Source organism: Lates calcarifer, linkage group LG17 (genome assembly GCF_001640805.2).
Source record: "Lates calcarifer isolate ASB-BC8 linkage group LG17, TLL_Latcal_v3, whole genome shotgun sequence".
In the NCBI taxonomy this organism is placed as follows: Eukaryota; Metazoa; Chordata; class Actinopteri; family Centropomidae; genus Lates; species Lates calcarifer.
Window position 1 is genome coordinate 5,086,045 of NC_066849.1, and position 221,148 is coordinate 5,307,192.

The following is a 221,148-nucleotide window of genomic DNA, read 5'->3' on the forward strand; positions in this document are numbered from 1 at the left end:
ATCACACTTGCGCAGATGAAGGAGACTGTTCATTCCTCGTCTCCACCCTCCTCCTTCTCTGCCTCTGGTCTGAACTGTATTGAAAAGCACCTGACTCTCACCAGCATAATGTACTTTGTGATAATTACAGAAAAAAGCACTAAGTCTACAAAGAATGCTCATGATTTTTAAGCCAAATCAAGCCTTCATAAAACAGTTTTTTTTTTTCCTTTTCAGCCTTTGAACTGCACATGAATTTATAAGGTAGAGCAGACGTAGGCAAGACACACACACACAACACACATACTCACACTGGAGGGAGTTTACTACAGCCAGGGACACTATGAGGAATGTGCAGTAAGAGAGTGCTTGAGTGGGGGTCTTAAGATCCCCTACATCACATCACCTTTTTTCTCAGCACGTGAGGGAGGTGCGGCACCTCATGACAGTCAAGCACTGCTGCGCGCCACAGAGGTAATTATGGGAGATTTTCTTTAATTCCACAGAGCTACAGGGTTAACAGTCATGTCCAGCATCAAGGTAACACCCCACCATCGTCCTGCTGCAACCTTTGTGCCATATATTAAAGGGGATTCTTCAAGAAATCAAAAAGAAAATCTGATTTAATTTTGACTGAAGCACCGCCTGGTGAGAACAGGGAAGAAAACCCAAATGAACCTCTGACCTAGTTTGGAAAAATTAAATCCAGTGGTTTCATGGGGAGATCAGCCTTTTAACCCTTTCCAAGTGCATTACATTTCCACAATAACCTTAATCCAGACTACAATGACTGATAAAGATTTATGGAGCAAACAAAAAATAAATAAATAAATAGGAAAAAAATCCAGGAAATGGATGTCATTTTGAAATTATTACTATTGCTCCTTGTATCAATTTGCTTTGCATTTGTTTTTCTAAAACCCTTTCAGATCCTGTTCAAAATATCAGCAGGATAATAAGAAAAAAAGAGAAAATATTAAATCAAAAAACACAACACGCATACAATCATTCTAGCGAAACACGTCATGTTCCATCATTTTTACAAAACCATCACAAAGGTTTCAGTTGTTTTTCCATTGTATTTATTAACAGAAATTTATTAACATTTAATATGCAGGAATGAGACCTTCTGTGAATACATGGCACAATCATATTATATACATTCTTTAAGGAGACAGTGCACAAACATGGTGGAGGGAGGGGTAAATACAGGAATCTTAAAATGACCCTTCAGTGGGCTCTGACTCATGAGCCGAGTGAGAAACACTGACTTTTTCAAGTTAAAAATGTTGTTTGTTTTTGTTTTTTTATAAAGAAACATGGCTATTACCAAGAAACAAAAAGTAATACTACTGTTTTGTCGCACATCAATTTCTATATACAAACTAGGGACAGGTAATTCACACAAACCAGAGGGAGAAATCTACCACAGTGCTAGGCTGGAGCCTTTTTTTTTTAAACTCTGTAACTGTAATAATATACATAATTCCCATGTAACACAACAATCACATGTGCAGCTGATCACCTCACTTATTTTAAAGAAACTAAATCAGAGCAAACCTGTGTTTGTTCCTCTCTTTAGCTTATAATTGCTTTTAAAGCTCATTGCACATTTTTCCCCCACAGACGTTTGTGTCTTAGTAGAATGCCTGTATCGACGTGTATTAATAACTGAGATTAACGCAGTCTCTCTGTGGTAGCTCTTCTTCCACTCGTCCTTCAGTAAAGGTCAGAGTTCAGTGTCCTGTTAGGTAGTCCTGGGTAGAGTCAGAGGCAAAGGAGTCGGCATCCTCGTTGTCGGAGTCTTCGCTGCTGTCGTCAGCGGCAGGCTCCCCGGACAGGGCGATGCGGGCGTAGTCGTCGGTGTCGATGGACTTGCAGAAGTGGATGGCGTATTTCAGTTTCTCCTCCAGCACCTGTTTACACGAGTACCTGGGCAGCTTGAGCAGGAAGAAACACGTGTAGGACTCTGGCAGGAAGTGGTCAGGAGGGTTGTACTTATCCAGAACCTGAGGGAGGTAAAGATAAAATTAGATTCAGAGATTCAGTCTAATATCATCTACATTAAATCCAAATTAGACATTTTAAGCTCATTCTCTCCCTTGGCAAGAATAAGTCATAAAGACTGATACTGCTCTCTTGTCTGTCTCATGTCTGCACAGTAAATATGAAGCTACAACCAGCAGTGGGTTAGCTTAGCTTAGCATAAAGGCTGGAAAGAGAGGGAAATGGGTAGCCTGGCTCCATCTAAAGAGGGAACCTTGATTATCATGTTTTTTATATACTCGGTTCCAGAGAAGAAATCTACTGTTTTGGCCCAAATTTTACACAACCTTGATTATAACACATACAAGTAAAACAATGCCATTAAAGCAGAACATTAATCCCACATCTGTGTAGCTGTTCTATCAGTCACAAACTTACACACTCTCCTGTCAGGCTCTTGGGAGAGGTGAAAAGTATTTTCTCCTTTGTCTTTTTGAGACTATTCTCGACTGACAGATGATGACATGATTCCCTGGTGGCAGTAACTTAAAACCACCAGAAGACTCATTTTCACTCATCAGGAATTTATTTCTTCTGTAGCAGTGAAACACGTTATATGAGCTGTCAGAAACTCCGGCAGGTTAAACTGGGGTTAATGAAACATTTTTCAGGCTCACTAACTCTAACAGACATAAAGACACTATAAATGGACCCGAAGACATTCACCAGCCAAGCAAGAAAAAGCTACAAACAACCCATATGTCTTTCAATTCAAATATCTGTTGTGAACTGTATAGTACTCAAATATAAGACAACCCCAACTTTTTCAAATGTGTCTTCCCAATCAGCAAATTCATAATATATAATAGAAAAGATCAAATAGGGCAAAGAAAGGTACATGTCTCATTAGTGTCTGAGTAACTGATCTCATACCCACCCTAATCAAAGGCACAATCAATGTAAATATGTAAATAGCGAGCTCTAGAGGTGTTGGTAGGTGACAGAGCTAGGCTAGATGTTTGCCCGTTTCCAATCTTTATGCTAAGCTACGCTAACTGGCTGTTGGCTCCAGTTTCATATTTAGCATACAGACATGAGTGAGGCATCAATCTATATTTCCACATTTCCCAAAACGTCAAATGAATCCTCTAAATTGTCTGTTTTCTGCTTCTCACCTGCACAACAAAGTCCCGCCCACGGAAGTCAGCAATGGTCCGAGGCAGACGTGTGCGACCCCAGACAAACCTCAGGAAGAGAGATCTCTCTGTGTTGGAGAAGGACTCCATCACTTCCCAGAACCACTGGATAAGCGGCGCTGTTGGCTCCACCCCCTTATAAGTGGCCACTGACTTCAGCAGGTGGAGAGGGATGTCTGGGCTTCCGCACACCTGAGAGAAAGGAAATACTTACTGTAAAAAAAAAAAATTCAGCCCATGGAGCAAAGACGGAGGCAATGTCACAAACTAAACCTGCTCTCACTCACCATAGTTTCTAGCTCATAACCAGTGAAAAGGGACAGCAAGGGAACCGGAACCACTCGAGCCATGCCCTCGCGCACTGCAGATACCTGCTCGTCAAACTCATGGAGCCTGCAGGGTGGGAAGAAAAAAAAAGAATCGAGACAGAAGGGTAAAATCACACGTGTGCACACATTAGAGAATTACATTTTATTCATTCAGCAGATTTTTCACCTGTAGTTAATTGCCAGGCGAACATATTCAGCTCGGTTCTCCAGGGTGATGTGAGAGTACTTGGAGCTGAGCTGGATGTCCTGGCCGCTGGCGTTGGGCACTGTGAAGGGGAGGGTCATGGCCTCAAACTCCTCAGCTGTGGCCTCGTTGTCGCGGATGTACATCAAGCCAGGAATAAAATCCTTATCAACCTGGGAGGAAGAGATCAAATCACCGCTACGAATTATAACAAATCTATTACAAATGTGTCTAATTTAGCTGGTATATACAGTACAGTCATCTGTTTGAGTGTGTATATGAGGGTGTGTACGTGTGCATACTCATACCCTCGTGCCCACAACACAGTTCCCGTGAGCTCCAAAGCAATCCACTCTTTCTTATGCTGGATTCATTTCCCATCTAACCTTTGTAATATCTCAAGGGCAAAATCACGAAACAAGGGAAGCTTTGTGAGGGGAAAAGGGCTTTTTTTTCCATCCCCGTATTCTCCCAAAGACGGTTCAGGAGCTCATGATCACAGCGTGAGGGCAGGAGAGAACTCGCGCTATCTCTTACACAAAAGCCCAGATTGCAGGTCATGATTTCTTTTACTAAAGTTAATGAAGATGATATTGGCATTTAAACAACAGGCACGGTATGGATTTACAGGATTGTTTCTCACTGGAGTATTCTGTACCATTTACAGAGCAGGGAGACTATGGGCTTACAGTTTAATCTGTGGAGGAATGTGTAGGAAAGTGCTCATTTTGCAGCTCATAATGCCAATCATGAGGGCTTGAAAAGTTATATAATATCTGACATAAAGAGAGGCATTCCTCTTCGTTGCTGGAGGGCAGAGCGTGGAGTTGCACAGGTTGCAAGAATACAGTACGTTAAAATAATGTATGACACTGAGCCACTCTTTGTTTTCTCATCCAAAAACATTTTTCTGTCAGGTTTGTTCATGTGAGATTTCAGTTAGATTAAGCAAACTCTTTTAACTTCTCACATGTACATTTCTGATAAATGCCACTTGTGCAAGAGAAGGTGCACATTCAAGATTTATACACAAGTGTAATCGACATCCTGCTCCGTTTATGGGATAGTTTGATTCACAAAAATGTCACTGAAGAATAAAAAGAATTTCAGGCCCCACAGTCAGGAATCAGCAAACAAAAGCATAACGGGTTTTCTTACACTGGGACAAACATGCTCTAAGTTTTAATAAAGTTACCATGAGGCTTTGGGGAATGTAAACAGGATAACGTTGCCGTGGACACAGAGTTTGCTGTGGGCTACTAGCCTGTGTTTGTTTACTTTGTGGAAAATTGGCAACATTAAAAGTCATGCTGAATTAGCTATTAGCAATTCCGGTTTGATATGTACCCACAGACACAGACAACTATCACTGGATTACTCTGGTACTGAAGAGAAGGCAGGTGAGAAGTAATTATAATGATCTTTGATTTGGAGTTTTTTTTTTTTTTTAACATCTACTTCTTAATTTGAGCAAGACATCACAGAATACAGGACACATCGGTCGTTCCCAAATGTCTTGGGTCATATAGTTGAGAATCAGCTGCATAACAATATAAGTCAATATTATCTGACAGAATAAAAACCCTGAGGCAGCTGTTGGAGTGAGAAGTTTTCTAGTAACTGCCGAGCTGCTGTCATGGCAAAATATACCAATAAACTCCAAAATGACTACATTTAAAATATTGCTGTTCACCGTCATCATCAGAGCATACCGCACACACACAAGCCCCGTGTGTTAAGTGAGGAGCATGGCTGCATACATACCTCACTGAGGTCAGCAATGGTCAGGTTCATGCCTGCCAGCTGTTTCCACACGGGCTCTGCCAGATTCAGACTAAGAGGGCTTCCAGTCCGGATTGCAATACCCAGGAGCACTCCTGCAGACACAGCAAGGCAGAGCGTATTACCCACAGATCAAACCTCAACAATCATGTGTCACTGTGCTGAAGAAAAAAAAATTGCAGCAAAAAAACAGAAATAACTATATTAAATGAAGCATGCTCAACAGTTCAGGCCAGGTGTTTTATCAGTGAAAATGCACATGAAGCATTTGTGTATTTCAAAATAAACATCCATATTTTACAGTTTTTGTTTATCTAGGATTAACACCCTGGAAGACCTGACTGGGAGATTAACTGGATTATACCTAGGAAGCGGAACATGCTCATGTGAAGAGGGGACTTGGCTGCGGGGTTGAGCAGGAAACAGTCCCTGTTGGCGCCTGACTCGTCGCGGCCGTTGGGGGTGACAATGAGCAGCGGAGTCAGGGCGTTCTGCAGCTCCTCACACATTTCTGCGATGGACTCGCTGTAGCCTCCGCCGCAGTCGTCCACAGACTCCCCTGAGAAAAAGAAAAAGCACAGACATACTTAAAATGGATGAGGAAAGGCACTCAGGCCTTGTTTTGTAGATAATTTCACATTAATTTCAAAGAAAATGTCACATCAGAGACATTTAGCAGACGTCACAATGTGACACAGACATGGACACCTACCCACAAATTTGACCTTCCAGACACGATGAGGAAGCAGCAGGCTGTCTGGGCTGAAGGAACTCATTTTGGCACACATCTGACCAAACACAGACTTGGTTCCATCAGGACCTGCCAGACCCCCTTTGCTACGGGAACGCTTCACCTGCAGGGTGAAGGAAAAAAAGAGAGAGAGAGAGATTATGGTTTGATTTGTTTCTGTTCTGTGCTTAATAACTTCCTGCTAGATAGAGAGGAAGAACTGATGGGCATGAACTCCTGGATATGACAGCTCTTTGCACCACAGCTATAACCAGAGCTACATGGGTGTGGGGGTGTAGGGAGAGGCACTGGCCCGTATCAAGACTGTGTGTGAAGTTAAGTCCAAAGCTCAGTCCAGGAACCCCCACAGACCAGCTGGAGCACAGATCTCTCTCACTCACACACACACACACACACACACACACACACACACACACACCACAGAAAAATCCCGTTATGAAAGACATCACATGTAATGCTCAGGAGCCTGTCTGGAACATAGCGTCACAGTGAGAGTGAGGGGAGGAGGAAGGAGGGAAGTACAGTAAGAGGGAGGAGACTTGAAGAAAGATAAAAATCACTGTGGGACAGATTATGAGTGAGTAGATGTTTGTAATGCGTGTTGTTTGCACATGTTCCTACTGTACCTGTATCCTGTTGAGCTCCACCACAGGTCCATGCTGTCTGTCCCTCACCATTGTGGCCTGAACCACCTTCCTGAAAGCTGCTTCCTGTTTATAGTCGAGATAAGTAAAGATGATCAAACATTATTTCATTTGGGCTATATATACTACAGGTTTCTCGGTCTGAATTCCATGCCTCCCACCTTGCCCTGGGAGATGAGGATGCCTCTGAGCGTGTCAAAGCCCACCGATGGTCCGTGGCCTGTCTGCCCCAGCCGACCCTCCAGGTCAAACATGGGTATACACGGACAGAAGAGCTCCGAGATGTGATGCAGGAGTAGCAGCCTGTTCCTCAGGGCCATGATGGGGATCTCTTGCAGGTGGTTGTACTCCATGGGCACCTTAAACAAACCACAGGGACAGTCAGAGACTGACAGAATGATAGACATTTGAAGCTCTGCAAGTGGCTTGTTTTAATGATGTTTGTGTCTGTGAAGCTTTACTGCCATCTGCTGGAAGCTGTAATTTATGTCCACTGATAAAAAAAATTAAAAAATAATAATGTTCAAAGTGTGGGTAGATGTAAGTCAGTGTGGTACCTGTGCCGGCAGTTTCCCAGCATTGGTGGGCTTGCTTGTGGACCAGGCAAGGGTGTGAGCAGAACCACAGGCCACCCTGTTGATTTTCTTGCCCTGCAGCGCAGCCACCAGCCGTGGCCTCTGGATGGCGTTAGTGGTCCCATCTCCAAGTTGCCCCTCATCGTTGTCGCCCCATGTGTACACTTCTCCTGTGACAAAGACAACAGCAAAGCTTCCTGTGAAGCTGCAATCCAGCTCGACTAAACTAAACTGGTGGGACTCACTGATAACACATGGCAAGACAGCAGAGAGAACTAAACAACAAAAAGTACAAAAAGAGGTGATTAACAGCAAAAATCAGCAGTGGTCCTTCCTACCATCCTCTGTGCAGCACACACAGTGCAGTGACCCTGTGGCAATGGCGATGACTTTCTTCCCTTGTAGCCCCTGCACCTGTCTGGGCCGTCGAACGTGGTCGTCAGAGCCGTGACCTAGCCGATGATAGTCGCCTTTTCCCCTATGAATTACAAAATATATACACAAATTGCCTTCTCAATTGAAAGATGGCAGATCTGTAACTCAGTATCACACTGTACATACCATGTGTAAACTGCCCCAGACTTGGTGAGAGCCACAGAAAACTGAGATCCACACTCCACTTTGACCACGCCAAGGCCGGTGAGAGAGTCAATCTGAGGACAAAAATCTCAATCATTTGAAGCATCATTATTATAAAAATACATCTGATCTCGTGGATCATTTACTATGTATACACAGTTTATTGTGCTTAAAAGGTATATTGTTGTTCAGTGAGGTTACTGTATGTGTCTGTGAGTGCAATCTGACCATCCATTTAAAAATCAAACTCTTTCTCTGAAACAGAATGGGACAAATCTGAAAATTGAAATGTGAGAATTTAACACCTTTACAGTGTGAGGGACTTGTTTTATAATTTTAGCTTTAGAGGTGCAGGGGTCAGTGTAGCTTGATGCTCTTCTGCTTGGCTTGTAGTTTTTAATACTCCATTTCACAATTTCCATATAAAATACCAAGAGAAAAAAGACACAAGTATAAAGTGATGCCTTTGCTGACCTCCAGTACACACTGCTGTGTAATTTCCTTTACCTTCATGGGGATTTTGCAGCCATCACTGCCTCCCCGGCCCAATTTGCCGTAGTCCCCGTCTCCCCAGGACCAGACCATGTCATCATCTGTTAGACACAGTGTCTGGGCGTCCCCGCTGCCGCAGGCTACATCAATGACCCTGTGACCCTGTAGTGCGTCCACCTGGATAAACCACACAGACACAAATGTCAGCTCTACCTCATCGTGATTGCATGGGAAACCATGTCTGAGTGAGACAGAGTGAACAGTTTGATTCCTGTCCAAACACTGACACATGCACATGTCACTGAAACACTTCAGGTTGACAGCAGTTTTTTTTCCATGTTAAGTGCACAATATTTTGAGTTGTGTGAGAAGGTGGCCCAGGGGTTGACTGACCAGCTTTGGTTTAAGCTGGTCCTCGCTGTCTCCGTGGCCCAGTCGTCCGTAGCGACCCTTGCCCCAGGTGAAGAGCTCTCCACTGGCAGTGATGCAGGCGCTGTGAGCTCCTCCAGCTGCAATATCCACCACTTCAACTCCCCTCAGGGACTCAATTACACGAGGACGGTCACAGGGGCTAAAGCCAAAAGGACTCACAGTTACTATAAAAACAACTCTTCACGCTGTCCTAATCCTTACAGTGACACGGATTTGTATTGACATTGTGTGTGTTACAAGCTCAAAATTGACGGTGTAAAGTGATTGAAGTGATTCAGTCTCAACCTTCTGTTCCCGTGGCCAAGTTTTCCATCCTCAGCCTCTCCCCATGAGTAGACTTCTCCCTCAGAGGACAGTGCCAAACAGTGCTTCCCTCCAGAGTTCACAGCCACCTTCCTGATGAAGACGTGTTGGATGGACTCCAGTAAAGTCGGGGTGGACACAGACTCTGTGCCTCCAATACCTAATCTGCCTCCTGCTCCATATCCTGTTGCATACAACTGAGAATCAAGGAGAGGTATATTAATATGACATTAAATATACGTTTGCACACAATAAGGTGCAAACATAACACTGGTTATGATGCTCATAAAAGGAAATAGTAGAGAATCAGGGCAGACCTTTCCATCAGCAGTGACAGCAAACAGAGTCTGTTCCCCTCCAATAAGCTGCACTGGCCGCAGTGTGGCGAGGGCTTCAGTGGGAGTGGGCACTTTGACCTTCGCCCCCTCGATGCCCCCCAGCTGCCCTCTGTGGTTATGGCCCCAGCCGTAGATGGTGCCGCTACCCCCGGCGGAGAGGGTCCAGTCGTCCGGTCGCCGGTTCATCCACTGTACGAGCTGCTCGTCATGCTCGCGCTTGAACAAGTCGTGACTCTCATGGAGGCCGTTCATGCTCTCGTGATCAGCCATGAGTTCACGAATTTTCTTTGTGACCTTCAAAAGGAGATGAATGATGGAGGGAAATAGATTAAAAACATTGTCAATTTAAAGTACGATGAAAAAAAGGAGGCACAGACAGGGCAGCCTGGCACACCCACCTCATCCAGGAAGGGTCTTGGTAATGAGGTTCTCTTGTCTAGAGCCACAGCCACTCTAGAGGCAGTGCAGTATCTGCGGAACCAGGCCCACTTATGGGTCTCAGCGCAGCAGGGTAAGGTGTCGAGCTCAAGATCACAGGCAAGAGCAACCAAGACCTGGACAAAATGTTAACATTAGCCTCAGAGAGAAAACAGCATTTAATAATCTGACAATTCACTACAATCTCAGCATGTGGGGTCTCAGTGTGTGAATGAGGACAGAGCCTTTATCATACCTTGAAAAATGGACTATGAAGCAGCTGCTTCCCTCCCCTGACAATGGGGTCCTCGTACTCATACTGCCTCTGCAGAGCCTCTGGTAGACCCTTTACTAGAGCAGCCAGTGCACTGCCAGTGAAAGTCTGAAAGAAAATAGGTTATTCATAAATGAATTATTCTTTAAATTACTGGCTTAAAAGGGACCTGGCTCTCTGTTACATATAACAGTTTCTATTCATTTCATTTGAGCAACATCATTGCTCAAAGAATTACACAAAGTATAATAGATCAGCTACTTTTCAGAAGTACTTCCCAAATAACTGAAACAAATGAGTATCGTGTTAGAAGACACGATGTTCAACTAAGACTGAAATCATCAAACACAAGGATGCATCAAATTTGTTTTGGGTCAGATATTCATCATGAAAAATTAAATAATAGTCTAATAGTAACCCTAACACAAATGTATTACTGCAACAGTTATCACATGTAGAATGGTAATAATACAATAAATTGTAATATATACACAGTAAATAAATCATTTGATCAGTTAGTGAGTATCTACTGTGTACCCATCTGTGCAGTCAGACTGCACTTACCATAGAGCGAGCTTCGCCTTCACTGTCTCCCAGCAGCCTGTTTATGTTGATTGACTGACCGTACTCAGTGGTCAGGAGCTTTCGTAGTCTCTGCAGAGCCCACATTCTGTGTCCAGCAGCTGAATAATTAAAATGATATCAAATACAAAATGATTGTATATTTCATTTCTAACAGAAATTATAGTAAATTCTGCTTTTATTTGGACTATTAAAATCAGGATAATCATACTGTACCTAGTGCACTAAGCTGGGCACAAGCAGCTAGGGAAGCAGCTAGACGAGGTACGATGCTCCTATTGGAGGCAAAGTTGAGCCTGAAGTCCAGGAGACATGTGACCAAGTCCATGGAGGGGCAGGACAAGATACAGCGATCAGACAGCAAGTCTTTGGGACCTGAGAAAAGACATTAAAGAAGGTTCAGCATCATAAGCCTAGACAGTGTGTGTATGTGTCACTTTTGTTGTATATGTTTGGTGCTGCTCACCAGCAGCAGGCATGATGGGGTAGACAGTGAAGCGCCAGCCCCAGCCATTGACTGAGCCATCGCTGGTGAATTTCCATTTGAGTTCATCTCCTGGGATCCTTAACTCACTGGACCAGTCAGACCACTCCCGACCTGAAACATACAAACAGAATGTCAGTACATTTATTTTTGCTCTCTCTGCTTCACATGCATTTGATGAGAATGAAGTATTACAATCTTCCTCTCATCACCTGATCTGACGGAGACGATCCTATTGGCTCCGTCCATGATTGTTAGAGGGTCATGGCGTCTCTCAGTTGAACACTGTCGGTCAAATTCTATCCTTAGACCCTCAGCACCTAAGAAAAGGAGAAAGAGATGTGTATGTTCAAAAGGCCAGTCATGGTGATCTCCTGTAAATTGTCTTACTCATTCAAGACGCTCTAGATAAAACATTTACTTAATAGCGAACTATGTGTAAAACAACGAATCCCTCCAGGCTTGTCCAACGATTTTCTTTTTACCTGGGATCTTGACAGTGCCACTTGTAGAGGTGTCATCTGTGTACGGATGGCTGCTCTCTACAACAACTGGCTGGGAGGACAGACGGCCACTCTGTGAGTCAGTGGCAACGTCCTCCAACTCTGTGACACACAACTCCAGCAACATGTCAGCGACCTACACACAATGGAGAGCCAAGCATATCCAGCATTAATAGCTGACTTCCCAATTATCACAGGCATAAAACACACTCATGAAGTCTGAAACAGAATGTACAACATTACCTGTGGATACGCTGTGCCCATGCCAGACAGAACAGCAGACAACACCTCTTTGCCCTTCTCCCCAGAGCGACAAGACACTGCCAGTTTGAGCAGATCCACCATCACTCGTGTGTCATCAGGCACAAGAAGGCTTGTAAACTCATCCAGGTACTGAGGCTCTGGCCCAACCACTTTGCTCTGACTCTCTGAGTCCTGAAGATTAACATTGATGAGAAAATGGCTTAGTTACTGTAGTTACATACAACACACATACCAGCTTGTCATCAGACTGACTAACCTCTTTAGTCTTTGTCATGGTCTCGGCTATGATGCTAGCTGCTCCTGGATCGTCAGTGACGGGGATAAAAGGACGCGAGGAGGCACCAGAAGCAGATGGAGTCACGGCTGATGATGGGGTGACGGCATCTTCTGATGAAGGAACCTGTTCGCAAACAAAAACACACACATTCACACTATTCATTTTTTGTAAATTGCTTTGGACTTTTTACAATAACACAATACATTGCATTAAGAAACTTACAGCCTATATAATGGTGTTAAATATTTATACTTTATTCAAACTATAATCATTTGAATATTGAGTGCTGTATTGAATGAATTATAGCTAGTAGTCATTCTTAATCAATGGGATATTACTACTGCTAATTTAATTGAAACATCCTTCACAAGAAATGCTACATTTTCAGTTATTGACTGATATATTTATTAAAAGTTGCACTGTAAACAGAAACACCAGCTGGTCTTCTGCTGTATTTTCAAAGTGTTCTCCGTAGTATGAAATTACATTTGCGGTTACTACTAGTAACCACAGGAGTCTCCTAATTAAGTCCTAAGGATTACAACTTTAACACCAAGAATGAAAATGGAGAAAGTTGTGGTAGAAAACTTAGAGTCGTAATTATGATCAAAGCCCTGTGAGGGTTTCTGGTGTTTCCAAGTTGGACCCAAATATAGATTGCTGATGGTTGCATTTACACACCTGGTCATTATGGATAAAAATGCACATTGCATGGTGCCCTGCTTTACAGGAGTTCAGCACAAAATAAAGTTGAGGCAGCACTTTAATGACACATACACAAAAAAAAGAAAAGAAAAACAAACAAATAGCATGGGAACACCCTGACTGACTTATCAAATTATGTCTTTCAGAGACAAGGTTTGGTGTTCCAAAAAAAAAAATAAATAAATAAATAAATAGTAGCAGTGTATGCCAAGTTGATTACTACCTCGCCCTTCTTGTCTTGCCAGGGATTAGGGCTGACCCGTTCCTCAGTTTCAGGCGGGACAGGAGGACCTTCTTCATCACTCACGCTGGATGAGGACGAGGAGTCTGACGGGGGAACAGGTGAGCTAGAAGGACACTCTGCTGGCAGAATCATGCTGGCTGGCATCAGAGCTCCAACCACTGCATCCCTGGGGAAACACACAACACGTTCTGTCAACAGTAATACCAACTAATGACAATTAATGATACCAGTCAGCAGATTAATTCATTTAGAGGTCATACACACTTTTATCTCATCCTGTTTAGAATTCCAGCTTCAGCAGGACATCATTTATTTCTAGTTTGTTGACGCAGCAATTAGGATTTTAACTGTCACTAAATCAACAAGACAGTAATCCTCTGCTGAATTTATGCACATCTGTCCTGGTTACAGCGTAGATATAGAGATTATTTTATAACTGTACTGATTATAAAACAAAGCTCACACCTATGTAAGATACATTGCAGACGTTTCCTCTGACTGTCCCCACGCTAAAAATTTAAAGGAGCTCCATTTTTGGCATGTTAGTCTTCTGGGCCTTAAAGAGAGGATATCTAAAACCCTGTGGATACATACCTTGCATACATGATTTGGAGGGCTGACAGCACATGAGACAGAGCCTGTTGTTTAGCCAAGTTGCCATCCAGACTGAGGAGAATCTTGGCCAGCGAGGGTCGATTGGGCTTCACGCTGCTCTGCCCGCTCATCTTGTTGCTAACTGCTGATGAGTCACTGTCTGACTGGACACCTGTGGTGTACAACACCAAAACAATGAAATACACTGTCACTGATGTGAAGCACCCATATCCAGCTCTAGCAATTATCAGCCAGTTGCAGAGCCTGCGGTTCTGGGCTTGTTGTTCCAGTCCAAACTGTGCCACTTGATTTAAAATGTTACTGCAACAGCAGACTACACCAGAAGATACTGACATGGAATTTTTACTTAAATCACTTCACTTGGGTCCACAATTTCACTTTTAGCACCTAGTCTGATAATGACTGAGCAGCTAACCCATGTGGACAACTAGCAGGCTGCTGAACACAGCCATTTAGGAGTTAGTGAGTAACTTACAAACAGTTCCAAGAGCTGCTTCATTACATTTCATTACAGTTCCAACCATCAGAATAAACTAAGAATGGGCAGGAGCATTGTGTGAACAGGCTGTTAGGAGAGGGAGGATCACCTAAATAGGAAGCTCCAAGGGAGTCTCTGGCTGTCTGGAAAAGGACTGGCTCGTGAACAGAAGGCGTGGTCACATCCACAGTGGTCCAGGCCACACTGTGGGAGGAGCCACAGGCCACTCGAGTGATCTTCTGTCCCTCTAGACCCTGAACCAATGTGGGCTTCCTGTTGACTGTGGTGGTGCCATTCCCCTGCTGCCCGTGGTCATTATCACCCCATGCATACACCTGACAGAGACACAGATCACCTTGATCAGATTTCATTTTGGTGAGAATACAGAATACAACACTCTGTAAGCATGTATCTGTCAAGTTTTCAAATAGAAAAAAATCTAATTAACATTCCATTCTTTTAGATGCATTGCTGAGTGGTGTAGGAACCCACTGTGATTGGGACTACAGAAAAGCCACACAAGAAATAGTAACCGGCAGCACTCCAAGTACTCAATCTTAACAACCTCTTACAGTGGTTAAACACTGAAAAGCTGCCTCTCATCACAGGAGTGATGTGCTAACATTATTAAATTTGTTCTGAGGGAAGGTATTATACAAGGTGAAATAAGCTGTATAACAGCAAAGGTCAGAGGTGCCTGAGAAGTGGAGTGAGAGTCGATATATCAACTCCCACCACAAGAGGAGGAACTCACAGAGCTGGAACAGTGCCATGGCAGTAAATGAGCAGAACGCCTGAATGATGTGCTGTGTTTTATAATACTCTGCTGGTGGACGTCAGCGCAAACCTGTCCTGTGTCTGTGACAGCCAGACAGTGTAGTGCTCCAACAGCAACATGGACAATCTTTTTGCCTCTCAGTCCCTCCACCATCTGTGGCTTCCGCACATGGACATCAGTGCCGTGGCCCAGACGGAAATAGTCGCCTTTTCCCCTGTTTGGGGAACAGTTTACAGTCATATGAAAGCCAAAGGACAGATAATGAATGATCATGTAATTATATCATTCACCCATATTACCAGGTCCACACCACTCCAGATTTGGTGAGAGCTAGTGAGAACTGTGCTCCACATTCGATTTGGCAGACGCCCTGTCCGTTGAGCCTCTCTATGTTCTGTGGGATGTTGCAGCCCTCGCTACCTCCACGACCGAGCTTGCCAAAGTCCCCATCACCCCAGGAGAAGACCAACCCTTACAAAAATAAAAACATACATCACCAACCAGAAACTGAAACATCCATCGATGTCAATAGAAAGCTTAATCCTATAGAATATTTGGGTAATTTGTGGAGCCTTCATTTTAAATAGACAGTTATGTTTTCATTTAAGATTCTGGACCAAAATGCACTTGTGCTAAGATTAAGGCCTCAGAAAGGTGTTGAATGCATTTCCCTTCTCATTAAACACTTTCACAACTTTTCAAACATTTGAAACCTGCATTGTTCACATTAGTTTGTGATTTTATTTTCCTTAAGTTACTGCCATATTGCCACCTTTCTGAGGTACAAATCACAAACTCTTAAAAACATTGACTTCGATTTGGCATATCTTTAAGTGCATTATCTTTAAGTGCATTAACAGAAATACCTTCATCAGTGAGGGCTAGAGTTTGAGCGTCCCTGCTTCCACAAGCCACCTGAATAACACGGTGCCCCAGAAGAACTTTTACCTAGACAAGGAAGACCGAGCAATCAGGAGTGTGTGATCACTTTCGATGGATTTATAGCAGGAAAACATCATAAACAAATACATTCCAATGTAGTAGACAGTAAGTTACTGGGTATAAATATCTGTCTTTCTTCAGAGCACCTGATGATGGTGCAACAACCGTAAAATAACATATCTTTGTGATAAACTCACTATCCCACTACTAACCTTAAAGCCATCACCAGACCTGTCAAGTAAAGAATGGGGTGAAGTAGGAGATACAGACATACCAGTTTAGGTCTAAGCTGAGTGGTGTTGTCCCCATGCCCAAGGCGGCCATACTCCCCCAGACCCCAGCTGTATAACTCCCCACTGGAGGTGATTGCTGCGCTGTGAGAACTGCCACAGGCAATGTCACGGATGCGCTTGGTTTTCAGTGCCTCAATTAACCGAGGTTTGTCACAGTTCCTGTTAGGGGAATCATTGTTTTCTTTTAGATACAACACAAATATTTCCATTTCAGCCAATATCATTTCAAATATCAAGGGCAAGACTTTTGCAAGCCTGAAGCATGGAATTGAAGTTCAATCATGAAATCAATCACATCATCAATGTAGCTATTGAAACCAAATAACCAGAAAGAAAATACCAAAAAGAGAAAATGGTATTGATAGATTTCAGATGTGTTCTGCTCTAAGAATTGTCCTGTATCTGTGTAGACTAACATACATTCTACTGAAGTGTCCCAGTTTGCCATCGTCTCCCTCTCCCCAGGAGAAGACCTTCCCATCCACAGTCAGAGCCATGGCATGGCGTCCTCCAGAATGCACAGCCACCTTCTTCACCACGTAGTTACTGAGTGCAGTGATCTGACGGGGGATAGGGATGGTCCCACTGGACAGTCCCAGACCTAACCTGCCGTTAGTGGCCTCTCCGCAGGCATAAATCTTCCCTTCGACAGTCACTTTAACAATGACAGATACAGAGTTACATATGCAATACATGCATGTTATACTAGAGCTCAAACTCAAAAGCATTTCTTACTCACCTGCAAAGAGGCTTTTGGAACCACCAGCCACTTGTACCACATTGAGTGCAGAGAGGGTTTCAGAGAATGAAGGCACCTTGATCTGTGAAGAACACAAACAAAAGCGATTAAAGAACGCAGCAGCTTCTGAGCCTCTGGCACAGGCTCACCCAAAGGATTAACCTCAAGCACTGCACTAAAGTACAATTTTGAAGACTTTCACTAAACTTGAAAATTTCCATTTTATGCTGCTTTACCACATTTTAAAAGGGAAATTCTACATTCAGGTGACAGTTATAACCATTACTGTCAAATTTTATAAAAATACATGCTTATGGTGAAACTACCAAGCAGCAGTAAAAACAGTTAGAGTTGCCCCGTCTTAACTTCCTTCGTAAGCAAAATGCTCCTTATGTTTAAAAAAACAGTGATAATAATCTAATTATCTGATGAAGAATAATACACCACAAGCCTTGAACCTGAATCATTATTTCATCATGAGACAAGCTGTACCTTAGAACCCTTGAGTCCTCCCAGCTGGTCCTTATCATTCAGCCCCCAAACAAACACTTTGGTCCTGATGGTGGCTGCTGACTCAAGTCCTGATGACTTCTTTCGAGCAAGACTGAAGGATAAAACCAAAACACACAGCGAAAGAGTGAAAATGTATTCACTTTTTAAAAACTTTTTTTACATTTTCTTGTCTTGATTATTTGAAAATAAAAAAAAACAGCTGTGTGGTAGTAAACATAGCTGTGTAGCTTATTTGCATTACATGAATAGATCAAACACACTCTTAATGCATCTTAATGTTCCTCAATCATGGTAATCTTTCATAAGGGCATAAAGCCATGTTCCTGTGAGCATTCTGAACATAGGAATCTATTTAGGCAGATACATGCTCTACACGCTCAGTGTACTGCCTCAAAAAATAGACAAGAGCATGTTGGTTTGTATCTGAGGAAACATCCTAAAAACAGCAGGGATAAAATACAACACCAAACACATTCATTAAAATATAGAGAGCATTAGACATCCCCTCCTAAAATATTAATTCCTTGGCCAACCATACCTCCCAGTGGCAGTTTTGTCATCATCCTCTTCTTCATTGTCAGATGCCAGGAAAGGCACTGTGGCAAGGTCTTCATCCTCTGCTCTGATGCGCCCCACAATGCCAAGTCCATGAATCTTGCAGTCTATACCAGAACTACGGCATTGCTTGATTGCAATCTCAATGTACCTGTGATACTGTTGAGGACATCAGTCAAGTTATTACAACACAAATTTTATGGCAATAAATAACAACTAGAAGTAGATAACAATTACTGAGTTCACCAACCTCTGTGCAGTCACTCAGCAGGAGGACAGTGGTGTCTGTGGGATTGATGTTAATTGTCTTCAGCTCAATCAAGTTATTCAAAGAGCTTCCACCTGCATATTAAGAAAATAATTATGATGAGTCAGAACTACTGAAAACTACTTTCTGTCAAGATCACAATATTGTTTATGTAAAACTTTAACTTAAGGAACAAATGGATTTTAACGGCATTATTCAACTGTCTAAAAAACACACACTAAAAGGGCAACAAAATACCCATGTTGGAACATATCAAAAACAAACCAAAAAAAGCCTAAATTTAACTCACCTGATACCACCACTAGTGATGGCATGTAGCTGCTGTCTGCTGGGTCTACAATCATCTTCAGCCTGTGTACAAGAACGTCTGGGAAAAGCTCCAGGCGAATCCAGTGCTGCAGAGTAAAGAATGACAAATCCTGTTAGGTGATGCATTACGCTTTAATAAAGCAGACTAAATACACTGTCATCCAGCTTATTAGAGTACAGAATTGAATCTCCTACCTTTCCCTGTGAGCCGGAGGACTGCCAACACTGATCACTGCAGTCAATGAGGCGTGAGGCCTGGTTAACCGAGGATGAGACGTTGAGGCTCTTGACGGCACGAGACCAATCGTCAATCAGCATCCCGCGCTGGCTGCTGTGATGCTTCTTGAGCTGTTTTCCTGAGCGACCGCAGAATGCTGGAGACTGGCCTAATTGTAGGGAAGACAAGCAACAGGTTCACAAACTTGTACACACAGAGAAAACACAGATAATATCTGAGAGAATGTGTGACTCACCAGGCTCATTGATTCTGCCAAAGGAATGTCTGGTGTTGTGTTTGCGGGTCTTGAAGCAGTTTTCACAGAAATCGAAGTCGTCACAATTCCTACATTTGAACCTTGGGCCATTTATAGGGAACATCTGACAGCCATCACACCTGCAGATGGCACAGGGATTGGATTTCAACAACATGTTGGGATACACAGATACTGTAACTAAGTAGAGAGAAACTTTTAACATATCTGTACCTCACTCCTGGGTGAACACTGGGCACAAGTTCCATCTCAGATAACAAGCCAGTCCAATGGGACTGCTGAGGGAAGTCTACTATCACGTCCTTTCCATTGGCACTGAAAGCTAAAGCAAACGATTTGACTCCATTAGACCAGAAAACTGAGACATTTGTTGATCAGAGGTAGATTATAACAAGAGTTGACTCTATTCTATTTAACGGCTACAAATAAGGGCTTACCTTTCACAACTCCCACACTCCTGTGAGTGACAGAGCCCCATTTGTACTTTGGTGTTGTGACAGTGGGTTTCACCCTCACCTTGTCACCGATCTTTATATGGGATGGAGAACTTTGTGGTGGGAATCCTGTAAAAGGAAATAATGATCCAAAACATGTCAAAAGGTGAAGAAAAAACATGCTGCCAAGGCTACCCCAGGGTGGGTCAATTATTATTAGTCACACTGAAATCATCACAGTGAAATCACATCAACTTACCAAGTAGCTCAATGTGGATGTAGCGGACCCAGTACGTTCCTCCTTTTTGCTGCCAGTCACACTGCACATTTAAGTCATGAAGTCCATCTCTGTCCAGTTTAATCACCTTCCCGACATCTCCGTCATACACTTCCTCATACGTCCTGCAGCACTTCACCATCATCCCCACCTGCACAGAAGTCACTGATCATTCAGACCTAAGTCACGTTTCCTTAAGGTGGTTTTAGAAAATTTTTAAAACACAGCTGCTCTTACCTGAATGTTCTCTCTAACATACACCGCATAATCGTCATTACTTTGGAAATCTGATCTCTTCTTAAATGTCTGGCTCTCAGTCACCACTGCACCTGGAGGCTAATGTTAAACACAAGCTACTATTAATCATACCATAAGGAGAATTTGAAAGGCTGAATGATAAGCAGCATTATTGAATGGGTTATGAGAGAAATAAAAGAGAAGGTAATGTACCACAGGGAATGTTGGCTCCGCCTCCTCCAGCTCCTCCAGCACCTCCTCATCAGAGTATTCATCTGACACTGTGTCTGCATCTGACAGCTCAGTGACATGAATGTCTGGATGGTCCAGAAGCCAGCTCACCAGGGCCTCCACTCCTGATGCACATGCTCAATTATTCTCCAAAAGTATATCTCAAAATATTATATTACAAATACTGTGACACAAATATAGCAGGCACACTGCTGCAGTGTCAGCTATAGAGTTTTAGCTGGAGTAATAGAGACAGAGGGTGAAAGTTTCACAAGCAAGGATTCCAATATATTCACAAATTCAGATGTATGTCATACTATAACATACCTGGCACACCAGAAGCACTGCCTGTAGTTCCAGATAGCGACTTCAGTGCAAACTCAATGTTCTTCCTTGGGAATCCCATCTCCATGAGCTGGAGGACTATGGGTAAAGGAGGGACGGGAGACGTCTTCTGTTTCTTCTGTTTAGGCGGTCTGACATGTTGTATGGTGACAGGCGTAGTGGCCTCACTGGAGCTGCTCTCCTCAAACAGAGGAGAGGATGGGTGGGCGGACTCCACGGCCAGGTACTGACACACTGCCAGAGCTGCCGCCTACACAGCCAGCAACACACAGATGATGCTTAAGTCAAACTAAATACATCAAGGTGAATGTACGCAACATTACTGCTGGCCTTATTTAACACCTAGTTACTGAAAAAAAAGGTTCACTAACTCACCTCCATCTCTTGCCTGTCAAAAATGGCTTTGATCGGGGAAGGCTGAGTGGCAGCAGACAGAAGCTGCTGCAGGAGTATCAGTGGAGGTAGGGGACCCTCAGGAGACAAGTCTCCCACATCAGGAGATGACACCACTGGATCCTCTGTGAACAGAAAGAGATGACAGAGTGAAATATCTAATGACAAATTTAGTTTCACTAAGGTATATAATATCTGTTAATATGAAAATATTTGTCAAAATATTAATCAGCAGTATACATCCACCCACATAAAATCTCAGGGAAACCTCCACAGGTGAATATACAAAACACACAAAACAAGATGACATAGAACAAAAGACAACTGAAGACCTTGAGATTCATAATCAGTGCATAAAATTTGCTGAGGTCTTACCACTGGGGTTGGGTCCTATGTCTACAACTGCAGGCTGAGAGAGGATCTGCCTGAGTTTGTCCTGATGAGAGAGCAGGGCCCGCGCTGCCTTCAAAATATACAGCCTCAGCTGCTGGCAGCGTAGCAAATGGATGTCCACCTGGTCAGCTGGAGACATAATATGTTTGATTTAACTCAGACTAGACCTTAGGCTCTGAGCACTAAATCAAACCATCCCTCAGAGCTTAAAACCTTTTGTCCTGGTCATTATTTGTAAAGAGGGAAATACAGTTGATAATGATTTTTTTCACATGTGAGAACATGTGTGCCATGTCCCTCAGCAGTTTCTGTACCTGTAAGCCCTCGGCTAAGGGACTTCTTCATGTGCTGTTTCTCCAGTTTGCTTCCAGCCAGACTGACCAGCTGGGCCCAAACTGCCAACATGGGCTCAGTGAAGGGCAGATTCTGCACACTGAAGGATACTGCAGGCAGCTGAGGAAAATAACCATGAAACAGAATCAGTATTTTACTGCCTATTGTATTTGTTTTAAGTGAAAGCAGTGTGTGCTAGTTGAATGAACACAAAATCTAAACGCTTTCATACCGGTCTGAGATGGCTGAGCAAGCAAACCCTACAGGTCCTCATCTCATGAAACTGGACAGTGATTCGTCCTTTAGGAGTGATGCGTGTGACTGTTCCCTCTCCGTACTCCTCATGAATGACCTGGCCACCCAGCCGGAGGCGCCCATCAATCCCTCCAATTACTGCAAGCACTGCCATTAGACTGCCCACTCTGGGACCCTCTGAATCAGGAAAATATTCCTCCAGGAAACACTGAATTAAGGATAAGGGGAGATTTATATTCACAATTAATTAAATGAAGTCAGTATAAAAGTATTGGTGGCAGTTGATGTTTTAAAACAGACACAACTTAAATTCATAATACTGCAGCAATTCTTACTGCTTCAGACTGGCAGCCTGCCATAACGTCTCCAATGGAGCTGAGCTGAGTGTTGATGTAATCATTAATCAGGCTATTCCACTGGCCGAGAGAGTGCAGAGAACGCAGGACGGACACAATCTCCTCAGCCAGGGTACTGCTATGAGTAGCTGTGAGAGAAGCCTGAGGGCGGGACTTCCTCCTTCGCAGGGAACCCTCTGTGGGGAGGAAGTAGCAATTTTAAGATACATATTGTGGTGAAAATGTCTAACCGTCACTTAAAGCTTGATTTATGGCCGCACCTCTGAGAAGTGGCAGGTCTGATGAGCAAGTGCTCAGCAGACTTCCCAAGAAGCTGAACAACTTTTCCACCAGGAACTTCATGTCCTGAGAGCGTTCTGTCTTGTCCCATGAGGGCAGGACTGCCTGCAGGAGACGCAGTGCCAGGATCTGGAGACATGTGGTGCACAAGACAAGGGGTGTTATCTCCAGAAAGATACTGTTTGTGAAAGCAGCCTATTTCTCCTTTCTGCACTGCTACCTCTTTAAGGAATCAGGGACCTGATATGCTGCAGTAACTCAGATACAAACATAAACCTCCTCCGACTATATTTAACTGAGAAGAACCTCATGGGAGGCATGGGAAGAAAATCTCGCACACAATGATAATAACCCACCTGTCTCTGCAGAGTAATGGCATTGAAGGATTGGTGTCCCTCAACAATTCGGATGAGCAGGCTGATCCATGCAGAGGTGCTGAGTGTGCTGCACATCTGAGGCATGAGAGCGATGCTGCGTATGAAGCCCAGTGTACACCAGCTCCTGTGCTGCTCCCGAGACACCAACCTGTGGGAGTGACAGCCTGAGAGCAAAGATCGCCCAGGTTAGAATGATGATACCAAATAACTAAAATTTGTAAAATACATAAATAAATAAACAAAAATCCAAATAAAAAAGCCTTTTATCAACATGGTGTTTCAGCTACCTGACTTGTCATTAGCTCCACTTTCCACAAGCATCCTCAGGAGGCCACACAGAGTCCGTGTGGCGTCTGTTTGCAGCACCTCTGCATAGATCCCAGCTGAGAGAGACAGTGTCTTGAGCAGGTTGACTGTGCTGGTCAGCATCATTGCTGTTGGATGGCTGCTCTTCTCCATCAGCTCACCTTCTGTAACAAAGAGAGGAGATTGTAACGATGCAGGGTTCGAGCTCACTTTTGGCCTGTAGTTGTAGTAGTAATAGCAGTACTGTAAAATTACCTGTGTCATCCTCTGTGTCTGAGTCCTCGGTGGGGGGCTGGGCAGCTGGTGGTGGCTCTGCCAGTTTAAGATCATACTTCCCCTCCTTGCCCATCCTGTATGAGTTGGTGCTGCTTGTATCCCACTGGACCCTGATCCATCCATCCTCACCCAGCTCCCCAATGACCCTGCCTAGACCTGGTGCTGGACCATCCTGGACAGAGCATACACAGGGTCAAATACTAAACACCAGGCCTCTCTTCCCTGTTTTAACTAGCAATAGCAAAACTGCAATCCAACAGCTGCCAAAGTGTCTATTAAAAGGATTCAGGTACCTGATCTCCCCATTTCCAGTCAACTCCCCTCATGACCCTGGTGCCTATCTTCATCATGGCAGCCAGTTCGGGACCAGAGGCAGGTAGGGGGGCAGGGGCAGCCTCCTTTCTGGACTCTTCCAATACTGTGGCTGAGCCTCCATGTGCACATAAACTCAGGTCCTCCTCACTGCTGTCTGTGCTGGGTCCTATAAATACAAGAATAAAAGAGACATCAAACACCTCCATCCATAAACATGGACAGGTTTCCTCTGCTTCTGCTCTGGCTACACTGAGAGTTGAATATTTAATTGGACAGCACTCACCTATGAGCCTGAGGATACTCTGTGTGAGAGCAAGTATGCCAGAATTTAGCAAGAGACTGAGGCTGTTAGACCCATGTTTTAGGGACAGCATGTGTATCATGGCCAAAAGGAAGCGTGCTTGTGGAATAGTGCCAAGACTTGGTCCCGCTGGGTTCTCATTGGTGATTGTCTGCAAGGGAACAGGCTGCACACCTGGTTAGGGGACAAACAGATGGTCAATAAATCAATTTTTGTGTAACAATTCTATCATAAGAGTATCAGTTTACACTGGTGATATGAACCAGCCACATATTCACTCCACCCACCGAGCTCTTTGAAGCGGGCGCTGGCCTCAAGCAGGATGTTGCGAACGTTCTGGATGGCCCAGGAATACAACTTGCCAAAGGTCACCTCCAAAAGCATGCGGTTGAAGGGAGGGATCAGATCCACGTCCTTCAGGCAGTCAGACAGAGGCTCTCTGATAAACAAAGTTAAAACAGTAGAAGGCTCGGTAACTGAAAAGTCCACCATGGTCAGAAACACATGAACTGCGTGCTTTGAATGACTGTAATTCAATATGTTAACAATAATTCTCTACTAGATTCAGGGAAACACCTTCATATCTTTTTTACCATAAAGCTGCTGACTTACCCAATGTTGGTCCCTTCTGGTATGACCCTTTGCCAACCACAGAGCATTGCATATTGCACAGACGGCAGCAGGAAGCTTTTAGAGGCCAACTTCAGCATAGTGTCGATGCCCTCTAGCCTCACCTCAGCTCTCTCCAGCTATGTTGAGACAGAGTTAACATCTGTTACGCTTTGTCTTTTCTTGTTTACACATTGTCACACTAACAGTTTATGAAATGACTGGTGATCTGTAACTTCACAGTCACCTGTTTAAGAAGACACTTCCTCATCTTCTCTACATCCAGGGGCTCTTCTTTCAGTACAAACTCCACTATGGTTGCCATAAGGCTGGACTGAGAAAAGGCACCCTGAACACTGTGTTTCAGCCACCGGTACTTCTGGACATTGGCCACAGTGTTTATAAGTGGCTGCCACTTGTCCTGCTGCAAAGGATTAAAAGGTACAGGAGTGTCAGACTGTACAAAAATAGTCAGTGTGTATCACAGGAAAGGTCCTGTGATATATTTTGACAATACTTGCATGGGTGTTAAGTGCGATGTAAGAAAACCAGTCCACAAATCATCTTATCAAAATACATAGAGACACTGATAAATTGTGTGGATGTGACTCAATAACGGTGTACATCTCCATGAAATGTTCCAAAATTAAGCCCCATTAAACTACCTTGGATGTCTTGCTAGTGGGTGATTTCCTATCAGTAGGTATGGGGCTGATGTGAACATTAAGTTCCTCTTCATTGGTCCCTTCATTTTCCAGCTTTGGCTCTTCAATGTCAGCAGACTCTGACTTCTTAGGCACTAAAATAGAAACATTAAAAAAAAAAAAGAAAAAGAAAACATTTAAATTCAGAAACTGTTTATATGTGAAGAAAACAAAACCCTTTCACTCTGCAGTAAGTTCTGAATAACCCACCTCTTTTTTTCCTGCGGTCCCTGATGAGTTTCTGGGTGATCCTCCTCCAGCGGGGCTGAGAGCTCAGCAGCTTGAGTTTGGACACTATAGACAGATCGTTGCTTACAGCTGGACGCAGCTCATTAAACAGAAAGCGCAGACGCTCAATGACAGGGGCACACACCTCCTTATAAGAGCGACCTTGCTCCTGATGGGTCTAAAATAGGAGGGACAAAACCGACATCATTTAAAGACCTGTTCTTCATCTTTTCTTCTTCTCTACCAAATAACCTGCACAACATTTTCCACTGGGGAACTAATACACACTCGTTTCATTAGCATGATGTTACAAGCAGGAATTATACCTTGATCAAAGAACACTTTGCCTGGTAGACCATGCGGCACACGTCAATCACAGATTTAGGGAGGGACCTCTGTTTCCCTTGGTCCACACCCAAGGCACATTGACTGACAAGTGATAGAGCAATGTGACCTGTGACAGGAAGAGATTTTACACTCAATTGCTATAAAAGTGCAAGTCAATTCAGATGTCATGTGCTGCTTATCAAAGTGTTGGGAGATGGTGCAAGTGCAGAAAGGAAAGATTTCAGTGCATCTTAGTATTACTAATAACGATGAAAAAAACATTTCAGTGACAAAGTGAGCCAAAATTAGCTCTTAATTCCTCCTCAAAATCTGAGTCCAGTTGCTAGGTTACCGAGGTCTTGATGTTTGAGCAGGCAGCAGAGCAGCAGGCGGCCAACTTCCTCCACAGGGTGTTCCGGGGGGAAGGTGATGGGTGTAATAAGATGGTACTGCTTACAGCAACGCTCTATTTGGCATAGGAAGTCCTATAATGTCACAAACAAAACACAAAAGCATGAGTCCGTTCTTTAACTTCATGCTCACTCACCAGTCATTTTTGTCATGCTTGTACCTTCACAGTGTGGTCCTGAGTGTTGTTGTCAGCAATGGCCTGCAGGAAAGGCTGTGCGTGGTCGCTGAGGGTTAATCTTCGGGAGTAGAGTTTGGCCTTGTCTGGAGTGGTTGTACCCAGGGAGCTGCAGTGGTCTTCATCCTTCTCTTCATTGTAGTTATAGTGGATCTGACTGGTCTGCAGACCCCCAGAGAATATGGAGGACTGGAGCCATTCTGTGCGAAGAGATCAATAATTTGCATTAAAATTAATCCAACTCCAATATCTGGATTTTCAAACCAGGTGGTTTTAAAATCACTAAACCCACTGGCACATTCAATCTCCATGGGGGACAGGGGGGTGCTCTTGGCCAGGTAGGAGGCATGGAGACCCAGTAGCAGCCCCAGGTTCCTCTCTGTGTCAATAAGCGGGGAGGACAGACTGCTGAGGTCTGGAGTGGTGACTGTCTCCTGGTTAGGCTGTAAATAATTAAACATATATCAAAGATTAGAACCAATGACAAAGTAAAAAAATGACAATTAGAAAACATGTATTGGGCTAGCAAGTACCTCCATATACTGGCCAACACAGAAAGCCTGCATTGACTCCCTGGTATCCTCAAACTGCAGAGCAGCTTCCAAAGCAACCACAGGGTCCTCTCCTGCAAACTGGGCTATAAAAGGAGAACAAGATAAATACAACTTAAACAATTTGTAAAGACTGTTTTTTACATAATGGAATTTTTTTTTCTTTGTCATTACCCAGAATACTGTTTCCTGTTAATGACTGGGACTGAGCCTGGAAGTCCTTGATGTCATAGACCTTTCCATCAATAACAGTCCAGAAACCACCGTCTTTGTTGTGATTCTCCAGGTCAGCCTTGCGGATGAGGGAAACCTCCTCATTGTTCTTGGAACTTTGGCCTGTGAAGAAAGACCCTGCCACAGCAGAATACGAGCTAGTTACACTCTAACCATAATACTGCAAATAACCCTCAAATTCAGGATCTTGATTCTGATAAAACCCCCTCCAGTGACATGAGATACAGTCGCTGTTTTACCCATAATGCCCGGCCAAGCCAGATCCTCATTATCATCCCTCTCATGTCCTGGAGCCAGGTGGTTAAAACGGTCAAGGTGCTCTAAGAGTCCAGCAAGGAGAGGGATAGAACCAGTCTCCTGCATCAGACCTGCATCAATGGTGAGGAGGAGGATGATGGACACCACCAACTCAGGCAGAAGCACTCCTAGGGGATAAAAGACAGCAAGGCACCCACATCAGTCTAAAAAGCTCTTTTAAAGATGTGCTTAGATTTCATGTTGCACACATATTTTTAGGAGATGGAATTACCAGTTAGATCTCCTTCAATAACACGAGAGACTTCAGCAAAGTGGCGGCGACCAGTAGAGGCAATACTTGTTGCCACTGGGAGGATGTCTCCGATGTGAGTGCACAGCAGAGCAATGTACTTCTTCAAAAGGGAACCAACACCCAGAAGCTCTGGATCTGCAAAAACCAACAAAGAAATCAAACACTACCTATTTGGAAGTAATTTTCAAACTTAATAAACGTGGTTGAGTGGAGAAAACATTTAGGCAGACAGAATGACTTACTGTATCCATTCACATTCTCTGTGCCATTGACCCCCAGGTAGAGCTTGCTAACCAGCAGCCTCTGGAAGCGCAGCAGCAGGTCCAGAGATGCAGAGCGTTCTTTGCTGACGTGCTCTGCCTCTAAATAGTTGGAGATGCGGCGAGCAACATCCTTCAGTCTTGCAATGGTCTGGGAAGCGATATTCCTGTAGAAACAAATATGTAAATCTTCTAGAGGACAGCAAGGGGTTCCACGGTAGACTAAATAAAAATTAAGTTTAGCACAATTCAGGCAAAGTGCAGGTACCTCAACAGCTGCTGTACAAGCTGCACCAGAGGCAGGCTTTGTTTCCCCGCTGACTCGTAGATGCCTGTGTTGATAAGGTCTTTGTCCAGCATGGTGCGACAACGATGCATGGTAGAGGCATTGGCCTCCTGCTCATCTATCTCCTTCTCTTTCTGAGCTTCCTTCTTGGCTTCAATATCCTGTCATGAAAAAGATTACAGTGTGACACCCTTATCTCATGTGAAGAGTTATTTCAGGAGTTGATGGATGTGAAAGTAGGATTTTAAACCACTGATGTCTGATATTTTGTTTTAGTTATAGGAATCCAATACCAATAGTATATAAAACTCAATCTGTCATAAAGTTTAGACTGTTGCAGCACTGTTTTGATTAGGCCAGTTCTGGGGGAAAATACAATTTTCAAGTCAACAAATATTTTTTAAAAATATTTTAATGGTAAAAAGTAGTTTTACGAATCAAAAGCCCAACAGGGCCAGCTGAAAAGTAACACTGAATCCTGGCAGTTGGGATATTTGAATTCAATCAGACCACAGACAAATCTTCATCTACATTTTGTTAGACAAATAGATGAGGCACGGTTGCCACGAATACATTATGTAAAATAGGAGAGATGACTGGTGTATTTAACACACTGACCTGTATCTCAGCAGTGATGGCTGCATTCAGTGCAGATTCCAAACCTCCATCAGCCATTAAGCTGCTGACCAGCAGGTCAATCATGAAGCGCCGTCCAGGGCTCACACTCATCTCATTTCCAGATGCTGAAAAATAAATAAACCTCAATCTCCCCAGTCCTAACGTCTTCAGCTCATATGAAAATTAACAGACTTAATGGACTATAAAGTGCCTGAGCTGTGATTTCCACTCACCGGCATTAGGCAAAAGGGAGGATAAGGCCCTTGCCCTTTCTTCAGCAGTGGGCAGCAGCACTGACCAGCCACTTTGGAGGACAGCTTGTGCAGCTGTTTGCACAGTATTGAGTACCCCAGCATTGCTAGCTAGAACTACCACTGTTTGTTTCAGGTTGTTAAGCAGCACACTGCCAAGCCCCAATCCCAGCTCCTCAGGATCCACCTGGTTACTGATGGCTGCATGGAGCTAAGGACAATGAAGAAAGTTCTTAGAAATGACATCTACTGTTGTTGTGACAAACGGCAATATTAGTACCGGGTCCAGTTGTGTATAGTAAAATGCCACGAATGAGAGGCAACAAGAACAAATAAATGCCTCTCTAATGAAATATCTGAAATCAGTTAACAGATTGCTGCCTACCTGGAGCCTGAGCAGGTTGAGCGTGGCGACTACCATACACTCCTTCTCCTGTGGAGGAGGCCAGTCTGAGCTGCCGTCCATTCCCTCGCTGACCTGCCTCAGGAGCAGGTCTAGCTGCTCAAAGGTCATGGGGCATACATCCACCACAAAGGGCACACGCTGCCCAACAGTCCACTCTGAGCATGAGGACCAGGCAAAGCTCTGAAAATAAACAAACACTAAATGTTGAATTTGTCCTCAATCATTATAAGCATTTTAAAATCAGCAGTGTCAGTTCTGTACATTACCTGTCCTGGGCCACAGGAGATTCCCACTATGTGTTTGGAGTTCAGCCCCGGGAGTGCTTTAGGCTGCTTCTTGTTAGAAAAAAGTGTGTCAAAGTGCTGTAGTTTATCATTGCTGCCCCAACTGTGCACTTCTCCATCATCAGTCAGGGCTAGGCAGTGGGTAGATCCCACGGCAACATCCACAACTTTCTTCCCTGATTGCAGACATAAAGACAGAGATCAGTCTTTGTATTTTAAATGCAATGAAAATATATATACATACACACACACATATCAAACCCACCCTGTAGACTGTCAAGCAACTTTGGGTAGCGGACATGCTCATCAGTGCCATGACCTAGACGCTGGTTGTCTCCTTTTCCCCAGGTGTACACTTGGCCATCTTTCGTGAGGGCCACTGAAAACTGGCTGCCACAGCACACCTTCACTATGTCCAGGTCCTGCAGTTTCTCCACCAGTTTGGGCGTCTTGCAGCCGTCGCTGCCTCCTCGGCCCAGTTTACCATAGTCTCCGTCCCCCCAAGACCAAACCTGACCTATGGAAGTACACAGAGAAGGTGAATAAAAACACTACTGCAAGACTTTGGGTGATGCTGATGGTTCCACGCCAAAAATGACTCTTCTTTCTTCTTTATACCATTCTCTGTCACAGCAAGGGTTTGTGCATCGCCACTCCCACACGCCACATCCACCACCTTCAGTCCCTTCAGCGCCGTCACCAGCATAGGTGTAGTCTGATCCTCACTAGAGCCTAAAACCCAATCAAAGGACAAATCATTTTCAGCAATTAAACAGACAGAGGTGTTATTATTAAAGTCAAGATGCTGTCCTGCAGGTTCAGCGCAGATGGGAGCTCACCATGGCCCAGTCGACCATAGTTCCCTCTGCCCCAAGTGTAGAGCTCGCCATCAGCAGTGACAGCAGCGCTGTATGTGCTCCCACAAGCAATATGGACCACATGTTTTCCTGCCTGTTTCCCATTGAAGGCTGCAATCACCGTAGGCTCTTCGAGATACCTGAAAAAAATGCAAAAATGGAGGTGAACACGGAAATTCCTTTTCTGAAATTTTCAAGAGCTTTGGGAATAACAAGAAGCCTTTCATGGACCTTCCTGATGTTGAAATCGAATAATTTATATTCCAAGCATACTTTATAATTTATTAATAACTAATAAATTAATATTCTGTGTAAAGGAACTGTCAGGTTTGGATGTTTGTATTCTTGCTTAAAACACAAGCAGTTTTTAGCTGAGGATGCCATTTTTGATCCACAAGCATAAAACATGAATACAAATGTTCTAAATTTGGGAAATAATGTCATCTATATTTCCACCATTTGCTCAATCAATAATCTTTTATCAATTTCACAAATATTTTCCATACAGCCTCACATTTTATACTAAGTGACAAATGTGACGGAAATGCCAAACTGTGCAACCCCTGAGGAATTTAAATATCAAACAGGGTTTTCTTAAGTTGCTTACGTTGTGTCTCCATGTCCAAGGCGACCACCATCACCGCAGCCCCAGGAGAACACCTCCCCATTAGATGACAGGGCCAAGTAGTGCTGCCCGTCAGGGTGAGCTGCAAGCTTCACAATCTTTCTGGAGCTCAGGCTGTGGATTAGCATGGGAGCCTGCAACAAGATAATTCAGTGAGTTAATCTGCAACAGACATGCAGATGAAAGGATCAGCTTCATAATTTTTTCAGAATTAATATTATTATTGATTATTATTAGAAGAGTGTGCATGACTAAACAGAAAATAACTGCACAACACAACTGACCAGGGTTGTGCTCTTGTAGTTCTGGGTGTAAACAGCACTACTGCTGGCCAAGATGAGAAAGCCCTTTTCTGAACAGACAATTTGTGTGACTCCAAGGCTGGACAGGGCTTTACACTGAATGGGTCCATTAACATTGGCATAAAGCTTCCAGCCTAACAGGCCCCAGGCAATCACCTCCTGCAAGGTTCCCTGGGACAAAAAGAGACATAGAGGAGGTCATTTTGGATGTAATTTCTCCTTCAGCAAAAGTTTTTTTGTAGTTATGTATTTCTACATAATCATCACATTTGATTAACAGCAGTCTCAATACACTTTCAATTCAATTTTATTTATATAGCGCCATATCACAACAAAAGTCATCTCAAGGCACTTTTCATACAGAGCAGGTCTAGACCGTACTCTTTAAAATAGGTATTTACAGAGAGAGACCCAGCAAATCCCACCATGAGCACACTTGTGTGAAGCCTGATGATGACCGTGTTTATCCATGCTTTTTGTCCAGCTATAATGATATCAGTAAGTAGGGCACAGCATGCACATCAAAGACATATATAGCACAAAGATGATAAAACAGGCATGTACTGTAATTCAAGAGTTCATGACTGAGTGGAAAAAGTACCACCACTGACCTAATAAACAAAAATAAACAAAGCACTTAAGCATTGCCACTTGATAAAAAGAGTAATTACCCTCTGTGATGTGGGAGAGTTGCAGTGTGGAGGGCTACAAGGAGAGGCCAAACGGTCCAGGTGGGCCATGATCACCACAGCTGTTTGCCGAAGGTCAATGGCCAGGTCATTATCCTGAGGCAAGGTCAGGTAGCGCAGGAAACTCTCATTTGGACTCAAAGGGGCTGTGAGGATCTGAAAATCACAGCAATCAACCACAACATAGTAATTAGCTTGATTCTCAACCAGGAATAGAGGAGGGTAGGTATTGTAAGACAGGCGTTCCCAAGCAACACATAAGGCAACAGACCCTCATTTGATCACATTTTGTTTGAGAGGATTCTTGTTTTCTCACCATCTTATCTTCAAATTATATAATAGAAAAACCCCATTTCCATGTTCATTTGGTGCCGATCTGAACTGTTAGTGAGCTACAGAGGAAATATTCACCTCAGCTTCCTCTTCAGGAATGGGCTCTTCCTTGCTGCTGTGTATGTTATGAAAGCGCTGCAGGAGGGGTAATAGAGGAGCACTGGTTCCCTGGGTGGAGCGTTCATTGTCCATCTCTCTGGTACCGCTTTCCCACAGACGCAGCAGTAACAGAACAGCAGACAGCAACTGACTGGAAACGACAAAAGGATGAGAAGGCCAAGTGAGCAGTGAGGAAGAGGTGCATTTCAACTGCAGTGGGATATCAGCATAAGCAAATAAGCACTTATGAAGGGTATCTGGTTACCTCAGAGTGCCCCTCTGTACAGCCAGCTCCAGCAGGATGGCCAGGACTAGGTGCTGGTCCTGTAGAGGAATGTTGCCTTTGGTGGTGGCACTTCCATGTACATCACTAGTCCCAAAGGAGACAAAAATTGGGAATCATCAAGATGATCCTATGTATTATATAAAGTAAAAAGTTAGCAACTGATCAATTAATAACAAACCTGAGGAACTTAGTGGCCCTCTCAACAACCTCCAGCCACACGGACGACACAGTTCCCTCATCAAACAGTGTGGCCTCTGGTAGGGCACGCAGGGCATCCAGGGACTCCTGGAGAAGCTCACTGCAAAGATCTGCATCATCTCCTATAACAAAGCACAAATATCTTCTGTTTTATAAATGGACTGTTGAGTTTCTAAATTACACTACACAGAGGTTAGTGGGTCAAAAACAGACTTCCCTTGGTATTCAGCAAATGGTGAAGTGGGAGTATTTTTACAGCACTTATTAATTCTGAGAAGCCTGATGAATTTGAGCTCTCAAATTTGTATGCATGTACGGGAAATAACCTTGAAACAGTACATTTAACTAGTAACCAATCAGACTTCCGATTCTGGTCCTGGTTTTTACAGCCCCATTATAATTCTTATCTCTGTCCAGGATTTGTACATGTATTCATTCAGAAGTGTAAGAACAGTCCAGTGTATTCCAGGAATACAGCTAGACTGAGGATGAGAAGCTTAGCTATCTGTGTGTGCACATGTCTGTGTGTGTGTGTGTGTCTATGTACTGCTGCTCATGTTACAGGAAAGCTACAGAGGAGAGGCTGGCTCTTTGTTCCCACCCAGTCCCTGTGGACAGGCAGCTCTCAACCTTGCATCAGCACACGTAACAAAAACAGCATCTCTACTTGCAAGGCTGACAATGACAAGCGCTTAAACAAACACAAACACTGCCAAAGCTGGTAATTACCAGAGTTAAGACTGTGACTGATATACATGTTACTAATTGTATATTACTAAATAAAAATTCAACTTCATGGTCTTTTTTGAGGTCACACTCTATGTGGAGTTGTTGTGCTGTTTTAAATATGTTGTATATGTTTTTTATACTGTTTTACTAGACTACATTATATCAAGATACATTTAACAAGAACTCTGACTCTGATGTTAATGCATGAAGATTATGAGCCACATGTAACCAAATGTCCATTTTTCATATTAAACACATTCTTACCACAACGCCACAAAAGTTACCCTGGCTCTATCCTGCATAACCTCTTTCAGTCCTTCATCCAGTGGACAGCACAGGCTAATGCTAAAAACATAGCATTGCGAAACATGTTTTGTTGTTTACTATGAGCAGCATGTAAAATGGCGCAACACATTCATCAACAGCTGTTAAGCAAAGCTCCATTACCATGACAGCAGCTATCATCACGACTGCTGAGGGTCAAAACATCTTTACAGACAGTGTCCTGGGACATTCTTACCTGACCTCCAGGCCCGACGCAAGAAAGCAAAGGCGAAAGAGAGAGCTGCCCTGGAACCGACTCTGGCCAAACCTTCAACACCTTTACTGACTGGACGAGGGCTGAAATAACAAAATCATCAACACGAGGATCAGCTCAAACTGTATATTGATTCTATTCAAATTTAAGTGTATCAAATAAAGGTAGATCATAGCCACCTCTCTGGGTATTATTAAAGCAAGTTTTCTAGAAACATCTCAGGCATACCTAGCACAGTTATTACAGTAAATACTAACCATTAACGCCTAGAGTTCAACTGAAGAAATTCTTTACTGTTATAATTCAGCAGAGAAACAAGAAGCACTTATTTTCAAAACAAACAGAGCAGCTGCTAAAACATTTGTAAACATGTTTGGAGGACAGTGGTAGAGTAGAGTACAGGTACAAAGATGTATAGTGTAGTGTGCTTAAGAAGCCTACTAAAGGAAAACATAGGCTCTCATAAACTAAGCTGTAGGGTTAAACTCATTATAGCATGAACAATCTATAGGTAAATGTTCTGTACATACCAGGAGAAACTGTACTGTACTTTGTACTTACTTTGAAACCGGTTTAACAGAATCAATGTAAGTACAAAAACATTGTTGAGCAGCTTTCCTAAATTACATCACTACGCACTCACAGCACTTGTGTTGCAATGGAGTTTGGTGTTGACAAGAGCTTTTAAGTTAACATTCTGCAGTTTCACTCATCCCTCTAACATAATCAGACTTTTTATTTGGTTTGTGTGTGTCAGTCTGTAGTTATCTGGCATGGTTTGGGTACAGCTCAATCAGTTCATTCACCATACCAGGTCAGTGAGAACAAGCTCTTTCCAGGATCAATCTCCATTTATTCTCTTAACCCACTTATCAACCAGTTTATCATGGGGTGCTCGGGGTCCTATCCCGCAAACATGTCAGTGAGAGGCTGGGTACACACGGGACAGATCACCAGTCATCACAAGACTAACCACATATACACTCACATTCATACCAACGACCATTTACCACTGACCCAACATGCCAGCGTCCTATAATGTCTAGCTAAAAAATGTTTTATTTTTTACCTCTTATTGTCAGCAGCAGGCAGTGGTGGGCTTGGGGGCGTCTTCCAGCGGACCTTGTACTTTTCCTCCATCATGCTGTGGCTGAGAGAGATGTGGTAGCGCTCCAGGACGACCAGGCGCTGGCGCAGGCGTTGGGCAGACAGAGTGCTTTTGGCCATCTGAGCCGAGAGCTTCTGCTGGTCATCCACCAGGACCATCAGACAGTCCTTTAGCTCAGTCTCATCTAGGAATGGGCAGTGAAAAAATGATCATCCACAACATAATGGAACTTACTCATCACTCATAATTACTTCTCTCAGGAAAATGTGAACATTAAACTTAATTTTGAGTGCTATTATAATTATTATATTGTCATTATCATTAAGCTGTGTTTTTTTCCATTAAAAATTTTCTACTACAGATTTCTGGCAGCAAGACTTATCTTAAAATATATGTGAAAGCTTATGTGCAATATGTGTAATATATATTGTAACTTCTTACACTAAGGATTTCAGCATCAGAAAAGAATCACACTACTTTGTGTGACCTAAATGAAACAATGTCCACTGTGCTACACAAAAATATTTCAAATAACCTTCAAAAAACATTTTGATCTGTCAAGAAATTTAACAATAACATAAAGCAAATGTTACAGATTAAGCAAAAAGCATCGAACAGTGAAACCATTCTTCCATGCAGTAAACATACTGCATACTGCATTTTAATAATTTAAGCTGCAATGTGGCCTTAAATTTTTTATATTTCACTCTCAAGTTTACAAGAACCAGGGATTTATAAAAGGTATCATGTGTGTAGAGGATTCCAAAAAACCTGCAATAAGGGATGAAACATTATTTCTTACAACTACATCTCATCATTACACCAAAGACAACAAGGTCTTGTGATAGTTAAGCATATTATTTGTATATTTCACTGTAGAATGAAAAAAAATGAATACACCACATTTTTTATTTTTCCCCACTGGCCTTCACCACAACCACTCCTTTGTTCTGATCTGGTTCAAGACAAAATGCTTTATTATGTGTCTACATAGCAGTGCTGCAGGGAAGAAAAGATGGGCCAAAATAGTAGGTCTGAAATCCACTTAAGCTTTATGTAAGCCAGACTGTCCTGAGGTTGTATGAGCCACACAAGAGTCAGCTGTGCTCGGCTGTCAGGACCGATACATACCCCAGCCACACAAAGTCTCTTACTATTTATTATACATTACCATGGCTAAGAAGTAGCTTGTGGTATAGAAATGTCAAATCAGAGAGGTTGATCTAGCATGACAATAAGAAGTAAAAAGAGGAAATACACTACTAGCGATCAGAGCAAATCTGCCATGTGTTCGTGCACCATCCTGATTTCAAAACAATAGCTTGGGTCTGAGCTGTAACTGCTGAGATCAACATGTGCCAGATATCTAACCACTCAATGGAAAAGCAGGAAGTATGCTGTTTGAATTTTAAGCATCAATGACTTGTTCATGTAGCGATCCAGTTACACTCACTGTACAATCAGACCAGTGTGATTTCCTGGCTGGGTCAATAAAACCAGAGAGAAACAGCCAAGCAGCTACTAGCAAAGCTTAAATTCACTAGGCATGTAGACCCCCCCCCATTCCCCCACCCAACGCTTATCTCCCACCACCACAACACTGTCCCACCCTGTCCCGTCAGTAAACACAGCTTGGGTGAGAGACGCGACCCCGCAGTGGACCACATTATAACACCCACCAAGATTACACTCCAGAGGGGTAAAAATAACCACTCAGACCTGCAGACTCAAGTTGTCATTTCAGAGTTTCCACACCTCACGTGCCAGCAAAACACGAGTACATCAACAGGGTCTGACAGACATGAAACTGATAAATACAGGGGCTGACTGTGTGTCAGAATTGTCAGTATCAATGTATCTAGTCGACATTTAGGTGTTGTGAAACCATGTGGTGTCAGCATGGTATTAATTACTCTACTTGGAAACAGAATGCCGAAAAATAACAAGACCTACAACTGGAGAGCAGGGATGCATCACAGTCAGCCGCAGCAGGATTTATTGATATATTTTAGCCTGACACATTTTAGCCTGGCTCAGGCAGCACTCTCACCTGGTTGCCGCCCCCAGTCCCAGGTCTCAATGATGGAGTGATGTACAGACGCTGACGTCTCCTCCTCTTCTTTCTTTTCTTTGTCATTGGGTTCATCCTTCTTCTGAGCTCCAAAGCAGTCACAATCTTCTAAAAAAAAATTTAAAAAATCTTGCATCAACCATTTCCATCAGCAAGGTTAAAATACCACCACTGTTCCTCGTTCACATATCAATCTCAGACAGTTTGTGCAATTGTACCATGTTATCATAAACAGATGGCAGCAATGTGTTAATCTACCAAAAACACAGAGGGTAAATGAATTCTGTAATCTCACAGTGCCATACCTGGGTGAGCAGATTCTTCTCCGTTAAATGTTATCTCCTCATCTTTTACCATTTCATTCCACATCTCACTCAGTCCCTCTGGAGAGAATGCCCGCTGCCAAAGGAAGTGAGAAACTGAAAATCAGTCCACACTCTTCAAATTCGAAATTTTCAATTTATATTCACATCTTCATGTACATGTTTTCTTTATAAATTCTGCACAAGCATGTCACAGACAGGTTACTATCACATTATGATGGCATCACAGTCTAACTGCAGCTAAAATACATCCAATGTGACCAGTGATATCCCCCTAAAAAATAATTCATTCTGTGTATGTTGTCTGTATTTCTGTCCCCTTTAAAATTTCCAAACATCCACAGCAAACAAAAAAATTTTCATCTGTTTCACCCGCGGAAGAAAATCTGTTATGCAGTCTTCATAAGCCACCAACATACAGCTGAGAAAATGAACACTAACAAACTGCTACCAAATATAGTGAGCATCAAGAATACAAAACAGCTGCATCATCTCCATGTTCAAAATGATCCAAATGTGTGTCATCGCCTTTGTGTTACACCATTCACTCTCAGCTTAGCTTTACTAAGAAATGCTCACAAGTGGAAATTTAGCTCTTGCATTTCAAAGATCTGACATCCTTAATGTCAGAAACATGTTAGCTCACTAATGACACCAGACCAGACACTCAGCATCAAAGCTGCCTTCAACAGTGCAGAGAGCTCTAACAATAGGAAAACATGATTTTCAAGTTCATGGTGAGTCTAGACAGGCTGCAATTTGTGAAGTTGAGAGCAGACAGCTCGTTGCACAGCCAGTTTTGTAGTATGAGACAGTTCAGTCTCTTGGTTCCCAAATCTTTTCTGAGTTCATCATATATTAAGAGCAACCTCTGAAATTACTACCAACATGAGTATGTTTTCAGAACACTGCTCTTTATAAAACAATAAATATTTTTTTACTTACTCACTGTATAATTATAGGCTACATCTCTTTTCACACGCATGAGAAAGACACAAGAAAAACAATAATCATCTGTGCAAGAGACTTGATACAGCTTGTTTCCACTATTCCTCAGTCTCATGAGACTGAGTCCAGAAAATTTCATGTTGTCCTCTTGATTTGAGAACGTAGTAATTTCAGTATGAGCCCCTCCTTTAGGGAACACGCACCTGTAAGTCTACCTTCAGCCATTTGTCATGAAATCTCAGCTGAGCATCGAGGGTAAAAGATGGAGAAGGCATCTTCCCCTCTTCTCTCCTGGCTGCAAACGCAGCCAACCTGCAACAGTAAGAGATGAAAAACTGTGTTATAACACAAATTTACAAAGTCATGGTTAGGTGAGAATCAGCTATTAACGACTGAACTGTGAAAAGTGCCTGTAAACCAATGAGGATTGAGCTTCTTGCTTGTGACATAATAATAATAATAATAATAATAATAATAATAATAATAATAATAATAATAATAATAATGTGAGTTTTGACAACTCCTTTCTAGGTCTGTCTCCAGTTTCCTAAGCAAAAGTGTAGTTTAACCCCCGTCTGTTCACACTATTATTACCAAACTAGTGAACTTTCTCAGTCACGGATAATGACCATAACCAACCAATATTATCATCCAAATGTAAACAAAAGAGAAACTCAACACCCATTTTCATAACCTAATTGGACTAGATCAATCCAAACATCAAAGACAGATCTGTAAATACACAAACTAATCTGAGACAGCATCTAGGATTTTGTTTATCATGAATGTTTCTGTTGAAGTAACGTTACACAGAATGCTGTCTTAGCTCAGCCTTCATAGATTTACATGTGAATATACCTGTTATTTATATACCTTAATTAAAAAACATCATTGTGACACGCAAGTTGTATCTCACACTAGCTTCATTTTGATCATTTACGCTAAGGTTTAAGGCCGAAGATGTATCCATAACTATAACGATTCATGAGTCGTTTGCAGAAAAACGAGAATATCGTAGCATTGAAGGCTAGCAAGGGCACATTCTCTGATAACCTTCACACCGTAATTTTAGCCTGGTAATCATATAAAATAACATGCACGACTCTAGCGCGTAATAACACACACTGACACAGCATCATTACGCTTATAATGCAACACCTAATGCTAGGTAACGTTCACACTAGCTTGGCGGCTATGGCTAACTGCTTAGCTGCCAGACAGCTAATACTAACACAGTGTTAGCTAGCTAAACCAGCTCTCGTCATCCAGGCAACGACTGCCAAGCTTCAGTGACATGACAGTGAACCGAACAAGATGCAGTGTTTCACAGAGTTCAGAAACACAACGGGTAACACGTCAAGTCAGACAACAAAATTACCTGCGGTCTCTTCTCAGGCTATTCTCGTCCCCTCAGCTGCTTTGCTGCATTAACAAGACGTTCATAATGGACTTGATTGACAGATCGCGGAGTGGGGCACGAGGCATGGAAACAATTTACGTAGTTGTAACTGGGTGATTCAATGCGATTGATCTGTACCACCACAGCCCGCTGAGGTGGGGTTTCTAACGTAAGGTGGTCCGTTGGCCACAGATTCTACTCCGCCCACTCGCACTGTCCGGTGTCCTAAAATGTGCGCTCCTTTTGGATTCGAGGCGGGACATAGGAGGGGCGGGGTTAGCCTGGAATGAAGGCAAACCGTTGGGTGGCGCTCTGTCTCAAGGAAAGAGAGGAGGGTGGGGAGGTATTTATCCCACATATTTGCTTAGCTACTGAGTTATAATATGTATTTCACACAGTTTTAAATATTGATAACTATAGAATTTGTTAATTTTATTTACATTTTAAAGTCATATTCATACTTTGGTAACACATATAACATTACCGTTCAACCTAATCGAATGAAACTATTTTGATAGAATATTGTATAATTTGGGTATTCTTTTTTTTTAATCTGCTGTTATTTAATCAATTAGCTATTATGACATTTTCAGTGGTTTATCCTTTAGGTTTAATGTGTGAAGTTTAGGTCTAGCTCAGTTAAGGTTCAGTATTTAAACTATGCAATGTAATCTCTATATCTGCAGAAAAGAAATGTGAACAAAAGTCCTTCAGCATTTGGGGTCTTGCTCAAAGACGTCCCTGCAGTGAGTCCAATAAACTGATATATGAGACAGACAATTCTTTTTCCAGTGTGTGCCTCTCCTTGACCCTGGCACAGTGAAACACATGAAGCTCTAGCACTTACTTTGCTCGTGTTGTCGTCTTGAAATGGACTTGTGATGTCATTTCACTGTTCGTTGAACACAACGGGGATACATTATGGTGAAGCCTCAAGAGATGAGGGCATTCCCTATGAACGTCCCCTAGGGTGTGGTAACAATCTCGGAGGCTTTTCAGTGAGTGAAAAATTTCAGAGATGAAGAAAACATGTTTCCTGTATCAAACTGAATCTCAGTTGACGGTTGAGGTAACTCTTGAGGCAGCTAATAGTACGTTTGAGTGGAAACGTGCACAATAGTTATAAGGTATTATGTATCATTTTAAAGTGTAAATAGGAAAGAGGCAGGGACAGTGCAGCCGGGTGCTGGACGGACCGCACATGCGCATTACGGCGCTTTCAACTCAACCGAAGTTGACGACCAGTGACTCTGCAGTCAGGCTCAACCAAATGAAAAGCAGCACATTAATGGCTTTTGACTCGGAACCAAGTGATATTTCGCTTCCAGTTGCCGGAATAGTAATAGCTGTAATATCAAGTTTCATCAATGGGTCGACATTTGTGCTTCAGAAAAAGGGGATATTACGCTCCCGCGGCAGAGGTAGACTGAGACAGACGGACATAACCTTGCCTTGAAGAGTACCCACCATGGATGTACCATAAGACCTCCATGGTACCCACATGGGTAGAAGCGGGAAAGCCATACAATGATATCAATAAGTTGAGTCCGTAGACCACACAAACTAAACTCTTGATCGTGTTTCCTCTAGGAGGGTCGTATCTCAGAGATGTTGTGTGGTGGAGTGGCACAGTGTCCAGTGAGTACAGCGCCATCTATCGACTCTGTATGCTCAGTTCAGTTAGTAACGCCGTTCTGAGTTTAATGCTATGTCCCTTACTTCCTCATTTTAAATGTTGTTTTCCATGAATGTTTAAGGCGAAATACTCTGACACATCTTTTTTTTTTAAATAAACTTAGTGATTATTGGACAAATTGGGAATTTCCTGGCGTACAATGTGGCCCCTGCTGTGATAGTTACACCACTAGGAGCACTTGGGGTGTTATTTGGGTAAGTCCAAAACAGAAGTGGATTCTGACATTTAGCTTGATATTGTGATACTGTTTGGCCAAACTAACTGTACTTTATATGTGCTTAGGCCTTACACAGTGAAGTTCACTAAATAGCAGTGAATTATAACAGTTAACAGTAAGGGTGTTTTTTTGTAAGCTAAGAATAAATAGGAAATGGCAGTGGGTTTTGCCCTTATCTCAGTCTTAGCAGACAGTTGCTGACCGGGTGGGACTGTAAAGTTGTGTAAGGCTGCACCTATTATTCTTACTTTCATCATCAGATAGTGCATTGATTATTTTCTTGATTATCATTTTGTCAGTAGAATGTCTGAAAGTAGTTAAAAATGCATTTTAATATATTAGGGCCCAAGGCAACACATTCAAGTTGCTTGTTCTATCTACCAACAAAACTAACAGATTGTCCAATTATTATTATACACAACAAAGAAAAGCATCAAATCCTCACATTTGAGAAACTGGAACCAGCAAATATTTGGCATTTTTGCTTGGAAATTGACTTTAACAATGTATTAATTAGCAAAAAGTGAGACCAATTGATCAATGAACTGTTTCAAGTCAACTCAAATGTTTTGGTTAATTTTTTCAGTCTTTTTAAATGTAATTGCTACTGTTACTTAGCATCAAAAATAGCCTCAGGCATTTCTCTTGTCTGCTTAAGGCAATAATATTAGTTTGGTGGATATGACAGTAAAGTAAGGTAATAAATTTGATTCTACTTGGTCTCTAATCTAGTGAAAACTGCCAAAACTTTGTACCAAATTTATTCATTTTCTGTACAATGTCAGGTTCTGTAAATCATTTTGCTACCATGATTTTAAACCACCACAAAGTGAAGATAATGAGTCCAAAGTCAAAATATAACATTGTTGCTCCATGTAAATATGAATTGCCCTGTGTAAAATATATTTAACAAGAGGCTGCATTTGTGTGATGTAGGGCTGTGTTGGCTTCTTGGATCTTGAAGGAGCATTTAAATATCCTGGGGAAGCTTGGCTGTGTATTATGTTGCTGTGGCTCTGTGGTGCTCATCATTCATGCCCCTAAAACCGAGGCTGTAACATCCAGACTGGAGCTAGAGGAGAGGCTATCAGACCCAGGTGAAAGTTAAATTTAGTTTTTTCCTTTAAATTACTTTAGTACTTGGTAAATGTGTCTTCCAGAGTTATTAAAGATAGCCTCAGGCAGAAGTGAAAGCATTTAATTTAAATTCAAAGTAAACACTATAATGGCAATACAAATGAAGACAACTAAGATGTACTTTGTCATCCCACAGTATTTGTGATGTACGCCATGCTTGTGGTCCTACTTCTGATCACTCTAATCGTCTGGATTGCTCCAGCTCACGGCACATCAAACATCATGGTGTATGTCACCATATGTTCCCTCTTGGGAAGCTTCACTGTTCCAAGCAGCAAAGGACTCGGCCTGGTAGCTCAAGACGTCTTTGGTGAAGGGCCATCGAGCAGCAGAGCTCTGGTTCTCTTCGTGGGCCTGCTAGGGACGCTGGCTGTCAGCATCCTGATACAGTTCTTCTTCATCAACAAGGCCTTGGAGTGTTTCAGCTCCAATATGTTTGAAGCCATTTATTATGTGACGTTCACATCCACCGTGATTCTTGCCTCTGCTCTTCTCTTCAAAGAGTGGACTGCACTGACTTTGACTGACAGCCTCGCCATGCTTTGTGGTTTAACAACAGTGTGTGTTGGGGTCATTTTACTCCGCATTTCCCAGGAGGCTTTGATTACTTGGAAGAAGAAGGAGGCACAGGAAAAGACAGACTGAAATGTTTTCATATTTACATGACTTTTGTGCCACACTGCGTATCGTATTAACAGAGTCTATACTTATTTTACACAATATAAATTCCAGTTTCAATGACCAAAGCTACAGTATAACTATATATTTATAACTAATTCCACTTGACATTATACTTGAATCTCCTTGCTGTTTCTTATGAAACAGTTCTTAGTGCAATCCACAAATATCACCAACAGTAAAATGCATTTATTTTTCTCTAGATAAACATTCCTGCTGTAATTTCATTATTACAAATGCAACTTTCATCTTCATGGGTACAGTGAGCTACTAACAGCAAACTCAAACATGGCCCAGGGGCTAACAGTTCATTTGTCAGTTTTATGTTTTTACTCATTTCAAATGATTACATCCTAAAATTACAAATAATTGGGTTTACTTTCATGTAAAATGTTCTCCCTTTCTCCCATGGCCAGGCTGTCTCAGTGTAGAATCACCTACACTTTGACTTATTCAGTGTGCCTGTGAATTATTCAGTGAAATTTCAGGAGCAGGTCTCTTTAGTGCAGGAGTTGTATAGAAGATGAGTATCAAGAGTGACTGACTGTTTTGTCAAATGGATGGATCTGTAATAATGATATACCAAATATAAACTGTAGTTCTGTGGCCACTAATCAATTTGTCCAGATATTAAAGGTGGCTACATGTTATATATGTGCAATCCAAACATTTGGATTTTGGCTAATTTATTTACATTTATAAAAATGCTAATTTCTGCTACTGTGTGTGTCAGAGATGGTTTAATGGTGATGCCTAATGACTTGGCAGTGCAACCTAAACTTGAAACTGCTGTGCTGGCATTGGCACGTATTAGTTCTACTGAGGAGTCCATGAGCAAGAGACTCTGAGAGTTCTGTGGATCGTTTCTTTGATATGCTTCTGATTAATTTGCTTGATTTCAAAATAATAAAACGAGTTACATGTCATCATCACCTGTGCAACAATTTGGCTTTTTTCATCCTAATATAATAATTCCCTTGAATCCTTAATACACAGCAATTTGGCAGAGTCTAAATGAGCATTTTCAGATGTGTTGTTTTATCTGATCAACAGCCCATATATATATATATATATATTATTTTGTTATCATAGAGGAAAATAAGAACATTTTCGCTTTTGAAAAAAACCTGAAATCTGAGAGTGTTTGACATTTATGTTTGAAAAAGTGATTACTTTCCTGTCAGACAAATCATCGATTAGAAACGAGTATTTCCGTTCTATTTAAGATTTAATTATTCATGATCTGACCATGGATAAATGATAAACTGGAATCTCCAGTTTCGTTCACTGATACCTGCTGACCTTAAACTATCCTGTGTTAGAAAATACATTTACAATTAATGCTTCCTCCAGTTATTTAGTAAAACTTTGGACACATGCTATTAAACTAATAAAAAGGTTTATATCGCACACATTTTGTCTGTCATTATGCTGTAGTCCCCGTCATTAGTAATGCATATCTTAAGAAAAAGGTTGAAAATCACTCTAGTCGTTGGTGCGTTTTATAATTGACGTTGTGTGTTGACTTCCATAAAAATATCGCGAGAAACACTAATGATGTGTCGATTTTGAATTGAGAGTACAACATTATCTGTGCGTTACTGGACTTCAGCCTGCGGAGGGCACACAGTCCAGTGACCAACATCTCCAGTGATAAGCAGAAGAAGAAGCTCGCAGTGCGGCAGTCGTCAAGCGGTGTCGGGGCTGGCTGAGTGTGAGGAGAGAGAGGAAGAGAGAGGGAGAGAGAGCAGTATGTGATGGTTAGTCTCGGAGCCAGGAAAGCAGGCTAGCTGTTAGCCTACCTCTAGCTGCCACTACTTTCTTCTTCTTGGGGAAACCAGCCACCATTGTACAGGTATTCGACCCTCATTATGACTTCTCATACCGTACAAGCAACTCATACTCAGATTCCTGGTTAATGCTAACTGACTTCGCTAGCCAAGCAGCTAGCCAACCTCGCCAATGTAAGCTAACGTGGCTAACGAGGGATATACTAGCAATTAAACACGTGTAAAATTATATAGATATTACGCAGCAGTTCTGCTGCACCTGTTACTGTCGAAGTAGTGACTATAATAGTCTGATAATGATCTAAGCAACTCTGTGAAAGGGCGACTTCACGTTAGCTCGTTAAAAGGCTGCACCTAGCGTGCCCAGGTTAACATTAACCTCAGCGGTGTGTCACTTCCTGAATTCCTATGTCTTGAAATAATCTTATATTTACATAGCTTTTGTGTACAGCACCCAGACAACCGGTTGGCTACTCAACAGTAACTCCTATGTGTTTGTATGGGAACAACTGACTGTGATATTGGTTCGTTTTAAATTAGTCTGATGGATTCTTATAATTATGGTTCTGCTGTTTGTGATATCACCTGTGGAAACGGTAGGATATTACTGCTGTTTTGATGATGTTAAAGATCTCACCTTATAATTTTGATAGTAATGCCTTCTTGTCTTCCGTGTGCTCTGCTTTCAGGTGTCTGGGCTGGCCAGAACTGTACCTTTGGTCAGCATCTACACTGTCTGGTCGTAAATGTGACAGACCACATCAACGCATCCAGCCTCACTATGGGTCAGGACAGGGGGAAGTATGATTTCTACATTGGGCTGGGGTTGGCCATCAGCTCCAGCATCTTCATCGGAGGCAGTTTCATCCTCAAGAAGAAAGGACTTCTGAGGCTTGCGAGGAAGGGATCGATGCGGGCAGGTAAACACATTTTCTGTGTTTAATGGGCATCACAGCACCTCCAACACAAGGCAACAGAGTGCCCACCTTGTCAGCTGAGTTCAGGCACTCCCTGATTTAGTTGTGCAATGCTGAAAGGCAACTAAGAAGTCAAACCGGTGGGAACAGCCCATTCAGGCTTTCCTGCTTCTGCTCACCTGTGTAAGGTGTGTGATTGTGTTTGTTTGCGAGTGTATGTGAGCCTGCTCCTAGCAATCATTAACTTGATTAGTTCACTTGACCTTCAACTCAAATCCAATGCAAATGCCTGACTTGTAGACAGGATTACGTAAGTCATGTTTTGCTTACATGCAGGTGTTATTTAAATGAACAGAAGCACATGTTCTGAAATTTTTTTTTTCTGCCTCAGGCCAGGGTGGTCATGCATATCTGAAAGAATGGCTGTGGTGGGCAGGTTTACTATCAAGTAAGTGATGACACTCTGTTAACTCTTAGAAATATAATTAAATATGAGCCCATTATGGATCTGGTGATTTGCAGGTCATATAAAGATGTTGAGATTAAAATTGGGTTGAAGTTGGTTGAAAACATGTTTTTCAGACTTTTCAGAAATTAAATATAACTCTTTCTTATTGTGCTAGGTCCTCACTATTCACTGAAACATGTCACTGAAATGCTGTCAAAACCATTATAGCTAACCTGGATGTCTATATTCAACCACCTTTAACCCAGTTTTAATCTCAACTGCCATTTCCCTGCAAATCACCAAACCAGTGCATACATGCAAAGCTTTCTTTGTACTTAATATTCTTGCAACACTAAGTATGTGTGTACAGTACAGTAAAGCTCAGACAGTGTTTCAGTGTCTGTCTTCATTACAACATACTTATCCTCTTCATATTTAACTTGATGTGTCTTAATCCTTTGCAGTGGGGGCTGGGGAGGCAGCCAACTTTGCAGCATACGCCTTCGCTCCTGCGACTCTGGTCACTCCACTGGGAGCCCTCAGTGTGCTTGTGAGGTACAGACAATTGACAGGATGACTTGTGGACAGTTAAACCTTGTCTAAATTGACTTTTCCCCCTATGTTTGCAAATGGATTTGTGGAGTGGAGTCACTGTGACTGACTCTGAGTATCATATTGCAGTGCGGTGCTATCGTCATACTTCCTGACAGAGCGGCTAAACCTGCATGGGAAGCTGGGCTGCATGCTCAGCATCCTGGGCTCAACCACCATGGTGATTCACGCACCACAGGAGGAAGAGATCAGCAGCCTCGAGGACATGGCCAGGAAGCTTGTTGACCCAGGTACAAAAAAAATGTGCTTCAGAGATGCTGTCCAATAGTGTTTTCCTCTACTAAGATTTACCACTTACCCTCACTTCAACATAATATTAGAAGACTAAAGATTACCACTTGTCCATATTTTAGTTCTTTTGATTTGTATTAAATCTATCTTAACACTTTCTTCCTCCCTTTTTCCTAGGGTTTTTTGTCTTTGCCACTCTTGTCATCATTGTGGCCGTCATCTTCATATTTGTGGTGGGTCCTCGTCACGGTCAGACCAATATTCTTGTGTACATCACCATCTGCTCAGTAATCGGGGCACTATCAGTGTCCTGTGTCAAAGGACTGGGTATCGCCATAAAGGAAGCAATTGCTGGGAAAAATGTCGTGAGGAACCCGCTGGCGTGGTTGTTGCTTCTGGGTCTGGTGGCCTGTGTGAGCACACAGATCAACTACCTGAACAAGGCTCTGGACATATTCAACACCTCACTGGTGACTCCCATCTATTACGTGTTCTTTACCACATCTGTGCTCACCTGCTCCGCCATCCTCTTCAAGGAGTGGGAACACATGGGCACAGATGACGTGATTGGTACTCTCAGTGGCTTCCTCACAATCATTGTGGGTATCTTCCTGCTCCACGCCTTCAAAGACATTAGCGTTAGCTTGGCTACTCTCGCTGTGTCGATGAGGAAGGAAGAGCGGGCATTTCCTGCAGCCAATGGCATGACTTCTCACAGCACCTATGAACTGCTACATAATGAGTCTGCTGAGGACATGGAGGACAGAGAAATGGGCTTGCCTTTTGATAGCGTCTCTAGAAGAAATGGGGCAATGACTTCCTCGTTGGATCATTAAGACATTATATTTTTTCCAGCCTCCGTGGTGACAGACCAACCATGGCATTGTTGTGGCGTATGAGAACAATGAGACAATCAGCTGTATGGGAAAAGTGACTTGGGTCAGACCAGTGGATTGTATTTAATGTTTTAATTTGCCTTACTTTTCTCAGAATATGACCCGCTCATATTCAGTTACAGTTAGAACTTAATTTCATTCCCCTGTAGCGCTGTAAATATGAGTTTTTTAAGAAATGTTTTGTTATATGTACATGCATATTCATGCACTGACTTACTTTCTATAAATCAGAAAGATAAAAGTTTTAATATATCTTCTATATGAGGTCCTGCTGACAGTGATTACATTTAAAAGGACATACACTATGATTTGAGTTTTCATGATACTTGAAAGTAACAACTGTTTTTGTTGGGAGTCATTCTGAACATTTTTTGTAGTGTTTACATGAAAAGCTCTTGAGATGAAACAACAGATTTGTTACATATTTATTGAATTAAAATGATTAAAACATTTGAAAACACAAGGCACAATGAATAAATGCTTAACATGAGTATGAGCATTGTTACTTTTCAGTTTCCTTTAAACCGTTTAGCATGCATGTTCAACAGTATAGAAAATACAAATTTACTTTCACCCCCACTTAAAATAGGTTACTGTTCACCCTTAATAATCCACCACTGCAAACCCTTAAATATTTATCTGATAAAAACTAATTTCCCTTCCCTGATCTATAGCTTTCTGCAAGTATAAAACAAAGAGTAGCTCATCCATAAAAGGGGAAATGTCTATCATTTCTTATAAGGCACAAGTGAATACAAAAAAAATCATTGACAAAAAATGTGGCCCAACTTTCTTACATTTAATGGTCCTTTGCTACAGAAGACCTAGAGTAAATGTGGAGGAATAATTGTAGATGGTCTGGTAATGCTGACAGTGTTTGGAACTTCGTGCTGGTCCAGAGTATCGACAGTGGCAGCAGTAGCACCTCAGCTGCTGGCAAGTGACTGGTGTATTGGTGGTTGGAAGCATCGGACGTGTTCGACCGGCATGTTCTCTCCATCTCCAGACTTCAGGTACTTGTTCAGGATGGCAAATATCTCATTGTTGAGGACTTGGAATTTGCGGATTCTGTCCACCATTTTCTTCAGTGGCTAAGGGAAGCAGAGAATACAAAGACACTGAGTATCTTGTGATCAGAGAAAACGATTTTTTACCCTTATTCAATCTTTCTGTAATGTTCTGAGAGATAATCAGTTTTGTACAGAAAAGAAAAAGACAGTTGGTGTTTTATGATGCTCTGTATTGATTCTGGGCCTAAAAGGATTAATTCAACATGTTGTAAAGTACACTTACTGGTTTTCTTGTTGAGAGTTAGATCTGAAGATTGATATCACACACATCTATCAGTTAAATATGATGCTATAACCATAATCTCAGCATAAAAACAGAAAGCTAATGGAAATCACTAGTCTGGCTCTGTCTCTAGACAACAAAATCTGCCATATATGTATAACTAAAGGACCACACACTTTCAAACCTGTCCTGTGATGAACTGCCATTTCAGTCATCGTCATTGTTGTTTATGACAGTGCTGCTAATCCTCATCTCTCCAACTTACCACACTCTTGATGATCTCATCCTTGCCGTCGTGTTTCTGCACCTTGAGAAGGTGGTAGCTGAAGTCGAGGATGTCAAAGCGTCTCTGCTGTCCCAGCAGGGCGATGATCATGCAGCCCGCCCAGTGCAGTCCGTCTCCGAAGCACTGCCTGGAGAACAGGAATGGGGTGTTAATAAAAATGTGACGCTTTAAATCCCATGTGGCACAAGGGTGTAGTACAGATGTGTGCTCTGCTACACTCACTCCACTGTGAACTCATGGGCTCCCACAGGGATGCAGTACACAAACTGCATAGCACTCCAGAGACGGTGGAACTCCACACACTCGTCCACGTGCATCACGCCGTTGCTGGGCAGCGGTCCGCGCCAGATGGGGTCATCCAGGAAGCCTCGTACACGTGTGAGGATGACCTCAAACATGGACAGACCGCAACACAGCCTCTCTTTGGTCAGGAGGTCGCCCTCGCGAGCGATGGCTATTTGCTGGAGGAGAGGTGAAGCAGGAGACACGTTGGAGGATTTACATCACAACAAAACTGAGAGCTGTCATGTCCAACAGATCAGCAACTCAAGCAGCGATGACAGTTTCCTGTCCTGCCATTTGTAAAATAGCTGTACCTGTGGTGTACCAAGGCGCTCGATCAGTGGAACCATATGCAGTGCTGTGTACTTGGCTTCCAAGCGCTTCATCTTGGCATCCAGGCGTTCCCCCTCTGCACAGTGAGGAAAAGACAAGCAGAACAGATTAGTGCTGTGATATCCTATTACTCTTTCACTGTCAACAAATCCCATGAAAAGACCAAAGTCAACAATGAACTGATCCTATTCTATTATTACATGGGAATCCAGAGCCTAATATACCTTTCTCTACTTTCCTCAGAGCCACAGTGCTCCACTGTTACTAACTAAAAACATAAATGAATCACACTGTGCACAAAGTGACATGTTCCTTGATTGCCAGGAACGCACACTTGTTTATTTTGACTCACTACAGCATCAGGTGTATTAATCCACAGTTGAAAATAGTCCGCTACAAGTCCTCTATTTGCTAAAAACTACAGTGCCCACTTCTTGTAGGAAATCATTTCCCCTTTTCTAAAAATGAAAGTATATATTCACACCCGCTTCACACAGTCACTGGTGGGCTGTGCAGGGGTGAGAAAGTAAACAGGGTTTAAATTTAAGTGCAACACCATAGATGACTTGCAGGAAAGACTGATAGTGTGCACTGTTATCTCCATATTCAAACCATTATTACTCGCTCCCCAATGCCAGACAATTTTTCATTCAGCCTTCGGGTGTAGCTGCTCAGAACAGGTACAAACAGCCTTCCCACACACATCATACAAACTAGCTCAGAGACACCAGCCTTCTTCTCAAAACATCAGACTCACTTTTCCACTTGAAAATTAACTTTATGTTCTCTCTTGTATTTACCTTTGACATGGACTCTGGGGAGAATGTTTTGGAAAGGTGCAGCATGCAGCAAATCACAAACTTCTTCTTGCGACTGGAAGGAAGATACGATAAAAGTCAGAACACTGGCAATTATAAAGACCTGAAAACACTCGAGACAAAATCCTGCGATCCGTACCAGACTCTGCTCGCTCAGCAGACAGAACAGGAGGGCGTTGCCCACCTCCCTCAGGTTCTGGAAACACACCGTCTTGAGCTCAGCATATTCAACGATGTCCTTCAGCTGGTGGTGAAAGAATTCCAGGATACCTAAAAAGAAATACAAGTTCCAATCACCTCATCTCCCGCCTAATAACATATCCACCTCACTATTAAATAGCCCTCATACATCCATCACAGCAGCAGGTGCATCCTATTCAATAATAAGCACATAAGCTTATTATTAAGCACTAATGGTATGGCAGCACAGCTAATTTTCTCAGATATCTTAAGCACAGAGCTTTGTGAGATGAGGGGAGTCAGCGTGACTTCTTCCTCAGTCTGTTCTGCTGCATTTCCTTGCTGCACTGCACTAAAGCTACAGAAGGAGAAAACAATTTGAACTTAACAAGCACAAACCTATCTGCTATCTGTTCTATCATCTATTAGCAGGTGCTCTCACAGGGGGCCTCTTCAACAACAATGCAACTACTTTCCCCTCACATCTGAAAGCTTCAGTTAAAGCTTTCAAACAGCTCACTGTAGGTAGCATAGTCCTTTCAACTGGAGTGTTACATTTCTGTTCTGTGACCAGTTCTTTTACAGTTCTAGTTATTTGACCGCAGTTAACAGATATAGAAGGATACATTTTCACTGACCTGGGGAGCCATACTCGTGTCGGGGAAGCCGACAGATCTTGGGCATCACTTCCATCAGGGTCTTCACATACTGCATTATGGTGCCCTGGAGCTATACAAGAAAAAGAGAGTATAACATAGTCAAATAATTCAGTTAAGAGGAAGAAACTCAACCTATCTGAGCCAAAGAAGACTCTTGCTGTTGATTCAATTACATTTACAGCTGATAAAGAAAGCAGCCTCTTATGACCCCTCCACACAGTAATGTTCTCTCGGGAGTTTCAGCAGTGACATTATGCCTCCCATGCACTGTTACTGCTCACTGTCCTACTCACCAGGCTTTTGACAACCTTCAGCAGTTCCTCCATCACGACAGCGATGCCCTGGTAGCCCAGCAGTCTACACATGACCTTGATGTGCGGGGGACCCAGGAAGTTCCTATAGGAGCTGAATATGCTGCTATATGCCAGGTTCAAGGTCTACATTCAGATGAAAGAAAAGGGAAACAAGACCAAGTTAAGTTCCAACACTTGTATTGTATTGTATAGGTCTGAGGACAAATACTTTAATGGTAAAAGCTCATACTGGCGCTATATGATATGCCAAGTGAGGAGACTTCATTCTCTGGGGACCATGAATGCCTATATAAAACTTCCTGCCAAAACATTGAATCATTGTCGACATATCTCAGTCTGTATCAAAGTGGTAGACTGAACAACAGCTACTGCCATTCTTGGAACTAAAAACTGGTTAACCTCCTTAGGGGCATGAATGTGCTCAAGAAATTGAATGACAATCTGCCTAGTAAATTATGAGACATCTTGTGTGCAGAATTTGGCCTGAGGGCGGCGCTAGATGAAAAGCTCATGAGTTTGAAAGATGTAAAGGATAAACTTCACAGCAATCTGCCCACTGGATTTTGATATTTTTTGTATATGTAGAAATATGTGCTTGATGGAAAAACACCAGTGTCAGGGATCAGAAGCAGCATTACGTATCATCCTCCGGGGACCACAAATAACCACAGTAAATTTCATGACAATCTGGCCAGCAGTTGTTTAGAGACTTTGTTCTGGACCAAACAGTTGGACAGATGGATTGACTCACTGAAAAACATTTCAGCCCCATCTCTGGACTCCACCAAAAAAGATCCCACCACTAGATTTTCATGATACCATGGAGAGGACAAAGGGCTGGTCTGGCTGGGGAAAGTAATGTCTATAATTTCATTAGCTAAACTAATAAGGAAAAAATAGTAACAGAAAACAATATCAGAACAGCCAATTTTTTTTTTCTAACATCCACCTCAAGAGCTCTCTCTCCCCTCTGTCGGCAGATAGTTGAAGCTGGTGCTGTAATCCAGCAGCACTCCCACTAGTGAGGCAGCAGCGGACACAAGGACACACCAATCTCTAGTCCACTCCTGAGACTGAAAACCTACACAGCAGCACCTGGTGTCACAGCCTCTGATACAGTCACAGTGGAACAGATCATATATGACTGAACGGCAAGAGGACAACAGGATAATCTGAACCAGCACCTCAAGCGCTAAAAATTGGTATGTTCAACACGTGCTGCCACTGTTTTCCCGGTAAGCCTTCCCTCCTTTCATGCTTGTATGACTAATAATTCTCTTAACATGGCTCTTTACCATATAGACAAGTGTGTTTTGTTGCTATGGGTTACAGCTCATGCACCAGAAAAAAACTCACTTTAATTCTAAAAGAAAAAAAAGGGAAACAATTTAAAACTGACTTTAAACCTGCTATATTTGTGACATTATTGGTGTCTGAAATTATCACTGCTTTTCATAATGGCTTCTTTAGAGAAGTCCATTGAAAATAAGGAATAATGAGCAAGTAGACCATTTACTTTGAGCACCACACCCACTCTGCATTAGTTTGAATGGCAGGACTGTGCATCTTTTTGTATGCTGTTATTATTTTGCTGTTATTATTTGTGCGGCGAACATGACATTTTTCATTATGTTTACCACTATGCACTGTGAGTGGGATGTAAAGGAGTGGAGTAATTAAATGTTTTATTGAACCTACTTTTCTATGTAATTTGGCTGTAGGTGAGTCAGGATTGTGACATTTTTGCCACTATAACAGAAAGGTGCTGTAATCCCAAATAGTCAAAACAGACTGTAATCACACCAAACAAGCACCACAACACCATCAAACCTGCTATTTTCACAGTGATTTAATGACTACCTGTTAGTGGTGAAGGCTCCACATATGAGCTGCTAGGTGGAGAGAAACACAAAAATGACATCTTCATGTCACCTCATCTTTCAGTGTCTTACTCTGTGTTTATGTAATCTCTCTTTCCCAGTTCAGTTTTCTATTGTCAGCATACAAAGACTGTAATAACTGAGGAAGGCTTCGCTCATATCAACTCGACTCGACAACACCTCCTCATGGGGATTGCAGTCTACAACATCTCCGCCACCTCAGCCAGGGTGAGCTGGCCTTCGTCCCCCGGCTGCCTGGACACCTTCTACAGTGTCATGTACGACCCCAACTGGAACAGCCTGCTCATGGGCTACAAGCGCAAGAGTTTCATGCACGAGGAACGCATCCCTGTCAGTCAGACCAGCACACACCTGGCCAACCTTCTCCCCCAGACCGCCTACTTCCTGTGTGTGACGTGTCAGGCTGCCAATCCGGTGCGGGACCAATGCCAGGTGTTCAGCACTCTGAGTGAGAGCGGTGAAGGTCACGACAGAGCGGGCTGGGAGCTCGCCATGGGCGTCTGGCTGACGTGCTGCATCTTGCTCCTGGTCATCGCCGGCATCCTGTTGTGGGGATGTCTTCACACCATCTGCTCCCTCCCGAACCAGGCCGCAGACAGCTGTCCTGTGGTGACCAACTCGACCCTTCAAGACATGTCCGGATCTGGACGCCTCTACACCCCCCGGAGCAGCAGCGAGGACAGCACCAAACATGCCACCATCATGCAGCCCCCCCTCCTCTCAGCGCAGACCAATAGCCACATAATTAACCAAGACCATGAGCTGAGGACGCTCGCTAAGCTGTCTGGCAGCGAGCCAGCATGAATCAACTGGATTGAGGTCATCACAGCATTGTTCTGCCCAGACTGAATTGTCACTGAGTATTTTCATCCACTGATGAAATCCTATTTGTATTTAAGAGAAATAAAAATGTTTTCACAGGAACCATTTTAAAAAAGTATTACTGCACCACTTCAAACTGTTCAATGATAAAAACTCTGCCAACGCTTTCAATAATAATTTATCTGGTCTATAAAGTTTGTTCCAGTGAATGTTTCTCTTGTAAATAAAAAGAAGTTCATGAAGGACTTTTTGATCTGTAATGTACATTTAGATGCTTGCATAAAAACACCTACATTTTTTTCATTTATTTTGCACATCCTAAGAGATTTCACACCGTTTCCCATAATTATGCTTTTCCTCTTATATTTTTTTAGATGTCTCTTACTAACATGTAGTGAATGTTTGTGGGTCAGTCAGTTCAAGAAATCGACAGAAACAATCCCCCATTCATGGACTCCAAGAATATGAAATAAAAGGATCACACTCTCTAAGATTAAAGAAAAATGTAGTGACCTTTGATCCGTACAGATACTGGGGCTGAGCGTTGGGTGGCTTGTCCCTCTGGAACTCCTGAGAGAAAGGCAGGATGGTGCGCACAAACCTGGACACACAGATAGAGATTATTTAAACATGTATCTCTGCTATCACCAACATCAGGATATAATGTACACGATAAGAGATGGCAGGGGGCTAAAAGGAAAAAAATACACACACACACACACACACATATATATATATATATATATATAACCTTGGTGCGGTATTATGTTGCAGAAGCAGCTTTATCATTTGAGAAAATAAAATATATATAAACCGAACATGGAACATTAAACATTCTTGGCTTATATAACGACAGAACAAGTTCAAAATGTGTGCTTCTTTGCAGACTATATGGAGGCTGTTACTGCTACAATCAGCGGTGTGGTTTCTTTTAAACAGCATATAACCAAACAGATGATACAGAACCAATACACTGGTTTATTAGTGATCAAACCTCGACTCTGAACTGTGTTACTGATTCCAGGCCTTTTAATAAGAGCAGGGCTAAAACAAAGCAAAGCTTTATGTTGTTACATTTATAGTACCTTTTCAACATGTTCAAACTAAAGACAAATGAGGAGTATTGACTGTTAAAGTCAGCATTAACTTTGCTACTACTCATGGCAAGATTAACCTGCTATGTTGCCGCTACGCAATAGTTTGTTGCTGGATTGTACCGATTCCCACCATACAAGACAGTTTTTTATTTCACCAGACACCCAACAAACCAAGTACTCTAGAGATGTAAGAAATGATCACATGAACAATTAGCTGATCAACAGAAAATTAATATGCAACAAATCTGATACACTGATTAGTCCTGTAAGTGAAACTATTTTAAGGTAAAAAACGCAAAAATGTCCCTGGTTTAAGGGCCGTTTTCCTGGTTTTCTTAGTCTTCTATGATCCTAAACTCCTCTGGTTTTACACTCTTGGTGAGACAATGTAAGTAATTTGTGTTAATCTGGGTTTTGGGAAATTGTGATGGGCATTCAGGTTAATGATTAAATTGATTAATAAATAATCAGCCGACTAATTATTTGTTTGATTTTTTTTTTTTTTAACTGACCCAGAACAGGTCGTTTCCTGCTAACAATGCCACTGTGTGCCACCTGTGTATTATGTAATTAATGACTGATGTAACCTCCTCATGGTCATTAATCATGATCGCAACATTTTGGCAGGGACTCATGTTTTGAAAAGTAATTGGCTTGATGGCTATTCTTCTCTCTTTTCTCTATTATAAACAAATGTCAGAGTTAATCAGCTAAGTGGTTTTCCACCAACACACTCAGAAAGGACAGGCATAGTGTTGACTGCAGCAGTGGATTGTGACCCTAATAAACACACCTGTTGGTAGATCCATTGTAGCAATAGTTAGGCAAGAAGTCATAGTTTAGCTCCCAGAAGACGTGCAGTGTTATCCGGCCGTAGGGAGCCGACACGTTGTGGTTGGCCTCGCGGAACATGGCGTCCAAGCTGTCCAGAGTCAAAAACTTACTAAGGAGCTTGTGCGTCATACGGTTGATCTCCAGCAGACCTTCCAGTTCCTTTAATAAAGTAATACACAAAAAGAAACAGTCCATCAGTGCACACCAACGCACACTTCTTAGTCACATTAGTCCAAGGACAAAAATCATAGAAAGCTCACATTTTCCTCAAGAAACAGACACAAAGACGTGAATAACAGGCATAAACACAGAGGAACTCATAGAATGTCATTTATTCACAAAGATAAAACTGATTAAACATACCATAATTGAGGTGAGGTCCTCACTCTCAAAGCGATTGATGGCCAGCTCTAGAGACTTTGCAAGGGCAGCTGAAACTCTCTGAGTGATGAGCCTGTTCAGATCAATGGAGCGGCCTAGGAGCTGAGGTTCACGACCAGTTAGTAATGGAAGCACAGCATGAAGGAAAAATAATGACGTGGCAGTGCAGAGAGATCAAAATGCATGCCTGATACAGCATATACTCTACCTGGACGTGGCGTTGCTTGAGCAGAGTCTCGTAGCGGTTGGAGGCAGGCCAGGGAATATTGGCCCCTTGGTTCTTGCAGTCAGTTCTCAGACGTTTGTCGAGCAGAAGACTGAGGGATTTAAAGGAAGGATTGTACAGGGTGTTGTCATAAAAGTGTGGATCCACATTTTGAAATTATTTTTCTTACAGAAACTAGTGAATTACAACAGCCTCCAGCACCCACATCTGTATCAGATGAGGTCATCGACACCGTCCATCCAGTTCAAAATGTGTTCATTCCAACAGATTTTAAAGGAAATGTTAATGACAAAAGTGAAAACTATTAGGATCATTTTCTCATACAATTTATTCATTGCTTTTATCTCATTCTTTCATCCATTTATCAATTACTTTAGGCTAATGCTAATTATTTCAACCATTTATCCATTACTTTTAGCCACCTATTTTCATCATTTATTACTTTTAGCTAAGTATTTGCCTGTTTAACAATTAATTGCAGCTACTTACAGTATTTCAAGAGTTTGTCAGCTATTCTAACAGTTTATCTATTGATTTTATCTTATTATTTGAAATATATTTGCATTGCTTTCAGCTAACTCTTTCTATTGTGCAGATGCCTATTGTAGCTGGTAGCTTTCTGGTCAGCATCACACTAGTTTGGATGCTTCTAAGTAGATGGTTATTCCCCACCTAAAAACAAATGAGTAAATGTATCATTTTATTAAATCAGAATTTCTATTTTTATTAAATTAATACTAATAATAAACATAATAAATGGTTGAACTACTCCACAACCTTTCCCTAGTACCCCCTGGCAATCTCAGAAGTATCCCCTAGCTGGAATACTGCATTAAGACACAGATAAACCCGCAACACTTTTACTAATGGAATACTATGAAAAAAAGAGATTAAGTACATATTTCACCTACCTTCCTGCTAGAATCTTGTAGTAGGCAAATATCTGATCAGCCAGCTTGTAGACAAACTGATCAAAGCACAGGTTCACCTGAAATGATAACACAGGTTCATAAAACACATTTTTTCCCATAGTTTTGAAATGATGCACTTGCAAATACCATTTTAAAATCACTAGTTACTGGTAGTGCTGTGTGTTCAATGCTGGCTCAGTAAAAAGAATAGTCAGTTACACTGACTTGGAAAACGTGAAAGAGAATAGAGTGATCTTTTATTTGATATGAACAGTTCTTCTTTATAGGCAGTCATTTTTCTCTTGCCTTCTTTGTTTTTACTTCTTTGTCTAATTCAAACCACACATACATACACACTGACACAGCTTTTTGTAGTGGCATTTATACAATAGTGGCATTTATATAAGCTGTTACACACTGACAACAAGTACAATGTAATAATTGCTCACAGGATGGATAGGCGACTGACAGTTATTTGTAACAGACGGCATTATGGTAAACAATATGTTTAGAAAAGGTACATTCTGCAGTGCAGCTTCATCATTTACACAAGTTTAAGCTTGCCAAGATGGAAAATGAAATCCTCCATATTGCTATCTATTACCTCAGCCTCTATTTCATCGTAGAGGAACTGCTTCTTGAATTTGGTCAGGGCATAGTGTGCACTGTCGTTGTACAAATCCAGGGGATACAGCACATACCTGGAGGGGATTGAGGGAAAAAAAGGAAAAAGTTTAATTCCAAAGTGCTTTCATTTGGATACAAGAATGAAAAAAATGTCCCTGCGAGTGTTACACAACGATTTTACTCAACAGTATGAAGACAGACTGGAATATGGCAATTTGCTAAAAAGAAGGGAAGCTGATAGGAAGAGACAGCAATGCCTCCATATTGGTTCATACAGTGCAGAAAAGTGCACAAGGTAAAAGAACCATGACATCTGTCATGTTAGATAAATCCAATTCTCATTACTCATTTCAGTCATTTCAGACACAAACTCAGGGAAACTGTCAGGCATTTTGAGTCAGATGTGTAAAGTTTTCGAATTTAAATAAATCACATTAACATAAGTGAATGTGCTGTACAGCTTGCAAATGTATTACTGCTTCCATAGACTACACAGTCAGCTCCATAAATATTTGATTGACAGAAATCATCATTCAAGTCATTTGGGTTCCATGAAACAATCTGTGTCAATATTAAATATCTATATGGTTAATACACAGATTCTTTTTTAGCAAATTTGGGTTAACATTTGACAAATTACAGCACTTACAGTTTATGCCAGTTGGTGTGCTTAATGGCTTATGTAAAACCTGCCTCATATCAACATAATCCTGCAGCAGCGTTTTAAAACAGGCATTCATGGTTAATCCCAATTTTTAGGATTTAACCCAGGGTCCTTTTTGAAACCATAAGATAAGAAGAAACAACTAGTGAAGTTGCTAAATGCCTCTGGACAGTCGCGCCCCCAATAATCTCACACAGCCAGACCTCTGTCTTGTCAAATTCAAAACATAAAATTTGGTTAGAATAGGACAAAGACAACACACAGTGTCTTTGTTCTTTCACCTATCAAGTTATACCATGAAATACTTGACTGTCCACTGCTAGAGGGACGCTTCGCATCCAAGATTTAGACAACTTTGAAAAGTTAATGCCTCCAAAAGGCTCCAAAAAATAAATGTCTACACGATAATAACAGAGGAAATATGTGAGGTGTCGGGGTAGCAGTAGGAATGTTTTGCTCCAGTCCCCACAATTATCTTTGTCACAGGAAACAAAAACATTTATTTTACTCCATCATGGAAGCTTCCTTGGTCTCCAGGATGTGGTCGGTGAGGATCCAGGGCATGGACATCTCAATTGGGAACTGGATCCTGCGACCCATAGTGAGCTCCAGGAAGAACTCCCTGAACCACAGCTGGGAGAGGTCACAACACTGCTGCAAAGTCTCTGCATGGAAGAGAAAACAGGCTCTTATAAAACCAGGTTTTATAAGAAAGGCGCCATTCAAAGGACTCTCAGAAACTACACACTCAAACTGTTGTTTCTTCTTACCACTAAAATTCAGCAGATGGGTATAAAAAAAGGACTCGCGGTGAAACTTCTCAATGTCCAGGATGGTTGGGCCTTCCAGACTGCTACGCAGAGTCTTCTTAGAGCCACTTTTGTCAGCAATGAGAGACTCTAGCATGGTCCTCACCATGTAGAGCTAGATAAACATATACATAGAGACACGTAAGTGAAACCTCATTACTGTCCACATCACCTTCAAACACAATATATCCCTCTAATACAGGTCATTACAGGTGTGTGGCTTGAATAAAAGCTCTTGCTACTGTGTTGCCTCCTACATGTCACAGAGTACTATCTCATTAAGAAACCTGCACCTAACATCTACATGAAAATTTACTAGGAATGTCCATTTTCTTTTTCTCTCTCTCTCTGGTCATTCCACCGAATCAGAAGTGCAACAGCAAGAAGGCTGCAGAACATTTTCCTTTTGATTATCACTCAAAATACGTTGGAGTTCACCTAAGCGGGGGGACATTTTCATAACCTCTATCATTTACAACTCAGATGAGTTGAAATCTGTTGATTCAGGGAAGGTAAACACAGAAGGTGATTGTTGAGGGCTTTGTAGTCCAGCACCTGGAAAAAAGATTGCTTCTTGGAATTGAGCACTAAGCTGATAAATCTGTGTGGTTTATGTAACATGACGGATGCTACTAAATAATGACAATATGGTGAAACATGACATAATTGCACAGATGATTGCTATTCAGCATTATAATGTATGGATTTAAGCAGAGCCACACAAAGATGCTTTGGAATGTAGGGCTTATTAATAGTCATTGAAGTGAAGAGAGAACAATACAGAATATACAACAGCCAGGTATATGAGAGCATGTTTCTGAGCTGAGCTCATATTATCCCTCTTATTCAGAGGTGGCTCAAGGACATATTCAGTTCGAAGGCCCTGCCTGATTAATGTGGGCGAGCATCAGTCAAGGTCGCAGTGTGTAGGACCTCAGAGGTATGGGAAAGAATAACAAGAGAAAGAATTAAAGCGAGGTGGAGTTTATCAGCAGAGGTGGGAAGGTGAGACCTGTGTAGTGGAGGGCCCCACAGCACGACGAGGAACCTTAATGTCAAAGCCACCCTTAGGGTCTTTTTCTCCACGGAGGGCAGGATCGTTGTGAGGTTCCCGGCCAGTTTCCCAGTCGCAGACCGTCTTCCGGATAGCCTGGAGGACACTGCAGTAGGAAGTTCAGAAACTGCAATGAGTTTTCTGGCTAACCATCAACTAGAGAGCCTGCTCACAAGTACACATGGTCACACATATTGGTGTATCTGCAAGCTACAGCTTCCCTTGTAAATTATGAAAGTGAAGTACTCAGAAGAATTAGAATGTGAAGTACACAGACGATACTGTTGCTTTGAGCAAAGTTGCTTGAGGGCCTTAGAAGCTCAGTAGGATTCATTTTTTTATACAGTACAGATTTCTAAGGAAGCAGCAGCACAGAGAAGCAGAGCTTTATCACTGAGAACAGCTACCTGCAACAGCCAAAATCACTGTTAGAGCAGTGAGAGGGAACCAAAAAAGTAAAGTTGAGAGAAACTACAGAATGAGGTCATTTATCTGTGGGTCTGTTACAATCACCTTTCCCCTTACACATAGTCTTTTGACCCACTGTTACAAAAACATAAACTATATCAGCTTTAAACACACCCCATAGCCTGGAAAGCCAAACAAAAAAAGTACTTGTATACTTAATACTCAAACCTTCCTCTGATGAAGGAGCTAGTGGCAGTCACTTACAAGCTCTCAAATCAGCCACTTATCAAATTAGTTGTCCTGCATAATCAAAGTCTCAGGTACCCACTTACAAACTCAACAACAGGGACTGAACAGTTCATACATATATCATAACTTTTGGGTGATATTTCTGACACAAAAACATGTGAATGGGTGTCGTGTGACAATTAGCAGCTGAGATGAGACTGCGATCAGTGTGATCCATACCTCTGGACGACATTTTTCTTCTTCTTGATGGCCTGCCGCAGTGGGTCACGCAGAGTGACTTGAGCAAAGTCCTGCAGAGCTGAGTAGATGGTGTGACGGATGGCGTGATTGAACACACTCTCCATGCGTCCCATCAACACCTGCAGTCCCTTTATCATAGCGATCACCTGCCAAAAGCACAATACTTAGTCAGAGATAAGACTGGCAGTGGCAGACTACTTGTATGTGGGGTTTGTGATAAGGTCATAACTGACCTCTACGAGGGCAAACTTCTCCTCGCTTGTGTAGTTGTATCTGGTGGCTCTCTCGTACTCCTCAGCATTGTCAGGACACTCCTTGTTGGAGTACTTGTCTGTTGGATGAACCAGTTTCCAGGAGTACTGTAGGCAATGTCAAATTTGATTTATTTTTTAAGTGACCAGACAAACAATCAATAAATCAATTATAAATATCAAGCAGCCAGAGAGTGATGAGCCATTCTTGCTAACAGTACAATATCTGACTTGATTTTCATGGTGATTCCTGCAGCTCTATGCAGTGACAAAGAATTAACACAAGAAATGAAAGCTCATCATTTAGATCTCTCTCTTTCTCTCTCTCAATTATTAATTATTATGCTCTTTGCTTCCTCACCACTTCCATGACATGAGCACTCCACTGGGAGAGCAGCTGCATGCCCTGCAGGGCCAAGTCAAACAGCTTCCTGTACTCTGAATCCGTCTTTTGGGCTTCCTGACGCCCTGATCCGGTCACCACCTACATGGGCACAAAAGTGACACATTTTAACTCACACTTAACCAAACAACACTGAAGACACACTTCCTAAAATCCTGGTTTTCTCAGAGTATGAGTTAGTGAAAACCGGCAAGTAGAGCCAAACTGTTCACGGCCTTAATGAAATGTACTGAGTGCAAACAAGTTGGTGATCATTAAAATTACTTTGTCATTCTCAACATTTCAGTCCTCAGTGCATCAGCAATTCAGTCAGTTAAACGTCCATGTGAATCACACTGAACTGTGACCTTTGAAAATCCTTTGCGACATCTGCTCAAAATCTTGTTACATCATAGCTGGGAATTCAAATATCCCTCACATAAGAAACAGCTCTTAAGTTGTGTAGGAGTCAGTTCAAATAGCCAGGTGGCGGATGTACCATACGTTTCTTTATGTAATGGGTTCATATGTGACATAAAGTGAGCACACTGTGTATGTGTACAATGTCCTGTTCCACTCTTCAGCTTTATATCAGCATATGCTCGCCTCAAAGACAACAACACCTCACAGATGACCAATTTCCACCAGCTGCATGCCTGAGCATCTCACTTCAAACCCTGTGGGAATTTCATACTAACCTCACTGTTGCTATACCGAGCGAGCTCCGAGATGAAGCGCATGTGGTCCTCGCGGATCTGAATCATCTGCTCACAGATGTTGTACTGGGGACTGCTGGATATAGATGTGCAAGTCCACCTAGCAGGGGGTAAGAGAGAGGGGAGAAGCAAGGTGAAGAAGTCATGTATTTGTGTTAACAAAGAAGAGACATACCAACACTGATAAGAGGAAAAGTCACCCAAAGGTCTTAAGATAGAGGACATTACATTGTAATAAAGCATGATGTGAGGCTGACATACATGTGTTTGATATCAAGCTGTGGCTACACAAATAATATTGTTAGTATAATACATTCAGGAGAGTTAATGGTAATAAAAAGATTGACGGAAACATTTTAGCTCTACTGTGAGGTAAATCAAGAGAAAAAAACAAGACAAGTATGCCGTCATTTTCAATCACCAATTGAGGGTCATACTGTGTGACAATCAACACTGTTAGTAAAAGTCATGGCTTTGTAGGTAGCTACAACACCCAGATGTAATATCACTCAACTGTAATGTGTCCTTTAAGACCAGGAAATCAATATTTACGTAAAGGATGAGGCCAATGATAGTCCAGATTTCAGTCAGAAAATCAGCATATCACTGATCTGAGTTTTCAGCATCTTAGTTTAGCTTAAGATGCTAACAGTTGCCATGAGCCTCACTACACCTGAGACTAATGGCATTAGTTTTTCAGGTATTCAGTGGTAAAATATTCTTGATAATTGAAATTTTGACCTGCTGATGGAACCAAAGTCATAATTTATCCTGAGGGGGACAGGACTTAGTGTACTAAATGTTGTGTACCAAGTTCATGGCAATCCATCCGCAAACAGTTCAGACATTTCACTCAAAACCATAGGCTAACCATATGGTGTTAGAGGGGATCACCAAAGCCAGACTGATTCATCCTCCGGGGATTATAATGGCTGTACAAAATGTCAAAGGAATATATCAGTCTGAATAAAAGTGCTGGACTAACAAACTGGAATCGTCATCTCTTGAAATTACAGCATTATTAGGAAATTATTTCGCTTTTTTTTTTTAATGTAACAATTTATGTGTGTGTGATCTGTTGGTAAATGTTTAAATCAGCAGAAACGTGGGCTCAGTGTTGTATCACAGACAGAGCAGGCAAGTCAGAAAACTCATTATTGGTTTTTGGTCTTCATGTGATTTAGTCTAGTCTAGTCTCTAGTCTTATCATCATATTTATAATATCAGTACAGATAATTAATTAGATAATTAGTCTAGATCATGATACTCCAACTTTCACCAGAACAACAGCAAATGACTGATGGGCAAATGAAATAGTGGGATTGATGACACTAGTTTTCTCAGTGTTACACAGCAGGTGTCATGAGGTCGAGACACCAAACAAAGGAAACAAACAGAAAACAACTTTACCCTGCAGCAGTGAAAATATTTAACTAAACACAGCCCTTTGTATCCTCATGCCCAATACCTCATGCAGTTCTAAATCATCAGTCTTACTTGGTAATCTAATTATCTGTCAATGAGCCTGCCTCACAGAGACATCCTGGCAACAAAGTGTGTATTCATCTAACCTGGATTTGTTCTCTTCAAAGTGAGCACTGGTCTTGATGTACCGGGACAACTCAATCTGCATGTCGCCAAACAAAGGGACCACCTGGAGTTGCTGTGAACACCAAGAACACACTGATTTGCATTACTGTTTCCATAGTAAACAGTGGAGACATACTAGATGAGCCTGTCGCACTGAAAAAGTAAAATAAAATGAGAAGACACAACCCAGAGTGAGGAAAAGGTGAAACTAAAGAAAAAGTGAAATTACTCAGAAAATACAATTACAGCTCCATACCTTGAAAAACTTGTCAATCTTGGTGAGGTTAATTCTCTTTTTGGCATCTAGTTTGTAGATGTTGCTGCTGTTTCCATCCATGAGGTACAAGCCAAAACCCATTACCTGAGGAAGTGGAGCAGTGGTTATATATAGGTTGTCCATTACTGTCAACAGTGCTCCTGTAAATTGTTTAAAGTGACTGGGGGAGAAGCAATCGTTCACCAGTTGCAGGGATTCACTTACTTTGAGCAACATGTGTTTCTCACTGGGAGTGAGGTACATCTTGTTCTCATAGTAATCAACACACAGGTTGACAATGTCTGCCAGCAGCTCCTCATATCCATTAATCACCTCCAACTGCTGCTGTAAAGACTGCCGGACAGTAAACAAAAGATGATTATTAAATAGTAAATCCATTATCATACAGTATGCTTTCTTTAACTGTTAACACACACAATATACTGTGTATTTTCCTGACTGTATTTCACCTCAGCCTTTAAAGACACTCTGTGGATGCACATCGTAACATTATCTTTAAATCGTATTCTTCAACTTCTCGTGTAAATCTCCAAATACATCATAGCTTAAGAATGAATGGCTGTGAAGTCTGTACAATATGATGCACATCTGACAAACCTGAGTGATTTTGTTGTGGTTTGCCAGGAACATGGACAAATTCTGAGACTCCTGAATGGATGAGGGCTCGGACATCTTTCTGAGGAACTGGGCAGCTCTAGGCGAAGGCAAGAGACAGATTTTGTTTTAATTAAAAAATTCACACCAAACAGACATTAAGCATCTCTTTTCCACAAGCCTAACATAGAGGTTTTCAGACTGTGAAGCACACTTCCCTGGGGGGATGCAGAGGGGCAGAAATGAGGTGAGAGCTGCAATTTGCATCCTTAGATTCATAATTCCATAACATCTGACTACACAGACATGACAGACGTATTTTTGGATTTAGCGTGACATATATTTACCAAGGATATCATTATCTCTGACCTCCATCGCAAATAAACAACCAGATATTTGCTTGGAAATAACAGAAAAAAGGATCTTCTTTATAACTTCAGACTTTTTATGTGATAGCAGTCTGAATATCCATGGCTACACTGTAAACAGGAACTGCAGACAGCTAATTCTGCATGACCCTTAGGGTGCCACTTCACCCAAATTGTAGGCTTAAAATAACGGGGCTTAATTTGCCTTTAGCCTACAGCTAACTACCTCCCTCTACAGCAACAACACAGTTCCTGTTCACATCACCAAAAGCCTCTAAATACTGGGAGCTGTAGTTCCAAAACTTTGGGAAAAAAATCTAAGTGAGACACAGAACAATAATAAGGGTTACAAAATCCATTAATATTTACTTTTTTCATGTCACACTATCAATATTTTTCTGACAGTTCTAAGACTATCTAAGCCTGGAGCACTGTCACTCGCCTCTATGAAGTAATGCACATATTTTCCATCTCATCTCGTCTCAGTTTTGTCAGTGTCACAAGCTTGAAAACCTAAGGTCTAGTACATACTGTTGAAGCAGTGAGGTGCAAGACAACACAGAAAATGGCTTTCACGATTTCTGACTTATGCTGCCATCTAGTGTCTGTTGTGGTGATCAACAATGTGAATACAGGCAGTACAACTTTCAATGTTTCTGAGTACCGTTTGTAGGCGGAGTGGTCGTTCTTGACGCTGCATTTCATGTTCTTCAGTTCGTCCAGCACAGCGAACATGTTGATGAACTTTCCGAGGGTCAGGAGGTAAGCCTCAGAGACAAAGTCCTTTCTGCGCTCTGTGTGACAGAGACGACGGACCTCCCCACAGAAACGGTCGATTGCTGTGCGCTAAAAGAGGGAGAGAGAGAGAGAGAGAGAAAATTACAGCTTGGCCAGCCTTCATTGAGCAAACAGTGATACAGGATATACAATTACCTGGAAGTACATGAAATTCATCAGCTTGGTGACCTCAGGCTCCAGGACCTCCACTGTCTTCTCATAGATCTCCACTCTGTTTGGCTGTTCGTTGCATTTGACCTAGAACAGAAAAGGAAAAAGAAAAATCTATAGAATTGCAAAGGGAGAGCATAAAAGGAAACCTCATACAGCTTTTTTCCACCAAGACATTATCATATAAGATTAGGGCTGCAACTAACAATTACTTCTATCATCTAACAATCCGCAGTAATTTTCTATAACATGGCAGGAAATAGATAAAAATGCCTATCACAAATCCCCAGAATCGAAAAGTGACGTCTTCTGATTGATTGTTTTGTCCAACTAACAGTCAAAAACCAAAAGATGCTCAATTTTCTATCATATGAGACAAAGAAAAGCAACACATTCTCATATTTTAGAAGTTGAAATATTTGTCATTTCTGTTTGGAAAATGACTCAAATGAGAGAAAATTAATAATTCAATTATTTTCATGATTTGATTATTTGACTATGATTTCAGCTTTATTTACAATGACATAACTAAGTCATGGGAATACACAGTGTTACCTGTGGTATTGCACGTGAGCAGCTCCTCCAGGTGTAGAGCATGATGGCATACTCCTGCCCCTCCTCCAACATCTCATTCTAATGCAAAAAAGCAAAAACTATCCATCAGGCCAATTAATCACAAACTGTCTAACATTTTCCAAAACTAAATCTAAACACAAAACAACACACACACAGTACATAAAACATGCATGCACCATTGTTCCCATTGTAAGTCATTTATTCCCAGTGGGTAGCAGGAAAGTGCATTAGTGCTTTCAAGCCAGCCCTGCCCCCATACAAAGTGCTGTTTGATTCCGACCCTGAGCAATTAGTCCTTCACTAATTAGACACAAAGCCCTGTTAAGCGATGGTCCAAAGCATCAGTTTGTCTGTGGGCCATTTGCTTCTGGGCCTGGATCCTGTGAGCTGCCTGCTAGACAATACCAAATGTTCTGGTGGAACAGGCAAGTCCCTTACCAGATTTCTGTTCCCAACAACCCCGTGACCTCATTCTGGTGAATTCATTTTTCCCACCAAGTCATTACTGAGGCAAGAGAGAATTCTGTATTCAGTAATTTCAGTAATTTCACGTACCATGCTGGAGTGGACAGTGGCTTGCTCAATGTATCTGGCGATGCCGGTCACAAAGGCATTTCGGTCCTCAAAGTTGGTGTTGAAGTTGGGCTGTGGGAAGATGGGGAAATTATGTTCACAAAAAATGACACAGGTACAGATGTTGGGTATGATACAGGCAAAGCCTGTGTTATATGTAGTGAGCAGGAAGTAGATATACGACAAGTAACCACTGCAAAGAAATTTGATTTGTCTTTTTTACAATTAAGATTTCCAGTGTTTCCCATGAAATGAATTTATTTGAGTGACCCTGCCTTACCCAAATCATTCCATATTTCTGCTTTCATTATTTCTTTCTTAATTTTGCCTGAAATGTAGTTGAAAGTATTAACTAACAGATGGCCAGGATGGTGCATTCATGTGTTATCCTTAGTAGACCTCTGCTGCGCTGTAGCCTCCCACCAATAAATTCTCGTCCTGTTAGGATCACTAGCTTTTTTCACATTTTTTGCATCTTACTGACCTTATCTACCTTTTTGTTTGCAGCTGTCATGGGAATCTTCTGTTCAGTAAAGCACAGAGTCAACGGTTGTCTTTCTGTAGGTTTAATTCTTACATTTGCAAACTGACTCACTGTACTCCTCAAGCATGAGACGCACAATGAGTACCGAGTATAATAGATTACAGGTTAAATGGAAAAGAAACAAGGTTACGTCCGGAGACGAAAAGGAAAACATCTTCTGAAGACTACACAACAGTGCAGCTCTGAGAGAAAGGCGTCAGAGATTACACAGCTATGCAGCCCTGTATCAGGCCCCGTCCTTGATGGGGTGAGGTGTCCTGTGAGCTTATTGATGTGGAAAAGTACTGAGCATATGATATTTTATAAGGCACAATTGTACAAGTACAGATTATTAATACAGATCATTAATAAATCACAATTATCATGAATCATTTGAGAATTTCCAATACACAGCTTTATGTGCTGGTTCTTGTTGCAATTCTACATCAAGTGTAACAGTTGACTTCTGTTGAATGTACAACTTGTTTCCTTTATCTAATTATCTATACAGGATCTTCTTGCCTCTACAGGGAAACATTGATATACTGAATATTGAAAGCTATTCATGGATGCTGTAATTGCTCTGGTCAATCAATGTCTGGAAATGGATGCTTTGTTCTCTTCTTATCTTCTTCTCTTTTTAGAGTTAGGTCGACTATAATGATTGCTACAAAATTATTGTTGTTTTTCTGATGATGGCTTCTACTTTAATATAAGCTCTGTTATGGGGTGCTGAATTTGTTCAGTCAAGGAACACTTTATATATTTGCTAGCAGTTATTTTTTTCTTATTCTGTGTAACTGCAGCCTAAGAGATGTTTCCATGTCTGTCCATCCTCCACAAGAGAAATCATCCAATACAAAATCAAATGAGAATCAGTCAGTGGAATGCATACCTCAGTCAAGGCCAAACAAACGGACATATCTTTCTAGCTCTTGTAATAGGAAAATAAAAGGAAAAGGAAGTAGTCTGATTATGTTGAAAAATACCCTATCCTGCAATGTTAAGGGAAGTGATAAAAAATTCCTGGATACACCCTTTTGAGCAGATCCAAAACAAAATATAGTTTTCTCCTGGCTTATTCCCTATCTTTTTGGTGCAAGATTGGTGCAAATCTGTTCTGTATTTTTTGTGTAATCCTGCTCACAAACAGACACAGGTAAAAACAAATAACCTCCTTGGCGGAGGTAAATATGTTCACTAGTGGCCATCTAAATGTGAGACCACTGAATCTCAAGTAAGTTAGTGAGAAAAACTGTGTCTCTGACTAGAACAAACGTTATCATGAAATAACTGCAAGTCACAGAGGAAGTGCGTCTTCTCAGACTGCATGGATGATGAGTGGTTAGATAGTGACAAAGCGCAGCTGTCAGCACTGACCTGATACATGACTGAGGAGGGGAGGGGTTCAATGCATGGCTGCTGGTCTGGGAGCGGCAGCTCCTCCAACAGGTCCACGTTGGAGAGAGCATCCTCTAAAGTCACGGTGGATGTCATGCTGCTGAAATGGACAGAAAGAATCATCTTTAAAAACTTTGCTAATAAATGCAGGACCTATATCTCAAACAATGATAAAGCATGGCAGCCTTATAAAAAAGCTATAGTTTATCTAAATAAGGACAGACTTGAATTACTGCAATGTGGCTTGATTTTTTAGTTACAACAGTTTTGGTTTGACAACCTGAGACACCAGGATGGGTCAGTAAAACCACACTGAACTTCATCCTAAAAATCTACATCAGCTGTAATGAACTGACGCAGGCGCAGGCAGCACCTTAAGCTTTAAAGAAAACCTTCACAGGAGCCCCACATAGTGCTTTAGGTTCCCCTTTGTGCAAATATCAGCACAGTGCTTCCTGCCCAAATAAGCTCTGATCAAACAACAACATCAGAGATCAATCATGAATCAAAACAGCCTCAGCTATCTGGCATTATGGTGCCACCTTTTCTCCTACACATGCCTCCTCCATCTGATCATAATTTTGTATCATATACCCATGTAAAATGCACATTCTACATTAAACCTGAACATTTTTGAACATAGATCATGTTCCCCCTCCAGGGCCTAACTATCATGGTAACTATCATGTTAATACATTATCCTCAAATGCTACCAAGAACATAATCCATGTAGGCAACAACATTAAATCAAATGCTAACAGGTTAGCACTGTATCAGTAAGTGGTGTGGTATGCTTTGGTGTGCATTCTCATGCCGCTGCTGACTGCTGATTTTCAGACGTCACCAACACTGAACAATCAAAAAACCATTTGCAATCAGAATTGACAGTGAGTCAAACAATCCCCAGCATCTGACCACCAACACAAAAGCCTGGCAGTCACTGCTGCACAGGCTCAGCGTCAGGAGAGGTCAATAACCTCCTCCTCTGCAGATAGATGTATGGCAGAGGGCACAAAGTGGGGATGGTCCACATAATTTAAGTGCTGCTGCAGGACAGTGAGTTTTTGATGGCTGATATTACAACACACTTTGTCAGCTGCTATGAAATGTTCAGTGAATGGATGGTTGATAGATTGATGAAATCACCTTGGCCAGATCATTTGTTTGGGGTGTCATTGGAGAAAAAGATGCCAGTTGCCATGGCACTTTAAGATTGGAAATTGTTATTGCAAACAGAGTGAAAGTCCAACCTTAGTGACTCATGAGAACACGGTAGCTGAATGCTAACAATATAATCACCATTTTATCTTTGGTTAAAAGACAAGATGTTCACATTTTACTATCCAAAAGAGAGTGCCTAATAGAGGAGGGCCAGAAACCTCCGGTATCACGTTTCAGCTTTTCAGGAAAGGATAAACTCCCCCTCAGAAACAAATCAAGTTAGAGATGCTACTGGACCAGAGGCAAACAAAGAGAGGATGTATAACTTCACCTTGCTGCACTGAATTCATGTTTTTTATCATGCATTTATGCAGGTATTATGTAAAGCATACAGAGGACAAGCACCTGGTGCAAGTCCAGTCATGCACTGCACAAATTACTTCTACAAAGCATGTGCACTGTGACCACCGTCAAAGGCATGAGATTACAAAAGGCAGCTGCTCTTCCTGATGCTGAAAATGAAGTGGGAAGAAAAACTGGTTAACTATTATGATGCCTTAAAGTAAAGAGAGAATGTTTCTTCATGGGCTAATTATACTTTCATGTTGTCTGTCAAATTAATTCATTTTTGAGATAACTGAAGGGCACTTGGAACAATAGTTTAAGAATCTTCTGAGTATCTTTAGATAACATTGATTAGTTTTTGGACAAGAGGAGTAGATTTCATTTCACTTCACATGCTAATGCTCTGAAAAGCAGCACCACAGCCATAATAAACAGATATGTTACCTTATAAACATATAAGCAATGCAAGTCACTTCCTGAGTTTGGGCTGTGATATATTTCCTATGGACTGACCTGACTTAATGACTGAGGTTCATGTGCTAACTTTCAGCTTTAATTTGAGTGTGTTGTCATCTATCGTGTGGGAGTACAGAGCCAACAAATCTAAAAATGTGTTACTGTCCTACTATTAACAGTGATTTTTTTATGTGCTCACTGAATTAGAGACTAAATGGCAAAGCCAAAGTGCACAACACAAAAACCAAAGTCATTCCACTGTATCAGTGTAAAAATAGGTGTGGTTGGTTGCAAAACACACTTTTTGAAAGAGAGAAGGAAGTCAGACGGGAAGAGCTATGTAAAGCAGTTTTCACAGCATGCTTCATTAATGATTTAGCCAAATTTATTTTTAAGCTCATCCAACTCAGCTGCAAACAGTCAAGTAAGCAGCATCACAGACTACAGATCAGTCATCTCAGTGACAAAATAGGGAAGTACGAATCACAGACGATGGAGCATGTGATGCAGAGTCCACTTCAAGACAGGGAACGACTGAACATTTAAGCTGATGTGCATGAAACTGAAAGTAACCAATAACAAGGACACACACACACACACACACAGAGAGAGAGAGAGAGAGAGAGTTCTGCTTTTCAAAAATGTGTTTTTGTGCTTAGAAACTGTTCATATGGAAATACAGAGAAAATTCCAAAACACAATGTAGCTTTGGTAAAAGTTTTACAAAGTTTACTACACCGAGTGCAACTATTGATGGATCTTGGTCAAGTTGAAGTCTGGACAGGGAGTGTATTCATTATCAAAAAAGGAACCCTGGTGGCTTTTGCTTCAGTGCACAGTTCCTGTTAGACTGCAGTATTTAGACATGTCTCCTCTTCTAAGAGGCAGACAAGGAACAAATTAGAAAAGATGTTCCTCTCAAAGAGTTAATTTAGCCTGTCAAGTTGCTGGCCATTACGTCCATGTCTAAGGTTGAACACCTTGTGTTTGTAGGGCTCCCACCATAATTACACAGTAAGGAGCTTAGACCAGCCTCAAGTAGGTAAGGTGTGCCAAGCAGACGGCAAATGCAAGGCACTACCACGCAACAGTAATAATAACACCAGTAATAGTTCTCTTAAGCTTCTTGGCACTTCTTGAATTCACACAAAGGATTTTATGGGCCAACATAAAATTACAATATTGATCAAGGGGCACTAAGTGTTAAGAAATAAAATCAGAGATGTGGGAGAAAGGTTTGTGCTACAGAAACAGTCTCTATGAAAACTGCAGCAAGATCTGTTTTTTCTAGACTTGTGATACCCAACCAACTGGGAGGGTCACTGTGCATCTACCAAAGGGTACACAGACTGTAGCTGGACTAATATGAAAAACTAAAATTATATATGAACGTAGGTAGGTATGTATGCATACACACACATACAGAATTGTTAATAGTTGAAACAGACAGATAAAAGTAATGAGCTGTGCATGAATTTATGCACTTGATGAATTACAAAAATGTCCACATGTATAGTGTACAGTACTGTACACAGCACACAGTACAGTGGTGAATGAGTGATTTCAGGCACAGCCATGGATAAATGGTTGAAATACTCAGCTAACATAATGAATTGAGGGTTTGAATGTTCAGCTTCTGCTGCTTTAAGTGGTAAGAGCACAGATGCAGGCTTGACAACACCAACCTAAACACTCACAGTTCAACTGGGTGAAAAGACAATAAATGTAACAATATCCACTTTAATAAATTCAAAAGTGTTAAATAACCATTTTAAATCATTTCAAAGGAATTTTTGGAACATGACTGATGGTGCTGATGAATGGGTACTTGAGCTCATCTGACAGAACTGTGGAGATAATCCACACAAAAAAGATAGAGAACTACTGATCTAGACCAACCAGGACATTGTTTCTTAGAATATTTCGCCACCAGTCTGTCAGTTGTCATTTTTCTGTGCTCTGAGTGCCACAAATGAAATTCCACTCATTTCCATTGTGGCTGAGTGGCAGATAAACAGTGAGAAATATGTCAAAACTTCTGCAGACAAATAGCAGGCTAGTAAGTGAGTGATTTTTTTTCTTAGTCATTTGTGTGAACTAACCTTTTAAGGTTGCAAGCAAACAGCAGCCATGCAACACTAGTTTCAAAAAAGAGAAATCAATCTGTGGTGTGGTGAATTGGAATATTTAGATACAGCTGTCTTGCACCCATCTTGTTGTCTGGCAGATGAAAAGATGAAACATTTGACAGTTTAGCATGCCTTGCTAGCAACAAATACCAGCAGATCACACTTCTCTGTATCAACACATATCTTAAGAAGGGGAGGAAGTCACATATACGTTATATTCCTCTCAAGTGAGAAACAGATGCAAAAACAAGAAGTTCTGCCCTGCAGAGTGCCACACAGGTTTCCTCGGTGATGGTAAACAGAAACACAACACAGATGTCATAAAAGCTACTCAATGTGACTTCATCACCTGGTTTCATCAAAAGATTACACTCTGAAGGAAGTTGTAGATGTTTCCTTATATTGAGGTGCGAAAACTCATTTCGCAAGATTTCACACCTGTTACCACTTATCAATGCAAAATGAATCTCTTGGTAGCTCAGTTTTTTCTTAAGTCAGTCCATATCAAATGACTTCTCCAAAAATATCAACGTTCACATGGTGTTACAATACTTCCTGACTGCTCAGTGATGCATACACCACCATAAAGTCTTAAATAAACAGACTAATCTTGATTCCAAAAGCATTTAGTTGGTCTACTAGGGGCACAGAGAAATGCAAATGAGCCATGAAAATGAATATCCTTGTGTCTAAGCAGTCTGGGTTTGGTTTGTCTTGTCCATTTTCACCACTGACTTCCAAGCCAAATATTCCAATATTATTTTTGTTTGAACTTATATTTAAAAGGGTACCTCCAACTGCAAGAGTGAAAACCTGCCACTCAGTTTCATTGGCTTCACTGATGTAATGTACTGTATACGTTACAGCATACTATGGTATATTGTTTGAGCTGCGGTATTCTAACTTGGGTTTTCAACCTCCTAAAAGAAGAAATTCAACCACAGAGAAAAATAACCCCACGTTCACCAGTTTATCAGATGCGGTTTTACCTACAGTATCTTCATGCCTCATCAGCCTCCTTCCTTCCTTCTTTCCTTCCCCTGTGCCCTCTGAGCTAAAACTGATGGGAGAGTAGACTACCAAAGCAATGAAGAAATGAATAGAAAGTGCAGAGGTAAAATGCTTGACTCCTTATTTAACAAGCACACACGTTTCCAACTGTCTTTAATGGACACTCAACAGAGAAGTTGCCACTGTGTGAGAACATGAGACGGTTCATAACTAAAACGGTCTTTTTTCGAAATATTTATGAGACGTACACATTTTCAAAGGTTTGAAAAGGCTGACTGAACTGGGATTTACAGTGAGTGGCTGGACAGTGAACGCAACGTCGGGAGGGTGGGGATTACAGTACAACAACTGCTCTGCTTCCCAAAGGAACAGAGGAGGAAAGAGATGTCCAGAAAAAGAGACAAATTTTCACTGAAACACTTCACACTTGCCGACACTAAGCTTATTTAATGGTGTGTAAGTCTGACATTTTTTCTATCCGCTGTATCACACCTGGCGGACACATAACTCTCCACTCTCAGGTCACAATTAGTCACAAAACTCATCGGAAACAAAGTTCAGAGCGTAAAAAACTTTGATAAAACTGAATGTGTGATATGAAAAACTCCTGGGAGTCCTGACTCCAGCATGTAGCCGTGGTAATGGCCGTATCCCTGCTCCGTGCCGTGGCCTGAGATTAGTCACAGCTCGGGCCTGTGAGCCAGGAAAATGGCTTTGCATTGCAACAAGCTGTTAACCTCCTCAAGCTAATACTTACTTTAAAACTACTTCTCAAACAAATGTCTGTTTTTGAACAACTTTGGACAACTTTAATGAAGTGGCGTTAGAAAGGCTACACCCGAAGCAACGCTGTATAACTTTTTTCCACCGCGGGTTAGTTGACTAAGCTGGAAATACATACTGTGAAACCAACTTCGAGGTAAATCATTCCTACTCACCCGCAGTTGTTGGTGGTTAGCAGGGAAAACTTATGCGTTTATAGACCCGACTAAAGCGCCATTTATCCGGAGTGCTGATCCCTCTGGCCACTCTGAAGTCCGGGTTTGGAGGTCTTCAATCCAAGTTTTTCTTTCTGTCGTCGGCCAGAGGAATCTTTCCTCGGTCGGTGTTATTATCATGGGCGGGGGAGAGAAGTCGAGCAGGGAGTTCCTGTCCCTCAAACAGGGAAACTCAACAGGAAACTCCGCTCAGAGCTGCGGTGCTAGCCTCCTCCACTAGGGCAGGGACGCTGAGGATGAGAGGTAAAGGCAGAGGAATGTACAGTAAGAACCTGCCCGGGGGTATGGAGAGTGAGTAGTGCCAAAAAACCCTCCCTCCCTAACCCCAGCTACACACACCATGGGGCATGCATTTAACTTCTTTCACAACATCATGAAGAGGACAATGTCAATAATAATATTACCTTATCTGTTTATCTATTTTGAACATTTACTAAATTAATTGTGTTGTTGTCTCCTTATTAACTCTTTATTTATCCCTTTCTACCACAAACACCATAAATATTCTTCATCTTCTTGTAAAATGCCAAAACAGGGCATACCAAGCTCATTCTTAATTATTGATTTAAATAAAAAATCAGTCAAACACACTGCTTTAAAAGAAAACAGCTGAGGTACTGGCATAATTGTCAAGCTATTTATGTTTATAGTAACACACAACCATTGCCAAAACTAGATATATGTACCCTGACAAAAAACATTTTTAATTGCCTAATAATATTGTAACTTTGTTTTCAAATGGGATTACAGGCAAACAGGTTTAGAAAACAACATAATGTATGGGTATCTTAAAATGTATCATAATAAAAACTGAAACAAAAACGTAAAAATGTGGTCACATCAGTTAACTAAAGGTTCAAGTGACACTATTACAACCTCTTTATTTATATTTAAAATAACAACAACAACAACAACAACAACAACAATAATAATAATAATAATAATAATAATAATAATAATAATAATAATAATGATGATGATGATGATGATAATGAAAACACCTCGCAAATTCTTTATCCATTTTATTTCTCCAAAAGCACTCATTCTGTCCAAGGCTACACAGAGTAAGAGCATAACCGATATACCAAGACATATTCCTTGTACATATGTGTAAAATTACTTGGCAATAAAGTCTGATTCTAACTCCAAAAACCATACAGGTGATGATCCAGGACCATCTTGTTGCCTGTGAGACAAGTGTTGACCACTGAGACTCTTTGCTGCCCCTATTGAACTCTAAGATAAATTAGGCTAATAGGATAAGTGTAATCTCCATCTTATACCATTCATAGTGAATGAAAAAAGAACCCCAACATTGTCTGGTTTTAACACATTTTAGGTTGTACATACATGTATTTATCCAAGGGTGTCAGTTTGATTTAAACTTGTGTGATAAGTCACTGCAATTTGAAAAATTGTTAACTGCATTTTTACCTAATGAGATCCAGCTGGAACAATGTCTGCACAGATCACATTTAAACCCCTTTACATCACAGCTTACTGTCAGTTATTAAAAGAAAAAGAGCACACCGACCACACGGTGGGCCAGCAACCTCATCAGGCTCTTTCAGAGCAACACTGTATTTATTTAAACTGCAATTTGTAAATGCAAAGGACTCGTTTATTTCATATATTTAGAAATAACTGAGGTTAATAATGTTTTAAGTTAGGCTCCACTATCATCTATTTAAGTATCAGACTAAGTAATACTGTTACATTTATACTACCATCAATATGCAGTGTGCTTTCATGTTTGTCCCCCAGATAAAATGTAAATACATTTTTATTATAAAGCTATGTTAAATGATGTTGAATAACAACATATACCTACATCATTGTGCAACATTTATTGTGATTCATATTTACACATTATTAACAATCAATATAACAGCTCATAAAAAACCTTTACAAAAAGTTGACATTTTTTTAAATACAGAAGCTGATGTTTGTTCACAGGTAGCTTGTTTGACTATGGCCCTTAGAAGACACACACCACATCGTCCAAGTCCATCTCCAACAGTCAGACAGTGACATCATATGTTGCACATCATCATGAATAATGGCAGCAGTCAAAGAATAGACAGTAATGAGACAGAGGACCAAACAGTGGAGTTTGGCCCATCACACCAAAACAAGGAAAATGTGGATGGTTCCTCAGCACTGTTCAAATCCTGCCATCAGAGAGAGAGCAAGAGACTCCACTGTGGAAGGAGGAAAAGCAAAGAAAATCAGATTACTTCCATGTTAATTATCCTGTACATAAAGCTGTAAAGTTAAAAAAATGTGCTTCCAATTTCCAGTGTAGTCAGGTGAAAGTCAGAGGTCTGTCTGTATACTTACAGTGAGGGAAGGAGCCACGACATACAGCCTTATTGAGTATTGTCACGAGGAACATGTGACAGTTTTTGAAATCTGACTCCATTTTATCAATGGACTCAATCCTGTAATTAAGAGATAAACACAACATTGAGACACAAAAGGCCTGTCAAGAAAGCTACTACAGCTTGTCACAATTAAACAATTTACCACAAACGTACTGACATGTGTGTGCCATGTGTATAAATTGCACATTTTAATTTCCCTCCAGTCTATATGAGAACTCTTACTTCCAGGCTCCAAATCCAGCTTGCCATCGGTCAGAGAAGATCAGGACCAGATTGAGAACCTTCATTATTGCCTCCTTCACAAAACTGACCTGAGAAAACACAACTGCATTAGACAGCAGTGGATACATGAAATGTCATAAATGCATATATAAGAAGCTCGCCCTGCCCAGCTGCCTCAGTCTGAACAGGGAATATAATAACATGATGAGTGTTAATGCATTGATCCCAAAGGTGAAATCCTCTCCCTGGCCCCCTGCCCACACAGTGAGATAAGAGTGCAGCTTCAGCCAAAGAAAGGTGATGCTGGAGCTGACACACAGTTAATGTCATTCCCCAAGAGTGCTGTTTACCTTCTCCCTCAGCAGGCACCGGTCATGGATAGTTGCTAAATATCTATAATGGATCTTGATCAGCTGGTCCAGGTCCTTAGCTTCCTGTACTTGGTGCTGAAACTCCAGTCCTGTGCTGTGCAGAATCTGACAAGAAAGAGTAAAAAGAGATCAAAGATTATGTTTCAAATAAATTAGCTTATTACCTACTGCATGTGTTACTACTGACCAATTTCCAAAACATATCATGTATTTTCAGACTGATTTCCAGTCTATGAAGATCAACTTGACTTGAAACTTGATTCTGTATAGCACAATAAAAATATGGCATTTGCTTGCTTTAATAAGGTTGCTGTTTGGCAGCTCAGTGGACATTAAACTGTCCTTAAAGGAACCAACAAATCCTCTCACCCTGGTCATAATATAGTTGTGAAGGCTGTTGACAAAGTGCATCAGTTTAACCCGCAGCAGACACATTCGGTGAATCTGCTGATTTATAGGCTCTTTGGCCTTTGCCTCCTCAGCCAGAGCTCCCTCCAGTTTCTTAGTGATGGCAGTGAAATCTATGAGAAAGAAACATTTCAGCTATTAGAGAACACACACTCCAGTTGGCAAATATGAAGCTGTGGGGAGAGTCCTCTCTACTGAGAATATTCATGCTTAATTGACAACTTTTGTTCCTCTATCAATGGATTTGTTGTTTAATCTCTAAAATGTCTGAGATGGCAAAAACGTCACAGTTTCCCAGACTCCATGGTAACTTTAAATATCTCATTTATTCTGACCAACAGTCCAAAACGCAAAATATTCAGTTTTGGGTTTTGGACAATATAAAACAGAGAAAAAGAGAACATTTTCACAGTACAGGAGCAGAAACAGTTAAATATGCTTGAAAAAAAAAAAAAAAGACTCTTCTAACTCATACCGTTGAACCGAAGTGTGTCTAAACTGTATTTGGCCCATTTGATCTGCAGCAGGAGGAGAAACACTTGGTTGTAGATTTTCTGACACTCAGTGCTGATCACAATGTCAACAGGCCAGGGAACCTGTGTAGAAACACAGAAGTAAATGTCAACATGGAAATTTCAAAAAAGTAAAACAAAAACTAAGCAAATGCATCACTTTGCTTACCTTGTAACTGAGAGTAAGCACTTCGAGGTTATTCACAGGATGTTTTTTCCTGGAAGGGTCGATGCTCTCCAAGAAGATTGATAACCTGCAAAACATGAAATGATGGAGAAAAACACTGACTTTTCAGTAACATAAAAAGAAAATATCCTCCTACTTATTAGCATGTTTTCAGTGATTCTTCACTAAGAAAAGCATGCAGTACCTGCTGCTGTCCTCTGGGTAGCGCTGTCCCACTGCCTCCTGCAGCTGCACATTGAGAAAAGAGCAGCTGCTGCCAGCTCTCCTTTTCCTGCACCTTGTCAAAGATGGCTGTGTAAAAGTCATACATGGTGTCTCCGGCTTCCAACAGGAAGTAGTTCCTCATGGCTTGGAGGTATTCCAGCAGCCTGGAGACAATGAAGAAGCTCAAATGTTCCATACAGCAACAAAACATGACTCAGAGTCCTCCCTCATACAACCCCAAGAGTGATACTTACTTGTAGTCTTTTTTCAGGGTCTTCATCAGGTTCCCGCAGCACTCGATGTACCTCCTCTCGATGTGGGGGTAGAGGCAGGAGCGCAGGGTGAGCTCAAATGTCTGGCAGGTGACCGACTGAGAGGAGCGGTCCACGATAAAATCACCTCCGGAGAAACGCTCATGGAAGTCACTCTGCTCCAAGTAGAGCCTGAGGGTGAACAAAGACCAGGATGTAAAATCTGCTTACCCTCCAGGGTCTGGGACAGAAAAATATAATCCCTTTGAAATCCAATTATGTTTGGACAGTGCCATTTGAGAGATCATAAAAGCAACAGCTGCAAAAAGACATTATATAATGATGGCTAAATTGAAGCTCTGGGCTTTATCGAGAACAGCTGTGGATGACAAACTCACCACCTGCTCTGCTCTAACATTTCACATTTGTGTCACTGTTTATTTCAATCAGAAAGAGTTAGTATAGAAGTCGAGGTATTTGCTCTGTTGTCACGGCTTACCTGGCGAAGTTGATGGCAAGCAGCGGATCATGGACGTCATCGATCTCCAGATGCTGAGCCATGATGGACTGCATCTTTATGAGACTCCTCTTTGTGGCTTGCTGTTCAGTCACTGTGTCTGTCGGAGATTCCTCTTGGCTGCACAGGCGTGACTGCACTGACTCTAGAAACAGTGTGTATAAACTCTTCCTCTCGGCATCTGCAATGCAATATTGACACTTGACAATTCTGAAACAATTCTAACCTAAGAACAGTTTAAGTGCACAGACACGGAAAAGCACCATTGACCAAACACTGACCTCTCGAGGATCTCGCTGACTGCTCAGTCTCCTTACAGTCCAGATTTCTGAGCAGCTGCATGGACTTCCCTGCCATGATAATCTGCTTGAGGACAGGTTTGAGGAAGGACACCATTGTGAGCTGCCTGTTGCTCGAGGCCTGATCCCCTCCGGAGCTCCCACTGGCTGCGTCGTTCAGCTTCTCCTCGTTCTCCACCGTCTCCGACACGCTGTACAGCGTGTAGGTGGCGTACCAGAAGTCCCTGTGGTTCACTGGGACATCTTTGTTCCTGAACAAGAGAAAGGATGAGTGTTAAGATGTTGAAAGGTTATGTCGGAAGAGATGTTTTAAGATTCTTGTCAAAAAAAGATCTGTTTCAGACCTTTGGATGATGAACTCTTTGGCAGGGTCAAAGAGGTGGCCGTGAACAATCCATTCATCTACGATCTCCAAATATGGTCTGACTGTCTCTGTCCATAGAGAAAATAACAGAGCCACCTAGCAAGGAAAACAACAGACAGCAATGTTTCCTTGTTAAGATCAATGAATTTTGCCTGAAGTGTTGAGTTCACTGAGAACAAACTCACCGCTTGCTCTGACGCTTCCCCGACACTGTCATACTCAATAATAGCTTTATACAGGGTGTTGAGCAAGTGCGACGCCCGCACAACATTAGGAGTCTCAGGGGGGACTTCAGCGACTCCAGTGCAGAAGACTTTGTGCAGCACTTTGATCTGTGCTAAGTGAGGGCTGAGTCGTTCCAGAACAGCAGACAGGGTCACAGTCTCATCTGCAAATGAGGATGATTCATCAAACAATGGCCATCTTAAGAAACAAACCCCTCATCCTTCATGGTTGGGACACTTACTAAAAGCAACACTGCATATTCCGATATAATTTCAGTGTTTTTTTGTCAGTACAAGTGTGCAAATACAGTGACTTGCTGTCTTGCTATAGTGAAGCACAGGTGGATCCTTCCTGTACTGTAATATAAGGAACTGAACGGACACTTTTTGACTTCCTTGGCAGTTCAGCCAATTTATGGCTATTCCACTTAAATTTTACTGTACTGTGATACATTATTCTGCATTATTTTATGTGTGTAAAATGATATTTACTTTTGTGGAGATTAATTTTATTAACGTTTATTGGGATGATGATTTAATAAAGATAAGGTAAGGTAAATCTATATTTTTAGAACCCCCTCATCTTTGTGTGGATTGGGGAACTACTTAACTCTGTGCACACCGCCTGTAGTGTTGGTGATTGTTTAGGTTGGGGGAGTTACACAAAGTGAGACAGTAAAGTAGCGTAGTATGTTTTTTGTTTTTTTTTTTGTTTTTTTACTTTTACGGCATTCACTGATGTGGAACAAGTTATTTTGCAGCTACAGCCATGCTAATGGTTGTAAACTTGAGAGTGGTATCGATCTTTTCACCCAGCCATCGACAAGAAAACAAGTGAGTGTATTTTCAGTGAACTGCCAGTTTATGGTTGTTCAGTTTTAATGATGATACATGTATGTTAACAAGTGTCAACTTCAGGAGTTAGCCAATAATTTCACCCAATTAAAACACACTTGTACTTGCCATTGCATATGAGCTCTTTCTCAATTGTGGTCAGCTCCTCTTTGAAGCTGGTAAAGTACTTGTTGAGTGCCCACACAAAGGCCTGGTAGGTCCTGAAGGGAGGCTCGGAGCCCTTCTTGGAGCTGTAGGAGGAACCGGAGCTTGGTGGGCAAGGCTCCGAGCTGTACCCCGTCACCTCGTCTATGAACCTCTGCAGCCTGAACACCGCCTGCCCGTACACAGCGATATGCTCCAGCACAGATCGCAGACAGTTCTGTAGCACAAAAGAAGAGAAGATTGCTAACAGAGGACAAGTCTATTAAGATATGATACAAGTCATTTTCAGATTTTTAACTTACACTGGTTAGATGAGTTACCACCACGTTATTCCTTACTGACACTTTTCCATCATGGTGTTGGAATATAAAGTGTTTCTTCACTCCAGACAGAAGCCTGTAACATAATAGCCAAAAGTCACAGCTTAACTGTATGATATTACACAGTAAATATCTTGATGTGGACCAGTAAAGGACGAGGGAATTTCCTGTGCAACATAACAAAGACTCAAATGTTTGGGGATTCAGAGTATAATAAAAGATATAACTTGTGATAAAGCAGGAGATAAATTTCTCTGCAAGTTTGTACAGCGAACACAGTCACACACCACAGCATGCGGTGAGATGTAAATCTTACCACAGTGTCTCCCGTATTACTTGGGTCTCTGTGACAAAGGCCTTTTCTTCTGGTAGATACAATGGATCAGTGTTATACAAATGCTGATCCCTGAGGAGAGAGACGTCAAGCATAAACATTTGACCTTTTAAAATCATTTCAACTTACAAATCCCCTTAAGGTAACCTCATCCTGCTATTAACTTTAACAGTCTTTGCTGATATGATACCATCAGTCCAATTGCTTATTTACTTCACATTTTGATGGAACTGCAAGAATAGCAAAATGTGAAAACACTACTGAATGTACATTATCATGCTATTTTTGACCACTTGATTATTTTAACATTGTTCTGAAATTATATTTACATTTGTGCTGTAACTATTAGAACAATTAGAATGATGCATGATCTCTGTGACTGTCATAACATTATCTTTTATTCTATATAAATATTATGATTTTATTCTTGAAATCTAGTCTTTGTAAATTTGTCTTTAATACTCAGTGCAGTGTCTCTAACAAAGTGTTGTGGTAAAAACTGAATCAGTGTGTCCATACAATATTGTAAAGCAAAGACATATGAAACAGTTTGGAGTCTTACCACACGTTGAGCAAGTTGGAGTGTAGATGCAAGCTGTGAGGAAAACGAGGAGCGTGTGCCACCCAGTACGGTGTCACTACATGCTGTTCAAGCCAGGCCCGGGCGTCAGGCTCACCCACTGGAAAGGCACAAACTGAAATTAGCTTCAGTGTAGAGACGCAGATGCTTGTTTTGGTCCTGTCTCATTTTTACAATATTCAACACCTGTCCATGTGACTGGAACGGTTTTGTTGGTGTGGTCCTGGTCCTCCTGGGGGGTTCTGTCCAACTGGATTCCAGAGTCCTCCCTACTGATTGGCTGTTGACTGTCATCATCCTCACTCTCTTCCTCTGACCACTCCTAAAAGGCAGTCAGACTGATTTAGATACAAATCCATCAAAATATTGTGGTAATTAATGTCCATAGGTGGTGAGTCTGGTTATGATTTACTCACAGGGGTATCTGGGTATGGTCCAATGTCTATGTCCTCACCCTCCATCAGATATCTACCCCAGTCAAAGTTGTCCTCTGGTTCTGCACAGACAGACAGTTAGAGAGATCATGATTAACATGAATGCATAGCATTTTAAAACAATTTTAAAGTTTCAGATGTGAAATAAAGTATCTGCAAAACACTAACTCACCAGCCTCCTTCACCCTGGGTCTCTCAGTAAAGTTTGTGTTTGAGGGGGACCCCGACAAGAAGAGCAGCAGTGAGAGTATGCTGTAGTGTACATCAGTCTGCAAAAAAAGAAAAATAAAACACAAAGAATGTACTGTGTGCTATGTAATTTGTAAGGGAAAGGGAAGGGGGAAAAGAATCTGTTGTGGATTTGCCTCAGTGTCAGTGCTGGATCACTGACCATCACTCTACTCATGAATTAATCTCTTGTGAGCTCATGTCTGTGCCATACCTTTGTTCCATCTGTATTGGGTAACGGTGAGTTCAGGAACTCTTCAGTCAGCCTCATCCAGCTTCCTGCTTTACTCAAGTCAGAGTGAACCATGAGCTTTTCATAGATTCTGGAAAAAAAAAGGCAGATCAAGCATGACAGTGTTACTCATAAGTCCTATGGTGTGGGTGGGCATGTGCTCCTTAATGTTAAAGTGGCATTCATTCAAAGTTTTTTGTGATCTAGTACAGTACATGTATAATAATTAATCAATACACTCAGCTCCTCTGCGTGCATCTGGGTGTTGAATCCTCAAAACCAAAAAAACTACTCATCTATGAATAAGTGTGCAAAGTGTTACAACAGGCACGAGTGTGACACATCTTTTAGTTTCCAGTTGGCACTCTGAGGAAGGGCATCTAATTTCATCTGGGCACTGTCTTGGCAATGATTTCTGATTCAGTATACACACCAAATGCTTAACAGATTCATAGGCAGGATGTTTACAGCAGAACTGTAAATATGTTTCTACGTTAGAGCTATTGGTCCACTGCTGGATTCTGGTCCTGGGTCACAAATTAGCTTTAACTCAACACAAATTTCTTTAGGAATATGTACCATGAACATTTTTATTTGAGGCGGCTCCACATGACAGTTATGACAGGAAATGGTGGGAGAACCTCCTTAAGGCCTTTACAATATCAGCTCATGATGTGCTTTAGTGGTACATATACCCATACAATTTATCATAATGCCACACACCAGCTGCCACACCACATGTGTAGCAACCACAGTATGGTCCAACGCCAAGTCTCTGTCATTTAAGCATGTTTAGAAGATAAATCCATACAACATCCACGAGTAGAGACAGTGAATACTACTAAAAACTAGACACGCTTTCTAGGAAGACACCCCCATAGTCCTCTAGTGCAATGGCATGATCCTGCAAAAGATACTGCAGGAGCAATACTACCAGAGACAACACTCACCCACTTATACTGCGTTGGACTTTATGGCTGTCTACGTCCAGGTAACGATGAAACCTGTAAACAAACGTAATTATTACTAGAGCCGCCGTTTGTTGCTAACGTTTGGTTGCATGTTAGCAGCTCACAAGCTAGCTTGCGTCCTCTCAGTGGCTAACTCACCTAAAATTTGACCAGGCGAATTTCAGTGCCAGCTGGAAATTCTGGTCCTCCTCATCATCTACCCCGCTGATACATCTAATCAACTTCTTCGTTTCTCTCTCTGTCTCCTTTTCGAAGGTGCTCCAGTGTGCCATGATGGTGTCAACAGTGCTGCAGCTAGCTTGACGTTTCGAGCATCTACTAGTATTAGCTAGCTGTCTGCCAGGCTTGCTGTTAGACTGGTCGTTCTGCAAGCTAAAAGGCTATCACAAACAACAATATTTTAAATATGCCATTTGTTGACAGGGCAAGACAGCTTCAGCCATTTCTCCATTGATTCCCCCAGTGCCGCGCAGTGTTTGCCTCCGACAACATACATGGGTATGTGCGCATGCGCGAAAACAACCGTTGTTATGTTTATATTAGCCTCTATCTAAAAGCTCTTGTTTGAAACTGTCAACTCGTGCAGCTAAAAAGTTCCAGTCTCTTGAGAAAATGACATACTACCGACCGATACACTGCTCAAAACGCCAATTTCTCACTATCCCCCCATTATGCATTGCACTCTAGAGAGGTTACGGTAGATGGCAGCAGTTGAACCCTCTTCCCCTTAAGGCTCTTTGACATTTCCAACATCAGTTTAACGGTGCTCAGACTCTCTCTACATCCTACGCAGTTTCGTTATGGCAGTCAAAAATAGATACAGTGAAGGTATTTCTACCGTTAGTTCACCGAACTGCCTCAGAGGGAAGGGTGTGTTCGAACAGGAAGGAGAAATAATCTAGTTATTTTGTCTTTAATGGGGCGGGGCTAATCCCCCGCGCACTCCTATTCTCACGCATTCACATAACTTTACTGTGGAGACAACGCACGGTGCTCCTCAAAGCGCTGTGCTGAACCCTCAGAGAAGAAGCTAGCCACCCCTCCCGGTGAAAGGAAATGAAGAGGAGGCTACACAAGAAATACTTGATTTTGATACTGGCATATTCTGGTTTACTTCTGCTAATCCCGTACGTACTAGATTACCGGGATAAATCCGTCCTACACGCGAAGCATGGACTGCCGCAGCAACAGTCCAGATGCCCAGATTTGGAGAACACGGTGGCGCTGCTGTGGGATAGCAGTTATAAAGTCAACGGCAGCGACACGATGGAGTACGCCGTCAACCGGAGCCAGTCACGGATACACATCTACTTACATGCCACCTGGAGGACCGGATCCTCGTTTTTGGGGGAGTTGTTCAACCAGCACCCTGATGTTTTCTACTTGTACGAGCCGATGTGGCACATATGGCAGGCTCTGTACCCGGGGGATGCGGGCAGTCTCCAGGGCGCAGTGCGGGACATGATGAACGCCCTGTACCGCTGCGATTTCTCCGTCCTCAAACTTTACGCCGGCACGCAAAACATCACCACCTCGTTCATATTCGGCTGGAAAATGAACAAGGTGATATGCTCGGAGCCGCTGTGTGATGCGCACAAGCGACACGAAATCGGGCTGGTCAGGGAGGACCAGTGCGCCAGGTGCCAAAAGAGGGACATTAGGGAGCTAGAGAGGGAGTGCAAAAAGTACCCCGTGATGGTGATCAAAGGAGTCCGCGTTTTGGACCTGAGCACGTTAGTTCCTTTGATGAAAGACCCGGCGATCAACCTCCAGATCATTCAGCTCTTCAGAGATCCGAGGGCCGTGCACAACTCGCGCTTGAAGTCCAAGCAGGCCCTGGTGAAGGAGAGCATCCAGGTGCTGAGGAGTAAGAAGCAGACGGACAAGTACAAGCGGCTGCTGGTGCCGAGCAACAGGGTGAACCGGGCTGAGAGCTATGTCTCCAGCGCCATGGAGCTCATCTGTGACAACTGGCTCAGTGACATGATGCTGGTGATGAACGCTCCCCCGTGGGTGAGGAGGAACTACCACCGCATCCGCTACGAGGACCTGGTCCTGCACCCTATGGAGGAGCTCCAGAGGCTGTACCGTTTCTCCAACCTCTCCGCCGTCCCCGCTCTGGAGAAGTTTGCCCTGAACATGACGCACGGTCAGGGGTACTCCTCAGACAAGCCCTTCCTGATATCATCCAGGGATGCAAAGGAGGCTATATATGCGTGGAGGGAGCGGCTCAATGTGGAGCAGATAAATCAGGTGGAGGCCTACTGCAGCGAAGTCATGAGGCAGCTGGGGTATCAGAAAAACAGCTTGGACAAAGCAACATGAGGATGTGGCCGGAGGAATCGATGGGTTAAAGGTAAGCTCAGATCACTCAGAGAGGATTTTATTCAGACCGACAGTGAAACAAAGAGCAGGGCCCATCAGTCATCTTGTTTTCAAACTACACTCCAGTCAGTACAGGAAGCTGGTGGTTTTACCAGAAGCCTTCCTTCTGACACAGGTCTCTGCTGTGCTCTAAGGCAGCCTCGTGACCTCTGACCTCCATCTGAAGGTGACAAATAGAAAACAGAGAAACCATACATGGGCATCTGACTTTGATGTTTGACCTTTACTGTGCAGATTGATGTATGTGCAGTGTTTAACACTACAAGGCTGTTTTCGCTTCCATTTGCTGGAGGACAAAAGCTTTTTTCTTTAAGACATGTTCTATGAGAATAACATGAAGTTACAGTTACAGCACATGTTCTGTTACTTTAAGAAATCTTAATGAGGTGTTTTAATTTTCTTGTTTAAAAGCCATATCAGAATGGGTGAATTTACAGTAAAATATATTGTGTCATAAAACATTTCCAGGAGATTAAATTAGATATAGCTCGTGAGTTATGTGGTCTTTACTGAAACCCACTTGTTGATTATATTGTTTTTCATTTTCTTTTTAAAGTCCCACCTCCTATCTGTTAACTGCATTGTCCAGATAATAATGGACTCTGCTCTTGTGTTGTAGATAACAGCTCTGCGAGTCACTCATAATCTATTAATATGTCACACTGTTGTGGCTGTTTCTGGCTGCTGACTTGTAACACTTAAGACAAATTTGGGTGTTCTGGCACTGCCATTTTCAAAACATGTGACACCACTAACTGATTTCTGCTGCTATCAGAGCAAGGCAGTCAGAGATGTTTCTCCCCCTTTAATTAGCCACTGATCTGCTGTTAAATAGAGGCGTTATTGTTTTCTCCCTGGCAATGCTGGGTCCTCTCATGGATAGCGGGGGGCTGGCAGCGGGTGTGACTGGGCCTCAGACTTGGGCTGTCGAGAAGGGGGTCATTGTATACGGCTGTCCATGACAGGACAGAGCTCCCAGGGTTACCACCATCCTGCCACCACCAGCTCGCACAAGCGAGGCCCTTTAGAGCTGGGCCGCCTACAAGCCGTCGGCATGGGGCAGATTCAGGGTGGAGGCGGTGGGCGCCCCAGTCTCACTGCCTCCACCCTGTTTTGGCAGCGATAGAGCTATTGATGGAGGTCCCGAGCATTATTAATCCTGCTGAATGCGTGTGTAGTCTTTATGCTCTGTATCTGTTTCAGTGTGCAGTGGTGTCATAATTAAAGGGTTTTATTTTAATCCTCGGCTGATTGTTTTTCTCTTCCAGGGGCCTGGTATTCAGGGCTGAGGGCAAAAGGTGGAACAACATAACAAGCAGCTGGAATGTGGTCCACTGGGAGCTCGCAAGCCCGACTCTTGAGTTGTTTTCCTTCAGTTGAGCCGGGTCGATGAACTGGAGAAAATCCAAGTGGAAGAGAGCAGCCAATCACAAACAGATGAATTAGGAACAGGAAGAAGGCAGCTTATTTTTACACTGTTACCTGGATAACAGCAGCAGGGTCTGGGCAGATATAGAAGGAATGTGAGGGGACATAAACTAGAAGAGAGAGATGGGGCTGGTTTGTGCTGCCGTTACACTGGCTGGCCTCTGTCCTTTCAGTAGCACTAATCCCTCCTCAAATCCCCTGCAAGCGAGGGCCATAAAAAGCCCAAGATGGGTTCCTCTCCAGAGATGACGGCCAGGATCCAGGGTGGCAGCGTCAGGTTCAGCCTCACCTCACTATGACTTATCCGTCCAGCCTATGACTAAGCGTGGCAGTAATCTTGCGTATTACCGATACTTAACTTCAGTTGGCTCACTAACAGTGCTAATGTAGAGCTTTGAAAGAAGAAACTACAGTATTTTGTGGAAGGGAGGCCTCACTGAGGAACTGTTGTTCCACCCCCGGCCCCTCAGGAATCCAGACAGCTGCAGCGCCCCACTGACAAAACACTCACATGGGTGTGAAATTTTCAAATATCCCAAGGATGTGTCTTGGAGATCTGCCTCTGTCTTCTGCCAATGAACTTTTTAGCAAGTTGTCACAAACACAACAGACGGTACTGATTCATACTGTGTACCATTCTTATTGTTTCTAGTTTTTGTCTGTTGTAATAATATTGTAAATGCTGCGATATCCCTCTGGTCAAGGATTCGGTAGGGAGGGCTAAAATACTTACCAGCATTCTCGTGTTCAACTTTAGAAGTTGGTTCTGTAATAATTGTTCTGGTCAGAATACCTGAAGTTCTCTTGTCAAAGAAAGAAATAACTTTTAGACTTTAGACTTTTATTTAAACTGACTGTAATAAAGAGTAAAAACTAGAAGAGTGTCTGCTGAGGAAGATGCATGTGATTGCTGCTGATTGGCATGATTTTTGGGTGACTTAACATATAATACACATAAAAATACAGTCAACTTAAAGATATAATATGCAGGATTTATCAGTTGGCCCCTCCTCTCTGGCTCTCAACAAGTGAGAGGGAGAGCAGCAGAGGTCGAGCGAGCTACAGAGTGAGTGAAGAGAGTGCGTGGCCTCAGGGAGAACAAAGCAGTGAATCAGAGAATTCTTGTCTGTTATTGTCTGATTGTTTCACAGCGGTTACATATAAACACGCCCACACCTCTGCACAACCCTCCAGGAAGGCAGCACACTGGCAGATTTTGAATAAATGCAGCCCAAGCTGAGCTCTGCCACCGGTCAAACAGACACAGACCTGCAGCTCTTCATATATCCATGACACCAACACAGAGTGAGGATAGAGGTAGAGACGGAGATGTAACTGGGTCACTATGGTTTTATAGAGTCCCCCACACCCTGCTCACTGTTATAGTCTGGGTGCTACACACCCACTGCCTGAAGATTGCAGCCTAGAGACTTCACACAGCAAAATAAGAAATACAGGCAAAGGGCAGGGTCAGACACCCTGCCACACACATTTAGTGATGACTGAGGGATTATTTTTTTATGAGTCTATACTTTGTTTTTTTGGGAAAATCCTGCATATTATACCTTTTAAGTATTGGCTGTGTTATAAATCTAATGGAAATTAATGAAGCTTTAAAATATATCTGCATTACATTTTACTGCATTACCTTGTAGAACTTATACACTGCATCATTGAGCAATAGTGAGTATTTTGTAAGTTGAATGAAACTGAATTAGACAGAATGGGCCTCCATTGAGTAAAATATATCATGTAATCCATTATTATTACTAAATTGTACATTTGATCAAAATGTACAGTTGATCTAATTGGGCCTCAATAGACTTAAATGCAACATATGCAACTCATAACAACTCATGAACTGCACGTTCTAGAAAATGAAATAATGTACAATAGATCACTGAGAAAAAATGAGGATTTTTAAATATTGATGGAGTTGGTATGCTGCTGTAATATAAATACAACAGATGTCTGTGGGTATTGTGTTTAATATTAATAACTCATGAAGTGTAACAGTTACATGTAAGAAAAGCAGACATCTGCAGAGAATTACACACAATTTGACATATGAATTGTTTTGGTAGCATTGCATGAAATTATGCAGATATCTGCATTCATGGTAAAAAAAAAAAAAAAAAAAAAAAAAAAAAAGCCACAGAAATAAGTAGGCGACTTCCTTTGACGGTTTTGTAGACCAAGACGCACCAAACATCACAACCTGATGGCTCATAATTTGACAACTTTTATTAACATGCAAACCATGGCAGGTAGATCCTGGCAGCCAGCTGCTACTAGAAACAACAGGTCCACATATTGACAGTTGAGCTACATCTCTCATATTTCTCAGGTACAGAGAGCATGTAAATATAGCCAGCAAGACAACTGACAGCACAACAGTCTGAGAGAGAGGGAGAGAGAGAGTGCACATGAAGGTTATATAAGAGTCCCGCCAGTGTCCTCTGCTTGAGGTAAAGTGTCAAACTCTGCTCATTTATTTCCCTGCAGCCATCATTCAAGTCGTCTGTGTTGTTGCTGTCATGAAATGCTCCCACTTCTCAAAGCAAACCTCCAGACAGTTTGTCCCAGACATGTCGGCAAATGCGAGTCCCCCTCCTGTCTTCCTTTCTGCACCTATGTTAGACAATACAGGAGGGGAAATCCCAGGCAGATATGTTCAAAAATCACAGTATTGTCTGTTTTTCACATTCCAGAGACACTATAATATCTACTATAGGTTATACTGTGTATTAGAGGGGCTGTGCAACCTGTCCATATCACAGAGATGGGGTGAGCGTCTAACACCAATGGTTTATTGAGACAAAATGGCGAACAAGTGGTTATTTCAGTGCCCTTAATGCAGACAAACTTCCCTATCATCAGACTGTGAAAGGAGATGTTAGATAGAGCACAGCTTCACATTACTTCTCACCCCAGCTAGAGTTTAAATGATCAACAGTGCATACAGCTTGGCGACAGCTTACATAACTAGATTCATTTCCTCTTGGAGGTCCCCCAGCAGCGAGCCATAAAACTCGTGTGGGGCTTCTCTCTCGTGTAAAAGCCTCAGATTCAACTTGCACAATTGCGCCTTTCACACCTGCCCTAATCTACTCATACATAAATGCAGCAGCCACTGTGTGCAGTCGAAGGAGAAAACAAAAGGCAACACGTGCTGTGTGGTGAATTTAAAACGGGGAGAGGTTCAGATGTCTAGACATGGTAGAGGGAACACAAAATGTGTCAGGCCCTAGAAAAACAAGACGACAGAGAAAATCTCCTCCTACTCCCAGAGCGAGGAGTGGATTCAACCAGCTGCTCCACCAGCCTACACGATCCGGATAAATCTCTGAATTCCCAAATGTCTAACACAAGCAGGGAGGAAATATGACTAGAGGGTCACGAAAGAGTAACTAATGCAGTAGATATAATTCTATGTAATCATTATGCAAATCAACCTGCGTGAAAACAGTAAGGTTCAGTGGCCTGCTATGGAAAATGTCCCAAAGCCACAGTCTCTTACTGAGGATTTGATTGTTGGAGTCAAGCCTTAAACCAGTTATCTCATTTAAGACTGCTGTGTGTAGCTGGTAGGAACTGGGCCACAGGTGGAATAATGTCACACTGTGTGCTGTATTTAATGTAAAACACCTGCTGTAGACACAGAAATCTATCTACTGTCGAGACAACACACCGGACTCCAGGATATTCACATGATTTTACAGTCAAGACTCCTGAAGAGAACATTGTGTGTTCCCGTTTAGTAAAGTTTAACTGGGCAACATTTTCAGAAAATGAGTACTTAGGTTACATGTAATCAAAGCTTAGGGAAATTTCTTATGTTACAGTTATTTATGTGCAGTGACTGTCAAAATGTGTAAGTGAAGTCTGAGTTTAAAGAAGTAGTTTGACATTTTGGGAAATACGCTTACTAGCGTACTGGTGGAGAGTTTGATGAGAAGACTGACACTGCTCTTGTGTCTGTACAGTGAATATGAAGCTACAGCCAGCGGTTGGTTAGCTCAGCATAAAGACTTGAAACAGAGTAGAAACAGCTAGCCAGGCTAAGTTTGAAGGTCCTTCCAGGTCTTTGTGCTAAGCTAACCAGCTATTGGTTGTATCTTAACATTTATTGGACAGTGTCAATTTTCTTACCAGTTTGTAAAAAAAACTATTCTCCCAGAATTAAGTGTGTTTCAAGCTAATCTGAAGGTTATGAAGCATATTTCCCAAAACACCTAACTTTTGCTTTAACATAACCATATTCAAAAGATGTTCAAATGCATTGCATGATAAATAAAAATGTACATTGACAAATGTGAACTTTCAAACAGCCTTCAAACAATAATAGGACAACACAGATGAGGAATTTATGTCTGTTATTGTATATTACCATAAACCCAGGAACTAAGGTTTAGGCACAACAGGTGAGACACAAGATTTACACAAAAACAGAACAAAACAAAACAAAAGAACATAAATTAGCTGACATTAGTAAAACAATCCATACACACCACTGTTTATGAGTATACATCCTGCTGATGAAAGTTAAGGGTTAGTACTGCTTAGTGAAATTATGTGCAATCACTTCTTCTGTTTTGTTCTGAGGTTAATTTTAACACTTTAACACTCCACAGAGTTTGAAGAAGTCCTTTGCTGTCTGTCTTATGTTGCTCCTGCATGAACTCAGTGTGACCTGTGCAAACAGGTCATCACACCACTCACTACATTTAGCTTGAGTGCCTCGCTGAGATGAAAACATGAACTGATTAGTTAGTCTATTAATTTGAAATGAATTAAAATGAATCATTCCAGTTATTTTTCAAGCACAAGCGTCAAACATTCACTGGTTCCAGCTTCTCCAGTGTGAAACTACCTTTGTCATATATGATAGTTCACTGAATATTTTTGGGGATTTGATTAGAAAAAAAAACAAGAAATTTAAAGGCATCACCTTAGGCTCTGTGGTAGACATCACTTACTATTGTTTTACTTTTTATGAACTGGACTAAACTGCTAATCAATTAGACACAAAAATCCTCAAAAAATAAATTTTCAATGAAAATAATTTGCGGCCTTACTTCACTGGATGCTTCTGATCCTTTTAAATCCTTGGAAAAATGAGTAGACAAATACATCATTTTTGCAAAGCAATCAAAATTTAGAATGAAAGCCTGTCCTTTACTTTACACTGGTGAAATCACAAGAGTGAATATTTCATGTCGATATTTTTTTAAGTTTTGGGAAATCAGAATTATTTCATAACAAACAATATAATTAGCATCAAAACAATTCAGGTTATTGTTGTGACAGTCAGTCCATCGCACACACACAAAAGATGCAGGCCAACACAAAGACAAAATACACAGATGCTATGTGTAACAGTCATGTGATGCAATGAGCAGCCCCACTAAAAAGGAACAAAGCTCAGCATTGTAGCTATTTACATGCTCACATTCCTCAGTCCTGTTACTTCACCCATGACAGTCCGTGGTGGCCGAGAAGGCAACGCAGTCACCGTCCCGCTCTGACCTCCTCACATGCCACAATCTCCACCACACAGATGGTTTTGTGTGACACAAAGAGAATGGTCACAAACATACCAAACACTGGTGTATTAGCAGCATGGGATTAATGATACGCATTTACCAAAGAACTCCTGTTTGACCTCTAAACTAATCACTTTTGGTTTGCGTGGCCTCTTTGTAGCATCTGCAGTGCTGGCTGATGCACTCAGATCATATGATGAGAGAGTGCTACCAGGAAATATTTCATTTTTCTTCCTCTTTTCCACACAAAATGTCACATGTTTGAAAGTGCAGATTCAATCTTGCATGGGGATATTTCATCCCCACATCCTGCATAAAGGTCTCCCTCCTGTTCATGCGGAGGAAACATCAGTAAAACTGAATCACAGTATAACAGCGCTGAGAATCTCTCTTGTGATGCACTTGAGGACACATGTCTCCTGGAGAATAAACTCCATCTCTGTAATGAGGATGAAATGCTCCTTGAGCTCTTCTCCTCAGGCCTGGAGGGAGCTCAGAGTCGCTCTGAACCCTCCCCTTCTTGTCTACTCCCATATCTCCACTTTGTCTTATCTCTGAAGGACTGGACGCTCTGCCCGCAGGATGTGGAGAGAGCTGGGGACGAGGCGGTCTGGGGGTCAGGTCAGGGAGGTTGACGGTGCAGGCAGAGGGGGGGAGGGGGGAAGGGAGGATCAGACATGATCCTCTATGGGGAAAACCAGGCGTGTGCCGCGGCTCAGCAGCTCCTGCTCGCGGGAGTCCAGCTCACGCTCCAGCGCCTCCTCTGATGTGCTGCCGCTCCTTTTTCCATTCACGCTCCAGCCCGACCCCCCGGCACCATCCCCACCGCTGCCAGACGCACCGTTGGCCGTGATGGCCGTGTCACCAAATGTGTAGGTCAGGTCGCTGTCGTTACGGATGAGGTCAGAGTCGTGGTCCCTCAGCTGCTCGTGGTTCTGAAAACACATCAACAGTGGGACATGAGGGGAGGGATGGGTTACACATGGGAGTGACACACACAGATGCAGGACACACAGCGCGGGTACATGTGGTGTGAACAGATGAACAGACTGACATTAACAGTGCAAAGGCTCATAAGGGACACTATGGATTTACAGAGGGGAAGGGAGGAGACTTTCACTTAGTGGCCTGTAGTGCAGCAACTGGATTAAAATGCAGTTACAACAAAAAACACAGGAAACCACAGGCTGTGCAGCAGCACGCCAACCAACCGCATAGTGAACAGCAGCATAAGGTTCTCACAGCTCTAATTGATTGGCAGACAATCGATAGTCCATCCATGTCCCCAGGAAGAACAGGATGAGTTCACGTTGGGTCAACAGAGTATTACCCAGATGAAGGAGGGGGAAAAAAAATTACATAATTCCATAACCCATTCTCTCCAGCAATTATCTGGGAGAGGAAATGGTGTAATAAGTCTACCAGTGAATCCATCAGGCAGTTTATGTTGTAAATAAGGACTTAGTTACATGCAAATTAAAATAATGACACAACTCTTATATAAAGAATAGGTTTAAATAAATATATTCAACCTATTTCCAATGATTATCAAAATGGCAACAAAAAAAGGAAACATGAACATCAGCATGTTACCACAAAAAAGAGGAAAATCAGAGGTTTGATCAGAATTAGATTTTTCTCAGTGTGAAAGCCCATGAAAAGACAAAAATCACAATACATTGATCCTGACAAATACTAAATGTGTATCCTAAGCATGGTATGGCTGATCCCTCAAAACCTACTAAAAACACATTATGTGACATGTTTCTTCATCAAGATTGTAGATAATTTTGAGTCAATCCCTAAATATAGTACACGGTTTCTCCTGGGTTAAATACTCACTAGAGCACCATGTGTGTATTAATCCCCAGCTAGAAATAGTCCCCAATAAATACAGAGTTTACTTTTGTTTGAGTAATGTTTTCTAAAAGCTACAGTACCCAGGTGTTTTAGGAAATTATTCAGCCTTTTTAGAAAATGGAAATATTCATCTGTGACCTATTTTGGAAGATTCATGTCTTCATTGGTCTGTCCTTTGGATGCTTAACAGTACAAAATGTATAGAATATTATCCTTATTCTTTCTTTAGGCAGGTTTCTCAAAGCCTTGAGGACTTTATTTCATATCACCCAATTCAACAGGATTATTCAATTAGATTTCAAAAGAGATTAATATCTTTTCAAAGCTAGCTTGGGTGTAACATCTACAACCAAATATTAAATGTTTTGCAGTTTGAGGTCAATGGGAACCAAAAATCTTTGAGGCAACTTATTCCCTCAACATTTCATAATATCCATAACCAAAGAGGAACCAGGCACAGAGCTTTATTTAATCCTGTCTCTCTCCACTGGACAGCCTTGATAATATGAACAACCATCTAAATTCAAGGCTCGTCTGGCAGGCAGCTCTAGGCTGGCAAACCAACAGCTACACACCAGGAGAGGAAAACATTTACGGATGCAGGACTTAAGACAAAACTCCACTCTCAGAGAATTAAATTTAAATCAGAGACAATCTATTTCTACTTTGCAGTAAGGAAATGTAATTTAGATTTAGTCACCGCAGTGTGACAGACTCTGTGGGTTATGGTGAATGGAGAGTATAATAGCAAAAAGCCTCCATGTGGAAGTGTTTCACATGAGATGAAAAGGAGAATTTGCCAGAGTGAATCCAAGTGTAACCGTCCCCTCAATGGCTGCTCCTGTGTTTAAAATATCGGAGCGCAGTGTCTTTCAGAACAGTGATTATCATTGAGGTGGTGCTGAAAAGGCCCTTTTGTGCCCTCTGAATGTAAAAAGGCTTCATGACCGTCTACTTTCTCCCTTGCTGAAGGCCTTGGTGCTTTGTGTGTTTACTGGCAGGCATTGAGAATATTTTGACGATACTACAATTCTCCTGAGAGAAAAACCCTCAGTATTCACAGAGAGTCTTCCTGAGGCACCAGGCTGAGGTTTCAATGTGAAAGGAAAGAAAAATAACTGCTTTTGGTAATTTCACTGAATTCTTTGGTTTTAGCTACTTTGAAAAATCCCAGTTTTGTTACCTTAGCAGCACCAAAACACAGTTAAAGGGGTATTTTTAGTATTACTGACTGTAGAAAAAAGGACAAAAGAGAGGCAATTTGATATGAAAATACTCAAACATTATTTGACACATATTTAGCATGTAACAAGAAAAAAATTAATTATAGACACAGGGACAAAAAAAATTGTATTTTAATTTTACTGTTTCTTTAAAGGAAACTGCCATTTTGCAAAACATGCTTATTCATCAGATTAGAGACTAGAGATATCACTCTCATGTCTGTACACTAAAAATGAAATTACTACCAGCAGCAGGTTAGCTTAGCTTGACATAAAGAATAGACACAGGAGAACAGCCAGCATGACTCTGTCCAAAGGTGAAAAGAAAAATATAAAAAATTAAACAAACAAGATATAATGTGCTAATTACAGAGCTTTAAAGGTGATGCCTTCACCTTTGGGCAGAGCCTAACTCTTTCCTGTGTTTCCAGTCTTTGTGGTAAACTAAGCTGTCTGTCTGCTGGCTCTATATTTAGCGTACAGATACAAAAGTGTTCCGTTTTCTCATCTGATTCTCATCAAGAAAGAAAAGTGTCTTTCTCCTCTTTACAACACTTCTTTACGACAACGTACAGTGAATAGATTTTCGACAGTTTCTGCAGTGTGAACATGGATTTCTCACAGATCACTGGTCATGCATGAGTGTCACTGTTCGTTTGCTCCGTGCTTGCTGTTTTGAAAGTGCGTGTGGACACTCACCTCGTATGCCTGGGGGCTGGTCAGACAGCTCGCCAGCGGCCCACAGTAGCTGGGCAGAGTAGAGGTGAGAGGCGGACCGCTGTGTGTCAGAATGGGCTTCAGGTAACTGCATAGTTATTAAGGAAAATGACGTGAAAAGCTCATCTACTATTATCAGTGAGAAAAGCCTAAAGGAGTCAATATTCCATATCTGTACTACCCTCTAGTGAGGCACCTTCTATAAAGAGCTGTAACTAAATGGTTTGTAAATTGTTAATAAATCATTTACTAATGCTTGATAGATCAAGCCTCTAATATGAACATTTGACCTTCCAGGCTCCTCCAACATGTCTTATCTTTTTAGTTAGCTCTTCAATTCATCAGAAAAAACTCTCCAATGGGGTGACTGACTTCTGAAAAGGTCCTACAGGGTATCTGGGCCAAAATCATTTATTCAACAGCTTGCTAATATCTGTAACTGTGGACCTGATGGTTACTGTAACCACTTTTTTTTTTTTTATTAATGATTCATTAAGATGCAGGTGACAGTAAGAGAGAAACCTATGAACCTTTATTAATGATTTTATTAAAATGTAACTGCAGAATATGTGGTTTATTCAAAACTTAGAGCCAATAGTCTTTATTAATGACTTGCCAACATTTATTACCGGATTGCTCAATAAAGTTTCAGTCTAATAAGCCAGGTTAGTCAGTCACCTGCAATTATAAGTATCAATAAACACTAGAGGGTGCTTACAGTAATTTAACAGTAATTTAACAAGTCTGTAGTTGTCAGTGTTGACAGGTTGAACTGAACTGATCCAGATGTGCTGAAGTGCAGATTTGAGTATCAGCACAGGGAGGATTTTCGTCGATCTCACAACCCACAGGTAGTAATGGTATTAATGGTTGATTTACAGTATAAAGCACTACTAAATTATTTATTTGATATAACACATTAACAATTTAAAAGGGTTACTTATTAGATAGTGATAGCTAAATGGCTGATAAAACACTGTTTACACAAGTTAATTCAAATATAAAACAGCTTAAACTAGCTGTAAAAATAGACCATTTAATGATGACTCATTTCCCCTCTTAGTTTCCTTCTCTTCCTGCAGTAACCCGACATAAACACATTGCAAACAATGAATTATAGCTTAATAATGTGGGGATGTTTGCCAGCAGGATATATTTGGAGTATAAATCTGTACGGAATTCAGTGAGCAGCTGAGGATAAAGTAATTTTGCGATGCTTGGCAGCATTGCAGCAGAGGGTGAACCAGCGGGCTCCTATGTCTCTTGTTTGCAATTAGCCAGGCTGCATTGCACTCTGGGAAAACTCAGTGCCCTGTTCAACTGGTCAGGTCAGAAGTCCCTTTGGGGAGAGGCAGTCTGCTCCCTGTCAGAACATGTGCAACTGAACAGAAATCAAACTCAACTGTTGAAATCAGCTGTGAGCTGCACAGTGTGCTGCCCAGAAATCAGTAAAGTCACTAAACTCCACACATCAAAGCCCTGTATCATGTATGTTAATGTCTGCCTCCACAGTGCTGGAACATGAGAGAAATCCACTCTACTCATCTCAGCTGTGTCGAGCACGTGTCACCAGGGAGAAAGTCTCCACTGTAAAACACAGCTGCTCCGGTCAAAAGCAGCAACACAATCAGCCACCTGGGGAGGCAACTGTTCAGAGGAAAGAAGGGAAATGGGAGAATGACACATTTACAAACACATTTACTTAGGTCTGTTTTTGTACCAGGGAAAGAGATTTTATGGATTCATGTCATAATCCCATACTGCATCATCCAATAAATCAATAATCAATTGTTATTGTGACTTGGTGGCTTATACAGTGTACAAGGAGAAAAAAAGTCCTAAACAATCATCCTGGAAATGGGACCTGATATTACCACAAAGAGCTGTGCTAGTTCAAACATTCATAGCCTAAAAGCAGATGATACACATACTTTCTTTGCTCTGTAAAGCAAGGCACAAAAGGATACTTGTGATCAAAGGTGTACCACAGTCTGAAGAGCCACGCGCTCTCCTGTTTGGTTTTACTCTGTCCCTCAGCCTGAGATCCATCCTGGAGAAACACAAGAAGAAGTAATCAGAATCTCATCGTCTAGATTTGCTGCATAAACACATCCATGAGCACAAGCAGTTCTTCAAATGCAGCTTATCACCTCCACAGCTAACACATTATTATCAGACTAAACTGGTCACCTTCTTCATCCAGCTAATTTGGTTCTCAAATTTTAGTTACAGAGTGGATTTGTTAACTGTAGATACTGTAGATGTAGGTGTGTATGAAAGACTCCCAGTGTATAATGAGGCAATAGCATTATTACTGTGTTTTACACCATGCTCCACAGTGTTTCCACACTTTCACTGTCTTTTTTTTTTTTAATTGAATTTTGTACAGTTTGCATTTATGATTTAAGTACATTTAATATATAGTAGAACTGTAGAACTGAAAAATCCTGACGCGTTGCAAATCATCAACAATCAAATAAAGCTAAAGAAGTTATCAGCAAATGAAGAAGAGAACACTCAGAGTGATCCACAAGAGGAGTAGTTACAATGTGTATATATTACAGTAAGTCCATGACAATCAGATCAGTGTGACTACTAATATCATATTCTGCCTCCCACCTCCACAGACATAATCCCAGGCTCACAATGGTCTGTTGATATTAAACTACATCAGACAGAGGGATGCAGCTTAAAAGATTCAACAGGCAATGTCCCTGTGGAGATTATTCAATGCCTTATTCAGGACTGTGCTCCACATCAACACAAAACCGCAGAAAGAGAACGGCTTCAGAAGTGAGACCTGAACTGTTTATATGAATAATAACTGCATGAGTCTGAGTGGGATCCTCACCCCCTGTAAGACCTGGAAACTGTCTCCACAAGGCTGCAGGTCTTGATCTGGGTCCACACCAACCCTGCAACACAGGAGGAAGAAGAAAGAAAAGATTAACAACTTGTAAATCTGCTGTTTAATGCTGAAGTAACCAAATTACTGCATACACTGTAACACATGAGGCCAATCAGCAGTATTTGTCAGCCACCTGAAGTATTTGTACAGTCAAGTATGTCAGTCACTTTCCTTCTTGTGAACTCTGCCCTTCTTTGTTGACACGGAAATAGCGCTATATCTTTTGTGACAGCTGCACCTGCAGAAAGCAGATGTGGCATCTTTGTGGTTTTGCTAAGCATCAGAAGTTACTTTCAAATCCAACACATCAAAGTTCTGATTACTAAACCTGACAGTGGCTGAATAATGCTGCAAATTAGCCATCAACCCAATACACACATAAAAGAATGAGAAGCTGAGGGATTCTACCAAGTTTATATAATGCAGTGTAAAGCAAATGAGGAGGAGATTAGAAATAGTTTTATCTCATGACTCAGAACACAAAACCACAACCTTAAAACAACATGGATTTTTCTCAACACAGAAAACAATCAAGTTACCCATGACTGTTACAGAGAAAGTTCAGTCATGTGATTGAACTCTGACCCAAAACTCCGGTTGTGCCTTAAAACTGTCAAAAATGTATTGTTTATTGTTCAAATGAATGTGCATATGAGATTCAAAACTGCAAAAATTTACATATTCAGTTACAATCAATGACCATATTTTTAGTTTGGGACTAATGAACCAAAAGTAACAGAAAAATAACACTGTATCAAAACAGCCGCTATGTCTTGGATTTTCCTGCCCACAGATAGTGGGCTAAAGTTAACTGACTATATGCTAGCATCTGTGCAATATTAACCCAAAATGTGTCAGTTTTGTCCCAGGTATTTTAGTGTGTACCATATTACCATAAAGGTTTGTTTTTTGACATGCTTACCAAGAGTTTATAACTCTCATATTAGTACAGTAAATATGAAGCTGCCACAAAAGCTCAGTTATTCATTTATTTGTTTAATCTGTACAAAAACAATCAATTTGTGGTATTATGGATGGTTATTCACCAGAATATTTCCCTCTACTTCCAGTGCTAAACTAAGCTAACAGGATGCTGACATTAGCATTTTTTTTTACCATGGTGGTATCAATCTTCTAATCTAACTCTGCCAGAAAACAATATTTCCCTGATTTCAAACTATTCCTTTAAAATTACTGTAGCGCACAGTTTTTAGTCTTTATAGCTGGACATAAATAATTTCCCCCTGGTGTCTCTTACCAACAGAGAGGGATTAAACCGAACACAAGCAGATTTTAAAGGGGCGCTTTTAATTCACATAAGCTCTAGAGCAGTTGAGTCTAATCCTTGTGGACAGAGGCCAAGGCAGAGATGCGTAGCCTGTCACAGTTACGTCTGAAACTACAACTGACACTGTACAGTAGGGGGTTTAACTAATGTGTGTAGTTATCTTTAGGCTTTTCCATGACCGCCATACGGAGGAAATATCTCCTCTGAGTGATGAGTAACAGCATTTTTTTTTCTAGCAGCTTGAGAGGGAGCAGGACACGAGTATCTTACTACCTTTACAGACTTTTTCCTCTATCAAATACACACATACTTAAGCACATACACACACACACACACACACACACAGAGGGTCTTCAGGGGGTGGAGTTTGCACAGCGGTCAGAGGACCTGCAAAAACAAAGAGGTACAAAGCCTGTGCTGCATCAGGGGGCCCCAAAAGAGAGAAGCACAGTCTAGAGCACATTTCCTCTGACGGGAAACAGTATAGAACAGCTACTCATGTTCATATACACACATACTTACGTAAGAGAGTGCTCCACTGACTTCAGCTCACCCACTAACCTTTAATCCTAATCCTAAAAACATTCTCTCCTCTCCTTAAATCCATCAAATATTCCTCACAAGCAACTTCTTTAGCAGCGTCTATGTCCTCCAGGGAAGGGACATGCAATCCTGAACAGAGTAAACTGGAGGAACCACAGTGACACAGGCAGCTCTCAGTTTCTTTCTGCTCATTACCTTCCTCTTTTGTAAATACTTCAGATCAGCTCACACGTTTGTCTTCTCTGGGGAAGTAAATGGAAAGTAAGTATGTGAGTTTGTTTTTGGCAAATCTGTGTTAAAAACAGTCGACGGAGCTACAACAGAAAAACAGACTTGGGTTTTCACATCATCCAGGGAAAGCTTTGAATAAAGCACGGCAGCACCTTCACCAGAGCTGCACTGGTATGTGACGCAGTTATTTCTCCGCTCAGTGGTTGTCAAAATCAGTCAGTGGATGTGCTTTTCTAGAATATTTCTTCTCAAGAATCCAGTCTGTTTGTTCTGAGATGAAACATCATAGTCAAAGAAAAATATTTCATTTGTTTATGAGAGTCTCAATTTTTCCATGGTCCTTCAAAGGATGCATATGGTTCCCCTTCACCAGAAAAACAGAAGTAAACAGTGAAGAGAAAGATTCCCATCTGAAGAAACCACATGCTTTCCCAACACCACTTACTGTCAGAGAGTTTGTACACATTCAGATACGGCACCTGCAATACTCCCACTTTCCATATTGACGTCGCTGTTCCTGCAAAGCTCTGCCGTCTCCACCTCTGTCACATCATAAACATACACACTCAGTATCAAGAACATTCAAGTTAAAGAGAAAGTATTAGGTGGGTTTTTTGTTGTTGATGGGACTTGCTCTGAGTAAAAAAACGCCCCCCTAATGTATTAGATATACATAACAGTAACTGCAGCTCTCACATTTAATCCTCATTAGATACAGATGAGAATTACATGTAATTTTTCAAGAATCAAAGTTGCTTTTGTGTGAATGTGACAAAGATTCTGTATTTTTACACATTAGATAAAAGCTTATCATCCATCGTTTGAGAGTCAGAAAGATTTGTTTCAGTCAGTGTTAGTTTAATGGAGGGCTGGACATGAATAAGAGTTTAAGCAGATAACAGCAACCACTCAGTGTTTTAAAAACAGTAATTGGCAACAGTCTTTGCCAAACATGATCCTCTGTTTTGGGGACATGCACTAATCCCTGGACTTGGACAGATGATTAGTAGATGTTCAGGCATACACATAAAAAAAATTCAACTGCTTTCAGTTCAAAACAAACTTACAACTCTCATTCTCTGACAGTTCACCTGCTTTCAGTGCGATCACGCTTCAGCTGACACTTCCAGGTCAGTTTATCAAACTCTAGTGATTTCCTCTCAATGGTTAAACTTCAACTGAATCAACAACTTCTGTCAGCACTTCCATTTCACCTGCCACCCTCCAGCTTCTTTCACTAATAGTATTTTGACTCCCACTTTAGGGTGAGTGGACATGCCCAGTGCTGTGAGTGGCTGTACCTGACTGTGGAGACAGTCAGTTTTATTGTTCACTAAATGTATTTTATCGTAACTTTTAGGTAAAAAAAAAATTAGCTAGGTAATACTTAATGTGGCAATGTTATTACATGTTAATGTTAGTTGCTGCAGATTAATAATGATATGTGCTTGTGAATTGGGTAGCAGCAGTAATTCAGTCAGACTGTTGTGAAAATAGCAGTCCAAAGCAACATAAATACTGCACATCGTGGCCATTGAAGGTAACTTCTCTTCAGATCATTACTATGATAACAGACAGAGGCTGATGTTATGACTGGCTGCTAATGACTGTGACAGGCTTTGACTGTAACTGTGAAGCCATAGCTACGGGCATTGCTGTTATTGTGATTATGGCTATACTGGCTGTTTTGATTAGCGAAGATGTGTTTTTTAGGCTTAACGCTAACCATCTTAGGTTACATGCCAGTGTGAATTGACTTGTATACATCTGTCATATCTGACAGTCATGTTCAAGTCATGACAAATGTGTCTATTTACAATGCACAGCCACAACTTATATCACAGTCACAACAGCTACACTCACAGATACAGTAACAGAATGGCTATGAACACATAGCCAAGCTCAGCTTCCCTCCCTCGTTTAATATTTCTACTTGTTTCAGCACTTAAACTGTAACTGCCACTCAAACTTCTTTCACTCTTTTTTTTAATACCACTCTACCTGACTGCCACTTGAGCTTCTTTCAGTATTTAATTGTCAGCTGCAGGCATTTCAGAAAATGTAAATGTGCTAGAGAATTTGTACTAGCTAGTAGAATGAAGCTCTAGCACACCAACTTACTAAAGCAATCTTTCCTCTGAGTATTCATTATATAAAAAAAAGAAAAGAAAAACTTGGCTAATACCACGATGCAAGCACCTAACACTTTCCGCATTGGATTTGAGAGATTAGCAGCTCTTCCCTGACCCAGTGTGAGCACACAGGATCTCTTTCTCTCTCCATGGCAGCATTGCCGTGGATCAGTAACAAGCTGCACACCTGCCTGCTTACAGACTATCCATCAAAACCCAATAACAGAAACCAGCAGCATCTCCTCTCACAACAGGCGTTTGCCATCCCAGCATTATGCTAGTCTTCCATCACATCCTGCTCATCACCCGCTGCCTCACCAGAGCTGCTTTATTTTCACTCCACTGCCAGAGGATTGTCATAAAAATAGTAAATGACATCTCGCAAATTTAATCTTTATAAGCTGAATATCATTCAGTAACAGGAACAGAGCAATATTTTTTATGTCCTCTGCAATATGATGTCCTGCTACTCCTCAGGGCTTTGAAGGTTAAAGAGTAAAAATGTGTAAATTTATGCACATATACAGAGGATGATACCAGGATCACAGAGGAGCACCACTGATACCCGCCTGCCATGCACCACATGTCGCGGTAACCATGGCGATGAGTTCATGGGGAGATTTTGGCAACGCTCTAAACCTCCACCAAACACAATAGTTTCTGCTCGGCCCGAGGAGGCATTACCCATATTAAACAGAGGCTGTTCACTCAGGCCGCTGCTGCTGCTGTCATACACACATCACCAACACATAATCCGCTTTATCATGACAAATAGAAGCTCCCAGTACATCATGGTCAGACAAAAATAAGTGAGGCTGCACTCCAAACAGACAGATAGCAACACAAGCAAGGCACTAAAGCACTAGTCTCACAGCTGATAACATCTCAAGCTGGGACAGCCTGTGCTGTTGCAGCCTGGTGATAAAGAGCTGATATAGCTGTAGAATCAGTATCACTCTTGATTTTAAGGGTTCAAGTGTTCAGTCTTGGAGTAAAGATCCTTTTGTACTTCCTATAATAGAATGATAAAAGCTGGGATCTCCTCAAAGATGCAACAAAAGACCCAGTTACTTGAAAGCTCTGGTCTAAAGAAGCAGAGACAGAGTTGAGAGCTCTAGCTCCATCTCCTGGACAGTCACACCACAAAGAAATTACACACAAATTTATGCCCAATGAAAATAAATTCTTTAGTAGAGCACAATAAACAGTAGTAAGGGGGAAAAAACATTTTACGATTCCAGGACAGCTGGAAAACTCAGTAACAGACTGAAAAGATGTGGTGTCTTCATTTTACATCTTTCCAAAAAAATGTTTTTGTTTTGTTTTGTTTTGGTTATTTACAATCCATAACTTATAGGAATTAAATGTATCTCTGTTTTGCTAAGTGTCTGTCGGGCCTTCTACTATTGATATTTACACTGAAGTCAATATAATAAATTAACTTATAATGTAACACATTGAAATATGTGATTTAAAGGTAATTTAACTAAGACAAATAGCATTAGTTTTATCCTAAATAGAGAAGATTACTGCTTCTCCACTCACACTACACTAGTTAGCATTAGCTTTAGCAGGGGGTTAGCTCTATTCCTCCACTGTCCCATTGTTATATTCTTGTTTTACTACAATATAATTACAATAAAGATATGATATTCTATGATTGGATTTAGATGCAGGTTAATTTTTTAGGTAGAACAAAATTAACGACCAATAACTAATACAACTTATCAATAAGTCAATTAAATTTTAGCTTTACCTAAGATAGCAGTTATTTCACCAGTTAGCTACCACTTCTTTGTTTAACTGCTTTAATTTACTCACTCCAGTAAGGATGCATATATGCTCCTGTGCCTCATGTTTGTTTAGATAAATGAAAATGTAGAACACTAATTATCGTCACTTAACATCTATAACATCTTATTCCTTTATCAGTCATTTTTACCATTTGAGAAATTAAGAAATTAAACTGCAGGTATGTTTTTGAAGATTTCTGTATCTCTTATTTCATTGTCATACATTGTACGATACATTTGTTTATCCAGTTGTAAAGGGCATGCTGAATTGTTCGGCAGGTTTTCTTCTAGGGCACAAAAATGTGACGTTACCTGATATGTAGCCAGGACAGCATGGCCGTGGTCCCACCACCGAACACCCAGACCGTGAAGAAGACAATGAGCAGTGTGGTGGTGAACATCATCTGTCGGGCGTAGGTGGCCGTGTCCCGGATGGCCAAGGCAAACGCCATCGCACCTCGCAGACCTGCAGACGGCCACATCCGAAAAAAAATATCATCTAATAACATCCAGTCTAACATGATGAGGAAGAAACAAAAACTGATGTGACTCTTTCATACCTGCAAACATCATCATATGCTGGAAGTTTCCTTTGATCTTGTGCCTCCGGCCGAGGTTGAGGAGGAAAGAGAGTGGGTAAATGTTGAAAGCTCTTCCGATGAATATGGCAATCTGACAGGCAGGTCAAGAAGTTTTTAGACTCGACAATTCAATGCTGTTGAGATTCAGGGAGCTGGCTGTCCTGACCCAAGCAACAGATGAAAGTGAACTTCATAGTGAAGCAGTAAAATCTCTCTTAGAATGATTTGTTTGTTTTTAAGGAAGGGAGAGAAAACAAAAAATGACTTCAGACATTACATTCATCTGGGGTCATCTATAGCCTGTCTACAGGGACATCACAAGTTATCAACTATGGACCACTTCTGCAGCTGGGGAATATCTACTTCTAAGGAACTGATAGTCCTAACTGGAAACAGAAAAACACATGCTTGTTGTGTACCAGAAGGATACAAAAGCCCCTATGATGAAGATGGGGCTGAAAATGTGATTCTGGAAGGTGAAGAGAGCCAAGCCCATGTAGGAGAAGATGAAATTCTCAGCTAGGAAGTGAAGGACCTCAAAGAGCTGAAAAGAACATATAATAAGCATTATGATTTCAATTTAAAACTGTTTGAATACACAGCCAGAATAAAGAAAGAAAAAACACAAGATTTGCTTTCAGGGTTCAGGCTTAGAGAGGGAATTTCACAGAAATTTTTTTCACTCTGCATTGCTTTTTAAAAAGTCCTGGTTTTCTGAGGTAAGCCTCTATTCCCTCAGAATCCAGAAAAGCTTTGGGAGTGGTTTTCTCTTTTCTCTCCCAGGCTGACAGAGCGACAGACTCTCTGGCTGCCGTGATGATTATAGAGCTCACTGCATCTATGTTGCTCTGAGCGGGAGGCCCAAGACAAGGGCAAACACACTGACGTGGAGACGAATGAAAATGCAAACCAGAGCATTAAGAGGGAGGAAACAAGTTGAAATGCCCATTTTCATTTTAATCTAAGTGAACTACTTTTAACCTTGCTGTGCACTATGCACACACAGCTTTCTTTGAAACTGAATAACAAAGCCTGCTAGGATACTGATCCAAAATGTGTCACGCTGCGTGTTGTCTACATGCTAATCTGTACCCTGTCCTCAAGACTGAACCCCCTCTGGGAAACTAAACAGTCGTATCAGGAGGGATGTCCTCAGACAGCCCCGATTAAGGTCACAGCAGGCTGATCGTGGAGCCATCTGGCACCGGGGCCGAGCACCCGGTTCATACTATCAGGGGGTTCAGTGCAGTCAACAATAATAAAATGGGGCTACACGTGCAGGAAGTGGTCAGATGCTACCTGCTTGGTGCGCTTTGTGGACTCTTCAGAGAGGTTGTTGTAGGTGTAGTGAGCCTGCGTGATGCCACAGAACAGCACGGCCACGACGCCTGTGGAGCAACACACACATGTTCGAGGGGTGTTAATGCAATGACTCAAACAGATTACATTGTACCAACAGGCTGTGTAATTTGGATACACCATTGCACAGTTCACTCACTCCAATGATTATTTAAAGTCATCTGAACCAAAGATTTTCAGTCCTCCTAATGCCTTGTAATACATAATACATTATCTGTTTAATTCACCTACTGCACATCTGCTACATAATCTGTGTTTAAATCCTTGTCACCTTTAATTTGTATAACAGACAGACTCAGCTCTCTAAAGATAGTTTGACATCACTTAGTTTAAACTGCCCATAATTATGTTTAGCACAATCAATGACTTGTGAGTGAGTTTGGAGTTAAAATGCAGGAAAGGTGCAGTTGTGATTGAGCACAAAGATTCTACAACCTGTAATATTAAAAATAATAATTTATTATTAATTTATTTATATAAAAATATTTAATAACTAAAAGGTCTTTTGATAGTCCAGATCTACTATTTAATGTTCCATCATATAAGAAAACAGGTCTACACATTGACAAAGAACTAACAGAGACTCTCTTTTACTATGAAATGTTTTTTTATAGTTTGCCATGATTTATGTTTTAACTTCCAATGTGTTTTAGTCATGCTGTAACTCATGACACAAAGCGTAAAAGGCTCTTCTGATGCAAAGGCATAAACAATGTCACATAGTTGCTGGATTTTTTAGTTTAGTTTTGTTTCTTTTTTTATGTCATATTTTAATAAATTTTGATCAGACAGGTGTTGGACAGTTCCTCAAAATGTCCACTTTTATCAGCATCCTGACTGCAGTCGTCTAGTGCCTACTTCCCAATCTGCAAGCACTTCCCCCTCAGCTGTGCCCTGACACAGCTCACCTGTGAACCCGCAGGCCTCGGCCAGCAAGAAGGTGCTCCAGGACATGAGGAAGAAGAGGGCCGTCTCCAGCAGCGGAAAGCAGTGCAGTTTGGTGAACTTGGTGACGTGGAGATCTGGTTAAAGAACTATACTGTAACACAGGTTCTGTTCTGAGCAACAAATCAGTCTGGAAATTAGACGTTACATTTGTAATTTCATTTCAAAGCATGCATCAAAGAAGGATATGAGAGCAGTGACGACTCCTGTGGCTGCACCCATCACAAAGGAGCCGCTGAAAATACCCAAGAAAACCCCCACTGACTTGAAAAAGGCAGAGGCATCGAACATGTGCGTGTTTGTTCCACTGGGCTGGTAAGCCACAATAGACCTGAAATACAGAAAACATAATGTGGCTTATTTTCAGCATTTATTATAAACTCTCCAATGTTTTGAAATGATTTACCTCTGTATGTTTAAGGAAGTATTTAGAAAAATAATCTGTGTTCACTATTTTGTTTTCATATCTACCAAAATGAAATAACCTAAATAGTCATAAAAGTAGTAGTAGGAGGAGGTGATTGATAATCTTCCAGTAGAGGGAGGCAGAGTGCCATCTGTCTGTGAAGAGGGGGTGTGATGCAAAGCCATGCTGCTCTGTCTCACACTGAGCACTGTGTTTTAACACCAGCAGAGAAAACAGGCTCAAAAACTCTACACAGTTATCTGGTGCAGAAGGAAGGAAGGTGTTGAGGTTTGTAGATGTGGGTATGATAAGGCAACGTGTGACTTACGAGGAGAGCACGATAGCAACAGCATCATTCATGACGCTTTCCCCAAACAGCAGAGCGTAGAGATCCCCATCTGCATGGAGCTCATTAAAAATGGCCAACACTGTCACTACACACAGAAATACAGATAGAAAAGCAAAGAAAAAAATATTAAGACATAGAATTTCACATGCACTGACACAGTCCGCTGCTCTCCAAACCGACTGAGAGTGATCACCATACCTGGATCTGTGGCAGAGATGACGGCACCGAAGAAAAGGCAGTCAGTGTAGTAGAACTTGTCAGTCAGCTGCCCGACCACTTGCATCAGTTTGACCACACCGTACATCAGATTCCTGGAGACGGTGGAGAAGAGAACAAAAGGTACACAAGCTCACAACAGAGAGATCTGAACACACTGATGCCCACTGAGCTCCTGATTTTAAAATCAACATTTCACAAACAGAAAGTGGACGCTCACCCAATCACAAAACATGAGATGGCAGTGCCAAGAAACGCATATGTTATGATGGAGCCCAGATTCCTGAAGAAGTGTCTCTGGAAAAGGAAAGAGGAGAGTAAGTAAGCAAGTAAAAACAACACTTTCTCAAGCCAATTAAATTTTAGTTTGCTTTTACAAAACAACTGTCTTTCAACATTAAAGGATGTTAAAAAGGCTTGAGGTCAGTAACAACCGGGGGTAGGCGAGTAATTCCCTGTCAAACAGGACCAAAAACACAAACAGAAATTCAGCTGTTTGACTGGTTGCAAAACAAACAAGCAGCAAAACTCGAAGGCCTCTCCGGATCACTTCCAACACGAGCTTCTCCTGCTCTCTCTGTGCAGTCTGAGAAACAAAAATGCTGATTCAGAGTTCTCGAGGAAGTGTGCCTTTTCCTCAGTGACTGTCAGGAGGGATTTTTGTTGAAGAAAACAAAAGATTCTAACAGAATTGAAGAGAACTACTGTGGTGATTATGCTGAGGAAATACATGACAGATCTTCAGTGGCAGCATAGTTAGATGACACACCGCTAATTACGCTGACATCTGCACATCAGTCACAGTTCTGTGTGTTTTGTTACGATGATTGAAAGCTCAAGACTACAAGAGAGACTCTCTGTTTCTTCCAACAGATGTTAAAATTCAGTGTAAAATTTACTCCCACTGCAACAGATGATAAAGAAATTGTGCAATTTTAAACCTGACATGACCTCCTGCTTCCTATTTCCTGAGGTCTGTTGTTTGACTAAGCAAATTCCACTGTGGATCCCAATTTCAATAGAAAAACAAAAAAAGCCTGTCAACAAATATTGTTACAGTAACTCTAAACTGTCACAGAGAGATTTCTTTAAACCACCAACCTGAGGCATCTTCTACTTTTAGAAAATAAGAGCTGGCAAAGAATCATACAGTATGTTAATACTGAAGCAATTGGTCAGTAGCTGATCAGTTAATTCATTCACTGACAGAAAGTTAATCTAGAGTTTTGATAATCAATTGATTATTTAAGTCATTTATCAAGCAAAAATACTAAACCTTTACCAGTTCCATCATATAAAATATTAGGATTTGCATTGTAAATTGAACACCTTTGGATATGGGACTGTTGTTTGGATAAAATAATAAACAATGTGATGTCATTTATTTATTGTATTTCAAGGATTAATCTATTAATTTATAATGAAACTAATCATTGCTACAATACATGTGTAATTAAATGACTACAGCTCTGTCCAAATCCACACTACAGTCTAATTCTAAGCAGTTTTTTAGTGACTTCACCCTGGAAAACGTGGGATAACTGAGTATACTCAAATCAGTCAGTATACAGACTAAATACAGCTGATTTTTGAGTTAGCTGTTGATGAACATTGTTATCCCACAGAGCACAAACAGGAAGGAAAGGAAGCTACACACAGCTGGGAAAAAATCTAATAAATTGTAGGTGGTGATTAAACAGCTCAGACGATCTTGGAAAACAAATTAAAAGACTATTCCAGCAAAAGAAAGACATTGTTGACCATGTTGACCATTTTTAGTTTAGCGTGTTAGCGTGCTAACCATTACTAATTAGTGTGGCACACCTGAGACTGATGGGAATGAGTTGTGAAGATATCTGGTCATAAAAAATGAAACTTTGACTTGCTGGTGTTTCTAGAGGAAAGGTCAGGGGGTCATCAAAGACAGAGGGACTCATGTTGTGTAAGGGCCATGAATGTTAGTACAAAATTTAACGGCAACACATTAAATAGCAACTAAGATCTTTCAATCTAGACCAACTCGGTGAGCCGACTGCCTGACATTGCCATCACTAGAGCCATGCCACTAGCATGGCTAAAAATCTAATTACCACTTCACTATAAACCACAGTCAGATAATGAAGCTCTGCACAGTAGCAAAGGACAAGGTCATTTCCTCCCATTTATCTGACTTCTCCTTGATATCATCTATCACCGTCCGAGTGGATAAGTCTGAGTTATGCCCTCACAAGAACATAGATCAGATGTCACCACCTGTTTAAAAACACTTCACCCTCCATTATTTCAAGGTCGAGAAACTAAAGCACCTATGCTGGAGATATACTACCCACAAGTCTAATGCATAAAAAGTACCTGGGGCACCTTAAACTCTCAGAATGTAAATATGGTTTTGGATTAATAATGAAAAGCACAGAGGTGCTCCAAGGTCCCCCCCTGAATAAAACAAATCTGTTGCTCTACAACAATCAAAAGCAGAAACTGCTTATATTGTCAGCGTCAGCCGTTTTTCTCTGCCAGAAAGGAAATGAAAGACATCTGCTGTGGACTTCCCCTCAAAAAGGGCCCACTTACACTGAACACTGAACGATCTCACAGTCTGGCCAATGAGAGCTTTTCTTAGTTAAGCATCTGTCCAGTGAGACAGCAGTTTGTGGCAGCAGATATGTTCACCTGGCCTTGAAACAACATTATCTCACATTACAGTGTAACGTACAAATTCAGCTTTCAAACTGTCACTAATCTCAAGCTTTACATGCAGCATCTCACCTTCTTTAGACTGTATCCAGCGTGGAAAATAATAGGAGGCAGCAATATGTTGAAAAATACTTCAGGGTCAAATGTCACCTGGTAAAGAGAATAAAGAGAAAGTGTTATTAGGGTAAATTTGAAAAGCAGAATGAAACTTTTAATGATTTTTTTTTTCTGGCTGTTACCTTGCGCAGCATATCATTCTGCTCCACATTGTGGATCTCTCTGGAGTTGATCTCCCCTTTGAGGGTGTACTCAAAGAACTTGCCACTGACATTAAGCAGCAGGGTGCTGGCAGGCCCTTCCTTCAGCGAGCAGCTCGGTGGTGTCTTGTTGTGGTAGCTGGTGGCAGGGATGCCGTATCGCAGAATCACACCCACCAGCAAACCTGAGAAAATCAAAAAAGGGGGATGGTGACAGTATGATTAAAAAAACACAGCCATTTTTTCAAGGGTTTAACCTTTTCAATTAATCAGGTAATGTGAGGCAAAGGATCCACAATTATCCAAAACTGAATGTCATCAAGCTAAACAAGTCAGTTTCTCAGCACAAGATGATTTTCCAGGTGCTTCTGCTTTACAGGGCCCCAGGATCAAGCAGTGACACACAGAGAGCAGCCAAGCAAAGAAAGAAAAATGAGGAGATGGTAAGTAGAAGCTTGTGGGGAGAGCTAAAGCCAGGAAGAAAGGAATGAGGCAGGCAGTTAGAGAACATAAATCCTCTGATCAGACAGCGGTTATCTGCAGGAGAAATGGCAAAGCAAAGTTGCCAGCACTGCACTCACTGATTCTTCCCTAGCAGAGGGTTAACCACATGCAGTGCATCACACTCTGGCTTTGGCTCTAACCACACATGTATAGACAGACACAAATAGCGACAGCCTTGCACATGGCATAAGGTTGACTTTGAAAAGTAGTTGAGAATTAAACCATTGCTTGTGCCAGTTTCCTGCAAAACATACTCAGATTACAGTGGCCACAAACTTTAGGTTCTTTCCAGCAAGAGGGAAGTTTCATGTTTTTGAACTGGGAAGTACCACAGAGGGAAAACAAGCATTTAATAAGATATCAGTTCTACAACAATGAACGTTTTTCCCCTTTGAATCAACACCACAGACTTTCATTAATGTATTCTGCACCACTGATTTGTCCTGATTACAGTGCCACAGTAACCTACTCTTTACCAAGAGAAGAGATAAGGTTTTCTGTGGAGGCTGCTCTTTATACAGACAATCAATATTGTGACAACATTTCCACTTGGCAGCTCATTCATACTGGTGATAGTCCAATAAATATAAACAGTCTGATCTAACGCAAAGTAGGTTTAAACCTCATGATACCAAACTCAAAGCACAAAACAATATTCCTAATAGCATGGGGTTTGAACTTGACATAGATTACCTGCCATATCAGTAAATACAAAACACATACTGTATGTGCACATCTCTGGAAACAGTAAATCTTTACTCTAATATTCTTCTCAGTTTCTGGTTTTTGACCTCCTGCCAGGTCATAACTCCATGTTGGAGCTCATGATCAATATTTGTGGAGCGAGGAAATGAAACCACAAAGGTGGTTTAACTGGAAAACACCAAAAACACCAAAATACCAAAGAACAGACAAAAAAACAAATCAAAGTCTGTCTTTTTCACGTGAGATCTCTGGTTAATAAGTGACATTTGTAGCTCTGACTGACTGATTCCTAAATTCTTCATATTGTTCTGAGGCGTTGTAGCTGAAATGGTTTAGCTCAGTGTTACTGGCACACACCTTGACAGTGGTCTCTGACTGATCGTGTCATTTGAAAAGAATTCAAATGATAAACACAGACTTTGGTTTGTTAACTGAAGAGTTTTCTCTTTGAAATCAGGAAAGTGGACCGTTCTCTGATGATTTCACAATTCCATTCTTGCGTGGGCTGTCTGGTATACAGTATATGTTGCATTAGTCTGTTCCATGAATATTCCGTGCTTTTGTAGATGTCCCTGTAGAAATACACATAATGAACTCAGTGGCACAAAAATGCATCCAGACCCCAGCTGATGACAACTCGAGACTGATGAATGTGAAAAACTCAGCTGTCAGCCCCTTAACTCTGCAGCCTTTAACAACCAAACACCAAGGTATAATATACCCTTTTTCGCAGATGGATACTGATTATATTGTTGAGATACAGTCTCTTCATGTCAACATGTATCTTCTCTCTTTTTCTATCTCCCACCCTCAACCTTCCTCTGGTAACTACTTGAAAGCTTGAAAGATATCAAATATTTAAAAAGAACATAGTGATTACATAAGACATCTCAGGAAGATTTTCTACAAGGAGTCTGTAACAACTACTGTAAAAGATATCTTTCTTTATGTTACAATAATATTATAGGAGATAAAACAATATAAAATACATTAAGGCCATTGTAATCTAATTTGTGATGCTACAGACACTGTGTAAGTGCCTTCTGATATGTCAGGGGGCTGATTCCCAGTCAGTCAGAAATAAAGCTGCACATGCAGCAGCCTAGTGGAGAGAAGACAAGGTTGAGCAGCCCAAAGCACCTTCTAGAAATTAGCACTGGCCCAGCCAATTAGGAGCAGTGTGAGCTGGTGGAAATGCGGAGGCGACTCAGTGCATTTGTTCAGACTTAAATCATCTCAGTGTCCTCAGGTTTTCTGCTCAGCGTCCCTGTTCAGCCGCTGTACACCACACGGGAGACTGAATCATGCAAAGCCTGCGGGAAGGTGGTGGTAGTTGTGAAGGAGAGAGAGTGAGTGTGTGTGTGTGTGTGTGTGTGTGTGTGTGTTCAACATGTAACCTCTAAGCCTCACCGTAAATCATTGCCAGCCCGGTTTCGTGAAGGAAACGGACCCGTCTGTGCTTGAAGAGCCATATGGTGAGAATGGTTAAGGTCAGCAGTAAAATGAATGTCAGCAAATTAACGCTGTCCTGTCTGTGACTTTCCTCAGCCTCCTTCTCGGTGGCAAGTTCTTCCATTCCGTCGTCCTCCGCCTTCAGCCCGGACACGGTGCTTAGTAAAATCCAGACGGGCATCATCATGTCCAGCGCCGCGCAGACACCGCTCCGCTTCGACTGTCGGAGAGCGTCCATGGTGCAGGATGCTGCTGCTGTTGCTGCTTACAGCACAGCGCCTCTATGCCATGTCACTGCTGGAAGGTACACACAGCTGAGCCGAGCAGGGGAGGCAGGCCAGTGCTCGCAGACCGTAAACCGGCGAGTTCAACCTTTTAAAGGTACACTGCGCGATGTAAAACAGGCGAGGGAGCGGGACTGCGCTGCCCTTGTGGAGGAGACCAAACCACACTGTTGCCCAGGCAGCCACCAAGTCAACCGATTTCAGGCTACTGAGTCATTGTGCTGGGATTTTGATGATTGTGCAATTCAGTGCTGGCCCACTTCAAAACAGGAAATTCACATGGTCTATGCCTGGACGTTAAAACTCAGCCCCTTGCAAGAAAAGGAGGAGGAGATATCCGCTGTGGATAATGTAGTCTAATGTGTAAACCTATCATATGCTTCCTGCCCAGCACCAAATGACAAACAAAGTTAGTAACTGTTGAACAGACATGACTCAAAGGGAATGCTAATGTTGCTCTGTATATTCTGGATGTGTAAATAGGCAATTGTTTGCTAACACATTAGCCATCACTACTTTGTAATTACACAGTATGTCTGTGTTGTTTTTACACCTTCAGTTCATGAAATGTAATTATTTTGGTTTATTTTGTACTCACATGGTGTATGTCCTTTAATAAAGTTGTATTTAATTAATGACCAACTGACTGTTGGTAACTTTGAGGTGATGGTACATACACAATGCACAGGAAGTGTATATGACAGGGTGGTGATAGTGCGAGGGGATCCAGCCATACCTTGTACCAGCCAGTTTTCTAACAGAAGTGTCACTGCTTTCACATCGATTTAATGAACAGCTGTAGTGTCATTTTGCAAGCTGTATATGTTCCCAGTTAGGTCCACTTTGATGCTCACCTGTGAGAAAGACAGTGTAGCGAATGTGAGAAGCGGGTGAATCTTTTCATATGATAACTAATGCAATAGTAACACCTGAAAATACATGTTATTTCAAGGGAAAAAAACTGTTGTTTAAAGGCCAGTAAGTCACCACAATGTGCTAGACACTGTTATGGTTTTCTGATTTTACAACAGTGTCATTGGAAGAAACAGCTGTGGTAAGGGTACAGCAAGGCGCAAAGCTTTCTTCACCTTTCTCAACCAGTAACCCTCATACTTGAATTGTTTGAAATGTACTACTCCAAATCTCCTTTAAGAGAGCCTTTACCATACACCACATACTATACAAGTTCAGCAGCATTAATGTTTTATATGTCAGCAGTACACTCGTCACCTTATGTTTATGTGGTCAAACAGGGTGAAAAGGGGATGTACAGAGAGTTCAGACGGCAGAGCATCTTTCACAGAGGCATGATGGGGGATTACCTATTATTAGAGTGTCCTAGTGGCTTAAGTTGCAAGCTAATCTCATGCCTGGTTTGACTTAGTTTCATGTTGTTTGTCGTTTTTTGTGCATGGCTGTGCTCTTTTTAACTATAGCTCAAACTCATACCTCGTCATTAATTTGGCTGGTGTGTAAAAAGAAATCACTCATAGATCAACACACATGCATTATCTTGCATGATATGAATTTGGCACTATTTTCACTCATTATATGTCATCCATTGATATTATTATTTTACATAAGATATTTTATATGAGCTAGTAAGTGGGTAAAAGCTGTTTTTTGGGATCAAGACAACACCCACAGGGGTGTGCCCAGTGTGTAGATAATGGTGCGTTCATGTCATTCTGGTAAATCAATAGATATTCGATTTTACCTGAGTGGTCCTTCTCCCCGTCCATTGATGCAATGATAGGATCAAATTTGAAAACACCCAACTTTGTGGTGTGCGACGTGTAACTGCATTTTGTCTCAGATATCTTGCAGAAGATGAATTGATTTAATTGAGTATGCAACATCATTATATTTTTTAAAAATGATTCCTACTAATTAGTTATATATGCTTCAAAATGTGCACATTTAAAGTTAAAAATAACATCTTGTGTGTGATTTTTGTTACGCACATATACAGCATTAAACATTCTAAAGAATGAAAACAGGTTGATGAAATCTTCTTCGTATTTGTACCAATGCGTCTCACGAGTGCACACCCCTTCTACGTGATCCCGTCACTCTGTCCAGGCATGTGATTGGCTATTGTAACGACTACCTCAATGCCGATTGGTTACGAAACGAGGCTGGGAAACGGGAAGCTAAAAAAAAAAAAAATCTTGTCAACTAAAGTGCACGTAAGCTTCTGCCTCACAATTCTCGTGTTCTCCAAGCCAACGTTTCGGTTAGAAAACAGGTTTAACCTGGTCGCCGCTGAAAAGGCAAAATGGGGTGCTTTTTTTCGAAGAAATCCAAAAGAAAGTCGTCCGAAAAGGAGGACCGTACGCCGACGACAACGACAGTCGAAACTACGACGACAAGCAACGCGGTTCCCCTTGGCAACAACACGGACGAAGCTCCGAAGCAATACAGCTGGGACAAACGAGAGAAGGTAAAACCCTGGACCCCGATAAACCTTAATAAAGTGATAGATTAAAATAAACTGATACCTGGGGCCGGTGGTGGTCTTAACCAGCTAACTTAAGTCTGCCTTACCGCCTAATTTGTGTGCTCACCCGCTCCCAGGTAGCTAATGTACATTCTTCAGAGGTGTAGTTAGCTAACTACATTCACACGTTTAACTTACAGCCAGATTTTCATCTGCAGCTGCAAATTTTGTATAAGAGAAATGTCAATGGGATCATTGTTACAACCTACCAGGACGCCACTGACCCTGCTGTGCCAACCTGCAACTTTACCTAATGTCGATATTTGTATGTCTAAACTGATTTCCTGACTGCTGCAGCAGTAAAGTAACACTGTTTACTCGCCCAGATTCATTGCGCAGCAGCAGCAATGAGCCATGGCAAGCAATCTCAAAATACTCAGTTATGCGTGTTAACTGTTACCTAACTATCCAGGGGGTGCTCCCTTTAAGTTGAGAACACTCTTTGAGTTTTAGGCTCAAAGCCTCGCCGTCTCTCGCACTTCGTGTATCCAGAGTTATCTCATTATCGGATTACTACACAACACTGCTCCACAGCTGACCACACTAAACGTGGCTTGTTCTGACACTATGGGCGTTAGCCAAGCGGCAGTTCAACTTCCGTTTTGACTCACTGGATGTTAAATGTGTTAAGCCAAATAATACACCACACGATGCAGTTTGCTGTTGTGAAGTCTGAAAATAGTACATACCGATACATACTACAACTTAACAGGGTCAAATCGGATATGACTCATGTCTGGAGAGTCAGACAATAGTAGTGAAAAACAAAGCACGTCTGTAAAGCTTAGTTTCTTACAAAAATATTACTATTGTTATTGGATGGTAGAGGTGGCAGCATATTCGATGCTAGTATTGCTAAAAAATGTGATGCATCTCGAAATGTATTGTTTGAATACTCATCTGTTCTCCTCTCTTTTGGCACAGGTTGATCCCAAAGACTACATGCTGACAGGGCTCAAAGATGTAACAGTGGGCCGTCTTCCTGGAAAACTGAACGGGCAACAGTTTGTCATCCAGGAGTGTGAGAACTGCAACATCTACGTGTTTGACCACTCAGCGACTATCACCATCGATGACTGTGTCAATTGCCGCATTGTTCTAGGACCTGTCAAAGGCAGTGTGTTTTTCAGAGACTGTAAAGACATCAAGTGCGTGGTGGCCTGTCAGCAGTTTCGCACACGGGACTGTAAAAAGATGGAGGTGTTCTTGTGCTGTGCCACTCAGCCCATCATTGAGTCCTCCACGGGGATGAAGTTTGGCTGCTTTCAGTATTTCTATCCTGAGCTGGCGTTTCACTTCAAGGACTGCTGGGCTCAGCATATTCAACAACAACTGGAGCAACATCCACGACTTCACACCAGTGTCTGGAGAGAACAACTGGAGCTTGTTGCCAGAGGCTTCAGCAGTTCTGGATTTTGTACCAGCCCCAGACCCTGAGTCTGAGTTCAAGTCTGTGCGAATCTCCACTGACCCCGCACGCAGCATTGTGCCTTTGACAAAGGGAGGGAGGCGTAAGGACAGTGAGGAATCCTGCCTCTTTGTTTTCTTTGCTGGAGAGTACACCACTGCAAATGCCCGCAAATTGATTGATGAGGTGAGAGTGTGAGGAAGTTTCGCTTAGTTTAACACGACTGGTTAAGTGCTGGCTAAAGGAGGAAGTCTTTGTTTATATGTGAATGGAAAAATGGTGGTGGTAATGTCACATGGAGTTTACTCACTGATAATACTCTGACAAATGTTTGGGCGAGGTCATCTAAGTTTAAACTGTAGGAAAAGGTTTTAGAGTGAATCAAAAAAAAGAGCAAAACCACAGGTCGCACCATTTTGTTGAAGGAACAGACGTTTAACACAGAACCATAAATGAAGTTAGATATTGAGGAAATCTACTCAAGCTTTAACCTCCACTGTTTTTAGAGTAATCCCAAACAAGCAGAACAATCAGTCACTCGTTTTCAGCCAAATTAAATGAGTTGCATCACCACTGAAGCTTATGTTACTGTCATCCATAGAAGTGGGTTATAGATAATGTCTTATCAAACCACCAGGTTATTTCATCTGAATACAGTATATGCGACTGTGAGTTTCAGGTCTCTCCTCAGCTGTGGCTGTTGCACCTTCATGTACTGAATGTGTTTTTTCAGCTCTCCAGCTATTGTGTGAACCTAGTATTTGCATCAACATGTATTTACTATTTGAAATACTGAAATATCCCTTTAATCAGTAGTTGCATCTACACATTTTTAATGTTTTATATATACAGAGTAATATGATTTTTCAGCTTTCTTTTGTATAGCTGACTTTCTAAGCTACCATCCAATGCTGGCTATGTGGCTACATGAACATTCCAGTAATGTTTGTACTGTTGCCAAAATATGCATTACTCTATCACATAAGCATGGAACTGGATGACACTTTTGTGCGACACTAAAGAAGTCTTAGTCCAAGACACATCTTTACAGTTGATCTTCTCTGTACATGTAGGATGGTTCACTGCAACCTCTGCATGTTTATTATGTGAAAAAATCTTGTTTGCACAGGTGACTGCTAAAGGTTTTGTGCTGATCCAGACGAAGGAAGTCTCAATGCGACCTGAAGATGTGAAGCGGGTGTTTCAGAACAGTGCAGAGGATCTTGTGGAGTGGATCACCAAAGGTAATTTTCTTTTTCTTTTCTTTTTTGGTGATCTTTTTTGTTTTGTTGTCATTGCTCCAAAATATCATGTACTCAGGAACTGGGCCGGGTGTGTTAGATCTCTGTTTGATAAGTTTAACAGCTACAACAACTTCATGCTCTGCATTTGATGAAAATAACAAATTGTTTTGCACGTTATAGCAGAACAGAGTGAAACAGGCACTGTGTGTCTTAAAATGTCTAAATAGGGCCAATTTCCAATGCTATTAATAATGACTGTTTCCTGCTGTTGCGTCAGCAGCTTATTCTGCTGTGTTTCCTGTGATTCCCTTTTCCACCCAAGTACTTACAAGAAAGTGTGTCCCCACTTGGAAAAAAAAGTTTACTATTACAAATCATGCTGACATGATGTCTATAATGACAACACTGCTGACTGCTAGTTTCCATTGCCAATTTGGTACACATTGCAGAAATCAGCTAAATCAGCATTCAGATTTGGTCGTGAATACTGGAAAAATGTCATGATCCCCATTTCACTAGTGAGCAGTCACTGTTTCATAACTGAAGAGTGAGTGTAAATGCACTGAGGAAGGAGACTTATATTTCGCTGTAGTGTGTCGGTCGCTGTAGAGTTGTGGTTGTTGCTCTGTTATGGTACTGTGGGATTGTGACTTTCATATCTCACTACTAAAGGCCCTGTGATTGCTCTGGAGCTGAACGGCGATGGAGTTGTTGAAGCCTGTAAGACCATTGCCAGTGAAGTGTTCAGTGGCACCAAGGTAATCACATTCTCTGTTTGTGGTATCTGTCTTTTATGGTTTTACACGAATAGGTTCACTTTCTTTAGAAAATGTTCTCTTAGAATATGCTGTTTCCCACAGGTTTTTGTCTCTGATAACAAAAATACATCCTCTCGAGACGTGGACAGCTTCTTCAACTTTGCTGACATGCAGATGGGCTTGTGAATGAATACATATGAACAAACTGCTCCTCAGACATTAATTTTTTTTTTCTATCCCCACTGTCCACCTCCTGTCAAATATGAGTGACATTTGATTATTTGCCTCTTTTCAATAGGTAGGGATGGAAAATGTTAAGGACTGTGTTTGATAAAGCCTTGGATAAAACAATTAATCAACCATGAGTCTACAGACTAGATTCATCCAGAAACATTTGCTGTAAACCACTTAACATCCATTAGTTGCTCTGAGTGCTGTGAATATTTATATTTCTATGAATGTATTTGATAATCCCGTTGCTTTTATCGATTGTGAATGTAGTTCTTTGCTGTAAATGTAATTCATTTTAATTTAAAGCTTTGTTTTTTTATTACTGTCTGAAACTGTTGTTGCAGTAGGAAAAACCATGAGCACAAGAATGCTTGAAGGGAGAATATTTTATTTATAAATCAGATTTTTATTCCCTGTAAGGATTTATTTCTGTATGTGGTTTAGATAATGGACTTTTGTTTAACGTGTATATTTGAAACATGCTGTGTAGATGATAACAACATCTTATTGACATCTGTTAGGCCAAAGTTGAATTGTGAAAGGTTGAGTTTACACTAAAAGTGTAAACACTTGTAAAAATGCTGGGTTTTGATGTAGGCAATTCATGTGATCAGTTATTTTTAAAAATATTTTGTAATATTTGTTTTATATGCTACTCAATGTTTTTGTATAAACACAAATCGATGTTCTTCATTATAATTTTTTTGGTAAAATGTTCATGATGTGTGCCCTCTCTGTTGTCAGGCTTTTTCACGCCTGATTAGATGGTTGAAAAAGAAACTGTGTGATACAAACATGAGCCAATTACAGTAACAACAAAGTTATAATCACAATATAACAAGTTTCATTCACAGGATTTTAAGGTTTCCATTTACAAAATAAGAGAATATATTACTGACAAACTGGCAATAATGTAAAGGGAAACATTCTGGTTTCCATTTGTAACCTGATGAGCTTGTCCTTTTTTGAAAAGAGTTCCTAAAATTACACTTTAGCCATTTAAGATTTTTGAACAAGCTGAAACTGTACATACTCCTGTCTAACTGTCTGTATGCTGTGGTACGTCTGGTTTTAGGCTTCACGAACATCACTCCTCAAATTAGTGAGTTCATTTCCTTAGTGTTGCAGTAGAAGCACAATGTTAAAATGTAGTAAAGTTTTTTTTTTTCCTAATGAAATCTCCATCGACATTTAATTCATGGGGTTTGGAACTGGTGAGTTACTCTGTCTTCCTCAGTGAATTACAGTTAACAACTTTCACTTCAGCTATTTGACTTCCCATTTCATCCTCTGACTTTGACTTACTGTTAATTGACAGAACACATAAAGCACATTGCAGATTTAGGTGAAGCTACAAGTAGCCTGAGATATCAAACACTTTTGTACAGCTGCCTTCAAGAAAATATCCATAGGAACTTCTTGTGATGTACTTTTGTATTTGTAAACTTTTTGTATTGGAGCATACAGTTTTTGTAGAACAACGTGTCTTTATGACTGCGCATCCGTCTGTAATTTGTTTCTACACTTAAATGGCTTCCCTGTCTTAATAAAATGGCAGAGTAACATTAAAAGCGTAGAATATCTAAAAGCACACCAGTGACTCTTTGGTTATTTGATATCAGGATGTTATCTCCTGTTCTGGACTTGGCTGTGGATAGAGGTTAACGCCAACGAGCAAATCGAGCGCACCCAGCATGGAGGGAAATCGGCGGGGTTTAGGACCCGGCGGGACGCGCGGTACAATAGAGCTGTTGTGCCGTGGTGGTGGACAGATTGCAACCCTGGAGATTCCCACTGAGGTGGGATACAAAAAAACTACATTTAATCTATAGCTAGGACCAGAGGCTCTGTTTCTTAGGTGTGCGTTTAAAGGTGTGTCTGGGCGGATATGTGGTTGGTATAACGAGGACAAGCAGCGCGTGGACTGAAGGTAAGATGGGAGAAATGTGAACAATATGCTCGTGTGTTCAGTGGGGCTCAGTGTGCCAGGATTTGCCCAGGATGGTTTATCCAGGCCACGGGGCCTGCTGCTTTTCTGCTTTCACAGGACTCTTTGTGCTTCTTTGCTACATTAATGTCTGCGACTATTGAGTGAACGCGTGTCGGATAGTTCAGGCTCTATACGTTGAACAATAAATCCAGTTGAGCTATGTAAATATTCGCCTTAATGGCTCTAGGAAGTGACATCTTTGTATGATGGTGGCGCCCATGTTTGATTTCTCCACAGCCTGCAGTGCAGCCCGCTCCAGGCCTCTCTGTGAGTGTATGTGTGTGCGTTTGGCGCCAACGAGGCTCTTTGGGCAGGGCAGGCACTTGGTTGTTTACGGTTTTATTTTTGTAAAAGTCCCCAGTCTGCGTGTAGCTCAGTCTAGTCACAGCCAGCACCCTAGACATTAGTACATTTAGTGCATTATTCAAAATACGAGGGGAGAAAGGTAAACAAAACGGTGACTGCAGTGTGGCTAATGGCTCCTGTTAACTTAGAAACCTCACATCAACGATCTGTGGACACTGTGATGTCATATCCGTGCATATTCACAGCTTGCAGACCCCCGCTAGCTTGTACTGTATGTGTATGTGTGCAGATAGCAGGGGGTCGTCCCATTTCCTGACTTCTGCTGAATGACCCAGTCTTCACTCCGCTGGGGTTGCCCTCACCCACCTTGTAATTACGTTAACATTTGTAGCAGGACAAGTACATCAGGAGTCCAGTTCTAACTTAAATAGTGGTGCTCTGGCACTGCTTTCTGTCTCTGGTAACACTGCATGTTAACATTTTATATATGTGTTTTATTCAGGCCAGAAGCAACATGTTGGATGGAGTAGATAGTTAAACACACTGACCTCAGTTTATCCATGTTTGTAATCTGAACCAAATCCTTCTGCTCTAAATTAATAGTGCAAAATACCAAACAGTATACTCACTGAAATAAAATGCAAGCAAAGAGTACCTGAGGGCTGCAGCCAGTGATTATTTGTATCATTAAATGCATAAAATGTCAGAAAACAATACAAATTTACCATGAGAAAGCAGCAAATCCACACATGTGAGAAGCTGGAACCAATAAGTGTTTGGTGTTTTAACTTAAAATGACTTAGATGTTCAATCACTTATCAGAATAGTTGCAGATTAATTTTCTGTTCATCAACAGATGGGCTGATTGTCTCTGCTCTTACTGAAATAATAATAGTGAGAACAATGAATGGAAGCACATGGATGGTGGTGAGACTAGTGATGCTGTCCTCATAATATAGGACTATATATTTTATATTTTGCATTAATACATTTGTCTAATGTTAATTGTCATGAGCTCTCTGCACACATCTCTGTACTCTATCTTGATTAGAATAGATCAGCTGATTAATTAATGAATTAGGAAGTATTTAACTATTTTAATAACTGTTTTGTTGTTTAAGTCATTTTTCAAGCAAACATGGCCTGGAGTAACTGAGCACACAAAGTTCACTGTGTTCAGAGATGGAAGCACTCATGTCAGTGGCAGATGCCAGGTCCTCTGAGTGCAGCTATAGAAGGCAAACACACAGTTTACTGTGGTGTGTTTGTACTGTACGACTTCAATTTAAAAATAGTATTGAGTTTTAGTCAAGAAACATCTGGGAATGACTGAAAACGGTGAAACTAGCAGAAATGTAGTGTTAGTAGTGATTCAGTGAAGAGTCAGCGTGGTCGAACTGAATTAGATCTGTGGACCCAGTTTAGACACTGTAACTAGTAACAAACCGCCTGTACTTTTTTTCTTTTTAACTTAAACTATGGTATGGAGTGGGATTGGCTTTATGCCTTTACTCCTCCCACCCCTCCTGTCCTCATGAGGAATGTGAGGCATGTCCTGTCTGTTGAACCAGTGCACTGTATTTGGGGCTACTCCGGGTTGGAGTCCCTAAATATTTTTGAAAGCGTAATGGCACACATACTGTGGACCTGTGTCAGTCTGTCCTGTTTCACTTCACTTTAAACTGTTCACTTGAAACATGAACACTGGGAAAAACAGAAGCAAACAGAGACCCAACTAAGTAGACTCACCATAGATCCTCCCTGGTATAGTCCATGTAGACAGAACAGTTGCTTATTGTCTACATACCTACATCTTTTCTTATTGGACTCACCCATATTTCTTATTTGCAGATATGAAATTGAGTGGTTAAGGGTTAGTTGTTTATCAGAGGAATCTACTACCATGCTTTTCAATTTGAAATGTATGGTCCCTGGTCCAAGGAAAAAGATTTTAAAATTGTTAATACGTGAACTATTTTTTGCAATCTTACATTTTGTTCTTTACGATGTTTTTAAATCTTCCATCTCTCCTTCTGCTCTGCAGGATGTTACAGGATGAAACGTCTCAGGTCCTCAAGCAGCAGTGACAGCAGTTCTGACAATGAGAGTGAGTCATCTGCAAAGGGGCGGAAAATTTCCAGAAACTTTCCATGTGAAGTAAAGCGGGGGAATTTTGGAAATATTGAATTAGAAATTAGAAAGTGGGGGTGACTTATACAAACTGTATCATACACAAACATAAATATAAACATTTTGTCTTGTCATAAGCAGACGTGTACAAACTAATATACATTTTAGAAATTGTCATTTTTTTTTATTTATTTGTGAGTTGAACTTTAATCGATTCTTTCATTGAACAACAAAAAAACATGAATGCTGAATGAAATAAAGTGTGGTAGCTTATATTTAAGCATATCTGATTTACCGGCTAGCTAGCCACTGTACAAACACATTTTTATTTATTTTTTGCTAAAGTTTATTACCATAGATCAAATATATTTACCCCAGTAATATCATCAGAACTCAGTTGACTGCATGTGGTCCGTGGGCTCAGATGCAGCAGTGTGGCTGTAGTGAGCAGGATTCTGGAAATGATCCGTACATGTGATGGAGGAATGAGCAGTGCAGGGGAGAAAAAAAAAAAGAATTTGCATGAAATCTGGTTGTTTCAACTACATTTAACATTAACAACTGTTATAGGCTAACCTGCAGTTTTACAAATTTCCAGTTTATTCCCATTAATTCCCATGGAACGTTTCAAACTTTGAAAATTCCCAGAATTTTGCAACCCTATGCCCAACGGACCCCATAGCCTGAAGTGGACTGTATTTTATTTTTCTCCACTGTTCTTTTTATTAACACTCTCTTCCTTTATTTAGGTCCCTCAACCTCCTTCTGCTCCTCCAACAAGTATGGCAGTAAACCTGGAACCCCAGCCTCCAACCCAAAGAAACCGGCTGAAGTAAGTTCTCTTCAAAGCTCTGTGTGTTGTTAAATGTAAGGACCTGCGTCAGACTGACTGTGTGCCCTGGCCTCACCCACTCTCACACAGGTGTTCAGAAAAGACCTGATCAGTGCCATGAAGCTGCCAGACTCTCACCATGTCTCCCCAGAGGACTACTACCTGTTGGCAGACACCTGGAAGCAGGAATGGGAGAAGGGGGTTCAGGTGCCAGCAAGTCCAGACACCATTCCAGAGCCGTCAGTCAGGTACCAGGCTGCTGATAAACCTACAGCTTTCTGTATTTATTTCACTGTTTAAAGAGCTTTGCAGTGCTGACAGATTTTGGCTGTGTCGTCTGTGTTCAGAATTATTGCGGAGAAGCCCAAGGAAGTCCTTTACTCCCACCAGAAGAAGTACATCCAGTGCTCCTCCCAGGAGTCAACTGAACCAGGTTATGTCAACATCAAAGAGCTGGCAGAGGCCATGTGTCGCTATGATCTGGACGACACGGACCTCTACTGGCTGCACGCGCTCAACCGAGAGCTCGACCGCATGGGTAAGGAGCAGGATTGTAGAGGGATAATCCATCTTAATAAAAAGATGGAAATAATGGTATTAAGATTTGGACTCATGATGTCAAAACAGTCTGCTGGGGTTTCTTTGACCATGTGGAGTTTTGTCCCTGCCCATCTTCCAGGGGAGGAGCCCATAGACGAGCTAACGATGGAGCGCGCCATGGAGGCCCTGGAGAGGCAGTGCCATGACAACATGAACCACGCCATCGAGACGGTGGAGGGTCTTGGGATCGAGTATGACGAGGATGTTATCTGCGATGTGTGCCGCTCCCCTGACAGCGAAGAAGGGAATGACATGGTGTTCTGTGACAAGTGCAACATCTGTGTGCACCAGGTAAACACCTTTCAACACACAGGCCACATGTGAGCTCCGTATTCAGCCGTTTGAATAATCAGTTATTAAATGAAATCTTATTGGTCTGGTTAATAGTAAGTAATCGTGTTTTCTAGAGTGGCCAAATGGCTGCAGTAAATACAACATACATAAGAAAACAATAGAGATGAACTGGTTGCCATTTAATGCCTCAACTGACCATCAGATGAAATAAAAGTAAAAACACTGATCAATAGTACTTGGTTCCAAATCCAAGAATATTTATTGATTCTGTTTTATTTCATAAAATCAGTCTGAGTATTTTTGCTGATAAAGACAGGCTCATAAATCAGTCATACTGATGAAAACATGAGTTAAGTCTTGTGCTAGCATTCAGATATAAACATTTGACTACAGCTGTCAGTAACAGAGGTTTATTGGACGTTTGAAAGGCAAATTTTCATTATTATTGTTACCAAAGCAGAACTGTATCCAGTCTGTTCTAACCTGCTGTTCTCCCCACAGGCCTGCTACGGCATAGTCAAAGTGCCTGTTGGAAACTGGCTGTGCAGGACGTGTGTCCTCGGCATCGACCCGCAGTGCCTTCTGTGTCCCCAGAAGGGCGGTGCCATGAAGGCCACACGTGCAGGCACCAAGTGGGCACATGTAAGCTGTGCCCTGTGGATACCAGAGGTAAATAAACAAACATACCCTCTGCTCTCCCTTTTAACCTCTCTAAGCAGTTCTACACTAAGAGGGTTAAATAATCTCCCGTCATGCTGAATGTTTTGCTGCTCTGTAGGTGAGCATCGCTTGTCCCGAGAGGATGGAGCCCATCACCAAAGTCTCCCACATCCCACCCAGCCGCTGGTCTCTCATCTGCAGTCTGTGTAAACTGAAGACAGGTGCATGTATCCAGGTGAGTGTGGATCTGTGCAGTTATTAATAATTTTGTTATCACTGCTTAGTCAGGTATCACAGGTCCTTCCCTCCTGCTGCTGTCACACTCTACAACCAGCACTGCTCCAATACTACTACAGCTGCTAACACTCATACTGTGCAATATCATTTCACTCAGGTTTATGCTTCCAAACTGTGCAATATCAGTATTCAAAATTCTCAGTTTGTTACTGTGTATATAGTCCTGTTTATATTGTTAATAATTTTTTATATATTGTTTATATCTTCTTTCGTATTTACTAGTATTTATTGTCTTGTTCTGTTTTGCTATCCATGTTTGCTGATGCAATAAAATTACATTTCCCCGCTGTGGGATTAATAAAGGATTATCCTATTTTAGTTTGACTGGAAATGTGGAGTCTCTCACACAAACTTCCTGAAAAGGTGTAAGGTCATCAGGATGACATATAACCTTCATAAGTGCTTTTGTGTCTTTCTTTTACTCTGCAGCACCACTAAGATATTTTCTTTTGGCCACCACACAACCCTCCAGACAGTAATCCAGTTATGAAACAAATCATGTAAACTCAAGTCACCAGGAAAATTGGGTCTCTTTAAAATATGTAAATGCTTAAATCCTGCTCTTACTGTAATCTTGTTATTCCCAGTAATTGGATCACAGTCCATGTAAACACAATAACCTGTTTTTCCCCTCCGTTCCCAGTGCTCTGTAAAGAACTGCACCACTCCTTTCCATGTGACATGTGCCTTTGAGCACAGCCTGGAGATGAAGACCATCTTGGATGAAGGGGATGAAGTGAAGTTCAAGTCTTATTGCCTCAAGCACAGCAAATCTAAATCTGGGGAGGCCAGCCTGAGCCCTGCTCGCTCTAAACCACCCGGCGAGGCGGGCAAGGTGGGCCAGCGGGCACAGAGACTGCAGGAGCTGGAGGAGGAGTTCTACACTCTAATCCAGCTGGGTGAGCTGGCCCAGGACCTCGGGCTGTCAGAGCGCCTGGCCGACTTTATCTATCAGTACTGGAAGCTGAAGAGGAAAAGTAACTTTAACAAAGCTCTGCTGCCCCCTAAAGAGGAGGAGGAGAACCTGGTGCTGCAGCCTCAGGAGGACAGCATCCACACACGCATGCGGATGTTCATGCACCTGCGGCAGGATTTGGAGAGGGTGGGTGCTTTTTTACACTGCAGTGTTGTCGGCTTTATTGCTGAGCCTCTGTGTTTCTGGTTACAGAGCAAGTCCAGAGCATTTCTCAGCACACGCTATTTGTTGACTTAATGTTCTTCATTTTGTAGGTTGCTTATGTGTAATGGTCATTTTTTGCAGTTTATGTGCTGGAATTCACATTTTGGCCTACAAGCCTATAAATCACATTTCACTATAGTAGTTTTTAAACACTGTCCCATGATCAGTCAGAGTATTCCATAACATGTTTTACATATAATTCATGTATTTTTATCACTGATATTAATAAATGTGTCCATCACAGGAACCTCCCATTATAACATCTTTAAGTCTTTGTCTGGTCCAGGATCAGATACTGAGAGACTAAATTTTGAAGCAGGAATAAAAACAACTTTTTGGTTTGTGTTGGAAAGTTAGTGAACTTCCTGAGTTGTTACAAATCAGTTTTTATTGTTTTGCAACATGGAATCATAGCTGAAATTAAATCTTTTTAATTACAAATTGACCTTGTTGATCTTTACAATCAAATTGAAATCCTTAAAAAGGGTGAATGTTTTAATAGGCACTGTACATAAATATGTAACTCATATTTATGAGATACACTTGTGTGGTGATAAAGTCTCAGACATAAATGTTGCCCAGAACAATGCAGTCAGAATAGATGATGGAAACCTGAAGGAAATCTGACACGATGAGCAAGTGTGTAGAGGTCATTTTTAACTGATAAAAAGTAATGTTTTTACTCTGCAGGTAAGGAATTTGTGTTACATGGTGAGTCGGCGGGAGAAGCTGAAGCTGTTGCAGAGTAAAGCCCAGGAGCAGATGTTCAACTTGCATGTGAAACTCATGAACCAGGAGCTGTCGTCTGGTGAGCCGCCTGTCTTGTTATCCTTCCTTGTTTGCTAACATTCTGTCATGTCAACTGAATCTTGAATTTGAATCTCATAATTTCTCCATCCTAAGGTCTTCCTGCTTCATTTCCAGTGGAGAATATGCTGTTTCGTCCTCCTCCACGGATAACTCTAAAGCTGAAGATGCCCAAAGCCTCAAGTCTTGGAAATGGAAATCCCAGTTCCAAATCTGGTAACGGGCCGCTCTGTCCGGACAACAGTGGGAATGTTACTGAGCATTTAGGTGAAGGGCTGGGACAGGGGAAGCCTCAGCTGCACGGTCGTGGTCGGAGAGACGAGCGCTCCAATGGCCGACTGACTTCCTCAAGCCACTCGAACAGTCCAATGCCACCTGTTAAACCAACCGGCAAACCTCTAGCCCTGCATGCTGCGCTCCACGGCCACTCCTCCAACAGCAATGGCAAACTGGACCAAGACCGAGCATGCGTGGCCAAATCCAACGGTCTCTTAGATAAGTTTGTGGCTCAGAGGGACAGTTCTTGCCAGACACCCAGCAACCAGGACGCTTCAAATGAGGCTTTAGACAAGAGCAGCTTTCGTAAGTCTGCCATGGAGCACTTTGGCAGGTCATTCAAAGAGGCAACCATTAACTTGGTACGGACCACAGAGGACCTGCGGGCCTCTGACAAACTGTCCCGTAAGGGCTCAGCCAAGGAGAGACTATGGGCTAAACCCGTGCCTGAACACAAAGTGAAAGGTGTGCGGTCGTACCAGGACAGTGACGGATACTGTCCCGACCTGGAGCTAAGTGACTCAGAGCCAGAGGCCAAAGGGAGGCACGGGCGGCAGGCTGGGCTGCCGCAGCCAGACGCTCCAAAGAAAGGTGTCAGTCGTGGGAAACAGTCGCTGGGCTCCAGACACCCCATGCAAAGGTGACAGCTGTTGTTTTTTTGTTTTGTTTTGTTTTGTTTTGTATTTTTGTTTTTCTTACCACTTACTGCCACTCTCCCAACCCTCTGGCAGTCTTCCTAAGTGCCAGCCTGTCTCTCTGAACACGTTTCTATCAGGGACCAGACCAAGACCCAGTACTAATGGTGCTGTACACATGAAGCAGAAGACACATGAAGGGTATTGTGTTGTATTGATTCATGAAGAAAACGTAGCCCTTTGTCACTGTTGGCGTAAGAGTAATAAATCTGTCAGTCTTCTGAGATTATCATGCTTGCCTTTCATTTGTGGCCAGCAATACATTTTGTACTCTGCACAACTTTGTATTAAACAGCCCTGTTCCTCTACACACAGGTTCAGTTTGTTGTACATAAGCTCAAATTGGGATGTAAATAATGTGAACCACACATGTTCCACTTTATTGATACTTCAGTGTCACTGTGGCCAGAAATTCAAACTGGAAATTTTGAAGTGAACTCCAGCATCAACTGCACCTTGTACATAAGATGCTCAAATTGGGATGTTTATCACCTCACAGGTGATAAACTGATTTGGTGACCTTTTACACTTGTCAAGTAGTGGAGTCATTTTTTAAAAACACAAATGCCTTTTGTGTGTAGGAATGCAGTTTCACACCGTTAGCACCCTTAGTTTTGCAGGTTATTTCAAAACAAAATGTAATTCAACTAGGGTTCTTGTCTCAATGGCAGGAAATGTGTGCAAGAAAATATAATTACATTCCCCGGTGCATCCTTCATGGAACAACCTATACATGGATGCATAAAAAAAGATTGAGTACAGATCTGAGATCAGTCAGACTGCCTTTAAGATTGGTCTCAGATCATCATGTTCAACAGCCTTCATTATCACTGCTAATTTTTTTTAATCAAAACTTTGAAAGAGAAACTGGCTTGTCCCTGATTTGATACTGAAGCCAGTTCCATACTTCCAGTGGTATTTTACTTTTACAAGTATAACAAATTTTTACCACAAAAAACAATTTCATTCAAAGGTGCTATATGTAGCCTAAGGTTTTGCTATCACTTAATAGTGAGCATTAGCATTGACAGCTGTTTACTTACATTTAGAGGAAATGTTGCGAGTTCATTCCTTAACTCACCAAGAGCTGTCTCCATCTGTGGAACGCAAAACCAATGTTAACTCTTGTTTTGCTTCAATGTCTATCAGTTTTTTCTGTTACTCATGTTAGCATGTTAACCAGCTAGCTCCAGGCCACTACGTGGTGATAGTAAACATTTACATATCGCACCTTTAACAATAAAGACCAAACTTCTCAAATGCATCAGTATAGTTGTAGTTTGATACACAGTCCCAGTATTCACTCCGAAGTATTCAGGTGTAGTGAAGACAAGTCAACCTGAGCTGACCATTCAGAGCAAGGCCAAGTTAGCTTTTCAAGTGAGGGAAGAGAAAGTAGATGAAATTAGTCTGAAGTCTCTTTTGTAACACAACCAAGAGGTGTGGGGTTAATGCCAGTGAAAGTGAACAGAAGTGATGTCACTACATGCTGGTGTACCTCTGCAGACGCACTACATGTTCCATAAACCACAAACTTCATATAAGTGACATGGCTTTCACTCCCGACCTTCAACACTGTAATCATTTTACACACTATGTCAACGAGGACTTATAAAAAAGGAATGGAGCATTGCACTTTAATGTGTGTCACATCTGTGCAGCAAAAACAAATACTGCCTCAATGTATTTTTTGCCTGCTGGCCTGTTCATCTTTTAGATCTGCCAACAACAAACACTGTAATGACTGAAGTGGATTGTAAAAAATAAACAGGTGCACAGCTGAGCACTAACACATTCAGAACACATTTTTCAAACAATGAGGATCTACATATGCATTTTCACATGCTATGCTATGTTTTTTCCTTTGGAAAGGAAATCTTTGAATAAAATTTGAAATAAAAAAAATGTGCTCTTTGTGTAGATAGATGAATTTCATGCATGTGTTTTTGTTCATGAGAAGGTGAGTATGAGGAAGGAAGGCAGAAATAATTAATGACTTCTGACAAAAATAGAGAGGGCTATTCAAAATTATGCCTGTTGTTTACTTTCATGATCTCTATCAGTTGTTTAGATGGAAAGCTAGATGGCAGCAGTGCCACACTTATCAACTGAAACCACCACTGTACACAGCTTGTTTGTAGGAAGGGTGCAGGCTATATTTAGTATATATGTGAAGGCCTTTTCACAGCATACCTAAGGACATTTGTTAATCTGTTCAGTTTTGGTGAGTCAACGTGCCAGCATGTGTAACACCAGGACACTGTGAGTGCTGAAACCTAATGATATACAGCTATTAATAATCTTTTAAGTTACACTTGTACTTCCACTAATGAAGCAGTGTGAAAAAGACATGTTACAGGGGAAGGGGAAACTCCGTTGTGGTCTGATCTAAAGTCAGCAGTGCTGGAGCTGTTTGTTTAGTTTGCTTCACCAAACTGGTTAGTGCTGTTTCAGGGTTTATTGACCCACTGAAGAAGCTGAGCAAGACCTGACCAACCAAATTATCACAGACAAACAGTCAACTTAATCAATTTCCTCTTGGGAAGCCCACTTTAGTACAGAGGTCAACCTCTTGTACAATGACACCTTTAAGATAAAAGGCAGTTGTAGTTATATGAGGAACAAATGTGACAACGTCTGAATATAGCTGTTATTTGCAGAAATAAGTGCAGTTGGTTTATTAAAATTTGTCTTTTAAAGGCAGCCTGTGGAGTTTTTGACCACTAGTCAGACTATGGAGTAATGTTTTCACAAGAGGGCTCCTGTTTGGTTTCTATGGTGCACATGCATGACTGTGATGAGATACACTTTACTGCCACCAGCTTCCTGCTGCTCCACTGATAGACTGTCATTGATGGTAAGGACAAAGAGGGTCAACAAAGGAAGATGACTGTAAGTCAGCTAACATGGATGTAAAAAAGTAGAGTTTAAACATTTTATGCTCAGCTAGCAGGCACACTGTCTAATATGTTCACAATCTTAATTTAGCATGTTAACATGCTAACACTCTGTAAGTAGTAATAAACACAAAGAACAGCAGAGACTAATGGACAGACTGACATTTTGACCTGATGACTGGTAATGCTCTCCTTAAAGCATGTTTAAGCATGTTGGAGTTACCTCTGGCCACGCCCCTTTGGTGACGTATCACCAGGTGTTTTACTATCAACGACGGGTGGGAAACACCTGCTGTGACATCACTTGTGAGGATTTGAGCAGAGGTGCAGTCTGTCCGGGGGTTTCCGGCCACAGAGAGCGGACCAGCAGCAGCAGCACCTCGGGGCCCTCTGTCACCATCACCATCCCCTCCTCGCGTTATCACAGTGGGCTCTTTAAGAGAAGAGCTGCTCTGCATCTGCTGATCTGTCAGCAGCAGGCGCGGTGCCGCCCTCCCTGCACATACTGCCGCTGCACCTCAGGGGACCGACAGACACCCGGCGTACTAACTGAGAGACTCACTCAGTGCTCATGTTACTGGAGCAGCCGGCACATCAGACGTGGATATTTGAGCGTTATGGATAATCGCTGATCGAAACTAAAATGCGCCGGGCCCGCCGTCCTCGCCATCCCGGGCTATGCAGGTGTAAAAGGTAACCAGACTGAGCTGCTGAGGAGGGAGACACGGCCACGCTTCTATCTCGGGATCACATCATACATGTTTTATGTACAGCCATGACATTTTCTGTGTGGGAATGGACGGCTTCCTCTGGCGCACGCCTTTAATTTCACTCATCGTGTTTGGCGTCTTCCGTGGTTTGTCCGGTTTCGCTGGTTCAGCGACTGGAGGAAACAGCAGCTGCACTTCGATCAAGTAAGTGTGAGATAAACAGGACGACACCTCTCACATTCCTGTGTCAGACACTGAACACGATGTAGAAGTTTCTGTACAGTGTTTATCCAGATACCCCCCCTAAACAAACCAGGATGTAGCTGCCTGTGTATCTACAATTTAACATAATAACATCATCCAGACATGGAAAACATCATCTCATTATCTCACTTAAAGAAGCCATTAAATATATCCTGTCTGACTCTGTATAGACGCTGGAGCTCAGTATGTCCTCTGTGGTGGTGTCCCACCTGGGTGAGCTGAGCCTGGGAGAACTACCCATGGAGAGCTGGATGTCTCACTTGCCATGTGCTCTGTGGGACACCCCCCTGTACCACCTGGCCATCCCAGGTAGGCAGCCACAGAACAGCACACGCTACAGTGTTGATGTTGATGATTGTTAACTGGATGATATTAGTGGAAATATGTGTGGTGTGTGGGTGGTTTCAGTGTATCCACAACTCCTTACACAATGTAAGACTGTGTAGCTGCTGTTTAAGGTGACCCAGAGATCCCAATGAACTGCCACTGAGGAAAACACATGCAAATTAGTGATGAGTGTGTGTTGTGAAATTGGTGAAGATGCTCTCCTCATTTGATTGTGTTTTGTTGAGTATTTGCGTGTGTTCTCTTTAGGTGCAGCACTTTGAGCTCTCAGTATCACCACAGATACACACTACACGAACCATTCATGTGTCTGATGGTGCTGATGTGTGTTATCTCTCCTCCAATTAGGCAGCCACAATGCAATAACCTACTGTCTGGATATGAATGACAGATCCCCCGTTGACCTCACCCAACCAGACATGCTTCAAAAGCTGGACAAATACATGAAGCCGCTCATTCGTCCCTTTGTGTACAAGTGGGCAATAACCCAGGTAATAAATCACAGAGGAAGACATGCCAGCTAGTTCGTTACTCAGTGTTGATGGCTAATACATTTTAAGATGGATCTCCTATAATTAACCCCTGTGTCCTGTGTCTTGCAGGAGTATACTATAAAGCAGCAGCTGGACTGCGGAGTCAGATACTGTGACCTGAGAATTGCACACAGGCCCAATGACAGCTCCACTGATCTTTATTTCTACCACGGTGTTTACACCACACTCACTGTGGAGGTACAGTAATGACATGCGCACACACAAGCATTTACAAGATGTCACCACAATGAATTTTATGCTCTTGTAAAAAGGCTCATCTGCATCTATAACAAATACCATAAAAAACGACAATACATTCACGCTCAGGAGACTACTAAATCCTCTCTTGCTTATCAGCACTTTATTTTGATTGCTTATGAAGGTTTTATCATCTCTGTGTCCAAAAGAATCGCTCTACAATCAACATTATGGTTATAATTTTGGACATTTTTAATTTAGTATTAGTGCAGGGGAAGCACAGAGCTTTTATTTAGATTCTTGTTCTTAATCACATTTCTCATTATCCTGCGGTTTTCTGTGATATTTTCATAAGGAGCTAAACACAGTTTTTAGTGTGCATTTCCCCGTAGTGGCACTGGATAAATGATTATCTTACCTCATCTATCTAGTGTAAGATCATGTGTGTGTTAGATGCTCATGGGTCTAGCAAGAACAAAAACAACATCTGTCCATGGAGACATGTGAAAGGTTTTTCTTTGCATTCTTACATGTAGCAGTGTGATGAAGCCATGACATAAACCCTTATCTGTGACAGTACAGTGGCACATAGGGACTAAATCAGACAGCAAATATATAAAGTATTTTTATACTTAATATGTCCATAAGCCACTTGGGCTGCAGACTAAGTTTTAAAACCTTTCAAGCAGCTTGTATGACAAATTAGAACGCCCTTCACTCACCTTTGCTATCCAGTGGAGCAAATCTCCTCTATCCAGAGCAGCTTTGACAAATTCCACCATGTAGTAGACTAATGTGTGAATGCGAAAAATCACGTCCCTCCAAAACAACAGATCCTGGCAGCGTTCCATGTGTGCTATTAAACTATTAGACAAGGCTGTCAATTGTGTATTAACAGATGGAGTCCTGCTGTAAAAGCAGACTAAATGGTACCTTGTGTTTTCCCGACAGACTGTCCTAATGGAGATAAGAGAGTGGCTGGACGCTCATCCCAAAGAGGTGGTCATTCTCTCCTTCAGTCACTTCCTCGGCCTGAGCCAGGAGCTCCACATGCTGCTGCTCACCACCATACGCAACGTATTCACCTCCAAACTCTGTCCCAAAATGGTACAACTCCTACTCCAGTTTCATAGAAGGACTTAAAGAATAACATTGGCAATATTCTTTTTTTTTTTTTTTCAACAAATCCTATGAAAAGACCAACAATGAATTAATCCCATTAACAGGTGCTACCTGTGTGGACAAAACCTGGTTTAGCTTATTCGTCTGTGCTGTAGATCTCCATCGTTATCCAAAAACTATTAAGAACATATCAGTGAATCAAACTGAATGTCATGTTCCTCTGAGTACTGTAGTTTATATACCTTGTCCTCACAAGGGTTGTGTACTAAATGTGGATTAATCCACAGAGCAAACTAGTTCCTAACAAATGCACTATTTACTCCTGTCAGAGTAACTTTTAGTAGAAACTACAGCGCCCCACTGTTGAAATTTAGGTAAATATATATTTGTGACTCATTTTTAAAGATTAACATCTTCAGTAGGAACCAAAGGTTGAGCCTGACAGGTTCAGGAAGTCAAAGTACTGAGAGGCGGATTAACACGTTCTTGGTTTTGGTCTTTTCATGGGATTTGTTGACAATACGAAAAATATAGAATAATGTCTGTACTTTAAATAACATTTAAAAAACTTCCCAGTATATGAAACTAAGGCCTGTTATTCTGTTGATTTCAGGAAGCGTTAACTCTTCGACGCCTGTGGGCTGTAGGCTACCAAGTGATTGTTTCCTATGAACACAACATTGCCAGCTGTCACAGCGACCTGTGGCCTCATATTCCTTACTGGTGGGCCAATAAATGCAAAGCTGAGGCTCTTATCGAGGAGTTTGAACACAGGAAGCAACATGGCAGACCAGGTAATCCACTGTTGATTTTAACACACAGGCTGGGCACAGAATTCATGATTTGTCTCTTGACTGTCCCGTACCACTCATACAATTGCGTGTGCATTTTGTGTTTCAGGAGGTTTCTTCGTCACAGGAATTAATTTGACCGAGGACCTGAAATACATATGCACACACCCGACAGAGTCCCTGAAGGACTTGGTGATGTCCACGTATCCGACTCTGCTCAGCTGGGTCAAAGAGCAGACTCCCGGCTCCAGAGTTGGCTCTCTCAACATCATTGCTGGAGATTTTATCACAGAGAGCCACTTCATACCAACTGTTGTTAGACTGAATGAGAAACTACTGAAATGGTCCTCATGACTTTTCACCAGTACGCATTATCCTACAAAAAAAAAATGTGAATCACAGCATGAAATACACACAAGCTTGTTTTATTAAGAGCGATAAAAAAAGATACTCAAGTACTTGAATTATTCATTTAAATGCACTTACTGAAGGCAGTGAAATGTATATTTCAGTCTTAAAGCTGCTTGGAAACAGACGTTTGGTATTTTGACCTGCATTTGTTTGTTTACATTCAGTCAACTATTCATGCAATGCACTGTTATCAGATTTCACGAGTCAGCAAGGTGGTCAGTTTTATCTTACAGTGGCCAAAGCAATAATGATACTACTAATCTCACCTTAATGTAGGCATTTTAGATGAGTAAGCACAATGTATTCAAAGAGCACATACGACTGTAATGTAGGACATCAACTTTTATAAATATGACATGTGGGCAGCAAGTTTAAGAAGCAGTTACACTGTATCACCTACAATACAATACCTGTATGTATCCATAGAGAATGTAGAGAAGCCATGAAACTTATGCAAAATGCATGGAAGAGTTAATTGCATGAACCCAACTTTGACTGTTCTACTTATAATTGACTTTAGCCAACAGGTTCGGCCTTTATTTAAAATAATGCTGCACCACTGTGCCTGTGGAGAAAAGCTTTTCAAATAAACATGAGCATTTTTAAGTTGATGATCTCACCTTATTCACTCACTCACGTTCAGACAGACAAATCAAAGTTTCCTTTTACCGTCACAGTCTCTTCTCACTCAGGCATTTGTTACATTTACACAAAAGAAGAGGCCGTGTCTTTGGTGTTTGTAGCTGCAGGGAATGTCAAACTATGGCGCCTGAGCTTTTGTGTTCCCCCGCAGTATACGTTCCCTCTCAATGCTTTTCAGCTCCCTCACAATAGCTTGTATGACATTGTGTGTGTGAGCTTCTGTTCTGGGTTAAGTTCGGTGAATAATGGGTAGAGTTTACCAGCTGCGTGATGGTGTTCAGCTTTGTGTCAAAAGATCTATAACTTCCTGTTTTTTCAAACGCACCAATATTAACCAATATGGTTAATTCATGTTCTGTTATTACTTAGATGAGTTTATGGTAAAAGCCATGACATATTTCCCTTTGTAAATACAATGAAAATAGATAGGACACATTTTAAAAGTGCATGTGTTTTCTATCATATGCTATCATACAGTTTATCTCAAAATGTACAGTGTCTGTTTTATCCAGGGGTTAATGTAAACATCCTCTCTATAATTTAAAGTCAATGTGCCTCACTAAAAATTAAACAAGGTCTGAGCGACAGAGTAACAGGAGCTTTCCCAGGCTCACTGTTGTTTCCAGTGTCATGAACAAAGACAGACAGAACCTCCTTTGTCAGCTGGACAGTTATCTCTAAATGTATCATTTTGAATAATCAGTAATTATGACTAACCACCAAGAGCGTCTACTTCAGTAGCATGGTCCAGCATCCATGTGTTCACATATGAATCAAATTATTACAGGTATAGAATTCAGGTGTAGTTTTGAATTTCCATGATAATGCTTTTTTATTCACTGTACTTATAAAATCAGGGACTTTGCTGTATTCTGCTTCTTTGTTTTGTTGTTTTTCTACATCCAGTATATTAGGTGATGGCTGACTGATATATTTAAGAGATCTACTGTAAAAAAGGTTGTCTTTGTTTTTATGATGCAGGGAGGCGTAAATGAACCTGACAACAACTTTTAAACACAGTACTAACGTTCATCCAAAATAAAATCAGATAAAACATTTGAAATGTAATGTTCCAAAAAAACAGGTAGATTGAAAATAGGCAATTCAGTTTTACAACAGAGGGAGGTATCTGTATCACTGATAACAGTTTCCTTTGTACAACAGAAACAACAGGTGATACAGGAGACCTATAGCACATTTTTCATAGATTTTCTAGAGTCAATAAAATCACATGAAGATAACAGTCTGACAACATCATGTTGACTAAACTGTCCCACATCAACAAAATATTTTGCTGCAGTCAGATCAAATAAACAATTGACCTGAAATAGAAAAATGGTTGTACAAGCAATTTCAAAAAATGAAAAATAAAATACAATGAAAATAGAATACAAATAAAATCAAATACAATTGAATCTTTTTCTATGTAATTACTTGTTTTTATTTATTTATATGTTGTTTTTTAACATAAGTTTTTTGTTTCTGTTTCTGGTGGGGGGGTTTTTTTTTGTTTTTTGTTTTTTTGATATTTGCTCCTCCTCCATGTGTTGCTACGTCACAGGACATGTTTGATAAAGAGTTTGTTCGCCAGGGTGAAGTGTAGTGAAGTGTAGATAATGTGTTTAAAGACATTTTACATAGAAGTACAAGTAGTTTTACGTAAAGTGCACTCCCGTATTGACTGACGGGCTTCACTTGTGACAGTGAAGCGTTAGCTGGGTCACTGAAAGCCACAGAGGAATCAGGAAATGTGAGTGATCTCCCTCCTCCTCCTGTGGTCGATCACTTTACGAGAGTTATGTGAAGGAAAAGAACCGATCATATGATGACGAGCCTCAACAGGCCGCTCACATCTGTAGATCAGAGCTGGTTTTAGTGAGTGCTGAGTCTCCTGCAGGTCTGACGGTGACTGACTGAGCGACATGGATCTCAGCTGTCAGGACTGGATGGCAGCGTTACCCGAGGAGCTGTGGGACATTCCTCTGACAGACCTGGCCATACCTGGTACAGTTAACACGGTTTCTCCTGCTCTGTTCACTGCCTGCAGAATAATAGTCCTGTGGACAGTCGTGTCGTCATGTTTTCATGTTGATATTATCTCCTGTACTGATTTATCACATTACTGAAGCTGTGCTTTAGTTATTCAAAAATTCACAAGGACTCCTCCACAATAAGGAACTGATGACTCAGTAGCTACATGCATGCAAATTTACAACAAGATAAGTCAGGCACACAAAACGATCATCCTCACAAGTCTGTGAATATTCTCATTCATCCAGGTCATAGTTATCTCAAGGAAGTTTAATCGAAAGCAACTGGACTTAGTTGTAGTCTAGGAAGAAGTTTCACCTCTCATCCAAGAGGCTTCATCAGTTCGTGTTGGCATCTGACCAGGCTGGGACTGGTCCAACTGAGTTGCTTTCGATTAAACTTCCTTGAGATCATCCTCACAAAGACACACTAACTAAAACAATCAGATATTATTACAAAGTAGAACTTTGTGATTGTTTAAAGTAAAGAGAAATGAGTGTTTCTCACTTTAATTTGCTTTGAAGATTAAGATAGTAGACCCAGTCCTCCCCAGCTCAGAGTTGGTATGAGGAACTTTTAAATCTTTAATGTATTCAGTCACACCTGTTCCTGCAGGAAGCCATGATGCCATGAGTTACTGCCTGGACATTAACTCCCCCCTGGTCAGGTCTGAGTCAGACTTTTTCCGGCTCCTAGACAGACTTTTCTTCTGCTTTACAAGACCTGCCATTTTTAAATGGGCCACCACACAGGTATGTATACGGTACTGAATGTGTACGGAAACCAGTCAGACTACGTGTGCTGATTGTACAGAACATGTAATGTGGGTGATTATGTGAGTGGTGGAGTGTCCAGTTGGCTCAGTGTAGGTTATCCAGTTGTATATCTATTGTAGTGTCACTTATGATTTGCCTACTATGAAAATCTAAGTGTTAACTGTGAAAAGAAGCTATTGTGAGAGTGGAGCCCAGTCACGTTATTGCTGCTCTGTTGTAAAAAGGCCCATTGATACAAGAACAAGTTTGGTGACCTTATATAAGCTCTGTGCAACATCTCCCTGAGCAGCAGGTGTATTCACACAGAATAACACCTATGATGGTGTGTGAGCCATTTAAAGACCAATGATTTCATCCTTAATTCAACCACGTGACTTATTCCTAATGTCTTGTACATATGACTTGGACAAAACTGAATCTTTTTACTGATGTAGTTAATATTTGAACCATTATATAGTTATTGTGTAGTAATGGTGACTGAATTTTTCAAAAACTCTAAATTAAATTAGTCATAAAACAAGGAACCAGCTAACTGGATAAGCTATCAATAGAAGATTTCACAGAAATTTAAATGCACCATTTGGCCACTTGAGTCCAGCGGAAACCAACTGTGAACACAACGGTCACATATCATCGCTTTTTAGCATGATACAAACCAGGCAGCAAACAGCTGCTTAGTTGCAGGCACAGAGAAACATTAGCATTTAACTAGTCATATTTGTTAAACCGACAAGGGTAAATCCAATACTCACTCTTTGTTTAGTCATCTCCAACTCTTGTGAAAAATATTGATAAATCTATATATAGTGAATGTATTCTCTTACTTTAACCACACTGGTTCTTCAGCTGCTTAAGGCTTTCCCTATGGTCAAAACTCTGACACTAACTCTACTGTTTGAGCTGGAGTGCTTTTTCACTGGAAACAGCTGCCTACTGTAGCTAAAAACAAGGTTGATGAGAGCGGTGACAGTGAACCAAAACATTAAATCTGCAACCGTTAGACCAAAACACTGAGCTGAAAGATCCTAAAACGCTCTGTAGAGCTGAGGGGAACTGCAGAGTTGGGCGATCATTTTCTGTTGGTTCATTACTGTAAGCAATCCCATTCATACTACACAGTCATATGATTCACTGTTACATATGTATTGTGGAATTACAGTGATAATATTGAATCACTCTCGTCCTCAGGATAAAAGCATCGAGGAGCAGCTTTCGATGGGGATTCGATTTTTTGATCTCCGCATTGCACACAAACCCAACGATCCATCCAGTGACCTGTATTTCACACACGTCATTTACACACATTTAACAGTTTTGGTGAGTTTAAGAAAAGTAATGCTTCAGTTTGAGCTTTCATAGGATGTTTATGTTTATGGTAAATATGGTAAATTTATGGTTTCCTCCTCCGAAGGAAACGCTGTTGTCTGTGGCCACCTGGCTGGAGTCTCATCCTAAGGAGATTGTTATCCTCGCCTGCAGCCATTTTGAGGGAATGGACGACAGATGCCACGAATCTTTCATTTACTCCCTGAAGAAGCTGTTTGGCTCAAAACTCTGCCCCAGGAAGGTCAGTTTCCTCCTCGTACAGCTGATGTCAGGTATAAAAACAGCACCGTGCTTTAACACGTCTAACCTTCCCTTCACAGGAATCAGCCCTGACCTTGCGGAGTCTGTGGGCATCTGGTTACCAGGTCGTCCTGTCCTATGAGTCCCAGACTGCAGCGAGACATCGGGAGCTGTGGCCTGACATCCCGTACTGGTGGGCCAACCAGCACACAGCAGAAGGAGTGATCAGTCACCTGGACTGGAACAAAGACCTGGGGCGACCAGGTGAGTTTAACTAACACTCAGAGGGTAGAATACGCAAACATACTAGTTATTATTCTGTTTTTTTGGTTTTGTTTTGTTTCTTCCCCCAGAGGGCTTCTTCGTCGCCGGCCTGAACCTGACAGCTGATAGGTATTACATCACCACAAACCCAAAGCAATCCCTGCGGACGCTGACTTTCAGTAACTGGGAGTGTTTGAAGAACTGGCTGGAGGAGCAGACCCCTGGGTCGGACCCCAGGAGCCTCAACATCATCGCAGGAGACTTTGTGGGGCCGCTTCCGCTCTGCTCTCTGGTCATCGCACTGAACCAAAAACTTATACGGAAAAATGCCAGTCAGATAAAAAAACATTATAAGCTGTGATTTTATTCCACAAGGGCTGATGCCAAATTAGCTACTGTATACCTCATTTTCTCTTTTCTGTATTTCAGTCCATTTCTATGCACTTTTGTCCACACTTAGATTTTTAACTGGACGTTTCTGCATTTCCTACACTCATTTAAGTTGTGTTTTAATCCCAGGACATTCTGTATGTTTTGAATCTACAGCTCTAATGTGCAACATGTTTACAAGAATGAATGTCATTCTTTTACAAAATTGTATTTTCAAGTATTTTAATATACTGTACAACACATACAGTTGTTTTTTTAAAGCCCTTTATGGTACAGTAATTCATTTGGAGCTGCAGTCCTGAAGGAGGAAGGATCGCTCCCCTCCTTACTATCTGCCTGTGAACAGTTTCTTGTAGCGTCCATAAGCAGCGGTGCTGATGATGACCTTGACGACAGCTGAGCCGTCGTCTGCATCCACCTGCACGTCCTGAACGGTGGCCTCTTTGTACAGCCAACTGTGGATGAAGATGCACGTTTACAGTGGATGCTTTGGTTATTTTACAACATAGAAACACAAAGAGAAAACAGACCTCACCTTAACTGAGGAGTGCTGAGGTTGACTTTGAGATCTAAAATGTGTTTTCCAGTAGAGTTTACAATCTCTCCTTCCACCACTTTCTTCAGCTCGTCCAGTCCTCGCTCTTCCAGGGCAGATATGGGCAGTGCGTTGGGCTCTGCAGATTGATAGCTGAGAGGGAAAACGGACGAAACGTTTTTCTATCAAAGACTCAAACAAGAACTAGCTAAATCCCATCTACATAAAACAGTAGGTCAGTAAAATGATGAATGAATGAATTTCTTAATGGTTTTGAGTGCAGATAAATATGGTATTATCTGTCCTACATTCAGTTGCTTAAGTCAAATATATAATATGTAACTTTCCTGCATTAAAATGTCTAAAAATGATGAGACCTATGTTATATATGTTGTGTGTACTTACATTATCCCAAATGTTGCTTGCATTTTTCTAACTTAGTGAAATCCTAATTTTAACTAAGGTAACAGTCTGTTTGATTTGGTCACCTGTTGATGGTGTCCCATCGCCTTTGAGCGTCAAAGCAACTTTTAATCCAGTTTTAAGCCACATTTTTATGATATGCTTTTTTTTTCTTTTTCTTTTTTTAAAATCTTGGATGTTTTTAACTACATAAGTGACTGAAGGACTTAAATCATTAGACATCTGAATCATAAATCAGATCAGAAAAGCAAGCTGAGCTAATGTTAGCAGCAGCTCAGGTTGCTGCTTTTTAACATGAACCTGCTTTAGTGTGTGTAGTGTGTTTTGGAGAGGTGGAGAGCTTTGCTGTAAAAACCTCCTGAACAACTGACACTGAAAGAGTCCAAACCAGCAGTAAACAGCAGTGGTGGTGAAAACAACAACTCCCATGATCCCATGCTAATGTCAACAAACTGTCTTTTGTTATTGTTTTGATTGAGAGACACCTAGCAGCAGAAAAATCCATACTGTGTGTTTCAAATTTGTGGTCTCTTGCCTTGAGAAATTCAATGTGTCATATAATTGACCAACATCTTATAGGCTGGACAACAGATGCCTATATTTTCAATTCAGTTTTTTTTTTTTACCCTGGGGGTAAAATATTTTCCACTTTAAAAGAGATTTTAAAAGATCTTCATAAGTCTTAAAATCCATGTTGAAAACTTGCAGGTGCAGCAGGATTTTTGTTCTTACTTATCAACCAGGTCAGTTTTATTGTGGACTTCTATCATGGAGCTCATCAGCCTGTCAGGGATTTCCAGGTTCTTGAGGACATTCAGGACGTTCACCTTCTGATTCACTGTCTCTGGATGACTGATGTCTCGGACGTGAATCAGCAGATCCTAGAAGAAAGAGGAGTGCTGAGTCAACAAACTCTACTCTGAAAGATACTTTGAGATATTCTGTGACCAAAACACACCACATTTCATCACACGCACCCTTGAAATGAGCATCAGGTACATACAGAGTGTTTGATGTCTTCCAGCGTGGCAGAGAAGGAGTCAATGAGCTTGGTGGGGCAGCTGGGACAGGAAGCCGATGGTGTCCACGTACAGAACAGTCATGCGACTGGGCAGCAGGCCGGCGTGGACGGTGACATCCAGAGTGGCGAAAAGCTGGTTTCTGGGCTGGAGGCCGCTGTCACCAGTCAGTGCTTTGATCAGAGTTGTTTTACCTGAGCAGACAGTATTGAACCGACATGAATATTGAACAATATCAAAACAATGTGCCAGCACTGTTAGGCTTGACCTGGTGTCGCGTGTTTCCAGCCTCTCACCACAGTTTGTGTATCCCAGCACAGAGATGACAGGGAACTCTTTGTGTCTGCGCTGACATCGCAGCAGGTGCCTCTTCTTCCGCAGTTTTTCCAGCGCCAAAGCGAATCTTGATCTCGCGCTCCTTCAACAGCCTCTGCTGGACCTCGTACAGTGTCTCACCTGTGAGGACCAATCAACAAGCTGAATACTGCTCCAGCCCTGCGCAGCTCAAGAACTACCACGCAGGCAGACGTGTGAACGCTGCAGTTTACCACTCAGGTGTAGTGAAGCCACAGTACCTGAGCCTCCGATGTATCTCGATCCTCCACCTTGCTGATCCATGTTGGCGATTTCATTTTTTAAACGAGATCTGACGGTGATATACCAAAGATTAATACAAAAAATTAAGATATTTTGAAACCCCACCATAACAGAAGAAAGTCTCTAAATGTAAAAATATATAAATGATTAGAAATTTAAAACAGCTAAATTCACCTTAACAAGGGAATCTCAGCCAGAGAGATCTGTAATTTGGCCTCTTTAGTTCTGGCGTTGCAGCGGAAGATGTGGAGGACCACTGAGTATCTGTCGAAGACTTTAACCCCCCAGGCTTCTTCAAACTCCCTCTGTATGGATGAAAAAACAATCATCAGAGCATGAAACCTCTCTACACACAGACAGAGGGCACTTTTCACACATGCTCACCTCAGACAGCGGAGACAGACGCTCAACATTCACAAACACAGCAGTGATTCCTGCTGTTTGTCTGATTTTCTCTGAGGGGGTAAAGGCACAGATGAGTTATACTTAGACATAACTTGCTGGTTCAATGCATATATTCACAGGTGGAGACTGAAAGAGGGTAATACCTGTAAGAAGCTGGAAGTTGCCTTTGCCAAATATCCTCTTCTTCTCTGGTGTCTTTGTGGAGAGGACGATCTTATCCACCACTCTCCAGTGGTCTAAAGTGTTCACGAGCCCCACAGCCTCAGCCATCATCAGCTCAGCTGCACAGAGAGCAGATCATAGAGTAAAATAATAATAATCTGACATAATCCACCCGCACGTTTCTACATGCTGGTCTTGTTACCGGTGGTCAGATGCTGCTTCCTGCTCCCCCACTTCACATCAGGCTGAACGATGAAGACCCTGTGCTGTCCCCCTGCGATGTCTGCAGGGGCCTGCTGCTGGAACAGCTCCTCCACCTCACTGTCCTCGATGAAATCTTCATCCTCATCATCCTCCTCTGATGTGAATACAGCCTGCTGTCCATCGTCAAAGGCGTCGATTCTCTTTAATCTGAATGCAGAGAGTGAAAACGCTCTGGACTGCAGGGTGGGCGCATCTCTCAGCCGCTGGAACTTAAAGGTGCTGACTGCAGGAGGACCGTGGAGGAGGCTGCAGGCTGCTGCTCTCTGACAGCTCTGTGTGCAGGGTCGCTGCAGGAGCGGTAACCATGAGTGGATCCTCCTCAGTGTGGCCATGTTGTCTCAGGAGTTTGGTGTCATCAGGGGTGCAATCAAATCTCACAATCACCTTCTGATCAGAGAGTGTAAGCTAATAACAGCGATCATGCTAACAGACAGTCACCAGGTCTCCCCTCAAGATTGTTTACGGTCTCTTCTTCTTCTCCTTTACTGAAGAGTCGCAACGACCTGGAGACCTCACACTGCCACCTACTGTAGCTGTATTACTGAAGCACTGTCTAATTGTTTCTTCAACTTTAATATAGATATCTAAAGTTAAATGTAGCTATGTATGCTGAAAAAGGCAGCGTGCTCACATACAGTTGTGTTTTCATGCTCAGACTATAGATGTGCCATTTTGTCCCGAGTCGCGACTTCTAGGCAGCGTCTCCTCTACAGATAGTCCATGATTTAATCACAAGCTTCGTACGAAACCAAAACTTGTTAAGTTACAGGTTGTTGAATGTGTGGACTTGGCCTTGTCTGGTGGTTTGTGTTTGCCTCTTAAATCCAACTGTTTATACGCAGTTTTAGGAGTGAGAAGCTGCCTGATGGTCCCAACTGAGGGTGTAAAAGTACCCATGGTTCAATAGTCGTCGTCCTTCCTGTTTATGTCATTTCCTTTGTCATTTTGTTCGCAGCATTTTCTCTCTTTATTGAAAAAATAGCAAACCATGCGTAACGTGGAAACAAATAACAATACAGAGAATTAAATGTCTTTTAACACAAAAGCACAAAATAAAGTTAAGAAAAGTTTCACACAGTCTCATAGGAACAACCTGCCCCCTAGTGGACTACAGGTTTGTTACATTTTTGAAGTTAAATCTAATTGACTTAATTTCGAATTTTGTAAGTGCTAGCTTAGCTTTAGCTTTGAAGTCATTAGCCATTACTATTTTAACTTGAACATATTAGACTCGAAGGACATATAATTCAGATTATTTTGAAGGTAATGATTAATTTTCATTTTATTGTTTAATGTCATTTTGAGTTATTAGTTAGGTTCTTTTTTTAATGAAGCAACATTACTTGAGTTGTTTGATAAACCTTTGTCGAAGGAGATAGTTTTTGTCTGGATATAACCTGTGGTAATTCATTTTATTAGAACAAGGTTTTTTGCTTGTTTCTTATTTTCTGGGGATATTACTGTGTGTTTATGTGTAGAAAGAGATTATAGTCCCATAGTCTTTTAAACTTAGTCGGTAAACACAAAAAAATTAAACAAGTAAGAACATGACATTAGCTTACAACCATGCACTGAAAATATAACTACCAGACATACAAATAAAAGTAAAATAACTGTGTGACTGTGGTTGGGTGTCATATCACCCTGCCTACATCACAGAGTGGGTGTGGGTGTGTGTCCTGAAAAGAAGTCAGACAGGTTGGACTGATCTCCACATAATGGCTCGATACTGTACCTATGCATATGGAAACTGGCAAAGCCGATGTTTTTAAAGTTAATTCTGCCTGGAAGTCTGTTCATTTTAAAATCCGTCAGCGGTGCTGTCGGTCATTTAACTCAGGAGAAGAGAGCCCAGGTATGGATCAACAAGCTGCAACATGACTGACAGTGAATCACCTGAGCGAGACGGAAAGAATGCGCAGTGACTTGGAGCTGTAAAAGGGAAGGAACAGAAGACGGGAAAGTTAAGTCAGACGGCTATATAAGTTATGTATAAGAACTGTCTTTGTTTTATTAATTAAAAAGTCAAATATCCTCGAGCAGTTATTCGCGTCGTGAGCGCGCGAACGTTCCCACCGCGGGCGATGCCGGTGGCACTGTGGCGCACAGGACTGCTGCTCAGCTTTCTCACCTTCTGCGCCTGTCAGGGTAAACTGACTGTCTGGTCATGCAGATTAGACACTGAAATATCTACTATTACTGTAACTTACCAGTGATTTACATGTGTTGCTTCTCCTCTTTACACACAGAGGAAGACTGTGTCCTCGGCATAGTCGGACGGCCCGTCTCACTGCCTTGCTTTTACCCTGAGTTATTTACCTTTGTGAATTATTCCATTGAGTGGAGGAGAGATGATGAAGTGGTGCTCAGGTCAAAGTGGGAGACGGATGGAAGAAATGTGGAGAAATGGAGCACTGACAGTGCAACAGTCTCTGCTGATGCTGCGCTGAGTGGAAACTTGACTTTGTCACTGACCACAGTTGATCCCAAAGAGGACAAAACGTATTATAGTCTATTCATCATTTCAGGGGGAAATCAGAGTGCTCCCATCTGCACTGTGTGCCTCAGAACAGCAGGTCAGTGTTTAACACATAGGAAGTAATCACAGGAATATTTTAAAGAAACTAACTCCTGTCTCTGATGGCTGGTTTACAGCCAGTTTCAGCTCCCCACAGCTGCAGAGGGAAGAGGCAGTGCAGGGAGAGGAGACGGCCTTCTTGTGTCACTCCAGCGGTGGCTTTCCTGAACCTGCTGTTTACTGGCTCATCAACGACACAGAGGAGCCCCCTGAAGGTTCAGTGAGGACCCTGGCGGCATCGCTCCCAGACTCCCAACTCTACAACATCACAAGCCAGCTGACGATCAACATTTCCAAAGAGTCCAATGTGTCATGCATCATACAGAACCAGTTCATGAACCAAACCTTGATGTCCACCAGCTGTGAGTGATTGATGACCACTCATTCAGTTTTTAGGCCTCCAACACTCCAGTAAGTCCACTAATCTCTGGTTCTTGTGGTGGTCAGATGGAGCGAAGGGCAGCCCGATGGTTAGCCGAGCATCACAGGCCATGTGGATCTTCAGCACGGCTCTCTGTGTGGTGGTCGGGGTCATGGTGTTGGCGGGAGTGGCCTATCAGATCCACCTGGACAGGATAAGTAAGAGGAAGAAGGAGGAATACAATCACCAACACCTGAACAGAGGTAGGCCTGTCCTGCTGGTGACAGATCATTTCTAATTACATTACAGCACAGATCCTACATACTACGCTAACTGGGTTTACATGTGCACTAGTGTTCTTTTTCTGATCTGCTTCTCTAAGTACCCTGGATATATTTTGTCCATGTGAACATCTTATCCTGGTTTTCAGAAACTGGATATGTTATCTGGAGTAGTCCAACAGAGACCAGGGCACTGTAGCATGTCAACAACACTGTTTGTTAGCTCAGCAACATGACAAACCAGATTTGTCATGTTCCATGTAAACGTCAGTCGTGAATAAGATCAAAATCACGATACGACTCCAAACCAGGATACTGACGTTCAAATAAAAACATTCAGTCTCAACTATTTGAAAATGAAACTATACATTTGCCAGGATGTTTCTCCCAAGTGGGAGGATGCAGGGAGAGATAAAGGGGATAAAAAGCATGGTGTAGTGGTTTTCAACCTTTTTGTCCTGTGAGTTTGTCTTTTTTTTTTACAAACAGGAAGAGATGGCGGTATCCAATATTTGAAAAAACAATACATTATTTTCATTATTTTACAGTACCTGGTAAACCCTTAATTTCACAGAGGTGGAACATGTGCTCCAGTGTACTATGCTTTTGTGACTGCTGAAAACCTTTTGCTATCACTTAAATGAATGTTTGTTGTCTTCAGGACTCAAAAGACGACAGTCATTCGAGGAGGAGACCCAGACAATAAGGCTGGAGTCAAAAGAGACTGATGTGTGAAACTTGAGTTGATAAATCTTCCCAACTGTTACTTTTTCAGCCTGAGATGACAGAGCACTGAATATCTGATGATGTTGTAACCACTGTATTCACCACCTCAATATTTAATAGGGAGGTGGGGGTTAACCATGTGCTTAGAAGTATAGTTAGTGTAGGTTAAGTTTTCTGCGCACACAAAGCTAATATCACCACTTCACTTACTGGAACGTTGTTACTGGACACTTCCTTTATGTTTTCTCACAGGGAGGAGTTGTTGTCTTTCAGGATTTAATAAAGATTCCTAAACCCATACCTGGAGCTGTTTTATTTCACCTCACAGATCTACTCATGTTCTTTCACTGTGACAGAAAATAGGTCAGTGAAGAACTGAATCATTTCTACATTTCAAATCTCTGAAGTTACAATCGATAGAACTTTTCATGAGACAAAATAAAGCAGAATGGATGAAAGATCCAAAAAAAGGGACAAAAGTCTTATTCTGTGCAGAGATGAATATAATTCCAGTAATAGTGACTTCACTCTTTTTGTACAAAGATTTTCATTGACTAATCTGTCTGAGTCAAAAAGTGTCAATTGAACAATTACAATTAATCTGAAGCAGATTAAAAGATAAACTGTAACCAGAAATGATCACAGAACCTGTTATACATTTTCTGCTGATTGTCTACTTGTTTGAGCACTGGACATTACACAAAAGCGGCTGCAGCAGAGATCTGATGCGTAGTTTGCGTTTGGTACCTCCGCACCTGATTTTTTCAAGGTCACGGCATTCAGCTGGATCCTTCCTGCACACACGTCACTGCGTAGAGGTCGTCTCGACGCTGAGCTGTGATTGGGATCTGCTGTCGGATGTCGGCCAAATACTGCAGGTCTGGGGACAGATGACGCAGAATACACAGAAAGTAGATACATATTGCAATTCAATACAGCTGCCCTGAATTATTACCTCTGTGAAACAGACTGGTTCATTTTTCAGTCTGTAGTTTGTGGTGCTGTTGCACTGGGCTGCATTACACTGTCAGGTGTTGCTTTTATTTTATTCCCTCTCTCTATATAAAGAGGTGGAGAAACTAAATGATATATAACAGAAATTAAATAATCACCTGCTTTACACAATCTCTAAAAACAAGAATAAATTAGTATGTTTTGTTTCATTTTAAAATGAAACCCATGTTCACTTGTACAGCACTGAGATGCATCATTCCACTAATTTTTCTCACAGTCTGATCAAAGATGTTTCACACATCATGTATGACATGACCAAACAGATCATATGGCACCCTGAGCCTGTCAGTGTCACTTTGCCAACTCCACAAAAAGGTGGTGAGATGCATCAGATGTTATCAGTATCACTGTGCAGCGCGTCAAAAGGGCGTCATAAAAGTGGGGGGACGGTGAGTTTGTTTGCTCACTCTGACAGAAACCAGACTTGTAATTCTCCCGATCAACACGGTTTGCAGAGACGAGCCAAGCGCTCTTCCACTCACCGATATCAGCATAAATCACTGCCTCCTCCGTTCCAGCCTTGGCGATAACCTCTCCCCTGCAACAGATCAGAAAAATCACAACTCTGGTCTGAATCCTGCTGCTTCTCCTGCTTCCTTTTGGACAGTCACATGCACAGTCCATCCTGCTTAACAGCACACACAGCTCCCTCACTATCACTTCTTTTGTTCTAGCACTCAATCTCCCTCCCTAACTCCCCCCTTTTCCTTTTGGCTGCACATTACACAATCACACATATTATGAGTGATCAGATGATGCATGAGGCAACATGTTCCTGTTTCTCACCATGGGTTTACCACAGTGCTGTGACCCCAGGCGACGTATGAAGAAGTCTCATCTCTGGCAGGTGATGCTGTGGCCACGTATACTTGGTTATCAAGCGCCCTGCATAGAACACAACAACAAGGCTGCAGCAGTGCTAGCAATGATAGCACCGACCTAATGTTTGGAATATTTTACAATGCTTTACGACTGAGATGACTTAACCCCTTCATAAGATATAGGCTTTACTGTGAAAAATAGTTTTCAAAAGCAAATATTTTTACTAAAATGATTTTGGATGGTGACTGCAGGTCTGAGCCTGACCTCCCCCTCTGCAGGAGCTCCCAGTGCGCTGGACCAGTTGTCATGTTGAAGGCTCCAGGGTAGACCAGCAGCTGACAGCCTAAGGACAAAAGCACAATTTAATCAGCTGTCTTACACACTACTAAAAACACCACACAAACCATCACCTCAGCCACTCACCTCTCCTGCTGTAGAGCTGTGCGAGCTCTGCGAACCTCATGTCGTAGCAAATCCCCACACCCACTTTACAGAACGCTGCGGGAGGAAACGCAGAGTATGACACAGATCAAAACGATACTCATCCACCTGTCGGGAGCAAAGCAGGAGTCAGGAGATGCCACTCACGTGTTTCAAACATCGACAAACTGCTCCCTGGACTCAGCGTCTCAGACTCCTGGAAGCTGACTTTTCCTGGAACGTCGATGTCGAAGAGGTGAATCTTGACAGAGAAAACGCGGAAAGATAAAGAGAAAGACTTAAACGTTGGTAATGTCCTGTTATAATCTCTCTGAGGTAATTACAAAGTTCAAACAAATACCGTGCTTGATGCACACGTACCTTCCTGTGTTTAAGAATCAGCTCTCCATCAGGGCCAAACACTGTACAGCTGTTATACAACTTCCCACCACCATCCTCTTCAGGGATAGATCCTGGTGAGCAGTAAGTCACATGGTTAATTCCTCCACTGTTTGAAAATGTCTAAGGTTTTTGGTTTCTGGCAGAGTTTTTTAAATATTGCCTAAGCTGTGTTACATCACTTCCCCTGCTTCCACCTTAATTATTCTGCAGTCATAACAGAGTTATGCAGAGTGGCTGTACTGAGGTTGTCTATTAACTCTGCTGTTGGTGAAGAATCTAAAGAATATCTCTGCGGCATTTGCACCAACACGTTTTATGGTGTTTATGTTCTAAATGGAGACAACAGTTCCATAATGTGTGATTCTCTACATTTGCACAGGACCTCCATCATATACCTCATCTATCATTAGAATTAAACATTCAAATGCGTTTTTACAGTGGTCAAAAATACTTATGGACTGCAGTGTAAGGTCAGTACAGCTACAGATGCCTCCCTACCTCCCACTAGATACACCTTATTCTCCTTCGCTGCCTCTGACAGCACCTGGGTGGACTCTCCTGGGATCCTCTCAGCGTACGCAGAGAAGAAGCTGGTTCCATACGGAGAATTGAAGCATTCCTGTATTGATGACCATAGTGAGAGACCATCAGTTCTACAGCAGGAGGTCAGGTGTGATTGAGGACACAGCTCATGGGGGTCCATCGCAATAGAAACAAACAAACACACAAACAAAGAAACCTAGACTCAGACTACAATGAGGACGTTAGGGACTTTTCCGTTTTGCCCTGAATTGCTAATTTATAACGCAGGCCTAAGTCTAGTAAACCAAAGGTGCACGGATGGCACAGGGGCAAAACATGTCCACCTGTCCAGATGTGTTTATTTGTGGGAAGCTGGTGACAGCTGGTGAAAAAAATGTAAACTGCCAATGAACAACTACACTCAAACTGTTGAGGATACGTTCTCACTTCTCGTGTCTGTCTTATAGTAAAACGTTATTGACTGAACCAGCCCCCCTCCGTCCCATTTGACCCCCTTCTCACCGGCAGCAGCACCACTTTGCTGCCCTGTCCCGCAGCTTCTTTCACCAGCCTCCGGGCTCTGTTCAGGTTGTCCGCTTTGACGCTCGTCACCTGCAGCTGGACCACAGCCAGACGGAACTCTGACAAAACAAACGACAGTCAGTGTTTCTTTGCTACAACTTCATACCTGTGCAACACTTTAAAGAGGTATTCGTACACTACAAATGCACTCGGTTATTATGCATATGAGTCAGTTACAGCTTCAGTAAAATATATTACACAGCATACAACAGAGAACTCTGCACTTACTGGACATTGCTTTGGCTAAAGTAGTCATGTACGCAGCGCAATCCTGTTTGGTTTCACAGTCCAGAGCAGACAGAGCATGTTGTTCCGGGTGGCTCTTTGGTTTTCAAAATAAGAGTCTGCAGTAAGTCTAAAGCGGTTTTGCGACATCATGAAGGTCCGGTAAAGCAAAACACAAACAACACAAACAATATTACAGGCATTTCCAGAAGTAATTCGATTATTCCTTTTGTTTAAAGTCACTCTACGACCAACGCTCGAGCAAGTTCAGACCCTTTAATGTGAAGTTTAGAGACGCAGTTACGTCAGAATGGGGTGGGTGTGTTGCAGCCAATCCAGTTTCAGTGCGAGATTCCGAGTCTTCCCTCATTGGTTAACTGCATCAGGAGCAAACGTTAAACTGAACTTTACATATTTGACCAGCATTAACATAGGTGATACTCAGAGATTATTCTTGGATAATGTGTAAATGTGCTTCGTATTATATGAGCTAGAATCACATCTGACTAACATTTGAATGTGTGGCCCTTCACGAGTATGTCGACGCATTATATCAGGGTTAAACTTTTGATATTGCTGTAAGTTCCTTTGCTCTTTGCAGAAATGTTTGCATACATGTTGTTGAAGCTCAAACACGGCCACCCCTTCCCACTTCTGGTTAAACGAGTGAAACAAAGAGAAAACATGAAATTCCAGTTGCACTGAGACCCGTTTATAATAGCCACAAATAAGAGCTGGTTTTGATTCTTCTACTACTTCATCACACATGGGCCAGTGTTATACACGAGTCAGGGCAAATGTAACCACTATTTAAATTTACATACCTATCAAATAACAAGTACAAATGACTTTAATTCCACTGTTGCAGTCAAATAATCTCCATTTATTAAAAACAGAAGCGCTTAGAAAATAATAGCAGTACAGTAAGGTGCAAATTACACTTGAGACATGTTGCATTTCAACTAGTGGTTGACATCCTTTGCCAGTGATGTTACAGAGTAATGTAAAGACTCAAAGTCAAGGATGTTTCCAGTCAATAGAATACTGAAAAGTATCACAAAATTACAAATTACAACACAATGCATGGGTTACACAGGAATGCTATGAAGGATTGGAGTGAAGAAAGACCAGATTTATGAGTTTTTAATTCAAGTTTTGCTTTTTGTTGCAGATTCTTCTAAATGTGCCACGCATTTTCCTCAGGATGACTTCTCCCCTCATTTCATTTTTCAGTATAAAGGAGATAAACCCTCTCTGGACTGAGGTTTCAACCGGAGCTTTCAGGAAGGTGCCGCATCACTTCAGAGGCTTTAACCAGTCTGCCTACACAACTAGACTTCAATGCAAATGAATACATAACCAAGAACAAAGCGAAAAAAAAGTCGGAAACAGAGCTTAAGAGGAGAAGCAGCAATATACTGTGATATGCTGCCACTGCTGGTGCCAGTATCACACATCACAGGCATGAGGCCAAAGGCAACAGTGGCAAGCAAACTAAAGCTGCTTAGTTTCGACTAATACAATGGACAAGACAGACTGATTTGAAAACACAAACAATATATGACTTTCCTTTTTACAATTATCTTTTCATTCCTGTCAAAGCTGTGCTTAAAAGTGCAGAGCACACTCCTTGTTGCAGTGATCCTTTCTCTCTAAATAGGCAGAAGTTAGCATGGTGATGCCCCGTTTACAGTACAGCCTTCATTATCAGAAAATTATTACACCTCATCACCTCACCAAATCACACATGAATCTGAATGCAGTTGGGAAAATCACACATACTGAATCTGAATGGGATGGAAAAATACTGAGGTGCTCAGTCTCTTAATAACTACAATCACCGAACCTCCTGTTATAATACTAATGTAGTCCAGACGGGCTATGAGCAATGTTTTTGGAGAGCTACATCAGACTGCTATGAGATGAGGTTAATTCATTATTATACAGTATGTAAAAGCAGAGAATAAATTATCTCCCAGAGACTCTGTAAAAGGCTTACTTCTTACTCTAGAAAGAAGGGGAACTTCAAACCATGTGAGCTGGTTTAGAAGCCAGTTTAAGTTTCACTGCATATTCTAACTATCAGGATATGCTTTCAAAATGACATTGCAAAGGTCTGTGCTGATATAGAGCAGTTTACACAATATATACATCACATATTTATAAACACCCTCAAATAATTTCTATTTAAGGCTGCCTGCTGGAAAAGAAAAGTTATCAAAAACAGTTGTTGCGGTAGGAAACCTGCCTCATGTGCCAGCACTGCTTCTTTTTTTTTGGGGGGGGGGGGGGGGGGGGGGTGCATCTTAATGTTAGAGTTTGCTGACTCATGCTCGCTTCCTGACCAGAACAATGATCATTAAATCTATTTAACACATCCAAAAATTAAATTAAGAAACATGACTGAAGTGCAGTATTATTCACTACAAAACAAAGGGGTCAGAGTCAAGATGTTCAAGTCAAAAGAAAAGGTCAGTGATATAATGGTTGAACAGGTTTGCCACTGGTCGGTCAGTACGCTACGTTAAGGCCAGAGATTAATCGCCAAAGTGGAATTGCACTGTACTGAGATCCAATGTTTTATCAAGAAAAAGTGGAACATACATTATAACCAATATTTTTAAATTAGTGTAAGATAATGGTTTTGATGACTGCAGAGCACCTAAGTATTTCAACACACACAGTCTGTCCCACAGGTCTGCAGTCAGCAGTGTGCCCCCATGTCCCAAACACAGACACACGGGGCTTCACAGTCAACACTGCACTGGATCTGTCCAGGAGGGAGGACAGCCGAGGGAGAGCAGGAGAAGGTTTCACTCCTGGCAGACGGAGACTCTTCCTAAAGTTTGTGTCACGGCTGGCCGTCGTGATCCCCCCCATCACCACACCGTCATCTCCTTTTACGAGCTCTCCAGGGCATCTAGGACTTTCATGATCTGCTGCTTAATGACCTTGGTGGCATCGCCTGCATTTGGTATCAAATATCTGAGAAGAGTGAGGGAAAGAAGATGTTAGCTCAGAGGAAACAGAACTGACATCTATGTTTAGTGAAAACTACCAACAAATGGCAGAGATTTCGTGTAATGTAAATATATTCATACAATTCAATACTTTTTAAATATTATTATATTTCCAAAACTGTCAATCTATTCCTTTAAGGCTTCAATTTGTAGTTTTCTTTCTTCCATTGAAAAGAAAAAAATATATATTAAAAACCCCTCCATCATAACACACTGTAATGTTGGCAAATTTTGTGCCATTAGTCGTTTGTTATCACAGAAAAAATATTAAAATTAGAATTTTTAAATTACATTTTAAATGACTTGACGGGAGGAAAAAAAAAAAACAATCAATGAAACCTAAGGCAGACTACCAAATAACTCTACCAATCAGGTGGTAAGTCTCCTGTATGAAAACAGCCTAAGATTTTAAATGGTAAAATGTATTTTGAGTGATTTGGGGTGGGGGGGTGTTTCCCTATCAAATTTGTCATCTGTGTCAGTAAACAAGCACCTCTCAACTGCTGATATCTCCACTCCAGCTGAGTTGTTGCTGCCAAACTTGAACGTAATCAGTTCAGGGTGCTTCTTTTTGGATGTGATCTTCACCACAGAGTTCAGTGCTTGTCTGGACTGAATGTAGGCAAAGCCTTTCCTTGAAGCGATCTCCCTCAGGCAGTACATGTGAGTCGCTGTGATCAACAAGTGGCTGGAAACACAAAAGAATAGAGTGTTAGGATTCATGGGTTCCTAACTTATTTCAGTGCCTCTTATTCATTCATTTTGAAGGAAGTGGGGATTAGTCACGTTCAAATGCAACTTCCCCAATTACTTGCCTAATCCTTTCTACCAACATCCATGACAGCTGTGGGGGATGGGTGTGGGAGTCCAATGACAAACATTTTTACACACATTACCAAAGTCATTCAGGCAGGCGTGTGACTCACCTCGGGAACATGTGGCCAGTTTCTTTCACCTCATTACATGGAATGTGATGCTTCACATCTGGTTTGTTTATCCAGGTCTGAATGTTGACAATTTCCTTCCTGTCATCGTCTGACATGGACGAGCTGTCGATCTCATCTACAGAAACATAAGACGGAGGTTTCTATTCTGCTCTTCAAAATAAAAGCTCCCACATTATTTAAATATTTTTAGACCAACCACCCCTTTTAATTTTCACTGTGGCTACATTCAGTGGGAGTTTACCTGTGTCATACTCCTCTTCATCACCAATACTGAACACAGGTTTAACACCTCGATATGGTTTGCCAACACGATCACTGCTGCTCACGTGCCTAGAGATGGAACAAAAAGCAGGGCAACTTACAGCCTTACATCAGTACTAAATGAATCAGATATGAAGAAACATCAATGCCTGTGACGAAAAGTTACATTAAATACACATAACAGCTGGGTTGCACACAAAACAGCAATGGCATGAAGATCTCCAGGCTGCAGTATACATTCTTAGCCCACTACTGCTGTAAGTTATGCTGTTAAATACAAAGAAAGAGGTTAAATGAGACATTACTACTGGATACCAGGGACTGAAGATTAGTTACTGAATGATATTCAGGGCTATTGGCAGTAATTTATATCAATAAAGCATAATTTAATTTTTTTACCATTTCTATGGCAGATTCATTTTTCTGCGTAGCCCTGACTATCATCTAAAAGAACAACAATGAAATGGAAAGACAGACTGTTAAGTGCATTTCCAGGCAAACAGCAGTGAAGCTGAGGTTGTCCCTAAAATGCCTCAGTTATTCAGACTAGAAAGAGACAGCGAGTTGTGGATGTAAAGACGAGTCAGTGCTTCCTGGAAGGCCACAGCAGCTTCGACAGTGCAAACTTTACAGCAGTTCTAAATGTTAGTGAAAGCATGAAGACAAATCTAAAGAGACACCTTATACATAGCCTGCCCTGTACTGTATGGGAATGCATAGTATAATCATATGAGTGAGCGTTGTTGGCAGAGATGCTGGTAGTAAGCATGCGTTAATGTGACACAGGCTATGTGTCCTACAATCCCAGGGACTGGTGCGGGTCTACAGCCAGTGGGACATGCTGGTGACAGACAGCTCAATGTCAGGGGAGCTCTTACCGATCTGGAATCACCTTCTCTGGCCAAGGCAGATTGAAAGATATTCTAGCATGGGATAAGGCACAAGGTTTGGTGAAAAAATACAACAAAACTACAAAATTAAATGTCAGTCAGAGTGACTACATTTAGAGTAGTCCTGATGCTGTTCATATCAGTCCAGTGTGCATGTTGAGAAAGGCAGCAAAGGTTTGTAAGAAACAAACATTTTTACTCATTACTACTTTAGTGGAATTGAGAAAGAAATATTTGTCTTCTGAATATACTGATTATACTGATTGTCTATTAGTGAAAGGAATCATATATTTGAAACCCACTGGAATATTAAATTTTGCCCATACAAATCATGACAAAGCTCAATGTTAGTGCCAATAATAAACGTAAGTAAAGGTTGAGTATGTGATGTTGCATAGGTTGATGGTACATTACTGTTTAACTATAGAGGTCCTCACCTGTCTACAGGGGTGGAGGTATTCTCAATGAAGCTGATCATCTTCTCCTTTACGTTTACTGACTTGGACTTGAGCGCAAATGTCATTTTGTTGACCAAGGATTTGACACCTTTGCTGTCTCCAGGGCTGCTCAGAGACTCTCCCTGTAGTGTCAGAAAAAGAAAACAGAAACATTTCACATGATGAGGAAATTATGCTCTTCATAATCAAACCCTGTGTTATTTACTGTCTTTTTTATGACTTGTAGTTTTAATTTTGAAATACATCAGAATTGTACATCAGAGAAAAAAGATAAAGCCTAATTCCAAACAGAATGAGTCCAACGCCACCAAAACACAGACACTAAAGGGGACAGCCAAATAGAGAGTGGGTTTCTTAGGGATACACCCAAAAATAAATAAGAGACAAAATAATCCTAGAACAAAATACACATATGAAACTCACTCATTTAACTTCTCAATATTATCAGTATACAGCCACCTCATTCTTTCACCTCCACATTTATGAAAGAAATATACCTCCCCATCTGAGGAGCTATTTTCCTGTCCTGCTCTACATCCTGTGTGATATTATTACATATGCAGCAACTTTTTCTAACTCTGACACCACTGTCTTTACAATATCTCTGGCCACTTACATCAGCAGAGCTGAGGCTGCTGTGAGATCCTGATGTGCTGACAATCCAGTGTACATATGAAGAGTCCAGGCCTTCAACATTCATGTCTACCAGATGCTGCTGGAGGGCTGAAATCACACAGACCTCATTGAGCTTTGTCCCATATCCACCAAAGATATACACAGTGAATCTGTATCACATTCATCTACGTGTACTTACCCATGAAACCTCCTTTAGCAATGCTGACATATTCTTTGTTTTTCTGCAAGAGAAAGCAAAGATGCTTGTAAAGAACCTGTAAAATTACCTCATTTATCAAACTGTGGTACAACTTGTGTTTACACACAGGAAGCAAAACACAGGCCAGTTCTGATTTTCATTCTTTTCCTCTTTTAAGTCCAATTAATCTTGAATCCCGCTCTCTCAGCGCCCCTCACCTGCAGGAAATGGGCCAGCACCATGTTCATGTACATGTCCTCCTCCTCCCTCCCACTGCCCATGAAGCACAGGTGCTCTCCACTGGCAATGGAGCCAGACTCTAAAGACTGTTTCTGAGTCTCCAACAGAGATTTCACAGAAAGAGCAAACTCAGAAGGGTTTTGGAGCATCTGTGGGAAGAAAGGCACAAATGTAATAGTTCATATGAATTTATATACTCCAAATATACATATACATCTTCATAGAGAATCTATATTGTTAGTTTCTCACCAGGTCAGAGTCCAGGTGGAAGGCTGTGGACAGGTGCCCAGCGTTATACTGCTCTGCAGGCCGACAGTCCACCACAAAGAAACGTACTCCATCCTGAAAGTAACATCCATTATTGTCAAATTACACATTATCTTCTCATTCGTGCTTCTCACTTTGCTAACTTGCAAAAGGTTAATCATTTCCTTGTCAGTTTAAATTAGTTAAATGTAACCAGAGGGTGTTACTGACCTGCTGCAGCTGGTTGGCCTGCAGGATTTCAGGGACAGACACAGGGAGACACAGGGCCTGACTCAGGTCAGTGTCCTCCTCTTTCAGAGCCACTAGGCTGCTACCAAACAGATTCTGATTCATCTACCATGGCAGAAAGAGCAAAGACACAACAATTGTATTTAAACAATGAGTACCCTTGTGCAGCTTCCTTCACCTCTTTGTTGACTTCCCTTTTACAGTCTTGGTTCTACTGAGCACTACTCCATGTGTATCCAAAACTAAATTCTTTATCTGTTCATAGCACCTTACCTTTCTGAGCGACAAAGGGGTCTTGCTCTGGTAATACTGGGCCAAAGAAAACAAATCTTCAATGTCTTCAGCTCCCAGGAGAGAGGGAAAGGCTTCCAGCATTTCTGTGACAGAATAAGCCTTGTTCACCTCCACATTTTTAACAAGACACAGAGCAAATCCACAAATAATAAGACAAGAAGCCAAACTTACTGATGATGTCCTCTTTGCTGTCTCCCTCTTGTGCAAGGATGGATTCTCTGAGGGTGAATCAAACAAAGACAAATCAAATATACATTTAAGGGTCCTTTGTGCAATCATACATCTTCAAATAGCAGCTGCCTACTTGGCATTGACGAGCATGACGAGCATGAGGAAGAAGATGAGGAAGGGGTCAGCCTGCTGAAGGTAGGAGTCCCACAAGGCCTGGGTTACATCAGGAAGGCAGTGACTGGAAAACAAACTGCCCAGCTATGGAGAAAAAGATGAACACAGACACAAAGTTAAGACATGGCTACACACACACACACACACACACACACACACACACACACATATATATAAGATGTCTGAATAACCTGGGAAATAACATGTGATATGAATGTGAAGAAAGAACTACTAACCCAGTTGATGGCGTAGGAATCAGGTGTGATCTTTTTGGTGTCCAAGAAGGAGCAGAGCTCTGGCTCGTGGTACTGCAGCAGTAGTCTGTACAGGTGGAAAGGTCGACCGTTTGGCACACAGTCCCTGAAACAGACATATTTTGCAGGCATTACAGTTAATGTCCATGTGTGAGTAGGATGAAAAGGACAACAATGTTCAGATGATTCACCTGGGGATGTATTTGTTCATGACAGCATAGAAGCAATTGTAGAGGTCGCTGCGGGGAAGCTGAAGCCCCAGTAGTGGTTTGAGCAGGTGTGGCCAGCTTAGCTCTGGAGTGAAGGTAATGTTGCGGGACTTACAGTAGAAAGTGATGACTGACTCAATGTCTGACACCATATCACTCTGCTCCTCCTCTGATGCTCCCAGCTGATCTAAACACAGGGACCAAGGGAGATATTAGTTCTGTTTTTCTATTAACATCTTGTACAAATGCTGTCTACATTTAGAATATCCAGTGAAGAAACTAGGGTAAGATTTTACACAATTAAAATATACATGAAAAGAGCACTTTTTCCATATGCCTAGTTTTTCTGGGCATCTTTCTAATAAGAGGTTTGCTATTTTGAGCTGTGCTAGATCTTGCTGTCAACTTGTCAAAAGAGCAGATTAATAAAAGTAATTTGTTCCTCTGAAATCTCACAGATCTTCCTTTGATACCAGCACACTCTGTGAGTGAGACCCAAAATTAACATGTTTTCTTCTCTCCTGCTGCTTTCAGGTGTGTGTATCCTATCTACTGCCTCACCTTGAGACACACTCTAACCACTAGGTGCTGAAGATGTTTTTGTATCTAAGTTGTATACATTCATGAATGGCCTCATGAAAGACTACTTTTTTCTGCTTAAACAGCCAACCAGTTTTTAACTCTGAATTCATCATTAACTCACTGTTCACTGCTCATACTGGCTCACTGTATTTGTTATGTTTTGTCAGCAATTTGTAACTAAAATACCTGTAGAGCTGCAGTCTACAAACAGACTGATGATGGAAGGACAGTGTGTTAATTACTTAGTATTTAAGGTAAATGGCACAAAACAGATCATTCTTCTGTAAGTGTCCATCAGCATTAACTCTCTTTTAAATTATTCAATATTTCAGGAACAATGGCTCAATAATAATTGTACTAAAAATACAACTTTATTGTTGAATGTTGTTAAATCTTACAGTGTGGTTATATAATCACTGTTGCTTTTAATTTTGTGGTGGATTCTCATCTCTCACTCCAAGTGACCAACTTCACTGTGTTCATCTTTGGGTGCTGACTGTGTCCTGTCATCGCTGCAGTTCCTAAATTCAGCATTGTGTCAAGGAATTAGAGGCACATGCATTTACTCACCAATCAGCTGTTGACTGCGGTTATGAATAAGTGTCTGTTCTGGTAAATCTAAGACGCCATCCCAGGGAGACAGACTGTCTCCTTTTCCAGAGACATTTAGAGCAATCTGCCAAAACAAAACAAGGACTAATTGCTAAACATGCAGAGAAGGGACACCTGATAAACACAATCAGTGACTTAACTGCTGTGCCACTAATGAACGCCTAATTTACTGAGATGAAGCTGTGTAACTTGATCTTGACTGGTGATATTATCTCTAGGGCTATTCAGAGATTTTAAAACTCAACAATATCTGCAATACCAGCTACATCCTTTAAATCAAAATGATCTAGCCTTAGTTATTTACCAGATGATAATGATAACAAGCAATACTACATCAGATTAACAAGATTAGAACTCTTGGATGAAATGCTTGTCAAAATGGTACAGTTGTTAATGCAAACTCAGCACTTATCAGAATGTGTCCAGAACAAAACTAACTAAATACAATTACTTCAAAAGTATAAACAGTGAACCTGCAGAGGACAATGCCTCTTTTTCCATTTTTCATGCATAACCAACAACATCTGGCACCATAAACCTAAAAAAAAGGCAGTAGTAGAAATGTACAGGTGTTAGTTGCCCAAAATAGAACCTTTCAACATTTGTCTACATGCTTCACATGTGAAATATGTTGTAGGTGTGTAGTTTCAGACTGAACTAAAGCTTAACACGGGTGTGTCATGAAAAGGTTACAGCCTGTACATCTGTGTACACAGACTGGAAAGACTGGACGTGAGTAATTCCCACCTTGATGGCACGTGGTGTCTAATAATAGAAGCATTACTAACTTCTGGTCAAACTCCTGCACAAAATCTTGTTCACTGCTGATTATGAGCTTTTAAAATCATATACTTTAAGCTACAGTAACAGTATTATAAGTGCTTTTTGTAATAGGCAGTCACTTTCAGCTTGTGTGGACTGACTCTTGTTGTCTTCCTCACCTTCCACATCTTGGCCTTATGTTGAACTGAATGTTCTTGGACCTGGATGATGCCTCTCTCCATCTCCATATCAGAACCACCAGAGTCCAGAGCCTCAGCTAGATCCTGGTCCCTGAGGAGGCACAGACAGCACACAGTTGCAAAGGTTAAACATTTTCCATAAAGTACAATTTAAGTTATCGCACAATGCACAAATCTTTATCATTTATCCTCTGTCATAATATTAACTTGTTTGTAACCATGTTAATCTACATTGTGAATAATGTTCACAAGTTAGTACAGCTTAAATGAGCAGTGAGTTAACTGAACAGTCAATCAACAGAAAAGTAAACAATTATTATAATTATTATTTTAATAATCAATTAATCAGCTGAGTAGTTTCTTGAGTAAAATGACCAACCAGTAAATGGTTCAAACTTTTCAAATGAGAAGATTTGCTGCTTTTCTCTGTGTAATTTTACTGGAAAATGAATATCAGGCGTTTTTAGACGTTTGGTCAGAACAAAATCAGCAATCATCAGCCGTCTCTTTGGTGTCTGATAACTTGTTATTACATTTGACATTTTGCTGACAAAATGCCAGTTAATGAATCAGTAAATCAACAGATTTATAAAAGTCATCGTGAGTTATGTCTTTATGTAATCGTTGTTATGTGAATTGCGGCAACAGAGTATTAACTTTGGTTTCCAGACTGTATGCTGACAATTTCCGGTTGTCTAATATTATATAAATATACTGAATACCTGCAAGACCACTTAACAGGTGATCTGATAAAAGGATACGGGAGTCTTTTTTATTATGAGTATTGGCTATCTCCACATCGCCGAGCCGAATATTTTGACAAGTCCGTACAACTCCAACATTATTCCAACATGTCCATAAAGTGACCCATATCATGTAAAATGATCATATTTGAAGGCAGCAGATGAGATGGGGACAGCAGAGTGGGGTTAGGTGTAGGGCTGTGGTTCGGTTCCGTTTAACACGAAGCAGAACTCGACAAACACCGGCTATCTGGCTAATTATTGTTAGCTTCCTGGCTAACACGCTTTACGTATTAACTTGTAGCTACGGGAGAGGAAGTGATGAAACGATATAAATTTTAATTGATATTGTCAGAAGCTCCTGAGTAATCTTTCTCCGTCTTAGTTCCTCGGCTGTTGAAATGAACCAACTTGGCTAAGTAACATTAGCTGGCTAGCTGCCGAGCAGTAACGGTACCGAACTGATTTCAGACTAGCATCTGTCGTCAGCAGAGCAGATAAACTACGCACACTCATGTTTTGTTACTTTACATTAAATTCTGCCAAATGAAGCCGACACGAGTGTTTGACAATCGAAATAACGTCTCATAAAATGTTAGACCGACAACAAATTGTCTTACCAGCTGCCCAGAAGAGCTTCCTCCACGGCATCCGCCATTGTTGTGTTGACGGGGACACGTCAAACGCCGTCAACACGGACCATATGTCGCACAACACTGTCAGTGATTAATGAGCAGCTGAGATTGTCTGGTGAGAGCAAAGAATTGCCCTTGTTCTCAAATTCAATTAAGATGTCAGCACTTAAAAATGGGATGTGGGGCAATGAGCTAGCGAGTTTAAAAAGTCTTGTTTTATTTTAGTAATTGTGAGACGAGTATTTGTTGCAACTTTGCACTTTTTAAAATTTTAATAAAAAAAAAAATAAACAAGAAAAGAAATAAACAATAAAACAGACTAATGTCCTCATGTTAGGGTCATGGTTGAGAAGGCTAAATGCTTCTTTTGACAAGCCACGTCTTTAATGTCCAACCCACCCTCTGAATTACAATAGGAGAGACATAAGTGTTGGTAATAGAAATAGCTCTGGCCTGCAGAAATGTCTCAGTGAATCACCGTGCACACCATGAAGCTGGAATTAACTGATTTTTTTTTTTTATTTTCATCGTTATGTTTCCTACATTAACACATTAACGTGTTTTCTGTAAAAATGCTCGTTACAATTAGGTTTACTCATGGTCAACTTCCTGGGTAGGCTTAACATTAAGTAAAACTGTATTTGAATATAATATTGCAAGTTTATAAATTATTTCAATTTATCTAATAGACGAGAAAATGTAAAATCTCAAACACAACATTTCTGTAAAATTATAAATTGTAGTTGTAGTACTCATTGCCTGCAGGTGGAACAAAATCTTACATTTGAAGCAGCTTTTATTTCCTTTACCTTTTTGTGGCAGTATCTACATTTTACTGCTGCTACTACCTTCCATTCATAAAGACAGCACTGGAAAAGATGTATTGAACTAGTCTACTAGTCTACAACTGAGTGGTCCTGTTTGTGGACAATCTCCAGCCTGCTTAAGATTAATGTCAGTTTATGAGTTACACAAGGGGCCTCATATTTAATATAAATGTGTAAAATACTAATGTAAGCTGTAATCTGTCTACTTGTCAGTAGCAAAGCTATTAAAGATCAGAAGATTGAAAAAAAAACAAATAAGTGAAAATATTAAGCACATAAATAAGTTTCAAGGAATGAAACAATATGACATTTCTCACTGAAAAATAATCAGAGGACAAGGAGTTTTCAGTGCATCGAAAATCAAGCTGCAGATTACAACTATGTACACAGTGAGCAGGAAGAAACTTGCAAAGAAATTCATTCCAGGAATTATCATTTTATTAGGATTCATATTCTCTTTAACTTTGGTCACCATACACATCGCTGATTTTCTATTAAAACAGCCAAAATGTAGTGGATATCTGCAGATAAACTGCTGATGGTTATTACCATTTCTCCCAGGTCAACTCTCAATTTTTCTCCAGGTCTGAGAGAGAGGACTTCTGTTGTGTAGTCCTCACCAGCTGCAGCTGGAATGCATGATTTGGTTCTTTGGTATTACCACACATTGAGGGAAACGTAGCCATTACTGCTGCTAGATTTATGAATGTCAGAGACAACAGGAGGGTTTCAATTTAGTTTTCTAAAAATTGAAAATGCTCCTAACATACAGACATTCAGCAGTAGTGGCTAACTGTATGTTTACAGTGCATGGATGCTACTTGAGAACCAAATCATACACTGTACCAAGAGATTCTCGGGGCTGCATGTAAGCTGGAAACAATAAGGCGTGGGTTTTCAGAAAATAATTTGAAAAGGAGAGAAAAATAAAATAAAATCAGTCTTAAGATTTACCCTGTCAAAAGATGAAATCCAAATGTAGCATGAAAATAAATTTTACAATAAAAATAGAAAATAAATCATGTTTCTCAATTAAAGTGAGCTAGGAAAAACCACTGACTAGCCAATGCCATGTGGCATCTTCTGACACTAAAGGCAATTCAAAAATACATTTTTCAAAAAAACTAAGGACATGAAGTTGGTTAAGTTTTTCTAATCAAAAGTGTTTCGCCCAAAGTATCTTATAGTTGGGGTTTTCCTAGTGTTCAAGACAGCACGAGCATTGCATTTACATTTATTTATAAAGTGAACATGCTGCACAAAGTATATAAAAAACAAAACAGGCAATCCCATCATTAAAAAAAAAACAAAAAAACAAAAAAACAAACACTTGCTTAACTAACCTCTCTGTTGCCCGTATCCACGGGATCAATTCCAGCATTACAACTACAGACATTACACATTTCACTAGAATTTTAATCTTGCATTCAGAACTGATAATGTATGTTACAATATGGAAGTAGCCGGACAAAAACACTTCAGATCAGCATAAATTAATAAGTGAACAGTCCATCAGAACTATATAAAGCTCTCACAGTATTTTCTGTAGATTTAAAAGTGTCACAGAAGCCTTAACGTCAGTAATTGGTTCAACAGACTGCGCATATTTCAATTCTCCTACACTGTACATAGCAACTAGTAATTTAGACAGGTATACATGACCATTCATGTATGTTTTTCACTCTAGATGACCCAATCATTCTGTTTATTCTGAACAATAAAAAGATTTTCTGATGATGTTCCGGTTGAATTAAGTGCCAACAAAGGGCTATGTTGGTTTACCCCCCGCCCCCAAATCCCCAACCCATCAACCCACCAAGTGTACCACAGGCCTGGATCACAGCCTCAGTTTGAATAGGAATCTTTCTTTTTCCATGATAACAAATCCCTTCAGTGTGATGTAAACACGGTATATATTCAGGGCTTCCTTTCTCTCATATAATCCAGTACTCTTTTTTTTTTTTTAACAAATCAAAGCAAGTCAGACAGTTGCACTTTTAACACAGTTAGGTTCAGCGATGAAGACTGAGATTGGCGATCAGTTGGCAGAGAAGTTACAGTGTTGGAGGTTTCAGCCCATACTTCCTGGCCACTTCTGTCTGGGCGTATGCTGCATCACATAATGAGTACAAATGGGCCATCTCCATCTCTGACTTGGCTAGGTTAATTGCCTTGTTGAACATTTCTATTGCCTTGTCCAGATTCCCCCTGAAAAGAAAATCCTCTGGTTATTTCAAGCACTTCAACAAGACTTCAAATGTGGGGTATGGATTTAATTCTTAATCTCACCTTTGCACTTCAATGGTTCCCATAGTTTCATAGGCAAAGTCACACTTGTTGTCAATTTCAATCGCCTTACTAATGAGCTCTAGTCCCAAGTCAAGGTCTTGTTTCCATTGAAGCTGTAACAACCTAGAAATACATTAAACAATTACCAACATGTCCTGTTCACATGAATCATCTGAATAATGAATGAACCATAACATGCAAGGGAAATAAATGCAGACCCCTTATGAACATATGTGGTAGCATTGTCTGGTTCCAGTTCGATACACTTGTCATACATCTCGTCTGCTTTTCCAAACTGCTGCTGATCAGTCAAAGCCTGAAAAGAACACAAAACAAACAAGTCATAAGTGCACACTGAACATGTCAACAAGGTCTAAAGTGCTGTTTCCTTGTTTGAATAAAAAGTTTTACAACTGACATCTTGTACAGTGGGCAAAACAAATGAGTATTAAGCAACCAAGAAAAACCAAGTCTTTGATTTCATACCTGAGCATAAAGAGCGTAGCCCTCAGCACACTTTGGGAACCTCCTGATAACGTCCTCAAAGCCGTCCATGGCTGTCTGCACTTGTGCTGGGTTATTTCCAGTATATGCTTGTCTGTACTGAAGAACACATGGCCAAAACGAACTTATCAGCTGTATGTGAATTCTACCAGGCATAGTTGCCATATGTAAAAAAAGACCAAATTAATAAATCTTTATATCTTATTTTGGGAAAAAAAAAACATAATTGGGGGGGGGGGGGGGGGGGTTAAATAAATCATTTTATTTTTCCTAAACAATAAATGTCAGGCATTAGTCTTAGTTGATAACTTACAAGAGCAAAGCATTTCTGTGCCTGGGCTAGAGCAGAGTCAGGCCTGAGCAGGATGCACTCATCAAAATCTCCCACTGCCTCGTCCACCTGGTCCAATAGGATCTTCAGCTGAGGGGAAATACACAGCACACTTCTAATGAGGTATAACAACACACCCACCATCTTATGACCACCATCACTCTGCACTTTGGAAGAGACAAACATTATGATAGTGACAACTGACACTAAGTAAATAACCAAACTGATGGCAAAGAAACCAATTCAACGTCCTACCTGACCCCTGTGGTGATATACATCAGGGTTGCGTGTGTCAATCTCGGCTGCCATGTTAAAGTCTTGTGTAGAGAGCAGAGGCTGCTGCTGCTGCATGTACATGCTTCCACGCTTGATCAAAGCATTGGCTCGTAGCTGTGAAAATTACAGAACAGAGGGAATGCGTAAGGTTGTATCTTTCCATGTTCTTTGTAACGGATGTCTTTGTTTATGTATACAAATTATTAGATTAACCACTAAACAACTATCTCAGAAGCTGAATTCCTCAACAAGGAACAACAACTAAACACTCCTGAACTAAACTATCCTTACCTTCACATTGGCATCTTGCATGTTGATTACCCGGTCCAAATCAGGTTGAGCAGCAGTAGCGTTGCCAATCAGCAGGAAGAAAGTGGCACGCAGCAGCAGGGCCTCGGCAGTATATCGACCACCTGACTCGATCTCCTTGGTGCATTCGCTGATGATCTTGTCGTAGTTCTCCTCCTCCATGTACTGCTTTGCCTTCAGGTAGCCAGAGCTAAGGAAGTAAAGAAGAAGAAAGAAAAAAAAAATCAGAAAAGTTTTTATCTACCAATCCACAAATTCACCTAAATCCCTATTAAATTTCCTGTGGATAATTATGATGAATCATGGAGCCCCAGACACAGTGAGGCTTAAATTATCCGATGTACATCAGAATCTAAAGTGGAATACCATGCAGTTCCCTGAACACATCCATGCTTCCCTGAAGATACACACTGGATTTTGATGACTCAATGACTGCATCTCTAATGCCAAACTCTAGCTAAACTAGCTAAAAAGTAGCTAAATGGAGGACAGGCATGATAATTTCTAGACACATTCACACTAACCAGGAAGAATTTTTCATCACACCTTTCACACCTTCTGCCTGAACGTGTCAGAACTTTCACTGCAAACCAGCCCATTGTTTTACAATTAACTACCAGGGGAGCACAGGGGCACAGATTCCTATGGATCATTAGCAGCATCTTGTTTGGTATTACCAGCTCTTCTGTCCCTGCTTAAAATCTTAACTTATCAATAAAGTTAACACTAAGTAAATGTTCTCTGACCTCTCAGTGACCTCGGCTGCCTCGCCCTCTTTGTCCTTGTCTTCATCTTTCTTCTCTCCCTTCTGCAGGGGCTGTGAGATGATGTCATCAGTGAACGAGCTAAAGTAGGACTTGATGAACTGAGGAGAGGGCATCATCGGCTCACGATTCTACAGAGGAGGGAAATAAAACCGTAAGTTTCTTGTGATGATACAGGGACATAAAACAGAAAGAAGTGTCTCTTAAAATGGACAAATACCTTGTACTTCTCTTTGGCCTTCTCTTTTCCCAGCTGTTTCAGCACTTTGTCTGCTAGCAGCATGCTCTGTTGGTTCTGGAAGGCCTCAAGAATACACACCGCTGTGACATCTGGAGGATATGCAGGGAACAAAACAGACTGTCAGTAAACATCGCACATTTTAAGTTAAATTTGAAAAAGCACATTTTTAAGACAAAGACAAGTGTCTTACCCTCTAGGCACTCCTTCTTGTTGTCTAGTTTTTCCAGAGCTTTAGCCCTCCTGAACAGAGCCTTGACATAGCGTGGATTTAGCTCCACAGCCTGAGAGCAGTCCTGTACCACTTCTGTCCACTTCATCTGAAATGACAGTTATACACTAATTACTTTCCAAACAATATCTGTATCCGAGTATACAGTGGTCCAGAGGTCTGTCTACCCAAAATATTTTTTACAGGTGACACAGACCTGTCACAAATGAACAGAACCAAATGAATAAAGAACACCATAATACAGTTACCGAGTTCACTGATTAATCAAAGAGTCAACATTACACTTTTAGCTGGGAAGTTTGTGAGGTTTCATTAAGTTATGTGACATAACCCTTCAGTCAAACATGAAAGTGGAAAGATTTGAGAATGTTGGTGATTTGCACAGAATCTGCAACACATTAACCAAACAGGTGTAATCACAGTTTTCTGCAGGGGCATGCCATCTCTTCTGGCTTTAACTTGTGAGAAAAAGAGAAGGCCCCTTTAGCAAGCATTAAATCCAGTCAGTCCAATTCAGTCACATTTTAAGGTAAGGAAGGGAAAGGAGAATGAAACAGCATGATTTTCCTTCTACAAGCACCTCGACCAAGGGAACACCTCTTCAGAAAAGGACTGTGTGTGCCATACTGCAACAAGCAAGACACTTGCAAGGATAAAAAAAAGCTACAATGTTGTATGTTGATCATTTCTGTAAAAGAATAAATGGACAACCAATGTCTCTCTTGATGAAAATATCTAAAATTGTTTGAGTCTTTCACATTATAACAACAATATATGCACAGATTAAAAAAGGTGGTGCCAACCTGCTGTTCATAGGCTGCTGCTCTGTTCTGGTAAAACGTTGACAAATCAGCCTTCTGCTCTGTGGGACAGAGAGCAATGGCCTCTGTGTAGCACTGGATGGCGTTCTCATACTTGCCAGCCTTGAAGTACTTGTTGCCCTTGTTCTTTGCTGCTTGGGCTCGATCCAAGGGGCTCTAATAAAAAGAGAGGGAAAGGGTAACAGTTATTGATTAAATAGTCTCTCCTGTCACTCACTGGACTGGATGAGCCAGAAGACTGTTTAGTATCCCTCAGCATCTAACACTGCAACAGACCATTTACAACAACTATGCCTACAGGAGAGGTTAGGGATTCAAAATAATAATTGTAAATCAAACATTTATGGATGGGCATAAACACAAAACCCAAGTTCAGTGTTCTTGAGCTCAATCCTATAACATATGGTAGGCATAACTAATTGTAAACTAATCATAAACATCAATGGGAGGGCACAGGCAGAAAATGACAGATTCAGAGTGACTTCTCACTAACAACAGACCTCTGGGCAGCGCCATTAAATTAAGGCTGGGTAAATGTTTGTAGAGTTGCTCCAGCCCTAATGTAGCTTGAACTTCGCTGAAAACGTTGATTACTTCGTAACATTTTGGCTGAAAGCGCAATCATTCCCCAAAAGGTAACACAGACCTTTGGACTCCGCACAGTGAATGGACTATTACCGAGTAGGTCTAGCTATGTAAATCGGATCGGATGGCGTGTAAGAGATGACGGCCACCTGTAGCTTGTTACTGAATGTGATAAAACTGGCTCTACCATGAACAGACTGATTCAAATGACAGCCATCCCCGCCCCACTTTCTGAGCCGATCACGTTAGCAATCATGCCCACAGCACATTTACAATTGCTATTAACACCAGTTAACACACTCGTCATGTTATGCCCACATGCGTTTCCCACATAGCTAACCAGCTGAACTTCCACATTGTATGTCAACTAGTCTTGCTTTACAGGCGTGTAGTGATAGACACTTGCAGCCAGGCTAGTTCAGCTAGCTAACCTAGCCTAGCTAGCTTCGGTGATAACGTTAGCTTACGAAACAGCTAGCTAGCAGTTAACACTGGCTAATCCACCACCGATGAGCCGGTTGCTATCATGGGCGCTATCGGCCTTGCTCTAGTGAAGGTAGCTGTCACTGACAGCGTCAGTAACGTTAGGTGTCCTTGACTGTACTTACACGGCAATGACAGGTTTAGCCATTACAGCGTACGTACTAAACAATAACATATCGTGTTAATGTAATGACTGCTATATAAACAGCGGAAGCACGAGGAGTCTCCAAGCAACAGTAACGTTACCATGTTCTCCTGTTCTCGACTGGCTCGAGCTGCGCCGTCTTGGCCCTGCACGGGACTGGCGCTGCCTTCTGGTGTTTTCCGTTCCCCGGTCCCTTTCCTTTCCTTCGTCCTGCTGCGGTTCCAAAGGTAAACCGCCCCCACTCCCAGCACTATGGGAGTCCCGACTAACAGCGCTAGCTGCCAGCGGGGTAGTCCTGTCCCGGACTGCGGCTCGACTGGCTTTGAAGCAGCCATGATCTACAACCGAGCAATGGTTAGCCAGCCAGTACCACCACCAGACAGCGTGAGTAGGAGCCGCTTCTTCTTCCCGTGCTCAGCGAGGTCACACAGCGAGGAATCATGGGATACTTGCGGACAAGCTACGGGCTGTGTGTAATTGTAGTACCACCGTAGCATTTTGTAGTCCAAACATTATCTATGAGCGTTTGAGAAGCAGAATAGATGCGCCCAGAGAAATCATAATTAGACAAATGTTCCCTACATAAGTTTACTTTAGTAGTTCTCTGTGTAAACTATACAGTTCTTTAAATGACAGTGTGCAGTGAAGGGCACTGTTAAAATACATTTGAAATCTGCATCATATGAATACCTTTATGTACACATGTATGTACGTATCTAAAGAGTCGTATAGAGAAGATTAGTTATAAAGACATTTCTAGACAATGCCTAACGTCTAGAAACAAAATAGCAAGCCTGGCTATACCACAATTTAGTTTGCACTCACTTAACTATATATCAATTTTATCAGACTATTAGACATGTGGTTTCCAGGTTTTACAAGCTAGCGACTAAAGCGCCACTTTCGGTTTTGTTTGTTAAGTGAATGATGACAGCAATATATTAACTGGCACAACTTTGTGGAAGAAAAACAGGACATTTAAAGTAATCATAATATGAAATCTTCCACCAAAATCCTACCACATTAATGATGTTTGTGAATCTTGAAAAGTTAGTTATTTGTCTGTGGGATGACTGCAGCCACGAGGTGGCAGTGCCGCTAACTCTCAATGAATCCATGCTCTTATTGTTAAAAAAAAATACCCACTCCAATTAAAAATGCTGCATGTGTACCTCTGCACATGTACATTGTTGTTTGTGAAGAGACATTTTGGAAAATGCTAACTGCTGTCACAAAAAAGAACCCCAACACCATTTCATCCTGATCAATGTAGATTTATCAATGTGGAGTTAAAGTGTGTGTTTCTGTGTTTGTATCTTTGCCAGGTTCTGTCTCCTCTCTGTCCCATTTCAGAGCTTAGTGCTTGTCTGGATGGTGCTGGAGCCTGACCATTCAATTTGTGCCTAAAGCCATCTGTCCCCAAACAGTGACCAGCACTGAACCGTTTTCAAAGTCAACTGTATTTAGCTGGTTAGAGGGGAGTAGCTGAAATGTAGAGCCTTGTCCTTGCAGTAACAAGGACCTTTGATAGGACAACTGTTCCCATATGTGGTGTTCTAAAATTCAAGGACATGCTGTAAATTATGCTGTAACCTGTGCACACATCACATACCTATTGTTTCATTCTGTTCTTGGTGCTGCACCAAATCCATAATTTATACTAACCCTAAGAATAAAATGTGAAAATTGTTTATATTTTGATTAGTCCAGGTTGAGTAGCTTAAAACATGTTGCATCCTTCAGAATAATCAATTTTGCACTGACACAGTAGCTTGTTTTGAAAAGCCACAAAATCAATTTTGCCACTAAACTACACTAACACGTGATGAGACACAATAACCTTGTACTGTGTGTGTGTGTGTGTGTGTTTGTTAGCTATGGTGAAACTCTCTTCAATGATCCAACAGATATTGTTGCTTTACAAAGGTGGAAAAAAATATATACTGACAGAGGTTATAATAAGGATGTCTGATCTTCCAGCTATTCCTGACTCTGTATGTTATTCCTGTAAAATGTGCTCGCTATTGTCAGCACAGCCCGGCTTAGCTTTAGCCCCCACCACTAGATGTTTGGTAACCTGTGGCTACTGAGATGTGTCAGTGCTCCTATAACGCTGGGAAGTGTTTGGATGAAGGAGCAGGTATTTTGAAAATGTAAGTCTATATAGATCACCTGACGTAAATATACTTAATCAATCCTGCTTGATCATTTAATCAGGTTAACGTCAGAGGCTCATGCAGGTAGATTTTTATTAATACAGTTTATTGTTGTTTTGTTCCATGGCTGGCTGTTCTAAAATATTTTTGGCATTAATTTTATATCATTCGTTACACAATATCTTTAAAATCCAGTATTTCTAAAATGAGTGACGTGTGTTTTTGGCACACACACAATGGAGCAGAAAGTAAGCTGAGTCAGTTAGTCAATAGGGATTCACTGTTGGAGTTGGATCACAGCCTCCTGTCTCTGCATTCACAAGTTTGATCCTCCACCCATTCAACAAGAATTGAAACATAGTATTACATTGTTTTACTCCATTTATTTGCACTTCTTTAAATACTGTATTTAACAACCACTGTAAAAAAAATCAAAGGTGTATCAAAAGGTGTTAACCCGGCTAATTTATCTGGATCTCAATTATTTTCCTAGTAACTGAAAAATATTGGATTATTTCCATGGATGATTTGTATAATCTAATATCATATAGGCAGATATTAAAAATAGTTGTGTTTGTGTGTGACCTCAATTGGCTCCCAAAGTTAGAAAAAGGACAGATTACTGTAATCTTGTTCTCAGTCAAGATCTGAGGTTACATGACAAAGCAGCAAAGATGTCTCATAAGATCACCTGCAGGGATTAGTCGTCCTCTTTGAGAACCAGATTTCTGAGACAATTAGTAGCATTTTGATCCTTTTAGTTTGTGAGGGTCTGAAGGAGGGTTTATATCGTGTTCAAGTATGACTCTTAGCTTCAGTTTCTGAACTCTCAAGACATTATTGTGTCTAGTGCACTACAATGTTTTTACCTTTAACATATTCAGTACAGCCTGTTTTGCTTAGGCCACTTAAAGAGTGAAACATTGATGACCTGTAATGAACACCACAGATACCTGGAGACTCCACTGTGACTCTATTGCATTTTGCATATCTTATATTGTTAATAATATGTCCTCTTTTGAATTAATTTTAATTGTAGAATTACCAGTGTGTTTTTCTGTTAGATTTTATATTCAAATGCAAAATGCTCTAGTGCCACAAAATGTTGAAAAGTTAACCCTGTGGTCCAGTAAGTAAGTCAGTGTACAATAATGTGCTTATGATTGTTTGTGCACATGTAGCTTTTTTAGTTGCTTAACTTAAATTGCATTATATATGGGAAATGTGCTTTACTTAGATTTAAAAAAGCATCTCTAAAACAAAAACAAGAAAAAAATGTCTCTGTAGATCAGTAGTACTCAGTGTAATATGAAAAGATATGTTCCCTCTCTGTCCTATATTACACAAGCCCCGGGCTCACAGCGCACAGCGGCAGACAGAGATGCCTGCACTCCATAATTATTGACAGGTTTGATGTACTCAGCGAGTGGAAAGTATGGGGAAATTGGAGTTTCAGTTGTCTACCCCCAGGCCCGTGACTGTAATGGAAAGATTAAAAGCAGTGGTCACATCACACACCCAGTGCCAAAATACTAGCCATTCCTCCCTTCCTGTTTATCCCCATCACCTCCATTTTTACTTTCTTCTTTCAGCGACGTTAAATAGATTAGAGGGGATTCACTTATTTAAAGACTTGAGGAAAAGCTCTGCAGTTTATTTTTGGATCAATCCAAAAATAACACAACTACGGCCACAGTGCTTGAGGCACCAGCGGGATCTAATTGAAGTAAGTTACCTTTGCCTTGTGGGACAGTGTTGAGTAGTAGAGCAGCCAGTCAGTTAGAGGATTAGTAGGTCAGCTCAGCGTTGTCTTTACTCTCTACACCACTCAGCTGGAATCATACTTTCATCTGTTGCACCAAGAGGCTCTCCGTCCAACTCCATCATGTCTCTCAGGCTGCTGCCTGCCATTATTATGGACAATGATGAAGATGATGATGGTAACTTCACAAAATGGATGAGCAGTTACTGGGGTCATGGAGCAGAAGGTGGACACTCCAGAGACAGAAAACGCAGTTTCAGAAGACCTGGAAAAACACAAGCTGATCGAAGAGCATCACTCCCAACTGTGGTAAGGTCCCCTGGCATTTACTGGATGCATGCCTGTGACTTTGTTAAACATGAATTTGCACTGACATGTAAACAGCTTTTTTTATTTCTTTTTTTTTTTTTCTTCCAATTTCTGCCTTCTATCGTGTCTGACCTCAGCATGTAGTGTTTTACTTAAACACTACGCACTTAACTAATTAACTAATAAATTAACAATATACTGTATGCCCCTATATTAATAGAAATAAAATAATGTGGAAAATGTATGAAAGTTATTTACAGTATATGCAAAGACTGAGGTTGAATCATTAAGAAAGCATGATATTATTTACAGTATATTTTGTCAGACAGTGACAGCAAAGTAATGCATGTATATACTCAGCAGACATGGAAAACCCACACGCTGGTATGAGTGCTATGCAGGCTATGTAGGTCTGTTATAGTGTTTAGTAATAGGATGTCCTGACCTGTGATTTGCCTCCACCAATTTCACATCAATACTGTCTGCTGATGCAGAAGTATATGACGTTTCCCCAGCACACACTAAAACACAGACAGACAGATTGGAGTCTTGTTTATAATTGATTATATCTGTATGTAGATCATGCAGACGTACGTTAATTAAACTTTCTGAGCTGTTGTTTTGTAACATGCGAAATTTCCGACATAAAACCTACAAAGTACAGAATTCTTAATGCTGTGAGTAATAATACTGGTGTCAGCTCCTCTCATTACTTCTTCAGAGTTCTGTATTACCTCACATCAGTGTGATCAAACACTGAGTTCACTGCCTCATGTGACTGACAGGAAGTCTTCAAATGAACCTTGGTGCAAGTCTGGTTTCCATGTTGATGCACGGTATATGTAAGTTTTAGAGATATTCTTGTTATAGGGACGTCAGAGGTCAGTAGTAGCCACACAGCTGCACACCTCTGTCTCATACAGTAAGTGCTCAGTATGCAATACAGTATTGAGGACAATTTAGCAAGATGGATGTTTACCAAAATGTAAACATTTACCCTGTATAATTAATGGACCGGTGAAGGCATTAGCAATGTGTGTGTGCAGTTGAATTCATGTTTTTTTTCTTCTGGCAGTTGATATAGTCTGAATTAATTTTACTGACAAAAGTCAAATGACCTGCACAATCAAGGAACTTGATGCCAGTGCATGTGATGGATTTCCAAGCATAGATTTGATCCATTTATTCATTAGATTTGCCACATGTAGAATTCTTCATTAATTTGTCTGGCAGTGCTGATAATATTGAGATTTTTTGAGGTCTTGAGTTTTATTCTTTAGGAACCAAAGTAAATCCTCTGAGTTAAATGGCAGAAAAACACATTGCAGCCACATGACCTAACTGTTAATCCACACTACTGCAGGTGGATGTGTAATGCAGCATGAACTCAAATGCATTCTTTTTTTTCTATAACCACAGCACAAACGGTTGGGTTTCATGCAGAAGAACTGACAGAGCATGATGGTGGACTCATGGGTTCTCAGTTAGATCTCACCTTTTGGATACCATAACACAGTGGTCCAACACTGTTCAGGATAATTCAACAGTAATTTATCAATGAGAAGAACAAATCAGAATATTCACCTTACACAAGCAAAAAAAAAAACAAACAAACTTTATTCTGTACTGTGAACCCCTCATACCCAGAGGCAAACTATAATTAGGTGGTTGTTACTTCTGACTTTGCTAACATGTTACTTAAGGATATTGGAGAGTGAGTGACTAACCTCATTCACAGACAAAGGCTCAGCAGAATCATCTGTCTGGTTTTAATGTTCTCATGAGCCGCTCTTTACATTTTCAGCTACAGCTATTTATTTTCAGCTGACTTTGAACCAGTGTGGACAAGTAAGAACTGTTATGTTGTGTAATGACACTTTGTCCCTCTCTGTGTGATCCACAGTCACAATTAGATGCCATGAAGTTGAACAAGCTCCATGCAGCGACAATGGCTCCCTCTCCCAGCCACATCAAGACAAGAGAGGAGAAGGGGGAGGTCAGGCCCCACCAGAGAGCCCGTCGCGCCTCCTCAGATGACAACAGCCGCCCAAAGTCAGCCATCCCAGAGAACCGCATCACCACCATCCCGGAGCTCACAGAGTCCTTCGAGAAGAGACTTCGTGTCCGTGATAAGAGGACCATGTCTCTGGTGAGCAGTGGTACTATCAAAATTCATGTGCTTTTTTTTTTTTTTTAAAATGAGCCCAGTGTGTTGTTGATTATAAAGTTAAATGCAGGTTCATGTCGGGTTTGGTACACTCTGTCTTTCACTAACAGGGTATTACAAAGCTCTTCAAGATTAAGGAGCTCTTAAAGAGAATTAAAAGGTGTATTACCTTAATGTGTTGACAGGATCATGGCTGGGTTAGGATTGCATTGATTCAATGTCTAGATAACTCCTACGTTTTTATATTTGGATATTTTAGTACTTCATATTTTTTGTTGTTATTAACTTGCATTCTCTGATTTGAAAGCTCAGTGTTCTTTGAACTTTACAGTACAAGGTTTAGGTTAATTGTATTGTGTAACATTTGTCAACATTTGTATCTACAGAGTATATTTTCTGTATTTACTATGGCATACAGTGTTTGTATTGTTTGCTTATCCATTATAATTTAGAGGATTTTTGGAGAGGAATCTGTGGCTAAACGCATATTATATCCAAGACAACTTTCAAAATAAAAGCTGTTGGTTGCTGTTTACCATCAAGCCTTTGTAACGTAAATACACAAATGTTTTACAGTGAACTGGTGTTGTAGGATAACAGTGCAATTTCTATTCTAAATATATGACATAGATACTATTACATTTAATTTTTTGCCAGATGTTTCGTGTAAAATCTATCGTTGACTCTTTTTTTAACAGAATGAGGATAACAAGTTGTGCCTGATCTGCTATGAGGACATGCGTAAGAGTGGAGGAGTTCAAGAGCTGCACTGTACGCACCGCTTCCACAAAGAGGTAAAAACATTTTTTTAGATCTATTGCATGTCTCCTCTACACTGTGTTCCCACAGCCGTGACCTTCCTGATGCAAAGGAGTTGTCACTCACTCACTCCAGTCCTGGCATGTCAGATATCAGATATCCAAGGTGCATGAAGGCTGCTCATTCCTGGACATGCATGAAGTGGTATGAGGAATGAACAGTGTGACTTCTTCTGAAACCTGTCTCTGTGGAAGTGTGGAGCACACTAACAGCTTACCCCTGGTCAGAGGAGTTGACACTTACTGATTGTGATGTCTCTACTTTGGTGGGTGCTGAAGGCGGCTCGGAAGTCAGAGCAGTGCCGGCCCCGCAGTGGGAGCGAAGCAGCAGCTTGTCAGGTGAGGAGACTCTCGGATGAGAGGAGGAAGTCAGCAGACGAGCCACTCTGCACACAGAAGGAGCAGCACACGCCCCGCCGTCAACTTTCCCTGCGGAGACATCGCTGATATCATTCTGTGTGAAGGAGGAGAAGAAGAAGAGAAAATAAAGGAGATGAAAATTATGTGACATTCAAGTGATTCAAGTGTTCAAATCTCAGGGCCTTGACTGTGCCTGACCAGATCCTGTGAAAATGCCCTGTGGAGTCATTATGACTCTTAGTCCTCAGTGTCAAAACCCAAACCTAGGAGGATTCGTAAGTCAGAATTCATTAATAAAACTTAAAACCTTTAAAAAGTCTGAAAAAGCCTTCTATTTTTGGGATTGTTTAAAATTTTTATTAGGCAAAGCTAAGTAGGAGTTAATGGAATTACTGGTACTTGAACAAACTTGTATTTACCTGCTGCCATATTAAAATATATGTTACTTAAACACTGGCAAAGAATACGTGCCTCTATATATTACCACATGTATAAATGACATGTACAGTATAAATTATTTGCTTCATAGTAGTCCGTAAATGATGTAATGATACTTTATGTTCAGTTATGAGTCACAGCTTGTTGCTGTCTAGCCAATATCTTTCTGGTTACATCCATCAGATGGTTTTAAATATCACACAAGGAGATTATTTCCAGTTTAGCAGAACTGCAATATAACTTCAATAGTGTGAAGAGAAAAAAATAGAAATATTTAATATGGCACATACAGTATTATCAATGTGTCTCAGTTATCGTGATTTGGTTGCATCCCTGTGTTTAAAGTTTCCAGTCACATTATTTACTATGGAGTTGTAGGGCGATGATGTGTGTAACATTGATTGCTGGGGAGTTGTTTTGATGAAGTCCAAAATGACGTGTATTTCTGTGTTCAGTCATAATTGTTAAGAAAGATGTTTGTATTCTATGTTGTGACAGAAATGAAAACAAGTCAATAAATAACCGTGGAAATAAGTTTTAACTTAAAACTATCTACTTTGGATATTACTTGCTTTGTAAGTTGATTGACCAGAAAAATCTGCTGGGACTTTCATAACTGCACTCCTTCAACAGCAGAGTAAAACATGTGACAACAGTGTCCTCACAGCTCGGGGTCGGGTCAGAGTTAATCCTGTTGTGCATATGCATACTGTGGGTCAGCGTGTTGGAAATTACCTCCTGGCATCAGTGAGGGAAATCAATACCTGCAGAAATCATAAACATTCAGCCTGGGTGAAAATTAGATACAACAGATGTAATAATGTCTCTTAACATGTGTTTCAGTGTGTGGAGCAGTGGCTGTGGAAGAAACAGACGTGTCCCACATGTCGTGTCCATGTGTCCATGCCAAAGCCCCTCTACTGGTCATCGTCCCGCACCTTGGTCCCATAACGATCCTGCACTTGCATTTGCCATGCCTGCATGCCCACGTGACCCCCTGACCCCAAGACCTCCACTACACCTCAGTCCTCCTGTTTGAACTCCTGGAACAACCCTGTGCTTGAGCATCAAAATAGTACTAAAGAAGGAGACTTTTATTTTGTTCATCTCCTGTTAAGGGAGGGTGCTGGTCTCGTATTGTTTATTAATATATGATAGAAATGTAAGAGGTTTTGTCTTTTTGTCCAGATTTCATCAGAGACAATCTGAACACTGCACTGAGCCTGCAATTATATGAAATAAGTTTTATCTACAATTATTTTTTCTTTTTAACAGTTTTTTTTACTGCATTTTTGCATGTCTCATTTACCTTAAAGGAGTAGTTTGATATTTTGGGAAATACTTATACTCACTTTATTTTAAAGACAGATCTTTCTCAGATCTGTCTTTAAAATACAGCCAACAGCCATTAGCTTAGCTTAACTTTAAGACTGAGGTAACAAAATCTACCAATAACTTCCTAGAGTCTCTGCTGGTTGCCTGGCAACTAGTCACAGCAGAGAAATAGTCCAGCACCTAATGCCCATAAAACAGCAAATTGTCATTTTCACACTTTATATTTTGTACAGATTAAACAAATGACATGTAAAGTGTTAATTAGTGATCTTTAGAGGAGAAGATAAACCCCTGCGGCGTCCAGCTACATATTTAGTGTACAGACATGAGAGTACTATCAATCTTCTCTTCTAACACTCAGGAAGCGAGTAAAAAGTACATTTCCTAAAATGTCATATTATTCCTTAAAAATGATCTTGAGCATGACTTACACATTTATTTGACAGCTCATGGTTACTGAAAACATTTACACCTTGTTAATGTTACACACTAACTTCAGCTTGTATGTCAATAGTACGTGAGTATTTGCATATTCAAACTAATTGTGGTAAATATTTTTTATGTATTATAGTCTTGCTCACTGTTCATGAAAAACTCTAATGTTGTGGGAGGATATGTTAATGGAATGGATGGAAATGATAACACTCACTGCTTCATGAGGACTATCTTTGCAACTCTAGAAGTGAGTGAGTGCACCTTCTCTTATTAGACATAAAAGTGAACTCCTACTGCTGAAACTGTGAGCTTTCCCGTCTGCTCCATCTTCCTGCCTTATCTATGCTATTGTTTTGCATGTGAAATATTTTGCATGTGAGGTCTAGACGCCTGTCATCTTCATACAGTTGAGCTTTCAAGCATCTCCATTGTGTTGCATGTCATGCACAGCCAAATGAGAGTTTACAGCCTGTGCTACATGTCCAACAAAATCAGACTACATGTACATAACTTTATCTTTTAAAAATAGAAATAGCTGTCTTTCAGTATATAATGTATTGAATACTACATAACTAACTAGTGAATCCTGTTATTTTGCTGTGATCTGGCATGTATATATGTCCAACCAAAATGAGTCTGTTTGCACTCTACAGATAAAGCCTAATAGGATTAACTTAAATGTAATGTAATGTCATCTTTCTCTCATTTTTTCCACTTTTATTAAAGGTTAAAAGTCTATCTAAGCTATACTTACTGTCCTCTCTGGGAATTATAAATTTGGTTTTTGGACTGTCTTTCATATGTGACTATTTGGTCACTCTCCTAACTTATAAAATATTTTTATTCAGACCCAGAAATAAAGAAAATCACTGTGTCAAGCCAGTTTCACACTGCCAGGACTTTAAAGACTGAAGTTACACTATGACCAACGCAGAAAGTAACAGAGACAGTATCAGCCCTCAGCTGCCCTGTTGACTGTATTCCTGAGAACAAACTGGATGGCACACAGCACTGTTTTGCTGTGACTGTTGTGGTCTCACATTCTTGAATAAAGACACACTGATGTGGCACACCCTTGCTAGATTGCTCAGATTATATCACTGCAGCCCATCAGAGCCAGTAATAACAATATTCCAAGGTATTTGAATCCCATAATAACACTGGCAACACCAAAACAGACATTTTTACTTGACAGAGAAAAAAAAAAACAGACATAACTAATATTAATGATGGCTCCATTCCATTTAGGTGTGTCAGTAAGTCAGCATGTAAAATTTCATAGCCCTGTCACTGACAAACTTGACTGGAATGCAGCTGTTTTCAATGTGATCAGTTCAATTAATTCACCTCGAAATGTGGCTGCTGTGTCTATTTAAGTGGTCAAGATGGTGTTTGTTAAATTGGTGTTTAACTCCAACAGTACCTGTTCTGTGACTTTACAAGTAATATAGGACTAATTATAAAGCAGATACTGTGAGTACTATATCTGTATTTTGGGGGGTATCTGTTTGGCTTTTATTATGTTCCTATTTATTATGTTCAGATCTGACTTCTTAAAAGAAATAGATTAGCATTTTGAGAAATATTATTTCTCGCCAAGACTTAGATGAGAAGATAGACATCACACTCATGTCTGAATGCTAAATTTGTATTTGGAACCTGGTAATAGCTCTGGATGTGTGCCCCAGTAAAACAGCAAATTATCAGTCTCTGTGTAATATGTGAATGTGAGAGCTTTAGATGTGTTGGTAGGCTGATGTGTTGACTACTTTTGCACAAAGCCAGGCTGGCTATTTTCCCATTCCCAGTCTTTATGCTAAGCTAACTGGCTACTGCTTGAAACTTGATATTTATCACACAAACAAGAGGGTAATATCAGTCTTCTCATCTAACTCTCAAGTGTATTTTCCAAAATGCTGAACTACTCCTTTAAGGTCATCAGTCAAAACACTTTATGATCAGAGCTTCAACCTTTCTAAGCCTGCAGTTTGGAAAATTATTTAAATATAGAAACTGATTTTTTCCACAGGAATTAAAAATGAAGATTTACCTGAATACATGGAATATGAAAAATCCAAATAATTACAAAAAAAGAGAGAGAACTTTTTGTGTTATGGTCAAAATTGTCTAAGGGTGGTTGAGGATGTGTTGGGTGGGCTCCTGACCTCAGGTTTTCTAAAACCCTGTCTACGGTCCTGTTGAAAACTACATTTTGTGTAACTGCCAGTCAAATATAGCTCACAACTAATCTTTTACTTTCAGAACTAACACTTTTATCCTCCTGTTTTACACTTCACAAATACATATACATGTATAAATTCTGAAGACATCAAACTACAATTGACGTATGTTTTCAGTGAGATGGGTCTTTTATAATGGTATTTTAAAAATAGTATATGTCATGGTTTTCCTGGAAAACAGTGGCTAATTTGTTTTCTGTTGACTTTGCTAATTGTTTATTTTACACACCCTGACTGGAAGTCATAATTTGCGTCAAGTTAACACTTGAGTTCAACATAACACACGACCCTCCACACTTTTGTCGCTATAATACAGGTTGTCTCGGTCTGTGGTGAATGGAAAGGAATCCTCCTGCCTGAGGACTAGGAAGTCTTCCAGCTGCGGTGTACGTGATGGAGGTCTTGTCCCGGCCCGGCCCGGCCTGCACAGTCTGGATGGAAAGTAGCGGTTTTCTCAGCGCAGGGAGGGACCGAGCCGTGCACGAGCAGGCGGAGTGAAAGTGCACACGTGGACACCTGAGACTGACGTGGACTTCAGCCAATTACAGCACGGACTGATGACGCCAGCTCCTCTCAGTCATCCAATGGGATAGTTTATTGGGGAGTAAAAGACTAAACTGTTTAGAGTCGGAAAAATGAGGAAAAAAAAGATTGTGCAACGAGTCTGGTCTGGAGGCTGCTGAGTCTCAGATACGAGATAGCTGATGTTTACTTCATGGTTTCTGAAAAACAGAAACCTTTTATTTGCTACCGGGAAATTATGTGTATGAAGATAAAATGAGAATACTTTGATTTTCCTGGTTGAACATACTTCCAGCAACTTTTCACCTCAAGAAGCAAACATACTTGGGTAAGACCCCCATTTTTATTTCAGCTGTGAAGGAATTTGTTGTACAGTAGCTTTATACTACATCCAGCCTGTAACCTACAGCGCTGCTTCTGCTCTCAAAGTCTTAAAAAAGTGTCTATACAGTAAGCTTTTATGTTGAAGTCTGAATTTCACATTTAGAAGCTCAGTAAACCACAAAACTATATGCTGATCTTTACACCCAATAATCTCAGGCAAATGGCTCAATTATCTCAAGGTGAGGGATTTAATGGGTTTTTAGCAGGCTGTACAGTTTGTATTCATAAACTTAACAGCTCTGTCAACTCTTCCAGGGCAAAACACAAGGCGAGCACTTAGTTAGTTAATACCCTCAACATTTATGTCCCATTTTCGAGCAGTGACACTTAAAAAGCAAGATTTACAGTACATACTGTATCTCAGTGTGGTTTCATAACATTTAAGACAAAGTATCATCACTATTAATTCCATTTACTTGTAGCAATGCCATTTCTAGAAATACTCCAGAGCAATTAAAAGCCCTGCAAGCATGTGTGCTTTATTTTAATGCTGTAGTTGGTCAAGGCAGGGCCGATTTTAACGGTACACTGTCGGGTAGTTTAATCTATCACAGTGCATCATACTTTATAAACTGACTGCATGTTTTGTGTTTAAAATCTTTATCTGGAGAGAAGCTAGGAAAGTTCCCTCTGAGCTGAAGTGTAAAGTAGCATAAAATGGAAAACTCAAGTAAAGCTCAGATACTTCAAAATTGGACTTGAGAACAGCACCTGAGTAAATCTACTTATTACTCTCCAACACCAGGTATAATAGAAAATGTGTATTTATTTGATGAAATCCCTCATGTGTGTGACACACTGAGTCTGGAAACAAAACAACACAGATGTTGTTGTTGATTAAATCAGACAGACACTCGACAGTCTTCCAGCAGCACTACAGTGACATGGTGGATTGATTGTCATGGCAACTGAAGTGTTTTCCTCAGTCTGGAGAGGATGCACAGGCAAAGGGCCGTCTTACGCAGATGAGTTCAGCTTAACATCTGAAACAATCTGTTTGTATTGGCTGTCCTCTTTCAAAAGGTTCCCTTTGTTGCTGGGCAGAATGTTGCCTGTCATCTCCATCACAAAGGAAAGTACGGACATGCACCTTATTCTTATTCTCCGCTCACCATTGATGTCACTCCAGCTTTGCTCTCAGAGTTTACAAAGCATTATTCATTGCTAAGTGGACTGAAGTCAAGCAGCTTCACAAAGCTCCTTTCTCCTCATGTAGTATTTACAGTGAAACTATGAGGAGGTACACAATTGATAAAAGAGGGCACAACCCATGACTGACTTTGAAAAGAAGGCCTGTTTGTTTTTGATCATTTTCTTTTTTATTAGACATGTGTTTGTTCCCTTGAGAGAATGTAGGTATAGACAGCAAATGGTGACAGCCTGGTCTGCACCCACAGAGAACAGCACACATCAATCAGGTGTCAAGGTGATGATGGCTAACTGTTTCTAAGGAGAACATGCAGGAGAACAGTGTCAGTTCATTGAGTAAGCAGTGGTATAACTATGAAGACTACAGAGAAACTGCTCTATTTTACAGTGTAGTGAAGGAGACAGGTTCATGTTTAAAGGTAAAGGTGTGAGCCTCCTGACACAACCAGATTTCTTTCTCTGTCTAGACACACTTCTATGAAGGTCAGCTGAAGGGCTGTCGCCAACACACACACTAATTATGTCTGATTATGGCATTTAACTAAATTACAGCCACTCTTGCACTTTTCCCTCCCCATTTCTTATTCCTTCACTTGTGCCATCCATGCGAAAAATACTGGAGGAACACTTTATATAAATATATGCCAAACTGTATAGTAGGTGAAATGATCTTGTTTGTTTTGATACATTTACTGCCTGCATTTAAAGGAAACCAAGATTATTTACTTACTGATACAATATAGCCCCAATATTGAGAATAAACCCTGCTTTGTGCTGAGTTAAAAGTTGTGTTTTCTGCAGTAGTGCAAGAGGAAAAAATGATTTTAGATTATTGAGATAGCAGCAATCATAGGTCCTCACTTCATTATAACGGCAGCTAATAGATCTGTTTCCTCCCACCATTCAGATGTTGTGAGTCATGGGGAGCTTTAAGGGCCATGCACTCCCTGGGAGCTTCTTCCTTGTAGCTGGGATCTGGTGGTCAGGAAAGTACTCACTCTGGCACGCCACCCGCAGGAACAAGAACATAGGTTCCACTCGACTGGCCAGCAGAGCCTCTCAGCGCCGCCTGGAGATCATCGAAAACTCTGTCATACTCTTCTTCTCTTTTTTTGGTGAACAGAGCTCTACATATACACATTTAGAAAAGTCTGTGAAATCTTTGTCCATAGAGTCCATACTGTGTAGTTACAGTTTAAAAACACAGCCATTTGCAGTATCACCTCATGATTAAAGGAGATCTGAGTGTTTCCTCTGCCAAATTCCACAGGGATGCTGGCTGAGCAGTTTTTTGCAGATGGGCCGAGGCTCCACTTGTATGACTTTGCTGAGAAACACTGGGAACATCTGATGAACTGGCAGCATGCCACCATGTACTTATTCTTTGGCCTGGCTGGGACTGTGTCGCTGATCATCCACACCACAGAAGCTGCCCCACTGGCACTGGATAGGTTAATGCTGGCCATTGCTTTCTTTAATGAAGGTAAAATGTTTATTACCCAGTCTCCATTTTGATGTTGTAGTTATTTACATCAGTGGTTCTTAACAGTGTTCTAAGATGGACCCCACAGTCCTTTCAGATGTACCCAAGTACCCTTCTGTAACACCACCTGTCATGGTCCTGTTTTTGCATTTGTACCAGCAGAAGCTAGACTTCAATCTTAATAAGCTATTCATTTTAACCATTTATCCATTACTGTAGCTAATGTTAACTATTTGTACTGTACATTAATTAGTTTTAAATTCAAACTATTTATCCGTTACATTTAGCTAACCATTTCAAGTGTTTATTCATTAATTTAGCTATCGCTGTCTATTTTAACCATGTATCCATTACTTTTAAGGAAAGCTGAATATTTGAAATGTCTATGAATTCAACTATTAACTAATCACGTATTATCTATTGCTTAGTTATTAATTACTTTTAGCTAAACATTTCATCCATCCAGCTCTTTTAGCTAACAGACTTCTTTGCTTGCTCATTTTCACGCTCTCTCATTTGCAACGCATTATATTCAGATTAAAGCTGACGATATATACAGTATTTTCAAATAAAGTTTGAATTAGTTTTTTTCAAATTAGCGTAGTTAATCTACTATAAAATTTCCTTGTACTCCCTGTGGTAGCCCTGGCTGGGAATCAGTGATTGATTGATTCATCAAACTGACAAATGTCAGCATCATAGTAAACAAAGCGATGTATATTTTACTCCACCATTCTCATCTATTTCTCCATGATGCCTTTCCTTTGTTTTTGCAGGATTTCTTTTCCTCTACCACCTCCACGGCAGAAGTATGCTGGACGTCCATGTACATCAGCTCCTGCTCTATGCCATCTTTGGAGAGGCTCTTGTCGCCTCCCTGGAGGTCTTCCACCGAGGTAACATCATTCTGGAGCTGATGCGGTGCACCCTCACCGTCCTCCAGGGAAGCTGGTTCTGGCAGGTATGTCTGAATATGTGCATGTATGAGCAGAAGTTCATGGTGGACATTCAGGACACACTCTAACAAACATCACCCTCTCTTTGGACACAGATTGGTTTTGTGTTGTATCCTCCCAGCGGCCCTGAGTGGGACCTGAAGGATCCCAGTAATATGATGTTTATCACCATGTGTTACTCCTGGCACCTTGCCTTCGCCATGCTCATCGTGGCTGTGCTCTATTGCACTGTCAGCTGGTGAGAACCTACTCCAAACCAGACAGCCCATAAGCTGCTGCTTGTATATTTGTCCTGGGATTAACAAGTTGAGCACCTCCAATGGCACTCTCTCAAAAACCTGGTGTTTGTTGTGTTCTCTCTGTAGTGTGGTTCGCTCCAGATTGAAGAGGACTCCTCCGATGGAAATGGGACTTTTGAAGCCCAGAGAGAGGGACCCAGAGTCAGAGGACGAGATTTTATGAAGAGGACAGTTGTTCATCTACATTGTGACTCATGTATATCACAGTCAAATCAGGGATATAATGTTTGCAGCAATGCAACTAGAAGCAAGGCATGCAGACAAAAAAGGGATAAGGACATGGTTTCTAGATGCTTTATTTTAGAAATACAGTATATCTCTACCTCTGCCTTATTTAATCAGCTGTACACCCCCCTTTAGCTTTACTTGTATCGTTCATCGCTATTTATTTAGCTGTGGCCTTATACTTTTTATATATTCTGTCATATTCTTTTACTATTAATTTGCACATACAGGTAAACATAAACTCCTAAGGGTAAGCTTTACGGATCGCATGCTATTCATTCGACACACCTTTTTTTGTCAGACATGTTGGTGTTCTGTGGCGTCATCTTGTGGTGAAAACAACAATCATCATCAGTTCAACATACATTACTTGAACGCATTTTATGTGGCTTTTTGTTCCATAATGTCAGGAGGATGAGTCACACATGTGAGTCAAACCCATTGCCAAACAATAAGAATTTTATTAAAATTCTTTAAATAATTCATTTTTGCTATTTTGACATTATTACAGACAAAATTATTGTTGCTATTGTTGTTAATGCATCTGTGAAGAATTTATTCAGTGTGACTTACCAGAGACTTATACATTGTCAGTATGAGTTGTCAGTGGTGACTAACATGGCGTTTATAGTAATCTTATCAGACATTTTACTTTTATTTAAATAGTTGTAATAAGATTATTCACAGAAGTTATACAATTATAGATGTTATTTCCCATTTCTCACTATATTAGTGAGATCACTTTGAAACCAAATGATCACTCATGCATCACATGGTCATCCCAGCAGGAGATTATCATTCATTTTATCCTATGGCTGATTAACTGACTAACTAACTATTTTATTGTATCAAGCAGTATAGGCTGCAAACTTTAAACGCTTATACATTAGGATTTTAACTAATGATAAGTTAAGTTTTCTGTCATTTTCCTAATAAATGTTTTATTTATAAAATATCACAAAACACTCATTTTCATTGCAACAGTCTAAACCTCAATTTTTCTATGAAGAAGAGAAGATCAGCACATTATAACAATTATCAAAGAAGATTTAATATTGTTGCATTAAAAAATGCACAAACAATTCATCCATGATCAAAATTGTTGTTTTTTTCTGTTGATCAAAACTTGACTAACCAGTTCACCTCTAGTTATATCAGTTAAAATGTTCATCTTTGCTTTATTGTGGAAGTATGTCCATATAGATGGTCAGCAACAATCAACAACTTGGGGCAACATGTTGACTGAATATCTACCCACTACATGTCTGTATGAATCTAAGATGATAATAGTCGATACTCGATACGGAAAAAACATACTTGTAGGCCGAGCTAAAATAAACTGAAGTAGCAGGGTGACCTTATAACATATGAGTCATATGGTTTATAACGCTTTTTTATCTGACAAAATTTCCGTGTTGTGCTACATGATTGACTCAAATGGCTGAAGACAAAAAGATCAGAGTGAGACCTCTTACAGCTCCTCCTCCGCTCAGGTGTGACTATACTAAAGTCATCTACCTGGCCAGGTGAGCAGTCATTCTGTTAGCAACCATGTGACGTTGTTGTCCATCCACTCAGATCTGATTTGAAGAAACCGGCAATTTTTTTTTTCTGCCGCTCCAGGAAACCTTTTTTCCACCAGTCCGGTCGACTGTTAAGGATCTTCAGCTATGGATAAATTAAAAGCGGTTTTAAGTGGTGAAGAGGCGCGGAGAGATGACCGAACCGTTTTAGAGGTAAAAACTAAACTAATTTTAGCCTACATGGTTTGAACTGTGAGCTGTCAACGGAGACACTGACTGATGACTGAGACTCAACTCTGTCGTTGCAGACTGTGAATGAAGCCTCCACTTTAGGTTGGGGCACACGTGTGAAAGGATTCGTGGCCTGTTTTGTGGTCGGGGCCGCGTGCACAATTTTGGTGAGAATCTGTGATCATTTCTGTGTTTTATCTCCACCTGTTGTGTTTTGCTTCCCACAAGGAGGAAGAGCGCAGGCAGAGGTGATGTGACTTTACAGGTTCTTCTTGCTCTGAGGAATGCTCATTGTGATGTGATGTTCATTCATTTGACAGCAGTAACCAGTCCTGCCAGCTGCAGCTGCACCTAATCTCCATTTCTCTGTCTGCAGGGAGTCTGCATGCTCTTCCTCCCAAAGATTGGGCTCACTCTCTTCATCGTCTTTTACACTTTTGGAAACATATGTACTCTGTGCAGGTCAGTGTCTGCAACAACACCCTGCAAGAACTGACCAGGTTAAAGCAGCTGATGATAGTTTTATCTCAAGCAGTTTTATATGATATGATATCAGAACTGAGCCTCTGTGTGGGCAGCGCATACTGGAGATAAACATTTTTACATATTTATTCTTCAACAGCACCATGTTTCTGATGGGACCAGTGAAGCAGCTGAAAAGGATGTGTGACAAAACAAGAGCACTGGCCACCACTATTATGATTGTAAGTGCACAAACCTAATGTTGATTTTTCACTCTTACTCTGTTACACACTCCACTACTGATCTTCACATTGACAGAGCTTTCATGCTGTAAATACTAAACACAGCGTCATAAAGAGTCAAGAAAAAAGTTCTGCTCTGGATCAAAAAACAGTTATACTGAAGTAAAAACAATCAGGTGCTCCTCAAGGCTAGAGCAAAAATAAAAAACAAAGACTGTAAAGCTTAAAGGAAGTTAGGGGGATTGGTTGGCAGTCAAAAGGGAATCCGAGATACATAAGTAAGAACCATTCAGCTGGATTGAAAACTGAGAACTCTGGGTACTTGTGTCTTATTTGTCCAGGAAATTTACTCAAGCATAATCACACAAGAGACAAACAAAAACAACAACAAAAAGTTGTTACAATTAGAATTTTAACAATACCAGATAAAAGACTGATGACTGGTGTTGCTGCTGGTTGACCTATGTTTTATCATTGTGGGGTCAAGTAGAGGTGATAAAGATGAATAATTTCATCTCTACCTACGGTGTTTGCACTGTAATGGTGTACAGAGATTTAAAGTATAATGACATGTTTTATAAAGGGCAGAAAAAAACTGGAATAACTCATAAGCAACTTTGGCTCTGTTCAAAAGTAAAGGTGGTTTTTGACGCCCCAGATATGTCCCAGTACTAATCACCTAATAATTTAAGATGTTCACTGTGACACAACACAGGACAATGTTAAACGTGAAAAAACAATCTGAGTTGACTGATTTTCTGATGATGAATTTTCCCCATACTTACAACTTAAAAGTATTTTTAAAACACATGTTGCCATAGGTATAAAGAAAGCATGTAAAATTGATGTAATCAGAGGAGGTCTGTGCAGCTAGAAGGACGCTCACCTTCAACTGCCACTGATTCACTTAAAAAGAGCTCATTTAACACCATGTAGCTGAAAGGAAATGAATCAGAAATGCTCGGGCGTGGCTGTGGTGAGGCTGACACTCTCATACACATGTTACAGCTTCGCCCTGGGGTGAAGAGGTTCTGGATGGAACCTCTTCACCCCAGGGCAGATAATCTGCTGTCAGTGATTATCTGCTGTCAGTGTTAGATGTACAGTTTCCATACTCTCCAATCATGTGTTAACATGGGAAACAATTTGTAGAATGTAAAGCAAAGCAAAAAAGCAAACATACAAATGACTTATTACAACTGAACTTTTTGCTGTTAAAACTGGAATATGATTCAGTCGTTTGTGGGCACAGACAAAGACATATGTAATTAGTGAGAAGAAAAAGGTGCAGTTACTGACAACGGATAAAACAAAATAGATCATCATTTTTCATTAAATTCAAACTAGTAAAACTAATGGTGAATATGAAAGGTGAGGGGCAAACATCAATCAGTCCAAAAAGTCCAGGTTGGTGATTACATGTGTCCCTTTCATTGCTCTAGACCTGCCTCGTGTTGACTCTCTGTGCTGCCTTCTGGGTGAGTGAAAGACGACAGCTATCACTTTCTAACTTTAGTCTATGTTAACAATCCATTTGTTGACTGAACACAGTAAATGATACAGAATTAACTCCAGTTTCTCGTTGCACTTTTTTTTTTTTTTTTTCAGTGGAAGAACTTTGGACTTGCTTTGCTATTTTGCATCTTGCAAATCTTGTCATTTTCCTGGTAAGTCACAGTTTCTCCTGAATTCTAACAGATTATTTCAGTTCAAAATTGCTGCCACTGTGTGACATAAATGTGTTTTGTATCCAGGTACAGTCTGTCATACATCCCGTGTGTCAGGTTTGTCTCTTTAACACTAAATATCCAAATCAGCTGCATAAGTGTCCAGAAACAAAAAGCCATTAAAAGCTTGTCTGCATGTCTGATTCATGTGAATTACTTTCCAGGGAGATGATACTGAAGATGGTGGCTGTCTGCATAAAATGAACCTCTCTATGTGATGACGTTTCCGGCTGGATGAAGTGAATGGAGGCAGGTCTCTTACTGAAGTTACTGAAACAGCCTTTTTGTGGTTCTTCTTCAGAGAATCTGTGACTCTTACTGCTGCACAGCTCAAGTTTTATCTCCAGAAATGTTTTCTTGTTTAAGCTTTAATAACTGAGCTGATTGATTTTTGGGATGAATCAATTACTCCAGTTTATTCTGATTTTAATGAGTGTGGGCATATTTTGTAATATATGTAAATATTTGTAATAAATGAATGTAGATGTTTTTGTAAATTACAGTATACTGTTACGGTGGGAGACATGTTCATGTCCTACATGCTCATTTTTCCTGTTTTTTCCCCATATTGCTCCCAAAGAAAGATTTTGCTTCTATTAAGTGTTGACAGAGAAATAAAGTTGACTCACTTACTCCTTAAATTACTAATAAACAGTGTTACTTTGATCTTAAATCAGTTGAAGTTATTATTCAGAAGCATAGCTATGGGCTTGAAAATGTCTCAGTGGTTAAGCATAGGAATCACTTGGCTGTGGCTCCTGGTGGTGAAAAGTTTTAAGAAATATCTTAGCAATGACCAGTTATTTTAAAGCTGTAAAATTATTTTGACTTTTTTCAGATATATGTAACTATTTAACTAATCCTTATGTTTATCAACCATGGACACCTACAGTGTTTGGTAAAAGGCTTGTTGACAGTAAAGAGTGAATATGCCAAACCTCCACTTTATACTGAAGAGATACAAAGCCGCTGTCAGCAGTTCAGGTTTGCAGACTGGTGGTTGGCTGTTTCACAGCTAAGTTTGCTGCTGTTTTCATTACCACACCTGTTGGCACTCTGCTGTTTCTACATCCAACAATGAAACCTGAAAATTAAAGTCTATTAAAACTGTACAGCAGCAGGAGAGTTTTTTTTTTTTGCATTTATCATTACTCTGTCGATCCAATCCTTATTCAGTCTATGAACAGAGGAACATTTTACAGCTGTAACATTTACTGTGTATTTACTGTAGATAACAGTGATTCTATTCTATAGTATTTCACCCTTGTGAAGATTGAGTTTGTCAGAAACATCAACACATCAGTAATCCATCAGCATGAGTCCATCCATACCTGAACCCCATCAACCCCAGAACTCATCTGCAGCGTCACTTTGGGCTCAGAATATCTGAGTGAATAAAAAGAATTAATGAATAAGTAAAACCCAGACGGAGGCGGAGGAGATGGTGGAGTGAGGAGCAGAAGGAGTGGAGGAATCTGCAGCAGCAGAGCAGTCCAGACACACTGCTGATCCTCTGCCAGTTCCAGAGGAGCACACAGGACTCAAAGCAGGTCAGACTGCAGCACTGAGAGTCATCTCCACTTCTTCTGATTCTTCTGTCAGGTCACTGTTGGATGAAGGTCTACACTCATCATGGTCTGCACAGAGACACAGAGACTCACTCAGAGTCATCAGCTGTCTGTGAGTGATGCAGCACACCCAGTTTAAAGAGCAGCAGGTACTTCAGTCGTGTTTAGACCTGAAGTGGAGCAGCTGTGTAGCATAGCCAGCTTTCTGTCAGCTCTCATGTTAAATTATTGGGGTAAACACAAAGAGATCTGCAGAGACTTTTGGCATCAAGTCCATAGCAGAAATCAACTGCTCAATGTCATGAACGTTTCATTACTACACAAACATTTTAGAGATGATTTACTGTTGTTAAATGTCAGCTGAGGTTAGAGATAAAGAAAAGGCGTCTGTGTTGATGAACATGTTATTTGCTTCTGAAATATCACCTGACAAATAAAGATGGAGATGGTGGAGCAGTGGTTAGCACTGTCACCTCCTAACAAGGAGGTTCAGGGTTTGAGTCCCAGAATTCCTGGGGCTTTTCTGTGTGGAGTTTGCATGTTCTCCCTGTGTCTGCGTGGGTTCTCCAACTTCCTCCCACAGTCCAAAGACATGCAGGTTAACTGGTGACTCTAAATTGCCCGTGGGTGTGAATATGTGTGCAAATGGGTGTTTGTCTGTATGTGTTGACCCTGCGACGGACTGGTGATCTGTCCAGGGTGTATCCTGCTTCTTGCCTGATGTCAGCTGGGATAGGATGGGAAATTTACTAATAACATTAAAACACCATTACTATTGTCCTGGGAAAAAAGTGCACCTGCACTGACTTTTTTAGACTGAGTAAATTCATGTGTCTGTTTCTTGTTAAAATGTTGACATGAATTTGTTTCTTATTTCTAGTTTGTGCAGTGACGTTGAGAAGATTTAAAGTGTTAAGTGTTCTTCCTTGAGAGGGAACTGCGTGACATAGCTTATGTCATTTGTATTCCAGACAGAAATCTGAGCCTTGTGTTTGTCATGTTAAGTTTGAAATCTTATGCTACCTGTTGTAGCCGATGCCCTGTCACAAGTGTATGAATGTATTATTTGGAGAATGGCCCGGCACAGTGGTGGATATTGGTTTCGATAACACAGTTAAATATTCTTTATTTAGTACGAGAAAGCACGTGGGAGTTTCTACTATGAGTAACGTTACTTTAAAACTACTCACGGGCGCGCGCCTTTTCCCCTGCGTCACATGACCCAGTCAGGAAGTGTTGGACATTGCACCACAGTGACGGCTCGTTTGTCTGTACATGTCTGTGATCAAACTAGTCGTGCGTATGTTTTAGTCCTGTCTGGAAACATGTCAGACATTTTGTTAAAAATAAAAAACAGCGTGGCAGAGAAAAAGAAGACTTCTGTCGCTCAGTATGACTTACAGAAGTGGGGTTTAAGAGGTACGGAGACTTGTCAACTTAGTAATGTAACGCCAAGTAACTGACTTACGTTCAGTTGTCATTCATTCATTTAGTGGGATATGTTTAACTAACTGGTGTCTTTAGACAGTATTTAACCTAGCTAAACCATCGTCAAAAAAGTTTCCATCTGTCATGCTAATAATGTTCATGGTTCTCCTACTTGACCTGTTATTTCTTACACTAGATTATTCCGTTTTCTAGTCTAAAGGAGTGTCAGTAGTGATCATTTGTAACGTTGTATCCTCACAGGGATACAGCTGAGACCCTACCAGCTGGATGGTGTGCAGTGGTTAACTCAGTGCCTGAAGAACCAGCAGGGATGCATCTTGGGAGATGAGATGGGTTTAGGAAAAACCTGTCAGGTGTGAGATCCTACAGTTCCCTTATAACTTGTAATAGTGATGCATGCTGATGTTTTTTTAAAACCGATATGAACAACAGATCATTTCAGTGGTATTTGTGGCTATATGTCATTGCATATGTCCTGCATGTCTGTTTTTCACCAGCTTTCTCCACTTTAATCTCACTGTACACATGCAGCTGTTTAAAAACACTTTGACTTGTCATAGTATGAAAAGCACAGGTGTTACTGAACACATGGATGATGGCTCTTATTTCAATTCCCCACAGTAAGTTATGAGTGTGACAGTGAGCCAACATGCACAATACCAGGTTCCTGAAAGTGAAGCAGACAAATGAGGTTCAACCATTATTTACTGTGTTATGTGCATCTGTGACATGTCAGAATGTCTTATCAGTACTGTACCTGCCCTAATTTATATTGCTCGATTTAATTACACTATTTAGAGCTGATGCAAGTAATCAATTAATCTATTATTCAATCAACAGAAAAATAATCTGCAACTATTTTGATAAGTATAGTTCCTGCTTTCAGTTTCTTATATATTACAGCCTTACTGTTTACAAGTATCTGCAAAGGGATTATGAGCCGAAACGTAATTTCATTTCTAAACATTTAGATGTTTTTTGTTCTTGCAGTTCTTGCTACAGCAGGTGGATCCCTGATAATTTCTGAGGACTAACTCTCTAATTATTGACACTCTAAAGCAAGGGCAAAAATCAGTCATTGTTTTTATAGAAATGCCTGTGGGCTTTTTTTCACAGCAAACACTTTGACATCTTATAGTGAGAAAAATACACTGGTGGAACTAATTTCATGGTGGTATTTTATGCAGTGAGAGGGAAATTTAATAGAGCTATCATTAGTGTAATTAGTTATCTGTGCCCTGATGTTAAATGTCATCAGAAAATGAAAGACCTTGAAAAATGGAAGTTAGCAGTTTTCCCTCAAATAAGCTGATATTTCATGCACCTGGAACTTGTTTCCATAGCCTGGTATTTCAGTGCATGAGTCATAAATGGCACAGCCACTTTTAGTGAAAAGGATTGCACATGTGACTGTAAATCAAAAATTCATAATGATAATTTGTCCCCTCAGACGATCTCTCTGCTGGTGTACATGTCAGGAGCTCTCGGGAAGAAAGGCCCGTTTTTAGTCCTCAGCCCACTCTCTGTCATGGAGAACTGGAGGAAGGAGTTGGAATGGTACTGTCACATCTATGAATATATGAATCTCTGTTTTCTGTGTTTAAATTGCTGGTCTCTGTAAAGCACCATCCATCGCAGACTACAGTTCTCAGCTTGTGTTTTGTGTGGTTGCAGCTTCGCCCCCTCTCTGACTGTGCTGTGTTACAAGGGAGACAAAGAGAGACGCACTGAGATTCAGAGAGAAACAGACTCACAGGACTTCCACGTTCTTCTCACTACATATGAGGTCTGTGGCTGTTAAGCGAAACCAGAATGAAAGTTTCAACGATGTTAAAACTGACATGTTTTTTTAAATTCTGTTTCTAGCTCTGTCTCAAAGACGCCTCATTCCTGAGACGGTGAGTCTGATCTGAACCACACAGAGATCATCAGAAACTTTAATTGGAGCTTTCAGCGCATGCAGTTACCAAACAGGGATTTGGAATTAGGTTTAATTGTTTGCGTAAAAGGCCATTATCAGTGAAGACCACTGAAGTGTTCATAAATATTGAACTAAACAAACCCCGCATTAACATACTGTGAAGTGATGTCTGAACACACACACCATCTCTGAATGTATTTGTATCCAGTGTTTCCATGTACTCTCTCACTCTGTTCGTCAGGTGGAAGTGGAAGGTGCTTGTAGTAGACGAGGCTCACCGACTGAAGAATCAGAACTCACTATTGCATAAGACCTTAACAGAGGTACTGACCCGACTTGTCAGGTGTTTGTCGCCTCATTCGCTCCTCTGTTAGCACTGATGTCTCCTGACCAGTTGATTGAGTTTGTTAGTCCATTTCTTGTGTAGTTTTCAGTGGGGTTCAGAGTCCTGCTGACAGGGACGCCCATCCAGAACAACCTGCAGGAGCTCTACTCCCTGCTGAGCTTCATTCAGCCAAGCATCTTCACCATTGATGACACGGACGACTTTGTCAACTCTTACTCAAATGTGCAAAATCAGCCTGCTCTCGGTATGATACAGAGTTGTTGTGTAACAATGTGTGGATTACATTCAGCTGATGTTTATCCATGTTGTGCATTCCCAATGGGGAGATGGAAAATATATTTTGATGTACTGTACTTGTTCAGCAAAAAGGTGCATAAATACCTTATGTACTGTGTCTCTCTGCTTCTGTTTCCAGCTGCTGAGCTGCAGAGTGTCCTGGAGCCTTTCCTGCTGCGCAGAGTCAAGTCAGAGGTGGCTGTAGATCTGCCGAAGAAGACAGAGCTGGTGGTGTACCACGGCATGTCGGCTCTGCAGAAAAAATACTACAAAGCTGTTCTGATGAAGGACCTGGGTGAGACTTCAGCACTGTGTTGTGTCGTTATGAACCCTGGCAAGATGCTGTTTTTCATACCTTAAATCATCATAGACTCAATCATAGTCACCTCTCATGAATCTCTGCTTTCAGAGGCATTTGGAAATGAACAAGGTCACAAGACCCGGCTGTTGAACATCTTGATGAACCTGAGAAAGTGTGTCAACCACCCATACCTGTTTGATGGTGAGATGAGTTGAAATGATTGATCCTAGTACTTGTAAATGGATTATAGAAGCATTTCTTAAGCGTTTTTTTTTTTTCCCATTTTTGGTCAGGAGTGGAACCAGAGCCTTTTGAGATGGGGCAGCATCTTATTGAAGCCAGTGGGAAACTTTGCCTTCTGGACAGCATGCTAACTTACCTGCACAAAGGGTTAGTCAATCTGCTTGCTATTTGGCTCCACCTGCTGGCAGTGTAGGCTCAGTCTGACTGCTGCTACATCTTTGTAGTGGTTTTGTAACTTTTATACAACACGAACTGGATGCTGAAACAATGTACAGATCACTTGGAACACTTCATTGTACTCGTTGTCATTTTCCTATTTTAATTTATTGTCTTTTCATGCTTGTGAGCGTAGGGGCCATCGAATCCTGCTGTTCTCTCAGATGACAAGGATGCTGGACATTCTTCAGGATTACATGGAGTACAGAGGTGAATAAAAGGGGGGTGACTAGGCCTTGCAACAATTCAAATCCTCCTGTCTCTGACTTTTAACGGTTTATTGTTGCAGTGATTTCAATATAGCAAAATATAACATGTATTTAATATCCAAATATTCCAGTGTTAATCCTTTATTCAACCTTAACAAGGATTGATACCACATTTTAACATATGTCTCTAAGTTCACAGGCTACACTTTTATTTAATCTACTTCCTAACAGCAAAATTGAAGTGTAAAAGTATAAGTGCTAAATTGAGTTTTTCTGTTCAGGTTATAGCTATGAACGTCTGGATGGGTCTGTCCGAGGGGAAGAACGAAACCTTGCAGTGAAGAACTTCAGCAGCAAGGATGTATTTGTCTTTCTACTCAGCACTAAAGCAGGTGACTGAAACCCCAAAGTATGAACAGGAAGGGAAACTGTGTCCTTGTTGTGTGCAGAATTAAACTGAACATTGTCAGTCATCAGTAATGTTCTTATTGTGCCTGTTAATGCATCAGGGATGCAGAATATTGGAAACAGGACATCTGATATATGTTTGCTTGTTTCTTATAATTATGGTCAGTTGTCGTACACATCACAAACATCTTGAGCCTTGCTTTTTAGTTTTACAGCCTTAGTCTCATACATTTTTCATAGACACAGTTTCACTTTCACAGTTTTCTAATTGCTGTATTGAGTTCCTGCACTAGTTGTGGTACAGATTATGATTTAAGACGCTTTATGTGATGAATTGCATTGTTCTTTTGTAAGTCTGCAGTGACTTAGCTGCACTTGCAAGCTTTTCTGCATCTCTAAATCTACAGCAGGGTTCGTAGAAGTAGCTGAGAGAGGAAAGGGGACTGATCACACAGAGATAAGAGTTGTGGCAGGATGACACTCTGGTGTAAATAAGGCCAGCGTTCTCTCTTCTCTCTCTCTCATGCATAGTGTGAAAGTAGGGAGAAAGAAACCACATTTCCTGTCACAGCTGATCACTTTCTGTGAATATTTCTGTAAGCTAAATAAGCGCTTAATTCCACCTGGCATATATGTTGTAACTTTAAAGTCTGTACGTGACAAGTGTGCACTGTCAGACATTGTGATCTGGCCTCCTAACAACCTGTCTCTGCAGGGGGAGTGGGCATGAACCTTACAGCTGCTGACACAGTTATTTTCGTGGACAGTGACTTCAACCCTCAGAATGACTTGCAGGCTGCTGCACGCTGCCATCGGATTGGTCAGAACAGGTGATGTGTATGAAAAATGAGTACAAGCAGCATACATTGTGGTGTTGCACTTCGATAAGCAGAAGTAAGTTTAAGTGTTTGTTAAAGGGGCATGCTGTGTTTTTAGACATAAACGTCAATTTATTCACTGTCACACAATCATTCATTACTAACCAGCCTGTGAAAACAAATCTGTGGTTGGGTTTGAATTTGAGTACTCCACGCATGTGATTTAGCAAAAAGTATTAACATTAATGCAGCTGAACCTGAGATGAAACCTTCTTTATTCCATGTGTTCTTCTTCCTTGTCAAAACCTTGTGCTTACATTACCCACAATGCCACTTGACCGCTGACAGTTTGCCAGAGATTCAGGTGTGTTATGCTAGTAGTGGGTTAAGATGCAGAGATGAGGAGTGGGCTACACAGGTGGTAAATTCACATCTTTCTAATGTCACACACCCAGATTTTTTCATTTCTAACTTATCTAATCTTCATTCCCAGCCAACATTTATCCCTCTGGAGGCACAAAAGGTTTCATGCAATCTTTTTCACATATGCAGTAGTGCTCCCCAACACTTGTAAACAGACTGATGTGTTCCCTGTTAAGACAGAAATATTTACCTGGAAGCTAGTTATAAACTTGGGGCATCGTGTTTGCAATATGAGTGCATTTGTTAAGAAGGGAAAGTCTAATGAAAGATGCTTTTAAACTGCATTTTGGGAAATGTAGTTTGAGCATTTTTGAAGCATACTCTAAAACTCTGGATATCTCAGCCTCGGCTGCATCGTTATCAACCATTCTTTTTAAATCTGCTTGTAATACTAATTTGTCGGAGATCCTCTTTAATCTTTGCTTGACTGTGACTTGTTACAGGCCTGTGAAAGTGATCCGTCTTCTGGCAAGAGACACTGTGGAGGAAATAATGTACTCTCGCGCTGTGTCCAAGTTGCACCTCACCAACACTGTTATTGAAGAGGGTCGCTTCTCTTTACTGGATCAAGCTCAGTCAGGTGCTGCGGGACTGCAGGTTTGTGAACCTTTATACAAAACCCATCCATTTCTCTTTGTTTTCAGCACGTCTCCTCAGCGCTCATATTTCATTTCCCACACAGCTCAGTGAGATCTTGAAGTTTGGAGTGGATAAGCTTTTGTCATCAGAAGAGAGCTCTGTACAGGATGTGAAACTAGAGAAGATCCTCGGTCTGTCATGTGACGGTCAGTGGGTGAATGATGAAGACACTACTTCACTCAGAGAAGAAGAAGAAGAGGAGGAGGAGGAGGAGGAGGAGGAGAATGGCTGTGAATCTGATAGGCAGAGTATGTTTTCTTACCCAGTGTCCACTTTAAAATCTCCAACCACTGTGGCTTTGTTGGGGTTTTGGGGTTACCGTGTGTGAATTTCATTTCATACCTTGGTTAGTGGTGTGCTCTGCTGTGAAACAGACTGTTCTGAACATCTCACTTTTACTTTTGGTTGTCGCCCTGCAAACACAACCATGTGAAAATCAGATGTAGTCTGCTTGGTTCATTTTCACTTTTCAATCATCATTAGATCTTAATGTGCTTGTGATGAATAATTACACTCTCCATCATGCTGTCCCATCCATCAGACCACATGTACTACTTTGAGGGGAAAGACTACAGTAAGGACCCCAGCGCTGACGACCACAAGAGCTTCGATCGTTTGCTGGAGGAGCAGCTGGCCGAGTTTCAGAGAGCTGCAGGAGAGGGACGAGCTCTGAGACACAAAGCTGGAGTAAGATTCTGTCTCCTGTACTTACAACTGAGGGAAACATACATATGATTGAGTGTGTTTTGCTTAATGATGCCCAGTGCCCACTAGATAACCGACGCAGGCACAGGCAGAACATCGCAAACTCCACACAGAAAAGGGGTTCAAACCTGGAACCTTCTTGCTGTGAGACAACAGTACTAACCACTGCACCACTGTGCCACCCTCGCAATAAGAACACACATAAAATGAATCCAGTACCACAAACTATCAAACCACTGATCATATAAATGATAAAACATAATACCAGCAAAACATGAAACCAGCAGCAGGATACATCAGTGAGACTCCACACCAACACATTATTATCTTACTTGTGGCCAATAGCATCTCTCATTTCATGGTGTTTAAAGTCCTGAAACAGATAGAAATGCATGAGTGTGTGAGCAGGTTCAGTCTGCATCAGGGCCTCTGGAGTCTTATTTGCTGCCTTGAAGTGCCACTGGAACTTTGTACACAGTCCTGCAGTAAATCCTCCATTAATGAAAGTTACAGTGTTGATCAGTTGTATATCACCTCATTGAAATAGGTGGGGTGGACAAAACTATGTTACATGTGTCAGTCAGCCTCTATTCATTCACCGACGCAATGAATAAGATGAACTTTTGTGTAAATGATTATCTTGCGGTTTCTGGTAAATGTGTGAACCAAACTACACACTAACTCTGGCACTTGGTCTGGTAAACAGGCTTTATTTAGGACACAATGGTTGATGTAAAAACCACTGAATTAGGTCATGTTCATACCCATAGTCTGGTTAGTCCTTGGTAAGCACTGAAGCTGAAAATGAATTTGTGTCCTAGACGTACAGCTCACAGTGACCTACAGTGTAAGACACCAGAAACACACTTGCAGTGGTGGAACATTTGTTAGACACGAGTATAACTTTGGACATTTGGACACAAGTGGATACTAAACTCAACAAATACAGTGTACAGGATTTCATTGTAGCAAGTGTCCTCAGGTTTATTATTATTAATCCCATATAGGTGATTATACAGTTCTAGGCACTAAAAGTACAGTGAGGGTGCTTCAAAGTTAAGGCCACACAGTTTTTAACTTCATACAGTGCAGTAAACGGAAACAACTAAACCACCTGTTCTCCTCGGTACACTTTCACAGTTTTTCATGGTACTTGTCAGGAAAGTCATTCCGCAATTTTCCTGTGGGTTTAGGTTGTCTCTGTGTCTTCCGACTCCTCATGTAACGCCAGACTGACTCCATGATGTTGCTGCCTCCCTGTCTGATGGGATTGCGTGATAAGAATCTAAACATCTAAAGTGCCTAAAACTTTTGCATAGCCCTTTCTATGTGTAACAGTGCAGCTGTTGTGTTTTCTGTGTTCATACCCAGGCTTCACTGTCAGTGGCCCTTGGGATTCCAACAAGGAAGAGGAAACCTCTCACTGAGGCAGAGCTGGAGCTGAGGCGACAGAGGAGGGAAGAGGCTGCAGCCAAGAGAGCCAAACTACAGGAGGACCTGAAGAAGAAACAGCAAGAGCAGAAATACAAGAAAAAGTAAACATCTCTCAGTTAACTCATGTTTTTTAAACCGTGTCTTCACCCACAGACATCTTTGACACAAATGATTTTCCTTTTATTTGGGTTTTTGTTTATCATGCAGAATGGCATGGTGGGAGTCCTGTGGCTATAGATCGCTGTGCCTGCAGTCTATAGACAGTGAAGAAGAAGAGGAGGAGGAAGAGGAGGAGGAGGAGGAGGAGGAGGAGGATGACACCAGCGTATACTCCACAGACTTTGACAGCACGGCTATTCACTACGTTCTGGGGGATGTTACTCATCCACACACTGCTAAGGGAGATGCTATCATCGTCCACTGTGTTGGTGAGGACTGTGAATTACCATAGCAACATGTCAGTTTTTATGACAGACTGAGCCTCTCAGACACATCCTCTACTCTATGTTTGATATTTATCAAAGTAATGATGTTTGTGTAGATGACTCAGGCCGGTGGGGCAGGGGAGGCCTGTTCACTGCTCTAGAGGTGAGATCAGATGAACCACGGAAGCAGTATGAGTTGGCTGGCAAGATGAAAGGTAAGATTATCCATGGTTTCAAAGAAAATGACGACTCATACTATTAAACATCTTTGTCCGTGGCGTCTGGTTGACCCCTCTGACTGCAGAGTCCCACTCACTGACCTGAAACATGACAGAATGGTGTGTATTACCCAGAGATAAACGCTGGTTTGTGATGGCTTCCAAGTCTTTTTAACTGACCTACAGTTCGGCATTACTCCTGAACTTGCTGGGCCTAATTCTAACAGTGTAAGTTGCTGACCATCACTGTTATGCACTTCTGGCGGGAGATCATACCCACTCAGCAAAGTTACATAGAGCAAGAGCAGGTGTTCAGGGTGTGAATGACAGAGGCACCATTTTCCCTGTTTCAACTCTGTGTGCCATCAAAATCATTTTGAAGCTGTTATTTTAAAGTAAAATAGTTGTTGCTTCAACGCGTGAACATATTAATTGTTTCAGATTTGGACCTTGGAAATGTGCTGCTCTTCCCCATCGATGACAAACAGTCCAGACAGGACGGCCAGGATCGAGTAGGTTCTGTTTAAATTAAGCCCACGCTGCAAAAAAGCGTGCACATTAACACTGCATAAAACCCTGCTGCCTGGAAATGCATGCCCGTTTCATGAAAACACGCTGCTTCTTTATAGTGTTAGTGATCAATAGCGTGATACACCAGGGTTTGGTGTATGTGTGGTGACAGAATTGTGAAGTTGTGGCAGGGTTGCAACTGATAAAACTCTGACAATGATAAGATTGTGCCTCAACCTGTTTCAACCTCCTTCCTGTCTCCTCAGTTGGCCCTGATAGTGGCACAGCAAAGAGACAGAGCCAACAACTTGTCTGGGATCCTGCTAACAGCTCTGGACGAAGGTTTAAAGAAGATTTATGCTGCAGCCAAAAGACTGAAGGGTACAGTGCACCACTGAATCTTGAAGCACTTTTACAAAAACTCTACTGTCTTTTCATGTCTGTTAATAGTGAATTTTTAGAATCAAGTAATCTGTGCTAAAGTGAGCTCGTAACTTTCCAATAACACATGCTGATAATTAAGAGAACAGAAAGAGAGGACGCACATGATGAAAATAGTGTTTGGGTATGTTAGACCGGACTGACAAGATTGCAGGATGTGCTGTGTGTTGTTTGTGCAGAGACATTCATGTGACAATTAGTGGAGAACAGCACATGAGAGAGGAATTAGATTTTCCTCAGGTTGTTCTGCTCACAGTAGATGAACTGATTACACTTCTGCTAAAATTACCTGACTCTGTCCTCATTCATCTGGCAATGCCCTTTACTTTGCTGATGAAAAATGGCATGCTTAACTACTGACAGTCACCACATCTTATGGTCATTTTTAGTGGAGCGTAAACAAAGGAAATACAGGAAGTTACAGTCAACAGTCAATCTCACCTTTACTGACACTGACACATTGCCCCCTTTTTTCCTTTTTTTCCCCACAAAGCAAGTGTTCATCTTCCTCGAATCGGTCACTCCACCAAAGGCTTCAACTGGTACGGCACAGAGCGACTCATCAGGAAACACTTGGCTTCCCGAGGCATCCCCACGTTCATGTATCTTTTTAAAGTTTTCAACAGATGAAATCTAAGAAGTACAGATATTTTCTGAAAGGTTGGAGTCACTTTCCCTTAACGTGACTGACAAGATACTATCACAGCAGAGTTCCAAAGAACACAGCGGCACCTCAGACATCCACCTCTGCAACCTCAACATCAACTTTGTCTCCAGAGCCGCGGTCGCGTAACTCTGACAGACTGATTTGCGAGACAGAAGCAGAAACTCCAGGCCCCTCGGCTGTCCTCCAGAGTGACGGCCCCGCAGATCTCCCCAGTTTCATGTCAGGAGTCCGTGTGTTTTTCTACAACCTCCCTGCATCAGAGAGGAAGAGACTGGCCCGCTACCTTATCACATATCCTTTCTTTTTCATCATAGTCCCCGGGCTTGCAAAGCAAACATTTACTAACAGGAGGCATTTATACACCCACAGCAGCCGGTTGCATGCAGAGAGGGGTTCAGTGTGAAGTGTTAAAATTACAAGATGTTCAAAATGTCACAACTCCTTAGCTGCAGCTCACTTATGATGGAGATGAGGAAGGTATGATGAGTCCGGAGGTCACCCACATAGTTGCGGAAGTGGAGAACAGCATCCACTCACAGGTTAGTATCATTATGAGGTTCCCTGATTGTAATCTGACCTTTAACCTACATTCACCAAGTGCTATTAGAAACACCAAACTTAAACTGGCTAGGGCCCTCCCTTTACCTTTAAAACAGCATCAGTTCTTTTTGGCATATTCCACAAGATGATGGTTGATGGGTATCTTTGAGATTTTGGTTCATGTTGACTTTATTGTGTTACATCATTCAGCTGCACATTCATGCTGTTAATACCAAAATCTGATCAGAAATCCAGGTTCATCAGACCCGGCTATGTTTTTCCAGTCTTCAGCTGTCTTAGTTTGGTCTTTGATCTGCGTGGTCTTCTGCTGTTGTTGTAGCTGCTGTATAAGCCTCAAAGTTTGACATGTTGTGCGTTCTGAGATGCTTTTCCACTCTCCCCAGTTGTGAACAGTGGTTATCTGAGTTACCGCAGCCTTTCTGTCAGCTCCAACCAGTTTGACCATTCTCCTCTGATCTCCCTCATCGACAAGGTGTTTCTGTCTGCAGAACTGCAGCTCGCTGGATGTTTTTCACACCATTCTGAATAAACTGTAGAGACTGCTGTGTGAGAAAATCCCACAAGATCAGCAGTTTCAGAAATACTCAACAATCATACCACAGTCAAAATCACTGTGATCAGTTTGTCGTCATTCTGATGTTTTAATGGCAATGTTAACCAGACCTGCATCTTGTGCTTTGCCCTGTTGCCACTTGATTGTCTGATTGGATTATAAAGTGCTCAGTAATAAAGTGCTAGTGTCCCCTAATATTTATTTTTCATTGGTGGGATATCATTTTTATAGAGGGAAATTCAATCGTAATAGATTTTCAGGCTGCTAAAAAGTATTTCAAGGCCATTGTTTTGAAGCAGATGCAGTAAAGCGGGGTGATAAATGCAGCAACAGAGATCAGGTTTTAATTTTACTGTGTGTTTTGTGTGAACCAGGAGCTCCAGGATCTGGTGTGTCAGTACACTCAGGCGGTCCCTGTGCAGAAGGCCTGGCTGGAGTCCTGCTTCTCCAAACAACGTAAAGTCAACACTGCACAGTTCCTACATCTGCTCACATAACACTATGATATAGTGTTTTTATCTCATTTTTAAAAAATGATCCCTTTGTGTAAAGCTTGAATGAACTTGGTCGGCTGCTTTAAAGTGCGTTGAATGTTTCAAAAATAGTTTGTAATGATTGATTTATAAGAGAAATGAGCAGTTAATAAACCAACATCTCTTTACTGCTATGTTTGAGGTCTTTTGTTGACACTTGTGCCGTGAGACAGTTTGTCTCTGTAGGAGCACTAATCAGCCAGGGTTTGTGTCATAAATCCACGGTCATAAATCTAGTGTGTGTGAAGGGGGAGCAACACACACACTCACACGCTCACAAAAGCTCACACGCACTGAAGGTAAGAGGAGGAGTTTTTCGGTGGGGCGGTGCTGCTCGTGGGCAAACTGCAGACCAAACTTCTCCTGCGTTTTCATTTTTCTCGGGGGACACGACAAAAAAGGAACAACTGTTAATTTATTTTTAACTGTAAGTCGTCGAGTCTGTTTTAGCTTTTTAAAGTAATTTTTGTCGACACGGAGGAAGCTGAGTTACCTGTAGGAGACTTGAGGATTTGAAGCAGCGACGGTGAGTTAACGTCAAGTCACCGCACTTGACTTAGATAACGTGTTACCTGCTCATTTACTTTGACAGATACCGTGTGTTACGTTTGTTGCTGAAGGCTTGTGTATACTTCAACCGCTTTTAACAACACACTTGTTTACAGGTAATTCAGTAAAAACTGTTTTTTTTAACACGTTTAAAAAAACAACAACTTTTAATTTCAGAATAAGTAAAAAATTTCATTGGCAGCTTTTAGCTAATACCACGTTATATAAAAACGCTGCTATTAGTGTAAAATAGTATACACAATGATTGATTGACTCTTTGTACCTTTTTATTAAAGTGGATGAAGTCAGTACGAAATAAAAGAAAACGTATCTGGGTCAGCCTCAGTCACACAGTGGAAAGTGCAAACAACAATGTGTGTGTGTGCGCGACCACAAAGAAGCTTTTAATGAGTGTGTATTTACATTTACAGGAACTATCAGGGCTGTATTGGAAGGTGGACCCACCTAACCTGAGGTTATACAGTCCTAAATTCATATTAAGTAGCTTTGTGTTATAGTATGAGTTGTATGTGGGTATTTGTGAGAACATTCACCTTGTTTATTTCCCATTACTTCACTGAAAACACACCAAGTTCACAGGCATTTCACTGTGTTTATTGTACTACATGTGGAGGATGTGAATATCCTGAGGCTGTCATAAATGATGCCTTGAAAAGTACAGCGAGGATATAGTTTTTATTATCTTCCATCACTAACGTGTCATTACTAAGAAATCCAGAGACAAGTTTTATCTTTTGGAAGTTTTGTGGTTAGATTTTTCCACCTGAGTCTTGTTACTTGTTGGCGAGAAGCATCATTTTCTTATTCCCACTTGTGTGTTAATTTATCTCCTGAGTATTAAACATCAAACATTTGAGAGAAAAGTCCCCTGTGTGGGAGACACTTTGTCATTTACTAAATGTGCTCTCAGGCAAATCAGAAAGTCACCAGCAGGAGTGTGGGCTGTTGTAAGAAATTTGCTTTAAATGCCAAAACACAGCAGCTGCCTGTGTGATGAAGTCAGTGTACTTTGAGTGATTTTTGCTTGTCTTTGACAGGATTTCAAGGGCAGCTTAAACTAGACACACATGGATGTCAGGAGGAGGAGGCCCAATGATGCTGCCCACTTCAATCTACACGGCTTCAGCACAGAATAGGTGAGCATGATGACAAATACGCTGTTATACGGCACAAAATGCAGCACAGTGCACAACCCAACACCTTTTTACAGCTGTGTGTATATGTAAACAGATGCACTTTGGTAAGAAATGATAAAAAAACAAAGCACACGGTTACCTGTCAGAAAATGCCACAAAAGTGAAACAGAAGTTCCACCAGATCGTGGTGGTCCTGAACAACAGATCAATTACATTACAATGTGACAAAATGTCTTTTTTGTCCATAGTCACGTCAGCCAGCTGAGCAGATACCTGAGCAGCCACCGCAACACGCCTGAAGAGGACGACGAGACAATGAGCACGGAGGAGCGAGAAGCCAGGGTTGTCCACAAACCAGACTCCACCCCAAAACACGAGGGCCACCACCCTCCTCCAGAGCACACCACCTTCTCTGACGACTCCCTGCTCAGCAGACAGAGGCCTGACAGAGAGCAGGAGCACAAGCACAACCACACTCTCCCTCAACCCGGCCCAAGCTACTGTTCCTACCAGCCTCCTTGCAGCTTGCCAGCAGGGTACGGTCAGCCCACTCCGTTCCCCAGCCAGGCTGAGGGGCCTTGGCTACACCCGAGCTTTGCCAGCAGCTGGTCGGGGTATCCTAACAGCCTGCCATCCTATATTAGCCAGAAAGATTGCTCCAGCTGTTCTGGAGAGAGCTGCCACTCTGGGTATAAGTTCCTGTCTCTCCCCGGTGGACACAGCACCAGTATGAGCAGCTTAGAGCAGCCGCTGTCTTTGCGCTCCAATCCCCCTTCGGGCGACTTGTGTCACCATACCTTGTCTCCGTACTCGTGCTTGCCCCAGGGAGCTGCCTGCTGCGCTCAGTGTCCTGCAGACACCTTCAACAGAGGGCTTATGGTCAACAAACACCCCCGGCCTCAGTACCACCCAGCATACAGCCCGCACTGTAAGTCTGTTGATGTTTATCAATCCTGACACAGGCTCACACTGCATGTCAGTCACAAAAAATGACGTGAGCAGTAAATTAGTGTTTTCATCACGCTGCAGCATCATAAGCAGAAAACCCATAAAGGATTGTTCTGAAATCTGAAATCTGTTACTGCCTCAGATCCAGGTGACTGCAGACTGCCTGGAGCTGGATACACACAGATGTGAGTTTTTTTTTTTTTCTTTCATTATAATTCTGCCTCATACTAGACATATTTAAGTCCCACTGTACATGGTGCATGTCTCTAACTGTAATTAAAAATAATGTTTAACTGCAGTGGCCACAATGCCCCAGCTAAAGAGAAGCACCCTCCTTACAGCACGCTGCTGTCTCTGGAGCAGAGTAAGTGTTTTACCCCTGGATCTGCAGACAGTCACATTACTGACCGAGCTGCTGTCCTCTCCTTTCATCACTTACATTTATTTCTCTTAAATGCAGGGAGGGTCTTTGTCACTTATGAAGCTGACAACGACAAGCATGTCAACGAGATCATCAACTTTGTTGCTCTGCTGCGACACAACGGCTTTGATACACATGTACGTGCAGGTTTTTTAAATGTTTTGAACACAGGAACTGTTTAGTAATGACTGTGCTTGTGCTGTCCTACACAGGCAGAGAGCAGAAACTACGTTTTTTTTTAGCTGACACAGTGAACAATAACAGATGGACAGAACGTTTACAGCTCCTTTAATTTTATGTGTTTTTGGGCTTTTAGACGACACCACACAGTGTACATCAGAACAAGACTCCATTGCATTGGCTTCAAATAGTGCAGAAATAAAACAGCACTAAGTGTTGTACATAAAATAGAATGGCGCAAGAAAATAGGTATACAAAAAAGCAGCCTTATATAAAATACTATAAAAATATAAATATATTAAATATATTGCACATGTGTATTGTTATTATTGCACAGCAATCTCCTGTCCAGTGGAGCAGTCCTGTGTAGATACGTGTAGGTGTGTGTGGGTGTGTGAGGGAGGGGTGGGGGGATTTCACTTTGAGTTCAGCAGTCTTATGGCTTGTGGAAAAAAGCTGTTATTGAACTTGGCTGTTCTACTCTGAAGGCTGCGGAACCTCTTACAAGAGGCCAGCAGCGAGAACAGTCTGTGGTGGGGGTGGGAGGGGTCTCTGCTGCTGATTATTTTATGTTGATTATTTTTTAAACCTAAAAACTTCAGGGAGCATTAGGGGATAACAAAGAATATTTGATAATTATAACAATAATTATCTTGAAATGACTATAACAAATTCATTTTACCTTCATACATTTAGATAAGTGGTTAACCACACCATATCATTAGCAACTGTTCAGGCAGTTACTCTGCTAAGCTGTTAGACCAGTTACCTACTAGTTTAGCTCTTTTTATTCCTTATAACCTTTGGAATTATACATCTATATAACACAATGTGGCCATCTTTGAAAAACGCCACCACACAATTCACTGTTTACACAACCTTGGAGTGAAAAAGGTTCGTACAAACACTGAATGAAAAGATAACTCCCAGTCTCAAGAGGCTTGGCAGGAGATGAATTTTCCAACATGACAATGATCCTAAACACACTGCAATAATCACTCAATTGACTTTAATCCTTTGCAGCGTGTTAAAGGCAAAGGGTACGGTAAAAAAAAAAAACCCTCCAGCAAAGAGCAGCTGAAAATAATCATGTGTGAAGATGAGCAAAACATCTCTCACAGATCTGAGTCAGACTGGTATCATTCCTGCCCAGGAGGATCGAATCTGTCATCAAAAATAAAGGCGAACATACACAAAATTAAAATAATAAAAGACTGGAATATCACTAATGAAGGATGTAGTTGTTGTTCTTTCAATATGGACCTTTCATTAATTGTTTAATTAGTCAAACATTTAATTTTCATTATTTTCATTACTTGGCTTCATTCTTCTTTGGCTAAAAACAAAATTGTACTAAATGGACAGGATCTGTAATTACCAAACATTTTAGTGATGCTGACCTGGGGTGTACTCAGTCTTGTTGTACAGTGTATGTAGTTGGTATGTTGGTTTGTAGGGTGGTGCTCTGTAGATCTGCCTGCTGGGTGTGAACTGACTCTCTGATGTCTGTTTGTTTCAGATCGACATTTTCGAGCAGCAGTTCAGGAGCATAAGCAAGATAGACTTCATGGAGCGGTACCTCAGCGAGGTAAAAACAATCCGATTTTTCAGAGTTAATAAGAACTGTCAAAAATCAGAAGATAGACCTCTTTAAACAGGAGTTAGAGCGTGGCTAACTGGGAAAGGTGTTGCATCATCTTGAGCTCTTTTATCTTTCTGCAAGAGGGAACAAGTTTTATCAGTTTAACTGTAGCACAAGAATGAAAATAGCTTGCTGACAGGTATATGTTC

General features: G+C 41.2%; 21 protein-coding genes across 32 annotated transcripts; 13 read left to right on the forward strand and 8 right to left on the reverse strand.

The window, feature by feature from the left end:
• Positions 1 to 1,044: 1,044 nt before the first annotated feature.
• herc2 (HECT and RLD domain containing E3 ubiquitin protein ligase 2) lies at positions 1,045 to 40,955 on the reverse strand. 3 transcript variants are annotated; one of them, XM_018669934.2, is made up of 91 exons: positions 40,788 to 40,955; positions 39,613 to 39,721; positions 38,444 to 38,537; positions 38,118 to 38,243; positions 36,029 to 36,251; positions 34,942 to 35,042; positions 33,673 to 33,814; positions 33,474 to 33,578; positions 33,188 to 33,359; positions 32,759 to 32,932; positions 32,070 to 32,258; positions 31,768 to 31,919; positions 31,143 to 31,300; positions 30,922 to 31,035; positions 30,569 to 30,820; positions 30,286 to 30,479; positions 29,999 to 30,199; positions 29,596 to 29,824; positions 29,363 to 29,487; positions 28,727 to 28,905; positions 28,441 to 28,625; positions 28,178 to 28,333; positions 27,888 to 28,073; positions 27,589 to 27,765; positions 27,397 to 27,500; positions 27,156 to 27,306; positions 26,849 to 27,063; positions 26,630 to 26,762; positions 26,277 to 26,404; positions 25,933 to 26,128; positions 25,684 to 25,817; positions 25,266 to 25,442; positions 25,022 to 25,158; positions 24,697 to 24,848; positions 24,392 to 24,583; positions 24,087 to 24,274; positions 23,773 to 23,965; positions 23,499 to 23,681; positions 23,191 to 23,375; positions 22,816 to 22,963; positions 22,535 to 22,731; positions 22,177 to 22,407; positions 21,926 to 22,064; positions 21,594 to 21,740; positions 21,201 to 21,343; positions 20,808 to 21,075; positions 20,463 to 20,605; positions 20,250 to 20,348; positions 19,995 to 20,163; positions 19,739 to 19,864; positions 19,515 to 19,623; positions 19,284 to 19,423; positions 19,006 to 19,196; positions 18,791 to 18,896; positions 18,484 to 18,575; positions 18,217 to 18,392; positions 17,658 to 17,769; positions 17,166 to 17,247; positions 16,847 to 17,081; positions 16,408 to 16,585; positions 16,058 to 16,139; positions 15,491 to 15,662; positions 15,261 to 15,405; positions 14,523 to 14,748; positions 13,915 to 14,086; positions 13,300 to 13,486; positions 12,351 to 12,494; positions 12,074 to 12,265; positions 11,813 to 11,966; positions 11,540 to 11,647; positions 11,310 to 11,441; positions 11,060 to 11,218; positions 10,826 to 10,944; positions 10,244 to 10,369; positions 9,969 to 10,124; positions 9,550 to 9,864; positions 9,215 to 9,429; positions 8,891 to 9,068; positions 8,513 to 8,674; positions 7,988 to 8,079; positions 7,765 to 7,904; positions 7,409 to 7,596; positions 7,013 to 7,210; positions 6,834 to 6,917; positions 6,169 to 6,310; positions 5,821 to 6,015; positions 5,439 to 5,551; positions 3,657 to 3,847; positions 3,449 to 3,554; positions 3,141 to 3,353; positions 1,045 to 1,988 (listed from the first exon to the last, which is right to left on the reverse strand). In XM_018669934.2, exons 2-91 carry the CDS (start codon positions 39,682 to 39,684, stop codon positions 1,716 to 1,718), a joined length of 14,484 nt encoding a protein of 4,827 aa, XP_018525450.1. In that variant the 5' UTR covers positions 39,685 to 39,721; positions 40,788 to 40,955; the 3' UTR covers positions 1,045 to 1,715. The 3 variants fall into 3 exon arrangements, with proteins under 3 accessions (XP_018525450.1, XP_018525451.1, XP_018525449.1); XM_018669935.2 differs by having other exon boundaries at positions 27,589 to 27,750; positions 38,118 to 38,246; positions 40,788 to 40,954; XM_018669933.2 differs by having other exon boundaries at positions 38,118 to 38,246; positions 40,788 to 40,954.
• Positions 40,956 to 41,827: 872 nt separating this feature from the next.
• On the forward strand, positions 41,828 to 45,468 carry nipa1 (NIPA magnesium transporter 1). Of its 2 annotated transcripts, none has more exons than XM_018669854.2 (5): positions 41,828 to 42,229; positions 42,399 to 42,446; positions 42,608 to 42,698; positions 43,658 to 43,818; positions 43,995 to 45,468. In XM_018669854.2, the coding sequence occupies exons 1-5, from the start codon at positions 42,010 to 42,012 to the stop codon at positions 44,501 to 44,503; spliced, it is 1,029 nt and encodes a 342-aa protein (XP_018525370.1). In that variant the 5' UTR covers positions 41,828 to 42,009; the 3' UTR covers positions 44,504 to 45,468. The 2 variants fall into 2 exon arrangements, with proteins under 2 accessions (XP_018525370.1, XP_018525371.1); XM_018669855.2 differs by having other exon boundaries at positions 41,830 to 42,301.
• Positions 45,469 to 46,133: 665 nt separating this feature from the next.
• On the forward strand, positions 46,134 to 49,920 carry nipa2 (NIPA magnesium transporter 2). Of its 2 annotated transcripts, none has more exons than XM_018669853.2 (6): positions 46,134 to 46,391; positions 47,016 to 47,246; positions 47,635 to 47,691; positions 48,156 to 48,246; positions 48,373 to 48,533; positions 48,712 to 49,920. In XM_018669853.2, exons 2-6 carry the CDS (start codon positions 47,108 to 47,110, stop codon positions 49,368 to 49,370), a joined length of 1,107 nt encoding a protein of 368 aa, XP_018525369.1. In that variant the 5' UTR covers positions 46,134 to 46,391; positions 47,016 to 47,107; the 3' UTR covers positions 49,371 to 49,920. The 2 variants fall into 2 exon arrangements, with proteins under 2 accessions (XP_018525369.1, XP_050933185.1); XM_051077228.1 differs by lacking the exon at positions 46,134 to 46,391 and adding an exon at positions 46,759 to 46,922.
• Positions 49,842 to 78,333, reverse strand: cyfip1 (cytoplasmic FMR1 interacting protein 1). 2 transcript variants are annotated; one of them, XM_018669849.2, is made up of 31 exons: positions 78,058 to 78,333; positions 71,997 to 72,114; positions 70,076 to 70,165; positions 69,500 to 69,577; positions 68,930 to 69,031; positions 68,661 to 68,842; positions 67,632 to 67,728; positions 67,239 to 67,367; positions 67,014 to 67,118; positions 66,739 to 66,830; positions 65,150 to 65,267; positions 64,431 to 64,553; positions 64,052 to 64,177; positions 63,798 to 63,964; positions 62,880 to 63,027; positions 61,829 to 61,982; positions 61,567 to 61,723; positions 60,372 to 60,468; positions 59,768 to 59,844; positions 58,839 to 58,947; positions 58,613 to 58,732; positions 58,209 to 58,408; positions 56,832 to 56,919; positions 53,575 to 53,718; positions 53,261 to 53,351; positions 52,582 to 52,712; positions 52,425 to 52,497; positions 51,606 to 51,700; positions 51,232 to 51,470; positions 50,989 to 51,136; positions 49,842 to 50,521 (listed from the first exon to the last, which is right to left on the reverse strand). In XM_018669849.2, the coding sequence occupies exons 2-31, from the start codon at positions 72,111 to 72,113 to the stop codon at positions 50,357 to 50,359; spliced, it is 3,762 nt and encodes a 1,253-aa protein (XP_018525365.1). In that variant the 5' UTR covers position 72,114; positions 78,058 to 78,333; the 3' UTR covers positions 49,842 to 50,356. The 2 variants fall into 2 exon arrangements, with proteins under 2 accessions (XP_018525365.1, XP_018525364.1); XM_018669848.2 differs by having other exon boundaries at positions 71,997 to 72,117.
• On the forward strand, positions 53,725 to 56,560 carry LOC108878866 (fibronectin type III domain-containing protein 9). The gene is made up of 2 exons (XM_018669857.2): positions 53,725 to 54,830; positions 55,577 to 56,560. Exon 2 carries the CDS (start codon positions 55,662 to 55,664, stop codon positions 56,298 to 56,300), a length of 639 nt encoding a protein of 212 aa, XP_018525373.1. The 5' UTR covers positions 53,725 to 54,830; positions 55,577 to 55,661; the 3' UTR covers positions 56,301 to 56,560.
• A 1,616-nt stretch (positions 78,334 to 79,949) lies between the features above and the next one.
• Positions 79,950 to 88,810, reverse strand: tubgcp5 (tubulin, gamma complex associated protein 5). The gene is given in 24 exon segments (XM_018669850.2): positions 79,950 to 80,318; positions 80,458 to 80,558; positions 80,724 to 80,812; positions 81,074 to 81,199; positions 81,464 to 81,615; positions 81,978 to 82,098; positions 82,184 to 82,268; positions 82,386 to 82,447; positions 82,449 to 82,569; positions 82,660 to 82,848; positions 83,156 to 83,354; positions 83,455 to 83,723; positions 83,817 to 83,932; positions 84,022 to 84,224; positions 85,024 to 85,276; positions 85,362 to 85,455; positions 85,696 to 85,785; positions 86,276 to 86,393; positions 86,480 to 86,615; positions 86,710 to 86,789; positions 86,900 to 86,996; positions 87,170 to 87,278; positions 88,138 to 88,191; positions 88,297 to 88,810. Coding segments are annotated over 24 exon segments (3,045 nt in total). The 5' UTR covers positions 88,431 to 88,810; the 3' UTR covers positions 79,950 to 80,271.
• Positions 88,811 to 88,913: 103 nt separating this feature from the next.
• chst7 (carbohydrate (N-acetylglucosamine 6-O) sulfotransferase 7) lies at positions 88,914 to 92,855 on the forward strand. The gene is made up of 2 exons (XM_018669852.2): positions 88,914 to 90,514; positions 91,812 to 92,855. Exon 1 carries the CDS (start codon positions 89,215 to 89,217, stop codon positions 90,481 to 90,483), a length of 1,269 nt encoding a protein of 422 aa, XP_018525368.1. The 5' UTR covers positions 88,914 to 89,214; the 3' UTR covers positions 90,484 to 90,514; positions 91,812 to 92,855.
• A 1,086-nt stretch (positions 92,856 to 93,941) lies between these two features.
• slc9a7 (solute carrier family 9 member 7) lies at positions 93,942 to 120,592 on the reverse strand. The gene is made up of 16 exons (XM_018669851.2): positions 119,639 to 120,592; positions 117,002 to 117,204; positions 116,835 to 116,912; positions 114,289 to 114,365; positions 114,051 to 114,163; positions 113,832 to 113,937; positions 113,287 to 113,428; positions 113,061 to 113,166; positions 112,093 to 112,181; positions 111,224 to 111,337; positions 110,773 to 110,884; positions 110,525 to 110,678; positions 104,169 to 104,232; positions 103,285 to 103,367; positions 101,300 to 101,405; positions 93,942 to 98,452 (listed from the first exon to the last, which is right to left on the reverse strand). Exons 1-16 carry the CDS (start codon positions 119,916 to 119,918, stop codon positions 98,189 to 98,191), a joined length of 2,091 nt encoding a protein of 696 aa, XP_018525367.1. The 5' UTR covers positions 119,919 to 120,592; the 3' UTR covers positions 93,942 to 98,188.
• Positions 120,593 to 122,102: 1,510 nt separating this feature from the next.
• rp2 (RP2 activator of ARL3 GTPase) lies at positions 122,103 to 126,822 on the forward strand. Its single transcript, XM_018669868.2, is given in 6 exon segments — positions 122,103 to 122,407; positions 123,389 to 123,769; positions 123,771 to 124,058; positions 125,002 to 125,116; positions 125,789 to 125,874; positions 125,977 to 126,822. Coding segments are annotated over 6 exon segments (1,119 nt in total). The 5' UTR covers positions 122,103 to 122,242; the 3' UTR covers positions 126,061 to 126,822.
• A 957-nt stretch (positions 126,823 to 127,779) lies between these two features.
• Positions 127,780 to 136,482, forward strand: jade3 (jade family PHD finger 3). 3 transcript variants are annotated; one of them, XM_018669867.2, is made up of 11 exons: positions 127,780 to 128,035; positions 130,446 to 130,508; positions 131,281 to 131,363; positions 131,454 to 131,611; positions 131,711 to 131,901; positions 132,043 to 132,254; positions 132,759 to 132,926; positions 133,036 to 133,152; positions 133,858 to 134,316; positions 135,085 to 135,202; positions 135,319 to 136,482. In XM_018669867.2, the coding sequence occupies exons 2-11, from the start codon at positions 130,457 to 130,459 to the stop codon at positions 136,119 to 136,121; spliced, it is 2,361 nt and encodes a 786-aa protein (XP_018525383.1). In that variant the 5' UTR covers positions 127,780 to 128,035; positions 130,446 to 130,456; the 3' UTR covers positions 136,122 to 136,482. The 3 variants fall into 3 exon arrangements, with proteins under 3 accessions (XP_018525383.1, XP_018525381.1, XP_018525382.1); XM_018669865.2 differs by having other exon boundaries at positions 127,791 to 128,035; positions 135,298 to 136,482; XM_018669866.2 differs by having other exon boundaries at positions 127,836 to 127,904; positions 135,298 to 136,482.
• Positions 136,483 to 138,397: 1,915 nt separating this feature from the next.
• plcxd1 (phosphatidylinositol-specific phospholipase C, X domain containing 1) lies at positions 138,398 to 144,049 on the forward strand. Its single transcript, XM_018669870.2, has 7 exons — positions 138,398 to 139,983; positions 140,214 to 140,352; positions 140,737 to 140,879; positions 140,991 to 141,119; positions 142,071 to 142,226; positions 142,855 to 143,035; positions 143,142 to 144,049. Exons 2-7 carry the CDS (start codon positions 140,229 to 140,231, stop codon positions 143,384 to 143,386), a joined length of 978 nt encoding a protein of 325 aa, XP_018525386.1. The 5' UTR covers positions 138,398 to 139,983; positions 140,214 to 140,228; the 3' UTR covers positions 143,387 to 144,049.
• A 1,575-nt stretch (positions 144,050 to 145,624) lies between these two features.
• Positions 145,625 to 150,018, forward strand: si:dkey-66a8.7 (PI-PLC X domain-containing protein 1). Its single transcript, XM_018669872.2, has 6 exons — positions 145,625 to 146,089; positions 146,732 to 146,868; positions 148,081 to 148,209; positions 148,304 to 148,459; positions 148,539 to 148,722; positions 148,812 to 150,018. Exons 1-6 carry the CDS (start codon positions 146,008 to 146,010, stop codon positions 149,081 to 149,083), a joined length of 960 nt encoding a protein of 319 aa, XP_018525388.1. The 5' UTR covers positions 145,625 to 146,007; the 3' UTR covers positions 149,084 to 150,018.
• gtpbp6 (GTP binding protein 6 (putative)) lies at positions 149,318 to 153,630 on the reverse strand. Its single transcript, XM_018669871.2, is given in 12 exon segments — positions 149,318 to 149,567; positions 149,648 to 149,800; positions 150,803 to 150,951; positions 151,074 to 151,121; positions 151,123 to 151,283; positions 151,386 to 151,485; positions 151,487 to 151,545; positions 151,665 to 151,735; positions 151,861 to 151,991; positions 152,071 to 152,141; positions 152,235 to 152,372; positions 152,456 to 153,630. Coding segments are annotated over 12 exon segments (1,602 nt in total). The 5' UTR covers positions 152,850 to 153,630; the 3' UTR covers positions 149,318 to 149,440.
• A 25-nt stretch (positions 153,631 to 153,655) lies between these two features.
• LOC108878879 (butyrophilin subfamily 1 member A1) lies at positions 153,656 to 156,763 on the forward strand. Its single transcript, XM_018669873.2, has 5 exons — positions 153,656 to 154,665; positions 154,767 to 155,093; positions 155,173 to 155,457; positions 155,543 to 155,719; positions 156,399 to 156,763. The coding sequence occupies exons 1-5, from the start codon at positions 154,602 to 154,604 to the stop codon at positions 156,470 to 156,472; spliced, it is 927 nt and encodes a 308-aa protein (XP_018525389.1). The 5' UTR covers positions 153,656 to 154,601; the 3' UTR covers positions 156,473 to 156,763.
• On the reverse strand, positions 156,762 to 160,592 carry nit2 (nitrilase family, member 2). Its single transcript, XM_018669874.2, has 10 exons — positions 160,454 to 160,592; positions 160,166 to 160,284; positions 159,620 to 159,740; positions 159,101 to 159,192; positions 158,888 to 158,981; positions 158,723 to 158,797; positions 158,564 to 158,642; positions 158,264 to 158,362; positions 157,960 to 158,015; positions 156,762 to 157,343 (listed from the first exon to the last, which is right to left on the reverse strand). Exons 1-10 carry the CDS (start codon positions 160,479 to 160,481, stop codon positions 157,243 to 157,245), a joined length of 864 nt encoding a protein of 287 aa, XP_018525390.1. The 5' UTR covers positions 160,482 to 160,592; the 3' UTR covers positions 156,762 to 157,242.
• A 720-nt stretch (positions 160,593 to 161,312) lies between these two features.
• Positions 161,313 to 172,284, reverse strand: tbc1d23 (TBC1 domain family, member 23). Of its 2 annotated transcripts, XM_018669875.2 has the most exons (19): positions 172,197 to 172,284; positions 170,813 to 170,924; positions 169,830 to 169,935; positions 168,660 to 168,864; positions 168,451 to 168,574; positions 168,174 to 168,298; positions 168,041 to 168,087; positions 167,849 to 167,952; positions 167,558 to 167,680; positions 167,330 to 167,422; positions 167,059 to 167,229; positions 166,841 to 166,883; positions 166,643 to 166,749; positions 166,006 to 166,148; positions 165,557 to 165,601; positions 164,659 to 164,747; positions 164,397 to 164,532; positions 163,964 to 164,158; positions 161,313 to 163,435 (listed from the first exon to the last, which is right to left on the reverse strand). In XM_018669875.2, exons 1-19 carry the CDS (start codon positions 172,232 to 172,234, stop codon positions 163,351 to 163,353), a joined length of 2,091 nt encoding a protein of 696 aa, XP_018525391.1. In that variant the 5' UTR covers positions 172,235 to 172,284; the 3' UTR covers positions 161,313 to 163,350. The 2 variants fall into 2 exon arrangements, with proteins under 2 accessions (XP_018525391.1, XP_018525392.1); XM_018669876.2 differs by lacking the exon at positions 165,557 to 165,601.
• A 1,170-nt stretch (positions 172,285 to 173,454) lies between these two features.
• On the reverse strand, positions 173,455 to 180,441 carry tomm70a (translocase of outer mitochondrial membrane 70 homolog A (S. cerevisiae)). The gene is made up of 12 exons (XM_018670042.2): positions 180,117 to 180,441; positions 178,785 to 178,958; positions 177,943 to 178,069; positions 177,732 to 177,841; positions 177,494 to 177,642; positions 176,730 to 176,937; positions 176,418 to 176,552; positions 176,145 to 176,252; positions 175,814 to 175,930; positions 175,546 to 175,643; positions 175,328 to 175,450; positions 173,455 to 175,246 (listed from the first exon to the last, which is right to left on the reverse strand). Exons 1-12 carry the CDS (start codon positions 180,348 to 180,350, stop codon positions 175,093 to 175,095), a joined length of 1,737 nt encoding a protein of 578 aa, XP_018525558.1. The 5' UTR covers positions 180,351 to 180,441; the 3' UTR covers positions 173,455 to 175,092.
• Positions 180,442 to 183,334: 2,893 nt separating this feature from the next.
• On the forward strand, positions 183,335 to 190,538 carry lnp1 (leukemia NUP98 fusion partner 1). 3 transcript variants are annotated; one of them, XM_051077400.1, is made up of 5 exons: positions 183,335 to 184,242; positions 186,146 to 186,391; positions 187,108 to 187,203; positions 187,507 to 187,862; positions 188,869 to 190,538. In XM_051077400.1, the coding sequence occupies exons 1-4, from the start codon at positions 184,057 to 184,059 to the stop codon at positions 187,672 to 187,674; spliced, it is 696 nt and encodes a 231-aa protein (XP_050933357.1). In that variant the 5' UTR covers positions 183,335 to 184,056; the 3' UTR covers positions 187,675 to 187,862; positions 188,869 to 190,538. The 3 variants fall into 3 exon arrangements, with proteins under 3 accessions (XP_050933357.1, XP_050933358.1, XP_018525342.1); XM_051077401.1 differs by having other exon boundaries at positions 187,507 to 187,566; XM_018669826.2 differs by lacking the exon at positions 187,507 to 187,862.
• A 2,123-nt stretch (positions 190,539 to 192,661) lies between these two features.
• tmem45a (transmembrane protein 45a) lies at positions 192,662 to 197,538 on the forward strand. Its single transcript, XM_018669926.2, has 6 exons — positions 192,662 to 192,885; positions 194,998 to 195,205; positions 195,361 to 195,573; positions 196,350 to 196,534; positions 196,625 to 196,767; positions 196,895 to 197,538. The coding sequence occupies exons 2-6, from the start codon at positions 195,010 to 195,012 to the stop codon at positions 196,989 to 196,991; spliced, it is 834 nt and encodes a 277-aa protein (XP_018525442.1). The 5' UTR covers positions 192,662 to 192,885; positions 194,998 to 195,009; the 3' UTR covers positions 196,992 to 197,538.
• A 1,030-nt stretch (positions 197,539 to 198,568) lies between these two features.
• Positions 198,569 to 202,350, forward strand: sft2d2a (SFT2 domain containing 2a). Its single transcript, XM_018669927.2, has 8 exons — positions 198,569 to 198,789; positions 198,885 to 198,974; positions 199,184 to 199,269; positions 199,430 to 199,511; positions 200,954 to 200,989; positions 201,120 to 201,178; positions 201,266 to 201,295; positions 201,403 to 202,350. Exons 1-8 carry the CDS (start codon positions 198,724 to 198,726, stop codon positions 201,440 to 201,442), a joined length of 489 nt encoding a protein of 162 aa, XP_018525443.1. The 5' UTR covers positions 198,569 to 198,723; the 3' UTR covers positions 201,443 to 202,350.
• Positions 202,351 to 204,037: 1,687 nt separating this feature from the next.
• chd1l (chromodomain helicase DNA binding protein 1-like) lies at positions 204,038 to 218,206 on the forward strand. 2 transcript variants are annotated; one of them, XM_051077532.1, is made up of 27 exons: positions 204,038 to 204,225; positions 204,496 to 204,608; positions 205,706 to 205,812; positions 205,930 to 206,041; positions 206,122 to 206,153; positions 206,418 to 206,499; positions 206,604 to 206,766; positions 206,938 to 207,093; positions 207,208 to 207,300; positions 207,393 to 207,489; positions 207,695 to 207,768; positions 208,049 to 208,159; positions 208,891 to 209,005; positions 209,860 to 210,013; positions 210,099 to 210,303; positions 210,597 to 210,742; positions 212,132 to 212,295; positions 212,402 to 212,622; positions 212,736 to 212,834; positions 213,279 to 213,349; positions 213,614 to 213,728; positions 214,282 to 214,390; positions 214,483 to 214,742; positions 214,909 to 214,994; positions 215,944 to 216,025; positions 217,710 to 217,808; positions 218,057 to 218,206. In XM_051077532.1, the coding sequence occupies exons 1-26, from the start codon at positions 204,132 to 204,134 to the stop codon at positions 217,766 to 217,768; spliced, it is 3,120 nt and encodes a 1,039-aa protein (XP_050933489.1). In that variant the 5' UTR covers positions 204,038 to 204,131; the 3' UTR covers positions 217,769 to 217,808; positions 218,057 to 218,206. The 2 variants fall into 2 exon arrangements, with proteins under 2 accessions (XP_050933489.1, XP_050933490.1); XM_051077533.1 differs by lacking the exons at positions 217,710 to 217,808; positions 218,057 to 218,206 and having other exon boundaries at positions 215,944 to 216,236.
• Positions 218,207 to 221,148: the final 2,942 nt, after the last annotated feature.

What these genes read in the sequence shown, in the direction of transcription:
- herc2 (XM_018669933.2), bottom strand. Translation starts at nt 39,684, where the DNA reads ATGCCTTCTCCATCTTTTACCCTCGATGCTCAGCTGAGATTTCATGAC. An exon ending in CTGGGACACTTCAGTAGAAT is followed by an intron (nt 16,586 to 16,846) that starts GTATGTTAGTCT and finishes TTCCCCTAACAG; the next exon opens with GAACTGTGACAAACCTCGGT. An exon ending in GAGCATGTTCCGCTTCCTAG is followed by an intron (nt 5,552 to 5,820) that starts GTATAATCCAGT and finishes CTGTGTCTGCAG; the next exon opens with GAGTGCTCCTGGGTATTGCA.
- nipa1 (XM_018669854.2), top strand. Translation starts at nt 42,010, where the DNA reads ATGCGCATTACGGCGCTTTCAACTCAACCGAAGTTGACGACCAGTGAC. An exon ending in ATTACGCTCCCGCGGCAGAG is followed by an intron (nt 42,230 to 42,398) that starts GTAGACTGAGAC and finishes TGTTTCCTCTAG; the next exon opens with GAGGGTCGTATCTCAGAGAT. An exon ending in GTGGAGTGGCACAGTGTCCA is followed by an intron (nt 42,447 to 42,607) that starts GTGAGTACAGCG and finishes AAATAAACTTAG; the next exon opens with TGATTATTGGACAAATTGGG.
- nipa2 (XM_051077228.1), top strand. Translation starts at nt 46,871, where the DNA reads ATGGATTCTTATAATTATGGTTCTGCTGTTTGTGATATCACCTGTGGA. An exon ending in TGATATCACCTGTGGAAACG is followed by an intron (nt 46,923 to 47,015) that starts GTAGGATATTAC and finishes CTCTGCTTTCAG; the next exon opens with GTGTCTGGGCTGGCCAGAAC. An exon ending in GAAGGGATCGATGCGGGCAG is followed by an intron (nt 47,247 to 47,634) that starts GTAAACACATTT and finishes TTTCTGCCTCAG; the next exon opens with GCCAGGGTGGTCATGCATAT.
- LOC108878866 (XM_018669857.2), top strand. Translation starts at nt 55,662, where the DNA reads ATGGGGATTGCAGTCTACAACATCTCCGCCACCTCAGCCAGGGTGAGC.
- cyfip1 (XM_018669849.2), bottom strand. Translation starts at nt 72,113, where the DNA reads ATGACATCCACCGTGACTTTAGAGGATGCTCTCTCCAACGTGGACCTG. An exon ending in AAGAAAAATGTCGTCCAGAG is followed by an intron (nt 63,028 to 63,797) that starts GTATGGATCACA and finishes TTCCTACTGCAG; the next exon opens with TGTCCTCCAGGCTATCCGGA. An exon ending in CCATCTGCTGAATTTTAGTG is followed by an intron (nt 61,724 to 61,828) that starts GTAAGAAGAAAC and finishes TCTTCCATGCAG; the next exon opens with AGACTTTGCAGCAGTGTTGT.
- chst7 (XM_018669852.2), top strand. Translation starts at nt 89,215, where the DNA reads ATGAAGAGGAGGCTACACAAGAAATACTTGATTTTGATACTGGCATAT.
- slc9a7 (XM_018669851.2), bottom strand. Translation starts at nt 119,918, where the DNA reads ATGGACGCTCTCCGACAGTCGAAGCGGAGCGGTGTCTGCGCGGCGCTG. An exon ending in CGGGCTGGCAATGATTTACG is followed by an intron (nt 117,205 to 119,638) that starts GTGAGGCTTAGA and finishes TGATTTTCTCAG; the next exon opens with GTTTGCTGGTGGGTGTGATT. An exon ending in GTTGCTATCGTGCTCTCCTC is followed by an intron (nt 113,429 to 113,831) that starts GTAAGTCACACG and finishes TCTGTATTTCAG; the next exon opens with GTCTATTGTGGCTTACCAGC.
- jade3 (XM_018669865.2), top strand. Translation starts at nt 130,457, where the DNA reads ATGAAACGTCTCAGGTCCTCAAGCAGCAGTGACAGCAGTTCTGACAAT. An exon ending in CAGCAGTTCTGACAATGAGA is followed by an intron (nt 130,509 to 131,280) that starts GTGAGTCATCTG and finishes TCCTTTATTTAG; the next exon opens with GTCCCTCAACCTCCTTCTGC. An exon ending in AGACAGGTGCATGTATCCAG is followed by an intron (nt 133,153 to 133,857) that starts GTGAGTGTGGAT and finishes CTCCGTTCCCAG; the next exon opens with TGCTCTGTAAAGAACTGCAC.
- plcxd1 (XM_018669870.2), top strand. Translation starts at nt 140,229, where the DNA reads ATGTCCTCTGTGGTGGTGTCCCACCTGGGTGAGCTGAGCCTGGGAGAA. An exon ending in GTACCACCTGGCCATCCCAG is followed by an intron (nt 140,353 to 140,736) that starts GTAGGCAGCCAC and finishes TCCTCCAATTAG; the next exon opens with GCAGCCACAATGCAATAACC. An exon ending in ACACCACACTCACTGTGGAG is followed by an intron (nt 141,120 to 142,070) that starts GTACAGTAATGA and finishes TTTTCCCGACAG; the next exon opens with ACTGTCCTAATGGAGATAAG.
- si:dkey-66a8.7 (XM_018669872.2), top strand. Translation starts at nt 146,008, where the DNA reads ATGGATCTCAGCTGTCAGGACTGGATGGCAGCGTTACCCGAGGAGCTG. An exon ending in GACAGACCTGGCCATACCTG is followed by an intron (nt 146,090 to 146,731) that starts GTACAGTTAACA and finishes CTGTTCCTGCAG; the next exon opens with GAAGCCATGATGCCATGAGT. An exon ending in ACACACATTTAACAGTTTTG is followed by an intron (nt 148,210 to 148,303) that starts GTGAGTTTAAGA and finishes CCTCCTCCGAAG; the next exon opens with GAAACGCTGTTGTCTGTGGC.
- LOC108878879 (XM_018669873.2), top strand. Translation starts at nt 154,602, where the DNA reads ATGCCGGTGGCACTGTGGCGCACAGGACTGCTGCTCAGCTTTCTCACC. An exon ending in TGTGTGCCTCAGAACAGCAG is followed by an intron (nt 155,094 to 155,172) that starts GTCAGTGTTTAA and finishes GCTGGTTTACAG; the next exon opens with CCAGTTTCAGCTCCCCACAG. An exon ending in AACCTTGATGTCCACCAGCT is followed by an intron (nt 155,458 to 155,542) that starts GTGAGTGATTGA and finishes TGTGGTGGTCAG; the next exon opens with ATGGAGCGAAGGGCAGCCCG.
- nit2 (XM_018669874.2), bottom strand. Translation starts at nt 160,481, where the DNA reads ATGACTACTTTAGCCAAAGCAATGTCCA. An exon ending in AGCACTGTGGTAAACCCATG is followed by an intron (nt 158,016 to 158,263) that starts GTGAGAAACAGG and finishes GATCTGTTGCAG; the next exon opens with GGGAGAGGTTATCGCCAAGG. An exon ending in AGTGATTTATGCTGATATCG is followed by an intron (nt 157,344 to 157,959) that starts GTGAGTGGAAGA and finishes ATCTGTCCCCAG; the next exon opens with ACCTGCAGTATTTGGCCGAC.
- tbc1d23 (XM_018669875.2), bottom strand. Translation starts at nt 172,234, where the DNA reads ATGGCGGATGCCGTGGAGGAAGCTCTTCTGGGCAGCTG. An exon ending in TGCTAAAGGAGGTTTCATGG is followed by an intron (nt 166,750 to 166,840) that starts GTAAGTACACGT and finishes GTGTGATTTCAG; the next exon opens with CCCTCCAGCAGCATCTGGTA. An exon ending in GAGAAGGTGATTCCAGATCG is followed by an intron (nt 164,748 to 165,556) that starts GTAAGAGCTCCC and finishes TTCCATCTCTAG; the next exon opens with GCACGTGAGCAGCAGTGATC.
- tomm70a (XM_018670042.2), bottom strand. Translation starts at nt 180,350, where the DNA reads ATGGCTGCTTCAAAGCCAGTCGAGCCGCAGTCCGGGACAGGACTACCC. An exon ending in TATATCACCACAGGGGTCAG is followed by an intron (nt 176,253 to 176,417) that starts GTAGGACGTTGA and finishes ATTTCCCCTCAG; the next exon opens with CTGAAGATCCTATTGGACCA. An exon ending in GGAACCATTGAAGTGCAAAG is followed by an intron (nt 175,247 to 175,327) that starts GTGAGATTAAGA and finishes TTTTCTTTTCAG; the next exon opens with GGGGAATCTGGACAAGGCAA.
- lnp1 (XM_051077400.1), top strand. Translation starts at nt 184,057, where the DNA reads ATGTCTCTCAGGCTGCTGCCTGCCATTATTATGGACAATGATGAAGAT. An exon ending in ATAAGAGGACCATGTCTCTG is followed by an intron (nt 186,392 to 187,107) that starts GTGAGCAGTGGT and finishes TTTTTTTAACAG; the next exon opens with AATGAGGATAACAAGTTGTG. An exon ending in CGCACCGCTTCCACAAAGAG is followed by an intron (nt 187,204 to 187,506) that starts GTAAAAACATTT and finishes TGGGTGCTGAAG; the next exon opens with GCGGCTCGGAAGTCAGAGCA.
- tmem45a (XM_018669926.2), top strand. Translation starts at nt 195,010, where the DNA reads ATGGGGAGCTTTAAGGGCCATGCACTCCCTGGGAGCTTCTTCCTTGTA. An exon ending in ACTCTTCTTCTCTTTTTTTG is followed by an intron (nt 195,206 to 195,360) that starts GTGAACAGAGCT and finishes CAAATTCCACAG; the next exon opens with GGATGCTGGCTGAGCAGTTT. An exon ending in CTCTATTGCACTGTCAGCTG is followed by an intron (nt 196,768 to 196,894) that starts GTGAGAACCTAC and finishes TTCTCTCTGTAG; the next exon opens with TGTGGTTCGCTCCAGATTGA.
- sft2d2a (XM_018669927.2), top strand. Translation starts at nt 198,724, where the DNA reads ATGGATAAATTAAAAGCGGTTTTAAGTGGTGAAGAGGCGCGGAGAGAT. An exon ending in ATGACCGAACCGTTTTAGAG is followed by an intron (nt 198,790 to 198,884) that starts GTAAAAACTAAA and finishes CTGTCGTTGCAG; the next exon opens with ACTGTGAATGAAGCCTCCAC. An exon ending in AACATATGTACTCTGTGCAG is followed by an intron (nt 199,270 to 199,429) that starts GTCAGTGTCTGC and finishes ATTCTTCAACAG; the next exon opens with CACCATGTTTCTGATGGGAC.
- chd1l (XM_051077532.1), top strand. Translation starts at nt 204,132, where the DNA reads ATGTCAGACATTTTGTTAAAAATAAAAAACAGCGTGGCAGAGAAAAAG. An exon ending in TGCATAAGACCTTAACAGAG is followed by an intron (nt 206,500 to 206,603) that starts GTACTGACCCGA and finishes TTTCTTGTGTAG; the next exon opens with TTTTCAGTGGGGTTCAGAGT. An exon ending in GTTGGCTGGCAAGATGAAAG is followed by an intron (nt 212,835 to 213,278) that starts GTAAGATTATCC and finishes TAATTGTTTCAG; the next exon opens with ATTTGGACCTTGGAAATGTG.